Source organism: Cavia porcellus, unplaced genomic scaffold (genome assembly GCF_034190915.1).
Source record: "Cavia porcellus strain 051 isolate PalLab524CR breed Dunkin Hartley unplaced genomic scaffold, mCavPor4.1 scaffold_25, whole genome shotgun sequence".
In the NCBI taxonomy this organism is placed as follows: Eukaryota; Metazoa; Chordata; class Mammalia; order Rodentia; family Caviidae; genus Cavia; species Cavia porcellus.
The window spans coordinates 19,690,954-19,970,385 of record NW_026947508.1 but is presented as its reverse complement, the minus strand read 5'-3'; the positions used below and the strand labels follow the sequence as shown (position 1 = coordinate 19,970,385).

The following is a 279,432-nucleotide window of genomic DNA, read 5'->3' as shown; positions in this document are numbered from 1 at the left end:
TACATCCTCTTCTTCAGGCTTGATGGGAACAAGCTAACAGAAGCAAGTATCAAGAGACTCAAACTTCAGCTTTATCACTAACCAGCTGTAGAAACTCTGCAAGATACCCCTCTCCACTGGGAGCTCCAGTTCACTAATGTAACACCCTCCCCTCCACTGACAGCGTATAGGCTTGTGAGAACAAGCAGTAATGTAAACAGGGACATGCAATGTGAAACTGACCAGTCCTTTATCATCAGAGGACTTGAGTTGTTTAAGACCTTTAAAGAGTATTTTAAAAAACCCCTTCAGGCACCTCCATATATAACTGGCCGGCTAAGATTTAAACTGGTCATCTCTTAGGGTGGCTCCCTGCCCCCTATCCCTGCTCCTAAGACACATAGTTTGAATTCCTCCCTTATCAGATAGGTAATCAGTGTGCAGCCCCACAGCCAGCCTCTCTGGGCCTGCAACTGAAAGAAGCCTGAAATTCTTGTACCACCCCCACTCTATCCTCAACCACACACAAAGCAGGCCCTGGCCCCCTCCAGATCCCCTCCAAAAAGAAAAGGGTTGGGGGGGAGGGGCCTGCCTGAGCTCCCCCAATAGAGCCCAGCCCCAGGGAACAAAGAGTTGACACTGGTTAGTTCTGGTGGTCAGATTCCTGGAGTTCCAAGGCACAGATCCCCCTTGCATGGCTCACCCTCCCCCACGTTCAACAGGATCAGTTCCTTCCTTCCTCTGCAACTTGGGGTTATGGTCATGGAGGGAGAAATGGATACAGAAATGCTTCTCTTGGGCAGTCAGGCTTGCTGAGTTTGCCAAAGTCACCTTCAGCAGCCATCTCCCCTTCTCTGTGGCCTGCCCATCCTGCACCTCCTGGGGGTCCTGTACCTCCTGGGTGTAACTAAAGAGGTCCCCCTCCCCTAGAGTGACTTCCATCAAGTCCCACACACAAGAGTCTTATTCAGATAAATGGTTTTAAAGGGGTAGGAGAGAAGAGGCAGGAATTTCATTTTCCTTTCCTACTTGGTTCAAGTTAGGAAGGTGGGCAGCCTGCCTGCTTCCAGGAAAACAGCACTTAGGAAACAGTTGTAGTATTTCTTTTACTCGTGTTACTACATATTACTCTGCAATATGTAGGCCTTCTGTTGCTACCTGACTTCCTTCTCCCCATGACCCAAAGTCCCTTTTCCCCACATTTGCTTCTACCTAAATTTAGAGGGACTTAGGAAAAGTAAAGATTCTACATACACAGGGTCATCCTCAGTAACAATCAAGTCTCTTTCTACCCATTTTAGTCACACTGTTCCTTTCCATCTAAGTGGCAAAAGTCAGTATTTCGTAATACTTGATCTACCTCATGAGACCAAAACTAGAGTTTTTAGCTCTTAGGCAACACACAGAATATTTCAATTCCAAATTATCCAGTGCATGTCTCTGCCCAGATTCTAAATTCCTAGCAGCATACAAATATCTGCTGACTAAGTTCTTTACCACCTGCAATAACTTATTGGTGCTTACTATAGGCTAAGTGGTGTTCTACACATTCTGTATGGTGTAACTCACTTATTTTCCTATCAAATCTGGGGGGCGGGGTAGGTATTACTATGATTCTATGTTCAGCTTGTCAAGGAAGCACAGGCCATGCACCTTGACCAGCACTGGTGACAGGAGAAGTGTTGGGCTGATAGCAGTTGACCTGATTCAATTAGCACCTCACATCATGTAAGTCACATACAATTTAAAACTGTAGAAGTAAAAAGTACATGAAAGTTATTTTAACAACTCAACCGGGGCTGGGGATTTAGCTCAGCGGCATAAGCGCCTGCCTTGCAAGCAGGCAGTCGTGAGTTCGATCCCTGGTACCAATAAAAATGAAAAAGACAAAAAAAAAAAACAAAAAAAAAAAAAAAAAAAAACAACTCAACCCTGTGATGTCAGGGCCCTATCTGAACTTCATTCCTGGAGGTAGAGTTTTGTAGGGGCTAGAAAACCAGTTCATCTAGAAACAATTTACTTGATGGTGTGTGTGCCAAGAAAGCCAGCCTGGATCCGCTCTCAATAGCAGCGTTGGTGCCAACATGCAGTTCTCCAGCAGATGGTGCTGTGCATCTGCCTGAGTGCATGACAAACCAGAGGGAGCTAGACCAGGCAGGACTGAAGTTCTGAACTGTGAACACACTTAAGAGCCTTATCTCCACAGCTCCTTGGAAGGGTCATTTTGTCCTTTACCCTCGGGGGAGAGGGGGATAGGCTGTTCACTTCCTGCCCCTTGCATAAACACCTCCACACTAAAGGGGCTCAAGGTAGGAATGGAAAAATTCCTTGAGTTTTATGCCAGAAACCCAGTAAGTACTCTGCTCTCTAAACCCTTGGACTTTGGTTTTCTGTCTAAATCAAGTAACTCCAACCTGAGTGTGCTAAAAATTATGTACTACTTTGAATATCTCCTTCTCCCTCAACTCCATCGACCTCTCATACTGGGACTACTCAAAATTGTTTTTCATGCCTGCAGGAAGAAACTAAGTTATAGGCTTTATATATAAACTAAGTTATAGGCTTCAAAAATCATGGAATTCCAGTAGGGTGGGGCATTGACTGTTTAGAAATATTTGAATTGCCTTGATAAAACTCACATAATTTCTCATAGTACAGCCAGCAGTGTCACTAACCACATGGGGGAAGCTTCCTGAATTTGAAGCTTTGCTTAGGATGAAAACATAAACTTTGTTATCCTTTGAAAGAAAACTCCAGAAGATTCCATGGTGCCAGAATTTACAGACTCCTTTGCTAACTTTAATAGAAATCATGATTTACTTTTAGCGTGACTTTTCCTGTTACCATGGGAATGAAGGGTCAGGGCAGGGTATAGCTCCATGGTAGAATGCTTACTTAGTCTTGGGTTCCGCAGTGTCCCCCCTCCAAAAAAAAAAGAAAAAAAAATCCCTTTATTTTTTCATTTTATTTTATTTTATTTATTTATTTTTTGTCTTTTTCCTTTTTATCGGTACCGAGGATCTAACTCACAACTGCCTGCTTGCAAGGCAGGCGCTTATGCCACTGAGCTAAATCCCCAGCCCCTATTTTTTCATTTTAGCACAGGGGTACACTAGAAAATTAACAAAAGCTAAGTTCTCCTCTCCAAAGAGTTTACATATTGCTAGAAGAGTGTAAGACAAGCAGTAATTGGACATGAAGAGGATAATCAGAGATGCAGTGTTGTAAGCCAGGTTGGAAAGATCCTATATGTCATGCCCCCACTCCATTCGCAGCCCTAACCTAGGCCTCAGGTGGGTCCTCTTGCTGTCCCTGGCTCACCTCTTTCAGAAAAAAGCAGAGGCCACAGGGCTTCAGAGCAATTTCAGCTTCATTGTCTCAATACTGAAAACATTTTTCCTAACCCTAACTTGGTTCCTCAGGCAGCAAGGGCTTTTCTTTTTATTTTCAAGGCTTCTAAAAGAGCATTTTATAGCCAGAAAACAATTTAACTTATCTGGGTTCTGAGGAGCTATGATGGAAAAACTGAAAATTTTAACTTCTGAATTTCTACAAATCTTAGCAGTTTGGGTTTTGAACTACACTAAACAGAATGAAGCCAAAACTATTAAAACGACCACAGAGATTTCAGCATTCAAGGTGAAATTACAAAAACATAACAATTTTAATTCTTTCCAGTTCCAGCTTTTTCTGTGTGACAGTTTCTCTACGGGGATGATTCTGCCTCCCAGGGGACATTTGGCAATTATCTGGAGACATTTGGTTGTCAATTGAAGGACTGGCTTCTTCTATGGGGTAGAAGCCAGAAATGCTGCTGTACCTTCTGTAACCCCCAGAACAAGAAATTAACCTGCTCAGAATATGTCAGTAGTGCCAAGGTGTAGATACCTGATTTAGGGGCTGGCAATGTCATTACTGTTAATTTTAAATTTCCCCTAACTCTAGAGCCAGAGATTTGTACATCTAAAGACCTATCACTGAATAAAAGGAGTGTTATAGAAATCATTTTGCTTTATGGGCATTTTCTTTGGGGTGGGGTGTGCTTTTTCTCACACTATCTACTCTTGGGAGGAATGTAATCAGATTGGAAAACAGCACTGGGAACCTTATAAGCTCAACTTCAGAAAAGAAAAGCAGATATTTTACAGTTGTGTTTTCCTTCATCTTTGCTTGGAAAGGGGCTCCCTCATGTTCTCTCCTTGGAAAATGTTCTATTAGAATAGTTACCCTTCTTACTTACCACCCCATTCCCCACCTCTAGGGTAACCACCAGTGGTGACTAAAGAATGAGACATTTTGTTCAAGATTTCTTACCACCTCTACTTCAGGAACACTTTTCTTGCCCAGTAAACAATTCTTAGGTATTATCCTGCACTTACAAAATTCCTCTTCCATTAGATTTCCAGAGAGATTTTAAATCACTAATCTAACTTGCTATTAAGGTAGGGTATGATCCAACCCCAGCTCCAGCCCCATAGTACCATACAGATCAATTATGGTCCTCCAGTCAGAGCTGGAAAGTAAGGATTAAGAAGGCAAGTTCTTGATTCTGTATTGCAGGTGAGCTCCTTCCTGATAAATTACTCAGTTGTGGGTCTCTGGAAATCCCAAAACCAGCTAGCCCAGAATGTCTCCAGTTGGTCTATCCTAAAAGTCTCTGGCCTCCTGCATGCCATCCGGTAGCTTTCCAGTTGCTCTGAAACCTAAGAATAAATTGGCTAAGGCAAGGATCACTTGCTAAAAAAATCTTCCTTGGGATTTATCTCCAAGGAAGCCCAGAAGATCAGGAGACACATTTCCCTCAGCCCTTTCTATTTAGCTAGCTTTGGAGGGGAGGCAAATGTGGAATCTGACTTTTATTCCAGCTTTCCAAAATTGGGGTAGCTGTCCGGTTGTCTCCAGACCAGGAAAGATTTTAATCTCTTTGTGATCAGATAAATGGGAGAGTGAGGGAGACTTGCCACCCTGCTGAGGGCAGCCATTCAAAGCTGGTTCCTGTAATAAAGTGATTTAATAGATCTAAAGAGGCCAATTCCCTTCTTTCTCCCACAATTACTTCCTGTGGGTTATCATTCACATATGTAAATGAGACAGGGAGGAGGGGGCAAAACCAAAAGCCTTAAACTAGCTGGGGTGGGGAGCAACATGAGGACTGCATGAGGGTAGTTAATCAACGCCCTTCTGGCAGATGTTCTAGCACCTCAGTGACTCTATGGCAGTAACAGTGCGGCCAGGTCCCTACCTCCCCGCCATCCTCTATCACCTTAGTTTCTCCTCCTGAATCCCCTCCCTGAGAGTTGTGCTCGGACTTCCTTGCGGCCTCCAACCAGTCGACCCAGAATCTCCCTTCCCCACCCCTCCCCCTCCAGAATGCCATCCCTCAGGCTCCAACCCTTAATCCCCACATCCTCCCTTCCCCTCCCCCATGGCTCCTAAAGCCAACCTCCCAGAAGTAACCCCTCCCTGCCCGGCCAGGGTGTCAACCTACAGAGCCCAGGATTACAGATTTCTTCTTTCCAGGTCCAGCCCCAAACCACCAAAAGTAGAAGGGACACACAGGGCAACTTCCTTTATGTGATAGGTGGTTATTCAGGGCCACTGAGGATGGCTTTGGGAAGGAGAAGCCTGGGAGGAGAAAGCTCCTAAGTCTCTGGTTCCTTGGTAGAGACTAGGAATGTTAGGACAGCAATCAATGGCTGTCTGGGGCCATAAATGCCAAGCTGAGAATAGGTCCAGAGACCAGCTGCCCTCCACCCCCTGCCCTTGGACACTGAATTTCACCCCCTATTGTGCTGCCCTGCTGTAACTGAGAACTTGGGGTTGCACTGACCCAACATCCTTAGCCTGGCCCAGGAATGTTGAGGCCACTTCAAAGGTTTTCCTTCCTGGCCGCAGTTGGACAGCAAAGGCCCCAGTCCTGAACTGTAAGCAATGCTCTGGTGAAGCTTTCAAAACACCACTAGATCTTTAGGGGATCTGCCAAACAAACTCAGCCCCCACACACTGAGTTTTGAGTGACCACCTGGTGAGATCTACATTAAACTAGGAACGTGGCTGACTCCTCGGTTTGATGTCCTTGGCTCCGGTAGCCACTTCCCTGCTTACACTCCAGCCCACTTTAGTTCATTCAGACGTCTAAAGGAGCTGGGCACTCTGCGTCTTGCTCAGGCCCGGCATGTGCTTCCCTGGCCGGCCTGCTCGCCCTCCCCCCACCCGCAAGCACAATACAACCTTAGTTTCTGCCACACGGGGTCACCTCCCTGCCCCCTGCCCTCTTCCCAGGGGAAAGAGGTAATAGACACGTGGTAAGCCGGAGGGGTTCCCGGAAGGGGGAGGGGGTGCTGATAATCAGTGCTGCCTCCCTCTAGTCCCGTAGTAAACAGGGGCTCACAACTAGGGTGCCTCTGCAAAAATGGGGACGCCCTGATCACCAATCCAACAGCCGAACCCGTCCATCCACCTATGCATATGTGCTCCTAGTACCTCTCTCCGCCAACTAAGTTACCAGAATCAGTCTCACCTGGTGCACAAAGACGTCCACCGGGGGGTCGAGCGCGACCCCGGCGCGGGCGGTCATGGACAGGAAGCCGAACCCCATGCGCACGTTGAACCACTTACAGATGCCGGCACCGTGCAGCAGCTGCGGCTCATCCGCCGCCCGAGCTGCATCCGCCGGCGCCTCCTCGGGCGCCTTCTCCGCCGCCTTGGCGCAGCCACCTGGAGATTGAGAGGGCCTGGCGCTCAGATGGGGGGCCACGGACTAGGAGGGCCCCCTCAGCGACTGGCCCGGGAGACCCGTGTGTCCTGCCCATGGATGCACACCCAGGAGGGGGCAGCAACCCAGCAGCTGGCGAGAAGAGACCTGTCCCGGCCGCCTCCCGCGCGCGCTCCCCAAGCTTACATCGAGGCCAGTGGTGCCCCGAAAGTTTTGCTCCTCTTCCCACAACACGTTGCTGGGGGACAGACGGCCGGACAGGCCCCTCCTCTTCTCTCCCTCCGCCCCCGAAGGCTCGCAGCGCACGCCACTGGGACACCTGGGTTCGGTGGTCCAGACATAACCCCAGTAAGAAGGCCGCACCGACTTGGGGTCCTGCGAGCAGCCCGGGGGACACTTCCCTACCGCCCTTCTATGTGGTTCCTGGGCGCCCTGCACTTTAAGGTGCCCCTGCTGAATCCCTTGCTCGAACCTGTAAACTGTTGGTTGGACACCGAGCCCATGGTTGTCGGCTGAGCCCGTGGCCCCGGACCCTGGTCGGGCGGCTGCTGGCCCCAGTGAAGTCCGGAGGCAAAGGGGTGGTTCGGAGAAGAGGCTGCTACATCTTCCTCCGCACAATAGCGGTGGGAGGGCCTACGGCTTTTCAAAGGCTCCCAAATTCTAAAAGACAATGACCCAACCCCCCGCGGGCAGCCCCCTCCCCTCCCCTCCCTCTCCTTTCCCCTCCCTCTCCCTCCCGCTCAGGCCCTCCCCCACCGCTCTGGTCTCTGACACCTCTGGGGTGTCCCTTCTCAGGACCTTGAGGTTTGACACCCCCTCCACATACACACATCTGGAGATGGGAGTTGCCTGCCCTAGAAGTCTTGGGTACCCCAGAATTTGGGATCATCTACTTTAAGGACCCAGTAGGGATCCCCAAAGCTGATACAGGTGGGGAACATGGGGGGGGGGTAGTTTTAAAACCACGTGACTGCACACACACACACACATACACACACACACACACACACACACACACACACACACACAACCCCCACCCCCCGTGCAGATAATTATACATTCCAGAGAGTTGGGGGAGGGAGGTGTGAGCATGGTGGCGCTGGCCAATCAGAGACACAAACCACCTGTCAAGGGAGAAATGGATGAGCCCTCCCCCTCCCCCAGCCCTTCAGCGCCCCTCCCCCTCCCCCTCAGGCCTCTGATCTGACCCGGCTGCTTGGCGCTGACCCGCTCTCACCTCCTACCCTTGTGTGCTTAGATAGACCTGGAGTTCTGGACACCAGGAAGCCGGGGATGGGGGGAGCTAGAGGCTAGAGACCCGGCCAGGCTGATCTGTCCTGACCAAGGCACTGCCTCTGAAGTCTGTCTGCCTCTGATTACAACTGAAGTCGCTGACTCCCAGAGTTTCTGAGTTTTTCTGGGTCTCCCCCATCAGAATGGAGAAAATGCTCCTACTTATCTGTATAAAGCGCGCTTACTTCTTTCTAAATGTGTGTCTAAAGTTGAGGCCAGGTAGAGCCGCCTGGAGGGCAGGAGAAACCCAAATACGCTGCAAGTGTGTCCCCTCTTGCCAGCTGCCCTCTTATCCTGCCCCTACCCCTACTTTGTCCCATCCAGTGCAGGAAGACCCGGTAGTTGGTGGGTGAAGACACTTCCTCCTGGACTCCCAACACTTGATTCCCAGACCCTCCTTGTCTCAGAGTCACCCTCCTAAAGAGCTGTACCCTCCACATAGAGGGGCTGGAGGAGGAACTGGACTAGGGGTCTCCTTATTTGAAGAGGTAGCCTCCTTTCCAGGAGATAATGAGGGTGGGGTGGGGGTGGCTACTGCCCTGGTCAGAGATGGACAATGGCCCGGGGCTCAGTGCATGGCCCTAGCCCTGCCCCTTCACTTCCGGTGCTCAGTTCAAACTGGACAATGCCAGCTCCGGCCAATTCCCCTCCCCCACTGCTACAACCCATTTAAAGGGACAGAGCCTGCTTTCGGGGCATTCGTTTGCTCTGAATTCAACCTTCGCCATAGTGTGCAGGACGCTTCGTGGTTCTTACACTGCAGACGTGTGTGTTTGTATGCACGCGTGGGCATGTGTGTACTAGGGAAAGAGGGAAAAAGAATGAGTGGAGGTAGGAAAAGGAAAGATGGAGAAGAAAGTCAGAGACTGTGGAGAGATTATTTCCCTCTTATGGAGTGTTGGTTCATGAGACTAAAACTTGAGAGTTTGCAAGGAGATAGAACCTTAAAGAATAAAAAGGACAACAGTGGCCCTATGCTACTCAGTCTAAAAAATACATATTAACAAATACCATTAGCAGTGCCCCACAGGCAACTGAGGACTACAATTTAGACCTTTTAAGAGTTTTCCGAGTACATCATCCACTTATTTCATCTGTTAGTATCTCCCTTAGAACATATTTGTCTCCTATGTCTGTGTCCCAGAGATTGGGGGGCAGGTGACTGAGGAGGTGAGGGCTTTGGCTTCTCTTGGTTTGTGATCCAGAGCGGCTAGCGTCCTGAGGTAAGCGTGACGGTGTTCGCTGTCCAGGGTGCTGAGAGCGCCTATTGCGCTATCCATGGTGCTGAAAGAAGCCATACTGTCTTAGCTCATAAATCCCAGCTTTGAAGATTTCTTCTTGTATTCCCACTCCAAGTCGTTCCCAGAAAACTTGATTCTCTTCAACCTCTCCAGTAGGACTGACACATTTGAGACAAATAAAGATACGTTCATGAAAACTGAAGAGATTTTTGAAGTCCTGCAAGGTCTTCAGTGTAGGTTTTATTGGTCTTGTTCTGTACTGTTTTGATCAGTTCTATTATACCTGATGATATAGACAACTCAATTTAAAAATAGCAAGAGGCACAACCACTTTTGATCACCTGGTATTCTATTTTTGCATCACGTGCTATGCCCACCCTTCTGTTCTGACTCTGTTTTGCTTAGTCACATTTGGTTTTATTCTCTTCAAAAAAAGTAGTAAGAACCGTGGGAGTAATAAAACCCAAAAAGTCTAATTGTTATTGTAAAAAGGAGAGGAAAGGAAGATGGACTAAGGGATATAACTGCAGGTACGTTCGAGTGTGTAGGATGGAAAACCATATTACTGAGCTTTTGTTGGATCATTGAACAGAACTGTCTCCAATTTCACTGTATGAATGTCCACTTTATATGCTTTAATTTTGTAATTTGGACAACTGTTCCTGGGAAGATAATATGTAACCTATTAACTGGTGATTTTCTGTTTTTTTCGTATTTTTACCGGTCCAGGGATCGAACTCATGACCACACACTTGCAAGGCAGGCGCTTATGCTGCTGAGCTAAATCCCCAGCCCCCTAACTGGTGATTTTTTACTGTATATTTTTTCTTGAAATACTGTATTATTTATACCCCTTTACTACTTTGGTTTTTTATGTCCTTTCTTTTTTTTCTCTTTAAATAAAAAAAAAATTGAAGAGAGGTCATGTTTCCGTAGGAGTAGGCCAAATAACTCACGTTCCCTTGACAGAAATGTGTAGAATTAGTCATAAGGGAGGAGAAACAGGAGACAGTATTTTTGAGCCAAAAGAAGACCAGAGCGTGGTGGCTAATGCCTGTAATGCCAGTACTCAGGAGGCTGAGACAGGGAGATTACTGGGAGTTCAAGGCCAGCTTGCATTACATAGTAAGACCCTGTCTCAAACAAACAAAAAACCACACACACACACAAAAGACCAGACTGGAAGAGAAATCAATATCTCTACTAATAATCTTCACATTGTTTTGTTATTATTCTGGCATGTGCACAGCTGTTAATCTCAGCACTTGAGAAACTGCTGTAAGAGGATCACCATCAGTTCAAGGACAATTTGGGCTACATAGTGAGTTCATGGCCAGCCTAAACTGCATAGTGAAACCCTGTCTCAAAAAAAAGAGTTTTATTATCATTTGTTATAGGGGGCTGGAGGTTTAGCTCAGCAGCGTAAGCGCCTGCCTTGCAAGCAGGCAGTCATGAGTTCGATCCCCGGTACCGATAAAAAAAAAAAAGACAAAAAAAAAAAAATCATTTGCTATAGGAGCACTGGTGTTGGAGTCAGATCCCTTAAACTCTATGTGCCTCAATTTCCTCTGCTGCACAGAGGCAGTAATGAGAATACTTGGGCTTTCATACATACTGTGAGAATGAAACTAGATCATATAGGGAAATCTTTCAAAAGAGTACCTAAAGGGCTGGGAGTTTAGCTCAGCAGTATAAGTGCCTGCTGGCCTTGAATTTACAATGATCCTCCTGCCTCAGTCTCCTGAGTGCAGGGATTACAGCCATGTGCCATGATACCCAGTGAAAGCAGCTCTTGGTGTTCTGTTTTATTTTGTTTTGTTCTGTTTTGTTTTGAAAGGGAGCTCTTAGAACAAAGATGTCTGATATAAATACAAACATCATCTCCTGCTTAAGGTACTTTCCTAAGTTTCTTTTGTGTAGGTTCATATCTTCCTAGAAGTAAAAGAAGAAGTCTTAGTAATAATAACAATTCATTTAACACTTAGCATATCTATTGAGCATTTCTTCTGTGGCAGCCATTAAGGTATTGGCACTCCATCAACTCCATCAATGAGCAAACAAAAATCCCTGTTTTGGGGGAATTCATATTCTGATAGATAATAACAATAATCAGGACACCTGTAGTTTCAGTACTTGGAAGGTTGAGATAGGACGATTGCTCTGAGTTCAAAGCCAGCCTGGTCTACAGAGTGTGACTGTCTCAAAAAAACCCAAAATGATGTTAATGATGAAGATGATGATGATAACAGTTCTTTTATCAATAATAATGGCATTTATCTCATCCAAGCCTGCCAATAACCCTGTAAAACATGTATTAAACTCCCATTTTATAGAAGAGGAGATTGAAATTGTCTTTCTTCTTTGGTACCAGGAATCCAACTCACAACCTCATACTTGACAGGCAGGCCCTGTGCCACTGAGCTACATCCCCAGCCTATGAAATTTAATCACTACTGCTTACCTGCTACTGTTGCTTCTCCAGTTTGAATCCATATATCTCTGACTCATATTATTTCCACAGTTCCAGTGTGTTATCACCCTGACTGGTGCTAATTTTTTTTTACTTTTTTTTTTTTTTTTTTTTGTCTTTTTCATTTTTATTGGTACCGGGGATCGAACTCATGACCACCTGCTTGCAAGGCAGGAACTTATGCTGCTGAGCTAAATCCCCAGCCCCGACTGGTGCTAATTTTACAGAGAAAAAGGACATGTACAACAAAAATAGCGTACAGGGAGACTATATATCCAATATAATTAAATTTAGGGCCCAAGTTGTGTTTGTCCTTTGTGGGCCATGGCTGTAGCCTGTCGTTCCCACTGATTGCCCTTCCTGTATCTCCTTAGTTTTCTAAAGAGACAGAGCAGAGACAAAGCAGGCCCTCTTCTGGGCAGTCATCCACCCAGTTCCCATTTCAGAAGTATTTTGAGAACTCTGTGGTACAGATCAAGGTGGTGTTCTGAATGTAAAACCCTGGGCATCTGCTAACATGAATGATGGTGTACAGTTAAGAAAACTATCCCCACAACATGTCCCTCAGATCACCAGTTCCATGGGATATTATTCCCCTTACCATTTCAAAAATGTTTACAGTGAAATCATTTGCAAAAATGATTTTTTACCTATGTTTCCTTTGCAGTGTGGCAATATATCTGGGATTCATCAGGAAGAGAATACAGTGTGTACAGTGTTTCTGTTCATCCACTCCTCACATAAGAAATATCACTCCTAAATAAGAAATTGAGTATCTGCTATGTGTCAGGTGTCAGCATTTGAAGCACTGGGATAGCAAGTGAGCAAAACAGTTAAATTGGCCATGGTGTGGCACAAAATCCCACCACTACAAGAGGCAGAGGCAGGAGAATTGAAAGTTTGAACCCAAAAAAGAAAAAAAAGAAAAAAAAAAAAAAAAAGAAAGTTTGAACCCTGCCTCAAGAAACCAAAAATTGTAAGAGGGCCAGGACATAGATCAGCACAAAGACCTACAGTTCAATCCCCAGTTAAAAAACAAATGATAACACAAACACTAAAATTCCTGGCCTTGTAGAGTTTACATTTGGGAGGAGACAGACAATAAACACACAATTACATAAAATGTTTAGCATATGAACTTCCCGTCTGTTAACTTGCTTTGGTATCTCAAGACAAATAATCCAGTTTTACCCTTTAAAAATAAAGTGAAGGCTGGCATGGTGGCCCATGCCTATAATCCCAGCACTCAGGAAACTGAGGCAGGAGGATCACCACAAGTTCAAGGCCAGCCTGGATCACAAAGCAAAAACCTGTCTCCAAACAAAAAGTGAAATGGGGCTTGGTGACACAGTCCTGTAATCCCAGCACCCTGGAAGGCTTGAAGCAGGAAAAGTATAAGTTCAAGCGCCATGTGAGCAACTTAGCTAGTGTCTCCAAATAAACATAAAAGTAAATAAAAGTAAATGGGAAATCTACCTCACTGTGATGGCTCTGGGTTCAATCACCAGTAACAGAAAAATAGAAACAAAGATAAAATGAGAGAGTTGGATTATTGGTTAGAAAATGCTTCTTACAATTCTGAAATTCTGAAATGATACGGAGAAAGAGTCGCAAAGAGAGGACGAGGGGACTCCATCCCTAGTTACAGTGAGGGGCGATCCGTTTTTACCTCGTGCTGTCATCCTTGTCCCACTGCAGGGACCCGGGCTTCCTATGTCAAGCAAGACTGTGCACCTCTCACCTCTGGGCCTGTTGAATTGGCAGGAGGGTGAGCTAAGGCAGGGTCCTTCTTTCATTGGCTCCCCATGCCAGCCCTGCTCCACAGAGCAAGACGCCAGGCACTTGCTTTCACCAATAATGGCTTCATTAGATTGAAAGGAGACGAGAGTGACCTCAATGAAATAGACTTCCTGACCCCAGCTGACCTCTGACCCTCACCCTGACAGCCTCTAAATCTTTTCCTTCTGACACATCCCCCACAAGGTATAGGCAGGAAGAGAAACTGATGAGTGCATGATAGCCCACCGTCCAGTGACTATAACTCTCCTGGTGTCTTCTTGCAGTGGAAGTCATGACACCCAACTCTAATTTCCTCATGGCTGCTAATAGTTTTGGTGATCCTTACCATGACTCAAGCCTGGACCATGGATGGTAACCCATCCACCTGTCACTCATCTGGTGTCTGTTTGTAACCAGTGGTAGTCATGTGTCGTGGAGGCAAAGTCAGGAGTGTCCAACCAAATGTTTTCATTTCTCAGACATTACTTTAGTCTAGATTTCAACCCCCTCTTCACTGATTCTGCAGGTATTATTTATTCCATGCTGATCCTATATCTTGTATACACTAAGTGCTCTCTGTGTGCCATCTCTTCCAGCCTTCAGCCATGCTAGAATAATTCCCATTTCACTGGACAGAATGTCAAGACCTTTTGGAGTTAAGCAACTGGCCTCAATTCATAGATTGCAAAGGATGGATCTCACGTTTAGCTCATTCCAATATTCTTCTTCACTTTTAAAAAATTAGTTAACGTAATTAATGCATAGGGTTAAAAAATCAATTAGTATTGGAAGAATTATAATGAAAGTCAGCAGGCCCTGATCACCCCACCCCCTCTGCTCCCCGGAGCCAGCCTTTCTCTGAGCTGTTTATCATGGCAGGAATTTCCATATCTCCAAATAATATGCATGCATGTCTGTTTTTTCATTTATCAATTTTACATATTGACTATTGACTTTCTATTATTTCTCTTATTTATTCTTTTACCTCCCTCCCAAGTACAGTTAAATCAGATTTTCAACTGAACTGATAACCAATGTTTCCTTTGTCATCATTATAGAAATGTTCACTGTGCTCTCAAGTAGTGGCCTAGGATAAAATTTATCTTCCTATGCTGCTTTTTATTTTTCCAGGTTTCCTAACCACCTTTTTCTCTTTCCCACACTATTGTCACTTAAGTATCTTTAGTTTCTTATTGTTTTTTGTTTATTTGTTTGGTTGGAGAGAGGGTCCTATCTTAGGTTCCTAAGTGCTAGAATTACAGATGTGTGCCAGCATGTCAGGCTTTCAATTTTCTTCTCTTCTTCCTCCTCTTCTTCTTCTTCTCCTCCTCCTCCTCCTTCTTTTTTGTACTGGCAATGAAACTCATGACCTTGCACTTGCCAGGCAGACGCTGTACCACTGTTCCTGGCCCTTGCTTGTTTTCAAAATTTCCATAGTGTTATCTTTCTACTGAGCTCTCATTTTTCATGGAGCCTCTTTCCCGAGGTCTTCAACCCTGGTTGCTTTGCAGTGTGACCTTTCTTTGTAGCTTTATTTTGGAGCTTCCACTCATTATTTTTCTGGCTGGGAATCAGCATTTACTGGATCTCATGTTAACCTCTTTCTTGATTCACAGTTAGAGAGCTCAAGAAAGCATGAATGGCAGTGAAGCTTTTTAAACCTTGTAAGTCAGAGGAAACAAGATGCACCCTTCCTATGAACCAGTGGTTAACTGTGGGCTGGGAGGAGAAACAGGAAACACTCTTCCCATGAGCCAGCCAGGATTCAGGCTGGGAAACAAGAAGAGATGAGTGCTCCCACCCTAAGCAACAGGCTGATTCAGAGGAACACAGACTCAGTTGATATCAATTGAGGTACAAAAACAGTTTAATGCTTAAACTGTTTTATTGAATTTGCAGGCTTAAAGCCAGTAGTCTGAACATCTATATAGAGGATAACAATATGTAATATAGCATCAATGGGGGATTTTCTTCTGTCGTAGTTTTTTTTTTTTTTTTTTTTTTTTGGTGTTTTTCCTTTTTATCAGTACCAGGGATCAAACTCACGACTACCTACTTGCAAGGCAGGCGCTTATGCCACTGAGCTAAATCCCCAGCCCCTCCCTGTCCTGTTTTTTAAATCCAATGTTGTTTTCACTGCTTTGTTTTGCTCCATTTTATTGTTTTGTTTTATTCAATGTTTTGTTTTGGGGGCTGGGGATTTAGCTCACAACAGTAAGCATCTACCTGACAAGCGTGAAGACATGAATTTCATCCCTGGTACAAAAAAAAAAAAAAAGGTTTTAATTGGTTTCATTTTGTTCTGTTTTATTTGATTATGTCGGTGGTATAGGCAGCAATTTTGAAGATAATGAGATGCATTATGGTAGCAATGGTGGATTTCCTATTATTTCCTATTAGAACTTCTTTTGAAGTTCTGTATCACTTTCACTGTTTTGATTGGTTTTATTGTTTTATTTTGTTTGGTTTTATTCTCTTTAAAATAACAAAAATCAAAATTGAAAAAAAGCCTTATAGGTCTGAGCTTATTACTTAACTCTTACTTTTCAATGGTTTCAATGATTTCAATGGTTTTGATGCTCTTTACTATTCTGTTCTTCCAGCCTAGCAAAATGAAGAAAAATACTTCCTCTGAAGACACTGAGGTGAGTGATGTCTTTTCTAGATTCCAAGGTTATAAGCCAAAATTTATCCATGGAATAAAAATGATGTCCCAACACTCTCTAAAGGTGCTTCATAGACCAAGCATTGCACTGTGCCTGACATAAATGATCTCACTTAATCTTCACAACAAATTTAGAGATAGACATGGCTATTTTTCCTGTTTGACAGACGTAAGTGAAGCACAGAAGGCTTAAGTGGGTTGGTTACACAAAAGGTTGTAGGCAGATGCAGACAGTCAGGCAGGTTTCAGAACCTGGTAGGTGACTCTGGAATCAGTATTTGAAATCAACACTCCACTTCTGCTGTTAGAAGGGGCTGAGGTGTTAGGGGTTCAGACCTTGTCTTCCTTTCTAACCCATTTTGTAAATGTGGAAATAAGATTTAACATCCAAGAACAAGAAATTTAAGAGTCTGCTCGCTCTTTCTTTCTTTTCTTTCTTCTTTCCTTCCTTCCTTTCTTTTTCCTTTTTTTTTTTTTTTTTTTTTTTTTTGTGGTTACCAGGAATCGAAATCAGAACCTCATGCTTGCCAAGCGGGTGCTGCACCACTGCGCTATAGCCCTGGCTTTTTTTTGGCCTGGGCAAAGTGGCTTTATTAGAGAAAGCCAGGGTTACATAGGATTTAAGAACTGGCATTGGGGCTCCTTGCCAAAGGTAGGCACCACACTGACGAAGCACCAGTTGTACTACATCTGAGGCTTGTCCCAGCTCCTCTTTTTCTTCTCCTGTTTGGCCACCTGGGGAGTCTAGCCTCTCATTTTTCCAACCCGAGCAAGGGAATCATGGACTTTTTACCTCCAAGGATATGACCAGCTACTTTCAGAGTGCTGAGGGTTCCACCCCACACTGGCCCAGGGTGGCCTCGTCCTCCAGCAGCTTGCCTGCCAGGAGCACGACTTGATCTTCTGTTGTGATGCTCTCCAGGGAGGGCACATGAGCCTTGATCGGGGAGAGCATCTCTTGGCCACTCATTTTGAGTGTGTGTAAGTCCTGGGCGTGGACGCAGACAAAGAGCTGATGATGATGGAATAGCTGACAGGCGTTACCACCACGAAGATGGAGTCTGGAAAGCGTTGGTTTTTTTTCTTGATAAAGGGTCTCACTTTGTAGTGCAGGGTGGTCTCAAACTCATTATGTAGCCCAGGTTGGCTTTGAATTTACACCATTCCTCCTGCTTTAGCTTCCAGAGTACTGGGATTACAGGTGTGTGCCACCATGCCTGGTTTATTTATTTATTTATCCCTGCTGAGGATTGAACCCAGGGATTTATTTGTGCTAAACAAGTGCTCTGTGTCTGAGCTGCTTCCCTACCATATCAGTATATTCCTTTTAATCAGGGAATGGGGATTCACATTTCTCCCCTCTCTGTTTAGAAGGGAGGAAACTACTGGAGAAGACAGATCTATAATGAGACAACTGTATCACCTTCCGGGACCTCCAGGTGATAAGGGAATATGTAATGTATCTTGAGAACACTGGAAACTCGCACAAATTGTACATCATAAGAAGTTTCACAAGGCTGGGCATAGTGGTACACACCTGTAATTCCAGCACTCGGGAGGTTGAGGCAGGAGGATTGTCATGACTTAAGAGATCAGCCTGGGCTATAAAGTGAGCTCAAGGTCAGCCTGAACTACAGAGTGAAACCCTGTCTCAAAAAGATAGAAAGAAAGAAAGAAAGAAAGAAAGAAAGAAAGAAAGAAAGAAAGAAAGAAAGAAAGAAAAAGAAAGAATGAAAGAAAAGAAAGAAAGAATGAAAGAAGAAGAAGAAGAACAACAACAACTACAACAAGAAGAGGAGAAGGAGGAGGAGGAGGAAGCAGCTGCTTCATGGAGGAGGTGGTATCGGGTCAGACCTTGCACAGGACTTTTTTCTCTAATACTGGGATTGGACTCAGGGCGTCTGCTATTGAGACAGGTTCTCATTAAGTCACTGACTATCCCAGGCTGGGTTTAAATTTGGCATCCTCCTGCCTTTGTCTCCTAGAGTGGGATTATAGGGATGTGTCACTCCAGTCGGCTTAACCCTGATGTAGGATTTTGAAGGCTACAGAGAATATGGATACTTATTTATTTAGTCTTTTTTTTTTTTTTTTTTTTGTCTTTTTCGTTTTTATCGGTACCAGGGATTGAACTCACGACTGCCTGCTTGTATTTAGTCTTTTTTTTGAGACAAACTTTTGCTATGTAGTTCAGGCTGGCCTTGAACTCACTTTGTAGCTAGGCTGGACTCAAACTCAGCAATCCTCCTGCTTCAGCCTTCAGAGTGCTAGAATTATACGCATGGGCCACTAAGACTGGCAGACTCTTTCTAGTGGACAAATCCATCCCTCTTCCACAAAGACTCTGGGGTGATGTTCTTTGTTCAAACCCCAGTTCCACATGTCTCCAGTTGTGTGACCTCAAACCACATGCCTCAATTTTAGTTAAGTCCCACTGTTCCTTTGGCAGATCGCCCAGAGCCAAGCAGACCACGCTCCACCCTTAGTGATCTTCAGCCTCTGTCATCCATGCACTGCTTTATGGATGCTGTTCTAGCCAGTCTTTTCCCATTAGTGAGCTCATGAGAGCCTGGAGAACAGGGTGCTAGAAAAGGAGAGGGGCAAGGTCAGCACATGCTTTGCAGGTGAGGCAGGTCTGCGTCCCAAATACCAGCCTTACTTCCAATGATCTCCCCTCAGTTCCATCACAAATAATGTTCCCTGGCGGCCTCCAATGTTTGACGCTCTCTTTCTTCTTGGCCATTTCCTGTGATTATTGCCTGAAATACCGTTTCCTCTACTTTCAGCTTGTTGAGTGGGATTCATTCCTCAGGCTTGAACATCGATTTCACTCCATCTATGCCGGGGTAACTTTGTTCCCTGCTTCCTCTATCCAGCACCCTTTTCTGGTGTTCTTCTAGTGCCCTGAACTTCCATAGCAGACCACTTCTCCGACTCTATTATATTTGCTTGTTTGCTTTGCTATCCGACTGGCTACTACGATGTTAATTGCCATAAGTCGGGGTCACGCCTGTCTTCACTGTGCGTCCAGCACAAAGCTTGGTATAGCAACAATTACTTATTTAATGTTTGTTGAGTGAATAAATTCATGAACTCATGACTTGCTTAAAGTTCCACAGTGAATAATGATCAAAATTAGAATCTAGGTTTTATTTCCAATTCAATATATTTTTTTGCTTTTTGAGACAGACTTTTTTTTTTTTTTTTTTTGTACCAGCAATCAAACTCTGGACCTTGTGATTGCCAGGCAGGTGCTTATGCCAGTGAACTGTATCACCAGCCACCAATTCAAGAATCTTTTTCTCTGCTTCAAGTAACAAAACCTATGATGCCTTGTATTTTAATCGACAGTGACATAACACTTTACAAAATAACTATTTGCAGAAATTCCTATCAAGTAAAGCTAAGCTAAGAAACATACTTGATTTTTACATTTGTGCATTTAAATTGGAGTTTACTTTCTAATTTTTTTGTTTCATAATGTTAAAAAAACTTCCCCATCATGAAAGATATTAGAACTTGACCCCTACTTTAATATAATTTAACCTACTGCTGTTTGGTGTCTAATACCAACACCCTAAATTTCTTTCTTTCTTTTTTTTTTTTGTCTTTTTCCTTTTTATCAGTACCGGGGATCGAACTCACAACTGCCTGCTTGTAAGGCAGGCGTTTATGCCGCTGAGCTAAATTCCCAGCCCCAACACCCCAAATTTCTACATTCCTTTATTTTAAAGAGAATAAAACCGAACAAAACAAAACAGAGTAAATCCAGTCAAAACAAAGCAGTGAAAATGATACAGAACTTCAAAGTAGGATAATAGGAAATAAAAAATGGGTACTATCATATACCTTGTTATCTCCCCAATAGTTGTCCAATCCATCAGACATACTAAAATCAAATAAAACAAAATAAAATAAAATGATCAATGGGGCTGGAGATTTAGTTCAGTGGCATAAGCGCCTGCTTTCAAGCAGCCAGTCGTAAGTTCAATCCCCGGTACCGATAAAAAGGAAAAAGACAAAATAAAATAAAATAAAAAATAAAACTGATCAAAACAGAACATTGAATAAAACAATAAATTGGAACAAAACAGTGAGAACATATTGGACTTCAAAAATAACACAGAATTGGGGCTGGGGACTTAGCTCAGTGGTCTAAGAGCCTGACTGGCAAGTGCAAGGTTGTGAGTTCAATCCCCGGGACCAAAAAAAAAAAAAAAAAAAAAAAAAGAAGGAATTCCTCCATATTTGCTACATTGCATGTTGTTATCCTCCCAATAGATGCTCAGACTACAGGCCTTAAGCCTGCAAAGTTAATCAAACAATACAAGCATTTAGTTGTTTTTGTATCTCAGTTGCTATCAACTGTCCTCTAAACCCAGGTACCAGTCAGCTCACAAGAAGGGTGAACTCCAAATTTCTTTTTTCTTCTTTTTTTTTTTCGAACTCATGACCGCCTGCTTGCAAGGCAGGCGCTTATGCCTTTGAGCTAAATCCCCAGCCCCCTCTTCTTCTTTTTTATTTTTATTTATTTATTTTTTGTCTTTTTCGTTTTTATCGGTACCAGGGATCAAACTCACAACTGTCTGCTTGCAAGGCAGGTGCTTATGCCGCTGAGCTAAATCCCCAGCCCCTTCTTCTTCTTTTTTATACCAGGGATCAAACACAACCTCGAACTTGCCAGGAGTGTGCTTATGCCACTGAGCTGAATCCCCGGCTCCAAATTTCTAAATTCTTCAGGTTTTCTTTTCTTTTCTTTTTTGTCTTCAGGTTTTCTTAACTTAAAAATCTGTGCTATAAAGTGAAAAATCTAGTAATGTAGTGAGGGAACAAAAGACTCCAACGAACAAATGAAACTCTAATTCTGTATCTGCAAAATTAAGTTGATGAAAGTATAAAAACAATTATCAAAGTGTATTTGGAGAGTTAATTAAGTTAACCAGGCTTACTCTATTCCTTGTCAGAAGTACCTGAAAACATGTGACAAGAAGCAGAAAGAAACACTGTAGGAATTTTTTATCTTCTCTCAAAGCTATCTAATTCCTACCCACAATCCTTGTCCCTGATTAATGCCTTAGAATCTTAGATCAGTTATCTTCAAGGGACCGTAGAGTTCGTCTGACTCAATTCCTTCATTTTGTCTTTATTTATTGGTTGATTTTTAAAAATTTTTATCTTTCTTTTTGTTTTTATCGGTACTGGGGATCAAACTGACAACTGCCTGCTTGCAAGGCAGGTGCTTATGCCGCTGAGCTAAATCCCCAGCCCCTAAATTTTTATCTTTCAAGATTAGGTTTCACTAATTTGCCCAAGCTATCCCACTTCAGCCTCCCAAGTAGTCTGGACTCAGATACAATCCTTTCATTACATAGACAAGAAAACTAAGATTCATAGAGGCTAGGTACTTTGCCCAAGACCGAGCAACAAATTGCCCCATCCTTCCTGATGTATTTTTCCCCCACTGGGTTCTCCATTGAATTCATGGACTCCTAGAGCTTTGTCAAAGGAATCGGTGAGTAGGGGCTGGGGATTTAGCTCAGTGGCATAAGCGCCTGCCTTGCAAGCAGGCAGTCGTGAGTTCGATCCAATAAAAAGGAAATAGACAAAAAAAAAAAAGGAATGGGTGAGTGATAGTAAATAATTCCACAAAGTCCCTGCTACCCAAAAGTCCAAACATCTGAACATCTATTCTGAGACCTCTCTCAAGGGTAGAATGGATGGGGAAGCTAAGGACACATGAAAAACCATGCTGCAGCACGTCTCACTGCTGGGGGTCTCTTGAGGCTCCCCACAATTACATATCCCTGGAGCTGACCTTTAGGGGCAGAGATCAATAACCTGGACTTTGGTTTTAGCCCCCCTGGTGCAAACCCCCTCCCTGCCCAATGGCCACAGGCTTCTCAGAACAGCTAGGGGACTCAGGGTCATTAAGTAACTGTCACTCTCCCCCAGCTCCACTTGGGGCAAGGCTAGGGGAGGGGCCAAGGGTGGGAACCATCTGGAGAGACACAGGTGTGGTCTGCTCTGCAGGAGGACTGACCTCTATCTCTCTTTGACCCCTGCTCACTTCTCCTTTTTATTCAAGCAAAGGGTCTTTCTGCTGTCCTCTCTACCCACTCCTGTGCCCTCAGCACTGAGTCCCAATCCCCTTAACCTGTGTTCCTCACCATCCCCACATTACTCTTAACCCAACCTCTTTTTTTAAAAATGTTTTTCTCGGGGCTGGGGATTTAGCTCAGCGGCATAAGCACCTGCCTTACAAGCAGGCGGTTGTGAGTTTGATCCCTGGTACCGATTAAAAACAGAATAAATGTTTTTCTGTCTTTCACGAACCCCTCCACTCCCATTGTGCCCACTCTGTATACACTAGGAGTATTTTATACCTTTTCAGTCGAGACATATGTTGGGAATTCTTCATTCACCTTTCTCCAAAGACCCCATTCCAGGAGGTTTCTCACTGAGTTCCCCCAAAACAAATCCACAGTTCCTGTTCTGCTGTGCCCTGCAGGACCCTGCTTCAGGAACTCACTCACCTGCACCCCAATCCACCCTGACCAGGCCAACTTCCTGTACTCCTGAGCCACCACGCCTTCCCCACAGCCACCCCTGTGCCCTGGCCAATGGCTTCTAACTGGTTGCCTGGACACAAAGGTAAAGAGTATCAGTGAAGGAATCTGGACTTATTCTTATTCAGGTTGAAGTCCAGCAGGGAGGGCTATTAACTGTGAGGAGGACCAGACAGTGGTCCCAGGTGGTCTGCGATGTAGGGGAGGATGGATGGAAGAAGGTGACCCGACCTCTGGGGATGAGGACTGATGTTCTGAAGGTTGGGAAGAGCTGGTAAAGGAAGACGACATAATCAGGAGTTTAGGCAGAGATAGGAGTCATCCCAAGCATAGAAAATTTACCACCCATTCTTCTTTCCAGCTTGGAGAGGATACCCTGGGCCCCGGCATGGGGGCGCTCTTTCTCCACATGACACTTCCCTCATGCACCATAACAAAGTTCCTTTGTTCATTCATTCATTTGAAAATATTATTTGAGTGCCACTGTGTGCCTGGCACCGTGCACCCAATACTATGCCACAGACTGGAAAAATACAGGCAAGAAAAAGACACACAAAGTGCTTGATCTCCTGGCGCTCGCAGGGTAGGATTACAGTGGATGAGTAATTATAGTGATTTAATTTTTTTGTGATCTAATTTAAAGGAACGTAGATCCCGATAAAACCTTTAAAGTGAGACTTAACAGATGCATAACTCCTGATTAGGGGAAAACGTGGCAAAGCAGCAAAGATGTGGGGAGGAGGTGCATTTCAGGCAGAGGGAACAATTTGCAAAGACCCTGAGGCAGGAAAGATCTGGGCCCCTTTAGAGGGAGGGAAAGAAGGCTGGTAAGGCTGGATTCAGCTTTGGTCAGAGGGTTAACCCTTTCTATTGCAGAACATTTGCAGGCTTGTGCACACACACACACTCGCACATACACATGGCTGGGGCTCACAACTTTCCTCAGCTCAATTTCTCAGCTCAATACTCTTGGCTTTTTTTTTTTTTTTTTTTTTTTTACTTAGAGAAAGGGTGAAAGGAGAGAGAGAGAGAGAGAGAGAGAGGTCCTGCAGATCTCTGCAGATCTCTGTTTAAGCAACCAAGCTCAAACTTGTCTTACAGATTGCAGTGAGTGGGTCAGAGGTAGACTTAGTCTAGGCTTCAGGTCTTCTCCCTGGGAGGAGTAGTGTAACATGCACAGTGAGACGTGTTAACCACAGCTGGAAATCTGAAATGATACCAGGCAATGAATACAAGTATGGGTCACAGTACTTGTGGTATTTTCAATATTTATTTATGTTTCAACTTTAATGTTTATAATTTTATCAGACGTTTTCTCCTTCTAAATAAACATTCACTAGGGGTACATATTTTATACTTATAATCTTGTGTTGTTCCTAAATTTAGAGAGCCCCCCAAAATTGTAACAACTCCAGGGCAAATAAGACCTAGATCTGCCAGAGTGGGACTCCAGAGCCCTGTCTATCTGTGCCACACCTTACCTGGCTCGTGACCCCCTCTTCTCCCTCTGATCAATTTGGCCTATCCTTGTGGTCCAGATCCAGGGTGTAGATGGCCCATGGGTGCTCCACCCCATGAGTGCTGGGAATGCTGTGGTCATGGAGAGGCCCTTTGGTTTTCACAGAGAACCATGTTGAGGGGTACAGAGAATTAGAGTTGCCTCTTCCTACCCTGTGGGCCCCCAGAATAGAAATCACCTCAAAGAATCTAAATTTTTTTTATTTTAATTTTATTTGTGTTTTTTTTTTTTTTTTTTTTTTTTTTGGTCTTTTTGAGACACGGTCTCACTATGCTGTTCTGGCTGGACTTTAGTTCACTTTGTAGCCCAGGTTGGTCTTGAACTTGCAACGCTCTTCCTGCCTCAGCCTCCTGAGTGCTGGGATTACAAGTGAGGGCCACCATGCCCAGCTCCAAATGCTTCTTTTAGAAAAACATTTTGTCATGCTAGCCAAGTGCTCTACCATTCAGCTAGAACCCCAACCGAGGACCCAAGTTCTTAGGTAAAATGAGAATCTTTTCTTTTCTTTCTCCACCCCACCCCCAGTACTATGGATTGAACCCAAGATCTTTACACAAAGTTTCGTCCACAGTCCTTTAAAAAAATTTTTTTTTAAAAAAAATTTGAAATAGGGTGTTACTAAATCACTACATTGCCAAAACTGGGCTCAAATTTGTAATCCTCTTGCCTCAGCCTGCCAGAGTGCTGGGATTATAGGTGTTAGGAGTCAGAGGCATCTCTGTGAGCTCATCTCCTGGTAGGAGTGGAGACCAGTCTGGGTCCGCAGGACCTGCTCTACTAGAAGTGCTCAGGTGGTTGGCTGGGAGGGTGCAGGGGAGGATACGTGGAGTGAAGCCACTTGTTAGGATAGGTGGTACCGAGAGAGGGCGCCATCTTCTTTGGGCACTGGGTAATACAGAGTCCTCCCACCCACATGGAAGGGCCTCGGATCTGACACTTAGAAACTTGGATTCAATTCCTCCTTCACTGCTAACTGAACAGCCTGAGCAAATATCTGCAGTTGCCTAAAAAATCTTGCCCCCACAATTGCAAAATCAAGGTAAGACTGGGCTGAGGACATAGCCTGGCACATGTGAAGTCCTGAATTAGGAGAAAAACAAAAAGATAAGACCTTTTCTTTCCACTTCTACAAGAAGAGCCAGTGAGATAACGGATAGTGACATTAAAAAAAAAAAAAAAACTTTTTATTTTGTGTTCGTGTGTGGTGCTGAGGATTGAACCCAGGGTTGTGTACATGGTAGGCAAGTGCTGTACCACTAAGTTAAACCCCTAGCTCCAAATGTTTAATTCTGAAATAATTTCAGATTTATAAAAACAGTTGCAAGAATAGTAAAAGAATTCCTATACACTCTTCTCTCACATTCCCTAAATATTAAAAATTTACTTCATTTGATTACTGTCTTTCTGAGGAAATATACATATTTATATTCCATAAAGTTGCAGACATGATGATGCCTCTCCATCCCTAAATATTTCAGAATGTATTTCCTAAGGAAAAAAAAAGCCATCCAGGTACAGTGGCACACACCTGTCATGCTAACTACTCAGGAGGTCGAGGCAGGGAGAGCACAAGTGACTCTGTGAGACCTTGTTTTAAATTTTAAAAGGAGGCTGGAGTGGGGAATATAGCTCAGTGGTGGTGCTTGCTTAGCATGAATCCCTGGACCCAGGTCCCAGTGCCACCTGGGACATTCAAAACAAAAACAAGGACATTCTTAGCTGGGTGTGGTAAGAACATCTGGTTCTTACCAGATGGTATTTATTGATCTGGTATTTATTGATTGTTGGTACTTATTGATATTAAAGAAAATCTGGTATGTATTGATTTTTATAGGGTCTTGCTCTGTAATTCAGGCTGGCCTTAAACTCACTGTGTAGCCCAGGTTGGCCTCAAACTCCCAGGGATCCTCTTGCCTCGGCCTCCCAAGTGCTAGGCTTACAGGTGTGCACCACAACTGTTGGTTCTGTAGTGCCTCTGGTCCCAGCTATGGGCAGGGGATGCAGAGAGAGAGGCAGTGCAGGAGGATCACTTGAGGCCAGCGGAAGGCCAGCGTGGGCAACAAAGTGAGGCCTCATGTCAAAACACAAACAAATCCTAAAAACCAAAGTCATTCTTAACAGTCCGAATGTCAAAATCAGGATGATATAATCTACAGGCCTTCCTCAATTTTTTGGTTGTCCTTCCAAAGGTCTAATAATATCTTTTGTTGTTCAGAATCAATCTAGGATCACTCATTGCATTAAAACGTCACATTTTTATCTCCTTAATCTGGACAGTTCCTTGGTTTTTGTCTTCTATAACCTTGGTGTTTTAAAAAATGATAGGCCACTTGTTTTGCAGAAGTCCTTCCAATTTGGATTTGTCTGAGGCTTCGTCCTAATTAGATTCAAATTAGGCATTTTTGGCAGGAATGGCACAGAATGATGCATCTCTCTTAGTACAACACATCAGGAAGCCATGATGTCAGTTTACCCCATTAGAGGTGATGTTGAACTTGAATCACCTGGGTTGAGGTGGTGTCTGTCAGTTTTTTCTACTGTAAAATTACTATCACTCACTTTTTTTTTAATACCAAGAATCAAACTCATGACCTTGTGCTTGCTGGGCAGGTGCTGTGCAGCTGTGCTATATACCTGGCCTCTCTCCTTTTTTTGAGACAGGGTCTCACTATGTAGTCCAGGCTGGCCTTGAACTGCGGTGTAGTCCAAGCTGGCCTAGAACTCGTGGCAATCCTCTTGCTTCAGGACTCAGCTATCAGGAAAGTCCAGGTCAGATGAAGAGGCAACAGAGATCTGTGTTTGGGGAATACGATCCCCTGACCTTCTCAACACTAGCACTACTGCTCCCCAGACTCCTCCCAAACCTGGGCTTCTCCCCAGTCTGTGCAGGTGGCTTTACCACCTTAGAAGTCTCTGGGGTTTTGAGAGCCATCACTGATGTCTCCACAGAGGGCATTTTGCAAGGTGACACCTCCCCACTTTTCCTCTAGAAGCCCCTGCTTGGTAGCACCTGCAGCTGCTATGACAGCGAATTTGAGGGAAACCACAAGACCAGAAGCTGAGCCAGTGTGCTGAGGTGGAGGCAGGTGGAGGGGACGGGGAATAAGGTCCCCGCTTGAGAAGTCCAGGTGAACACACAGAGGGGTACAGGTCTAGCAGGCTTTGAGGATCCCAAAGCAGCTGTCACCACAGAATCCTCTGCCTGTGGTCACTCTCTAAGGGGACACTGAGTGGCAGGTTTCTCTGTCCCTTGTACCTCCTGATGTATTCTGGTAATACATTCACACTTTATAAAAAAGCTATCTCTAGGCAAATGAGTTCAAGAAACTCTTGCTGAATTTATCTCAAAACTTCACACCTTTTCATCTGATACCACTCAGGGTTAAGAGTTGTAGGCTGGGTGCAAAGCAAAATCTGATATTGCTGTAGTCCGTAGGGAACAGTCTTCCAGAACCTACAGCAGCCCGCTCTTTAAAAAGGGATACATCTTCACTTTTTTAGAACACTTTTTTGGACTTCTTTGCTGAACTAAAAGTGAACAAATCTATAGGTGATAATATGTTTGGATGCTCTGAATTTTTAAACACCTGGTATTTATTGATTTTTACAGGGTCTTGCTCTGTAATTCAGGCTGGCCTTAAATTCACTGTGTAGCCCAGGTTGGCCTCAAACTCCCAGGGATCCTCTTGCCTCGGCCTCCCAAGTGCTAGGATTACAGGTGTGCACAATTGTTGGTTCTGGATTTTTGTTAAAAGACAAAACTGTGGAATTTACTTCGTAGAGTACTAATGACAGTACATATACATATAAATGCAATTGTATATTATATAAAATTACATATGTAAATATAATATATACATGTATCTTATAAAATTATATATATTTTATAAAATTATATATATTTTATAAATTATATATATATATATATATATATATATATATATATATATAATATAAATCAGGGTGTTGAACTCCCAAAACCTTCAGTGCACATTGTCTTTTATTTGATTTTATTTTTTTGGTACCAGGGATTAAACTCACAACCTTATACCTGACAGGCAGGCGCTTGCTGCTGAGCTAAATCCTGGCCCAAGTCCACGCTGTCTTCGAATAGAGGCTTCTAAATAACCGACATGCAACCCTCCATATCAGGAACACAGAACTAAGCACAGGTAGAGCACTAAGATCTGATCTATGTTCAGATTTCACCAACCGTCCCAGGGCCCTAGAGTTTTGATCCAGGAGAGAACATATTCAAGAAAAATCAAAAGACATTCACTTGAAGCAGTGGCTCCGATTCTTCTGCCCACGTTCACAAGTGTTTTCATGAGTTACTCAAGGATGTGACTCTGGAGTTAGGCTGTTGCGTGATTCGGGCTGATCTGCCAACTTTATTTCCTTTTCTGTGAAACAGAAATGATACCTTCTCTAGGAGGCTGAAATAATAAAGTCATGTCATAATTTCCTTCTTCTATTTACCTATTTGTGGTGCTGGGGATCAAACCCCCGTGTGCTAGGCAGGCTGTCTATCACTGAGCTATTCCCATTTTACAAGATGGGTAAGACAAGGCCTCGTAGGGGCACAGGAAACCATGAGTCCCCTGGTAAGAGGGCTTTTCCTAACTGCGTCCTTGCTCTACGGTCCCTTGACACTCTCTGTGTCTTCCTGATCACTGTCCCTTAGTGGGGTATTTTTTTACCCAGGTTATGGCCGAAAGAGGTGTGGTGTCTGGTGAGCTTCAGATCCCACAGGCTTGCTTGGGTCCTGGAGGGCATGTAAGTGAGGGCACAGCAGCTGTGGGGAGCATGGATGGGCCACTGTGGCGAGCAAGAGCCCTACGCCAGGGCTGGTCAGAGCCAAAGGAGCTACTTTCACAAGGGCCTCACACTTCGGCACCTCTCGCCCTCTGCTGACGAACTGGAGCACAGTCTTCCCATCACTAGGACAACCTGGCTTTGGTGGGGTAGGCAGGTTTTGCTGGCCTAGTGTGTTGAGAGCCCCAGGATACTTGGCTTTTCAAGGAGGCAATTGGTAGCATCCCTCAGGTGACACATTTGGAAACCACAGGGCCACCCTAGAACCTCCAAGAAGTAGTTCTCTTAACAGCTCCCATTCATCCAGCCCTTGTTCTACACAGCGTGTTACAGCCTCTGGAACAGCCCTGAGAAGTCTGCTGTTATCATCCCTACTTGGCAGATACAGAGGCTAACGCCAAAACTTGTTCCACAGCTTGCTCATGCTGCAAGCTAGTGGGCCAGAGACAGCATCTAACCCCAATCTGGCTGCCTTTGAGACCTTCAACTATTAACAAAAATCCTTGACTGCTAGAAATAACTGAGATAGGTTTTAAGGCAGGCTTCATGTGGTTTATGTTCTTTCTTTTTTTTTTTTTTTCAGACAACTTTTGCTATGCACTTCAGGGTGGTCTTGAATTCACCTTTTTTTTTTTTTTTTTTTTTTTTTGTCTTTTTTTGATTTTTATTGGTACCGGGGATCGAACTCACGACCGCCTGCTTGCAAGGCAGGTGCTTATGCCACTGAGCTAAATCCCCAGCCCCCTCTTGAATTCACTTTGTAACCCAGGATGGCCTCAAACTCATAGGGATCCTCCTGCCTCAGCCTCCCAAGTGCTGAGATTGCAGGTTGTACACCACCGTATGCCATTTCCATTAACCTGCCCTGTTTATCCCTGGGCTCAGTGAGCCTGCAGCCCGTGCTTGGGTTTCCTTTTGTATTCAGTGCATGCTAGACATCTGCCAAGCCTGGACAGAGCCATGGCAAGAGGACAAGCTCCCTGTCACTACGTTGGCCTTCCTGCACCCAAGACCCTTGACTCGACTGCCAGGATGAAGCTGTGTAGCCTTGGCAGTGCTCCTGGGGTCCTCCCAGCCCCTACCATGAACGGAGGATCTCAGCACCACCCCTGTAACCTCTGACCTTTCAAGCTTGACAGGTTTGGTTTAAGATTCAGTTCATGACATTCTGCTGGCCTTTCCAGGTAACAGATTTCCTATCCTTCTCCATGAACTTTCTATCCTAAAATTTGTCTGTAATCTGAGAAGTCCCAAGCATTAGTGACCACTGCTATGATTTACCCAAAGCTTCTGCTGGCCACTTTGGGGGCCCTACTCCCTGCTGAGGATCCCCACAGCTTTTGAGAGCTGCAAAAAAGTAATCACTTTGCTCCAGCTGGAAGCACTGCTCACAGCACACACGCTGTGCCGGGTGATTTGGTGCTACCGGAGGTGTGGATTTTGGTTCACTAGTACAGGCTTACAGTACATGTTGGGGTAGATACACGTACTTTAATAAAATAAATTTGTGTTTAATGTAGTTACATTTTTTTCATATCTTAATTCTTTTCATTTTCTTTCTCTTTCCCATTCTGTCTCTAGATCCCCTCTACCCTGTGATTTTTTTATTTTTTATTTTTTTTGTCTTTTTCCTTTTTATCGGTACCGGGGGTCGAACTCACGACTGCCTGCTTTACAAGGCAGGCACTTATGCTGCTGAGCTAAATCCCCAGCCCCGATTTTTTTGCTTTTTAAAAATCGGTACCAGGGATTGAATTCACCACCGTGCACTTACAAGGCAGGCACTTGTGCCGCTGAGCTAAATCCCCAGCCCCTGGTTTTTTTTTTAAGCTCGTGTTTATGACACATAATGATTACCACTGTGATGGGTACACGTGCATGACACATTTTAAAACTTTTACCTCTCCTTCACCAGTCTCTTGGGCCCCTTCCCATTTGTTGACTTTTTTTTTTTTTTTTTTTTTGTCTTTTTCCTTTTTATCGGTACCGGGATTCGAACTCACGACTGCCTGCTTGCAAGGCAGGCACCGCTGAGCTAAATCCCTAGCCCCCTGTTTGTTGACTCTTGCTTAGGTAATTAGAGTTCTATTCAGAAAGTTTATGACTACACCTATGACTTTATCTAGTTTGTCTTCCAGCAGAATGATTTTGTTTATATATTGATATCTGTGATTCTTTTTTTTTTTTTTTTTTTGTCTTTTTCATTTTTATCAGTACCAGGGATCGAACTCACGACTGCCTGCTTGCAAGGCAGGCGCTTATGCCGCTGAGCTAAATCCCCAGCCCCTGCGATTCATTTTGAGTTGTTTAGTGAGAGATATTGGTCTGGATTCAATTTTCTGCATGTAGATAGCTAGTGAGGTTGTCTTTCCTTGATGTGTTTTTTTGGCCTTTTTGTCAGCGATCAGGTGGCTTTGTACTCCCACCATTTGGGAGGCTGATGCAGGAGGATCACTGCAAATTCGAGGCCAGCGAGAGCTACAAAGTGAGTTCAAGGCCAGCCTAAACTGCATAATGAGACTTTGTCTCAAAAACAAAACCAAACAAAACATCAGGTGGTTGAATATGTTTGAAATTGTTTCTGCATCTTCTAGTTTGTGCTGCTGAGCCACATATCTGGTCTTATGCAAGTACCATGCTGTTTTTATCACCATAACTCCACAATATAATTTGGTATCGTGATGCTTCCTGCTTTGCTCTTGTTGCTTGGAATTCCTTTTGTTATTGTGGATCTCATTTGATTCCATATGAATTTTATAATTGTATTCTCTAGTTCTGTGAGAAATATATTTTGATGGGATTGCATTAAATCTATATATCTGTCTTTTTATTTTTTAAATTTGATTATTTTTCTGCCAGGAATTGAACTCAGGACCTTGCACTTGCCAGGCAGTGCCCATTCATTTATTTTTATTTTGATACAGGGTCTCACTAAGTCATGAAGTTGCCCAGCCAGGGCTTGAATTTTCAGTCCTTTTGCTTAGCCCCTCAGAGTGCTGCTGTCACAGAGTTGAACCTTTGCAGCCATCTGAAGACCAGTTTCTAACATTGGATTATATTTACTTGAGTGTTCTTGGACTCTGTGTGATCTAACAGCCATCCTCTGATAAGGATGCATGAAAGGAAGGAAGGAGAGGCCAGGGGTTTAGCTGAGGAGCACAAATACCTACCTGGCAAGCACAAGGTCATGAGTTCGATACCCTATTAAAAAAAAAAAAAACCACAAGGAAGGAAGGATGGGAGAGAGGAAAGGAGAAGGAAGGACAACAAGAAAGAAAGAAAGAAAGAAAGAAAGAAAGGAAGAAAGAAAGAAAAGACTCACCTGTGCTGTTTTGCTTACTGCCTGTGTGTCTTCAGACAGGTTAATTCTCATCTTTGGAGCTCAGTTCTTCATCTGTAGAATGGAACCCCATCCGCCCCACTGGGCTGTGGTGAGAGATACATGAGGGAAAGGAGGTCTAGCACTTAACTTTCTAAGACAAAGCTATCAAAATAGAAAAGTTCCAACTATTACTAATTTTTTTTAATGCCTTGTCCCAGAGTCCTGGATCTCACAGCCTCAGGAGAAAGATTCAGGAGCCCCCCTGCTGGGGGGGGCACTAAGCTCCGCTGAACACCCCAATTTGCACTGCATGGTTCCAGGCAGCAGATTGCCTTCTAGTCCTGCAGCAGGGAGCGAGCCCCAGCTGAGCCACAGCCCAGGGAGGCCTGAGCTGTCCTAACAAGGCCACCAGGGTGCCAGGAGACCACAGGCACTTCACCTCCCCTTCTAAGGATGAGTTTCCTCACTGATGAGCAGCGACAGTTGTGTCTGCCTCACTGGGCTCTTGTGAGATTAAAAGGCCACAGGGGCATGAAGACCTTTGCCAAGGGTCAGGCCCTATTAGGGTTTATTGCTCTCAAAAGAAAAGCAAGGGATGTTGTACCCCAGAGGAGCCAAGCTTTCCCCTAGCTAAAAGCCTTTGACTTGAACACTTTTCTTTGCCTGCCCATTCTATTCATTCATTTGATGGTCATTCACTGAGCACCTACTATGTGCCAGGTAGTCTGAGATGCTGGGATAGAGCGGAGAAGAAAATCTCATGGAACTTCTTTACAAACGGAGGCAAAGATACATGTCACATGTCGGAAGCCAGACCCACCACCCCCTCCTCCAGCAAGCCTTCCCTGTTAGTCACTCCTCCTCTGGCCCCCAAGGCCAGTGGTCACACTGCCGTGTCATACCTGGCTTTGATAGCTTCATCGAGGAGCCTGTCTCCCTCTCCTCTATACCCTTGGCACCCAACACAGGGCCTGAGGCTGAGAGGCGAGACACATCTGTCTAACACACAGTGAGAGGAATGGATGAGAGGAATGATGTAGGCCAGGAGCTCTCCAGTCGTTTCTTCCCTCCTTGAATGCATTTTGTCAGGCAGCACGGTGTATGTGACTGTGGGGGTGGGGGTGGGGGTGGGAGGGTAACAGTAAGGTCCTGATGCATCCTGTAAGCTGAAAAGGCACACTGGAGGACAGGAGGTAGGAGTGACCATCTCTCGAAAGGTAATAGAAATCCTTTACGTTACCTCTCTTTACCCTCCAGCGAAGTGGGTGCAGTAACTGTGGGTACAGGTGAGGAGAGAGGCTCATAGGAGCTCAGTCACGTTCCCAAGGTCACACAGGCAGATGGTGGCTGATGGAGGGTAGAGGTCACGACCAGGCCTCACCTCTTCCTTCTGCAATCATGACACACAACACTTGTCCACCCGGAGGGCTTGGGGCCCTAAGGTGGGAGAGGTTGCTAAATTGGGATCTTGGAAGCTTCTAGAGTGAGAAAGTTGCCTAAGGATCCTTAAAGGCAGGAGTTACTGGTGAGAGGGTAGCAAGGGGCCTCTCTGAGTATGTGAAAACCCTGGGATCTTGGGGAGGGGTCCTTGAAGGGCTCTGAAGCCGAACGGTGGTCAGGAGAGGGTGGGTTATTACTGCCTGCCCAGGTTCCCTGTGGCAACAGCTGCTCCTCCTGGCAAGCTCTGCCCCCAGCTCCCTGGTCGCCCCGTTTCCAAGTACACCACTTGTTTCTGATTAACATGGGGTGCATGGAGAGATGTTTCTCTCCTGACTCCTGGGGTTGGCAGAGCTTCACCCCCTCCCGAGGTCCTGCTTCAACAAACCCACTTTGTGGTATTCAAATCACCCGTCCTCCTACTGTCCCTGCCTACTGAATCCTCCAGCGTCTCCAAACTTTGACCTTAGAGCCCTCTGCTGACGCCACTGCAGAAGTGGCTCAGACCCAGAGTCTTGCACCTCTTGGCTTCCACCTCCCAAATCTTATGGAGTGCTTCTAGATCAGCGAAACCTCGGCCACATCCAGAGCGCAGCTGCAAGGAAGGGTGAGAAGCGTAGTTTTCTACCTTCTATCCCTGAGTACAGGACGGCACGCTAGGAAGGGATGCTGAGTGCCGGCCACTGTTTCCAACACCCTTCGGGCCACCACAGACCTCTGCTGTCCTACCCATCACCCTGCCCAGGGGCTGCTCCTGCTCAGGGCCCACGGACTGAAGGCTTCCTTTGAGGCCTCCTTCCCTGGAGCTCCTATGCCAGCAGGAGGTATTTATGGGAAACCCATGAAGCCAATTCCCTGTCAGAAGAACAGGAATAGCCTTCTCACAGGTTTATTAAGATAATACATATGCTATATGATTCACCTCTTTAAAGTACACAAATCAATATTTCTAGTAAAGTCATCGTGTTGCACAACCATCGCCAGAGCCTAGAACAGAACATCGTCCTGCTAAAGGCACGTACTCCCCGCCCCCAGCTTCCTATAACCACTGCTCCTGCTTCTATGACTGGCCTGTTCTGGACAGTTTATATACATCAAATCCTGCACTTCTGTATGTTGTCATTTATGTCTGGCTCCTTGCACTTAGCGAAGCATTTTCAGTGGTCATTTATGTTGTAGGGTGGATCAGTGCTTATTTCTGGTGAATAGATTCCCTTTGTTTATTCACCCATCAATTGATACATGTTTGTTTCTGCTTTTTTTAGCTACTCTAAATAATGTTGTTGTGAATATTCATATATAAGCTTTTGTATGAACATAACTTTTTTTTTTTTCTTTTTTATCAGTACCGGGGATCGAACTCATGACTGCCTGCTTGCAAGGCAGGTGCTTATGCCACTGAGCTAAATTCCCAGCCCCTGAACATAACATTTTCTTTGCCCTGGGTATGCTTAGAGATTTGACTTTTTCTTTTTAAGACAAGGTTTCACTATGCAATTCATGCTGGCCTTGAATGTATAGCTATCCTCCTGCCTCAGCCTCCCACGAGCTAGGATTATAGGTGTGTGCCACCACCGCCTGGCTGACCTTGGTGTGTTCAACTTTTTGAAGAATTACCAGACTATTTCTGGTCTATTTCAGACATGACTGATGCACCATTTTCCATTCCCATCAGCAGTGTACAAGGGTTCTAATTTCTCCACATTTTCACCAACAAGTTTTGTGTGTCTGTTCCTGTGTTTAATTATAGTCCCTCTAGTGGGTGTGAAGTGGTGTCTCACTGTGGTTTGCATTTCCCTCATGAATGATGTTGAAGATCTTTTATTTTTCCCCTCTCCTGTGGTGCTAGGGCTGAACCCAGGACCCTGCTTATGTTAGGCAAGTGCTTTACTAGTGAGCAGCAGAGCAGCCCAGCCTCGAACATTTTTATGTGCTTATTGGCTACTTGTATATCTTCTTTGGAGAAATATCTGCTTAGATTCTTTGCCTTATTTTTAAATTGGATTTTCTTTTATTATTGAATTGCAAGCATGTTTATATTCTGTGTACATGTTTCTTATCAGACACATGATTTGAATTTTTTCACTTATTCTTTTTCTAAACATTCTTTTTTTTTTTTTTTTCTTTTTGAGACAGGGTCTCTCTATGTAGTTCAGCTGGACTTGAGCTCATTTTGTAGACCAGGCTGATCTTGAACTTGCAACAATCCTCCTGCCTCAGCCTCCCGAGTGTCTCATTCATTCTAGAGGTCGTTTTTTTACTTTTTAAAATTAGTTAATTATTATTTCTTATTTATGGTGCTGAGGACAAAACCCAGGGCCTTGTACAGTCTAAGCAAGCACTCTGCTGAGGAGCTACATCCTCAGCCCTCACTTCCGGTTCATAAAAAATACTTTGAGGTGAAATAGTCTAAAATTAACTATTTAAAGTGAAAATGCATTTAATACATTCACAATTTTGTAAAACCATGATTTCTCCATCTAGTTCTAAAACATTTCCATTGCTTGTATCCAAGAAGTTTCTCTTTAACCCTCCCCGTCTTCCCTTCACAGCCCCAGAAATGTCTGCAAAATCTACTGTCTGCATAGATTTAGCAATCCCGAACCTTTTAAATAAGAAGAATCATGCCACAAGTGCTTTTTCCCCTCAGTTCCAGGGATTGAATCTATGGCCTTTGAGCTACCTCCCCAGCTCTTCTTTTCAAATTTTTAACTTCAAAACCAGGTCTTGGTAAGTCACTAAGTTGCCCAGACTGGGCTTGAACTTGGATCTGCCTGCCTCAGTCTTCCAGAATGCTAGAATTATATACAGATGTACATCACTATGCCTGACCAGTGTGTGACCTTTTATGTCCAGTTTCTTTCACTCAATATAATGCTTTGGAGGTTCATCCACGTTGCAGCATGTGTCAGTACATTTATGAATGAATATTATCCCATTATACATATATGCTACAGTTTATCCACCCATTAGGGACATATGGGCTGTGTTTATCTTTGGTCACTGTGAATAATGCTGCTGTGAATGTGTATATGCATGTATGAGTCTGAGTGCCCACTTCCAGTTAGCCACAGTCTACACCACAAATGGAATATGATAACTCTTTAACCATTTTTTTTTTTTTTTTTTTTTTTTTTTGGTACCAGGGATCGAACTCATGACATCACGCTTGCCAGGCAGGCACTTACACCGCTAAGTTAAATCCCCAGCCCACCTTTAAGTTTCTGAGTAACCACCAAACCACTTTACCTCTGTGTCTTAACCACTGTGTATTCCCCATCAACAATTTCTCTACCCTCTTGCCCAAATTTGCTATTCTCCTACTTTTAATTTACATTTGTTTCTTTCTATGATGGAATTCTTTGAAGCACAAGCTTTTAAAAATTTAGTTGAAATCAAAGGTACCTATTTTATCTTTCGTTGCTTATACTTCTGATGTCACAGTTAACAATGCTTTGACTAACCCAATGTCACAAAGACTTGCTTCTATGTTTTCTGCTAAAAGTTTTATCGTTTTTAGCTCTTAAATTGAGATATTTTTTTCCATCACTGGAGATTGAACCCTGGGCCTTTGCACTGAGCTGTGTATTTTGAGGCAGGGTCTCACTAAGTTGCCCGGGGTGAGCTGAAACTTGTAATCTTCCTGCTTCAACTTTCCAAAGTGCTGGGAATATAGTTATACACCACCATGCCCAGCTTTTAGGTCTGTTTTTGAGATAGATCTCTATATGATAAGAGAATCGAGTACAATTTAAAAATTTTTTGTTTTTTTTGAAACGGGGTCCCTCTATGTAGTTCAAACAGGCCTTGAATTCATTAGGTAGTTCAGGTGGGCCTTAAACTCAAAGCAATCTTTTGGCTTCAAGTCTCCTGAGTGCTGGGATTATAGGTGTACTCTACTATGTCTGGTTTTAAATTTTTTATTTTTTAGAATTTTGAGACAGTTGAGCCTGGGAAGGGGGCACATACACACCTATGACTCCAGCATTTGAGAAGCTACGGCAGGAAGATTGTTATGAGTTTGAGACCAGCCTGGGCTCTGAAGTGAGCTCAAGGCCAGGCTTAGTGAGACCCTGTCTCAAAAAGACAAAAAAAATAAATAAATAAAAGTAGATAAATAAATAAAATATGGAGATAGTGTCTTGCCAAATTGTTGGGATAGGATCAATTTGGAATTCTTCTGCCTCAGCCACCCAGAGTACCGAGTACAGAGATTACAGGCATGTGGTAGGTACCATGCTGGGCTAGGATGTCATATGTATAAGATCATGCTCTCTGTATGTAGAAATAGTTCCCGACTACTTTTTTTTTTTTTTTTTGAAACAAGGTCTTGCCATGCAGTTCATGGTGCCTTGAGTTCATTATGTAGCCCAGGCTGGCCTCAAACTCATGACAATCCTCCTACCTCAGCCTCCCAAGTGCTAGGATTGCAGGCGTGTGTTAAATTCATTTTTGTTGTTATTGAGCAAAATTTTATTGCTGAGACTGACTATATGCCAAGTTCAACAGCCAGGGAGAAATCCTCTTGTTATTCTCCAAGACTCGGGACACCATTTGTAAATACTGTGTTTTCCTGAGACCTCTCACCTGTCTTAGAGCAAAGAAAAATGGTTTGCAGCTGGGAATGGTGGCGCATGCCTTTTAGCCCACTCTGGAGGCTGAGGCAGGAGGGTTGTCATGAAGTCAAAGGCTAGTTTGAATGGCATAGGGAGATCTTGTCTTGAAAAACATGGTTAACTTATTCTGAAATCATTCCCAGCCTCCAAATATGCTGGATCTTTAAAGCAAGTAGGGTGTCGGGGACAGTGCCTAATGGCAGTGTCCAGTCATATAAGGGAACAAGCTGCTCCTTTGTAAGGAAAAAAGTTATCAGGACAACCTGTATCCATCCTGGGTAGTAACTGAATTCCTTAGGACCAATTATGAAATGCTGGAGCACTGTTCCACGAGCTAGCTCACTCCTTGTGCAAAAGGATGGATCTTGTTTCATAAATTCATTGTTTCTTTCTTTGATATTTTGCAGACTAACTTCAAACTCAAGATCCTCCTGCCTCAGCCTCCCAGGCAGAACTCTGACAACACTAGCTCTTAAATTGCTGGGCAGTGACTGTTCTTTAAGGCTGGCCTGTGCTCTCTGGTTTGCCTGGGTCTTGCCTCTCCTGCCCCCCTGTTGTACCCTCGACACCAATGCTAAAAATCAGGTAGTATTTGTATCACACTTATTCCTGGGTCCCTTTACGTTTAACTGCCTGACCACTGTAAACAGAGTTAAGGTTACCTGGTTTCCCCTGACTAAATCTTTGTTTCCTCAGCTGTGAAACAGGAAATTAATAATCTTTACCTTGGTAATTTTTTTTTTTTTTGTCTTTTTCATTTTTATCGGTACTGGGGATCGAACTCATGACCGCATGCTTGCAAGGCAGGTGCTTATGCCGCTGAGCTAAATCCCCAGCCCTTAATCTTTACCTTGGAAGATTTTTTTTTTTTTTTTTTTTTGGTCTTTTGGAGACAGAGTCTCACTATGCAGTTCAGGCTGGCCTTGAGCTCACTTTGTAGCCCAGGCTGATCTCAAACTCACAACGATCCTCCTGCCTCAGCCTCCCGAGTGCTGGGATTACAGGTGTGAGCCACGATGCCCGGCTCTTTACCTTGGAAGGTTTTGAGGAAGATTATGGATATGACTGTAGAGAGGTCTGGGATATAGGCAGCACTGAAGAATTTACCACTTGCTCTTTTTTTTTTTTGTCTTTTTCGTTTTTTTTTTTATCGGTACCAGGGATTGAACTCACGACTGCCTGCTTGCAAGGCAGGCGCTTATGCTGCTGAGCTAAATCCCCAGCCCCTACCACTTGCTTTTTCCTGGTGCAGAATATTCCGGTACACAACCTGTAGTGTTCCCCCAACAGTAGGCATGCAGCTGGTCTTCCAGTCCCTGCCAGTCAGGAGAAAACATCTGTGCACATGGCGGGCAGTGTGGCCTAGTTGATGCATTGGCTTATCCTGGCATCTTCTTGTTAGTAGGTAGGATGACCTGAGATGTCACTTGAAAGACATATCTGGAATTTTGCCCATAAAAGTACTGAAGGGTCATGGTGGGTGCAGGGCAGGATGCAAGAGGCCTCGGGCCATTCTGCAGAGATGAGAGCTGACTGCCCTATGCCCTACAGCTTTATCTCAAAATCTCTTCTCCCCCTTCTTTTCAGCCCTGGGGTGTGAAGCCAGAGCCCACTGAAAGCATCTGGCAGACTGACAGCTGGGCTGCTGGGGCAGATAAGCAACAGGGTGTCAGGCAGTGGGAGGGAGGTGTCAACCACAGAGGAGCTGAGCAGAGAGCACGCCCCACCCTGAGCCTGGGGAGCACATCCCACCCAAAGGCTTCCCTGTGAGCAAAGCCTCCTGACCTGGAGCCCTTGCTGGCTGTCCTTTCCCAAGTATCCAGCGATAGGGATCCCAGATCTCTGTGCTGAGCCGGTCAAGCATGGAGCTGGCCGGCCTCAAGGCTCTAGGTGGCCGTGGTTATGGGTTGAAGTCTCTGAGGTTTTTGCAGAGAGACAGCAGGGCTTTGGCTGTGGTTCTACTGCCTCTTACAGCAGAAACCAACCCTACCCAGGGCTTGAGTTTGCCCCCCCAAAAAGCCCAGCAGTTATGCGCCTGATGTCTGTACCACTCTCCGCTTCAGCAACATCCAAGAAGCCTCCTGACTGCTGGACTATGAACTGCAAAGGCTGGCTCACATTCCTGCTTGCTGGTTCATGTTCCAGAAACTACTCCAATGCCTGACAACACAGCTGTCAATCAATAAGCGCTTCTCTGACTGTTGGTTTTCTTATCTATAAAATAGGAAAGAGGTCATCCATCCTGTAGGGTCACTGTGCAAGGAAGCAGAGCTTGTCAAAGTGCTTTGCCTGGCTGAGCAGTGTCATTGATGGCACACACCTCTGATCCCAGGACTTGGGGGGCTGAGGGAGGAGATCATGCCAAGGCCAGCCTGGGGTACATAGTGAGACTTTTCTCAACCTCCCCCTGCAATAAAAAAAATGTGGTTTGCCTGATTGCTGGCACGCAGAGAGGGCACTAATACTGCAAGCTGTTATTCTGACATTGTGAAGACTGGGATGGGGCCCAAGACTGCTTTGCTTGAGGACAGTGGTCCCCAAGCAGGGATTAATGGGAGAATCCAGGACTTTCTGATCGAACTACATCCCTAGCCCATCATTATCATCATCATCATTTTGAGACAGAATTTTACTAAATTGCTAAGTTGCTCAGGCTGGACTCAAACTCGTGATTGTCCTGCCTCAGCCTGCCAGAGTGCTGCCCAAATTCTGATCTTCCCAAGTGAGCCAGGGATATCTATCACTATTTTAACACTTTTAGGAGGCTTTTTTTTTTTTTTTTTTTTTTTTTTTGGAGACAGGGTCTGTCTATGCAGTTCAGGCTGGCCTTGAGCTTACTTTGTAGCCCAGGCTGGTCTCGAACTCGCAATGATCCTCCTGCCTCAGCCTCCCGAGTGCTGGAATTACAGGCGTGAGCCACCACACCAGGTTTAGGAAGCTTTTTATAAGAAAAAACTCTACCACACCTAGCTACATGAATTATTTTGAGGAGCCCTAGAAAGTACTCTACAGAGTAGATTTTGACAGATGAGGAAAAGGTTAAATGACTTACTATAAATTCACTCAGATGAGATTAAATCCAGCAAAGCTAATTTTTTTTTTGGCAGTACTGAAGATTGAACCCAGGAATACTTTACCACTGAGCTACCCTCTAGCCCTTTTAATTTTACGACAAGTTCTCACAAATTGCCTAGGCTTTGGACCTTGAATTTGAGATCCTCCCACTTCAGTTTCCCAAGTAGTTGGGATTATAGGCATAATGTTAAAAAAATTTGGGGGACAAAATCTTGCTATGTAGTTTAGGTTAGCCTTGAACTCATAGCAGTTAGATTACAGGCATGTGCTAGCATGCCCAGGAATGTTTTTGTTTTGTTTTGTGACAGGGTCTTACTTTGTAGTGTAAGCTGGCCTTGAACTCACTGAAATGTAGACTGACCTCAAAGTCATGAAGATCTTCCTCCTTCAATCTCCCAAATGCTGAGATTATAGGAGCGTGCCATCACAGCTGGCCCTAATGTTAATATTCTTTTTTTTTTTTTTTTTTAATCAGTACTGGGGATTGAACTCACGACCGCCTGCTTGCAAGGCAGGTACTTATGCCACTGAGCTAAATCCCCAGCCCCTAAGTTAATATTCTTAAATATTCTGCAGGGATTTAAATATTCTGGACTTTGTAGGGAGGTCATTTCCAGGCTTTTATGAAAAAGGAAAAACTAAAATCTTTCTCTGTGTCCACCAATAAGGGAATTCCACATAATACACATATATCCCCATAAGGAAACACGATATATTCAGGAAAAAGCAGGAGGCAGATTGTATGTACCTACCATGACGTGATGGTCACAGTGCATCATTGCTTGATTGGAAAAGTGACAGAATAATACATAGTGTACAACCCCATGTTTACACTTAAAAATAAAACTTAAAAAAATCCATTTACCTGTTAGTTGATCATAGAAAAACTATGCAGAAGGGTAAACCCTGAATAGTCCCCAGTGACCACTCCAAGAGGTGGAGGAGGGGAGCGTCAATTTCTTGCTTTCAGATTTTGTGCTGTTTGAAAACTTTACCACCAGCCAGTATCATTTTCTAATTCACAGAAGACAGGAGGAAGGAAGTGGGCAGAAGTACCAGGTGCCTGAAGGACAGACGCCTCCAGCCTTGGCCCCTGCTCCAGAGGTGCCTGCTCTTGAGAATCCTCCCCGATGTCTCCCGTTTGTCCCACAAGCAACTCGACTCAGCCTTTCTGGGCCACTCTAGTCTCTGAGGATGTTCCGGGCCTGGTTATCTTCTAGACTAAGGCAATCGCTCAGGCTCCCTGATTAGAAGGCCATGAGTCCTATGCCTGTGCTTCCTCTTGGGGAGAATGGATAGGGGACATTACAGACCTGTGGCATCATCATCATAGTTAGTTAGGCCTGTGACATCACAGGGCATGGAAGCCAGCAGAACAGGATCTAGGAGATGGGAACAGGAAAGCTGGCTACGGAGAGGCTGTCTGGAGTGAGACCCTGAGGACTGTCAGCCCACCACCTAGGGCATTTCCTTGCTAAGCAGGGACTTTCAAGATTAGGGATCTCGAAGTCCTTAAAACCATTTCTCTTTTTGTTTTCTTTGCAAACATTATACTAACTCTTCCAAGAGTGAGGGACAGTGATCCCAGGAAAGGGTGGCATTGGCAGACGGAAACCAAAGGTGTGTGGATCCCCTTGGTGGTGTGGGTACCAGTGACCTTCACTCCTCCTGCGGTCCCCAGCAAGGTCTGCTGGGAGTCCGGGAGGGTTCTACCTCGAGGAGTGGAGTTGTGGTGAACCCAGACTGCAAGGGGGTCCTGCGAAGAGCTCTTCCATGAATCAGAAGGATATGAGGGGGCTCTTGGGGTGAGGGCTGGGGAAGGCCAAGGGGTTGTCTGGGAAGTGGTAATGTCGCATCAGAAGAGAGGGTGTGAGAAGCAGACATGAGGGCGTGGATGTGGTGACAAAGGGAGCTGCCATTGCCAAGAGGTGGTGGCACTGAAGACCTCTGGGCTACTTGCTGTGTGGCTCTGGGCGAGTTGCTAACTGTCTCAGCACTCCTGTTGATCATGGAAATAATAAAACCAACTACCCGGGCTTATCATGAAGATTAAGTGAGGTAAAGCCTATACAGTCCCTAGCACAGTTCCAGACACAAAGTAAGAAAAAGTAAAGGCAACTACACTGATCCTGGTCTATTCTAGCCCGAGCCCTGGGGCTTTACCATTTATCCTGGGCACATATAAGATGAGGTTCTTGGTCGTAAGTTGTAGACTATGGATGCCACTTCAAGAGAATTTAGGAGACAAGGAATTTGAGAAGACACTAGGGAAACACAGAGGCCTGGGGAGGTTGCAGAACCAGGCTGGGAGAACAGGCTGGATCAGGGGAGGCCAGGAGCATCAAGGACCACAGCTGAAATCCTGCCCCGGACCAGCCCAGCAGGGAGTCAGCAGCCTCCTCTAAGCCCCGTCTTCCCTCCTCTGCCTGGCAGCCCCTGTGTACCTCCCTGATCACAGAGTGGAGGCTCCCACTACCTGCTCTCGGGGCCAGTGTCTTCGGGTACACAGTACAGGTGCAGCACATGAGCGGCCTGCTCAGCTCCCGTGCTGGGCGAGGGAGGTTAGCATTAACCATCCGGCCATTCTGACTTTTTAGTAGAAGGTGCCTTCTGCTTCCCTTAGTACAGGCTGGGGTCCATGTCCAGATGCTGGGCATCCAAAACAGCTGGTGAATGTTTCCATGGGAAACTTCTTTGGACCGGGGATCGAACTCATGTCCTCACACTTGCCAGGCAAGTGCTTATGCCGCTGAGCTAAACCCCCAGTCTACATGGGAAACAAAAACGAGCAGATAGTGGTCCCTGTCCTTGAAATACTCCAAGACACATAGGGACGAGTTCACAGCAAATGATCATGAGAGCAAGGGACAGAAGCCATGGTGAGGGTGAGTGCCAGCCCCAGGCTGAGCTGGTGGAAAAACACTGTCACATGTCCTTCAGCCACAGTGAGATGTTCCTGTGTGTTCCTTGATGGCACAGACTGACTGGGACTGAGTTACTTTGGGTCAGGCTTGGACCCACTGAGCGAGGACCGTGTCTTCCCGGGCCAGACCCAAAAACTCGAGGACTCGGGTGAGGCCACAGGGCCAGTGGACCTTCTTAGTGGCTCAAATCCTCTGCTTCCTTCCTGCTTCATACCCATTTTGCTGTGTCCTTGCACCATCTCTTGCCCTCTTGGGGCTTCAGCTCTCTTTCTAGATCTGAGAATGGAATTTCTGAGCATCAGAGATCTGAGATGGGACGTGGAGGAAGGAGGTGGGTTAGCTGCATCCTGGGCCCCTGCTCCGTGAGCTCAGCTTCCTGCTCTGTTCTCCATCTCACCCTCTCCTGCTGCACTGCCTGCTCCTGTCCCTCCCCACAACCATCTCTGCCTCTTCTGGCACCATCTCTGCCTGCTCCTGCTCCTGAGCGTCACCATCACTGGCTTCCCTGACATCATCACTGCCTGTTGCTCTCAGCTTGGCCCTCAACCCCAGAATTCCAGCTTCAGCCTTTGAAACCTACTGTGTCCCTCTCCAGCTCAGCCATCTGGGTTCTCTGAGCACAGAGATAGGTAACACCCTACCACCTTGCAGCATGTGCACACACACACACACACACACACACACACACACACACACACATGCACGCACACACAGGCACACACACATGCACGCACACACAGGCACACACACATGCACGCACACACAGGCACGCATGCATGCACAAGGGTGCCACAGCTCAGTTCACTGCAGTGTAACTCCAGCAAGTCATCCTGTAGAGTAGCCACTGGGAGGTAAGAGATGGGTGGTGGGGTTCCCCTTGTCAGGTCTCACCCGGCCCCCAGGTCTGCCTGGCTGCCCTCCTCTTCCTATTTGAAGCAACTTCAAACACAGCACCTTCCTGTCATCTCTCACACCCACTGAGGCCTCAGTCACAGGCAGCTGCTGTCGTCCTGCTTGCTCGCTCCTTCCTCAGCCAAGAGGACCGCCACAGAGCCAGGTGCTGAGATACCGGGTCACCTTTGGGCTCACAGTACGTGAGAGCTGAGGCAGGCTTGGGGAGGAATCAGCGAAGAGGGGAAGGAAGTGGGGGTTCAGAGGGCAGAGTCACTGGAGTCAGGGTTTTGGGATGGGTGTGTGTGGGGTGAAGGATGGGGAGGGCGGTTGTGAGGTAGGCTTGTCGGGCATTTGTTGAGCTAAGATGGCCCCTGGACTGTGTGGCTTCACATGAAAGATGGCAAAGAAGCCAGGTGCTGACTGAGCAGACAGCTGAGAGCATTCAGGGGATCTGTCCCAGGACCAAGGGATCCTGGGAACTCTCAGCTCACTCGGGCTACCTCTCTGGCCAGGAAGCAGTGCCCGGGGAATTCTGGGTGACAGGACACGGAGGCCGCCTTGGTGGCCTGGTATAGCTGTCTGGGTGAGCTTGGATGGTGTAGAGTCACGGGTTGGTGGAGACATGGATCCCTCTCCACAGGGAAAGGGTGGCTTCTCAATTCTCTGTGGTCCTGAAGAAGCTGGCTTGTTCCCTGGGAACCTGCAAGCTTGCCTGCCCCGAGCTCAGTGCTCAGGGCTGGGGGAGGAAGGAGGTGGACAGGCGGGCAGCAGCGCCCGTGGGTGACACCTCAGTGGGTGTGAGAGATGGCAGGAGAGCCCTTCCTCTCTCCTCTCAGGCCTCCTCTGCTCCTCATCTCTCCTTGATCAACTGTCATCAAATCCCTTTTTTATGCCTACTAGAACAACACTGACTTCTAAATGTCAGAACCACAGGAGACCTTACTGGTTTAAATCCGTTTTGCAGATAGGGAATCTGAGGCGTGGAGGGAAATTTTGTGAGAGAGCCCTTTCTAGAAGCCAGGCTTACACCTGGAGAACCTTCACAACTCCCCTTGACACCCATTGTCCCAGCAGGTAGCAGGAGCACAAAGAGAAAATCAGCTGCAAAACTGGGCTGTTGTTACAAGACCAAGGCACTGGGAGACTCAGGGGGCTCCCTGACCCCCAGCCTGGACTTCCAGCTCTGCCAAGGCAAGCAGGTAGGATGCGGTCCTACACTCACCTTCACCGTAGGAGGAGAGTTTAGGAGGGAGTTGGGAATGTCTGAATGGGCTAGATGGGCACCTCGCTGGTGTCCTAAGTACCCCCTGCCCCGGGTACATCATGGAGGTAAGTCCTTGAGATGCCAGAGACCCTGACCCCCATGCTTCAGGGGCCCAGACACTCTGTGCAGAAGGCTTGGCTGGATGGCCATGGCCCTTGGGCTTCAGTACAAGGGGGCACAGGCCCATTTTGGGGTGTTTACGTCTTGGAGGAAGATTTGCCCCAAAATCATCCTGGTTCCATTCAAAACAACACAGTGGATGGTCTGAGCTACTACAGGGACCACAATGGTCAGGGATTGGGCTGGGTTGGGGCAGGGAGGGAGAAGAGGACAGGTCCTAGGGGGAGGGGAAGGCAGCCCATAGTGTGTGAGAAAGTCCTTGGGAAAGAGTCCCTTGGATGAGAGAAGAAATATTTGAGTGACGGACATGGGGGGAGAGGACTTACTGTATCATAGATTTTCCTGTCTGGAAACGAAACTAGGCGTGGGACAAGCCAAGAGGCCCAGGCGTCCAGGCGCCGACCCCTAAGCCCCTTGCCCTCTGCTCTCTAGGTCTCCTCAGCCTACAGGTCACTTTCTGACACAATGGATGCTCATGGCTCACCCTGCACCAGCTGGCCATGTCCCTTGACACAGGCACCAGCCAGGCCCTCCCTGCTGGCCTGCCCCCAGTGGCTGGACCTATTCTTGTATCCCCTGCATCCGCAAGCACAGCTGGCACCACTGAGCACAGCCCCACAAGGTCTCGGAGAAGACACCTCAACCCTAAGTAAGCCCAGGGCACAGGTGGAACCTGCAGCGTGGCACAGGACCGGGCCAGGCTGACATGATGGATTTCAGGATGGCGGGGAGGGGACTCTGGGCCACTGGGGAGGTCATTTTACCTCTGCATCTTGGCCTGAAGTTCTCCTAGGGGCTTTTTTTTTTGTCTTTTTCCTTTTTATCGGTACCAGGGATCGAACTCAAGACTGCCTGCTTGTAAGGCAGGTGCTTATGCCGCTGAGCTAAATCCCCAGCCCCTTCTTTTTCTTTTTTCTTTTCTTTTCTTTTTTTTTTTTGTCTCTCCTAGGGGATTTTTCAAGATGGGGACAGCTGAGCCAGTGGAGGTGGGCAGAGGCTCTCTTCTGCTTAGGAGTAGGAGCAGGTGTAGCTGAGGTCACACGATGGTGGCGGCAGTACTTTGCCTAGAACATTTGGGGTGCAAGTCAGGGAGCAGGCCTGGCCTAGAGTTCTGGTTCTGTCCCTTCTAGTTTTAGGACTTTGGACACATCCCTGGACACATCCACAAAGTCATTATACCCACATTCTAGTTTTGTTGAATCCTATTATTTTCATATGTGACCAAGTCCTCTTGGAGAGGTAAGGACTACTGGGTCGTGTCCTGCATTTCTGGGCTGCTGGCTCCGAAAAGAGCGAAAGTGTCAGCCCACTGAGTAAATGCAGCTCCAACCAGATAATTTATTTTTTTCCCCCCTTATTGCTGGGGAGTGAGCCCAAGGCCTGCACATGCTGAGGGCTTAACCACTGAGCTACACCTCCAGCCCTAGGGCTTTACTTTTTACCAGTGGCCTGAATCCTACTTTGCTCATGTGATATCTCACTTTCTCCTTACTGTCTAAATATTTCCAACCCTCAAACTCAATCCAGTGCCCTCTTTTCCCCTCCTCTTCTCTCTTCTTCCCTTTTCTCAACTTCTATTGGGTACTTTCAGTGTGGCTGGTAGAACACAGAAAGTGGATTTTTAATTAAACTTTTTGTTGTTTGTTTGTTTGAGTTAGGGTTTTAAACTCGTGATGATGATCCTCTTGCCTCAGTTTCCTGAGTGTCGGGATTACAGGCATGCACCACAATGTACAGTTCCACTGGTTCCCCCCACCCCATTCCGAGGATAGACTCATGACCACCTGCTTGCAAGGCAGGTGCTTATGCCGCTGAGCTAAATCCCGAGCCCCACCACCATGTACAGTTTAAACTTGGTCTTAATGTAAATTTAGTCACATATATACAGCAGCTGCCTCTTTGGACGCACAAGACACAGTATCACCTTATGCAATCTCATCTGAGCCTAAGGCACTCAAATTTATTTATTTATTTAGTTAGTTAGTTAATTAGTTAGTTTGAGACCGAGTTTTGCCAGTCAAACTGGCCTTGAACTTTCAGTGATCCTCCTGCCTCAGCCTCCCATGTGCTGAGATTACAGGTGTGCGCCACCATACCTGGCCAGCACCCAAATTTATGACTCCAGTTCACATCTGTCCTTTGAACTCCCAATTAATAAATCCTCCTGCCCACTTGACTTCTCTACCACGATGTCTGATAGGTTTTTTTTTTTTTTTGTCTTTTTCCTTTTTATTGGTACCGGGGATCGAACTCGTGACTGCCTGCTTGCAAGGCAGGCGCTTATGCCGCTGAGCTAAATCCATGCCCCTGATAGGCTTTTTGAACTGTTTTCTCTCCCTGAAACTGCTGAGCACTACAGAAAGACTAGCAGTTTTTACTGGCAAGTAAATAGCAGCAGGGAGAAGGAAGGGCAGCAGACAGACACCTCGTCCGAGTCACCCTAGTCTGCAGACTGCAGCTCTTTCCCAGCCAGGCTGGACAAGTGGGATGGGGGACAGACCTTTACCCCTGGCAGTGGAGACCCGATCATAATCCTTTTTCTGCTTAGAGCTCCAGGCCCCAGGGCTGCATGGCAGCTCCACTGATGAGGAAAAGCTCACAGCCAAGTACCCACTGAACAGGGACAAGATGGAAAGGCAGCCTGAAACAGCTGGCCACGGGGCACACTGCCTAGCCCTGCCTCCTCAGAACAGCTCCAATGCAACCACCGCACAGCTGAACACAGAGAGCCCTAGCCCTTCGGCATCCTGCCCCTGCCCTCCTTCCACCCCCATCTCCAAGGAGCTCCCGTTCCACTTCCTCCCCCTTTACCCCAGGTACCCTCTTCTCCTGCCTCCGCCTTGCCTGCTCACGTACGGAGCCCTGCCTTCTGTCCAATGTTCCCACCTCCTCCTACTGCCCCCAAACACCGCCTACCCCACCATGGCTGCACCCCGTTTGCTGACCATGGCCAATGACCCTGAGCACCAAGGCACTCCAGGGGAGACCCTGCTTCCCAACCCTGGGGCCTTCCGAGCCTCTGGCCCCACCCTTCCCTCCCAGACCCAAGATCCAGGCCCTGGAGCTGTCCCAACCCCCTCCCCAGGAACAGTGGGGGCCGGCATGCCAGCTCCAGCGAAGCGGGCCTCCGCGGGCTCCCGAGTGGGCACCGCAGCGCTCCCTTACCCACTGAAGAAAGAAAACGGCAAAATCCTGTACCAGTGCAACGTGTGCAGCAAGAGCTTTGGGCAGCTCTCCAACCTCAAGGTATCTGCCTCCGGGCTCCGCCCACTCCCCAGGCTTTCAGTGACTCCCTTCGCTGCCGGCGGCGGCTTCCAGGAGCAAGATCTGAGAGCTGGAGAGCATTCCTGGGTGTCCTCTAGCACTGAGTGACCTTGGACAGTTCATCTGAGTGGAGATGCACAGTAAGAGGGCACCACCAAAGTCCTCTCCGCTCTAGAAGACTGCCTATGAGCACAACTCATTTAAGTTAAAAATGGGGAAACTGAGGCCCCTCGTGGGGAGGGTTTTCCTAGGGTACTGGGAAATGGTGAGCTAAGCTTTGATTTTAATCTCTCGACATCTAATGCAAAGCTGTTTGCCAGACAACCACAGCTCTCTCCCAGTTAAGTTTCTTTATTTTGTTTGAAGCTCAAATGGTGGGATGAGTAGATTTCAGTGGCTCTAGACCACAGACCAGATGCAAACCTTTTTCAAGTGGAATCCCACAAATTTGCCCCGGCGTTGTTGGCGTCATCACCTGCATTTATCCAGCAGGGGGCGCGCGTGGGCGACTCTCTCGTTACCAAAAAACGCAACGCTGTGAGCAAATTGGCACCCATCCGTTCAGAAAAAAGTTAATGGCTATTGGGGCAGAGGGGTACTGGTTTCTCAAGGGCAGGAGTTCCTAAACTTTAATGAGCTTCAAACAACCTGGGCAGATAATAAGCCCAAGGATTTCCAGGCCCTGGCCCCAAAGATTTTGCCTCAGCAGGTCTAGGGTGAGGGCTGAGAATCTTCATTTCTAAGGAGCTCCCAAGGTGATGCTGCTGGTGTATGGATCATACTTTGAATTGCAGAGCAGGGCAAGAGGAAGAGTGCAAGTATCCCAGAGGTGATAGAAAGGTCTGGAAGGGATGATCAAGAGGTCTGGATGCCAACGAGGGGTGCTGCATGGAGCCAGGCAGAGATTTGGAGAGGATCCCTGGCCCTGCTGTGGCTCAGGGCAGTTGGCAGCATTTCTCCCACACCTGGCCCAGGTCCACCTGCGCGTGCACAGTGGGGAGCGACCGTTCCAGTGTGCCTTGTGCCACAAGAGCTTCACCCAGTTCGCCCACCTGCAGAAGCACCATCTGGTGCACACAGGGGAGAGGCCCCACAAGTGCCAGGTGAGACCTTCCTTCTCTCCTGCGGCCTGAGGAGGAGCTGTATACCCCCAGGGAGGGACAGCACCTAAGCACCCATGCCCCAGACCTCTGAGTGAGTGGAGACGGGAAAGGCAGGACAAGGTAGAACTAGGAATGGGAAGGACAGGGTAGAGCTAGGAATGAGAGTCGGAGGAAGGTGAAAATGAGACCCCCTTTTGTGCTGGGAGGAGTGATATTGGCAGAGGAGCAAAAGCAATGCAACTGAGGTCCTAGATGATGCATAGCCATCACTTAGCTCCCAGGGTGGTGGGACAAGTTAATGCCATAGAATCTACAAAGTATCCAAGCAGGAAAATCATTAGATCCATGTGAGTCCCTCCTTCCAGCCTCACCTATCCCTTGAGAGGCCAGAGGGCAGAGGTGAAAGCAGTGTAGTGGTTCAGAGTGAAGGCTACAGTCAGACTGCCTGTGTTCAAATCCTAGCTATGCTCCAACTTGCCATGTGGTCTCTGGTTAGTGGCTGCTTCTGAGCAGAGGCTTGGAGGGCCTCCTAGGGAGCCCAGGAGACAAATTCCTGGCATGTTCAGCTCCCACTAAGTGATTATTACATCCACTAATGCTGCAGCCTCACATATGTGTTCGATGTGATTATCTCATTAAGTCTACCTCAATATATGAGGTTTGGAATTAACAGTCACATACTACTGATAAGAAAAGAGGAAGGCTCAGAGATAGCTCATTTATACAACATCACACTGGAAGTCAAAGGCTTGGGTTGGCCTAACTTTCATGCAACAGATACTGTGGGTTCCAGGGAGGGAATCATCAGGAAAAGCTTCCTAGCTTGCACTGAAAGGGACCTGGCTAAGGGGATGCTTCCAAAATGGGGAGGAAGGAAAGAGACTCCAAGCCAGCCTGAAGGACATAGCTGACATCAGTGCCCATTCTTGTCAGATGTGCCACAAGTGCTTCAGCAGTTCTAGCAATCTCAGGAGCCACCTGCGCCTGCACTCTGCGGTCCAGCCCTTCCACTGCAGTGTCTGCTCAAGCCGCTTCACCCAGCATGTCCATCAGAAGCTGCACCAGCTTCATGCTTCACAGCCCTACAGCATGACTCACCTGGCCTCTCTCACCTGCCTTGCGCAGTGGCACCAGTGAGCACTGGATCTTGTTGGGGAGCCCTCGGAGGAGCAGTTGGGTTGGGTTGTGGACAGCATCCAGGTGTCCTTGGTATCCCAGGGAAAGCAAGGGCAGCCAGCGTGAACCAGGTCTGCTCCGGGGTGGGGGCAAGGGCAGAGCAATTAAAGGATTTTTCAAAATGATGAGCTGAGGCTTCCTGCACTTCCACAGTGAGGGTGTCACTCTGTACTTGCCAGACCTCACACTTTACCTGACAGCAGCTCAGAGGACGCAGCCAGAGAGGGCCTGTGCATGGGCTGAGTGCCTGTAGCTATCTATTAAGGATGGGTTTAGGTTCTACTCCCCGTGACCAGTCTGAAACCAAACCCTCTGTTTCAGTTCACCAGTGGACAGTGCCGCCCTTCAGGGTGGCAGGTCCTGCCAGGTGCAGGCCATGCTGCCCAGCACGGTACATTGCCCTCTTTTCTGATCAGCTTCCCCAAACCTATTCAGATGTCCCCCTGCTTTCTTTGATCTCACCGTCCCTACTCAGCCACCTGCAGTGTACCCTCAGCTGGTCCATCCTGCCACAGTGGGGTGTGGTGTGCTCCTGAAGGCTCCAAGAAGCGGGACATACGTCACTGCCCACTCATAACCCGTAGGCACGATGCTTCTGTATGCTAGGACTAGTCACAGAAGGCAAGGCTTAACAGGCTGCTGAGTTCAGGGACGAATAGTTAGGGGTATGTGCAGGGAAGAACTGGCCAAGAGGGCCGGGACTGGGACTTTCCTGAGACTTATCTCCTTACAGTTCCAGGAGATCCCCTTAAAAGTTCAAGATCTCCCCCACACACATACACACACTCGTGTGCCAGGCAACTGGAAGGAGGCCGAAGTTCCAGCCGCAATAAACAATAAACGAGGGCTATTACTGAAGACTCATTTTCAGACAGTATGGGGTTCTCCCATCGACTTCCGGCAGGGGGCACCGGTCACCGCCGCATGGGTTGGGTGCTGCCGCTCCTCCGCGGTGCGGAGCGAGATTCCGCGCTCCGGATCCTGGTGGCTCCAGCACACAAGGGGAATCCTCGCAGGGAGACCAGCACGACGGGGCAACGGCAGGGAGGACTTCGCTTCCACTGTCAACGGAGGTCCCAAGCCTACATTATCACCCGGGTGCCCGGAGGAGCCCACCCTTGGGCTAGGCCCCGCCCAGCAGACAAGACCACGCCCCCGAGCCACGCCCCTCTCGGGAAGCCCGCGTCTCGGCCGCGCCTCCCGGGCTCTTGCTCCCCGGTCCGCTCTCCCGAGCCCCACCTCCCGCAATTCTAGCAGTTTAGGTGTAGCACCACATCTGCCCCTGTCGCCTCCAGGGGCCTGAAGAAGCAGCGCGGACGGACCAGAGCAGGGGCCGCGTTGGGGATGGGGCTTGGGCGGAATGTCCGGGGACTGCAGTGCCCCGAGTGCACCCCAGCTCAGGGCATTGGCAGCATCTGGTCAGGTCCCGACCTCCACTCTTGCAGGCGGGGCCGCTGTTTGCTCAGAGTGGGCGGGTGGGGCGGACCGGAGGAGGCGTTCCTCGCGGATGCAGCGGATCCGGGAGGCCCAGCGGTCAGGTGTCCAGACTGCCCAAGCCTGGGGCCTTGGCCTTGCCATGACCGAGCGGCGTGGGGGACTTGGGGCCCGCCTGGCCCGCCTGCTGGCTGGACTAGGGGCCCGGAGGGAGCGCAGGGGGAAGGCGACCTCAGAGGAGGCCAAACCCCGGGATAGGTGAGGGGAGATGCAGAAAGGTCGGGGGAGAGGGCTGGCCTAGAGGTATCTGTCTGTCTGTCTGTGTATCCGTCTGTCCGTGTCCCAAGTGTATTAGTGTGTTCTGAGTGCTCAAGTCAGCATGCATGAATATCTTAGAGCATAAAAATGTATGTGTCCAGTGTTCCACGATTTTGGATCTGTGATTGTGGACTGTCCCTGCGATTGTGGACTGTCAAACAACTTTGACAATTTCATGATTTCTTTCCTAGAGACAGTTTAAAAGCAAACATGGCAGTTCCTGCTGCCGCTGTGGACTTTGATTTCCACAGCACAGGTCAGTGTCGCCTCTGGTCTTTATGTCCTGTTCTGAGAAGTCTTAACAGATTCGTAGTGGCCTTGTACAAGAGCATTGTGTTTGTCCTCATCTGGAGACAGCTCTAGATTGTAACAGCAATAAACCTATATTAGCCACTTGCTTCTGTGGTTTGGTCAGATTAGCTCTTGTGATCTTTTTTTTTTCATTGGTCCAGGAATCGAACTCACAACTAACTGCCTGCTTGCAAGGCAGGTGCTTATGCCGCTAAGCTAAATCCCCAGCCCCTAGCTCTTGTGATCTTCATGGCAGCACTATGAGATATTGCTTGTCATTCACATCCAGAAATAGAGGCTCAGAGAGGTGAAGTCACCTGCTGCAGTCACAGAGCAGGGAAGTGTTGGAGCTGAGATACACTCATAAGCAGTCTTGACTCCAGAGCTCACATCTCATGGAGGAACTCTGTTGCCTTGGAGACTTGCCAGACTGCAAGCTAGCTCCTAAGCCTGGTGCCACTGGCCTGGTGACCTTGAACAAGTTGCTTCACCTCCCTGGGCATTCCTGGTAGCTGATATCCCTCTAAACGGGAATGAAAATCCAAGCGGGCCCAACAGGTCACAGGCCCTCTGTCGGCACAGTGTGGCTGTGTTGTCGACCAGCGGGTGTTTGTGTGTATGCAGTTACTGGGCAATTTGTTCTGATCTTATCAGGCAGCTGTCTTCAGCCTCCCTAGGAGGGGTGAGGTGAGGTGGAGACAGCTGAAGGGAGGGGCTTGTGCCTCTCTCTGGCCCTGCAGAGGGGAAGGTCTAGTCTGAAAGTTGACTGGGGTGCCCACGTGCCCCCTCCAGGAAGACACGCCCTCTCCCTTTTCCTTCTTTGGCGGAAACCAGCCCCATAGGCCTGGGCGGACCTTCCCCTCCCTGCCCCCACTTGCAGAGCAGGCAGGCTGGGGGTGCAGGTGAGTCAGGACTGAGGGAGGTGGGGAGGGACTGTGAACCTGATGTGATGACACAAGCTGTGTTTGCTGGTGGACTCAGATCCTCTCAGCCACAGAAAAGGGATCCTCACCTGAGGCACAGGCCTCTAATCCCCACTGATTACCCGGGGTGGGCGCTGGGACAGAGGGGACAAGGCTGTCCCTCATCTTGCTCCCCTTAATGCTGTAACGGTCAACTGACTTTGATTGGGACAGTCCTTGTGGCCTGCCTCCAAAGCTTACTAGCTGTGTGACACCAAGCAAGTCACTTTGGTCCTCAGCTTCTTTATCTGAAAAATGAGGGCATTGATACCCACCTGCAAGGGTGACCATGGAGGCACAAAACCTAGTGCCCAGCTAGACGCTCAGGATGGCCTCAGGAAATTTGGACCTTTGGAGCCACCAAAGCACTGTCTTCTCTCTGATGTGGACCTAATTCAGGCCCCTCCATAGATTTTTTTTTTTTTTTTGGTACCAGGGATTGAACTCATGACCTGTTTGCCAAGCAGGCACTTACATTGCTGCTGAGTTAAACCCCCGGCCCTTTGTTTTTGTTTTTTGAGACAGGGTCTCATTATATAGCCCAGGCTGGCCTCGAACTCATGCTTTTCCTGCCTCAGCTTCTGGAAACCCTGGGGTTGCTAGTCTGTGCCACCATGCCTGGACTGGCCCCCTTTTTGATCCTAGCTCATCCCTGTCCCTTTCTTTGCCTGGTGGGGGGCAGTCAGCAAGGGGAGGAAGCAGAAGAGTTTGCCACATAGGCAGTCCCCAACGGTTTAAGGGGTCTCTAGCTGCTGGGCTGTGGGCCCTGAGAGAAGATTCAGGAAAGGGGTACTGGGCCCAGTCTGGGGTGACAGTGCGAGGATAGGAAGAGACTACTCCATTCTCTTCCTCTATGCTTTCTTCTCAGGCCCTGGGGTGGCCAGAGCTGCCCTGACCTGGCCCAGGGTCAGGGCAGCACCAGCGATGTCAGACTCAAGGTAGGAGAAAACCTGAAGGAGAAGGAAAAAGGGGGGCAGAAACTCGGGCGGGGGCTGGACAGGCTCTAAGAACCCTGACTTACAAGTCATGCAACTGGAATTCTAATCCTTCCTCTGTTGCTGATTCAGTGTGACCCTGAGAAAAATTTTGCCCCACTTCTGAACCTCAGTGTACTCATCTGAAAAATGGGTACAATAATGCCTTTTAGAGGGCTGTGGAGAGAATCCAGCATGGGACCTGAATGCTCAGGAAATGTGTGTCCTAATGCTGGGATCCTTAGGCATAGAGGGGAAAGGCCTGTTCCCAGGACCCCCTTCCACCCACCACCTTGACTTTCTGCCCATGTTTGGCTCCTTTTCCTCACTTCCTGCCAGGGACTCCCAGAAATGACACTGAGCCTGTGACTTCTGCAGTCAGGACCTGAGCCATGAATTGGACAATGATGGATATTCTCCCCTGGGAGGAGCAGAGGGCAGCCTTCTCTGGAGGAGGCTGAAGCAGCCATATGGCTCTCTTTGGTCCCAAATATCATGAGTAATGAGCGGAGTTTAATTGAGTACTCATTATGCACAGGTGCTGTGTGTGGATTATCTTACGCGATCTGCACAGCACTCCAGGGAGCCAGGTGTTGTTCTTATCACATCCATTCTACACACAGGGAAACTGAGATGCAGGTGGCATTGCAGCCAAGTAGCAGCACTGGGATTCAGGTCCAGGTCCCCGCCATTCAGGTGCCCACAGTAATCATACTGTTTTGTCTCCTGAAGTATCCAACTCCTAGGAAATGAAATGTTGTGTGTATTTCATGAGTAAATGAAAGCCCTGGAGATCAAAGGCCTCTGTTAGGTGGGGTTTTGACCCCATGTTTGCCAAAGACACAGGCTCACCTGGTAGTTTCAGGGGGGTGGTCAGTGTTCATGTGGATCTGGGATGCTGAGGCCTCTCCCCTCATTCCCATAGCCCAGCTGAACCCCAGGGAATTGAGCAGATAGACATCAGCTGTTCACTCTTTCCTGCTTCCTGCATGTCCCCTTCACCTCTGTGACTAGGCACGGCTTCCCAGGTGTGCTGTGAGAATTTTAGGCTGGCAGAGTACAAGGGAGGTGTGGCTGCAGGCCCTCAGGTGGCCTGCAGCAGGCAGAGGCCGTGGGCACTTGAGGCAGGCATGCCCACGCAGCCCTTAATCCCGAGGGCAGTTGGTGCCAAAGAGCCAGAGGCCTGTAGACGCCTGGGAAAGCAGCAGTAGGCCTACGAGGAAGCCGAGGTCACAGCCTCGGAAGGCACAGCCAGGTCCTAGAGTTGCATCATTGGGGTGTCTGAGGGTTGGGAGCTCACTGCCCTGCGGTGGGACCCTAGTCATGGCACTGTCCTTCTGGACCTCACTTTCCTCGTGTGTGGAATAGGAGGGCATGAGCTTAACCTTTCCATGGTCTTGCTGTTTTGCTCAGCTCTGGTGCCCTGACAGCATCTGCTAGTGCAGCTCATCTGGGTGTCAGACCCTGCTTGGCTTCCCTTGTGCCAAAGAGGGCGGGAAGGGATGTCCAGGGAACATGCAGGACACGAGAGATGCCTTCACGTTTCTGTCCCTGTCACTGTGTCTCCCTGCCTCTGGTTTTTCCCAGGTCCAAGCCCAGAGCCATTCAGAATGGGACCTCCGGGTCAGGAGCCAAGGTGGCATCTGGTCTGGGAAGCCACAGCAGCTCTCAGGGAGACCTGCCCAGCCTCTGGGGCGCCTGCAGAGGCCAGCAGTGGGCAGTGCTTCAGACCTGGCCAACTATGCATCCGTAGCACCCAAGGACCTGGCCCCAGCTGAGACCTCTGCAGAACGTGATGATGCCCACCCGGGGCCTACTCCTCAACATATGGAACAGGGAACCCCAGGCCGCCTCTGCCAGCAACCCCCACATGTAGCCCCAGACGTCACTCAGAGGCTGGAGCCGCCCAGCAATCTGGAAAACACAGTCCTGCCGCCCCACCCAGCATGCCTCCCAGAGGTGGAGGGGGCAAAGGGCGAGCGGGACATCTCAGGGCCTGTCCAGTCAGAGTCATTCCCCCTACATTCACGTCCCTCGGCCAGGAGGACCCGCTACCACATCACTGTCATCCTACAGGGGTGTGGGCAGACACCTGGGGAGGAGGGTGAGGAACCGGCCCAACCAGCTCCCCACCCCTGCGGCCCTGAGGAATCCAGGGGCTGGCAGGAGCCTCCCCTGGGACTCCGCCCCGTCACGGGGTGCCTGACTGACCTGCCCCAGGAGCCCCAGCTGAGAGCCCTGCCGCTGCATCAGGGGAGCACAGCCCAGTGGCAGGCTGGCCGGAAGCCTGGATCCCCACACGGGCGGTGAGTAGAGGTTGGCTCCTGTGGGGTCTGATGGCGGGAAGGGACCCTGGCTTGGCTGGCTGATCCCTCTTGGGTCTCTCTGCCTTGTCTCTGGGCTTCTCAGACTGCAGGCTCATTCATTTGGCAGCTGATCCCGCCTGAGCTGACTCTGCCACCCTTCCCCCTTCCTCTCTGCCTTTCCTGCCTCCCTCTCTCCCTTCCAGGAGGTACCCTGGGACCCACTGCTGTTCTCTGCCCCTGCCCATTTGAGGAGGTAGATCTTGTCATGGAAAAGATGGGCAGCTTGAAGGGTCACTTTTTTCTCAGCTATACCCACCACTCCTCAGTTCTGTTCATGTGGCCACAGACCAGCCTGGGAACAGGCCTGGAGCCAAGGTGCTGGCTGTCTTGAAGCAAATTGCTTAGCCTCTCTGGGCCTTGTGTTATTGAGTGGATTTGGTAGTCAGGTTACAGGAACATCCTTTGAACTCCAAAAAGCTGGGCTGCCAAAATAGCAGGGATGCTTATTAATTACACCTCAGTGGCAGCGATAATTACCCCACCTGGGTTTGTGCTGGCCGCCACAGGAATAGGCGCCAAGACTCTGGAGCCCCGGTTTTTATTTGGCTCTCCTGCCTGGTGAGCTCCATGGTGGGGATGTGGATCCCTCGAAACTCGGGGAGGAGGGCTGAACATGGCACCTCCCTAAGGACCATGTGACGAGGTCCTAAAAATGAATATGGTGGCTGACATTTATGGTTTGTTTCCTAGCATTAATTTTATTTAATCTGCACACAGTCCCATGAAATAGGAACTAAGTCCACCACTTAATTACAATAGGAAGCTAAGGTTCAGCAAGGCTAAGCCACTCACCCAAAGCCAACTGGACGGTGAAGGGAATCCGAATTCGATTCTATGTTTCTACAACTCCAGCACCTGTGCTCTGCCCATTTTCCCATCCAGCCTCCAAAAGAACCCTCTCAGGCCCCGTGTGAAAGCAGAGGTGCCTGTGGTAGCTGTGGGATCCATGGTTCCCTGGGACCCTGGGAATTGGGCAGCAGAGGCTGAGGCAGAGCTGTCCAGGGGTCGGGGCAGAAGTCAGCGGTCTGGGTCTCTGCTGAGGACCAGGAAGACGTGGGGCCCAGTCTGGCCAGGAGAGCTGTCCAGTGCCCCATCTGGGGCAGGAAAGGAGTTTGGGGCGAGCCTTAGAGAGTGGGAAAGGGAAGAGTGGTGGCCTGCGCTGGACTCCACCTGATACTCCCTGGCTGTTTTGGATTCGGATGGGTAATAACAGACTGTGGTGGGACCCCTTAAGAGATGGGGAAAGGCGACTTGCAAGGACATCATGTTTCTCTGTCCGCTTTTCGGAGGAAAGTTCTCTAGGCCAGAATTTGCAAATATGAAAAGGAAGTGGGATCCAGCTGGAGCTGCAAGGGGAAACACATAAGATGGGTGTGCACACAGAAGTGTGTGTCTGTGTTCACGTGCAAGTGTGTTTCAAGGGAGGAGAGTTTATGGCTGTGAGTTAACTGTAGACTGGGAATGTGTGCACATGTGTGTGCCACTGCGTCTGTGTGTGTGACTGTGTGACTTAGTATGTTGTCTCTTTGAGTGTCTCTGTGTGGACATGTGTGTCAGGTAAGTGTCTGTCTGTATTTCTGTGCTGTGTGTGACTTCTGTGCTTGTGTATGCCTGTGTTTGCCAGCATGTAGGCCCGTGGACTGGTTTAGCCTAGTTTGGGGGTGACTCACGCATAAGCGAGGAGATCCAGGACTTGTTGGGTTAGACAAGGGTTTCCCACACTCCCCTTTCCCCCTTCACACCCACCAGCCTTGTTTGGAGGCTACTGGTCAGCCTGCCGACAGATCCATGCCTGGTCTGGGACCTTGGAGAAGAGAGTGCCTTGGAAATGGGCACATCTGCTTGCCCAGCAGGGGCAGCTGGTTAGTGGGGTGTGCCTCCTGAACAAGGACAAAGCGGGGAGCACTAGGCGGGCAGATTCCAGCAGTTTGAAGAACCTTCTAGTAGGCATGACTGTCCAGGGATGGGGCAGATGAATTGTCAAGTGGTGATCTCCCTGTCCCTTGAAGTATGTGAGAAGCCAGTGACCACATGTTTGTGGAATGAGTGGCTGGCAGGGGTGTTGTCCAGGGGCTGGGTTGTGCTGAGAGGGTTGGGCTGAGAAAGGTGTGGAGATCTGATTGCCAGGAGTTCACAGGAAGTACCCGAGAGGATCATCAATAGCTTCCTTTCAGGTTGCTGTCCTGTGAGTCTGTGGAGCCTTTCAAACATCTGATGCTTAAAAACAAAACCAAAAACAAAATCGTGGTTCTTCGCCTCCTGGATTTTTAGGGTACCACTTTTATGAGAAACCAGAGCCTAGCACATGGCCTGCCATGCTTAGCAATGAATGAATGAATAGACGGGCGAGAGGCCGGGCTTTGCCCCTTACAGTCAGCACCATCAGACAAAGTCTGGTGAGTAGCAGGGAGTTGTTCTAACTCAAAAGTGGACAGGGGACCCAGTGAGGAGGACAGCGGCTTTAGAGGATGTTGGTGAGTGTCAAAGGCACGTGGGAGGAGTGCCAGGCAGAGGGGACAAAGTGTGCTGAGAAGGAAGGTCATCCCTAATGAGGACAGGAGGGGCTGGCTGTCGGGTGTGTCCTGTTCTCAGGAAGCCCTGGCCTGGGGGAAGGATTGGGATCACCTGTTTCCCCGTCTCTCCTACCAGAGGCTGTCCAGGGTCCCTCCGTCTCTATCCCAGACTCCATCAGAAACCCCATGTGGTCCAGGAGTCCAGTCAGGCTTCCCTGGGCCTCAGCCCCTTTCATCTGTGCTCCTCATAAAACCTGAGTCATTGTTGGGGCATCAGAGCAGGGTCAAAGTTCTGGGTTCCACCAGCTTCTCAGGAGGGACAGGGTGGAGATAGGGGAAGGGAGTTGGGGCAGTGGGTCCATTTCTGGCCCGGGATGGAGCCTCAGAGGGAACCACAGACCTAGGGTAGGGTAGGCCAAGAGTAGGGATAAACAGGCGTCGACCTCAGGGGTCTGGGGATCTGAGAATAGGATTGTCACCGTCTGGGCAGCCTGGGAGTCAGGTAGTGTGGGTAGATGGCCCCTCTAGGACTGAGATTGCCCCCCAACACTCAAACAAGACACTCAGTTTCCCCGGGGGAGTTAGGGAGTTTGCTAGAAGGTTATACACTTGGGGTTGAGGTTAAAACCTTGACTCCCTTCTGTGTGACCCTGGGCAGTTCCTTAACTAAAAAAATCTGCACAGAATGGGAGTGTTTAATTATAATTAGTAACAATTTACTAAGGTCACAGGCTCCAAATTCTTCTGACTTTTTAATAGCACAGTATTGTTACTGTTCCTATTAAGACCAGGAAATTGACCAGTTCCTGGGAAAGCAGAGGTCCTTTTAGGCAGGGTTGTAAGTTTCCCCTCATTTAGTAAAGTAGGTTGTAAATTACCAGGGAACTCAAGGGAGGATCAGAAAAAAAGAAGACCCAGGCCCCAGCCCTCAAGGAGTAAGGGGAAAATGTGGAATCAGATGTGACTTCAAACCCGAGCTTGGCAACTTGGTGGGTACATCATCCTAGGTACCTCAGCCACTCCTCTGATCCTCTGTGTCTTCTACGTCATGGGTAAAATGAAGATTTCAGAGAGAATGGAGGAAAGCTCCAAGCGCTGTGTCCTTAGGGCAGTGGTGGCAAACCTGTGGCTTGTGTGCCTCCGCAGATGGTCTGTATCATTGAAAGCTCTGTAAGTTTTGCCATCACGGCCTTAGGGGCTCTACTGAGACCCACAGATGTACCCAGATGTGCCCCTGTGCTCTGGACATTGTCTCCAATGCTTTTGGTAGTAATACCTGCTAATAGTTGGTCACAAACCTCCAAGATGGCAGTGTGACATTTATGAGCCAGCATTTTAGTTTATAAAGCAGGGTTTCATTCTTTCTCTCCTACTGCATCCTGCCTGGCAAGATGCTGTGAGTCTTAGGACTCCTGTTGTGTGGTTGGGGACCCTGAGGTCTGAAAGAGAGATGTGGCCCTCCAAGGTAGTGGCGATAGTGGGCAAGGGTCCGTGGGAGCCCAGCTAGGCCTGAGTCCCAAGCCTCATTTTCCTGAACTTCTCTTTTAAGGTACCTCCCGGGAATGGGTGAGAACGGTGTTTGTGTAGTTTCCACCCTTCTGGTTTTCTGATTTTTAGCTCTGGAGGACTGGACCCAGGGCTGCTTGGGCAGAGGCCTAGGCCATCCATGTGCCGGCACATTAGACTCATCTTCCTTTCTGCTCTCTCCTTTCTTCCTCTTTCCCGGCTTAGGCCTCAGCTTTTGAGGGACCTAGACAGAGGGAATCCCTTGAAAGTGGGGAGATGAATAAGAAGTGAATCCCATCAGAACTGGGAGTATCACACCCATATAAACAGGGAAACAGACCGAAAGGTCACGTGACCGCCTGAGGGTGCTCAGCATGAGTGTGGCAGGGTAGTTATTCTGCACTTCAGGGACCCAGCCATCCTTGCCACCCTCTGACGCTCTTCTCTCTTCTTCCTGGGACTGTCTGCAGGGCACTGGACTGCAGTGTGACGGAAACACCTCTGGACAGGTTGCCAGGGCCCAATATGGAGGAGGCAGCTGGGCCTCCGGCCCGGGCTGAGGCCCGAGTGGTAAGTGCCACACTGACGTGGCGACAGCGGCCGCCAGCCCAGGAAGAAATTAGACACCATTTTCACAAGGTGTCCCTGGTGTCAGGGGCCCGAGAGGAGATGTTTGGGTACACCTATGCTCAAGAGGAAGTCAATGGCTTTGCTACTCGGGAAGAAGAGACTGTGAATCACCAGGGCCTTCGGGATGAAGCTGGCTCTGCAAACTTCCAGAGCCATGGGCCCATCTTTTCCAAGAAGTACATGCCTCCCCCAAAGGAGAAAAAGCTGGTGGGCAGGCCAAAGTGGACTTCGGACCAGACTGACAGCATCCCCCAGGCTCCTAGGACTGAGCCACCAGGCTTGGGAGCCGCAGCCAGGACTGAGCTGTTGGTGCCTCTACCTGGGCCCCGGGACCCAAGCCCCCACCCAGGCGGGAATCACACTGGTGGGAGCACCTGGAACCGAGAGGAATGTCGAGTGACACGCACTGTGCGCACAACCACAGTAGTCGGGGGCCATGTGGACCACCGGATGAGCAGCTCAGTGACTGTGGGACCGATGCTGTCCAGTGAGACCTTGCCAAGGGGCCGCCACGTGGTCCGCTCGGTCCGGGCAGCAGTGGTGAACCCTCAAGCTGAGGACTCACCCAGCCGCAGCAAGGCCCGGGAGCTGCTGGGTAGCCTGGTGGCTGCTGAGTCCAGCTCTCCTGCCAGCCGCCTCCCCAGGCCCACAAATGTTGTGCCAAGGAGCCCGGGGCTGGGTGGCACAGAGGGGACTGTCTTGGAGCAGCTGCCTGAGACTGGGACAGCCCAGCCAAAGGTCCCTGCGGGCAGCCCAGTGGGTCCTCATCCACCCCAGAACCACGAAGTCCCTACCACCTGCCCAGACCAAGACCAAGGCAGAGCCTTGGACATCAAGGCTTGTGAGCCCCTAAGGGTGCAGGGAGCCTCCAGCCCTACTCCGTTGCCTCCTCAGACTTCTCGGGGCCAAACACCAGTGCCCTCTTCTCCCAGACTCCAGACCCGTGCTTCCTCCCCGGGCTTGGCCCAACGCTCAGAGCAGCCCGTGCTTGCCTCTCAGCCCAGGGCCGAGCCCAGTCCCCAGCCCAGGCCCCATGGCCTGCCCTCTGTAGAGGGGGAAAGACTTGCAGATCCCCCTGCTGCGCCCACCCCACCTGTAGAGAGGACTGAGGCTGCTACAGTCCCTGGACAGCCTCTCATTCCACCTTCTATTACGAAGAAGCCTGTCCCCAGCCCAGGAGGTCTTTCCGCTGCCTCCTCACGAAGGAGTAAATTTGTTCAGGACTCTGAGAATGTGCCTCTGTCCTCCCTTACTCAGAAAGAGGTTCTTCACGTCCCTGGTGCACCCAGTGCCTCATCCCCTAAGCCAACCAAGGTTACCCAGGGCCCAGAAGGAGATCCTAGCACCCAAAAGGAGGTTGCTAAAAGCATCCCCACCCCCTCTCTTCCCAAGGAAGAGACTGTTCAAGGCCCAGCTGCTCCTGTTCCCCTACTCCTCAAAGAGGAGGAGGCCAGCCCCGGGGCCAGAGGGAGCCCTGTGTCATCTTCTACTCAGAAAGAGGATATCCAGAGCCCTGCTGTTTCTTTCACCCCATCCTCGGTGGGCAAGGAGACCCCCAGTCCAGGAGGCACCCCTGTTTCAGTGCCAGTGGAAACAGAGGCCAGCACGGAGTCCCAACTTGTCCCTGACTCTGTTGAGGACAAGTCACTTCCAGAGTCATCAAACGAGGAGGATGAGATGGCCCTGGCTGCTGACCTGGAGATTTTCCTGGATACACTTCGGAGCATGGAGCCCCCTGAGATCCTCCGCACTCACCGGCTGCCCCGAGCCCCACGCTCCTCCTACTTGGCCATGTACGCCACGCTGCCTGCCATTGATGAAGACCATCCTGGGCCATGGATGCTGGGGCCCAGTCCCCAGGTGGTGCCTACCTTGGAGGAGGAGAAAGAGAAGGTAGATGAGAAGGAGGAAGAGGAACTAGAGAACCCTTATCTGAGTGATGATGAGAAGCTTCAGCGCAGGCAGGAGAAAGCTGGACCCAGTCCTTCCTGGGGTTCCCGTCCTGCCAGACCCACCCAGGACTCCTGCTCACCTCTGGAGATGATGAAGAAACATGTAGCGGATGCCAAGAGTTCTCACCCAGAACTTGGGCTGGAACTGCAGACTGGCACCCGGCCCACTTCCCGGCTCGGCAGCAGTATTCTTTTTAGCAATCTGGTTCCTGCCACCAAAGAGGCCCCCAGCCTGGAGCCACTGGGTGCAAAACTATCTGTTCTGCCACCCCATCCGGCACCGGGGCTCAGGAAAGTGCCTGGACAGTTGCCCCTACTCTGCAGCGGAAGGCCACCACCAGAGAAGCTGACATGTGCCCAGCCCCTGGAGGGGTGGGTGAGTGAGGCCTCGGGTGGGCAGCGGAGGCACCTGGCCTCCTCTGGGTCCAGGTTTGGGTGTTGTGAGGAGAATGGTACTGGGAGTCAAGAGTCCCTGGAGAGGGCTGGGGATTTAGCTCAGCGGCATAAGCGCCTGCCTTGCAAGCAGGCAGTCGTGAGTTTGATCCCGGGTACCGATAGAAAAAGACAAAAAAAAAAACAAAAAACAAAAAAGAGTCCCTGGAGGCAGGAAGGAGGGCTGCATCTGAGGTCTTGTTCAGTTAACCTGTGCAAGCCACATCTCTCTGGGCCTCAGTTTCCCTGTTCATATAACAGGAAGTTTGTACCGTGGATTTTTAAAATCCACGGATTTTTATTTTATATTTTTATTTTGTTCTGTGGATTTTGAAGGGCTTGGGGGCTCCCACATCCTGGAAGCTGGGGAAGGGGAGTGAAACCCAGGGGTGGAAACAAGTGTGGCATCCTCTGAGGACCAACTCCTTGCGGGTGGAGACCAGTAAGAGAGGACATGGAACCTGTAGAATGTTAGGTTGCGGGGAGCAGTAGGTAGATGACCCTGTAAGACTTCTCACTACTTCCTGTGTTCCAGAGCCCATCCTTGAAGAAACAGGGCAAGCTCAATACCAGGCCTGGGAAGGTAGGCGTGTGGGGCAAAGGGCCAGGGGTGGCAGGAGGTGGGGCCTGGGGATACAACCTGAGGGCGTGTGCTGTGCCTTCTCAGGTGATCTTCTTCTCAGAGCCCGGCTGCCAGGGCAGCAGCAGAGAGGTCTATGAAGATATTGCTGATGCCTCGGGCTGGGACCTTGTCGCCTCCATAAGGGTGGTGCGAGGATGGTAAGTGGGCGTGGCTGTGACCCTAAGGGTGCAAAGGGCCTCCCAGCCTAGCGGAAACACCATCGGCTACTCAAAGACTGGGTACACCCTCTTTCCTAACTGTGACCTGGGGGTCTCTGTGCCCACAGCTGGGTGCTATACGAACAGCCGCAGTTCCAGGGCCAAAAGTTGGTTCTGCCTGAAGGAGACGTGGAACTCAGAGGCCTGCGGCCAGCCTGGAGCACTCACGGCATTGGCTCCCTCCGGCGGGTTGTCCGGGTGAGCAGGCTGGGTGGAGCCTAGAGTGGGAATCCTTCCAGAGAGAATATGGGGTAGGAGCAGGAGGGACTTTACTGTGGGCCAGCTATAGGTTCCTGACCTTGGAAGAACCGGGGAAGGAAGAGACCCTGAGGAGTGTTCCGTCTGGGGCCAAAACCCAGCTCAATAAAGCAGCCTAGGGATGTCTGAGCTGGAGATGAGGCAAAAACCCAGCTCAATAAAGCAGCCTAGGGATGTCTGAGCTGGAGATGAGGCAAGGTCTGAGTGATAGAAATGGGCCAGGTTTGCCCAGCACCCAGTGCAAGGAGCCAGCAAGAAGCACAGTCTTCACTTGTTCACAGATGCTTGCCAATTACTGAGTGCCGCTCCCTGGGCCAGGCGTAGGGGGTGAGGGTGGGCGAACTCTTTGCCCCGCCTACCCTGTCAGATAAGCTGGGAGGGCTGGTTCAAAGAAGGAAGACCCTGTCACCAGAGTGGGGATTATGAACACCCTTCTGGATTTCAGGAAAAAAGACAGGGAGACCAGATAGGGTTGGAAATCCTACAGAGTCCCCTGAGGCTTTTAGGGGGAGGAAGAAAGAGTAGCAAAGTCAACATTGCAATTTCATAAATGTAAAGCAAAAAACAACCCTGTTTTCAGAGCACAATTAGCAAACTTGATAAAAATAACCTTGATCCCCAGAGAGACCTAGCAGAAAGAACAATGAGTCTAAACAGGGCCTAGTTTGGGTGTTTGTTTTTGTTTTTAATGAAGGAGCTAAGTAACTAGGTCTAGAGTTGTTGCAATATTGCTGGTGTAGCTGACACAGTGTCCCAGGAGGAGGATAGAGCAGTTTTCAAAGCCAGGGCAGTTGTGGATAATTTATTGTGAGAAACTCACAATAAATTCACCTTCATGTGGGAGTAATGAGGTACAAGAGAAAAGCAAGGCTTTGAAGTTAAGACATCCTAGGATGGAATCCAACACTGAGTGGGCACCTACTGTGTGCTGGGTGCGTGGGTGGTACCAGGTTGCAACACTGAACATAAACTATGTGGGTCTGTTCTTGGTTCTGCTGCTTAGAAGCACCTTGACCTGGAGCAGTTTGCTTAACTTCGATGAGCCTCTCTTTCCACAACTCTATTTTTGTTTTTAATCGGTACCGGGGATTGAATTCACGATTGCTTATGTGTAAGGCAGGCGCGTATGCCGCTGAGCTAAATCCCCAGCCCACTTCTCACAACTCTGAAGGGACAAATAACACCACTGCAGCCATGACCTTAGTGTAGTGCTCCACTCAGTTGATGCTTCTTAGGCACTTGATGAATGAATGAATGAATGAATGAATGAATGAAAGAAAATGGTCCCCAGGATAAAGAAACACTCAGAAAGCTGAGAGTGCTGTCTACCATGCGATTCAGACACCAGTCGAAGCCAGGCTGGAGGCATGCAGGCTGCAGGTGTAGTTAGTTGGGTGGTGCAGCATATACTTAGCATACCTGAGGTCCTGACCATCCCTAGTACGAAAATACAACAACAACAACAACAACAAAACAGTTTGGATGGAGACTGGAAAAATACCTAAAGCTGGACCTGAGGAAGTGGGTTACAGGCTTGTTCATCCTTCTGGCAGACAGGAAGTCAGGCTGCCCATAAGGGAAGGGTGTTATGCTTTGCAGCTTCTCCTGGGATCTTTGGTTTCAGGTCCCAAAGGTGGATGAAAGCTTTGGTCTCAGGCTTGGTTAGCTGATTTTTGCAGGAACATCCCAGTTTCCCCCTCTCCTGTTTTTGAGGAGACAGCCAGAAAGGTTTTCAGGCCATTTGGAGCTCTGGCTGCACAGATTTGGAAAAGCAAGAAAGTAGTCTCCAAAGAGTGTCACTTTACATCTTCTTGTCCCCGCTTCTCCTTTTTCAGGACTACTGCACCCCAGAGATCATCCTGTTCTCTGAGGAGGGCCTCAAGGGTGAGCAAGTGAAGCTAACTGAGGCCTTGAAGGATCCTGAGGGCCTGGAGAGGCCCCTGCAAGTGGCCTCTGCCACTGTCTCTGCAGGACTGTGAGTTTGGGCTTTTCTGGAATCTCCTCATATAACATTCACTACTATGCTGGGGGCTGGGGACACAGGTGACAGGACACAGTTTCTCTTAGAAGTGCTCAGTCTACTGGTGGGAACAGGCAAGTAACAGTAGCAGTCCAGAGTTGGGGGATAGGGAAGCACAGGGTTTCAGGAACACAGAAAAGCACCAAACTGGCTGAGCGAGGGGTAAGGGAATAGTCCAGCCCTCCTGGAGGAGTAGCCATCTCAGCGGGGATGAGTAGTCTAAGAACCTAATCTCCAGGAGGGCTTGACTATGTATGCTTGGTCAGTCCCAGATTGATGCTGGAAACGGCTAGTTCGGAGTCCATGCCCCTAAATATCTGTTATTGAATGAATGGGGGAAGCAGTGTACCTGGAACAGGTGCGTGCTAACAGAGCTAAGCTTCTAAAGTTCAGCCTGGCGGCTGGGAGTATCCCTTGGGATCTGGGGTACGATAGCCTTTCTACCTTCCCCAGGTGGATGCTGTACCCCAAACCATTCTTTGAAGACACCCCCTATATCCTGGAACCTGGAGAGTACCCTACTTTGGAGGCCTGGGGTACATCAAACCCCACCGTGGGCTCCCTGAAGCCCATGACATTGGTAAGGAGTAGGCACACCCACAAGCTGCTCCGTCTCTTGTCCCAAATAGTATGGTCCTGCATCTGTGTGCAAGACAGAGGAACTAAAGTGTGGAACCCGAGCTCCTGGTGAACAACTCTTGGGAGGTCCTACTGGGAACTGGAGGAGAGTGAGGATTCTTCCAGGGGTTGGGGAGAAGAAGGACATGGTCTGACATTTTTAGGGGGTCTCAGGATCAAGAAAATCCTAGGTCCTCAGTCCCATCTGTCTTCCCCACTTTGGGGCTGATGTCTCAGCAGAGTCTCCTTTGCAGGGCTGTCCAAGTGTGGAGAAGCCAGCGGAGCCCAAGGTAAGGAGCTGGACTTCGGGCTCAAAGAGGGGCATTGTTTGCGGGTGGTTGTCATGGGCTGGACTGGAAGACAGGAGAGGAAGGCTGGGAATCGAAGGACTCACTGGGAACTGGCCTTTGACGTGTAAGGACAGGGCAGAGGTCAGAGTAGAAACGGGATGCAGCTCTGTGAGGCTGGTACTGGGCAGACCCCTTCTTGGATGGCTAGGTTTGTCTGAGTCCAATGATACCCCATCAGTCTGACACCCTGTTTCTCCCTAGGCAGTGGTGTATGAGGCTCCAGATTTTCAGGGCAAGAGCTGGGAAGTGAGCAGAGATATCTACAACCTTCAGCAGCCAGAGGACAGCCAGAGCCCCGACCTGGCCTCTGTGGGGTCCTTGCGGGTTCTTGGGGGCTGGTGAGCATTTAGGTTGATTTCTTCTACCTTATCACCCCTACGACCGTTGCTGTGGGGATGGGATGTGACTGATGTTGTCTGGGTGGAGTAGCTGTGCAGGGCCTTCCTATAAGTGAGTCTGTCCATTCTCCCCTGCCACCAGCTGGGTGGGCTATGAGAAGGCGGGCTTCCGCGGCCACCAGTACCTGCTGGAGGAAGGCGAGTATGCTGACTGGTCGCACTGGGGAGGCTATGATGAATTGCTGACCTCCCTGCGGATCATCCGGACGGTAAGCAAGGGCAGCTGCCTCTGGTCACAGCTGACTGTCCCAGTATAATCTGAGGGAGGAACCTGAACCCCACTCCCAGTTCTCCAAGTGTCCGATGAGGGCCATACTGAGGACTTCACCCCTAATTCCTCCAGTGGGCTGTGTCCTTGGGGTCTGGGGCACTCCCTGGTGTTTTGTGATGGGCTGGCCAGACCTGTTGATCCCTGGGGTCCAGGACTTCGGGGACCCGGCTGTGGTGCTATTTGAGGCCATGGACTTCCAAGGGCACGGCGTGGAGGTGAGCACTGCACTGCCGGATGTGGAGCTAATGCAACATGGACCGCACACACAGGCCATCCACGTGCTCAGCGGCGTGTAAGTGATCCTGCCTCACGGGGCTGAGAGCGGTTGCGGTTGCGGTTGCGGTTGCGGGAGGGGTGCAGTTCAGCGCCTTGACCCGCGCCTCGCCCTTCTGCAGGTGGGTGGCCTACGAGCAGGTGGGCTTCTCTGGCGAGCAGTACGTGCTAGAGAAGGGTGTGTACCGAAATTGCGATGACTGGGGCGCGGGCAACAGCGCCCTCGCCTCGCTGCAGCCGGTACTGCAGGTGTGTGCGGGCGGCGGACGGGGCCGGGGAGGGGCGGGGCACCGGGGAGGGGCGGGGCACCGGGGGAGGGGCGGGGCACCGGGGAGAGGCGGGGTCAGTGTCAGGGAAAGAAGCCCGGCAAGTTCCACTAGGTTGGTGCCAATGAAACCTAGCGGAATAAATAGGGGCCAGGGGTTGACAGCCTCCTTGAATCTCAAAACTGGTCCCGTCCTTTAGGTCGGGGAGCACGATCTGCACTTCGTCTCAAAGGTAAGGAGGCGGACTCGGAAGCGATTTCCTTCAGTGGAAGCTCTCATCCCTTTCGCCAGCCCCTTCGGGCCGATCCTGCGCCCTCCTGCACTCTCATCTCCCTCTGCCTTCAGATTCAGCTTTTCTCCGGCCCCGACTTCCTGGGCGAACACCTCTGCTTCGAGGATGACCAAGCCTGTCTGCCCCCCTCCTTCCAGCCGCAGTCCTGCCGGGTTCTCGGAGGCAGGTGAGGAGGGCGGAGCGCTGAGGGGCGGGGCCGAAGGGCGCCTTCTTTCAAGTGATTTAAATTTGGGGGCTGGACTTGAATTTACAGTTTTCTTTCCTTAGCCTCCTGACTGGGTGGCGTTATAGGCATGTAGCATTATAAGCCTAGCATCTTTTAACCTTTCATGTTTTTATTCTTTTGCTTTTTTTTTTTTTTTTTTTTTTTTGGTGGCTTCCAGGAGTCCAGCTCAGGACCTTGTGCTTGCAGGGCAGGCACTGTGCCGCTAAGCTATATCACTAAGCTATAACCCTGGCTCACTGTTTCTTTTTTTGTTGGTTTGTTTGGGGTTTTTTTTGAGTCCTGGGGCTTGAACCCAGAGACAATGCTCCACATTTTAATTTTTTTTTTTAAACAGAGCTTCACTTAGTTGTGAGGCAGGAGTCCAACTCTTACATCAGCTTCCCAAGAATTGGCATTCCTCTAGTCCTACACCACTGTGTCTACCTGTCTGTATTTTTACATTTCTTGCCCAAACATGGAATCAACCATTTCTTGAAGAACCGTAGTTTTTTAGAGTAGAAAATGGTATTTAGAGACCAGTATCTGCATTCTAGGTGTTTCACAATCATAATAGCAAATATTACTAATAGTAAAAACCACTGAAAGCTATTTGAGATTTCTTTGTGGTTCCTTTTGTCCCCAGAACATTATGTGTTGTATGATATGTATGTATTCAAAACACTATACTTTCAGGACATTTGAAATAAACCTTATTTTGTGCCATTATGTCACCAGTAGGTTCCTAAAAATTAATTTTAATTTTTAGGAATATTTTCCATTTTTATTTAGCCACAGTACCTCCCCACACACAAATGCTGGGGATAGAACCCAGGGCCTCCCACTTGCTAGACAAGTACTCTTCCACTGAGCTACACCTCCAGTGTGTAATCTTTTTAAGGCTGCCCAGGCTTGAACTGGTGATCCTCCCACATTGGCCTCGTGAGTGAGGGGATTCTAGGCATGTGCCATTGTACCAGGAACATGGTTTTCAAAAATGTCTCAAAATTTGCATGGCTCCTGTTTTAGCGCAGACTGCTCTACTGAAATACTATAGACCATGTGGCTTAGACAACAGGAATTTATTTTCTTAGTTATAACAGAAAGTGCCAGACCGAGGTGCTGGCTACTTCATTTGTCTAGTGAGAACTTTTACTGGCTTGCAAAAGGCTACCTCCCCATCGCATCCTCATATAGTGGAGAGACACTTTTTCTGTCTTTACTTGGAGGGACACTTTTTCTGTCATAGAGTCCCAGTCTAGTGACCTCATGGAAACCAGATTACCTCCAGCAGCCTTGCCTTCTCAACACCATTACTTTGAGGGTTGAGGTTTCAATGTGTGATGGGGGTGTGGCGTAAATATTCAGTCTCTAATAATTCCAAAGCCACAAATTCCATTTCTCCCTGCAGCCTTCTCCTTCCTCTCTGAATGGGGAAGCATTTTTCCCCCTGCGTTTGTCTTACTCTTTGTTTCTTTTTGAAGATGTAAGCAAATATGCATACATATAACTAGTGAAACCAAATACATTGTGTAAAACTTCCCTATTGTACAAAAGCGAGCGTTTTATAATCTGGTACATATACTAAACAATATCAAATTGTAGAGTTAATTCAGCCAGTCTCTTACTGATGCACATCTGGGCCAATTCTACTCTTTGCTGTTGCAAACAGTGCTGTAATGCATGACCTAGTGCTTAGATTCCAAGTTTTTGTTTTTGGTTTTTTTTTTTTTTTTTTTTTTTTTTGGTCTTTTTTTCCTTTTTATCGGTACCGGGGATTGAACACACGACTGCCTGCTTGCAAGGCAGGCGCTTATGCTGCTGAGCTAAAATCCCCAGCCCCCAGATTCCAAGTTTTTGAAGGGTATCCTTGTGACAGATTCCTAGATGGGAGATTGCTGAGTACTTGTCCATGGAATGTTGTTTCAAATTGCTAAATCCCCTCCAGAGCAGCAGTAGGGTTTCCGTCGGTCCTGTCTTAAGTCTGACCTCAATCCCTGCTGCTGCAGTGCCTTTTCATTTTTGACCTTCCCTGGATTGGGGCGGGACATGGGGTGGAGTGGACAGCAACCCCACATCCACTCTTGGATCACAGGGTGATCTGGCTGATCTGGGATTGGGTAGGCTGAGATGACCCACTCTCCCTTCCCCAGCTGGATCCTGTTTGATGGGAAGAACTTCGAGGGGGACCAGCACATCCTCTCTGAGGGCGAGTTCCCTACCCTCATGGCCATGGGCTGCCTGGCCTCCACGGTCCTGGGCTCCCTCCGGAAAGTGCCCCTGGTGAGTGTCCCTGTTCAGTTCTGGGCCACCCCAAAGGCAGCAGGAGAGTCTTGTGGAAGATCCTGGGCTGAGCCTCATCTTGCTGTTTTGTAGGCTGGGTCAAAGAGTTTTTCAGAGCTGCCCCTCAAACCTGGGGCTTTCCAGCTAGCTCAGCTTACTATATATTTAGCAAGCATCTGTTGAGATAGGTGTTGGGGACACCGGAAAAACAGACACAGCTCTGCCTTCAAAGACCCCATGGTCACAGTCTCCTAACAGTTCCCAAGGAGAGAGGTATGTCCAGATGTGGACGTTGGTCAGAGATGAGGGGGACTGATGCTCTGGGGGGGGGGGGGAAGATGGCAGTATGGCCTGAGTGGTGTTCCTTGCATACATAGAAGGGTGTTTAACCAGGAAGGTGGCTCTGTGGAGGACAGATGGGATGAGGATAGCAGGGGATGGCTGCTTCAGGGACCAGAGGACTGGGGAATCCTGGACCAGGAAAGAGACAGGCACAAGTGATGTGGGCCCTCTTAAGCCATTCGCACCTGGGGTGGGGGGTGCTGGCTCCTGTATGGGCTGCCAGTCAGAACAACTGACACTTGCTGAGTACACCCTGCATGAGCTTCCATCTTAACCAAGGCCTCTAATGCTCACCACAGCCATTATTAGACCCATTTTCCAGATGTGGAAACTGAGGTACAGAGCTACCCAGCCACATGTTTCAGGATGCACAGTTAAGAATAGGCAGCCTGACTTGCTGAGCTCTGAAGACCTATGGCCTAGGGTCTGAAGCCCAGTTTTAGGGCCTCGAGCAAGCAATTTCACCTTCTCTAACTTCAGTTTCCTTTCTGCCAGACGGGGATCTTAGTAGGATGTACCTATATAGAATTGTTGAGTTATATTATTGAGATAAGATAAAGTATTCAGCATAGTACCTAGCATGCAGTGAACCCCATAAATGAGCACAGATATTATTACCAGTACTATGATTATTACGGTTGTTGGAAAGATGCGAAGGAGAGGTTAGAGAACGAGCCCCTGGGTGTGGCCGGACCCTTGCTCCTACAGGTGCCTTTTGTGCTGGGCACAGCAGCACAGGTGTATATAATGTTGGCACTCACGAGACTGAGGCAGAAGGATCACTGAGTTCGAGGCCAGCCTGGACTACATAGCAAGGTCTAGTCTCAAAAAAAGAAAAAAAAGCCGTTTCCCAGCTGGTGGTGTTGCAGTCAGTGAGCTAGCGCAGGAGCGTCAAGGGCTTGCAGAACAGATCGGGGAGTCCTGCAGTCGTGGCCTTACCCCTTTTCTCTGGTCGCAGCACTTTTCAGAACCTGCCATTTTCTTGTACGGACTGGAGTGCTTCGAAGGGAAGGAGATCGAGCTCAGCGGGGAGGTTCGGAGCCTGCAAGCCCAGGGCTTCAACAACCACGTACTGTCCGTGCGGATCAAGGGGGGCGTGTGAGTGTTGGTGGGGGAGGCCTGGGTGGGTGTGGGGACTGCTAGGGTGAGTGGGCATCCCATGGGGTCTCCTCCCCTCTCCGTTCCTGTCCCCCACCCACAGACCAGGAAGGAGGGAGAAAAGTAGACTGAGAGCCATCACTGGCTCCCAGGGACTGGACCGCAGCACCTGTGGGCCCCTCAGGACCCTCCCTTGCCCTACGAACCTCAAAACTACTTCTTAGCCTCCTTCTCCTTGCTTGAGACCCTGACTTTAGGCAGAAGGGCCCCAACATGAGAAAAGAGAAGGGAAGATCATTCTGATGTCATTCTTCCATCTGTCTGTCTGTCTGTCTGCCTGTGTTCTTCCTTGTGTCTGTGGCACATGCTGGCCCCAGCTGGGTGCTGTGTGAGCACAGTGACTTCCGAGGCCACCAGTGGCTGGTGAGCAGCTGCGAGATCACCAACTGGCTGACCTACAGCGGCACCCAGAGGGTGGGCTCCCTCTACCCCATCAAGCAGGTGGGTAGCAGGTCGGGTGGGTCCCTGGATGGGTCTGTCCAGTGCGTGCCTGTCTGTGTGTTTCCCAAGCTTGGCATGTGTACAGACGGGCACATTTTGGCTCCATCATCATTCTTGCACAGTTAAATCTAGTTAATAGCTTTTCCTGTGTCAATTCACTTTTTTTGTTTCCTAAGTTTCTTTTCTTTTTTGGTGGTACGGAGGATTGAACACAGGGCCTTCACACTCACACTGAGCTTCATCTCCAGCCTGTGTTTTGTTTCGTCCAGGCTGTGTTTGAGCTTGAAGTTCTCCTGCCTCAGCACCCAGGATATGTATCGCAGTGTGGCATCAGGTCCAATTTAACACACTTTTTTTTTTAAACTTTATCTTTGTTCTTTTAAAGTTTTTTTAAACTTTATCTTTGTAATAGCCATGGGGCTGGGGATTTAGCTCAGTGGCATAAGTGCCTGCCTTGCAAGTGTGCGGTCCTGAGTTTGATCCCTGGTACCAATAAAAGTGAAAAAGACAAAAAAAAAAAAAAAAAAAAAGAGGGGCTGAGGATTTAGCTCAGCGGCATAAGCACCTGCCTTGCAAGCAGGCAGTTGTGAGTTCAATCCCCGGTACCAATAAAAAGGAAAAAGACAAAAAAAAAAAAAAAAAAAAAAAAAAAAAGAGAGAGAGAGAGAGAGAGAAAAGGAATAATAGCCTAAAATCATGAATTTGATGTGTATGTGTGATTTTTTTAATAGGTACAATAAATACATTACCACCAAAGTTTCAAAAATAGAGGACTAGGGATGTAGCTCAGTGGTAGAGCACTTGCCTAGCACATGCATGGGTTCAATCCCCAGTACCCCAAAAGTGTCCGTATAAGTTTTCAAAAATAAGTTTTCCACACAGGTCTCAAAATCGTCTCACGAACCACTGCCCTCGTTTTGAGAAACACGGTCTCTGCTCACGAATGTCCATGCGTGTGTTGCCTGCTTGTCTATGTGTGGGTCTCATTTCTGCACACATGCATTTCTGTGGTGGCACTGTGTGTGTGCATGTGTGTTTGTGTACAATCCACGTGCGCTAGTGTCTGTCTGAGGGTCTTTCTACGCCTGTAGCATAGTTTTGTCCGTTGTCTGTGTACCCTAGAAGTGACCTCTATGTATGTGTATGCACGTGTGCATGCATCGGCTTTGTGACTGCTCGTACCCATGTCTGTGATGCTGCCGAGTGTGTCCTTGTGCAAGGGTGTTGGTGTAGTCCCTGTATTCACAGCTTCTTAGGATATTATTGCTGGAAGAAGTCCTGGAGATTATCTCCACCCCTCACATTTTACAGATGGGGAAATAAAGGCCCAGAGAAGTGGACAAGGATTTGCTCTGCAATCTTGGGCAAGTACTGGACCTCCGTGGACCTCCATTTCCTCATCTTAAAATGGAGATAGTGTGGGTTTATTTGAGGACTGAGATCTATGTCTGTAGAACCCTTAGAATGGCACATGAGAAGGAAACACTTAACAGAGGTTAGCTGTGATTATTACTATCATGGTCATCACTGTCACCATCACCTAAGACCTCCTGCTGATTTGTGGCAGAGTCGGTCTAATATCTGACCGACTCCAGGGTCCACCCCATTGTGTCTGTCTTCAGCATGCATGTGTGAATGCGTTTCTCCCTATCCGCCTGTGTTTGCACGTTTCCATTCCTGCACGCCTCTCTTCTTGTATCGTCCTTGATTATCTGGCTCACAGTATGCTGGGCAGACCTGAGATCAGTTAGGATGGGGGGAGTCTGCATCTTCTGTGAATTCTGGGGCACTTTTGGAGCCGTGGTTGTACTTGTCATTGTATCCTGTTGCATACTTCCCTGGTACCTCCATGGGCACAGAGCAGTGGGAACGCATGTGTGCATGTGTGTGTATAGAGGAATAAGGGGTGCTTTAGAAGCGGAGTTGAGGAAGGTTTGAGGCTTGGGAGCCTGATCCTGGAGGATCCAGAGGTGAGAGGGCAGGACGTCCTTGCCTGGGGACCCCTGACTCAGCTTCTCCCCATCACCAGCGCCAAGCTTATTTCTGCCTCTGGAATGCGGCCCTGGGAGGATTCCTGGCAGTACCAGACCATGTGGAGGACATGAAGGCGGGCCGTGTGGTGGTCTCCAGGCCCCAAGCTGGGGGCAGCTACATCTGGTACTATGAGGATGGGCTGCTAAAGAACCAGGTAAGCGGCTCCTGGGCCCCAGACCTTCCAGGCCCACCTTGCGAAGTCCCAGCCAGCCCGGGTCGGGAACCCAGAGGGCCTTGGGGAGTAGAGAAGGCAGGTGTGGACTCCGGGGCAAGTCTCTTCCTGTAACCTCAGTATGCAAAACTGGTATTGATTCAGATGCTTCTGAGAGCCCCCTAGTTCTGATATTCTGGGACAGAACTTGAATCTGTTAATAATGAGACTCCACAATCTCCTGAAAACCTAAATGATTCCTGCCTACCAGGGAAGAGACAGACAGAAGTAATTTAAACGAGCAAAATGTCTAATTATCTTGGATGCTAAAAGTGCAATAAAAGAAAGATAAACCAAGAAAGGAGGATAGGGAGTTTGGGGAGCCCTGCCCGAGAAGGTGATGTTTGAGGAGGCAGTGCAGATGTCTCGAGGAAAAGCATCCCAGGCAGAGGGAAGAGCAAGTGCAGAGACCTTGAGGTATGAACGAGCCTGACATTTTCTGCACCTGCCAAGGGCCCCTGAGTGGCTGGAGAGGAATGAGGGAAGGAAGCAAGTAGCAAGAGATGACTGAGAAGGTTAGGGGGTGCAGGGCCATTGGGAGTCTTGTCCTTCACTTGGCATGGGCGGGGCTGGCTGAGTGCCAGGCACTGTATTAAGCCCTCGCCGCAGAGTCTTCTGTAATCTTCAGACAGTGCTGTGGGCCAGATCTGTCGTGCTCTCTCTTTCACAGGTGGAGAAATTCGAGCACAGAGAGGTTAAATCATTCACTGACAGTCACACAGCCAGTAAATGTGTGGAGGTTTTTCTGAGGCTCTGAGAATCCATCATGGGAGACTTCCTGAAAGAGCTAATATTTTCCAGCCCTTTTATGGTTTCTCACGTTAAAATTTTTTAAAAATGGTATTCAGAGATTCCTAGTCCCAAGGAAACTTGAATTCAGGAGAATTAAGAGACTTGCCTAGGATCACAGCCCATAAGAGCCAGAGTGTCCAGGGTATGTTGAGTCTGACAGTGTCCCTCTGGGCAGAGCAGTGCTAATGACCTCTGGGCCGTAGGTGGCTCCCACCATGAGCCTGCAGGTGATTGGACCTCCCAGCCCAGGCTCCAAGGTGGTGCTCTGGGCCGAGAGCCGCCTGCCACGCCAGACATGGAGCATCGATGAACTGGGCCACATCTGCAGCCAGATGTTTCAAGGCCAGATCCTGGATGTTAAGGGTAATATGGCTTCTGTGCATGGGAGAGGGCGCCTGTGGGGACTGAGGGCACTGTTGTCCCCAGCTCTCTTTAACCACATCTCAACACCCTATCTCTTCCTAGGTGGCCGAGGCTATGACCGGGACCACGTGGTGCTATGGGAGCTGGCTGAAGACAGGGCATCTCAGATCTGGACCATCCATGTGCTTTAAACCTCCCTCCTCCCCCCAGCCCTGGGGGCTCTTGCTGGGATGCAATGTTTTTTATAGATTTTTTTGTTGTGACATAAGCTATTTTCTAATGTGCTTCCGAGTATCTTCATCTCTGTGCACCTTGATATTTGGGGTTTAGGGGGAGGATTGTCTACTGGCCTATTATCCATACACTCAGGCTGGCTTCTCTGTTTATTTGGGGCTTGGATGTATGGTCCCCCTCGGCCACCAGAGGGAGCCTGACAACCGGACTAACTGGCATGAGTCACCCACGGGCTGTGGGGACACAGACAAATACCAAAGCTCGTGGTCCCCACCCTTAGGGAGCACATAGTTCAGTGGAAGACTCTTACAATTAGGGTGAAACTGCCAGTGTCGGGAAGAACATAGTGGAAGGATGGTCAGAGCAGGACCCTGCTGCCTGGGACCTTCTGCTGACACAGGATGGGAAAGAGTGAACCAGGTTATCGATAGCACAGGAAAAGTGTCCCGTGGAGCCAGACAAGTGTGGCGATGAACCCTGGCCTTGTGCATGCCTGTAATCCCATTTCTCAGGGAGGCAGGAGGATTGCTGAGAATTCAAGGCCAGTCTTGGCTATTTAGCGAGATCCTGTCTCAGAAAATCAGACCAACAGTGGTGACAGCTTCGCCTGTGGGTTGCATGGTGGGCTAGGCAGGAGAGATGAGGGAGGGCTACAACCTGAAGACACCTTGTCCGCAAGCCTCTCTACTACTCCCAATGTTGGTCTCAAAGCCTGAAGATTTGACTTCAACCCAAGAAACCAGGTGCTATTGTTACCTCAGCTCTTACACTGATGTCCTCTGCAAAACACAGAGATAAGAGGACTGTTTGGGGCCCCCTTCCATCTCTGCAGCTCTGCGCACCAGCACCCTCAAACCCAGGAGGACCAGGCATGTTTGAAGCAGCTATTGCCTTCTGCTTTCCCTGCCTGTGGCTGAGTGGGGGCGGGTAGACAGTTGCCTCCTTAACCTTGGTCAGTTGCAATTTCTTGGACAGAATTGTCCCTAATCTGTCATTTTGGAACAGAGGCACTTTCTGGGCCTGGGGTTGTCCAAGGCCTGGGAAGATCGTAGCCTCTGGGATCATCACCTGTCCCCACTTAGGGACAGGTAAAGCAGTGTGACGAAAGGGGATGCTGAGGGTGGCAGTTTCTGGGTCTTGTCCTTTGAAGGTGGTTCTAAGAGGACCCTTTACAATGGACTTCAGGGTCGGGAAGCGGGGGGAGCACCCTGGGGCTACCTTCTCAGCCGATGGGAACATAGGGAGCTTCTTGGCTCCTGGGTGGTGATGTCCAGTGACCACACATGGGCCCCAGCAAAACACAAAGATAGGTTTATTGACCCCCAGCTGGGTGGCACCTGCCCTTCCACCTTAGCACCTCCCCACTTTGGCCATCACCCACGTAGCACTGCCTATGTTTCTACCACCTGGGATCCCTGGCTTCAACCTCACCCAAGGGTGGGGGGAAGGCTCCTCTGATTAGTGATGGCGGCAGCTGTTTTGGTGGGTGTAGAGCTAGAGGGGACACTGTTACCTTAGCTGAGATAGAGGTAGATAAGAGTATTGATCAAGAAGAAGAGGAAATTGCCACCACCCACGTGGCTGAGAGGTGGGGCCCCGCTCTTTTTGAGTTTGTTAGCTTTGGTAGTTGTGTTCACTGGGGCCTTTGTGCTCGTTCTGGCATTTGCCTCTGTGGCCAGTCTGCTCACTGTGGTCTTTGTGGTAATGGAATTGAGGCTCGGGTTTGTGATCATGGGTTTCACTGTGGTGGTCATGGCCGTCGTGACCATATTTGGGGTGCTCAAGTTTCCCAAGACTCCAGTCTGTATCTGCAAGAGAAGTAGGGGATGCTCAGGGGGCTTTTGAATCTCATGCATATTCCTCCCTCAACTGCAGCCTCCATAAAGCTGCCATCTATCCTGTCTGAATGTTTGACTGCTTCCTGCCTTGACACAGGCAGGGACAGATGTAATCCTTTCCTCTCCTGTATACCTCACCGTGGAAACTCACCTGTCCCAGTCCTCCAGCAAAGACAGGAGCTCCAGCCCTGGCTTTATGCAGGGGGTTAGCCTCCTTGAGCCTCAGTTTCCTGCTTTCTGAATGGGGAAGAGGCTATTACAGTGCTGAAGGTCATGTGAGATAGGACGGAGGAGAACACCCTTGGCAAAATGTCAGTGGGTGGATGGGGTAGGGAATGGCCAGATGGTGATCAGCCTGTCCTTGATGCTTGAGTAAGCTGTTCCTGATAAGAACTTCATGGCTCCTGTCTCCAAGCCCCTCGAGGCATGTGGGGTGCCACCAAAATGCCTCCTGGAGTGGCAGTTGACTTTGAGTGAGAGTCTCCTTTTTGTTCCAGTACCCCTGAGTTTCTCTCCTGTGCAAGTTGGAGCCGGGGTCTCCTAGCACCTCTAGAAGCAGAGCATGTGCTGGTTGGAGCTTTCCTCAGTCCAGCCCAACAGGACCATTTCCGCAGGTTCACTGTGGGTTGATGCCAGCCACATACGCTCTCCTGTCCTCCTTAGTTCCCTAGTATTACAAGCCCTTGGGTGCAGTACCCTCAGCGCATAGTGCCCACAGGTGTTTCAGTGTGTCTGGCACTCTGAGACAGGAGCATAGGCTTTCGGCTGACAGTAGCCAGAGGGGCGGGAAGCCCTGGCAAGTAAGACCCCACGTCCCATGTCCTGTTGGAGCCTGTCTACCTCTGCCCCATGAAAAAGGCTGGGTGTCCAGAGCCTGCTTTCCCTCTGTCCCTTGCCAAGCTGGCCAGGGGAGTCCTGATGGTTGTGCCAGGGGCTCTGAGGAGTTGCTCTTACCTGAAGCATCACCAGGAGGCTGATGGTGAGGAGGAGGAAGAGGAAGCCGTTCATCCTGGAAGATCTTGCTAGGCTCTGTTGGTGGCAGCTTTGGGAGATGGGCTCAGGGCTGTGTGGGGCTCTCACCACTCAGCTGCTTTTGAACTGGAGGAAGGGGAGGCGGGGCTGGCAGAGGGAAGAAGGCAGACCTATGGGGCAGGGAGCTGCTTGCTTTCTACAGATCTGGGGGTGGCTGAAACAAGCCTCAGGCTTTCAGGGTCCACAGATAATGAGTTCTGGGCAGAGTCAGTCAGATCCCAGGGGGTGATGGCATGCAAATGAAGTGGGCAGCTACCGGGCAGTAGGTAGGGCCTGGGCTTGGAGCTTAACCCATCACTGGCTTTCTGGAGGAATCCCAGTAGCTCTCATGAGGGTCTTTAGCTGCACTATCAAGGCTGCCTTGAGGCCCTGAATCGCTCCAGATTCGTCCCTTTCATGGTCATTTCGACTGTGGGGAGAAGCCAGAAGTCACACAGTGCCAGGCTTAGGGAATGAGGTGGGTGAGGACACACCGTAATGGTTTTATGTCCCTGTCCTTCCATCGGATGGCACTTGGCAGCAGTTCATCATAGTTTTGATCACACCTAGCAAAGACACAAAGGAGGACTTCAGAACAGCTTCAGAAAGTGGTGAGAACAAGGAGAGAAGTGTGCTCTAAGTGAGGGAGGGATTTGGAGCGGGATCAATGGCAGTGTGTGTTTTGGTCATAAAATATTTAACTTACAGTTCACTGTATATTTTTATAACACTGCATACTGTTTTGCTTTATTCCCAGTGAACTGATAGTAGGTGTTTAATGACTTGTCTAAGGTCATAATGTGGAGCCCGTCCCATTGGAATTTGAGTGCAGCTCTGTCTGAAGCTGCAGGCACTCATGTAACGTCTGCGGCTGCCTCAGACTCCCCAATTGAGTCTTGACTCCCCGTTCTCCCTCACCCCAAGGACCCTCCAGCTCCTGCCCGGGCATTCTCCCTGGCTTACTCTGGTGGTTTGTTTACATGCCAGGAGCTAAGGGGACTCGCCTGCCCTTCTTTGTGTCAGTCCTGTGTCACAACTCTGCGGAAAACCTGAGTTGAGACCTCCAGCTCTGGGCTGAGCAAAAAGAAGTGACTCAAGATTGGGAGAGGCCCCCCTCAAGTTCTCCCTGCCTCTGTTTTACCTGGGAGTGGGGAGGGGATCCCCAGACTGACTGAGAGCCAGGGAGGCGACAGCAACAGGATGGAAGGACACTGGGCCAGGGAACAAGTAGCCCACATAGAAGCCCAAGATTGCTTTGCTGAAAACTGATCCTGTCATGCTGGGCAGTCTGCTCCCTGCTTGCAAAGCAGCAGCAAAGTGAGCTGAAGCCGAGGATCAGCCATGAGGTGCACAGTTCCTCCAGGCTCTGTGTACACAATGTAGGTACAGATTTAAATACTTATTTTTTATTCTTTTTTTTTTTTTTGCTTCTTCAAGACAAGTGTTCACTATGCAGTTCGGGCTGGACTTGGGCTCACTTTATAGACCAGCTGGTCTAGGGGCTGGGGATTTAGCTCAGCAGCATAAGCACCTGCCTTGCAAGCAAGTGGTCGTGAGTTCGATCCCTGGTACTGATAAAAAAGGAAAAAGACAAAAAAAAAAAAAAAAAAAAAAGAGAGAGAGAGAGAGAGAGCCTCAGTATGTAGCCTGGGCAGCCTTAAACTTACTTATTTATTTATTTAGGCCTTAAATTTGCAGTGATCCTCCTGCTTCAGCCTCTCAAGTGCTTACACTATAGGAATGCCACACCTTACACAGGCTACCCAGGCACTTTACACAGTGTATTTCCTCCCTGCAAGAAAAGCTCTTCCTTAGTTTTGGTTCCTGGTAAGATTTTTTTTAATAATGAGAATTGAACCCATGGCTTCTGAAATGAGCTGCATCTCTATTCCCTTTTTCAATTTTATTTTGAGTCAGTTTCACTATATTGGCTAGGCTGGGCTCTAACTTGTGGCCTTCCTGCTTCAACTTCCCAAGTAGCTGGGATTTGAGCCTGCAGTACCACACCCAGCATGGAAAACTCTTCTTTATTCTTCAAAATAGCTCAAATCTGGATATGGGGGTGCATGTCTATAATCCCAGCACTCTGGGAGGCTGAGACAGGAGGATGGTAAGTCCAAAGCCCAACATAGGCAACTTAGCAACCGAGTGAGACTATCTCATAGTTTAAAAAAGGAATGGGTATGTATCTCAGTGCCCTACATTCAGTCCCTATTACTACAAAAGAATTAAAAGTTATTCTGAAGCTCCTTTCCTAGGGAAGTTTTTTATTTTTCTTAGGAAACTGCTCAAAAGATGGAGAGCTGTTCCTCTGGGTTCCAAGGGCTCCTTGTGTTGATCATTGCTCTAAAAATCATTTCTGCTCGGCTGGAGATTTAGCTCAGCGGCATAAGCGCCTGCCTTGCAAGCAGGCAGTCATGAGTTCGATCCCTGGTACCGATAAAAAAGGAAAAAGACAAAAAAAAAAAAAAATTGAAGATGTTTCAAGAAAAACCAAAACCAAAACCCATGAGAAGCAACAGTGTATTAGATTTCCATTCCTGAGATAAAATACCTGACACCTACAACTTAAGGAAGAGAGGTTTATTTGGTTTACAGTTTTAGAGGGGTCAGCCTGTGGTCAGCTGGCTTCCAGACAGAAACAACATGGTGGAAGGAAGGGTGTGATGGAGGAAAGCAGCTCAGAGCAAAGGGAAGACCCACAGGGCAAGAAAGGGACCAGGGGCAGATGTAGTCCCTAAGGTCATGCCCCATGACCACCTAGACACACCCAGAAGTGGCTTCACTAATGAGGCATCCATCAGCCAATCAAGCTGCTGCAGCTGCTGCAGTGGTAGATGCCTATAGTCCCAGCACTCTGAGAGGCTGAGGTAGGAGGACTGAAATTTGGCAAGACATTCTTTTTTTTTTTGTCTTTTTCTTTTTTATAGGTACCGGGGATTGAACTCACAACTGCCTGCTTGCAAGGCAGGCGCTTATGCCGCTGAGCTACATCCCCAGCCCAACAAGACATTCTTAAAGGGCTGGGGATGTAGCTCAGTGCAGAGGCCCCGGGTTCAATCACCTATGAGAGAGAGATAGACAGACAGACAGACAAAGACTGAGACCGAGACCGAGACCGAGACCGAGACCGAGACCGAGACAGAGACAGAGACAGAGACAGAGACAGAGACAGAGACAGAGACAGAGACAGAGACAGTATGAAACCAGATAGTGGAATTATCAATGAAACTTCCAAATAACTATGCTAAATATGTTCAAAGACATATAAAATAAGATAGAACTGGATATTGTAAAGAACCACCAAATGTAAATTCCGGAACTGAGAAATAAAGTAGAAATGAAGAACTTTGTAGATACATTTAACCTCAGATCAGGAAAATTGTTGAAGTGAAAGACAGACCATAAGAAAATACTTTTATAGCATAATACATCTATGAAGTGCCTGCTTTGAGCCTGGTCCAGGTTTTGAGTTAGGCTCTGGGGATACAGTAGGGAACAAAAGCTGTAGCCTCTGAGCTTGTGGAGGAAGCAGAGAACAGAAGGGTGGCCGCAGGTTGCAGTAAAGGCTGATGTGGTGGAGGGGCAGTGTGACAGAGAAATGGAGGGAGGACATATAGCCTGGGTAAGTGGTCAGCATGGGCCAGGAGGAGGAAGCGGTGATGCTGAGACAGTGCAGAAAGAGGAGCCTAGCAAACAAAGCACCTCAGACTGCTACCAAGTTCCAGTGTCACAGTGTTCTCTGAGGACTGTGCCCAGGGCCTAGTCCTAGTCACACAGAGGACAGGCAGGAAGGGTTTCCCTTTGCCAAGGAATGGAACACAATAGGAGTGGAGAGGAGAGTATTAGTGTGGCACTTTTGACACTGTCATCTGCCCTGAGTTTTTCATCCTCACAGAGGGAGGGCTTGATCTAATAGCATTGTAGAGCACTTGAGCTAAGTATTTATTTTTCCAGTGCAGGGTTTGAACTCAGGGGTTCTTGTACTCCAGGCAAGTGCTCTACCCTGAGCTACACTCCCAGTCCCTTTTACTTTATTGTGACTCACTGTCATGCTAAATTGCCCAGGCTGGCCTTGAACTTGTGACCTACTCTGCCTCAGGCTCCTTCAAAGGATGAGATTACAGATAAGCACCACTTTGCCCGTTCACTCATCCGTTCTTTTGTTCTTTCTCTCATTAATTTATTGACCCCTAGGGGCTGGGGATTTAGCTCAGCGGCATAAGTACCTGCCTTGCAAGCAGGCGGTCGTGAGTTCGATCCCCGATACCGGACTGAGTGGGGATCCCGTCCTTTGTGGAGCTGGTCTCCAGGAGAGTTTACCTTCCCCTGCAGCTAAGCAAGAAATCCACCCTGGCAGCAGGAGAGGCCAGTGAGGCGTGCAGGGAGCTGAGGACCCAGAGCTGGTTCCATGAAGGGGATGTTCGAGCTGTTCTAGAAGGATCAAGAGGGATTTTTCTCAAGTGGAAAAGGCCAGGGAGGATGTTCCTCTTGGAAGGAGAAACCTACACTCCGGAAACAGCCCGCTGATTTTTGGAACATGAAGAGTGTGAGGCAGGATTCCCAGTATGAGGCCTCCAGGCATCATGCTGAGCTGGGGATGGCAAGGACACTCCTAAAGGGTTGGCAGTGTGGGGTGCAGAAATGGGGAAGGTAGGAGAAATAGTTATGTTTTTATTCCCAGGGAATCCTTGCTGTCCTTTATTATTTGTCTTTCTATCCTAAGCTGCTGAGACTCAGTAATTTCTTTCTTTCTCTCTCTCTCTCTTTCTTTCTTTCTTTCTTTCTTTCTTTCTTTCTTTCTTTCTTTGTCTCCCTATGTAGTGCAGGCTGGCCCTAAACTCCCTTACATATCCCAGGCTGACCTTGAACTTGTGACGATCCTCCTGCCTCAGCTTCCCAAGTGCAATTACAAGTGGTTGCCAATCACTCCTGTCGATCTCCTTGACCCAGAGAGATCACAATTGATTAGGATCTCTCAGGAAATGACCTATATGCAGAATTGTTCACTGTGGGAATAGAAACTTTCAGAACCATCTAACCCCAGTGTCAGAAACGGCCCCCTCTCCCCAGCCAGGATCTTTCCACTACTATCGGACAGAGGAAAGGATAAACAACAGCTAGCTGAGCCCCAGCCCCGGGGAGCTCGGAGGTGGACAGCTTAGCTCTCACGGCCCTCCTCACACTCAAGCCTTAGATGAACATGAAGACCTTGGAAAGCTTTGCAGGCCTCCAAGGTGAAAGATAGAGAAATACATACAGGTTGGAAAAATAACTACTAGGTGAGCTCAGGCTCTTGCTTTCCTATTTTTGAAAAAACAATAATGTGAAAATATTATAGGAAACTTAAGTTATGCAATAATCTTATGGGGTATGTTCTATTTGTATCTGTGCTTTATAGAAATAGAAACTGAGGTTAGCTGGGCATTGGCAGCACACAGCTGTAATGCCAGCACTGGGGAGGCTGAGGCAGGAGGGTCACCACAAGTTCAAGGCCAGCCTGTGCTATATAGTGAACTCAAGGGCAGCCTGCACTATGTGGCAAGGCTTTGTCTCACAAAACCGAAAGAAAGAAAGAAAGAAAGAAACTCAAGTTAGGGAAGTAAAGTCATTGAGTAGCAACAGCCAGCTAGCAAGAGACAGGCCCCAGCAGACCTCATGGAGTTATTAAATCATGCTGGTCCTCCATACAATACATCCTCAATAAATGAAGGCTATTATTTTCCAAGCTTTTCTAGTGAGGATGTATGCTCTTATTGTCTGTGCGGCACTGGGTGTTGAACCTAGGGCCTCTGCACTGAGCTACGTTCCCAGCCCTTTTATTATTTTTTATTTTGAGACAGACTGGGTCTCACTAGGTTGCCTACGCTGGTTCCACCACACCTGGTAGAGAATGCAGATTTTTATCATAAGGTTCTGCCTTCCCCCAGTGAATATTACTTTTTAAAAACTCAAGCTGGCCTGCTAGGTTGGCGGGCTTGGTTTCTCTTCCAGAAACTACTTGTAGATGGCCGCTGAGTGTCTTTCTGCACACAAGGGAGGCAGACACAAATCCTGATGCCGGCAAATGCTTCTCATGTTTCCAATCTTCCTGAGGCTCCAGCCTCCCGCGCTCTCCCTGACCATGGCTCCCCTACAGCTTCCAAAAGCACGCCAGCATGACCTCTAACTTCTTCATCCTGGTATTTCAAAGGCCTCAGAAAACTGGGCATGGCGGCATGCCTGTAATCCCAGCCACTCAGGAGGCTGAGGCAGGAGGAGGACCCTGCTTCATAAAAACTAAAAAAGACCAACGATACAGCTCAGTGCTAGAGTGCCTTCCTACATGCAGCAGGATGTGGGTTTGATCCTCAGTACCACCAAAAAAGAAAAACAATCTTCTCTCAATCCGGAGAGAACTGCAAGGTAGAATCAAAAGAGGACTGAGCAAAAGTATTTATTGTAGAGCAAAAGTAGAACGCAGAATTTATTGTAAAGTGAAGGCAAAAAAACTCTTAAGCAAATGAAAAGGGTCCCTAGAGACTCTTGCCTAGGGGTTTTTATACCCAAAATGGATTTGTAATCAGGAAAGTGTGATGTAGAAGGGGGCCTACAGCAGCTAGGGTATGTAGCAGGCATAATCGTGCATTAATTACATAATTGCTATTAATTGTAACTTTAAAAAAAAAAACAGCTCATCTGGGGCTGGAGATTTAGCTCAGCGGCATAAGCGCCTGCCTTGCAAGCAGGCAGTCGTGAGTTCGATCCCTGGTACCGATAAAAAGGAAAAAGACAAAAGCAACAACAACAACAAAAAAACAGCTCATCTAATGAGACGTTTGTTCACTGAGCCTCCAAGTGACCTGGCCTTGCTCCTGCAGGTGTCCTTCACCAAATCCTTCTGACTTCCTCTCTGGCTCGGCCTCTGCCTGATGCCCTGGCTGTCTGTCCCATCCTGGACCTCCCTTTGCCAGAATGTTTTCCACGTGCCCCTCCCCTTGTGGGCCAGTGTCACTCTAGGAAATCTCATCTCCCACAGGGCCTTGTCCTTAACAATTACTCCTGGGAGCCTCTTGTTAGGTTAGGAAAATGACACCCAAACCTCAGAAAATGGCAGCTGAGCCCAACTTGCCAGCACCGAGGGCTGGTGGTTCCTGTTCTTCAAGTCTCTTATCTCTCTGCTTCCAAACCAGCTAGAGACAGAGAGAGAGAGACAGAGAGAGAGAGAGAGAGAGAGAGAGAGAGAGACAGACAGACAGACAGAGAGAGACAGAGAGAGAGACAGACAGACAGACACAGAGACAGAGAGAGAGAGACAGAGACAGAGAGAGACAGAGACATAGAGAGACAGAGAGACAGAGACACAGAGACAGAGAGCGAGCTTCCGGGGAACATCTATGCAGAGTTCTCCCATCTCTGCTCACATTTTTCAAACCCCTCCTTTGGCAGTGGGCCTGGATCATGCTTATCTTTGACTTCTGTGGTAACACGAAGAAGGACTTTTCTAGAAAGACCATGGATTCTAGAGGAAGATGGTTCTGTATCTGAATCTACTTTTATTGCTTCCATAGTATAACCTTGAGCAGGTCACTGCATTTCTCTGATCCCCCATTTTCTCAGTGCAAACCTCCTGAGGTTGGCCTGTGGCAGGCGGAAGGGGTGCAGTGAGCGGAGGGCTGTAGCTCAGTGGTGTGGCACCCACCAACCTGAGGTCCTGGGTTTGATCTCCAGTACAACTCTCCCAAAATGAAAACAGAAGTGGAAAATAATCTACTAAAGAGTGGTCTGAGGCCTTTGGGGGGAATTTGGTGATTGAACCTTGGCAAAAAGAAGTGGGTGCCTGAGGTTAAAACTCAGACCATCGGGGCTGGGGATTTAGCTCAGCGGCATTAGCGCCTGCCTTGCAAGCAGGCAGTCGTGAGTTCAATCCCTGGTACCGATAAAAAGGAAAAAGACCAAAAAAAAAAAAAAAAAAAAAAAAACCAAAAAAACCTCAGACCATCACAACTGGACATCTTGAGATGATGATTAATAGGAGAAACAAATTTTCTTAGGAGGAAACTTTTGAAAATGTACTCCATGTACAGGTGTTTTGAGTGGTATTTTGCATTGTTTCACTGATTCCTCAGTGTTCCTGTGGAGTATTATCCCCATTTTACAGATTGGAAAACTAAGGGGTGTGTTGGAGGACATCTAAATTGATGCTCTTAACTACCTGCATTTTTAAAAACTGCCTCTTGTTGCTCTGAGATTAGTGTAGCCCAGCATCTTAATTTTACAGATGAGGCTCAGGGTAGGGAAATTAAATATGAAGAAGTATAGGGGGATACCTTATCCAGTTCTTCCTTAAAGAAACTAGAATTTGATCTTCCTTAAGGTTGTTATCTAGTCAGGGAATTAGCAGGAAGTCAGGTGTGGTGACACACACCTGTAATCTCAGCACTCTGGAAAGCTAAAGTAGGAGAATCTCAAATTCAGGCTCAGCCCAGGCAATTCAGCAATCTAGCAAGACCCTGCCTAAAAATTTAAAAAATTTTAAAAGGCAGTGGGGCTGGCTGTTGTGGTGCACACCTGTAATCCTAACACTAGGAAGGCTGAGGCCTTGTATTTGAGGCCAGGCTGGAATATACACCAAGACTCTGTCTCAAAAATAAATAAATAGATAGATAGATAGATAGATAGATAGATAGATAGAGTGGGGCATGGTGATGCATGTCTGTAATCCTAGCATTCACTTGGGAGGCTGAGGCAGGAGGATTGCTACGAGTTCGAGGCCAGCCTGCGCTACAGAGTTCAAGGCTGTCCTAAACCGCATGGTGAAACCCTGTCTTAAAAGACAAAAATAGATAGAATAAAAAGGCTGAGAATGTATGAAGGCTTTATTAAATTCTATCTCCAGTATGAAAAAAAAAGCAGCAGAGAAATTCAGAAACATTTATCAAGTATTTGCATCACTTCCATTAATCACAAAACTACCCCCAAGAAGTAGTTTCCTCCGATATCAATTTAGCACAACAGTGGCAATGTCGGGGTCATGTATGCACGTGCAAGTGCTTCCAGCAAAAGGAAAAAGACAAAAAAAAAAAAAATTTCACCAATTTAATCCCAATCCCGGGGGTTCCCTGGAGCTTCTGGGCAGTGGAGTGAGGAAGATTTAGCACAACTCAGACCTGAAGTCAGCTCAGAGCAGTGGATTCTGGGATTTGCAGGATCCCAAAATAAATCTGGAAACAGCCGTGCCGGTACCCGCCTCCGCTGCCTGTTGGTTGCTCGGTTCATCAAATTAGCCAATGAGAAGGGCACAGGCCCTGGTCGCCAGGGAAACCGCGTGACAACAAGATGGCGGTGCCGGGACGGCTCGCTGTCCCTGTGCGGTGAGTCCTCGGCCTAAGGCCTTTCAGCTTTCAAGGTTCCCCTCAGGGGAGCCCTCGCCCCAGGGGTCCCCAGGGTCCCAAGGGCTTGCGACTTCCCGAGCTGGCTGTGCCAGTGGCGATCTGCGTCCCGGGAGCTTGTTCGGACCCCGCTCACCATGACTACGTACTGAAGCGCAGGCGGCGACGCGGCTCCCAGGGCGTGGTCAGGTTGTCATAGTGGATGCTAGCTCGTCCAGCGGGAATTAGGAAGACAAGGGGAACAGTCTGCAGTTCTGTTGGCGATAGGGCCTGCGGTTAGGAATAGGCCTACCAGCCAGGCGTGATGGCGCATGCCTATAATCCCAGCACTTGGGAGGTTGAGGCAGGAGGGTCGTTGCGAGTTCGAGACCAGCTTAGGTTACAAAGTGAGCTCAAGGCCAGCCTGAACTGCACAGCGAGACCCTGTCCCAAAAAGATAGGGGGGGGGGGAAAGGAATAGGCCGAGGAATTATGTCGAAGGATGTCAGTCAACCGTACATGGTTCTGTTTGATCCCAAAGAGTACATGCATAGGGTCTTAAGAGCCCCCGGGAGATAGCCACACCTTTAGGAGCTTTGGAATTGAGGGCAAGACAACTACCTTGCCCTGGAAACCCCCTCTTATGAAGAAAGTATACTAAAGCGTCCTCAGAACCAGGCTGAGGAAGGAGGAGAGAATCAATCCTGGCCTTCCCTGGCTGCGGAGACAGTCTTTGTCCTTAGGGGACTCCGAGAATCCAGATCCCTGTCGAATTGGCCGAGAATGAGACTAGAAGCAGAGCAGTTAGTGACGGGCTACTGTGACAGCCTCACAGAAAGTTCAGGGAGCATTGCATGGGGGGGGGGAGGGCAGCGGTGAGCACTGGACGGAGACGTCGCAGAATTTTGCCTCCAGGGTTTGATAACCGATGGAATTAAGAGGGAAGGGGAACAACTTTTTGTGGCTGGATAATGGGGTCCCATGAGGAAGGGCGAAAATGGAGGAGCTGATTTTGTGGGAAGATGTCGGGTTTAGTTTGGGAGGCAGTCTTAATTTTTTTCCTTTATGATAACTTTATTGGTGCATGATTCACCTGTACTTTAGCACTTGAAAGGGTAAACTTCAATCATTTTTAATAAATAGCCCATGTAAATAAGCAAATCTGTACAAACTAGATTAATGACTGCTTTGGACTAGGGGAGGGAATAGGGTGGGAACCAAAGGTAAATAGGGTGTGGGCTTCTGGTAAAAGATACTGGTCTTTTAGGCCGATGAAAGTGCCCTAAAATTGTGGTGATGGTTTGCACTACTCTGAATATATTAAAAACTGAACTGTGCTTTTAAAAGGGTGAAATCTATTAATAAAATAATAAAGCTATTTCTAAAAATATTACATATGATACGGCTCCATTTATATAATGTTCCTAAAGTGAGAAAATTATAGAGATGGAAAAAACGCGTAGTTATTGCCGGGGCTCAGGGTTGGGGAGGAAGGAGGATGGGGGTGGCCATAAAGATGAAGCAGGAGGAGGAGGAGCTGTGCAGGAGCAGAAGCCGTCTGCATCTTGATTGCCATGGTGGTTAATCCGCATGTACCCATGTGAACAGATGGCGTAGGCCCTCACACACAGACGGCACAACATGGTCACCTGCCTCATCTTCATACTGCGCTGCAGTTAGATCAAATGTAATTGAGGGAAATTAGGTGAAGGATACACAGGACATCTCTACAGTTTCCTTAAGTTCTTGTCTGTAATAACTTTAAAATAAAAAAGCTAGATTGTGACTAAAAAGCAAAATGAAAGGAAAGAGAAAAAAGTTAGTCTGGCCAAAAGAAGGGTGCGAGTAGGATCGGGGGTCCATTCTGAGAGATTTCCAGGCAAGTGGAGCTTCAAGTGGGTTTGAGGCGCTGCCAGCCACTCACTGGCTCAGGTACAGGTGGGGGGTGAGGAGGGGGATGAGACGAGACACAGATTGGGACCAGATCACCCGTATGAAGGACTTCGTAATTTTTTGCGTGGTGGGGGGTACTGTACAAAACCTGATGTGTGAGTTTTGTGTTTTGAGTTCTCTGGCAGCAGGTAGAGATGGATAAGGGAACCATAACAGGCCATGCTCGGCCACTTAAATCATCAAGGTGTCCAGACCACACAGGGCAGGACAAAGAGAGGGGCGGGGTGGCAGATTGAATTGGGGGTGGTGAGGACACTGGGCTGGCCCTTGGGGGAGAGCTCCTCCTGAGGAGCAGGCAAGGCCTGACTCTCACACCCAGACAGGAAGCCTGGCAGCTGTTCTTGCTAGGCAGCCTCAGGGTTAGTGTGGAGGCCAGTGCCACTCTTTCCAAAGTGGAACTTTCTGGGTTTACCCTAAAACTACATTGTTCAGACTCTTCCTGATGAAAGACTTTTCTGGGGCTTTAGGGTTTCTAAGTATAACATTTAACACACATTGAATAGAATAGTGGCCTTTAGTTGTGTCCCAAATGTGCATTCCTCTCTCCAGAAAGAAGAGGGGAGGGAGGGAAACCAGCGTGTATGAGCGCCTGGTTCTGTGTGCCAGTAACATGACCCACACAGCCACAGTATTGTTTGTAAGTGCTTGCTTTGAGCATGGCACTGGGCTCTGCTTGCTGTTTCCTCCAAATTCCTCAACACTGGCTAGATCGTTACCATCTTAGCTCAGAGGAACTGAGGCGCCAGGTGCACTATGGGTGGCAAAACCTGTGCAGAACCCCGGGCTTATGATTGCCACATCATGTAGACTGTGTATTCCTTAGTGCGTGTCTGGGGGCTGCCACCTCTTACTGGGCAATGTTGGGGGAGGCACCTGGGTAGAGGGGTACTGGGCTTTATGTCAACCAGCATGATGGAGGGACGAAAGCCCAGGCCTCCTTGGGTAGCATTGCATTTAGGCTCTAGGTTTGAAGAAGCCCCAGGCCTCTGATCCAGCTCTGTACTTTGCCCCCCTTGCGTAGCCTTTATCAGGCGACTGCAGGGTTCTGCGGTCAGAGTACCCAGAGGAGTAGGTACATGTTGCAACCTCTTCCAGGCACTGGAGGAGTAAAGGGTGCTGCTCCCTGGGAAATGCTTTCTCTTAGGAAAAGGACACAAATAGGAGAACCTTCAGGCCACCCCCTGGACCTGAATCCTCAAGTCCCCTCTGTCCCCAGGGTTGACTTCCCTCTTTCCTCTCAGGGTGTTCCTGATAGGTAGCATCTAGACTAGAACTATGAGCTCACCTCTGGCCTCCCTTAGCAAGACCCGGAAAGTGCCCCTGCAGTCGGAGCCTGTGAACCCTGGGTAAGGAGCTGACCTCATGGGGTCCTTGTCACCCTGCCTGTCTCCTCTGTGACCCCTCTTCCTGTTGGTGTTATTGGGGAATACAAAAAAGAGTCACATAACTTCTCCAATCTCTGTCTGTCTCTGTCTCTGTCTGTCTGCCTCCCCCTAGACCCCTGCCCCAGTACTAGAGATTGAACCCAGGGCCTTCACAGTGAGCTACATTTTCAGTGCCCCCCACTTTATATTTTGAGACAGTATTGCATTAAGTTACATAGGATCTCATGTAGTTTCTCAGTGGCCACTTGCCTCAGCCTCTCTCCGTGCTGGGATCCCAGGCAGGCACCACTTATAAAGGGGCCAGCACCAACCCTTTTTGAATTTTTTAAAAATAATTTATGTATGACTGTTTTGAGACAGAGTCTCACTATGTATTTTGGGCTGGTCTTGAACTTGCAACAATCCTCCTGCCTTAGCCTCCTGAGTGCTGGAATACAGGCCTGTGCCACCACATCTGTTCCTTTCACTATATCCCTTCCTCTGGGAAACGCCCCTTTGTGCTGACCATAAACTGTTTTGCACCTTTCTGGAAGATTCAGGCCCTGGAGGGGTGGCTCGGTGTCTGTCACTGTCCACTCTTCTGCAAACACCAGTGACCTGATGACCCTGGGCCAGGCTGCATGAGGAACTGTCGGTAAAGGGACTCATTTATATCTGTTTCACACTTTCATCTTCAGAAAGATGCCTTGTTTCCTTCTTGATCTTCTAAATACTGCTTGGAGCCATTCAAGGTTAAGGCTGTCCAGAGAGGTTAAGCAACAGGTCAGGTGTCCCACAGCCACTTTTGAGCAGAGCGAGCACCCCAGTGTGGGCTTTGCTACCCTGGTCTGTCCCACATTGTGCAGCATTCTCTCCACTGGGAGGAGCTGGCATTGGGAAGCAGGTGGCTTGGCTCATGTGGCTGGGGCTGGGCTTGGGGCTGGATGTCCTCGGGAAGCAGAGCCCCTGCCTGCATCTCTGGCTGTGGCTGGAGCCCGGGGCTGGTGGCATTAAGGGGGTCTTAACCCGTGTTTCTTCCTTCTCCTTTCTGCCTGGCTTCCCAGGAGGCGAGGGATAAGAATCTACGGAGACGGTACGTGCAGTTTGGCCTCATGTCCTCCCTGCCTCCTGCCTGCCCGGACCTCCTCACAGCTGGGCAGATGGAAAGGAGACCCGGGGAAGGCCCCTTTGGCAAAAACTGCTTACCAGCTGCCACACGCTGTGCAGCTGCCAGTCCCTCTCCGTGCGGCCTGGGTTTCCCTCACACTTGATCCCTTTGACCCACTCCCATGGCCCCCCAGGTCCCTGTGCCCACAATACTTCCCTGGCCCCTGTAGGCTCAGCATTTGGATCCCAGCCCCACTTTCGCCCCACCGTGGAGCTGCTCAGGTCCCCTGGAGAGGGGCTGGGAGAACTCGTAAGAGGCCCATTGTGGTTGGACTCTTTCTCCTCCTGCCTCTGGGGTTTTGTGTCTTCATAGTTGTGGGGCACAGTGTACAGCTGCTTCACCCTGGCTGGGGCCCAGCTCCTGAGCTCCCTTCAGGCCTTGGTCCCAGAGCAGTGACCTGGGCATCCCTGTCTGCAGAAGATGAGGTGGACATGAATGATGGACCTGACTCTGAAGAAACGATCTCTGTCCCTTCCCACTATGGCAGCATAGCTGCCCCTGAGAGGAGCCAAGGTGAGAGCAGAGGCCTAGAGGGGACTGGGTCTTGGCTATAGGAGGGGCCCAGACAAGTGAGAGTCCCTGGAAGCCACAGCTCCTCCGCTCACCTGCTGGGTCTGATGCAGCTGCTCCCACTCCTGGTCGACCATGGCCATCTACCTGTAGCCTCCAGCCTGTCCTGGACCTGGTTTGGCCATGCCCCTGCCCACCTTCCTCCAGCCAAGCTAGACTGTAGTGGAGGCTCTAGAGACCCCATCAAGTGTGATGTCTGGAATTACAGATCAGAGAGGGAACAGGACCTAGGGAGGACTAGCCCCTGGCTGCCTGCTTCTTGTGTTTCTAGGGTCCAGATGGGCCTAGGGTCCCCTAGGTGGCCCATTACGCCTGGCCCACAGCATCTGCAAATGGAATGACCAGGCTGCTTCCCAGAGGAGGGAGGAGGGAACAGGTCTCATGAAATGGGACCCTGAGTGGGGTGAGGTGGCCTGTGTGTGGAGCAACGGGTGGGACCAGAGTCTGAGCTGGGAGGTGGGGAGCTGGGGATAAGATCAGAACTTTCCAGCAGCTGTGCTATCTCCAGCAAGCACTTGACCTCTAGGTGAAGTGGGAGTGGGAGCCCCCAGGCCACAGTGTTGGCTGGGACTCGATGATTGCACTTGACAGAGCCCGGAGTCAGTACTGGCCACACAGGCTGCTCAGAGGGGTGGCCTCGTATTAGGAAGTCAACAGAAGGAAAGAACTTGGAGATGCTTGATCAAATCCCCAACCTGTGCAGAGGAGACAGGACAAGCCTATCCCAAATCACACAGCCACTTAACCCACAAAGCCAGGATCTCCTGCACCCAGCAGAGATCATTTAAACAGTAACCACAGCAACCAGCTCCTCCTCTTAAAGATGCTGTGTGTCCTCTGCTTTTCCTGTCACTCTTTACCCCATTCCTGACCAGAGACTGTCCCCACCAAGGCCTAAAAAAGGACCTAGCTGTCCTGTTTCACTTTTCTGCTGAGCAGCTTCCGACCCGTCCCATTCCCTCCTGGGAGTGCCCTGACCCTGGCTGCCCTGTTGCCTGCCACTGCCAGGGTCTTCCCTCCTGGCTCTCTCTGCCAGCACCTCCTTTTCCCTGCAGCTTTTCAGTGTGGATGTTCCTGCTTGGACTCCTGTCTCTCTCCACTCTGCCCCAGTGACCGCATGCACGTTCTGTGTGCTCACAGCTCCCGGGAGAGTGCTTGTCTCTCAAGAAGCTTTTGACTACACGTCAAAGAGGGCCCTCACTTAGCCAGCATGAGCAGCAGGGAGATTTGTTATCCTGTGTGCTGAGAAGCCCTGGGGAGGCAGCTCCAGGGCTGGGAACTCAGTGACTGAGAGGTATCTCCCAGAGTTCAGGTTTCTCTGTCTGCCCCTGAACCACCTCTCATCCTGCAGTCGCATGACAGTGGTTGCAGTGCCAGCCTCTAGGACAAGGACAGTGACAAGAATGGCTGTTTAAAAATAGAAAAAAAGAATGGCTGTTTATTTCTTCTTCTATTTTTTTTATTTCCATCTTTGTTTTGAGACAGGATCTCACTAGATAGTCCAGACTGTCCTTGAACTCACTAAGGAGTCGGTATTGTCCTCGAACTGGCTAATCTACTGCCTCAGCTTCCTGATCACAGGCATGCTCCGCCATGCCCAGCTCTCCTAAACGTTTTATTTTGAATTTTTTTCAGTATACACTGAAATAATAGCACAGTGAATATTCCTGCATCTCCCACTTCTGTACCAACTGACGGTGTGTTACCACGCTTGCTTCTCTCTATCTACACCTGTGGATGAATGTGAATGTGTTTTGGTGAACAATTTAGGAGTAATTTGCAGAGGTCATGACGTTTCATTTCTACTTTGATTTGTTTTCTAAGAATTAGGAAATATGATGCATGCTGGTCATCCTGGCACTTGGGAGGCAGGAGGATCGTTGCAAGTCTGAGACCAGCCAAGGGTACAAAGTGAGCTCAAAGCCAGTCTGAACTGCACAGTGAGATCCTGTCTCAAAAAAAGCCAAAAAAAAAAAAAAAAAAAAAAAAGAATAGGGAAAATCACAATGTTGCTATCACCCTTACGAGCATGAATAATTCATATAACTCTAACCTTTATCTCTTCCACATTTAAATCTCCCTTGAGTTTCAAAATCTCTCTTAGAACACATTTCCTTCCCCATTTAGCACCTGAAAGTCATGCACCCCACTGTACCTCTTTAGCACAGTCTCCCTGTCTTGTAAAACAGTGACTCCCAGCATGCATCTTGCAGGAGGCCCCCCACTGGGGCGTTGCCTGTTGGTTTTCCCATGGTGCTGTGTGCCTGCTCCCTTTTCCACTGCACTGCCTGCAAACTGGAGAGTAGATCTGGAGGCTTGATTAGATTGGATTTAAGATAATCTTTCTAACAAGACTTCAAAGTGATACAGCCCACGGATTGTACCGTTCACTCAGACACTTAAGGCACTTAATGGACTCAGGTTCACCAAAATGGCTCATTTACCTCATGGGCACATTGCATGGATTACATAAGCTGATCTATATAGATTCAAGTAGTCCGTGTCTTGTGAGTTAACTGCTGTTAGTACGTTCATTTCTGTTTTTGGGACCCTTTCCCTCTCCCTGGGGCACCTCACCCCAGCTTTACTCCAGACCTGGGCTCCAGAGGCTGTCTGCTCTGCAGGCCCTGGCTTCCCAGAGTCGGAGCTGATGACCTCCATGACAAGGAAGATGCAGGAGCTGGAGCAGCAGGTGCAGGCCCAGACTGACGAGATACTGTCCAAGGTAGGACCCCAGGTGGGAGGGCCCGGGGGGTGAGTGCTGGACCTGGCAGGGTAGGTTCCAGGGCCATCTCATCTACCTAGCTGCCTAGTGTGGTGGCTTGGGGTGGCCCAGGATTGACCTGGATCCCTCTGACTTCAGCAGAAAGGCTGGAGTCTTTGGTGCAGCTGACTAGGGTCTAGCAGGTCTGGAGCCAGGCGGAGCAGCAGGCTGCTGAGCTGAGCTGCTCCATAGCCAGTGGGTCTCCTGCATGGCTGCACCTTCCCCTGCCTCAATGGGACTGCAAGAGGCATCTCAGGCTCAGGAGCAGTGGCAGGCCAAAGATGGTGGTGGCAGGGCTCTGAGCTGCCTAGTTGCCTCACATAGGCAAAAATTCTGGATCCTGTCATTGGAAGGCCAAAGGGACACACCAGACCTTGAGTTTACCCTGTGTCTCATTGCTGCAGGACCAGAAGATCCTGGCCCTGGAAGAGTTGGTAAAGACCCTCCAGCAGCACCAGGGTAAGAGACCTGGGGCTCAGCACCTCCCTTGAGCCTGTGGCTTTTGATAGTTAGGACAGTGACCCTGGGCACTGGAACTCAAGAGCATCAAGAGATCTGGACAGCTTGGCCTGCGGAGAAGCAGTGACAGCTCTGGGACAGTGCTGCAGCCACCCAGTGCCCCCCTATATACGACAGTCCCTTGCTACAGGGCACCTCATCCAAAGCTCCAAGGGGAAGAGTGGCCCCTCAGGAGTCGGTGCGCTGCCCAGGATGAGAGATGAGGGAGCAGAACAGCAGTTCTTGGGGATCCTTTGGGGCAGAGTACCTGGCAGGCTCTGGTTTGGGGCAGCTGAGGCACCCCCTCTTCCCCTGAAGGTGAAGTGACCATGCAGCGGCAGGAGGAGCTGGAGACCTTGTGCACACAGCTGCAGCGGCAAGTCGGGGAGATGGAGGTGAGCAGAGCTTGGTGGTGGTGACCCACTTGCACTCACTATGGAGCCCTGGCTGACCTCAAACTTGTGGCAGTTCTCCTGTCTCAGCCTCTCATGGTGGGCCTACAGGCATGCACCATCCAATCCAGCTTCCTCTTTCATCTCGACCCATGCTCCCTGTGAACACCAGTGCCTGTCCTCTATCTTTTTTTTAACATATAGAATTCTCTCCCAGGATCCTGGGCCGTGCTGTTGTTCCCTCTACCTGAAGTGTTTTTCCCACATTTCCCTGGCAAGTTTTCACTCATCCTCAGTCATTTTCTCAGGGACCCTTCTGGCCTCTGACTAGGGCAGGTTTCCTGTTTTCTGCTTTCTTTTTTTGTACTAGTGATAGAACCCAGAGCCTTTGTACTGAATGCATTTCCAGCTCCTTTTTTCTTTAACTTATTCATAGATTGCTTTTTTTGGACAGGCTATGTAGTTTAGGCTGACTTTGAACTCACTATGTAGCCCAGGATGGCCACGAATTTGTAGCCATCTTCCTGCCTCAGCCTCCCAAGTGCTGGAATTACAGATATGTGCCACCATTCCCCATTAGGCCGTTTTCTCAGTGCCTCATCTCTCTTCCTGCTGGGTTGTGAATTCTACTAGGGAGAGACCACTCAGGCCCAGTCCTGGGTCATCTCCTGCCTCTGAATGTGACCTATTACTTACCCTCCAGTGACTCGGTCATCTCGGGTGCTTTCCTATTCCCATTGCATACCTAGTCAAACATCAGGGCTGGATACAAGGAAGGGCACAGCTTCCTCAGCAGCCCACCCCTCCACTATCCCTGTCTCGAGTCCTCCAGCAGCCTTTCCCTCTGCAGAGTGGGGTTCTAAGGCTTTGGCCTCACTGTGTGGCCCAGGCTGGCCTCATCTTCCGGCCCCGTTCACGGTGACCCTGTTTGTACTTGGCTAGAGCCAGGGTAACACAGCTGCTCCTGAGATGCCAGCTGGGAGTGCAGGGCCCATGGGGCCTCGCTGAGCAGCTGCACTGGGCAAAGTGCTGCGCCTCAGAGCCCCAGAGGCACCACTGGCTCACACATGTCTCCTGCTCACCGTTCTTGCTTCGGTAATTTCACAGGCTCCAAGTACCTACCGTGTGTCTGGCATGCTGTCAGGCACTAGGTACAAAGAGTCGTGGTCCCCACTCTGTAGCAAGAGGGAGACAGAACCAGGTATCCAGAGAGGACACAAATGTGGGACACAAGTGTGTCAAAGTGTAGGGAGTAATGAAATTGGTGACATCATAGAGACAAGTTGGGGGATGGGCCACTGTGAAGGGGGCCTCAGGTGTGAGACCTGGTGCATAAGGAGAGGATGGGGGAGAGGATCCAAGACATGAGAGGCCCCTCCTCCAGCCAGGTACAGGTGGCCACGAGCAGGGCAGCGAGGGAAGCGTGAGAGACAGGCAGAAGCAGCCCAGGATTCTGCTGGGACGGAAGGGGAAGTGGCTGGGAGGCTTCCATAGAGGAGACCAGGATGGAAGGGCTCCATGCTGTGTGGGGTGGTGGGAGGCAGGGGCCAGTGGCCCTGTGTCCAGGAGAGCGGTGGCACAGCAGCTTGGGCAAGGGAGCTGGAATGACAGGGACAGTTTGAGCCACTTTGGAGGTGGCACCTGTGGGCCTTGCAGCTTGTCACAGTTCTACAGGAGAGAGCAGACTGGGTCATGGATGATGCCGAGGTGGAGGAGGTACAGCTTCTAGGACAGAGGAACCAAGAGGGAAGAAGGTCTGGGAGACGCACACAGGGAGCCAGGACGGTGGGTGTTTGCAGGGTTAGGGTTAGGGTTAGGTTAGAGGTGGGATCTGCACTGAAGGTGGATTTAAGTTCTCTGTTTATATTTGGAAGTGATCAAGAACCATAGAGTAGAGTAGAGATGGGGACCCTCCTGGGCCAATGCGGTAGAAATGGGGAACCAAGCCGAGTATAGTGACACATCTTGTGATCTCAGCTATTTGGGAGGCTGAAGCAGGGGGATCCCATGTTCAAGGCAAGCCTGTGTAAATTTCGGAGATCCTGTCTCAAAATAAAAGCCAAAGGGCTGGGAATATAACTCAGTGGGAGGCTCTGGATCCATGCCTCAGCACCACCAGAAAAGACAGAGAGAAACAGCAAAGGAAATAGTGGAGGGGCAGCCCATGGGTAGGAGGAGGCCCAGCTGGTGTTGAAAGAGATGAAGGCAGAAGTGCGTCCCCTCGATTTGGCAGCAAGCAGTTGTTGCTGGCTGCACCATGTGCAGGTCGGTGAGCTGTGGAGGAAAGAAGGGGCCCTAAGGAAGCCGCAGCAGGGGTGGAGACAGTTTGGAAGTTTTTCTTCTGCAGAGGGGAGGTAAGGCCTAGAGAAGCTGGCCTGGGGGGTGGGGACCAGGGTGTCCCTGTCACCTTATGTCAGACCAACAGACATAATGAGTTCCCCGGGTGCCAAGCCCTGTGCCAAGGCCTCCCCACAAGCTAATGGGGCAGGTGCTGTCACTTCCACATTGAAGAGGAGCCCGAGGCTGCAAGAGGTACAAGGCTTTGAAGGTCACAGCTGGGAAGTGGCCAGGGCCCCCCACCCCATCCCTTCGCTGATTCTGGGCTGAAGACCGACCGAGCCTGGGATTTGAGCTGATGCTGCTTTTTCCCTGGGAAGGGGCTGAGCTGACAGAGCCCTGGGCTCTTGTTTCTCCCCAGCGGTTCCTCAGTGACTATGGCCTGCAGTGGGTGGGCGAGCCCATGGACCAGGAGAACTCGGAGGACAGGACAGGCCCAGAGGATCATGAGAAGGACTGGATGATGGCCAAGAAGTTCTGGAAGCCAGGTAGAATAGCAGGAGCACCTGAGCCTTCCAGGGGCTCTCCAGTGGGGTCCTGTTGGCCAGCCTTCTATGGAGACCTTTCATTTATGCCTGGCCTCAAAGCAGGCGGGGCCCCTGTGGGAACCCACACTTGCTCCTGACCCAGGAATGGGAAAAGGGAGGCCTCTAATACTGCCCATCCTACCTGTCACCCGTCGTCCCCTCCATTTTGCCTCCATCTCTGCTTGCCTGTCAAAAATTCCAGAGAGCCAGGGATGCCAGACGTAGTAAGATGCATTATCTCGGGCTCCATAGTTTACAAAATGTCACCCCTCTAAAAGTATTGCTTAGGGCAGTCTTCCAGCCAGGTGTGATGGTCCAAGCCAATAATCCAAGCCTTCTGGGGTGTGAATCAGGAAGAGCCTGACCTTGTTTCAAAATAAAACAAGGTCAAAATAAAAAATAAAAAGGTTTGGGAAAGTAGCTTAGTGTGAAGACTCTGCCAGTGCCACAAAAATAAATAGGTGCAGGAATGTTGCTCAGTCATAGGATGCTTGCCTTTGTACTAGGGAGGGAGAGGAGAGGAGAGAAGAGACAGAATCAGGCAGCAGATGAGGTGATGTTGGTGAGGGGTGGATTGGTGAACAGGGGCAGAGAGCAGAGCTTGAGAAGGTGGTGGTCATGCCTTGGTGATGGTGCGCACAGACTGACAGGAGGACTTGGCCAGGCCAGCAAGTATGGCTGTGGGAAGATGGCTCCTCTGTGTGGGACACAGCAAGCTGGGGAGCCGTGTGCCCCAAGAGGTGCTGAGGGCAGAGTTCACCAGGGACCTGGGACCCATGGTTGAGAAGTGACCCCCTAACGGGTGCTGTGAGAATGTCCTGGGTCTAGGACCATGTGCTCCCCCATCTTGCTGGAGAGTCTCCTTCTTCCTGGCCACTGGGGACGTCCAGGCTGGAGGGTGTGTGTGTGGTGCAGACCAGATGGTTGCTTTCTGGTTCTGCCTTGCTGAGCTACTCATCTTCCCCCAAAAAAGAGCACCTTCCAACTTGCTTTTCTTGGTTGTCAGTACTCTAAGCAAGGCTGGTTCCAAAGCCAAGCTTTCAGTCTAAAAAATTCTGTGGAAACTAATTCAGGTCCATCATGGAGCTTCCTGGCTACAGGGACTTCTGCTTCCTTACTTTTTGTTTTGAGACTGAGTCTGACTATGTAAGCTAGCCTCAAACTTGAGGCAGTCTTCCTGCCTCAGCCTCCTGAGAGCTGGGATTGTGGGTGTATGCTACAATGCCTGACTTGCTTTTCAACATAAGAGGGGCTTTGATTTAGCTAGATGAAGATGTGTTTTCCCCCAAGGGCCCTTTGTCCCCAACCCTGACTTTTGCTGGCCTGAGGCTCTGTCTTGGTTCCCTGGTTCCTTTCTGTTAGATAACTCTCCCCAGGCACTCTGGGACAGTGGCCGATGAATGAGCATCATGATTGTAGGAGGAGGTGATTAGAATGTTCTAGAGTTGGGGGTTCTTGCTCCAGGAAGGAAAGTCAGTGGCACTTAGGAAAGGGCCCAACAGAGAGGTAATCTGGTCCCTCACATCCTCTAGGATGCTGAGCATCATACAGGGTGCTGTGCTAGGTGCTTCAGGGTATGTGGAGGCACAAAAGGGACAGTTCTGCTCTGGTCAGGAATTGGTGCTAGAGCTCCCAGCATTCCTGAGAAAGCCACGCCTCTGTCCTTCCTGTGCTCGCATCCTTCTGACTCCAAGGGCTGCTGAGCACATGGAATGAGAGAGCTCCTGCCCGTGGGGTGCTTCTCATGGCATTTGTGATAATGACCCTGATGACTAGCCCAGGTTACTTAATTCTTCGTATGCCCCAGCGCACTTGGCACAGGGCTTTCTTGGCATGGAAGCCAATGTCTACATGCCTGCGTGTAGACACGTCCAGTATCCCCAGGCCTGGATCATCAGGGCACAGTGTAGACCGCACACAGAATGAGGTGGGAATATGGGTAGCACTGACCTCAATGCCCCAGCCCAGGCAAGCTGCAGGTGGGATCCTGCAGGCCTGAGGTCAAACCCCTCTTGGCACAAGCTGGTTGTGTGCTCTGGCAACAACCAGACTCTCGGAGCCTCTGCTCTGTGTTGGCTCCTGAGGAGCTTCGGGAAGAGTCCCCAGAACAGTGGGTGTGGCTTGCAGACACGTGGTGATAGCAGTCCATTTCCTGTTGTAAGAGTCTTTGCATGGTGGTGGGGCTGGGGAAGCAGAGTACCTGAGAGAGGCAGGGGCACCTGGCGCTATGACAGCAGGGGTCCTCCCAGAAAACCTGCAGAGCCACCACCCACCCGACAGTGGCAGGGTCTAGGATTGTTCTGGACTTCACAGTACATGGTGACCCTTACACCACATGCCACTGTCAACTGTCTGTCATCCTGTATCCTTCACTGGGTATGAGCTTCAGGAGAGCAGGCGTTTGGGCACGAGTGCTGCCATGATGTGCGGGCCCAGCTGACTATGTGTGTTCCAGATATGGGCGCATGAACTGATGGAGGGACAGAGGGACCTGAGCACCCACCTGGCCGGCCTGTGTTGAAGGAGTGGCCAGAACAGTTGAAAGGCAGCAAAACAAGCATAGAGTAACAACAGCCTGCCACAGGGCAAAGGCATGGGCTCAGGGGCCCCAGGAATCCAGCCCTGCGGGAAAGAGGCAAGGCAAAGCTCCTCTGAGGAGGTGAGGGTGGGTGAGCTGACCTGAGCCAGTGATAAGAGGAGTCGGTGACACCAACAGCTACCATCTGCCAGGCACTTCCTCCCAGCCTTCCAGCAGCCCTGTGAATCAAGGACAGCTATTGCCCATGTTTTACAGAAGAGGATGTTGAGGCTCAGCGGGGCCTGCCTGCCCAGGGTCACAGAGCTGAGGGCAGCAGCCCTGGACAGTGTGGTTCCAGGGCTGGAGGAAGCATGCTGAGGGTGGCTGGCTGGAAGGCCTCCGTAGGCCTATGACAGTGATGGGCTCTCAAAGTTAGGGAAGGCCTGGGAAGTGATCTCCTGGCTGTAACCTACTCTAGCAAGAGACCCTGCTGAGCATTGTCCTAAGAGCTAGCACTGAGCAGCAGCCTTCAAGGTCACTGAGAGCAGAGGCTGAGTCACCATGCAAGCTGCATGACCCAAAGCATGTGTGTCAAGGCACCACGCTCCTATCTGTGAAAGGAAACGATAACGCCCACCTCAGGAGAGCTAGCACAGGCAGCTCTGGGCAGATGTGGCAGGACAGGGCCCCGGCTGCCCATATCAGAGAGGAAATACTGCCACACCACAGGCCTGCCACTGCTAGGGCAGAGCAAGGGCTGGCGCTCTGGTCTCTTCCTGTGTGTGTCCCACTCACCTCTCTCCTGGCATGGGCTGGGCCTCCGCTGCACACCCCAGGTACTGGGGCCCACTGGCCTCATGACTGCGTGTGACTCTTCTCCTCTTTCCTAGGAAGGGCTCTCCCACTGACTACACCCCCAGCCTCCAGGGTCCCTTTGGACACTCTCCCCAGGGCTTCTGCCTGACCCCTTCCCTGGAACTCCTACCCCAGGAGGGTGCTTGGAGCAATGGCAGAAGCACTGTGTTAGGAGTCAGTGTGTCTCAATGCTACTCCTGACTCTGCTCTGTTGACTGGACCAAGCCCTTGACCTTTCTAGGCCTCACTTCCCTGGCTGGAGGAAGAGTAGTGGCCTTACAGGAAATGGCATTTAAAAAAAAGTTTTATTAATTTGTTCCTCACCCTTTCCTTCTCCCTTTTCTTTTTCTTTCTTTTATGGTACTGGGGATTGGGCCCAGGGCATTCCCACTGAAGTATGCCTCTAGTTAATTTGCTAATTGCCTAGGTTGGGTTGGCACTTGCAATGTTCCTGCCTCAGCTTCTCTGAATACTGGATTATAGGTGCGGGCCACCATGCCCAACTTTATGCTAATTTATGTGTTTAGTGTTTATGTATGTATTTGAGAAGGATCTTACTGTGTAGTTCAACCTGGCATTGAGTTCACTATGTAGGCTGGCCTTGATCATAGTGACCCCCCTGCCTTCTGAGTGCTGAGATTACAGGCATGTGCCACCATACCTGGCTAGTTTATTCCTAAAGTAGTTAATTGTTAAAGGAAAATAATGTTTTAATATCATTTGGAACCATACCAAGGATGACCAGCACATTCTGTCCTAGAATCACAGGGACTCTGGGGGACCCCAGGAGAAAGGGGGCAGGTATAGCCTCTGCAACAGTAGCAGATGATGGGAGGGGGAATGTCTGGCCCAGATGCCATTTTGTATCTGCAAAGCTGACAGGAAATACAACCATCTGCATTTGTACTCCTTGGCACAGCCGCCACAGCACTGTGAGGAAAGAAGTTGGGTCTCCAGAGCCCTGAACCGTATCCTGCTACAACCGGGCTGTCCTGGTCATAGATAACTTCCAAGAAGGCCCACAGAGTCATCTGTGCAGGGAGGGGCACACCCCAAAGACTGACGAGCAGGTCCTGGCCTGTCCCCAGCCAGCATCTCTCTCGCCTAGCACTCCTGCTGCTCTAGCATCTGTTCGGACAGTCCCTACCATCCTGTCCACACATCCTGAAGTGTATACATGCTTGTATGGGTAACACCATTTCTAGGAGGCTGAAGCTTTGCAGATGTGCAAGGGGATCTGTTGCACAGAAATACTTGCAGAGCCTATGGCCTGCCTCATATCTGTCCTGTCCAGCAGCTGCCCCAGCGTCCCCCTAAACAGCCATTTGCCTTTATCTTTGACCTCCTCCTCTTGATGGTATATGAGTGGGAAAAACAGACTCCATCTTAAATCCTGAGTTATCCTTTGACCTGCCCAATGGGCTGGGGCAAGTCATTTTTCATCTTTTCCCCTGCTTTCTCATTCGTAAAATGGAGATAAGTAGCCCCTGCCTCATAGCCTCAGGGGTGCATAGGGACCATTTGTACTAGGCAGAGCTGGTGGCAATCTAATGAGGACAGAGTGCTTCTGAGTTGGCCTTACATAGTCATCTTCCTGGAGCCTTCCAGCCCCTTGGGGGGCAGACACAATTGTCATTTCATTCTAGAAGAGAATGTTCTTTTCTCTAGAAATCTAGAAATGATTTGCCTAAAGTCATGTGAGTGGAAGTGGAGGAACTGGGACTTGAACCTGAAAGCCTTCATCCAGATGTGGGAACTCTGTCCTTTGATTTTCAGAGTTCAGCTCCTGACACACATTAGGAATCAGACCTTGCTTCTGCCACTTATTGCTGTGCATTGCTGAGCAAGTTGTTTACTCCTGCTAAACCTGTTTCCTTATCTGGAAAATAGAGGTTATAATCCTTCTAGTGTAGGGTTATTAGGAGGGTTGGGTGGGTACTAAATCTCTGGCACAAAGAAAGTAATCAGTGAAAGACAGCTGTTACTATCTAGTGTTAGTTATCCTTCCTTTTCCTCAGGTGGCCACTTAAGGACATAGGCCAGTGTCCAGCCTAGGAGGAGGCCACTAAAGCTGTTAGGATACATGGCAGCCATGAAGCTCATGGCTGTCTATCATCTTTGCCAGGGGATTCATTGGTGCCTCCTGAGGTGGACTTTGACAGGCTGCTGGCCAGCCTGAAAGATCTCAGCGAGCTGGTGGTAGAGGGTGACACACAGGTGATTCCAGTTCCTGGTGGGGCACGACTCCATGCCCTTGAGCCCATCCCGCTGAAGCTCTACCAGAATGGCATCGTGATGTTCAATGGGCCCTTCCGGCCTTTTCACCACCCTGCCACACAGGTAGGAGTGGGGGTGAAGCTCCGGGGCCCCTTCTACCTATCATTAATCAGAGATGGTGGAGCCAGCTCATGCCAGGCCCAGCCTGGCTTCCACAGGTCCCTCGGTCCCCACTCAAATCCCAAGGCTCTGAGTATTTCCAGAGTGTGAGGCCCTAGGCTGGGGCACTGTCCAGATCCAGCTGGCACTGCCCTTCTTCCTACTGCAGCGCTGCCTTCGGGACATACTAGATGGCTTCTTCCCTTCAGAGCTCCAGCAACTCTACCCCAATGGAGTTCCCTTTAAGGTGATAGGCTGCTCCTCAACCTGACCCTTTGCTGTGTGGGGTTCTGGACAGAATGGGGATAGCTTCCTTGGGCACAGACATTTGGAAGGGAACCACAGCCTGAACCAGGGGACCCCAGGGAGATGAAGTCCAGGAGGAAAGTGAGCCTGAAGAGGACTGCGGAGTGAGCTGCCCCAGCCAGTGTTGTGAGATTCCCCAGGCTGAGCAGTAGGCAGCGCCCTCTGCTGACATGCTGAAGGCGCAGCCTTGGCCTCAAGCCCTCTGCTTTTTTGCTACTCCCAGCGTTAGGGCGCCTTGACAGACCTTGCACAGACCCTGGCTTCCCCTAGAGGGTCCTGAAGCCACTTGGTTGGGGTGGCAGTGCTGTGAACCACAAATAATGAACAGAGGGGCAAGTGCTGGACCTTGACACCATGAGAGAAGCCAGTCGGTGGCCAGTGGTGTGAGAATACGGTGTTGCCATGGGCTCCATGAGGCAGCAGACTGCAAAGACTTGTGAGGGAGTGTACACTACAGTCACAACAGCAAGATGGGGCCTCGGAGCTGTGCCTTGATGACACGAGTGAGGTGATGTGTGCAGTGACACTGCTCTGGTAGGGGCCTCTGAGGACAGAGCACTGGGGCTTCAGCTGGCATGGGTGCTCAAAGCATGAACTGTGAGTTTCCTGCTCCCTCCCAGAGCCTCAGTTTCCTTACTTGTAAAATGGGGATCAGGCTTGTTCTTGGAGCCCCTGGGCTAGCAGGATGGGGGTAGGGCCACAGCTGAAAACCAGGGGGCTTGTCGCTGTCATCCTTCCTGCTAGGTAAGCGACCTCCGTGACCAGGTCTACCCAGAGCATGGGCTGGGCCCATTCCCAGGCGAAGGCTGTGTGGTGGGCGGGCAAAGGATGCTCCAGGCCCCAGATAGGTTGGAGGTGCCCCCAGGTAAGCTGGGCCCCAAGGCTGGGCTGGGTGGCCAGGAGGCTGTGTAGAACAAGCCTGAGGTGGTGCCCTCCACCATCGCTCAGTCCCTGCCTGGGCTAAGGTTCCCAAATGCCCTTCCTGCAGGGATGACTGCTGAGAAACTTCTGAACAGGCTCCCTAAATTTGTGATCCGACAAGGCGAGGTGATTGACATCCGGGGCTCCATCAGGGACACCTTGAAGGTGAGGCCAGACCTAGTTCTCCAGTCTTCTCGGGAGTGCTTTACCACTGACCCTGGCTCAAGGTGGCAGAACAGTGTCTTGTGTAGAGGCTTAGCTTCGTGGGCTGGAGTGAGGGCCAATGGAGAATTGGGAAACTAGAGAGCTGGAAAGGGTGCTGCAGTGGGGCCAGAGTACCTGGCTTGGGTGTCAGTGGGGATAAAATCAGAGTTGGCCCAGGCGCAGGCCATGTCCTCACAGAGCAGTCCTGCATGCCCTGCAGGCCCTCACAGAACTCATCTTTTCCTCACTGCCCATCCTGCTGATCTTCCCAGGCCACCACCCGAGAAAGGTGCCAAACCTCTGCTTCTCAGGATTCCCCTGCCACCTCCAACTCCATGTTGTTAAGTCCTGCCTGTCCTGGATACTGCCAGAATTCCCAAGCCCATCTCTTCTCTCATTCCTACCACCTAATCTAGGCTCCAGGGTCTCCCAGGCAACCTCTCTGTGCCAGCCTCCCACCCCCACTGCTGCCCCTGCAGCCATCCTCCCACGGCAGCCTTTCCTGTCTATTCTTGGATAAAACCAATTTCCTTATCCTGGCTTTCAAGGCCTATCCTGCATCTATCAGCTCAAGCATGAGCCAAGGATTGGGGGATGACTCAGGTGGGTTCCAGGGCTCTGTGCATGCTCCATGGATGCCTTCCAGAACTACTGCCCATTGCCTGTTCCGATCCAGGAGATCATAGTGGAGACACCTGCTTTGGCTGCCGAGCGACAGAGGTAAGGGCAGGCAGAGAGGTGGGGGCGGTGGGAGCTGGCCACTGGGACACTGAAGGCCTCTAGGCCTGCAGGAGCCAGGAATCACCCAACACAGCGGCACCCCCACTCTGCATGCTGCGTGTCAAGTCTGAGAATGGGGAGCAGGCTTTCCTATTGATGATGCGGCCTGAGGACACTATTGGTGCCGTGCGTGCCCTGCTAGCACAGGCCAGGTGGGAACAGGGCACGGCTGGGGGCTGCGGGGAGGCTCTGACGCTGTGGCCCAGCCTGATCCATTCCGCTGGGCCTTCAGGGCCATGGATGCTGCCACCTTTGAGATCTTCAGCACATTCCCACCCAGAGTCTACCAGGATGATGCACTCACACTGCAAGCCACAGGCCTGGTGCCCAGTGCAACACTGCTATTGCGGGCACGCAGGGCCCAGCTGCCCAACCCTGGCTTTATTCCCATCGTGGGTTCTGACCCCACCCTTGAATAAAGTGCTGCCCCTGACACAATCAGCTCTACCAGGCTCTCTGGGAAAGGCAGTTTCCAGGGGAAGGGGCAGCCCAGCTGGGCCAGGGAAGGGCAGTGCTGACCCTCTCCTCAATTAACTTGAGCCCCAGGTGGTTGGCTCCCGCTGGGTCTTTGTCCTGAAGGTTCCTCTTTCTCCCAGGAAGGGCTAAGTGGTGTCTGTGAAGGGAGAAATTTTGAGAAGGGAGTGGCCAGGCCTGCTGGTTTGGCATCTTCAGCCTCACTGTGTAAGTGTGCACTGCTGCACACAGACCCACATGCTTGTGGGGATACTTAGTCCTTGGCACCACACAGAGCCACTGCCACTCCACACACCCATGGCCTCAAACCTACAGAGCTGCAGTTGTGCACCACACCCACAATGTACCCACACTTAGTATTCTGTTCTAACACAGGCAGGCAGCCACTCAGCACATGCATGTGAACTGGAGGTGTCCCACCCACTATCTCTAGAAACTGCTGGTCCCATACACGCATGTACACCAGACATATATCCAGAGACACCCACAGACACACACACACACACACACACACACACACACACACACACACACGCGTGACAGCCACATAAGCACATTTGGCACAATCACAACTACCAGCTTTGCCTAGGACTGGGGCCCAGGATGCCCAGGCCACAACCAGACAGACAGTGCCAATGGAATGGGCATTTAATTGTTCTAGGGTGTTCCCAGGAAGGGGACTTCGGGGCCTTTGGCAGAGCTCTGGCTAATGGAACTAAAAGAACTGCCCACCAGCCAGTGCTAGAGAAGAGTGGCAGCCGCAAGGCTTGACTGAGGACAGCCAGCCCGTGGGCTGTTACTTTAAGACAATTTCTGAGACAGTAGATAAGGAATGTTGCCTTTGAATGGAGGAAAAGGAGCTAGCAAGGGGGAGGAGAAGAGGTATAGATAGGTTGGGCAAGGGACTCCAAGGTAAGAAAGTTAGGAATGAAGGGAGTTGGTCATGAGGTCCTTCGAGACTGGGTGAGACCTGTGGGGAGAACATGCTGCGTCCAGTGGGAAGTGGGGGCGAGCTTGATTCAGGCCAGTTTCAGGAATTCCTGCAGTGTGTTCTGTTCTACAGCCTCGACGAAGAGCTCATAGTCCTGGAGGAGAAGGACAGGTTGGTCAGCCGAGGGCCAAGTGCTTTAGTGTGACCCTTATTGGAGTCCACAAACAACACCCTCCAAATCCCAATCCCCAGGGCCATACCCCACAGTACTGGTCCCCATTGACAATCTGTGGTGGGGTAGCCTTGGGATTGCCTGCCAAGGTTCGCATCTCATCCAGCAGAGCGTTGTCCAGAGAGATGTCCACTAGCTTGTACTGGATGCGCTTCCCATCCAGGATGCGGGTCACCTCACTCTGCTGGGACTTGATCTGGGGGGCATAGGGTGGGTAGGGTGAGTGAGTAGGGTGGAATGAGAGGGTGGGTAGGACTCTGAGCAGATGTGACCAGGTGCTTTTGTCCCCATGTCTCTTGCCCACTCCAGGGAAAAGTTGCAGTCACTAGTAGTTGGGCGAGTCAGGGTCCAGGCAGCACAGAATGAAGGACTACCACCAGGGGGTTGGGGGGGGAATCAGAAATCAGGAGAGTCATAAAGTTCAGGACAGGGAAAGCAGGAGTTCAGCGGGGTAGAACAGAGCAGACCTGGTTGGTGGCCACACGGTGGGGGTGAGGCTCGTAGGGCTAAGGACGGGCTAAAGAGTGCCAGAGAATGGGTGTCCTGGGGGTGGGGGATGGGCATGGATATTCATGCTGGGACTGCTGAGGACCCAGGATATGTGGCGGCGAGGGGCCCAGGATAGGGTTGCGGCCGCGAGCCGGGGGAGACCCCCAGCACCTCTAGGCTCCCCACCCTGCTCCGCCCCCGTGGTGGGGGCGGCTCCCGGGAGCACCGGGAAACGGCTGCGCGCTCCTCAGAGACAGGGGCGTACTTACTTCTCGGGAGCCGGTGACCGACGTGCTGTAGACCCGCAGGCCGCTCATGCTGCAGGCAGACAAACGTTTGGACAGGCGGAGGGGCGGTAGTAGCGGCAGCTGCACTGCCGAGAGACGAGGCCGCCGTGCTCGGGAGCGGTTTCCTTCCTGCTCCGCCCGCGAGTCACTGTTCTCCGGGCCAATGGGTGACGCGGGCGGGTAGGGCGGGGCATGCGCGACACCGCCCGGCCCCTGGATGGAGATGCCCTCCCTTCCCCCAGGGTTGGCCTGGCGCTGGCCAGGCATTGTGAGGACCCCAGTCCTCTGCAGCTGTACTGTCGACCCTGTCAGCCCTTCCCAGACCTGAGGCGCACCGGGTGAAGCTGGGGAGGGACCAGATGGCACGAAAGGCCCGGGAGGCGGTGGCAAAGGCTTAACAAATGCCTCCCCAGTTCACCCAGGTTCTAGTACACAGGACCAGTGCCAAGGTCTGTCTCCATCATAGTATAGCGCACCCTGGGACTTTATAAGATTTGTGTAGTTTCCAAACCTAAAGTTCTGGATAGGAGATAAACCAGCACAGGGCTGCCTCTGCCAGATTGTTCCTACAGCTTCTCAATCCAGACAGGTTTAGACAGGAATAGTGGCCTGAAGCAGGGGCCACACCCTCCAGGAACTAAGACATAGATGCTCATAGTTTTGGGAAAAGTGGGGACAAAGGTTAAAGCCTGGATTCTCAGGCCATGGTTCAGGTTGGCCCCCAACCCGACACTACCCCATGGGTGTTATCTTCACAATAACCTGGGGAGTTCAGAGGCAGCAGACACTTGCAGCAACCAGCCCCAATTGGGAGACTTGACTTTGTTTGTGGTTGGATGAAAAGCCCCTGAGGGTTCAGTAAGTGATAGCCCCTAAAGACAACCCTAGCTCTGAGGCTAGCAGTACCTGTTTTGCTGAGATACCACTTCCTCATAAAACCCCACTGACTTCCTCAGAGAACCCTGCCGACAAAACTATTCCGTGTCAGCTTACTCTATGACTAAGGAGAGCTCTGCCAAACAGAAAATAGTGTGGGTAGAGATCTTATTTGTCTCCAAAAATGACAGAGAAGCAGAAGTGGTAAAGATACGGACACAGAACCAGACCTTGCTGCAACCTGGGGAACTGAGATAAAACAGCCAGCCTTTGGCTTCAAAAAACCAAAGTGAGGGGCAAGGTCAGGGGATGTCAAGGGGGAGTCATAGAAGGCTATGGAAAACAAGTATCTGTTAAATATTTTATTCTGTAATCAAAATAGGCAATACAAACCAGTTGACATAACAAATATTCATATAAATAACTGCTTATAAACTTTACAAGGAAAAATACCCCTGAGCATGGTGGCTGGGCTCCCAACACAGGGTGGAGACCAACCAGGCAGCTCTGCTTTAAGAGGCAGGAGCCCAGAGGCTGAAGGGGTGGCCAGCCAGGCGGGGCCGCTCTGAATGGAAGGGATAAGTCACTCCACAAATAAAACACAAACTTGTAAAAACACTTAAGAAGGAGGCTCATTCAGGCCCCAGAGTGAGGTCCGGGATGCTGCCAACAGCCCAAAGTCTTGTGGCTGTCTTTAGGCTCCGGAAATGCTTTGCTCCTCAGAATCCAAACATGGCCCCTGCTTGGCCTGGCTCCAGATTTCGAGGTCTGGGGCTGGCCCAACAGTCTGATGCTAACAACTGGGAGATGCTTCCTAAACCCAGAGGCAAGAAAACCCAGAAAGCAGAGGGTCCAAAGACACCAGAACAAACAAAAAAACTTCAGGAAACACTGAAAGCTGTATCTTAAAGTTGACCCACACTGGGTACTGTCCTGGAGACCAGAAGAGAAAAGGGAGAGAACTTCCCCAAACGTAACAAGCACAAGAGGGCCTAGTATAGGTCCTGGGGGGAAGGGAAAGCAGTAACTTGTTAGTTAACTTGGTGGCCTGGGGGAAAATTCTACCCAACCCCTGAACCACAGTGAAGAATTTACACTCAAAGCCCAAGAAAGGAGTACCTGGAAGCCTGAGAACAAAGGAAGATGCTATACAAACCACATGGCCAGGACTCCAGGGACACAGGGCAGTTGAAGAGTGGATCTCCAATAGATAAAAAAAAGCATGGCAGACAGATTAAAGACCTGTAACTATAATCTCTAAGCACCCACTGCTAGTGGTTGCTTTGCTAATGAACAGGTCACCCTGAGGCTTCTGTGAGAACTACAGCCCTGAGGAAGAAGTTATGGGACTGGGTTGAGAAAATCCCAAAAGCCAATCCAGTTTCAGAAAGAGTGGCACATGAAGCCTGAGAATTCTCTAATGGTCATCGCTACTTATCTTTGGCCTTTCTAGGCCTCTCTAATGAGTTCTAGGATCAGCAGAACCAAAAAATGGAGTAGGAATGAATATGGATCCATCTTGGATGACAGAGAAAGGAGGTAAGCAGATTGCAGTGTCAGTATAGAGCTAGGAACATAAAGACCTATCTGTTGAACCTGAAAAAGTAACTCACCTCAAAAGGTAAATTAGGTTAAGAGGACAAACATAACATAACCAAGAAAGCCAAAGCTAGTCTAAGGCAGGGGCAGGTACACTCCTTCCTTCAACAGTCCATGGCCCCCAGAGGCAAGGTGTTCCCTCTCTACCTCTCAGACTCCTCTCTAGGAAATAGCAGCGGGCAGGAGGTAAGACTGTCAGGGTTGGAACCTGCTGGCCAGGCTCGTAGCAGCTCAGGTTCTCCTAAGGAAATACAGCCTGTCCACCCCCAGCACTCCTCACTGTGTTGCACAGTTTTCTCCCATGTCCTGGGCATATCTGTCTGACATGGTGGTCCGTAAGTCCTCAATGTCCCGACGTAGTTGTTGAACCTCTTCTAGTTTTCTCTTGATCACTTCTGGCTTCTGCAAATCTGACTGAGTCTCTCCTGGGTGCTGTATGGCTGAAAAGGAGAGCATTTCCATTGTCAGTTATCTGGTACACATTTTTCTTGAATGTGTGGTGCTGGGGATCCAACCTAGGGATTCAACTGAGCCATGCAAGGTCAATTGTTCTACTGCTGAGCTACATCCCCTGCCCCAAGGCCATGCTGTTTTTTAAAAAACACCAGGAAAGGCCTTGTAACTTGCTACTGAAGACCCACTTTTTGTTTGTTCTTCATGCAAACACCCTGTAAGGATGCCTGTTTGCAAAACACTTACTGAAGGCCTACTCCATCAAATATATATTCCCAGAGGGCAGTGACTAGTTCTGTATACCTAGTTTACCCAATTTACCAGTAGAAAAGTTAGATGCCTCAAGAATAAAAGCCCCTCTCTCAAGGATCCCAGATCGGCTGGAGAACTTACAGTGAATGCCCAAGAGCAGAGACAGATTGGGGTCGTGGCCCTGGGCTCTCTGGGTCACAATACTGCAGACATCCTGCAAATCTTGAAGGCAACTGGCCAACTCTTGGTGCAGCTCAAATGCTAGCTGGGCTGCATCTGAAGATGGGGACCTTTGTTGGGCCAGGCGCAAGTGTTCCTGCAGTGTCAGATTCTTCTCAATCAGGTCCTGGTTTTGCACTGAGAGCTGAGCAGACAGAGGGATAAGCGTATTAACTCAGCAGTAGGGAGAAGAATCTATACACATGTGTGCTTCACAGTGGCAGCACTGGGGGAGTTGCAGGTATGTGTGTGGAAAGGAGGTATGAATCATAGGCAATGCCCTCCCTTCCCCACCTCTACCAACAGGAGTAGTATTCTGGCCTCCCCACCAATACTAGGCCTAGTTCCTACTGAGAATAGGATAGGACTAAAGGGATCCAGCAGTGAAGAGGAAGCTACTGCTCAGCAGGCTCTGAGTCATCAGCCTCCAGGTTTCTTCCAGGAACCAGAGATGCCCCCACCCACAGGAACTCTATCTGAAGCCAGTCCCTCAGCCAACTCTGTTAGCCAGGCTATTAGAGATGGCCTAATGTGAACAGTGAAATCTGAGGAGACACTGGTTTCAATCTCTCCCTGCCACCTTGACCAAAGTGGCCACTAGCCAGCCTGATCATAGGCTGTCAAGAATAATAAAGGGGGTAAGAAATGAAGCTAGAGAAGGTGGAGACATGGAAGATACAAGGCTAAAACATGTCCTGCTTTACTATCTAAATGGAGTTAAGCTTTACTACAAAGACCTGCCATGTCTTTAATTTTTTGTGTGTGTCTTTGTATGTCTGTGTCACTTTCCCTGACAACTTAATTAACTCTTCTTTCCTCTATTTTGTTTTTGTTTTATTCTGTATACAGTACTGGGGATTGAAACCCATGAATACTGAGTGCTCACCTGACCAAATCCAAGGTCTCAGTCCACCTAAGACCAGAACAGGTCCAAACTTGTGATCCTCTTGCCTTAGCATTGTCTGAGGATCTAGATCACAGGCATGTACTGCCACTATACTGGGCTTCTATTCTGTTTTATACACTCTGTTCTTTCTCCAGTCTAGCACTTCACCCATAGTGGGCCATGTGACAATTTTAGCTCTGGGAAACTTTCCTAGGCACTTGGTCAGTGAACCCAGTGGTTCCCTGCTGACAGTTGTATGTTGCCTGAAGATAAACATATTAAGTCTTCTTGAACCCTTCCACCCTTCTGCCCAAACCCCACAAGGCTGTGGCTACAAGACAAAAGGAAAAGAATAACTTCCTACATCTAGAAAGTACTTCTCTATAATTATGGCCATTCTAAGGGATATGGCCTGCAGCATAAAGCATGGCATCATGTTATCCTCCTCTCCCCACAATGGGGTTCTTGTGGGGAAGGGAGGGTACACAAAAGTCAGTTTTGTGGATACTGTACCAAGAGGCCTGGCCAATGCTGCTTACCTCCTTCACAGCTGTACGCAGCTGCTGCAGAGCTGACTCCCTCCGCTGGGCCTCTTCTTTCAGGGCCTGATTTGTTCCTTCTTCTTGAACAATTTCCTGCTCTAGGCTCTGAATTCCATAGCAAGGTGTTGTGGAGAACGCATCAAGAGTGGTTAAGTCTGATTAAGGCTGAATCACTTTGGGCCTGGACTATATAGTATATACTGAAACCCCACCCAACCCACATATTGCTTAAATTATTTTAGAGCAGTGATGGTGAACCTATGGCACATGTGTCACATCCAGCTGTTTATTATCATGAAAAGCTCTAAAAGATTTGCCATAATCGTTTATATGACCTCGCATTGAAACTTTTTTTTTAGGCAAGGTTTCACTATGTAATGCAAACTGGCCTTGAATTCATGGTGATCCTCTTGCCTCAGCATCCGGAGTGCTGAGATTACAGGTGTGCACAACCACACTCAGCTCCTCATTTAAACACTTAAACAGCCTCTAACCACATACCAAACTGAGATCAACTTCTTAGCAGGCACTTGGAGTCATTTAACTGCTGTTTATGTTCCTATCACTGTCTCTTTTCACCTTCCACACAGCTTCCACTCCAGTCACACCGAATGATTGGTCTTTATCCTGAAAGACTCCAGCTTCAAAGTCTTTCCTTACTCCTCTTTCCCTTTGTTCAGACTGCTCTTCTGCTCTGCCTGTCACTCTAGGAAGCCTGAAGGCCTACCTGAACCTTCTTCAATTTGCAAATCAGATCCAGTTAATCCTAACCCCAAGTTTCACTCATACTTCTAACCTCAACTCATGACTATATCTGCTTAATATTATGTGGGCTGTATTCAGACTTTTCATTTCCATCTGAACACAACTTTGTTGAAAGTGGAGAATGTGCCATTCAGTTGAGTTCAACATTTGTTCAGTACTTCTTATGATAGGTACTGTAGATACTGGAAAGAACACTGAATAGTGCCTGCCGATTAGGAGCTACAGGCCAGTGCTGTGTATGAAATGTTTTGGAAAATGGAAAAGAGTGTGTGTGTGGGGGGGGCAAAACCACAAGCAGAGAAAGAGAGAGAGAGAGAGAGAGAGAGAGAGAGAGAGAGAGAGAGAGTATGTGTGTGTGTGTGTGTGTGTGTGTGTGTGTGTCTGTGTGGTGGTCAAAGTCACATTGAGGGATATACTTAAAAGCTTTTTATCTTATTACCTCTTTCTTCATTCTAACACCTTTCCCAATTGTAAAACTAATTTGAATAAATAACATATATTTTAGTTCCCCATTTTATATTAATAAAAAATGTAACTATCAAGGAAACCTCATGACCATGAAACACTCAAGGTGACCAGGATTAATCTACTTTATTCTCAGAAATTCATCTGTGCAAGAGGTGCAGTTTAAATTTGCAGACCCAAGGTGACGGTGCCTCTGCAAGACATGGTAGTGGAGGGGAGCAGATGTGAGGGACTGCACTGGCTCACAATGAGTGCAGAGGACTTAGTCCTCCCATGGGAGAGAGCAATTAGCTGAAAGTCATCTTGGAGATGGACTGGTTGAGCTCAGAATCCAGAACTGCAGCAGGCTCCATCTAGCAGCTCCTAGCTCGACTCAGACCCATGGGAACTGTTGGACAGTGGGGAGCCCAAGTCTGGTCTTAGGGCAGGCCTGCTGAGATTATCCATTACCCCACCAAAAAGCTACTGATAGCTGGCTGGGAGAGATCTGCATGAATTGGGACTCTGTCTCCACACGTTGTCTACTAGTGAAACAAGAGAGAACCCTAGAAGTGGACTTTTTCTTCCCTTTTTTTTTTCTCTTTCTCCTTCATTGTTTGATCTTGTTTTTATATGTGTGTGAATCTGGTTCCTAGCCTCTTTGTGGTTGTGGTTTTGTTCTTTCTTTTCTCTTCCATCTCTCTTTTCCTTCAGTCTTCTGTACCAGTCTCCCAAAGTTGGCATGATCCCCCTTTGTCTTCCAACCTTATTTCTAATCTCTTCCTCTTCTACTTTTCTATTTTCTCCTTAATCCATTTTAAATTTTAACCCCTGAGGGCAAAACTGACATGTATACTGCATATAACTTTCTGGTTTGCTTTAGATTTTGTTATATAACCACAAATCTACTTCATACAGTTAAAAGTAGCACATTAAGGGTTAGCTCAGTTTGTCATTCTCTTGGATGTGTCTGATGCTATTGATTGAAACAACTGTTCTAAACAGCTGTTCATCCTGGTTTTCCAGGAGATTGACCAGGGGTCACAGCAAATACTGTGGCACAGTCTAAAGAACCAGGGGCTGGGCCAAACAAGTAACAACTTCTCATCTCCAACAAACTTTAGAGATAAGATCTTCCAACATATTTAAATCCAAGATGATACCTCAGAGAAGCAGTTATCACCTAGAGATCCTAGGTGCTAGTGATAAAGCAATCTACCATAGGCAATTTACAAGCATTACCACAGGAATTAAACTAAGAAAAAAAAAAATGAAAAGACACTTAAACAAAACAAAATGTAACCCCAGACATCAAGTTCACCAAAGGCAAATCCACTGGTCAATGAGGTGAGGTGGGACATTGTGAAAGGCGCCCACCTGGCCTTTCTGAAGTAACAACAAATCAATTGAATGAGACTCTGAAAAAAATGAGATCAGAAATAATCTCTCAGATAAAGACCTCGCTTAGTGATGCTAGGACAGATACAGACCAAAAAAAAAGACAAGCTTAAGAAAATTATAGAAGCTCAGCATATGAAAGAAATGGAATCCATAAAATAGATTCAAGCAGATATCCAGGATAGTTAAAAATTCCATTGAAAGTATTTGAAGCAGATTAGGAAAATGTGAGGACAGTATCTCAGAAATTGAAGACAAGTTTGCAGTTAGCAATCAGGAAAAGGAAGATTTCTCAAAAATAGCAAAGGATCGTAAGAAATCAATCCAGCAGCTGCTAGATGAGACAAAAGAAAAATAACTTAAGATTAACTGGAATCAATGAAAAAAAGCAGGCAATACCTGCTTAAATTAAAAACATGTTCACAGACATCGTGGCAGAAAACTATTCTGGTAGAGAAAAAGAATTTGACATATAGGTAAGTGAGGCATATGGAACTCCAATTAGCCATGATAAAACTCTATAGCCAGGCATATTATACTCAAGATTCCAGAAATATGAAATATTCCACCTTCTCCTTTAGAAACAACTTTCAATTTAGACTGATGTACCCTGCAAAACTCTTTTAAAACTTATGGAGCAATAAGATACTTCCATGACACAAAACATCTGCCCACAAAACTAGTACTCCAAAATGTTCTGTAGAAAGCGATAATAAGGACTACAGCTCCATGAGCCCAAACAGAAGAAATCCACTAGGGCTAGGGGTTTAGCATAATTTCAATAGATGCAAAAAGTCCAGCATTCAATCATGATAAAAACCCTACAGAAAATTGGAACAGATGGTCTTTAGCTCAATCTGGTAAAAGGCATCTATGAAAAACCAACAGCCAACATCGTATTAAATGGGCAAAAAATGAAAACTATCTAAAATCAGGAACAAGACAAAGATGTCCACTGTCTCCACTCATTCAATACAGTCCTGGAAACTTTAGCTGGAGCAGTAAGACAAGAGAAAGAAATAAAAGGAATAAAGATAGGAAAGGAAGAAGTTAAACTATTGTTTTTTGCAGATGACATTATACTCTACACAGAAGACCCCAAAAACTTCAATAAAAAAACTGGTAGATTTAGTAAGCAAATTCAGTAAGGTAGCTAGATACAAAGTCAGCACTCAAAACTCAATAGGCTTCCTGTTGCATGAATAACAAACTCACTGAGAAAGCAATCAGGGAAACAAATACCTTTCACAACAGCATTCAAAAAACAAGAACTATTCAGGAATCAGTCTAACAAAGGGTGTAAAAAACCTCTACATTTAAAACTACAATACTCTGAAATATGAGACTGAAGAGGATATTAGAAAATGGAGAGATATCCCATGCTCTTGGGTAGGAAGAACTAATATAGTGAAAATGGTCACACTTCCAAAACTGTTATACAGATTCAATGCAATCCCAATCAAAATTCCAATAGCATCTCACAGAATTAGAGAAAACAATCCTTAAATTCATCTGGAACTAGAAGAGACCTAGAATAGCAAAGGCAATCCTGGGCACCAAAGGCAAGGCAGGAGGCATCAAGATCCTGAACTTGAAAATATACTATTAAAGCTACTGTAACAAAAACAGCATGATACTCGCAAAAAAAAAAATAGACCCGAAGCCACCTATCTTTGACACATTCACTTGAAGAAAGATAGTCTCTTCAATAAATGGTGCTGGAAAGACTGGCTTTCACATGCCAAAGATTAAAGTTGGACCTATATCTTTCACCATGCACTAAATTCAGAATGGATCAAAGATCTAAATATTAAAACAGAAAAATTACACCTACTGGAAGATAGAGTAGGTAAAACTCCTGAAGGCACTGGTGTAGGCAAAGACTTTACGAACAAAATCCCGATTGCACAGGAATGGTTACCAAGAATCAACACCTGGAATTTCATCTTATTGAAAAGCTTTTGCACAACAAGAGAAATCACCAACAGAGTAAAAAGACAACCCACAATGTGGGAGAAAATGTTCAACAGCTGTTCCTCAGACAAAGATTACATTAAGAACATACAAAGAACTCAAAAAAAGTCCTCCCAGATTTAAAAACCCGATCCAAAAATGGGCATCCAAATATTCATCACACTTCTCAGATGAAGAAATACAAACAAATAAATATATGAAAAAATGCTCAACATCACTGGTCATTCAAGAGATGCAAATTAAAACAATACTGAGATTCCACTTCACCCCAGAAAGAATGGCTAAGCTGGAGGGGCTGTGAGATAAATGAATCTTTCTCCACTGTTGGTGGGAATGTGGACTGGTGCAATCAATCTGGAAATCAGTGTGAAGATTCCTCAAAAAACTAGGATTGGACATTCCATTTGACCCATTTATACTACCTGGGTATCTTCCCAAAAGAATTAAAAATATCATACCACAGTGACATTTTTAAACCTATGTTCATATTCATAGTAGCACAATTTGTAATAGCTACATCTTGGAAACAACCTAAATGCCCACTGACTGGGAATGGATACAAAAGATGTGGTACTTTTATTCAGTGGAGTACTACTCAGCTATAAAGGACAAATGAGACTTTTACAGGTAAATGGATGCAACTTGAATCCATTTTCCTAAGTGAAACAAATCAGAATGCATGTGTGAACATCGTATAGTTTCACTAGTATGAGAAGCTGAAACAGTACATGTACGTGTGTGTATATATAAAAATATAGTTAAGACAGTAATACGACTGATTTCTGAGTTCACTGAAGAAGTTTGTAGTGTTTGGACAACTGAATGCAGAAGTCTTGTGTTCTGGGTGACCGATTTGGGGATGGCAATGTGTAATATACATATCATTGTTGTTCCCTGACTATTGCGTCTTGAAATTTTATTTTTTTTTCCTCTTTAAAATAAAATGGATTTGGAAAAAAACTCTACTAAAGACCTGGCATTTAAAATTTTTATTTATCTATTTACTTACCTACCCATCCACCCACCTATTTATTTTTGCAGTACTGGATATCAAACTCAGGATTTTCACACTGAGCTACATCCCCAGTCCTTTAAAATTTTTTTTTTAAATTTTAAGACAGGGTCTCAAATTGCGCAGGCTGGTTCAAACATGCCACTTCCTGCCTCAGGCTCCCAGAATGTTGGGATTACAGGTATGTACAGGCACACTCAACTTTTATTTGAGACTGTCTCATTATGTAATTGAGGATTACCTGGGATTCACTATGTAGTTCAGGCTAGTCTTGAACTAGAAATACTCCTCCCTCATTCTCCCCCAAAACCTGACATTTAAACTAATATATGATATGCTACCAGGCTTGACTTCATCCTCACAGGACCTGGAAGAGGTAAACTAAAGAAACAGTCTAACCCATACAATGGCCAAAAGCAGGACTACAGCTGGCAGCTGTTCCTCACAGTAAGTGCATTTCATATAGTTTAAAGACTAAAGAGAACTTGAATAAACCTGCTTCACTCAGAATTTCTTAAAGAACCCATCCCCACTCTGGCCCAAAATAGAAATCAGGTGCTATCTTTGGTTCTTCCCTATTCAATACCTACATCACAGCAGTCACCGATTCCTCCTAAAAGTCACTTCAATCTGTCTTTTTATCTCTCCTTCCTGCTATACATCATCTCACTCTGAATTCTGCAAGATTTCTGGTGGTGCCTCTCTCCAGGATACCAACCTGCCATACTCAAGCCTAAGCTGCAAACCAGACAATATGATGCCCTGACTAAATGCTCTAAAAGAATTCCATCATCTACCTGAAGATTAAACACCAACACGGTTGGACAAATGGCCCTCTTTTATAGGCCAGACCTTTCAGCTCTCCACTTACTGCCTTAAAAATAGTCATGCACTGCAAAATGCTGTTTTGATCCATCAACTGCATATATAACAGTGGCCCCATAAGATACTGTCTAGAGATGCAGCTGTTTCAGTTTATGAAAGTACATTCTATGTTTGCACATTGATGGAATCACCTAAAACAATTTTTCTCAAAAAGAAAAAAGGTATCCTGGTTATTAAGTGGTAGATTACTTCCATAATATCAACCTCTTTTTAAGTCCACATTCAAACCACACTGTTTAAAAAAAAAAAAATCCCACACTGTTTCACACCTCCATGTTCTTCCTATTGGAATTCCAATGCCAACCTTCCCATTCTTTGCCTAACTACTTACCCCTTTAAGGTTCAGGCTCACCAGAAACCTTTCCTTGCCCTCCTTTCCCACCACTGATTCTTCTGTGCTCACTCCCAGGGTGATGTGAATACTTCTTTTACAGAACCATGGTAAAGTTTCTCTCATATCTGTCCTACCTATAAGACTACAGGCTCTAAAGCACTGACCAGATTTCATTCTTCTTGTATTCCTAATGCCAAGCAAATTGTATATCAGAGAACAGAATGAAATATTAGGTGAATTCTGGAGTTTCCATCATTACGTCCTACCCACCAAAGTCCAGTGACTCATGGCTCACCTGTACTTGTAAGCTCAACTGATCCATCTTTTGCTGTTGCTTCTCCACAATCTGAAAGGCAAAATTATCAAGGCAGACTCCATATGCAAGGCTAATGTTGAGGTCAGAGAACAAGGGACTACACCAATGTCTGTGATTTAGGCCTCAGTACCTCTAGCTACAGCCCATTACTTGTGAGAACAGGGTAAAGACTTTAGTATTACTTATAGAAATCTTACTCAGACTGATCTTGACTATCCAGGTTCACACTGCTATGACTTCTGTGCTTCAATCACACATATGGAGTCATGACCACTACTGGAGGTAAAGGAACTCTCACCCTAAAAACTGCAAGTCAGTGGAATTAACTGTATACATGGCCAGTATATACTGTGATTCTTGGCAAAGGAGATAGCTAGGAATTCAGTTAAATAAAGCCTGCCCTATGCAGGGCTGTGATGGTTATTAGTGAGAACTATGATCCAAGGAGAGATCCTCAAAAGCCCCAGGTTCCTTAGGTGTTCTCTGAACCACTTTTGGGTGTTTTTTGCTGATCTGCACAGTCTCATAAGCAGGCTATAGACTGCCTCTTTTCTGATAACTGAGAAACCAGGCCACTTCACTGACTAGAACTCTGCCTAACACAAGTATAGACTTGAGCCACAACTGAGTGTACCAGGCTTTGGTGCACCATTTTAGGTTATCTACTCTGGATACTGACAGGTATGTTCTCCTATATTCTTGTTTTGCTTTGTTTTTTTAGTGGTAGTGTTACTTTCTGTAATACTTATTGACTTATGAAGGAGTTCTAGGCTAGAATTGTTTGTAAATTGGATTCATTCATAAACTGAAGAAGTGAGTCTTATGCAGAATACCTGGAAAAGTTTACAACTTTCACATTTATAAAGTAGGGAATTACTATACTGGGAACTGAACTCTGGGCCACTGCACTGAGCTACATCTCAAGCATTTTTAATTTTTCAGTTTGAGACAGGGTCCCACTAAATCACTAAGTTGCCCAGGCCAGGCTTGAAATTACAACCTGTCTAAGCCTCTGAGAATTGCAAGGATGTGCCAACAAGACTAGTTTCTCCCAGACTTTGGTCTACAGTATTTCTATGAGTACAGTTTTCCTATAATAGGCTGAATGTCTAAAATGCACAATTAATAGGCAGGGACAACTTCTCAGAAAAAGAGAAAACCTACTGGTATTCGATCCTAGGTAGCCTAAGGCCAGGAATTTGTTTCTTTTTTTTTTCCAGTACTGGGTATCAAACTTATGACCTCACACTTACCAGACAGGTGCTTGTATCATTGAGCCAAATCCCCGGCCTCAGTCTCCCAAAATACTGGGATTAATGATGTGGGTCACCAATACCCATATCCGGCTCTACAATCCTCTCTTTTCTCCCAGCCTAAACTTTATTATGATAGTCTAGACACTCATATTTACCTTTCGGAGAGAGTCACATTCCTTCTGCAGGGACACTATTTCCACTTTGGGATCTTCTCCATCAGCTCCTTCCACAGACTGCTTATCTTGCAAGCTGAAAGACATGGCCTCTTCAAGGACTCTGGAGTCAAAAAATAATGTGGCTTTGACTTCTGGTTCTGCTGTTGACATCTGCAATAAGACACTTGGGCCCTTCTAGGTTGTAGCTGAGGATGATGTCTTAAGTCTGTTGTACTGCAGTGTGAGCTGTAAGAAACTACTCTGCATATTGGTTGTCTGCCCTGTAAGAATCTACCAATGTGCCATCAATTCTCTACTTGTCAAGCCGAGCATGGTGGTGCAGGCCTGTAAACCCAGCACTCGGAAAACTGAGGCAGGAGGATCACTGAGATCAACCTGGGCTACAAAGTGAGCTCAAGGCCAGCCTGAACTGCACAGCAAGACACTGTCTCAAAAAGAAAAAAAAAAAAAAAAAAAAAAAAAAAAATAATTCACTGTATATATTTAGACCACAGAAGTCATACATGTACACAATAGAAATTAGGGGATTTAGTTCAGCGGCATAAGTACCTGCCTTGCAAGCAGGCAGTCATGAGTTCGATCCCCGGTACCAATAAAAAAAAGAAAGAAAGAAAGAAAGAAAGAAATTAGGGAAAATACAAAGAACTTTTTTTTCATATATATATATATATAGATATAGATATAGATATCTATATCTATATATATATCTATATCTATCTATCTATCACACTAAGGTATAGCCAACTTTGTCCCCTAACTCTGCTTTTGGCTCCAACCAACAACCTCCTCTAGTGGGTCCCTCAAAATCACTTCCAGCATAGCTCATCTGCTGATATAAACAGGGTCAGTATGGTTAATATGGGATGAGAAATCCAATCCACCCATTAGGAACTGGATTTAGTCCAAGAGGCTATTGAAATACAGTCATCATTTTCAGAAATTGCTATTAATATAAAGGAGGTCCCAAGACACTCTGTGAGCACATTATGGCATGTTGTTTTGTTCTCAGAAATTGTCCTGCAACTGAAAGCAATTCTAGGACTGAGAAGAAACAGATGATCCTGGTAGCCTGTAGCATAAAAGGTTCAAAAGGTGGATAACCCCAGACCTCAGTACCAGGATTCATTTTTCAAAATATATACTCTTGGTTCCTAGTTATTTATAAAGCATTTTCATTCATGTTATATACACATATTTTTTTCAAGGATTCTTATATACCAGGCACTGAGATAGATCCTCCCCAAAAGACAGTGAGAAGCACTATACACATATTCTATCCCATCCCACACAATCCCGGCCCACCATTAGCTTTTTTATCATTCACAATCCAAAGAAAATGAAATCTTATAGGTAAGTAAGTGGTAGTAACGAGGACCAGAACTGAGCTCTCCCCTCCTTTCCTCAATCCCACAGGGGCATTTACTTATGTTTAGTGGATGAGAATTCTGCTTCTCTCTGCCTCAGGCTTTCCAGCTGAATCTCCTTCTCTCTGCAGGTTGCCTGGGTCTCCTCCAGCAAACTTTCCAACTCAGTCACTCTCTCTTGCAACTCTGCAGTCTTCAACTCAGAATCCTTAAGCTAAGAAACAGGATCCCATGCTTAGATTAATAAGCCACAGAAGATTCTGAATGGATACCTCAAAACATTTTGTCGGGGCTGGGGATTTAGCTCAGCGGCATAAGCGCCTGCCTTGCAAGCAGGCAGTCCGTGAGTTTGATCCCTGGTACCAATAAAAAGGAAAAAGACAAAAAAAACCCCCACATTTTTAGTCCAGTTTTACAGATATGAACCTAGATATAATTGCTTTAGAATTTTCCTTTGAGGAAGTAGCCTTTCAGGTAGTAACAGCAAATCATGGGAAAGTCCTCCTGCTTGGTTCCTCAGCTTTGCCTAGGTATGGATCAGACATTGCTATTACCTGCTGGCTTTGCTTCTGATGATCTTCTAGTGTAGGTAAGTCAGCCAAGTAACGCTCCAAGGTTTCAATACGCTGCTGTTTCTCACGGTTCTGGTCAGATTCCTTCTGACATTTTTTTTTCAAATTATTGATATGTTTATCACGACCTTTGACCTAGGGAAAGAAATGTTGAGTCTGTCTCGATTCACTCCTTTAGGACCCTGATCATCAACTTTTTTCAAAGTGACCAGTGTCTCTGTCTTTGGAGGTGTACATGTTGTTCTACAGCAATGAAGGCAAGAAGTTCCAACAAATTCTTCCATTTGGGATTGAGGCATAAACTGCAGAGTTAACACAACTGAATTTTCCTGTCAAGGGCAAGGACGAAACACCCTGGAAGCAGTTTTTAAAAACCGGTAATACTTCTGTTTCAAAAGAAAGAATTTGTTTTGTAGGTTCCTGGAGGTGATCTCTGAACCCTTGGAATTTTTTGAATAGAACAATGTCTTTGTTATGTGTAGAGGATTAGAGCCTATCCCTGAATGAATTTATTCTGAAGGAGCACTCAAGAATGGGGTTGTTCATCAGCAAGATGAACCCACTTTTGAGGAGGAAAAGCTAGTTAGGCTTAAACAATGAAATTCCAATAAAAACTCTAGACACTTGAGCTTGGTGGGCTTCCTGCAGGGTAGACATGTGACCTATGCTGGAAGATTCCACATATTCTGATTCCCCACAGAGATGGAGCTGCTTTTAAAGAGCCTCCTAGACCTCAGGCTACATCTCTCTTCATCTGGCCACTCCTGAACTGTATGCCTTTATAGTAAGACTGTAAACAACAGTCTGGGTGGCTGAGTGGGAGGATTACTTAAGTGGAGGGATTTGATTTCAGCCTGGGGAAAAGTCTTAGACTGCAATTCAAAAACTACAGATAGCCAAACTATAATCATAAGTATCTTTTCTATACTTCTGAAAATTGGTCTGGAAAATTACTGAAAGGCTCACAAAATCTCTGGATTTTTAAGTTGGTCAGTACAAGTGTTGTGTGGACCTCAGAACTCATAGTTGTTGCCTGAAGTAAATGCATCTTGTTGGGCACGATGTCCTTAAGCTTGTGTGGAGTCTCGCATTCTGCCTCGGAACTAAATTTCTTTTTTTTGGTCTTTTTTCTTTTTATCGGTACCAGGGATCGAACTCACGACTGCCTGCTTGCAAGGCAGGTGCTTATGCCGCTGAGCTAAATCTCCAGCCCCGGGAACTAAATTTCAAAAGCACACACAACTTCCCTGTACAGGAAAGTTCGGTTTTGTTAACTCTGCATGTTCCAGTAAGAAAGACACTCTTCCTTAAAAAAACACACATAACATAAATCTGAGTAAACATGTGAAAGGGCTAAGAGATTATAAACTCTGACAGGAAAGCCTAGATTCATTTTCCTATATCATATTCATAAAGCATAATATGATTCTTAGCAAAGAGCAGTCTTTTTTCTCAAGCTCAGCCTGGGCAACTTAGCAAGACAAAAAATAAAATGGGCTAGAAATATAGTTCAGTGCAAAGACACTGGGTTTAACTCCCACACAAGCACACACACACAAGCACACACACATAAACGTGTATCTGCATATGAGGAACTGAAGAGAGATTTCTTTGGTTATGAAAAGGAAAGTTTTTGACTCATGAAAAAGAAAGCTGGAGGTGCAAAACAACAGAAAAAGTGAGGCTGATAACTGATATCAAAAAAGAGCACAGGCTTACTTCCACCCAAAGATATGTTGTAAGAATGATCTCTGAAATTCAACTCAAAAAACTACCCCAGGTCTAATCTGCAAACTTCAAGCTTTAAATCTGTGATTTTAACATTTCAATATGCATCAGAATCACTGGGAAGCCTACTGAAAAATCATTTTTGATTTTAAAAAAAGCAAAATTGACCACAGATGTTTATCTTTTTTTTCTTCCAAAACGTATCTATCAAAAGATAGGGAGAAGAAAAAATACTAATTTTTTTTCTAGTCAGCATGTAGCCTAGGCTAACCTTGAACTCATGACACTCCTCTTGCCTCAACCTCCTGAGGGCTAGGATTATAGGCATGTGCCACTGCACCTGGCTTAAAATACTAGTCTTTACTAATCTTAAAAAAGACAGGTCTCACTATGTAGTTCAAGCCAGCCTTGAACTCACTATGTAGCCTAAGCTAACCTCAAATTTGTGACCCTTATGCCTCAGCCTCCTGAGTGCTGGAAACACAGGCATGTGTCATCATGCCTGGGTTTTCAATATGTTTTCAAAAGATGAAAAATTAGGATTCCTCTGAACTTGCATCAGGAGTTTTCATTAAGAGAAATTTATTTTCATTGTTTTCTTAATTCAGCCTCCTGATTGCAGCTGGAATTACAGACATGTGCCACTGCATCTGGCCTAAATGATACTTCACCTCACCCCATCATTCTGGATACCTGAAGACTGAACCCAGGGCTTTTAGAATAAGCTACATTATTAGGCCTTTTTGTTTTGTTTGAGACCGGTCTTGCTATGATACTAAGTTGCCCAAACTGAGGTCAAACTTGCAATCATCCTATGTCAGCCTCCTCAGAAGCTGTAATTATGGGCATATGGCACCACAACTAACCCAAGTAATTCTTAAAAGTCTGAAAAGTCAGGTTGTGTGGCACATATATGTAGCCTCAGTTAATCCAGAGGTGAGGCAAGAGGATTGCTTAGGTCCAGGAGTTTTGAGACCAGCCTGGGAAACACAGCAAGTCTATGTCTTTACAAAAAAAAAAAAAAAAAAGTTGAGAAACACTATTCTGGTTGATTTTGAATGTTCCAGACCTAAACACTCCCAAACTTTCTTCTAAGAATGTGGGCTTTAGAGGAAAGTCCATGGAGATTCTAACATTGGGAGAAAAAAATTCCCAAAGTAGCACGTCTACTTTTTTAGATAGGATGAGATGAAAGTAGACCAAATGGAATAAATTTACCACAGGTATTCAAATGTCTTGCAACAATGCCACCTGGTATGACTACACAGGCTGGTTTTCCACCAAAGACATTTGGAACAGCACCTTACAACCTGGGACAAGTTTTCCCTGACTAGGGTATTTCTGTGAAGATGAGGCAGAAAAGAAGTGTTCTAAGAAGGGTACATAGGTCCTGCGTGAAGCCAAAGAAGGGTCTCTCCTAACTGGCTTCTCCTGGTTCCAAGAATGGGGCACATACAGCTTAGGCTGTTGGCAGAGAGGGTTGACTGCCAACACCCTTGTGGATTAGAGAGCCATCAACTCTTCTGCTCACCCTTTCTTCCTGTTTCTTCCCCTCCTCTGAATGCTTATGTAGTGTCACTTTGAGAGATTCTCTGATGAGCTGGACTTCAACTTCTGAAGCAGAAAGTTTCTTTTCAAGCTCGATCTTTTCTTTGCTCAAGGCATCTGTCTTCTGTGCAAACTGTGCACGTAAGAAAGTGTTCTCTCGCTGCAATTCCTGCCAGACAGATACTTCATACGTTAACTGTTCCCTACCCTTACAACTCTATATACTGTACTTTACTTATTCCCAACACACTTCATGGTCAAGTATCACCTTTCTCCAAGCAGTGCTTCCCAAAATGTGGTACAAGGATAAATAGTATCATCACCTGATGGTAGAATTTGTTTAGAAATACAAATTTTAGAGCCTTACTTATAGGCCCACTGAATCAGAAACTCTGGGGATGGATCACTATAACCTGTGTTGTAGTACACTCTCAAGTGATTCTGATACATACTGCTGTTTGAGAACCACTGCTTTAAAGCAGTATCTAAGGATTTGTTATATAATGGAAGGAATGCAGGACAAGACATCCTAGGACTTGGGCTTGAGGCCTGGCTTCCTCCACTCATTCATTGTATGATCTTAGGCAAGTACTTTCTCCTTCCTGGAGTTTAGTCATCACTAAATTAGAGGGCTAAACCAGATTTCTGCTAAAGAGCCCTCTCCATTCTAACATCCTGATTCTTTAAGATGGGACTGTCTTAATAGGCCTACTATGTGGCAAAGCCAGTACTAGGGCCTAATACTCATCAGTCAAAAACCCAAATTGTGAAAGCATGGTCAGTAAGCAGGCTTCACTGGGTGTGGCAGTGCATGCCCATAATCCCAGTACTCAGGAGGCTAAGGCAAGACTGCACTGAGTTCAAGGCCAGCCCAGCCTACACAGTGAGTTCAATGTCAGCTTAGACTATACAGTGAGACCCTGTCTCCAAAAAACCACACATAAAAAAAGAGCAAGGGGCTGGGGATTTAGCTCAGCGGCATAAGTGCCTGCCTTGCAAGTGCGCAGTTGCGAGTTCAATCCCTGGTAGTGATTAAAAAACAAACAAATAAACAAAAAAAACCACCAAAAAACCCCAAACCCATATATTTTAAAAAAAAAAAAAAACAAGCAGTCACCAGACATGGTGGCACGTGCCTATAATCTCACCACTTGGGAGGCTGAGATGGGAGAATCACTGCAAGCTGGAGACCAGCCTGGGTTACAAAGTGAGTTCAAGGCCGCTTGAACTGAACCGCATATGGAAATTTCGTATCAAAAAAAAAAAAAGCAGGCTTCTTTTCTTTTTTTGTGTGTCTTTTTTCCTTTTTATTGGTACCAGGGATCGAACTCAGGACTGCCTGCTTGTAAGGCAGGCGCTTATGCCGCTGAGCTAAATCCCCAGCCCCAAGCAGGCTTCTTTTCAACAACTCAAATCCCATATACACTGACCTCTGTAAGAGTATGGTTTTCTTCAGTTGTTCCTTGCATGGAAGAATAAAAATAATAATCATTGTAAATTTCCTTTGCACTTGTCTCTCCCCATTTGGACCAGGGCTCATAGATTAAGACGTCTCACAATACACCCAGTGCCAGAAAGGTACCATCTACTTCATTCTGCTCTCCTTTCCAAGTATGTCCTGACACCAAGACATCCAGAACTTTACCTGACTCAAGCCTTTTCTATCCTCACAAGGGCACAACAAAAGGTGCTTTTTATTAGGGTTACTCTATGATCTCTTTTGTATCTCTTGGGTAACTAATGGTGTCAAGCTCAGGAAAAACACTGAGTTGTGACAAGCAAAATGCCATCCTGGATGCCAATCTTACCTGCAGTCTCAGCAAGCAGACATCCCCAAAGGGGGCAGGGTGACCCAAAAGAGCACTGTGGACTTGCAGCTCACTTTCTCGTACTTTCTGTTCTAGTTGAGAAATGTGTTTCCTCTGCCTGCAAAAGCCAATAGAAACATCTCTGGGTCCTAATACTAAGCTCCTTATAATGCAAGCCCTACTTTTCTTAGACAGAGGAGTAATAATCCCTACAATTTATATAAGCAAAAACTTTGACTCTGGATATTAACTCTGCTTTTGAAAGAAAACAAATGAAAAGTATGACTAGCCACATTTGGTGGCATACGCCCATAATCTCAGCACTTCAAGAAGCTGAAGCAGAATTGTTAAGTTTAAGTCTTAGAAAGGCAACTTAGTGAGACCTTGTCTCAAAATTAAATACATACATATATACCTACATATATGAATAAGGCTGAGATGTAGCTCAGTGACAGAACAGTCCCCCAGTATACCCACCAACAGACAGACAGACAGACACACACACACACACACACACACACACACACACACACGAAAGATGACTGAAGGAAAATGAAAAAAGATCAATGGCATCCCCTAAAGCCCCTACAGTGGTATAGGACTTGTATTTCACACATAAAACAAGATATTTATCAATCTTCAATCTACCTCTATTATAAAGCAAGATGTGAGCCGGGGATTTTTTGGGTTTTTTTTTTTTTTGGTACCAGGGATTGAACCCACGACCACATACTTGCAAGGCAGGCGCTTATGCCGCTGAGCTAAATCCCCAGCCCCAAGCCGGGGATTTAACTCAGTGGCATAAAGCACTTGCCTGGCAAGCGCACGGTCATGAGTTCGATCCCTAGTACCAAAAAAAAGAAAAAGAGATATGGGCCCATACACAAGGAAGTGTACTACCCTTGGGAGGATCTCATTAGGTGTCCTCAAAGGGACATGGAGGAAGAAAGCCTGGACTTGCAGTATCCCTTGCCACCTTACTTGTCAATGAGAAGTTCCTTTTCCTTCAAAAGGTGTTCATTACTGTTGAAGATGCTGACCCACTGTGCTGGTTCTATGGTGGGCAATAAAGGAGGAAGAGCAGCAGGATGATGGCAGGTGGCTCCATTCTGAAGCTGGAAACAAAAAGGACAGAGGGGCTTGATCTTGACTCTAAGCACCTAAAAACATCTGGGTGGTACCTAGTTAGCTCTGGAATCAAGGCCCAGTTTGGCTCAGCCTGTTAAGGACAATGTTTATGAAATAATTTTAGTCCTGATGCATGACTGGAAAGAACCTGCCAGAGAGGTTTCTGCCAACTAAACACCCTCTGTTTGGACACAGTCTAGTTTCTAAGGTCAGTTATCTTTTATTATCTGGCAGTAGAGGCAAACTAGGAGCTAAAATGTCCTCACCAACCAGGAAAGGTACGTATGTTCTGCTTTCTTCCCACTCTTTAGCTGTACAAGGATACAAAAAGAAATACAAAAGTGGCATAGTGAAAAGAACACAGGTTCAAAGATGATTTTAAAACTTTAGCTCTGTTACTTATCAGCTTTGTAAGATTATTCAACGGACTTGGTAAGTTGTTATATTTACCTCATCAGGGAGCCATAAGAACTCAACAAAATTCTCTATAGTGGGGGCAGGAGATTTAGCTCAGCGGCATAAGTGCCTGTCTTGCAAGCAGGCAGTCGTGAGTTCGATCCCTGGTACCGATAAAAGGAAAAAGACCCCCCCAAAAAAAGCACCTAGTGTAGTGACTGGTATATATATAATCATATCTTGGTGATTGCTCTAAAACTTGTTGAATTTGGTACTTGGTACCTTCTGACATGAAAATTTTGTCTTGGTCTTGTCATCTGGTACTTGAAATGCAAGCTGGAACTGGTGTTGATTGCCTCATGACTTGCTACCTTTTCCAGCCAAAACAATTTGGTACTTGTTTTTGTACCAGCCTCCAGGAACCTTCACAAGCCGGTTGATGATGAGTACCAAGGTACCTGTTTGGGTTTTCCCTTACAATCTTGTACTTTAATGAGTGTTTATCTGGTGTTTGATTAGACCACTGACATGTTCAATAGCACAGAGCTCACAAACTTTCATTTTGTATCTACAAGTATCTTCCTTATTTCTTAACAACTGTTCTCTGTGAGTTAAAATTTATAGGGCAGAGCTAGGAATGGCGGTGCAAAACTGTAATTCCAGTGCTCAGGAGGCTGAGGCAGGAGGATCACCATGAGTTCAAGGCCAGACGAGGTTACACGTCAGTTCAAAGCCAGCCTGAACTACACAGTGAGTTCAAAACACACACATAAACACAAATGTACACAGTAAACTGGGTGTGTTGGTATACACCTATAATCCCAGTGCTTTGGCAGGCTAAAGCAGAAGGACTGCAAATTTAAGCTCGCTGGGCAATTTAGTGAGACTCTGCCTCAAAATGAAAAATAAAACAACAAAAACTCATAGGATAAATGTTATACAGCTTAAGAATCACATACAACCTACATACAACCAAGAAAAGAAGGGTTTCTACCTGCATTTGCTCCATCTGTAAACGAATTAATTCCAGCTGCTGTCGACAAGTACTGAGTTCACAAGACTGTTCTCGAGGATGCCAAGGGTCAGGACTTGGTTGCCACACTTGAGAAGATAGAGGCTTGGAGAGTCCAGGAGCAGGCTGGAATCCCAAAGGGAGCATTCCACTGCTGTTAGAGTGTGGTCCATTCCTCTCAAATACTGCCCCACTGCCTGGTGCCTTCTTAGCCTCAGGTAATACTTTATACACTTCCTTGTTTGGATCAGTTCTTGGGTTGTGGAAGTGCACTCGGTAGTGGGGATCTGAATAAAGTGTATCAATCATGGTGGACTGATTGAGAGTAGGTTCCATGCTAGGAACATCAAACTTCCTCATCTCCTCCTCTCTTTCATGGCCCACTGCTGGAAACCAGTGAGACTGCTCGATTCCATTTTCCCCTGTAGCACCACAAAGATACATGAGATCTCTAGACAGGCCTGGAGAACGTTTCACTGCACCAAAGTCTCCATTTCTTGTCATCCCCACACTTTCAGCCAATCCTGACAAAGGAAGTTTTGAAGAAGATGATCCAGCAGATGTAGAATTTGGCTTGGCAGGAGAGGTCCCCAAAGTAGAAGGCATCACATGGGCTGTTGGAATGGTTATGTGGCTTTTAATAGGTTGAAAAGAAGGGCTGCCACTTGAGCTGCAAAAATCTGTGGAGAGAACAGTCTTCTGTAAGTCAAAACTGAAGCAGCAAATTTTCTTGAGTTTTGCTGTTAAGCCAGATATTCTCTGCCTGTCTTTGGGCTGGGCAGAGTGGGCAGAGAGGACTGCAAGTATGAGGCATAAAGACACAGCAACCTAACCAATACATGTGTGTTCCAGGATTTCAAATACAATACACAAGGTAAATCAACAAAAGGTAATAACAACTTTAGTTTATTATTATTTTTTTTTAATCTTTTTGAGACAGGGTCTACAACAGCAGCTCAGGCTGGCCTTGAGCTCACTTTGTAGCCAAGGCTGGTCTTGAACTTGCAATGATCCTCCTGCCTCAGCCTTCTGAGTGCTGGGATTTCAGGTGTGTGAAACCACACCCTGCTAACAGCTTCACTTTTAACTTATACTCTTTTGTACTTGATTTAAAAATCAAGCAATCAACAATTAAAACTGGAAAGTGAACTTAAAAAAAGAATAACCACTTACTTTAAGGAAAATGGATTAGGTCCTGCTCTTCTGAAAGCTGGAAAATTCTACGAACTGTAAAATCTAAAAATATTCTTTCCAAGGGGGTACAAGAATCATCTGTAGCCTCCAAAACTTCCCCAGTGAAAGTGAGTAGTGAATCTGGACTATCCAAAGAATAAGGTGAACCAGACAGTCCTGCTCTGTATGCAAACAGGGAGCGCAGCATCTGAGTCAGGATTCTGTTCTCTCTCACACACCCCAGACCTGAATGCCTGGATATGAAAGTTATTCTTAGTAACTCTCAGGTTTCACCCTAGCACAGTGAGCACTCTCAAGTCAGTACACACTGAAATCCTCTATTTTACAATTTGTCTTTCACTTTCCCCTTGTTTTTCATTTTTCCTTCAGACTACATTTGTCTTTCCTATGGCTTCTTTCTAGTCTTGGGAGACAACTCTAATCAGCCTGGCTGCTAAAGTTTCACATTTCTACCTATTTCCAGCTTTCAAGTATACTTTGAGAAGAATTACAAGGTTATAAAATGAATGTGCTAGGACAGTGAGTTGCAGATAAGATGGGACTATAAGGTCACATATCTACTATTACTTTCAACAGGCAGAAAACTGAATAAGGAATCTGGCATGGTGGTACGTGCCTGCAAACTCAAACTTGGGAGACTGAAGCAGGAGGACTCCCACAAGTCCTCCTATGTAGTGGGACTACATAGTGAATTCAAAGCCACCTAGAACTATACAGTGAGACCTTGTCTCAAAAACAAAACAACACAACATACAATCTCTGTGTTATAATCTGTGTAACAATGTAAATTACATACAGTCAGTCAATTTACTGGAGGGAAAATCCAGACCAATGTTTGATTTCTAAAAATACCTGTCAAAATGAAAAGGTCCCATTATTGTACATATAAGAGAAAAGTCTTAAGTCAAAAATAAATACAGCTGGGCATGCTGGCACACACCAGTAATCTCAGCACTTAACAGAGTGAGGCAGAAATATTACTGTGAGTTCAAGGCTAGTCTGGACTACATGATGAGACCCTGCCTCAAAAAATAAAAAATAAAAATAGAAAAAATTTTTAAAAAGAGAGAAAATAGCAACATTCTTTTTTTGTCTTTTTCCTTTTTATTGGTACCGGGGATTGAACTCACAACTGCCTGCTTGCAAGGCAGGCACTTATGCTGCTGAGCTAAATCCCTAGCCCATAGCAACACTCTTGATTGCAAAACTGATGGAAGGAATATTACAGCCTGGGCTAGGGGTGTAGCTCTGGGGTAAAGCACCTGCCTCTACAGTAGAGGAAAAACAAAACCTTCCAGTCAGGAGATCAGAATATAATAAACAGCTGAGGGACCTTAGGCAAACTGTTTAACCCTAAGAGAACTGTTATTCACTAGCAACAAGGAGTTAAGATTGATTTTTAAAATCCTGTCTACTTCAAAATCTATAATTTACTGAGCACAGTTCACATATACATTCAGTTATCAAACTATTAAAATTAGTGACAGGTATCTAGGAGTTACTATTAGATACAGGATTTTCTGTTATCTCCTTTCCCTTTTCATTCCTTTTTTATTTTTTCCAAACATTTCTATTCTCTTTTATTTTGTTTCATTTTTCTGTTTTTTGAGACAGGGTCTCAATATATAGTTCAGGCTGACCTTGACCTCAAACTTGTGGTGATCCTCCTGCCTTAGCCACTCCAATGCTGGGATTATAAATTTGAACCACCATATCCAACTACTCTTTTTTTCCTTTTGCAATGCTAGAGATCAAACATATGCTAGGCAAGCATTCTCCTACTGAGCTATACCCCCAGCCACATTCTTTTAAGTAACTTTGAGATGTAATTCATATATCAGAAACTCACCCACTTAAAGTATACAATTCAATGATTTTTAGCATATGTATAGAGCTGTGTAATTATCACTGTTTAGTTTTTTTTAATTTTCATCATTGTAAAATGAAACCTGTTGCTTTTTAGCAGTAGCACTCCACTTCCCGTAACTTTTCCTAGGCCATTCACCTATTTTTGTACATTTCATCTAAATGATCATGCAATAGGTGGCCTTCTTTCTGGCTTTTTAAAAGAATTAGCATAATGTTAAGGTCGTCAAACTGGCATCATCTGAGTACTTAATTTGTTTCTATTACCAAATAATCTATTGTACTATAGGGATATATTACTCATCAGTTCATCAGTTGTGAATATGCAGGTTGTTGCTACTTTTTGACTGTTATTAGTAAGCTGTGAGTATCTGAGTATATATTCTTGTGTGAATTTATGTCTTCATTTCTCTGGGGTATATATCTAAGAGTATAATTATTGGTTCATTAAATCATCATGTTTAAAATTTTGAGGGGCTACCAAACTACCAAAACAACCCTATTATTTCATGTTTCCACCAGCAATATATAAAGGTTCCAATTTCTCTATATTCTCACCAACATTTGTTATCATCTTTTTGATCAGTCATCCTAGTAAGCTAAAAGTAGATATATTTATTTATTTAAAAACTTTTTTGGTACATGTTTGCAGTATATAATGATCACATTCATTATGAAGAGTTAGTACATAGACATTAACACATCATAATCATTTTATGTCCCCTTCTCCCCAGATATGTATTTAGATGACATGGTTAAGTGTCAAAATGACTAGATTTGTGGTTGTAATCAACTCATTCAGTCACTTTGAAATTCAGCTTTTTCATCTATAAAATGGAAAAAATAAAATAGTTCATAGTTTTTTTGGGGAGAGGGAGGCAGAGTTTCACTATGCAATTCAGACTAGCCTTGAATCCACTTTGTAGCCTCAAACTTGCAGCAATCCTTCTGCCTCAGCCTCTCAAGTGCTAGGATATAGAGGTGTTTTTTTTGGATACCGGGGATGGAACTCACGACTGCACACTTGCAAGGCAGGCGCTTATGCCATTGAGCTAAATCCCCAGCCCTAGGATATAGAGTTCTCAAGAGTATTAATGAACAAATGCAGAAAAATTTAGGATAGTACCTATCACAAAGTATGTAACAGTGGTTAATTTTTATCATTAGATCTTCTGCCCTCTAGGAGCTCATCATCTAAATAGAAAACAAAATGCCCTTGTAAACTACTATCTGGCAGTTTGTACTTAATTTAAGTAAAGAAATATAGCCAAGCATGGTGACATACGTGTGTCACCCTAGCATTCTGGGAGGCTCAGGCAGGGCACATTATAGCCCAGCCTGAGCAATTTAGAGACTTAGTGAGACCCTGTCTTAAATTTTAAAATTTTTTTCAAAGGGCTAGGGATACAGCTCCATAGGAAGGCCTTGGGTTTATTCCCAAGTAACAATAGGGGACAAAAAAGTACAGAGATAATAATATATAAGAATGCAAAAAGGGGGGACGGGGATTTAGCTCAGTGGCATAAGCACCTGCCCAGCAAGCGTGAGGTTGTGAGTTCAATCCCTGGTACCAAAAAAAAAAAAAAAGAGAAAGAAAGAAAGAAAGGAAGAATGCAAAAAGGAAGATCAGCTAGCCATTGGCACATTCCTGTAATCCCTGCACTCCAGGAGGCTGAAACAGACTATAAATTCATGCCCAGCCTAGAATATCTAGCAACTTAGTGAGACCCTATCTCAAAGTAAAAACTAAAAAGAGCTGGGAATGTACCTCAGTGCAAAAGCCCCAAGTTCAAATCCCAGTACTGCTTAAAAAAAAAAATTACTTCATGTGCTAGGAATGTAGCTCAGGGATACAGTGCTTGCCACCATGCCTGAGGTCCTGGGTTTGACAATACAAAGAGAACCATAGACCAGATGGGAGAGGAATAGGTTAAGAAGATTCAAGTAGCCAGGCATAGTAGTGCATGCCTGTAGTCAGATACAAAGATTACTGAAGTTCAAGGCTAGCCCAGACTACCTAGTGCATTCAAGGCCAGCCTGAACTGCACAGTAGGATCCTGTGTTAAAAATCAATCTTACTGGGGCTGGGGATTTAGCTCAGCAGCATAGGCACCTGTCTTGCAAGTGTGTGGTCGTGAGTTCGATCCCTGGTACCAATAAAAAAGAAAAAAGACACACACACACAAAAAAAAACACCAAAAAAACCCAACCAATCTTACCTTCTGCAATGTCTGAGCATGATGTACCAATGGCTGTGTCCCCACTGTCAGCTACACTTGAACAGCGGCTAAAGCGGCTCCGAAAGGCCTCTGAGAGAACTGGAGTTTGCCATTCAGTCCCCAGGGAGCTTCCTTTTTGAATCACATTGGAACCTGAAACAAGAGGCATTTTCCACCTTTTGTATGGAACTAGGTGAGATCATTTTTTAAAAAATCAGTTAAACCTATAGAAAACAGCATCCTATCCTTTTTTCTTAGCTATGCCTATTGCAGTTCCTCTGACGTGGCTGATTTTAAGTAAAGATAGCATAAGATGTGAGAATAATCAAAGACAGAAATAATACCTACCAAGAATCCAGAAGTACTGGGACAACAAATACTCCTATTTAATAGCAGCTAATTTATTGAAACCTAGAACATTTTTAGAAACATCATCTCACCTACCTAATACTTACTGCTAAGTATTTTCCTTAGTTACAGAGAAAAAGAGTTGACACTTGAACCCAGGTCTTTCTGATTCCAATTTTCCCATTCTTTCCTTTGCAGGGTCTTTTCCACCCCCTTTCTTTGTTTGAGACAGAGTCTTCCTAAGTAGTTTAGGCTTGCCTTTAACTCACAGTGATCCTTCTGCCTTAGCATTCTGAATGCTGAGATTACAGGTGAGTACCACCACAACTGGCTTTATACTACAGTTCTAAGAGACATTTGCTAAAATAAAAATTTTGGGGGTTGGGATGCAGTTTAGTGGTAGAGTCTTGCCTAATGTGTGAGGCCCTGGGCTGGATCCTCACCACCATACATACACCAAAAAGTTTTGATGCATTTAGTATAGAGGCTTGTGCTTATTTCAAATTTAAGTTTGACAACTGATTTCTTTGATTAATTAAATCCATCTTTTTAGAGACAAGCTCTTACATTGCCCAGGCTAGCCTAGAACTTCTGGGCTCAAATAATCCTGCTGCCTTAGCCTCCTGAACAGCTAGGATTATAGGTATACACCAGCAATATATTCAGTTTCTACTGAAATTATTTTGTGTTATATTACATATCCTTATCAGGCTAGGGATATAGCTCAGTCATTATTTACTTGTCTAGCATGCTCAAGGCCCTGGAACCAAAAGACAAAAGCAGCAGCCTTATCAAATATTAAAAATTTTTCTTTTGTGGCAAAGTCTTTTTTTCTTTTCTTCTTTTTCTGCATCAGCTATTGAACCCAGGCCCTTGCACATGCTTGGCAAATGCTCTACCAGTGAATTACAGTCTCAGCCCTTTTTATTTTTGAGACAGGTGTCACTAATCTGCCCAGGTTGGCCTTGAACTTGTGATTCTATTGCCTCTGTCACCTGAGTAGTCGCAACTGCGAATACTGTTTCCTACTATCTGGCACAAAGACCATTATTAATCTGGAAAAGATACTACTGAAAAGAGACAAAGTCATCAGAAAACTATGTAGCTCTGTTAAAAATTGCTATATTCCAAAAAACTTTTATTGCTGGGCATGCTGGCACATGCCTATAATCCCAGATTTTGGATGGTTGAGGTAAGAGGAGTGCTGTGAGTTTGAGGCTGGCCTGGGCTACATACTGAGCTCAAGGCAGGCTGAACTATATAGCAAGACTGTCTCAAAACAACAACAGGCGGGGCTGGGGATTTAACTCAGCGGCATAAGAGCCTGCCTTGCAAGCCTGTGGTCCTGAGTTCGATCCCTGGAAAACAGGCTCGCTCTCTCTCTCCCTTCTCCTCTTTCTCTCCCCTTCCCTTCCTGTCCTTCCCTCTTTCCCCTTCTCTCCCTCTCCCCATCTCATTGATTTTGAAAAAAAAAAAAAAAAAAAAAAGATTCAAAATAATAATAACTTAAAAAACTAAACAAACAAAAATTCCTCATTGAAAGCTGGGCATAATGGTGCACCTCTGTAATCCTAGCACGTGGGAAGCTGAGACAAGATCATTGTGAATTTGAGGCCAGCCTGAGTTATACAGTGAGTTCAAGGTCAGCTTGCAATATTTAAGAGACATTCTGGCTCAAAACAAATCAATTAACCCACCAAAAACCAAAAAAGCCTTCCTATTACATACATAATTGTCATAAGAAACTACAATCTAGCCTTAAGACGATGCATGCCATATAGCGAACAGTCAATAAGTACTTAACCGAATGAATCTTTGTGCATGTGTATGGACTAGGGAGTGAACCTAGGATCTTCAACTAAACTACATACCCAGCCCTTTTTTGATACAGGGTCTTCAATTAGTCAGTATGTTGCCCAGGTTGGGCTCAAACTTATGATCCTCCTGCCTTAACCTCCCAGAGTGCTAGGACTACAGGTGTATACTACCATTTCAAGGTGCTGTATAAATCTTGAATTGATTCAACACTTAAAACAATGCCTGCTATATGAAAAGCAGCAAGCCTAAAAAATTATTACAAATACATACTACCTGTCAACCATGAATAAGGTACTATAGGATTTTAAAGTTCAAGAAAACTATACTTGATTGGGGCTGGGGATTTAGCTCAGCGGCATAAGTGCCTGCCTTGCAAGCGCAGTCATGAGTTTGATCCCTGGTACCGATAAAAAAAAAAAAAAAAAAAAAAACTATACTTGATTGAATAAAATTTGTCCTTTTCTTAGCTTAGCACAGTGGCACAGGCCTACAATCTTAGCACTTTGGAAGGTTGAGGCAAAACGGTGTCTCAAAATAAAAAACAGGCCAGGGTATAACTCAGTGCAAAAGTTTTGGGTTAGATCCCAATAATGCAAAGAAAATAAATATACTAATTTTTTAAAAATTGTAAATGAACATAAAAATGGTGTCCTTTTTTCTTTTTTTGGTACCTGCGATTGAACTCATGATCTTGTGCTCATTACACAGGTGCTTATATCACTGAGTTAAATTCCTAGCCCTAAATGTCCTTTCCTCAATACCTCAAAACTTTAAGATTATTTTTAAAATGCTACTTATTTGAATTCTATCTCATCTACTGAATGTCTATAAGTAAATGTATATTTCCTTAATATATTTAGTGTTTCTACTGAGCTCTCACAATTTTTAAAAATTTTTTATTAGTACATGTTTGCACTATGTAATATAGTCACCATATGAAGTTGGCACATGTTTACAACACATCTTAATTCTTTTTATTTTCCCTTCTCTCCATTTCTTGTTCCCCTTCCTCAAAATCTTCTTAATATATTATAGAGATAAATTTCTGAGTCTTCTGTACCAGCACAAGAGACTGCTTGCATCTAAGAATTCCGATCTTTGTGGGCTAGCAGATGACTGAACAACTCAGAGGATTACAAAGACAACACAGAACATAATAGTTTGTGCTGTTTTTCTAATTTCAAATGGAACTATGTTCCAAAGTTTTTCTGTTCTAATTCTTTATGTGTCCTCCCCTCCCAACAGTCACATGGTCTTGCTGGAAGCTATGCAGGACCAGAGATAAATAATTGTTCCCTCAGAGAGATCCATTTTTATATTCAGTATAGCCTCATGGTTTTTGTACTGAATGCTTATATACTCAGTGTCTTAAGGAACATGAAATATAAGAAAAGTCAGAAATTAATCCAGACAACTTTGACTACTCACCTGGTGAATTAATGTGAGATGTCCTCTCATTTGAGTATTTCTCCTGCATGGCCATGTAAAATTAAGGAATAACTGTAAAATTAAAGAATAATCCATTAAATGTCTCTAGTATCTTAATTTCCTGTAACTCAAGTTTCCATTCAGCTGAAATTGTCAAACTCATTCTGAGGCTGTATGAATTAACAAACGCAGTTCTTCACATTACAGTATACTCATTCTCACAACATGCTTCTGACACCAGATTGGGAGCCCAAGGTGTTTCTCTTACACATCACATAAGTAGTTCTGCAGGGGACACCAGCCAAGTATCTTCTAACTCAATTATGACATTATCTATCTGGTGACAGAATCAGATTCCACAGACTAGGGCTTCAATCCCACAAGACTATCTCACTTCAAGTACCAACTGTGACCTACCTCCCAGATGTTTTACCTGTACTTCAGACCAACTAGCTATAAATCAGAGTCCCTTGCCAGGCATAAGTGGCATATCCTTGTAATCCAGCATTTTGGGAAACTGAGGCAGCAGAACAACAAATTTCAGCCAGTGTGGGCAATTTAATGAGATCCTATCTCAAGGCAGTGGCACTTCAGGATGTAGCTTACTGTGAAAGCCTTAGGTTTAATCTCCCATACTGTAAAAACCAAGAACTTCCCATGACCCCTTAGCTCCTCTTAAGATGCTGGAGTAGCTAGCATTTGCTAGAGCAGCTCACAGAACTCTGACACACTTTAAAGGTACCGGTTTATTGTAAAGGATATTACAAAGGATACAGATAAAGTGTATAGGACATGGTTTACTGCTTCCATGCTGTCTTGGCTATGCCCTCCTCTAAGACCCTCCCTACTTTTAGCTTTCCAGAAGTGCTCACAATCTTGTCCTTTTGGGTTTTTATGGGGACTTCTGACAGACTAACTAAATTTTATTACACAGGCAACTATGATTAAATCACTGTTCAACTTAACCTTTGGCCACTACCCTCCCCAAAAGTTGGGGCTGCAAGCCTCAACCCTCAAATTTTGTCTTGTTCTTTCTAATGACCAGCCCCCATCCTGAAGCTATACAGGAGTAGCCAATGGTCAACTTATTAGCATACAAGGATTTTATGGCTACGCCAGAAAACATGATGAAGAAGAAATACCTATTTACAGTATCACAACCATATACCGTATTCAAGTATTCATACTTTTACTCATCACAGGATTTAAAAAAGCAAACACACATCCAGGCAGCTGGCATATATCTGTAATTCTAGCCTCTGGAAGGTTGAGACAGAAGGATTACTGGAAGTTCAAGGTCACCCTGAACTACATGGCAAGACTATATGTCTCAAAAAACCAGAGAGAGGCCAAATGTGTGGTGCATGCCTGTAATCTCAGCACTCAGGAGGCTGAAACAGGAGGATCACAGTGAGTTCAAGGCCTGTCTGGGCTACAAAGTAAGTTCAAGGCCACCCTGAACTGCATAGTGAAACTCTATCTCAAAACAAAAACCCCAAACAAACTAACAAAACCAGACACAGACAGACAGACAGATGAACAGACGGAAGTAGAAGGACAGGGAGAAAGGAAGACAAATAGTGAGAAAAGTAGGATACTGAGAGCTGGCTGTTTTCCTATTCTTTCTAAAGCAAGCAGAGAAAATGCAGAACCAAATGGATTCCCAATATGGATCCAAGAACCCATACAACTGTTATATTACAAAATAATAACTACCTTTTTTTTTTTTTTGGTACCTATGTATTGAACTCACGACTTTGGGCTTGCCAGGGAAGCACTGTGCCACTGAGCTATATTCCTGGCCCAAAATAGTATTACTTTTAAAAATTAAACTTTGCCATGGAACTTCTTAGCCATGAGATATCTGATGGGAGGGGTGTGATACAGAAAGAACTAAAGAAACAAACCACCAGTGAAACATAACCACAATTATGATTAAGATAAAGCAAACCATAGGTTCCACTAGTAATGAAAGCCGCATGTTACACAGAAATCTTGGTCATAAATACAACTTCAATACTTAGCTGGAAACACATGGTTTTCTTCCCATTTCCCTTTCTCTTAAAACATTTATGTTTAAACGTATCAGAATGGCATAACTGATAACTCACTGGAGACTAATTACTATATGTGTAAATAAAAGCTTTAGTTATTACTAGTAATGACAAACAGTATCTTCCCAAGTGGCACAGTATCTATACAGTAAAGTTCAGACCACTGACTCAGATCTGACTTGATTTAAAGCCTGAAAAAATAAGCCCGAGCGCACTAAACTTCCAGTTAGCCATTTATTAGCTGTGTAATCTTGGGTAAATTTCTTAATATATCTGTGCCTTGGTTTCTTCATATGAAAATGATGGGTGGCTGAGATCACAGGATTATAGGTTGTGCACCATACCAGGTTAAAAGGTATGAGTTTAAACTATGAATTAATAAGCACTTCAAAAGAATTTGGGACAATTCACAAAATGATTTTTAGAGAGGAAATTCAACTTTGCAAAAATTTTTTACAAGGTCAAATAGTACTAATTCTTTAATGTACTTTACTGACCTCTACAGTTTTATCTTGGTAACAACAACCCCAATGGTCACTAATTCACCACATCCATAACAGATATGCTACCATCCTCCAAAATGTCACTTCTTTACATACACACAAGGTGAAACAAACTTTGTTCAGTAATAAAATCTTCAACGTATAGCTATTATCATTTATAGCTAGACAATTTATAGCTAAATTAATCATAACACAGGATGATTACCTACCTAAAAGTGACCCCTTTCCTATCAAAATCCTTTCCTTGCTAGGCTTGATGGAGTAAGTCTCAAATCCCAGCCACTTGGGAAGCTGAGACAGGAAGATCTCCAGTTTGAAGCCAGTTTAGGCAACTTAGTGAGACTGTGTCTTAAAAACAAGAGGGATGGGGAGGATTTGGGGCCAGGTAGGGTGGTGCCTACCTGTAATCCCAGCACTCTGGGAAGGTGAAGCAGATTTTAAATCCAATCCAGAATTTAGCAAGATTCTGTCTCGGTAGCTGGGGCTGTAGCTCAGTGTGCAGGTCCTGGGCTCAATCTCCAGTACCACAAAACAACAAAACTAACAACTGGGAAGTTGAGGCAGGAGGATCACAAGTTCAAATCCATCCCAGGCAACTTAAAAAAAACATGGAGAGATTGTCTCAAAGACAAAAAAAAAAAAAAAATAAAAAAATAAAATGAGCTGAGGATGCTGGAAAGGTCCTCCATTTAATCCACAGTACCAAAAAACAAAACAATTTCTTTACCTCTTTTTTAAAAGGTTAACATAATAGTAGACCCGACAAATTCACTTTTCCAAATTCAGATGAGTTGTGAATAAGGTGACAAGAGAACTCTCAGTTATGACTCAGTAACTCTATTCTTACGTACACTGTGATCCATCTGTACCTATAAAGGACTGGTTTTAGGAACTTACAAAAATCCACAGATGCTCAAGTACATTACATAGAATGGCATAATAATTGCATAAAATACCTAAGCTGCTTTAAATTACCTTTACAGGATAGGTACTGTATTACAGGCATGTAGTCCCAACTACTTGGGAGACCAAGGCAGGAGCCTAGGCAATACAGTGAAAGACCCACTCTCATCTCAAACAATATCATCATCATATCTAGATTACTTAAGTAGCTAATATAACATGAATGCTATGTAAATACTGCTTTATTGTACTATTTAGGAAATGAAGTCTGTACTGTACATGTTCAATACATATGCAGTTCCCTCTCCCAGTATATTTTCAATTCAGTTGGTTGAATCTATGCATGCAGAACTCACGGATACAGATTTAAAGGCCTCTGTATTAATAAAAAATAAGAAAACACAAAAAATGTAAATAAATGTGAATAGTGGTATTTATTTTATTTTTTTGTAGGTACTAGGATTCAAACTCAGGACCTCATGCTTGCCAGGCAGGTGCTACACCACTGAGCTATATCCCTGGCCCAGCAGCATTTACAACAGACAAAAAGTATAAGCTGGCTATGATGGCTGCACAGGACTGCAATCTCAACCCTGTGGGAGACTGAGGCAGAAGGACCTAAGTTCAATTCCAGTTTGGGCAATTTGGCGAAATCGTGACTTTAAAAAGTTTTTAAAAGGGCTGGGAAGATGTTTGCAATGGCACATGCCTACAGGGGATCAGGAGGCTGAAGCAGGAAGATCACTGTAAGTTTGAGGCCAGCCTGGAACACACAGTGAGTTCAAGGCCAGTCTGGAATACATAGTAAGATCTCATTTCAAAAATGAAAAAAAAAAAAAAAAAAAAAAAAAGGATGAGGCCTGGGAGTATAGTTCAGTGCAAAGGTCCTGGGTCAATTCTCAGTACAAAAAAAAAGTATATCAACTGAACAAAGGATAAATAAAATATAGTATATTGTAGAGGACCACCTTGGACAACTCTCCTTGAATATAGAATAATTACCTCCACTTTGGCTAAACCTGCACCTATCTCCATGTATTGATACGTACAGAGCTGGGTACTTCCTCTTCTTGTCAGCTGGCTCTAAGCAATGTCAGTAGGGCTAGCTGAAGTATTGATGAATAACCTTTGAAGCTAAACACAGTCACTATTTCTCTGCCTCAGTGTCTCCCTAAATGGCAAGCGGGATGCAGAGCTAATGCTCAGGGCAGTGAGACTGGGTTCGAGCCTCAAGACAAGAGGCTATATAATGACTTCCCAGAGCACAAAAGTTTGCACATCAGAACTGAGGCACTGCCACCTAAACATTAAATGATACCTCAATTGTGTTATGTAGATCGGTCTTTCTGCCTATCACTTTCTGACCTCCTAGCTAGCCCAGCTCACAGTACTCACATATATCCCACCATTCTCCCAGTCACTCATTTCCCTAGCTATTCCCTTCTTCACAAATTAATAAAATCCAGGTCAGGGCCTGAGTCAAAGTCTTTGTTTTGATAAACCTTCATATGGGCCAGGCTCAGGACCCCTTGACCCCCATAATTATAAATGTCTCAGTGTCTTTATTCTCGCCATGGATTACACTAGAAGGGATAGATTGGAATTAACTCACTATAATTCCAATAATATTTTCAAGAGATTACAAATATAAACTTATTGTACCACAACAAGAATGGCAAAAGGGACTTCTACAGTCTTATACACACATAATAGACTATTATTTGGCAATAAAAAGGAGTAAAGTCAGTACACGCTACAACATGAGTGAACATTAAAAACAATCTAAATGAAAGAAGTTGAACATTGATAGGAAATGTCTAGAAAAGCCAAATCTATAGACACAGCAGGTTACTGATCATCAAGAAATGAGACGAAGGGGTGAAGGGTATAGAGAGTGGCTATTTATGGATATGCAGTTTCTTCTCAGGGTGGTCAAAATATTTTGGGATTAGATGGTGGTAACAGCTGAACAACTTTGGGAACATACTAAAAACTACTGAATTATATATACATATAAGATGAATTTTATGGCATACGAATTATATCTCAGTTATTTAAAAAAGTTCTCCCCAAACAATATAGACTAAGTCATTCTTTTTTGTCTTTTTCCTTTTTATCGTTACCAGGGATCAAACTCACGACTGCCTGCTTACAAGGCAGGTGCTTATGCCGCTGAGCTAAATCCCCAGCCCCGACTAAGTCATTCTTAACTTTTCCCTACTAAGCTCAGAATTAAATGACCAGCTAGCGGAGATCTTTAGGACCAACTAAAGGACATACAGATATACTAGGATAAAGCTGAGAGAAGTGGGTGTACAAGGAGCAATATAAACAACCAATTATAAAGTTTAAAAGGTAGAAATGAATGAAAGCAGACAAGGAAAAAATACCCTCATCATGTTTGGTTTCTATATTCAATGCCCTTTACACTACCAAAATAGCTATTTATTCAAAAAACTTAACATGTATTTTAACACTGACCTATCCAGCACAATGCTTCACACTTTATAAGTATTGTAGGTCTTGTTTAATACAACAAACTATGAAGCAGTTACTATATATATATATATATATATATATGGTTGTTGTTGTTTTAGTTTTTTTTGGGGGGGGACAGGGTCTCATTACATAGTTCAGGCTAGCCTTGGACACAGTATGTAATCCAAGCTAGCTTTGGGTTACAGCAATCTTTCTGCAACCCTTTGGGACCTTCTGCATCAGTCTCCCCATTGCTAGGATTACAGGTGTGCAACACCACACTTAACAAAGCAGTTACAATGATTATTCTAATTTTACAGATAGAAAATAAAGGTTTAGGCTGGTGAAGTTCATAAAACTAGGAAGAGGCTTCAAAGCCAGAACTGTGATCTAATGCTTTAAGAGTTTAGTTAGCATTCTTTCTGTGTACGACAACACACAAAAAGAGAAATGAAGGAAGTTACTAAGGCACCACAAGTCAAGAGTTTCTGACTCAAAACACCCAGAGCTGCAAACCTTGAAGTTTGAAGCAGTGACAATTGTATACTTCTCGTTTCCCCCTTGCTCATTACTCAGGGTTCTGTGTACTAAATTGCTAATCAACAACTGGATTTTGCCTATTAAATAGTATTTCTCCTCTTGAAGAATTACAATCTTAGGATGGAATGTCACATATAACAGCTGTTTAGAGAAACACATCAAGACAGGAACGGTTTTCAAAGGATATACAAGCAGCTGACAGATACTTAAGAGAATCTCACACCAAGATGGGCGTGGTGGTGCACACCCAGCACTGAGGGAAGTAACTGGAAGAACTGCCAAATTCAAGCTCATCCTTGGCTCTTAAAAAACCCCAATCTCAAAGCAAAAAATAAAGTGCTGCGGGTGTAGCTCCCAGTTGCTCATTAAACAGATCTAGTGTAAAAGAAGATAACCCTTGCCAAGAAGTAGTCTTTACAAAGAACAAGTCTGTGATCTTTCCGCTTTAGCCTCCTTAGTGCTTGGGTTACAGGTGTGTACCATCACACCCTACTCAAGGTCAAGGTATAGTCATCCTAATCATCCTTAACATTGTATTCAATTCATCAATCAAATTTTACTGAGTACCTACTGTTTGCCTGGCCATTTGTGCCACAAGCTGAAAATGTACTGTTGTAAAAGAAAGACACGGTTCTGTTCCTCCTGGTTTACTGAGGTGAAGCACAAAAAACGTTGCGTTTGACAAATACACCTGAACACACTAAACTACCAGTTCACCCCAAGCACAAGCTCCTTTTTGCTATAGCAACACTTCTTAAGTTCGACACTACTGACATCGAGCCTCTGCTAATTCCTTGAGGAGAGAAGGAAGCTGTTCTGCACATTGCCTGATGCTTAGCAGCATCTTGGCTTCTTCATACTAGGTATTAGCAGCTATAACTCTTGACTTGTGATAATTAAAGATGTCTCCAAACCGAGCATGGTGGCTCACGCCTGTAATCCCAGCACTCGGGAGGCTGAAGTGGGAGGATTGTTCAGAGTTCGAGACCAGCCTGGGCTACAAAGTGAGCTCAAGGCCAGCCTGAACTGTATAGGGAGACCCCGTCTCAAAAAACAAACAAAAAAAAGATGTCTGCAAACACTGTCCGATATCCCAACAAGTGAAATTCCTCTGGCTCAGAAGCAGCGATGTAGTACTTCTAGTACTGCCTGTGACCCAGTCTTTTGTTGTTTACTTTGTGGTACTGAGGATTCAATCCAGGGAGCACTGAGCGACATCTCCAGCCCTTTTAATTTTGAGGTTGGGTCTCAAGTTGTCCAGGCTGGCCTCGTACCTGTCATCCTACTAGCTCAGACTGCCGAGTAGATAGGATTACAAGAGTGGGCTGCTGATCCCCCAAACAATCTCCTCTAGGCATCCTTCCAATCTCAGTTAATACTCCACGTGCCCAGGGGACGGTTCCCAGGTCACCCTGGCACAAGTCTAGAAATTTCCCAAGCAGTGCCTGTTCCCTCCTCCCCCACTCTTTTATTCCCCCGGAGAACAGCTCCCCTCCCCCGCACTGGGGATCGAACCCAGGTCCTCATACGCACTAGGCAGGCAAACCGCCATCCTTAGCCCCTCAGCTCAGAGCCTTAGTTTGCGTTCTTCGTAAAATCTCTCCACCCTACACTTACTGAACGCGAACTAAGTCATATTTGCTTCACATCTAGTCTCCCACGGGACTGTGTGCTCCCTGAGGGCAAGGAAGGCGCTAACACAAATGCTGTGGAGGGAATGACAGAAACAAAACAAGACAACCAGGGAGGGCAAGCGACCGGGCCACTAGGAATCAGGGGAGGGTAGTATTTCAGAAGGCTGAGGCAGAGAAACCCGACGGGGGTGCGGTGGGGGAGCCCGAGTTAGTCAGTCACCCTGCGCATGCGCGCTCCGCTGTCCCGAGTCCCCCAGAGAGGCCGGGTAGCTTCGCCAGAGCTACGCGAGGAGGAGCACAGTGTGCTACTCCGACTCGAGTCCCAAGAAGAACTTACGCGGGCCTGTGAGCTGGCGGCGAAAGCCCTCACTCAGAGATACTGCCTGCGGCCACCACGTCTGCCTCAGGCGGCGGTTGCGTCCCTCAGCTTTAACGGCCGTTACACACGCGCAAGGCCGCACACCCAAGAGCGCGCGCCCTCCAGCCCCGCCTCTTTCTGCCTACCCCTGACCAATCAGGAGTCAAGCCGCGTGAGTCTCCCGCCCTTTTCTGCCCACCTCTGACAAATCGAGAGTGCAGCCGTGCCGGTGTCCCGCCCCTGCACGCTCTACTCGGCGCGGGCCAGCCCAGTCGCTCTGCGCATGACCCCGCGGCCCCAGAACCTTCTGCTCAGGGCTGCGCGGTGCTACCTGGCGTATGAGGCGGCGGGGGGTCGTGCGCGCGGAAGGGTTGGCTGTGCCTAGGCAGGTTGCGAAACTGGCGGCGAGGGCACGTGGGAATCTCACCCTCCTCCTTTCCCACTGCTACCTGTCTGCCGTCCTCCAGCAGCGAGGACTCCTTGTGACCAGGGTTTAGGGTGGCGCTTGTGTCTCTGGCTAGTAAGGGTTAGAGCTTAGTCTGTGGTTGGGATATCAGCTTAGATGAATAATAAACTTGGGTGTGACAAGATAGGTGAATTTAGGGGACAGTCGCTGAAATTAGGACCTGTTGTCTGGCGTGGTGGTGAATTCCGGGAGACTGAGGCAAAAGGATCTGTGAGTTCAAAGCCAGCCTGAACTAGGTAGCAAGACCCTGTCTCAAAAAGAAAAAAAGAAATTATGACCTGTTAATATCAGTGATGTTTGAAGGATTCCACTAGCCACTTTCAGACCTTCATAAATTCTTCTGAGTCTTCCATCCTGACCCCACCATCACCATTGAAATGACAGAAAGTCGAGTGTGTCCGCACTTGATGGTTTTCATTTCTTTTGTGAGGAGTTAGGGAACAGACACATGTGGAAGACTTTAGAAAAATGGGGAAAATTTGAAGAAATGCAGAGATGTGAAGAGGAAAGAGTTGAGATTTAAATTTACAAATGGCTGCCAAGAGTTGTGGTGCACTCCTGTAATCTTCATTAATGGGTAGGCTGAGGCAAGAGGCTCTCAAATTCTTCATAGCCACTCTGAATAACTTAATGAGATCTTGCCAGAGAGAGAGAGAAAGAGAAAAAGAAAAAGTAAAAGTTTGGGGATGCAATTCAGTAGTAAATCACTCTCCTCCAGGCCTTGAGTTAAATCCCCAGTACAATAAAAGTACCAAGAGCTGGGGAATTAGGTCAGCAGCATAAGTGCCTGCCTGGCAAGTGTGAGGTCGTGAGTTTGATCCCAGGTACCAAAAAAGAAAAAAAATTTCCAAAAAAGTACCATTTGTACAGTTTTCTTCAATGGTTATCTATAGCATAAGCACTACAACAAATTTTCAAATATGAATAAGTCCTTATTTATATTATAGTAGACTTTGGCTCTAATTTCACAATCAATTTTTAGGTATTCTTAAATCTTCAGTTATTTTTAGCAGACTTGCTGCATATTTAATAAAATATATCAGTAAAAGTATGCCACCTGACATGACTGAAAGAAAAGGGACTGGATTTGGCCAGATATGTTTGTCCCAATTAAAGTGAAAATTGGTTATGATTAGATCTACCGCTTTCATGTGCAAAATGTTTCCTGGTAGATTATTGTGTAAGCATTTGTTGTTACACAACACCACGTCTTCTTGAACATGGTCAACTAAGTCTAAATTCAGTAGCTTCCTAGTGTGCTTAATAGTTTGTTTTGTTTTGTTTTGAGGCAGGATTCCAATATGTAGTCGGCTGGCCTTGAACTCACTAAGTTCAAACAGGCTGGTCTCAAACTCTCACTGATTCTCCTGTCTCAATCTACTGAGTGCTGGGATTACAAGCATGCACTACCACACCTGGCTCAATTTTGTTTTATTCTAATTTCTTTTTTAGATATGTGAGCATAATATAATCAAAATTTTGCCCTTCAAGATGTCTTTTAAATTTGAAAATAAAGGCAAGAAGTCTTTCACTAGAAGGACTTTTTTTTTTCTTTTCCCTAAAATGGTGTAAGATACCTGGCACTCACAATTTAAAGGAGGAAAGGTTTAATTTGGTTCCTGGTTTTAGAAAATTCAGTTCAGACCCAGCTAGCTCAAAGGCAATAACAGCACAGTGGAAAACTGTGGCAAAAGAGAGCTGTCCTATGTCAGCCAGAAAACAGAAAAGTGGAGCTGGGAACAAGAGTAACAGCCTACCAGGTCAGGCCCCCAGTGGTCAGCCCTCTCCTACTAGGAAGTACAAGATCTTTTTTTTTTTTTTTTTTTTTTTGTCTTTTTCATTTTTATCCGTACCAGGGATCGAACTCATGACTGCCTGCTTGCAAGGCAGGTGCTTATGCGGCTGAGCTAAATCCCCAGCCCCTGAAAGTACAAGATCTTTAAGGAACATTTTAGTTGTAAAGGACAGCATTAAGCCAATAAATAATAAAGTGTTAAGACTGTTAAATCTGGGGACTGGTGGAATAGCTCAAAGATAAAGTAATTCCTTAACCTGTTTCAAAATCTCAGGTTCAATTATGAGCCCTAAAAAAATATGTTAAAAAAATTTTTTTTAATCGGTACCGGGGATCAAACTCATGACCACCTGCTTGCAAGGCAGGTACTTATGCCGCTGAACTAAATCCCCAGCCCTCAACTTTTTTTTTTTTTGAGGCAATCTCACTTTGTAGTTCAGTTTGGTCTGGAACTCATGGCAATCCTGCCTCAACTTCCTAAATGCTAGGATTACAGGTGTGTACCACCATGCCTGGTTAATTTAACTTGCTTCTGCCAACATTTTCCCTCTGGAAAAATTATATTAACATAATCATCTATACCAATAAAAATAGTATTTCAAAAATAAAACAGTCAGGCATGGTGGTACACCCTTGTAATCTCAGCACTCAGGAGGCTGAAGCAGGAAGATTGTTGCAAGTTTGAGACTAACCTGGGCTACAAAGTGAGCTCAAGGTCAGCCTGAACTGCATAGTAAGACCCTGTCTCAAAAAGGCAATAAATAGGGGCTGGGAATTTAGCTCAGCGGCATAAGCGCCTGCCTTGCAAGCAGGCAGTCGTGAGTTCGATCCCTGGTATCGATAAAAAAACGAAAAAGACAAAAAAAAAAAAAAGGGCAATAAATAAATAAATCAGACAAAGAAAGATAAGGGCCTTTCTGTGCTTTGGCGGGTGGTACTTCATGAGTAGGTCTTAAAGCCTGTACTGCTTCCTGGTCCACACTAACCTGCACTCAGCTGTCTTCTCTGTGAGGTCAAAACTGGGGGCTTGTGTACTGCTGTCTCCCTATGGCCTGAAATAGGAACAGTTATGTGACAGATTCTGTTTTTGAATGAATTCATGATAGTAGCACAACACTGCTGTCTATATCCATCCTCTACTATGAAAGGGGAATTAATGAGATGAAAAATAATGAAGGGGTCAGAGGAGAAACTGTAGGTAATACAATAGGAATACATTTAACCCTCATTCTTGAATTACATAGTTCCTGCCCGTTTCACAGAAGACAAGGAACTTAGGGCCAGCTGGCCGTGGTCCCAGAACTTCCTCTGGAATGAGACAGAATTCCCATGTTGAAGCAGAGATCACCTGGTCAAAAAACAGTTCCATTTTAAGAATGAGGAAACTGTAGACCCATAAAGAACTAAATGACTTCTCACCCGCCTCTACCTCCAGTCTTTTAGCCCCACTGACCTGGAGCACTGCTTTTATGGTCAGCTTGTACAGTAAGGAAAACACAATTGGCCATACCTGCCCTACCTGTCCCTATCACATGGAGCAACCTAATCTCCCCACGCCCTGATGAAGAACTCCTTAGATGGAGACAGGGCAGGGTGAGCAAGGACAACCCAGTGTGCTCAGCAGGTGTATTCCTTACAAGGCAGTTTCTGGCTCCACACTAGCCTGGTCTCTTAACTTCTGGTCACTACAAGAGGATGAGAGGACAAGAGGATGGATTCCTTGCCTCTCTTCCTCCTTTCTACCCTTGCTTCAGGCAAGTGAAGTAGAAACCAAGCATTAATGTTGAGATTTTTATCTCAGCATCCGCCCTGTCCTCATCAGCAGCAAGATAAGCGTTTGGGCTCCTGCAGGGAACAAGGATTATAAAATAGGATCTTGAAAGCCTGAAAACTTTTGGGGCTTCCATACATAACTTTAAATGCTTTTGCCTTTACTCTAAATCATTTTTGGATGGTGTTAGATTCTGACAGGTACTGCTGAAGAAGGTCAGACTTGGTGAGGCCGACTTCCCTCAAGTCACATAGAGTTGAGAAGAAATGGAATCCAAGAGCAGCACCTGCTGAGACCCAGTGAGACCCAGCAAGCCCCTAGACCTTGATGCAACCATCAGAGACTCCTTTGTACCAGCCTGCTGCACTCCAGCTGCTGGAGACTTTGAACTCTGCCACCACAAAGTAACAAAGATTGAACTTGAGGTGTCATCCTCACAGGCTGAGGCCAGGCCTCCCATGATTTCATCAGGATTGAGCATAGATTGGTACTTTTTGGAAGCTAGGATTCTGAGGGTGGGATGATGTGTCCCCAAAGAATAGATTTACTAAAATGCTCTTTCCCAGGAGGGTTAGGGCATTGGAGGACTGTTATAGAATAGAAAGAAATGTTCCAGTCTAGCAAAACTGACCCAGGAAAAGGCTGGTGAGAGAGACAGCCTGGGAGAAGAGTGATCTGGTGTCACATTGCGCAGACAGAGAGGAAAACCTGGCTCAGACTTGAAGTTTGGAGAGAGAACAGGATGCAGAGAGTGAAGGGGACCCTCTAGGGCAAGGCGAGAGCCAGGGCCAATGTAGGCCCAGGGAGGAGACTCAGATTGGAGAAGTGTGAAGGCACGAAGGTAGGAGGGGAGTTGGTGAAGGGCCAAAGACTGGGGGAGTGGGAAGCTCCAGAAGATAAATCAGGGAGGACCCACAAATGATGGGTGCAGTTACACCTGCCAGCTGCCATATTGCCCGGGCCTCCACTGCTAAGATTAGCCAAGCTGGGATTTTGCTGGAGAGCCCTAGGTACACCTCTCCCACCACCACTGAGTGAAGTCACCAGTCTACATGGCCTGGACCTTCAAACTCTTTCCTACCAGCCCAAACCCTGCCACGCCACAGAAGGATAGAGAATCCTGACCACCACATTCTCTGCCCTGCCTTGTTCCCCAGTTGGAGTTGGGCTCCTCAGCTCTCCTCCTTGCCCTGTTTGGGACACCGGCTCACTGGCAGAGTACATTCTTAGCAGGCTTGAAACCTTGGGTTTATTTCAAGAAGTGTGGATGGGGTGCGGGGTGGGGATTAGGTTGAATTCAGTGGGCATGTTTCAGGACCTGAACTCGAGCATAAGCAGTCCTTAGTGAAGCTCTTTGAGCCTTGCAGTTCTCTCATCCGTAAAATGGGGAATATGACATTAAATGTGGTTATTGTTGTTATTTTTTGAGACAGGGTCTTGCTATGTAGTTCAGGCTGGCATTGAACTCACTGTGTAGTCCAGGCTGACCTCAGAGTCATAGCATTTCTTGTGCTTCAGAGGCCTCTCAATTGGTGTGCGCCACCACGCCTGACCCAACTGGTTGTTTTAAAGAAGAAATGTTGCAACGATTCATTGTGCACTGTAAGAACTTGGCTTAAAAAAATTTTTTTTGTATTAGTACACATTTGCCAAACATAATGATTATGTTCATACTGGGGAGTTGGCACATGTATACACATTTTAATGCTTTTTATTTCCTTTTCCCCTCCCTCTTTCCTCTTCCCTCCATCTTTTGGTCCCCTTCCTACTTGTAAATGATCTATCTGTGTTTCCTATTATCTATCTTTTATTTTGTCCTTTAATTTATTTCTCATATATACAAATATGTGATATTTAAGCTTGTATGTCTGATTTATTTCACTTAACATTATGGTTTAAATATGCATCCATTTTCCTACAAATGACTTAAATTTGTCCTTCTTTATAGCAGAGCAAGTAGTACACTATTGTATATAAAAATCACATTTTCTTTATCTGTGCATTTAGACTATTTCCAAGAGTCACCTGTCAGGAGTTGTGCTGCTATGAGTGTGGTAGCTTTAACTCTTTCAGAAACGTACCTGGAAGGGGAATAGTTTGGTGAGAAATTTCTAGCTTTAGTTTTTTGAGAATTTTCCATACCGATTTCCACTGTGATTGTACTAGTTTACATTCCCACAAAGAATGTAGAAGGGTTCCTTTTTCCTCAAAGTCTTGCCAGCATTTATTATTATTTGGTTTTTGTGATGGCCATTCTTTTTAGGGTTAAATGAAATCTCTGATTTTTTAAAAATCAGCTTTTTTTTTAACCAGCTTAATTTTTTTTTTTTTTTTGTCTTTTTGAGACAGGGTCTCACTATGCAGTTCAGGCTGGCTTTGAGCTCACTTTGTAGCCCAGGCTGGTCTCGATCTCGCAACGATCCTCCTGCCTCAGCCTCCTGAGTGCTGGGATTACAGGCATGACCCACTACACCTGGCTCAATATTGTTTAAATTTGGATTTCTCTATTGGTCAGAAATATTGAACATTTTTCAATGTATGTATTGGCTGTTTGTATTTCTTGTTCTGACAAGTGTCTGTTTATTTCAGTTTCTCATTTTTTGATTGAGTCTTTTATTTTGGAATCTCTAATTTTATTGAGTTCTTTATATATTCTAGATATTACTTCTTCATCTGAGGAGTAGCAGGCAAACACTTTTTCCCATTCTGTAAGGAATGTCTTTTCTCTCTGTTGGTTGCTTTCTTTGTGTGCAGAAGCTTTTTAATTTGATATGATCTTGTTTGCTGAACTGTTATTTCTTTTTTTTTGTCTATTGTTTCTTGTGCAATTGAGGTTCTGTTCAGAAAGCCCATGCCCATATGTATGTCTTGAATACTTTTGCCTATTTTATCTTGTCAGATGATTTATTTTAATATTTAGATCTTGGACCTTTTTTTTTTTTTTTTTTTTTTTTGAGACAAAGTTTCTCTATACAGTTCAGGCTTGCCTTGAACTCACTATGTAGCCCAGGCTGACCTAAGACTTATAGGATCCTTCTGCCACAGCCTCCTGAGTGCTGAGATTACAGTCATGCACCATCATTTATACTTTACTCTAGTATATGGTGAGAGATATGAGTCTAAATTCAGTCTTTTGCATGTGTGTATCCTGTTTTCTCAACAGACTTGTTTTTTGAGACAGAGTCTTGCTGTGTAGTCAGGCTGACCTCAAACTCATGGAAATCCTTTTGTCTCAGCCTCCCAAGTGCTATAATTACAGATGTGCACCACCATGCCTGGCAGAGTTATTAATATTAATTAAATATGACATAGAAATCCAGAGACTAGGTTTTTCCCAGATGTTGAGTGTAAGAGCTCATCCTCTGTGTCCCCAACACTAGCAAGGTCTGCCATTTTTCAGTTGTGTGAACTGAGCCTTAGGTTTCCCATGTATAACTGAGAATGAAGACATAACTATGCCATAAGAGTGTGTTGTAAGGTTTGAATGGGTTATATATGTACAGTGGTTTAAACTGCCTGGCAAGGGGCAAATACCATGTCAGTATTAGCTATTAAATGTGATGCCTGTCCATAACACTCTGAAATCTTAGTGTTATGTTCTCATCTTGTCATGGGAAGTCCTCAATAATTAATTGAGGATGACTGGGGATATAGATCATTGGCACAACACCTGCCTGGCAAGTGCAAGGTCCTGAGTCTAATTGCCGGTACCAAAAGAAAAAATTAATTGAGGAAAGAAAAATGTTTGGCTGTGTGATCTTGAACAGGTTTTAGTCTCCCTGAGCCTTTATTTACTCATCTGCAAGGTGGGAATAATAAGACATGAGAAGCATCTGACTCTCCTTCTCCTGTTTGGCCAGAAATGGGTGGTTTGGCTAAAGACTGTCATGTTCCTCTTCCTCTTCATGTCCCTTCATTCTCCCTTACTCCTCTCTCACAATGGACTGGACAACTTGCTCCAGTGTCCTCCTTTGTTACTTAGCCACTGTCCTCCAGGGTCCCCACAGGGGTGTGGCTGGGCTCTAAGCAAGGATTTTCTTTGAAGAAGTGAGGAGGGAAACCAGCCTGCCATAGCTAAAATCAAGGGCAGAAGGAGCCAAGCCTATTTTTAACACCCCATCTCCCAAACACCAATAAGCTGTGATGAGCACAACTAGCCTTCCCAAAGACTTCCTGGTTTCAGACTTGCCATTTTTCCCAGAGAGGGGATACTGTCAATCACATGGCTCAGCTGCCCATTCTTTGACTGAATCACAGTGTTGACAGCTATGGCTATACTGGACCCCTGCATTCATTTGAACCAATCATTGGCCTGCATTTAGACCAATCAGCAGACCTATGTTTGAACCAATCACAGGTTTACACGTAAAGCCTTCACAGGCCTGAAGGTGGTATATAAGCAACACTCCTCTTAGTCTTCTCAGGGTAGTCTAAAAGGGCTTCCTCCTAGGTACTGATACCCCTGTGCTGTTGCACAGGACCTGTTAAAATAAAGACACCCTCTGATGGTTCTATAGAACTGCTTGGGATTTATTTCTTGGGTAGTGTGGGCTTGGAAAGTCTTATACATCTACTCCTGGGTAGGGTGAACACAACAGTTATTTAAGAGCAATAAGCACTAGGGGCTGTTAGCTCTGAAGAGCTCCAAAGACCAGTGGCTGGCAGAGCCTCCCAACACCTGTTGAATTCACCTGACTCGAAGAGACCGGCCTCTGGTTATGTTGGGTAACATCATGTAGCATTATTTGGCATCCTCAGGGCACTAACTGAGCTATACTTTATCTATTTATGATTTCTATCAAAATTGAGCAAAAGAACCCTCAATTGATTGGCCACAATAATACATTCATTCAACAAACTTTCACTTGGCATTTATTTTCTCTCTGAGATACAGAGAAAAATGATAGGATGTATGCTCATGGGTACAAAAACACCCAGCTTGAGCGCTGGTCTGGCACTAGCAGATTACTGGCGTCTGACACACTTACCTCTCATTCACAGAATGGTGTGTGGTCTTGATAGATGTTGGTACTGCAAAGAACTCAAGGGCCACCCAAATGAAAAGGTTGAGGTCACTGCTTGTAGCCCTGAAGATCACAGAGTGGTGTGCTGTGGGGGGTTATTCTGTTCTTGAGTGGAATCGAGAGCTATGAATGTGTTAAAATGCTCATCATGTAATGGTGTCCCCAGTCCTTACAGTGGAACTTCAGAGGAGTTGCTTGCTTACTTGCCCCACATCCAAAGCTATTGCGTACTGGTAGCCTGGAGAATAAGGGGAGGGGAGCGCCACCTAAAAATGAAGTGCCACCTCATAGATCCTGGTCCCTAGACCAGGATCCTTGAAGCCTTCATACCCTACAAAATATGCATAAGCAACCTATAATAAATTGCTATGTGGAAACATCTTTCTTCTCCCTCTAAAGCTTTGAGTTGCCATCTAAGAGGTGCCTGTCTATGCCTGATGAATGGACACAACAGCCAGTGTCTTCAGAGTGTTGACTCTTCTGCCTGGATTAAAGGTAGATATGAAAGCTCAGAAGCCTCCCAGGGCCCAGCCAAACAAGTGGCCTCCAGGAGAGCGCTCAGGGGAGAGTCCAGTTGGTAGGGAAGAAACTGGCTGATGTTCACCACCAGTGGGTATACACAGCTGATGCAGAGATTTGGAGTCAGTATTATTAGAGCCAGAAAGGACCTGCACAAGCTGCAGCTCCAGAACACAGGCCTGGCTATCACTGGTCTAAAAAAACAGGGAGCTGGATGTGGCGGCACTTGCCTCTAATCCCAGCATTTGGGAGGATGAGGCAAGAGGATTGCTGAGAGTTTAGGCCAGCCTGGGCTACATAATGAGTTCAAAGCCAGCCTAAACTACCTAGTAAGACCTTGCCTAAAAAAAAAAAAAAGAAAAAGAAAAAGAAAAAGAAAAGAAAAGGCAACTATTACCCTTTAATAGTCTCCATCCTCATTGGTGTGGAGAGAGGCGAAAGCTGGAAATTAATCATGAGTACAGGGGTGAGGCAAGGCCATCTGAAAAGAAAGAACCCCCTAGGTGGGGGCCAGGTAAACAAGCTGCTATAGTCCAAGGTTGCTATGCAAAGGGGTTTCATGTAACATCAACCTGCAAAATGTATAAATAAATGCACTGCTGCATTGGTTAAGCAGTTCCTTTCTTCTCATCCAGAGAGAGGGCTCCACCAGACTTCAGCTTGCTGTGTATTGTCTCTTATCTTTATTTCTCTATCCTCTCACCCTCCTTCCCCTTGGGAACTTTGAGAGCTACACAGGATGTGGCACACTGGCAAGTGATTATTTAAATAAATATAATAACTAAAGTTCACTGACCTTGTTATAAAGCAGTTTATTAAAAAGAACACTAAAAGAGGGTTCTAGAGACATAGCTGTGGATTTTGCAACTGTATTTTATACTTAAGCAAGAGACCCCATGAACTCCTGGGTGGCAGAACCAGAAGTATCAGCAGATGACTAGGAGGAATAAAGACACCTCTTTTGCAGTGCTAAGGACTGAATCCAGGGCTTTGCACATGCTATGCATGCACTCTACTGAGTTACATCCTCAACTTTTTGTTATTTTGAGACAGAGTATTACCACATTGCCCAGGCTGATGTACAACTTGCCATCCTCTTGCTTCAGCCCCAGTAGCTATAGTTACAGCCAACTACCATCATCCCTGGCATTGCTGTCATCTCTTTAGAGCAAAAATGTTTTCAGCTGAACCCAGAAAAGCTCACAGTTTCCTTGAAGGGGTATGAAAGGCCTTATTTGTTGGGAAAAAGAGGCCCAGCACAGTACTCCTGGAACAACAGGGATTCAGACCCATAAGCTTCTCTTGTTTGTACCTCTCTCTCCCCCAGAGACTCAGCAGTCCTGTTCAGGGAAGGGGAATGGCTAGGGTGGGAAGAGACATTTCCAATATGGAAAGAATGAATGCCGTGATATCGGCCACATCTGGCGCCAACTGCTGGATGACGCTGTCGATCCCGGCCAGGCCCTCTACTCCCATGCACACGTCCACCAGCCCTGTGGCAGAGCCTCTTGGGGTGGCCCTTGATCTTCACTCAGTCTCCTCCCTCCCCACAGCTCCCCCAACAAACTGCCCAGTGATACAGAGCTGAGTCCCAGCTGGTAACAACTTTCCTTCTCATTCCTATAGGCCAGACAGGTCCCCTTCTTTTCTCCAGACCTCCCAGCCAGCTCACCTGAGAGTGTAGGTGACAGAGAAGATATTGACTTCCTTAATGAAGAACTGCAAGCGTGATGATAGCGAAGCTGAGAATGTCCCATTTGTCCTGGGAAGGAGTTGGATCGATCCTAGGGTAGTCAGGCCCAGCCCACTGGGACCTTCTTGAGTTTGCCCTCCCACAGCACAAAAATAGGGGGTCAATGTCCTGCTTAGAGCAGGGCCAGTCAGCCATCATCCACTGTGATCACACCCTGTCATGTCTCAACAGCCAACTTCAGTCTCAGAGACTCACAGCAAAGATCTTCCCTCATGTATATACAGTCAGCCCCCTTTGGCAAGTGAACTGCAGAAACTGGCTTGTAGGTGTGTGGAACACACACACCTGTGACTCAGGAAGCTGAAGCAGGAGGATTACTGCAAGTTCAAGGCCAACCTGGGCTATGTAGTGAGTTCAAGGCCAGCCTGAACTACATGGCAAGACCCTGTCTAAAAAAAAAAAAAAAAAAAAAAGAAAAAAGAAAAAGAAAGAAGAAAGGGAGATTGTCAGGATATAGTAAGTGACAAAAACAAAGTGCAGAACAGTGTTTAAAGTATATTACTCTCAGGAAAGGGAGGACTAAAAATATCTATTTGCTTATGTCTATAAAAATAACTACCAGGAGGATAAACAAGTTACTATAAATATAAGATCACCTAGGGAAGTCAGGGTGGGGGAAGGGGACGAGTAAATTAGAATGAAAGAAAGAATTCTATGTTAACCTTTCAATTAGTTTTTGAGAAATATGAATCTGTATTAAATATTCAAAAAGAAAAATGTAAACCGGGCATGGTGGCTCAGGTCTGTGATCCCAGCACTCGAGAGGCTGAAGCAGGAGGATCCTTGAGAGTTCGAGACCAGTCTGGGCTACAAAGTGAGCTCAAGACCAGCCTGAACTGCATAGCAAGACCCTATTTCAAAAAGACAAAAAAATGTATCTTTTTTCTGAGACAAGGTCTCACTCTGTGGTTCAATTTGGCCTTGAACTCACTAAGTAACCCAGGCTGGCCTCAAACTCATGGTGACTCTCCTGCCTCAGCCTCCTGAGTGCTGGGATTACAGGTTTGTGCCACCTCATCCATGAACACTGTATTTTAATGGAAAAATGTTCTTAAATTTTGGAGGCAGCTCAGTAAACACAAGTCATCCTAGTCTCTTATACTCAGCCTGTGCCCATGTATACATAAAGGGGCATGAGTTTGCCTGTCTATAGATCCATCCCTGTTATTCATTCAGTATTAAGCACCTAGTGGATGCTATGACCTGAACCATTTCCTGAGGAGACAAGGTATCTGCGCTGCTGTGCTCCACAGACTATGCTGAAGGGATTGGAGAGAGGCTATATTTTAACTCAATATCTAGGTACACAGTATCATGGAGCAACACCTTGCCTGGCCTGGGAGAGATGAGAAGAGACCCCAGCAAGAAGACATTCAGTCTGTAAGTTGGAGTAACGTAAAGTAAGAGTGCGTTATGAAATATGAAAATTGTAGGAAATTCAAAGTCCAGTGCTCATGCAGAAAGTTTGACTGGAATAGAGCCAGGCCTATTACAGTGGGCCTGTAATCCCGGCTACTCTGGAGACTAAGGTAGGAGGATCACTTAGGCCCTGTGTTCTGGCCTACAGGAATGGCCTGGGCAACAGTGAAATCTCATCTTAAAAATGTCCCCACCCTCCTCTGGAAAAAGTCGCATGGGAACATAGGCACGTCCAGTCTTGTATGTGCTGTGTGGCTGCTTTTGGGCTGCCTGCAGAGGTGAGTAGTTGCATAAGACTTGAAGCTTAAAACATTTATTATCCAAGGCCCTCATGTGTGGAAAAAGTTGGCTGAAGAACCCTATAAATGTCATTTCTCAAACACAGGTATCAAGCTTAGCCTGACTGCAGATCTTGGGGGGGCTAGAACAGGAATTGGAATTAGAATCCAAGGAGCACACACTTCTGGGACAAGTTCTGTTCTGCCACATCACAGACATAATCAATCTCTGTCTCTGTCTCTGTCTCTCTGTCTCTCTCACTACACAACACACACACACACACACACACACACACACACACACACACACACACACAGAGTTTGCAGGTAGGGGACTGTATGGAGTAAGTCCCCCAGGGAAGAATAGGGGCGAATGCAGGGAGGTCCCAGAATCTTACCTTCCAGAAAATCCAGAAGCCACTGCAGCAGTTGAGAGAAACCTCACCAATAAAGATCTCACCTATGGTAGAGAACAGCTCGGTGTTTCCACATGGGAGACAGAGGAGACCCGAGGTACAGAGATGTCAGTAAGCAGAACCCGGTGAGGCCAGGGAGATGAGGTGTTCGCAGGAAAGGAGAGGCCTGTGTCCCTGCTACTTTTTGTCCTTAGCACTCTAATACTTCCTTTAGGGCACACCTTGGGTGCACATGTCACACCATGCATTGTTTCTTTTTTTTGGTACTGGGGATCAAACTCACCACCCCGCGCTTGCCAAGGCAGGTGCTTATGCCACTAAGCTAAACCCCCGGCATGCGTTGTTTCTTGTGACTCTCAACACTGATGCAAAGCAAGTCCCATTGGTATCTGCTGGATGGAGAATAGAGACGGGCCTGTGTGCACAGCTGGTTGCTAAGGAATGTTGTCTACCACAGACCTTTGCTCCTAATTTATTTATTTATTTTTGGCACTGGGGATTGAACTCATGATCTCTCACTTGCAAGGTGGGTGCTTATGCTACTGATCTAAATCCCTGGGCCTGTTCCTAATTTCTAAGGTAGGAGTATTTGGGGAAACAAGGTGGGGCAAGAGGTTGAATAGGGTTAGGGTTAGGTTCAGGAAGAAAAGGCCTGATCTATGCAGCTGGAGGACACTAAGCCCCAGGGCCTTGTTGCAACCATTTCTGCTTGTTGCAACCATTGCTGCTTTTCCGTGGCCCCATCCACTTCTGTCACTTAAATTCCTGGTGTCTTTTCCTTTGTGGGTCCAGGCCGGGTACCCTGTGTGGATGACTACGGTCTGTGCAAAACCCAATTTACTTCGGCTCAACTTCAATCCTACTCTTTCAGCTTCTTTATAGCTGTGACCCAGCTAACAACTTGTATCCTCATTCCATTTGAGTATCACCAAAGTCACTCGGTCACTCCCCCCCCTTTTTTTTTTGTGCTGGGGATTGAACTCATGACCTAGAGTTTCCAACCAGGCACTTAGGCCTCTGAGGTAAACCCCTGGCCCATACTCCCTTTCTTTACTCCAACTCCGGCCAACAGACTGAGCCTCTTGAGGCTTACTGCCATATGTGGGGGGCCTTCTGCTTCTTCTACTCAGCTGGGGGATAAGATTTATGGCCTTTCTTCCTCTTCCAAATTCCCAAAGCACTGTCAGGGACCATGGCTGTTGGCTTAGAGGACAAGCTACCCACTGGGCCTTGTGGCAACTTAAGTTCCGACATACAACACCAGCCCCAGGCCAGATGAAGTGATACATTCCTTAAATCCCAGCACTCAAAAGGTGAGGCAAGAGTATCTCCATGAGTTTGAAGCCAACCTGGGCTCTGTAGTGGGTTAAGGTCAGCCTGAACTGCATAGCAAGACTGTGTCTCAACAAAACAACAACGACAACAAATAGCAGCCCCTATGCTATTGCCAAAGCCAGAAAGTTAACTCCTGCTATCCCTTTGTTTACATGCATGAGGTGATGTGTAGGCACAAGCAGCACAGAGTGAGCTCTCCTGTGACGGATCAGGAAGGTTACTGGTTCAACTCCCAGAGAGCCTCCAAACACATCTGCCCTTTTCTTACCCACTGCCATGGTCCTGGTCCCAACATCTTTCACCTGCACCTCTTTTACCTGTAATAGGGTCCCTCCCAGCCCTTCTTTCCCTAGTCCTTGCCTCTTCCCTTCAATGGTTCACATTGCAGATTTTCTAAAACACTTGTCTGGTCATCCCTCCACACTCACTTCATTTTTGAGACAGGGTCTCACTTTGTAGTCCAGGCTCGCCTCTAATTCATGATTGTCCTGCCTCAGTCTTCTGAATGCTGGATTATAGAATAAGCCATCACATCTTGTTGCCTCATTCTATACTCTTACTGTGTCACCTTCCCCAGGAAACCTTCCTTGACCTCCCAGATGAGATTTATTTGTTGTGATTGAACTCCCTTGTATCTTGACACTCAGGTCTTTTTTTTTTTTTTCTGGTGGTGGTGGTATTGAGGATTGAATCCAGGGTTATGGCACTGAACAACATCTTTGGCCCTTTAATTTCTTTTAGACAGGGTCTTGCTAAATCACCACATAGTCTGGGCACAAACTTGTAATCTTCCTGCCTCAGCTTCTTAGAGTGTGCCACAAAACCCAGCTATACTCAGGTAATTTTTTTTCCAGAGTTTTGCTATGGAGTTTAGGCTGGCCTTGAACTTGCAGCAGTCCTCCTACCTTGGCTCCTGAGTGCAGAGATTACAGGCATGTGCTACCATGCCTGGTCTACTCAGGCATTTATAATGGTGTATTTTTCTGTCTGAAATAGTAACAGGATTTATTGTGCTTTTACCTGGAAATTTGGCACTAAGCAGAGTCAGCACCTGGCCCAGAGTGAGTCTCCCTTAGGGACTATTAAGATTGATCCACTCTTTATAAGCTACCCATTGTCTGCCTCTGCTCACACCATTCTGCCTATCTATAGCACACCCTTCAAAAGTGGGCTCCATTGTTCTTCCACCACGAAGTCTTCCTTAGCCTTCTGATTCTTGGAAATTCATAACGGAAAGATACTTGGAGAGCATCCAGCTTAGCATAGAGACAGACAAGGAACCTGTGGCATGGGAGAAAATTGTCTTGTCCTAGTTCTCCTTTAGAGCCAGGAGAGGCAGAGGTCAGGCCGGTATCCCATGTGGTTAAGAGAGCAATGGTGATGGCGCTGGTCACCAGCAGCCAGGCAGCATCAACTGGAAGACTGGATGCTGCAGCAGCTCCTTGATGCACATGTGAATGATGAACTCATGTGCCCTGAGCATCCTGGGAGAGGGTGGAGACTTTCTTCAGGCAGGTGTCACCATGAATGACCTCTGCCTGGGCATTTACTCTCAGTGGGGAGCTGGGGGAGATCCTGGAATGTGGGCATCAACGTAGTGTCATGGCTGGCTCCACATCCCTCCTGTCCTTACCTTTGCGCTTATGATGTTCTGGTGGCTGGTGAGCATTTGCTCCTTTGGCCACTGAAGGGCGGCTATGTGTTCCTCCGCAGGAGAGAGGAGCCAGCACTCAGTGTGGCTGCTGCCTCTGGCCACCCCAGACAGCCACCTCAGTGGGGGAGACAGGCAGGGGCCACCTACCAGGATGTGTCTGTCCTTTGCTGCTACCAGGTTATTGCTGCTTTCTCCTTTCCCTTCGCTCAAAGCAAATTTGCTCAGGGCAGTTTTGGCCCCACAGAGGTAGTTGTGACCTCCAGCCTTCCTCATTCTATCAAGGCTAGCCAGCCAGAGGAAAGCCTTCCCACTGCCCCCTCTGTCACCTGCAGAGCGAGCCAGGGACACCTGCCAGCAAGGGGCTGCCAGGCCAGCCAAGTAGGGCTCAGAGCCAGAGGTTGATAGAGTAGGCCAGGTGTCCTGTGTGGCGCGGATGGAGTCAGGGGATGTGGTCCTACTCTGGGTATAGAAGCTGGAGGTAAGGCTGAGCTGAGGAGAGATACTCTGAGAGCACCTTTCTTCCCCATGGGAGCTCCCACTTGCATCCTCCCATCTTTCATCTACCTGTTCTCCCACATATCTCGGGGCTGCACCCCGTGTCCTTGTTTCTTCATCTGCCAAATCAAAGTTTCTCACTTGTTCTTGCTGGTGATAGGTCAGGGGAGCACCTCTGGCCTCCCAGGGCTGGGAGAGGTGGATGTGACTTAGGAGCCTTCCTTAGCTGTGGACCAAGCCCTTTACCGTGGCAGGAAGGAGCTTCAGGTGCTGCCATGGGTGTGCAGAGGGTTTGTCACCCACATTGGGGCTGCGAGCATTCACCCCAGCCCTACAGCCATTCCTTCCAGTCCTCTCTGGGACACAAGGTCCTGGTTCTAAAGTAGAGGCACACAAGATTCACTTCAGAGAAATCACTTTATTCACTGGAAAAGTGTATCTCATGTAAAATAAACACCTGCCCAGAACCAATTTGAGGAGATGAGCAGTGCTGAGAGATGGTAGAGGTCAGGTTGTGTCCCTCAGATTTGAGGACAGAGGCTTCTCAGGAAGGAGGGTGGCAGAAGCTCACTTTACCCCGCTGCAGGGGAGACAGGAGCAGAAATGGCATTGGCACTATTTCCAGCCCTGAACAGAACCTAGGGACAGGCTGCCCTAGGTAGGTGTATCAGAGGCTGGGGATGAGGTGGCCCTTGGGGTCAGGGGTTAGGAGCTAGGGTACTGGCCAGGGTCAGAAGTCAGGAGGCTGGAAGTTGTTCTCTGGGGTCAAGGGGCAAAGATGGGAGGGCTCCTCAGGGTCAGAGGGCAGGGGCTGGGGGGACTGTTCTCTGGAGCCAGAGGTCAGGGCTTGGGAGCTGTCGTCAGCATGTGCCGCTCTGCACACCCCCAGGCACTCTTCGTACAGCTCCTGGTTCTGCTCTTTCCACCTACGAAACTTCTCTGCTGTCAGTTCAGGGTCATCCAGCACTTCGTCCAGGGCCTGCAACTCCTGCATCTTTGCCTGCAAGGGGCACAGGAGGTAAGAAGCTATGATCACCCAAGGAGGGGGCACAGCCCCAGCGCTGAGCTAATTCCAGAGTCCTGGGGCTAGAACCCAACACCTGGCCAGCCTGGCACAAAGAGAACCTAGCTGCGCACTGAGCCCAGACTGGAGCCTGGAATCCACAGCTGAGCCTGTGATCTGGAACTCAGGGCAGAGCCTAGAGCCAGTAACTACAGCCTAGAGCCAGTCCCTCACCACACCCGGTCGTCCCTCACCACCCAGCTGACCTTGAGCGTACTCTGTAATGCCCGCACACGGTGCACTCGCTCATTGAGGTGGGGATCTTGATTGCGCCGCATGAAAGAGCTCCGCCACTGTTCCTGGGTCAGGGGCTGTGGCCGGCCCAGGAGGGACACACCACCCTGCCTCAGCCCCTGAACCATTCCTTCCAGTGCTCCCTCACTGCTGTCTGTGGGGACAGGGAGCAGGATGAGGCTGTGCCCATCACAGCCCCCAGTCCGGTGCCCCCTCTCAGCTCAAGTGCAGCACCTGCTAGGGTAGCCAAGGAGGTCCTTGGGCTGCGCTGCGTTGGGGAGGCTGCAGGCGATGTGTCTCCATGAGGTGAACTCCAAGTCTGCGCTGGGCTGGGCTGAGAGTGGGGAGAAGGAGAGGAGGGCACCAATCTGAACCCCTTGTCCATCTACTCACCCCCACCCTCCTATCGCAGAGCGGTCCCCTACTCACTGAGGCTGAGCGGGACCCAGTTTCCTCATCGTGGTCTTCTGCTTCGGTTTCACTGTAGCAGTCTGGGGTGCAGAAGAGCAGTTGGGGCTCTAATGAGAGCAGAGGCTCTGAGACCCAATCTCCTCTTCCCACTCCTGTGAGAAACCTACCTTCCTCTTGAGCTGAGGGAGTCCGGCCTGGAGACTGGTACTTAGAAATGCAGGTGATGAGGTGGCGTACCCACCTGTGAAGGCATGGACAGGGGCTCATACATGGTAGGCAAACACTCTGACATTATGCTGTATCCCCAGTCCTTTTCATCTTTTGACACAGAGACTCTCTAAATTGCCCAGGCTGGGACTTAAATTTGAGATCCTCCTGCCTCAGCCTCCTCAGTAGCTAGGATTATAGGGATGTACCACCATGCTCAGCTGAACTTCTTTTTCATCAGAGGCCTAGAATTTGATCCTAGCCCCCCACCCCTCAGAGGCTGGGAACTTTGTGGGAGTAAGGTAGGAGTGGTACTTACATGCTCAGATCAGAGAGGGTATCAGCCGCAAAGACAAAGGGTTTGTACACATCATGCGTGAGCTGGAACACACTGCCAAGGAGCAGAAGGGAATCACTCAGTCTCTTCCAAGCTGTGCCCATTCAGAGCCCAGAGCCCTGGCTGGACCAGGAATCCTGCTGCCTGCCACACACCCACCCCAGCCACCACTCTTTTTTGCCCCACTCCCCATCCCATCATACCCCAGGACTTAACTATTTTTTCTTCTGATCATGTGCACTTTCCAGACTATAGTTGGAGATATTGATGAGCCCCTGGGCCTTTTCATCCTGGGGGAGGGTGGAAAATCATAGCTTAGAGGCTGGGTACTCCCAGGACCTTGTCAGCTCCTTAGTTAACTCTCTGGGTCTCAAGGGAAGTAGAAAGGAAAAGGGGCTTGGAGGATTGTAACTTTCTGTTTCTGAGGCTTTATGACAGGAGGCACCTCTGAGCCAGGAAAGGGAAACAAAGACATCCCGAGAAGCAGCCCATGGCTGGGGATGCCTGCCCAGCATGTACTAGGCCCTGGGTTCAATACCTAGCAAAGGAAGGAAGAGTGGAAAGAAGGAGAGGTAGGGGGAAGAAGGAAAGGCCAAGGGAGAGAGGGAGGGCTAGCCAAGAAGGCCAAGAAAGGGAACCTGCTTATGTATTTGTTCCTTTTTCTTTGTTTCATACCAGGGAGCGAACTCATAACCTCACGCTTGCAAGCCAGGCACTTCTGCTAAGCTTAACCCCCGGCCCCTGCATTTGTTCCTTTGTAGAGACCCATGAAGCTGTTCAGGCCAATGAGGTAATACCATCTAGGTATTGCTTTCTCAGAGAAGCTCCTAGACCCCCATATCTGGACGGGACTCCTCTACTGGGCTCACACACATTTCTTAAGCTTTTCCTTTCCCTTAACATGTGTCCTCCACATTGTCCTTGAGAATGTATTCATCCCTCTCCCCTGCCAGCCTCTAAGCTCTGGAGGGACACAAACTGTCCAAATATTTCCTGTGTCCTCAGGGTCCAGTTCAGGGCTGGGTTTATGTTGAATGAAAAAATGATCAATTGACTCATTACCAGGGTGGACAGAATATCAGAAGGAGGACAGATGAATAGAATAAAGGTGGCTTTTTCTATATTTTCTGTGATACCTTCTCCAAACTTCTTTTTTCAGGGGTACTAGGAACTCAAACCTTATATATACGTAACACACACTGTATTGCTGAACTCTGACTTCAGCCCCTCCAAATTTGTTTGTTTTGTTTTGACATTGTCCAGAGTGTCACTTGCGATCCTCCTGCCTAAGCCTCTTCAGTATTGGAATTGCAGCCATGCACCATTATGCCCAACTCGCCCCAAACATCTTTTACACACATAGGAACACATCCTCATGAACAGATGAGAACACTGAGGCCTTGGAAGGTCTGGGGCCCACCACTGGGAGTAGAAGGTGGAGAAGAGACAAGAATCAAATCTCTGAAGCAAATCACTTGCTACCTATGTGAGTGTGTGTGGGGGGTCTCACCTGGGGCTGGCGGTACCAGTATAGCATGTGTCCCTTGAGCACGAACCAGCAGCGGCGCCAGCGTGGACCCATGAAGCCTCCGGGTGTCTTTCGCAGCAGGAGCCAGCCATCACAGTCTGGCCGGCCCAGCTCACGGCACGACACCCGCCGGCGGCTCAGCTTTGTGGCCACGCCTGCAGGAGCACAGAGCAGCTGGGGTAGTGAAAAACGGCAAAGCAGACCTGCTCCCCAGACCTCCTAAGCATCACTAGAGATGTCTGAAGCCACATTCTGGGCTCAGAATGTCACCCATGTCATCTCTGAGGTAGGGAGAACTGTTTCAGACATGAGTCAAATGAACATCAGGGGACCAGGTGTTTGGTCAAAATCACAGAGCTGATAAAAGGCCCTGGTTATACCCCCCACCCCCCCACTGTTAAATTTGACTGGCTTAAAAAAAAAAAAAAAAAAGGCCCTGGTTGGCACCATGATCTGCCTGACCCACATCAGCGGCATCTTCCCAACACAAAGATTTCTGAGAAGTTGTCAAATAAGGGGATCTCCACCTGCTCAGGGCACTCATACCTTTGGATTTCTTCCGACCAACAGGTGGGTGCTGAAAGGAACAGGCAGGGGTTAGAGAAGGTTTAGATCCAGAGCTCACGCTGCTCCTTGCTGATCCCCTGAGCTTACCTCGTCAAGGCGTCCTGGCGACCCGGGAGTCTCCGCTATTCCTGTTGGGAATGTGGCTGGAGATGCAGAGGTGATGGGCAGGGGCTCAGGGTCAAAGGAGGTAGAGTCTGTCAAGAGCAGTGAGGGGAAGGTCTATGAAGCCTATCCCAGGCCTGGGAATCAGAGCCAGCTGCTCAGGTGCCTTGCTGGGGAGAATCTGCTCTCTGCTGGGGCTTTGACACTACCTGTCCAAGCAGGGCTGGGAGCAGAATATGGGTCTGAAGTTGGATCAAAGGCAAAGACTTCTTCAGATGGGACCCTGTGAAAAGCCCACAGAGATGAGATGAGCTCATGGTCCCCTCCACTAAGGAACCCCCAAAATAGAGTGTGTTACCTGGGAGGCAGGGGGGTAACAGCAAGTGACTGGTTTCTCAGGTGAGGGGAATCCAGGGGCGTCTGGGAAAGCATTAGAATCAAGACTATGGAGCTGACCAGCGGAGTCTGAAAGCAGGTAGGGGTGGGATGGGGGCTGGTTACCTGTGGGGGGGTCTCTGGCACTGGGATCTTCTTCAGCACTAAGCTGACCCCAGCAGGCTTCCGCAGCAGCTCCTTTACCACGTTTTCATGGGGCCAGCCCACCTGGGGGACAAGGGCAGGGGATGGGGCAGAAACACCGGGCTGGCATCAAGCTGGCCAGGAGGCTTTGAAGCAACCCAGCAACACTTGCCCTTGCACTTGGAACTCTCCCGGAGCATTGTCCTGTTGCTTTACCTACACTGCCTCCAGGGAGCCTCCATAAGCCCCTTTGTCTCGGCTCTGCCGAGGAAGCTGAGCAGGCCTTGCGATGTGTAGCCGGCAAGGGTATGAAACTCTCACCTGGAGATCAGTTCTGAACATCCTGGCAGGCAGTGTCCACAATCCTACTTTTGCTTAAGGGGCAGCACCCTGGGCTGCTCTCTCCACCCACAAGCCCAGGGCTCCACTCAGGTCTCACTCACCACCACCTGCTCATTGATCTGGACAACCTCATCTCCAGGTAGGATGTGCAGCTGGGAGTTGGTAGGTACCTGGTATGGAGGGAAGAGGAGACTCAGAAAGTGGGCTCTAAGGGTGTGTGGCTGAGGAGGGTGTGGGCTCTCACCTGGGAGCCCACGCAGGACACAAAGTGCAGGCAGTTGCTGGTGGTTTGGATTTGCAGGCCCTGCAGAAGCAGAAGTAGAGATTGCAGTCACTGAAGGATTTGGGGCAGCAGGGCAACTGGGCCCCAAGACTACAGTGGGTAGAAACAGGGGTGGGGATAGAGCTGGCCCCAGGTTGGCACTGCCCCAACTTGCTGCATGACTTTGGGTTTGCCACACCTGTCTGGGCCTCTGCTTCCTTCTCTGAAAAGGCCAGAGGGAAGCCAGGATCACTGATTTCTAAGATACCAGGTTCACAGACTTTCCTGAATGGAGAAGGACAGGGCAGGATGGGGCAAGGCTTGGGGCTCTGGATTCCCTAGCTCGTCAAGATTAAAGCAATAAAGTTCATATTTTTCCTCTTCCTCCTAACCTGACCTTGAGACCCTGCTAGGCCTATGTCACAAGGTTGGAATGTGCAACCTGAGACCATACTGGCATAGCCCCTCAGGACCAGGGAAAGTGCTACAGGTAGGTTCTCTGGGTTTCTTGTTTTTTGTAACTGGGAGTTGAAGCTAGAACTTTGTGCATGATGGGCAGACAGTTTACCACTGAGCTATGCCCCCAGTTATTTTAAAAGTTTTCTGTTTGCTTTGCTTTTACAATGTAGTCCGTAGCAACAGACCATGTAGGGCCTTGAACTCACTATGTCTCCTTGGCTGGCCTCGAACTTGGGATCCTCCTGCCTCGGCTGCCCAAGTGCTAGGATTATGAACTACTACTACTACTTCCGGCAAAATGTGACATGAGTCCTTAAGTTTTCAAATTTTTTGAGCTGTCTCACTACATTGCCCAGGTTGGCTTTGAATTTGTGCTCCTCTTGCCTCAGCCTCCTGAGAAACTAGGATTATAGGTATGCACTACCATAGCCAGCTGGACCTCCTTCTTAACACCTATGCACAATAGGCTTCCAGCTAGCAGTAAAGGATGTTGGAGACCCTAGACCAGTGATGGCAAACGTTTTAGTGACTGAGTGCCCAAACTGCAACCCAAACCCACTGATTTACTGCAACATTCCAATACTGAAATTAAACCTGAACACTGAGGTTTTAGTTTAGAAAAAACAACTGTTATCCAATGCTCAACTGGCAGGGCAAACTGGCTCGTGTGCTGACAGAAAGGGCTCTGTATCTTTGCGGCAGCATGCATGCCGTTGGTTTGCCACCACTGCCCTAGACCATATTCCAGGGCCCAGACAAGGCTGCCAAGGGGTCAGAAGGGAGGTGCAGATCAGGGCTCACCGAAGGATCGTCCAGCTGCACCTGCTCTAGCACAGCCCTCTGTTCCAGCAGCTCCTCTGGGGTGCAGCTCAGGATGTTGTGACAGATTCCAGACACGTGGCTGCACTGGGGGAGGGGCAGGCTGTATGGCTAAGCCTGATTCCACTCCCACCTTTCCCCCACCCCACTCTCCCTCTGCCCCCACTCACGATCCTCAGGACTTTGCTCTCCTTCTCAGCCTTTGGACAGTCCTGGAAGTAGAGTGAAAAGCAGGAGTCTCTCCTAAGTAAGGGTGGAGAGGCCTGCCTTTTCCTAAGAGCTTGTGAAGGATCCCCTCTTTCCCTTCGAGCTTCACTAAGGGGCATCAGAGCTTCAACCTTAAGTTCTCATTCCCCCAACACCAGGCCCCTAGTCACCACACATGCGTGCCCTCCCCCTTCACCCCCTTCCAAGCTGGCAAATTTCCTGAGCTCCTCTGCCAGGGAGGCAAACCCTGCGGCCCCCTCGCCCCATACCAGCAGCAGGGCCTCTGCTCCTCCTGCGCTCACTCCCTTGCCCCGGTCCTCGCACCTGACCCTGCCCTGATTCACAGGTTATAAAAAGCTCCTGCCTGGTTTGGCCTCCTAGGCATGGGCCGAGCCTGGCCCTCATCCTCCTACCTCTTGCAAAGCCTGGCTCAGCTCCCCACACAATGCCCCGATCTCCTGGCAGGCTGAGAAGTCGTTTAACTGGGAGAAGAGGAACCTGGCAGGGGAAGCATGGCACAGTGGTTCAGGGACTGCAGTGTAGCACTCTGAGCCCAATTCTGACCTGAGATATGGGGACAAGGTTTGCCATGATGGGTTTTCCTTTGGAGCAAAGGAGATCACAACACATCTAAGAGTTTGGCACGGGACTTGGTTTTTCATGATCCTGCTATATGTAGGCCCTGGTTTAGGCAATGGGAGACAGATGTTGAACAGCAATCATATCAATAATTTAATTTCACCTGTCATGAGTGTTGTGACATGTAGAGCTCTGACAATGGATAACAGGGGAGGATTCCCTGAGGAGATGATATTTAAAGTGGGACCTACAGGACAAGTGGCAGGGAAGGTCTTTAATAGCTATCAACAAGACTGTTGTGATTACAAACCCAAGACAGATGGGGACCCAGGTGGCCCTGTAGACAGAATGATTCTTTCACCTGCTCTGCCAAATCTCAGCAAGAGCCAAGCATTGTTTTCCTCCCAGGCCCTGGAGGAGGCCAAGAGGATAAGGGTCCACTCACTAGTCACCCCAACCCAGGTACCTGTTGAGCCAGAAGAGGAGAGCACGGGCCTCACGCACCAGCTTCACAGCCGCACTGAGGACTTCGGCAGGGGTCTCAGCAGAACCCTCCAGGCGTGCTTGGAATAAGCTCTGGAAGGTCTGGGTCCTCTCCAACAGGGCCTCTGCCAGGCTCTGCAGGTTCTCTGTTTGTAGCCCAGTGCTCTGTGGCAGAATGGGACAGGTCAACTCTCTGGCAGCAGCCAGCCTCCTTGGGGGACACTCACCCAGGTTGATGGATGCTGCCGCCAATGTGGCCAGTGCTCACTCACCAGGGCCCGGAGCTGTTCCACCCCATCCAGAATGAGCTCCTGGTGGCCTACAGGCCACACTGTCAGAGCCTCCAGGCCTCGGGGGCACAGCTGGAGCAAGTACTTGCCAGGCAGCTCCCAGTCCTCAAAGGGATAGTCCTGCAGGGAATCGTCCAGGCCTGGAGGGACCGCAGGGGTCAGTGTGAATGCGTGTGCGGGTGTCATGGCTTTTCAAGCCACATCTTTATTCTAGCAGAGCCCTTTTCCCTTCCTCTGTGGGTTGAAGACCACACAGAGTAGTGGCTCTTGGTCCTCGGAGCAGCAGTGACAGCGACCTCACTGGGAAAGTTGTTAGAAGGGCAGAATTTCCAGCCTTTGCCCCACAACTGCTGAAGCAGATGCTATTCAGGGGTGGGGCCTGGCAGTTTGTGTTTTAACAATCCTGCAGGTGACTCTGATGTTCCCTTAAATCTGGGAACTAGGGAAATAGAGGTAACTGCAGGGCTTTTGGAGTCAGGCAGACCTGAGAGCTAGTACTAGAGCAAGTCACGTAATTGCTCTGTGCCTCAGTTTCTTTACCCGTATGAGAACAATAAAAGAATTACATGTTCTATGTTTGGGCGTATGGTAGGCAGGTAATAAGTAAAAGCCACTGTATTGTTACTGTGAACTGTACCATGACCTACACGGCTCTGCATGATTGGACCCCCACCCCACCCCCAGGGCCTTTCTGGTGTCCCAGAACAGCCCCTCCAGCTCCACACTCCAGAGCCAGAGCACCAACCCCTTTCGGCCCTGGAACACTTTTGCCTCAGGTTCCCTGCAATTCTGTTCCTTCTGTCTGGACTGATAGTCTAGCTCCTTCACTCCTTGGGTTGAATTGGGGACCCCTTGCTGATGTTCCCACTGTCCCCTGAGCCTCCACGCACTCTGGCACTTGACCAGTCTCTCCTGCTTTATCCCAGTCCCTTAAAAGATCAGGTCTTAAATAACCATTTGTCTCTAGCCTTCAGCCTGTGCCAGGCACAAGGCAGACTTCCAAATATAAGAAAAATAATCTACTGAGTGCTTACTTGTGCTGGGTCAAGTTTTTTGTTTTTGTTTTTCTCCTTGCAATACTGGGGATTGAACCCAAAGGACTTCAAATGGGGTACATCCTCTGGCCTTTTCATTTTTATTTATTTATTTACATTTATTTTGAGATAGGGTCTCATCAAGGTGCTAAACTGCCTAGGCTGCACTCAAACTTTTGTCTCCTGCCTCAGCCTTTTAGACTGCCGAGATTACAGGTGTGTGGTACCATGCATGGCAGATTTTAAGGGTTTTTCACATATTGACACGTGATCTTTGCTGTATTTCTGGTACATGATGACTACTCTCACCACCATTAAACTAATGGGAAAACCGACTGGAATGGAGAGGTGGTAGCTTATGAGCTCTTAGAAAGAATTCTTCCCATTCCAAAGCAGGCTTTGTTGCTGGGGAGTGTGTGTGTGTGTGTGTGTGTGTGTGTGTGTGATCAACTGCTCCCTCATTCCCTGGGGTACTAAGAGCACAGGATTGGGAATTCCTAACTGTGTTGTTCCCTGGCTCTTGGCTCTTGAGGAGCTTCCTTCCTAAGTTCAGTATGTGGCTGCATGTTTCCCAGTGGACCCCAACACATCCGAGCCACAGAAACTGAGGCCTGTGGTCACAAAGTTAGTGTCTGCAGTTTATGTCTCCTGGCTGTTTCGGCTCTCTGGCCCTAGGAACGCCTCTCCCTGGGGCTGTGTCACCCCCTTCAGTCTGGCTGAGGCTTCTGCTTCTCTCACAGGCAGCTCAGAATGGGAAAAGGTGAAAACGACACCAGAGCTGGCCCTGTTCCAAGCCCGAGCAAATCAGTTTCAGGCTCTGTGTAGTTTCAGTTCTGAAAAGAGGCTTAACAGGCGCTGGGTCCTGGGGCACCGGCAAGATGAAGGAGATAAAGGAGGTGTGGGAGGGAAAGCACTGCCTTCCGTTTTCACTGACTGGCTCATCTTCAGCACCCTGTGGCCTCTTAGGATGTGGGGTGATGGGGGACCCCAGGGCCTCCCTCCTGGGTCACTGGGCTGTCTGGGTGTCACGGTACCTATCTGCCCAGTACAGTATCTGGTACATGGCAGACGCCCTGTAAATATTTGGTGACTAACAGACTCCTCAGACTCTTTTGTTTTCCTCTCCCGAGCTTCTGCCGCGGGACACCACACAGGCTCCCTTCATGTCACCTCTGCCCTACCCCACGTACCTCTCAGCCAGGCTGCCACCTTCCCTGGGGTCCAGGTCTCTACAGGGTCCATGACGAGCTCCGAGCTCCGTCTCCAGCGTCCAGCCGACGCAGGAATTTCCGCTCCCAGAGCCCGGGTCCGGGGCGGGGCAGGGCCGGGGCGTGGCCGCCACATACCTGGGCCTGGTAGTCGCCCAGGTGAGGCACTGCCACAGCCATTGGCCCACCACCTGCCCACCCTCTGCCCCGCCCTCAGACCTCTTAATAAGACTTTGGCAGCTGGGCACCCAGCCAGACAGGCAGCGCCATGGAGTGTGACTCTGACGATCTCAGAGGTGGCCTGAGATTCCGCCCCAAACTGGCCTCATAGCCCAGAGGGGCTCCTGACACTGGGGCTCCCCCAAAAGGGACCACAAGGTAAGTGGTAAGCACAGCGGCAAAGCACAGGCCAAGCGGGGGCTAAGGGTCAGGCCCATGATAGCTCTTGTTGGCAGTGCAACCCGGGTCGGACCCCAGCCTCTGTGCCTCTGCCCCAAGTCTGTAAAAGACATAAAGACCCTACTTTTGAGGGCATTTGCAGAGTATGTGAGTGAATGGCTCTAAAACCTTTACAACTGGGAGCTTTAGCCCTTTTATTTCACACTTCGGTAGCCTGTTGAGGATTATGGACCCTTTTCCAGAGTAACACTAATTTTTAAAATTTATGTATTTTTTGAGATGAGATTTTTGCTACATTGCCTTGGCTTGTCTCAGATTCCCTAGCTCAAGTGATCCTTCCATGTCAGCCTCCCAGGTAGGTGGGACTACAAGTACAACACCGCCCTACTAGAATAACACTTTCTTCTACCACCACCACCTCCCCCTTCTCCTCCTCCTCCTCTTCTTTTTGAGACAGGGTCTCATGTGCAGTTCAGGCTGGCCTTGAGCTCATTTTGTAGCTCAGGCTGGTCTTGAACTCACAATGATCCTCCTGCCTCAGCCTCCCAAGTGCTGGGATTACAGGCTAGAACACTTTTTAAAAGGGGCATCATGGTGGGTAAAAGATGCCCTGACCACACTTTTCTAATGAAAATATGTACTTTAGCATAAAGATAGCCTAGTAACTGCACTGGGAGAATACAGGCTGCCATCTTTGGGTTCAACTACTTGTTTGATGAAGGGCAAGGTGTACGCACATGCATCGAAGTGTGACTGGGTTTTACCCATGTTACATTTTTGTGTATTTATTATTATTGTGTGTGTGTGTGTGTGTGGTGCCGGAGACCAAACCCAGGGTCTTGTGCATGTAAGGAAAAGCTCTACCACTGAGCCACATCTCCAGCCCTATAATTTGTCTTATTGTTTTCTTTTGATTTTTTCATGTAGGATTAGCCTGTTCAGCTCAACATCACATGAAAATCCACTACGACAACTTTGAGAGGAGGTTGAAACTTATCAGGTGACTTAGCTACCAATGTGGACTTGGATCATGTAAGTCAAAGAAGTTAACAAGATAGGACAGACAGAGAAGTAGAGAATGAAGACCTTGATTTGGATGAAGAGAAAAACAGTAATGTAAATAAATTTTTTTTTTTTTGGTACTAGGGATCGAACTCATGACTTTGTACTTACCAAGCAAGTGCTTGAACCACTGAGCTAAATCCCCAGCCCTATATTTAAGTAGTCAAAATGCTACAAAATAGTCATGTATACCTGAACAATCCAACATTAGGACTAGGTTGGAAAATTTTATTAGGTTCTTGCCAGGAATGCCAACACTGCAATTCAATGCTGGAAACTGCCTGTAACAGATGATATGCTCCAAGATGTTTTGAAATACACTAATAATAAAATAGAAGTAAAACATTTTATAAGCATCAATAGTAATACTCAAAAATATATCATGGTACCTCATTATCTGAAGCCTTCATCAGCAGGACTTTATTATTCTAATTGTCAGAATCTAGAGGATTTATGGAGAAGTGATAGATGTGGTGTTGAGATTTTTAGAACAATACTGACATACAATAGATTTAGTTTCTTTCAAAACTGTCACTTTTTTTTAAAAATTGGTACCGGGAATCAAACTCCCGACTGCCTGCTTGCAAGGCAGGTTCTTATGCCGCTGAGCTAAATCCCTAACCCCATAACTGTCATGTTTCAATGACAAAAAGACCCACCAAGAAAGGAAAAGCAGTGATCTGGCTGCTAATTTTTCTGAAAATAGCAGATCACTTTTTGAAAGCTTGTTTTGAACTGTCAAGCAATTTATACAATGTCCAAATATATGACAACTGATGAACAACTTGCATCATTTCGTGGTTGTTGAAAGTTTCAGCAATATATGCCAAATAAACCTTCTAAATATAGTCTAAAAATATATGCCCTGGTAGATTCAAAGACATTTTAACTTTAATTTAGAAATTTATCCTAGAACTCCAATACCAGGTGTTTATTTGTGCAGTAATAAACCATATGGAGTTGTAAACAGACTCTTCCATCTATTCAAAAAGTAACCCAGTGTCACATTGGACAACTGGCTCACTAGTTACTCATTGATGTTACATGGGCTAAAAAAAAACACCAGTTGACCAGACAGGAACTATTCACAAGAATAAAATGGCGATTCCTTTAAAAATGCTGCAAGTTCAGAGAAATATATAGTACAATGTTTGGATTTCAGAAAGATACAACATATATAGCAAAGAAAAAGTAGTATCGATACAGTTAATATTATACCATAATGATAAGATTGTTGTTTTTTTAAGACAGGCTCTTGCTATGCTCGCTATACAGTTCACACCAGCCTTGAATTCACTTTGTAGCTGTGCTGGATTGACAACTGGTGGTCAACTTGTAATACCCAGTTGAACTCAATCAACATGGTGCTGGGTGTGGAAGGCCCAGTTGAGCAGGATACTGCCATGGGATCCAGACCCTCAGTTGGATTCTAAGGGTCCAACAGCATGAAAGAGAACTAGAGGGAAAGATGGTGTGCTGTTGATTCTCCTGGAAAAGCATGTCGTACTGGTTTCCTGATGTGAACTTGGCTGTTACCGGAGGAGCTCAGGGACTCAAAGGGGAGGAGGGCTGTGGTTCACTTGAGGGGAGCTCTGGTCCTTACTTTGAGCATTGCTTCCTGGCTCCACAAGGGAAGATGGTGTGCTGTTGGTTTTCCTGGAGAAGCTTGTAACATGGGCTTTCTTGATAAGAACTCAGCTGTTAACAGAGGAACTTGGGACCTAGCTGTTGCTAAGAATGGCTGTGGTTCTTTTGGGGGAAGCTCTAGTCCTTACCTCGAAGCTAACTTCCTTCCCTCAGCCTGCTGGCAGATTCTTCATCCCATTGGCATGACTTTCTAGCTTCCACCACAGACCTTTGGGCCTACCCAGTGCAGAGCCTTGATGCAGACTTGCATGGGATACTGTCATGGGCTCTAGGCCTCCTAACTCATGGAGGACACTGTTATGGGCAGTAGATTTCCAGTTAGACTCATGCAGTATACTGCCATGGGATCCAGACCCTCAGTTGGATTCTATGGGTCCCTAGTGTGTGGACAGATTTCCTGCACTCCTTTTTATTTGTCTCTCTGGATGACAGTTATAAAATAACCTTATAAATTATGTGTCTCTGTTATATCTTTTCCCTTGAAAACCCTGACTACAACAGTAGCCTAGGCTGGCTTTGACTCGAAGTGGCCCTCCTGCTTCATACTGATAAGATTGATTGTGAAGCCAGGCATGGTGGTGTATTCCTGTAATCCCAGCACTTGGAAGACTGAACCAGGAGGATCCTGTAAATTCAGTGTCAGCCTATGCTACATAGTGAGTTCAAGGCCAGCCTGGACTATATAGCAAGACGCTGTCTTCAAACAATCAAGATTGATAGTGAATCCACAACACAAATGAAGTCACAACAAAATGAAAACCAGAGTAATGTTGATCTGTTATGGAGCATCTATGATGTCACTTGAAACACAAAGCACTATCCATTGTTGATTTACTTGATCCTAAATCTGTCAAGCATAATTAGTTTCATAGTTTGCAAAGAAAATAACAAGCACAAAATATCACAGAGAAATCTTCTTGGAGAATTGGGACTGGAATTGATCAATTCCAGAGGAATGATGGTATGTATCTGCCCAAAACACTCACAAGGAATTCTGGAGCAGACCAGCGCATAGACAGGTGAAATCTCACAAGAACCACCTAAGAAAATAGGAAGACCATCAAGATGTCAAGTATGACCTACCAAACAAGACGGGAAAACAATACACCGGTGGTGTCAGTGCGAGACTTGTGTATGGAATATACTGCATCATGTGTGAAGACTGCTTAAGGTGTTACATTAGAAGCAAAGATTATTTCTGTGGTAGTTTTGTTTGCATTTCATTGTACTTCATAGAGGAATTTATTTCTGCTGTTGTAAATTTTACTTATTTTGAGACAAGATCTCACTGTGTAGTTTAGGCTGGCCTTAAGTTCACTATGTAACCCAGGCTGGCCTCAAACTCAGTGATCCTCCTGCGTTGCTTCCCAAGTGCTGGGATTATAGCCATGCGCTATCTCATATTTAGATCTTGTAAGCAAGTAAACAGTTGAAAATTTTGAAAGTGTTGTTTCTAAACACTCATTATGTATTAAAACTTTAATATTTTATTGATATTTTATCAAAGTACATATTATGTAATAAAATTCATAAAATTAAAAATTCATCAGTAGGGCTGCGGATTTAGCTCAGCAGCATAAGTGCCTGCCTTGCAACAGGCGGTACCAGTTCGATCCCTGATACCGATAAAAATGAAAAAGACCAAAAAAAAAAAAAATTCATCAGTAGAAACAATAAAAAATAAACTGGGCATTATATACCTCACATAATGTGCCTTTCAAAAATTTACAATGAAGGCTGAGGCAGGAGATCACCTAAACTAGTATCTCAAAAAAAGTCAACCTGCACTAGTGCCTCAAAAAAGACAAAAAAAGAAAGCCTAAAACAGAACACTTAGGATTACAAAAACAATTATTAACAAAAATTTAGGGCCAGGGATACAACTCAGTGGCACAGCGCCTGCCTGGCAAGTGTGAGGTCCTGAGTTCAATTTATAGTACAAAAAAAAAAAAAAAACAAACAAACATAACCCAAACATATAAAAGCTGGATGTGGTGGTGGCCCATACCTGTAATCTCAACACTTAGGAGGCGGAGGTAGGAGGATTGCAAATTCAAACCCAATCTGGGCAATTTAGTGACTTAGTAAGACCCTATCTCAAAATGACAAAAAATATCTGGGGATTTTGCTCCAGGATGAAGGCTCCTGGCTCAATCCCTAGGACCAGGAAAAAAAGAAAAAGAAAAGAAAAAAATTTTTGAGACTATCTTAGATTACATAGCAAAACCCTGAGTCAAAAAACCAGACCATGCTGGGCGTGGTGGTGCACGCCTCTAATCCCGGCACTCAGGAGCTTAAGTAGGAGGAGGACTGAGTGGAGCCCAGCCTGGGCTGCACAGTGAGCTCAAGGCCAGCCTGGACTGCAGAGAGATGTCTCAAAAAACCAAAACCAAAACCCACACAAACCAGAACAAACAAAGACATATAGAACACAAACTTGTGGGCCCAGGAATTTAGCTCAGCGGCATAAGCATTTACCTGACATGCATAAGACAAAACAAACAAAACAAAAAACACAAACTTGTGCTTTAGTGAAAGGTTTAATGCTAACCGACCCATTTTAGTGACATCAGCGCACTGCTGCTGAGCTTGAGTATACTAAGCTTCCAGGGAAGTCTCTGACTCATAGTTTTTCCCATATTGATCTGCAAACAGCTAGAGAAAGGGAAGCCTAGATCACTTGAGAACAAGCAGAACCATTATCTGGTCACTGAGCCTATAGGCACAGAGATACTGAGTCACAAGAGGTTCTGAAATGCAGCAGCATCTGGGTTGGTTCAGTGGTGGCTTCACAGCTGCCATGATTTTGAATGTTACGAACATAAACATTTCAGTACTTGCAATAATTACATTCAGTATGAAAATATCTATAATTGCTGTATATGTGTAATACTGGGACTTGAACTCTTGGGGATACCAAGCTACAAGTTATATCCCCAGCCTCACTGTTTTTTTTTTTTGGGTCTTTTTCATTTGTATCGGTACCAGGGATCGAACTCACGACAGCCTGCTTGCAAAGGCAGGCGCTTATGCTGCTGAGCTAAATCCCCAGCCCCCTCACTGTTTTTTTTTAAACAGGATCTTGAACTTGCAATCCTCCTGGTTCAGCCACCATAGCCGGGATTGCAGCCATGTGCCATCATGCCTGGCACTATCTGTGATTTCTATTGGCAACAAAGCCAAAGACAATGCTACTTTAACCAATACAGAAGGAAATGGTAGGTTTTATTTTTTTTAATTTTTTTAATTTTTTTGTACCCCAGATTGAACTCTCGACCTTGTGCTTGCCGGGCAGGCTCTTAAGCCACTGAAGTAAATCCCTGCGCCTCAGTGGTAGATTTTTGTTAGGGGTTACTGAAAAGATTTCTCCCATCTAAGTTTACTTATCCCCTGAATTTTGAACCCCAGATTAAGAGCCTTCATCTTAGAAAAATGTCTGGAATACATGAAGTATTCATCATTGTCATCATCATCACAGGCCAGTGGACTCCCAGATCTTTGGAATCAGATGAAACTAAGTTTCACACCCAATTGCAATGTGACCAAACCAACTTCCCTATCTCTCTCAGAACCCAGTTTTTCCTCTCAAAAAGGGTGACACCTAAACCACAGAGCTTCAGGACTTCTAAGTACTTTGAATCTATGATGTGGAGCTATTAGACCTGAGTTATTCCTTTAATTTTGGAGGGAGAGACTTGAGAGGCCTTCCCAGAAGCTGCCCCTCTGTGATACCTACTTCGGAATCTCTTCCAGTGTCTCAATACCGAACCTTTAAAGCCACTCACTATCTTACCTGTAACTGAGAGATTCACAGTCTCAACTTAATGGCCCCACAAATAGCTCACACATTGTATATGTGTTCACATTCACTGTCATCATTTAATAATTTCATATACAAATTTTGATCTCCAAGTCTGAGAGTGGTGGCACATATTTCTAATCCCAACATGTGGAAGGCTAAGGCAAAAGGATTGCAAGTTCAAGACTTCATGAGTTTAAGGTCAACTTGGGCTACATAGTGAGTTCAAGTCTGAAGTATACAAGAGCCTGTATTGAAAAAAAGAAAAAAAGAGAAAGGGAGAAATAAATCTCATTTCTGGAACTTTGGTCAGCTCTGATGACCCACCTCGCCCTCATGCTTGGCATCAAACAGCAAGCTGCTTCCTTCATATGAAATGGTAGATAGACTTCAAATCTCCAAGTCTCCTCACTTCTCTGGCTTTGTCTTTATACCCTGTACTGTCATCCTGCAACAATCCCTGCTGTGTTCTCCTATAACATTTTTGCATCTTCCTATAATAGCCTTCCTGGGACATTCTGAGGAAGCCATGTAAACTCTAATAGAGCCTTTTTACAATAGGGTTGTGGACACAGGTCTGTCTCCACCATCCTGATTTCATCAAATGCTTATCCTGAGCTGGCGCACGTGCAGACACGAAAACCCAAACTACCTGGCTCTAACAACTCCCCACCACCTACTCTCCTAGGACTGGCAGCCTAGCAACTCAACAGTGCCTTTACTCTGTGCCTCAGATCCTGAAAGGGCTAGGCAGTTAAAGGCAAAAAGGTTTTATGAACATAGAAGTTCTATGTATTTGCTGTAAAAATTTCAAAGCCCCCCCCCCAAAAAAAAGATGTAGCTAGAAACTGTGTGCGGATGATTTAGCTCAGTGGCACAAGCACCTATTTGGCACGTGTAAGGTAGTAAGTTCAATCCCCAGTATAAAAAAAAAAAAAAAAAAAAAAATAGATGTAGCTAAAAGTTTTGAAGGCCACAACAGGTTATTAAATGAAGAGATGTGCCATGTTCTTGGCTTCCCAGTGGGGGCCACTGCTAAGTTTTCTGTGTATTCTTCCATTTTCTATAAATGCAGTTATTTTGAATACTATTCTGGAAATTGCACCTTTTATTCACCTTATGATAGCCCCAAATTAAAGAATTCATGAAACATATTTAGAATAATGATCAGCACAGTTGACTATTTTAAAACATAAGCATTCTTAGTCAGTACAGATAAGATAATCTTTTTTTTTTCTGGTCTTTTTTTTTTGAGACAGGGTCTCACTATGCAGTTCAGGCTGGCCTTGAGCTCACTCTGTAGCCCAGGCTGGTCTCGAACTTGCAATGATCCTCCTGCCTCAGCCTCCAGAATGTTGCGATTACAGGCGTGAGCCACCACGCCCGGCTGATAAGATACCCTTTTATTATTGTCCCCAAACTGACAGTAGGAAAGCCCTTGCCTATCTGTAGGAAAGAGATGAAATATATACTCCCTCAAAGAAGAAGTGACTGATATGGATAATGTGGTACACGCCTGTAATCCCAGCACTCAGAAGGCTGAGGCAGGAGGATCACGAGTTCAAGGCCAGACTGGGATACATAGTGGGTTCATGGCCAGTCTGAAGTGCATATTGCATGCTATTGTCTCAAAAAACAAAAGAAAAAAGTAAAAATGCCTGACCTTATAAAAACCAAGTGGAAAAAGTACATTGCTGTTGAGAGGGAGGCTAGTGAAATACACTGTCCCTCCTTTGCTGAATGCAATTGGTGACATCTAATCATCTGAGCTAGGGATAGAGCATGGACCAGGGTGGAAGGAGGTGTGCCCAATACCTGGTCCACACTGGGGACTCCTGAGGGCTGCCAGCCAAGGCCTCTCCTACCTACCAGGCCTAGTTTCCCTGGTGTGGGGGAGGTGCTGCTCAGGCCTGATGCTGATCTCTCCTGACAGATGCTCCTAAGGCTGGCAGGACAGCATGCAGCGGGGGGTGGGGCTACTAGATTTAAAAAGATTCAGCTGCCCTGCCCCTTGCCAGACCTGAGCAGACCTGCATGGGTGAGCATCCTCTGGAGCCGGGGACCCATTTCTTGTGGAGTGTGTACCCTCCACTTCTTGGTACCATGAATACCACTGTTCTTCATGTCTGCTCTTATGCCACAGGTCACCTGGCAGACCAGCACCCCCAACCATGCAATTTAGACGCCTGACCCCTAGCTACTTCCGGGTACTACAGGTAAGTACTCCCAACTGGTATGGCTTCTAGAATCGCTGATCTCTTCTCCCCCTATTATTGCTGGACTGACACCCCTAACAGCCAGGTTGTCACGTTCACTGCTGCCTGACTAGCCAAGGCCCAGATGGGCAGTGAAGCGAGAGGGATCGGGGTGGAATCTCCCTGGGGCAGCAAAGGCGTCCCTATCTCCTGTACCCAGCTATACCTTCTCAGTTCCTGCCTGCCTAGAAGTCTCAACTAGCCCCTTAGATGTGTCCTCGGTGTACCCCTACTAGATGCAGGTGGCTGGAAAGCTGAAGGCAGAACCCCGTAGCCCGCTGGCTGGGGTTGTGGCTACACTGCTAGCTGTGCTCGGACTGGGCGGCTCTTGTTATGCTGTGTGGAAAATGGTGGAGCAGCAGCCACCATCACAGGTCCCATGATGAAGCAGACCGCCTCTCCTCTGAACTCTTGAGGTAGGTGATTCAGGGGCGGGTATTGCAACCTCAAAAATCCACTTTTTTCCTAGAGATCAGTCCATGCCCTCATTAGAAACTGGGCAGAATAAATGCAATCATAGGCCTGGTAGGCAGGAGAGGCCTACCAGGCTGGCAGCCCTCAGGAGTCCCCAGCATGCACCAGGTATTGGGCAGACCTCTTTCCACCCTGGTCCATGTTCTTTCCCTAGCTCAGATTAGATGCCACCAATTAGATGCAATCCCCACTTCACACTGCACCTGGGCTCCAGCTCAGTTGCTAAGACCCAGGAAAGAAGGCCAGAATGTAGGCTCCAAAAGTGAGTCAAGTATGAAGTAGACAGACATGCTAGTTCCTGTACACAGAAAGTAGCAGAGAAACCCCCACGGCAAGATTTTGTAGTTGAGATTTGAAAGTTAAACTCAGAGGTAAGCCCTCTTTTCTAGTTCCTTTATTGGGGGGAAGCCAGCCAGAAGAGGCTATCTACTCACAAAACCCAGAGCCCCAAATGGTTTGCTTCCCTCACTTCCAACCTAGTCCTGGCACCACTGTCCATGGGCAGCTCCTCTGCCTTGCATACTCAGGCCATGTCAGGTAGACGTGTCCATCTCAGGAACCTCAGTGGACACTTCCGTAGGCACTGCCAGCCGCTGGGGAGGCACATATGAGCCCATACCGGCTGCCCTCTCCGCCTCTTCCTGACTGTAGGGTTCGATGGTTAGCTGCTTCAGCCTGGGAGAAAAAGAGTTGCAGCTGACCGAATACAAGCCCTGATTGCCTAGCACCCTTTCATCAATCCTCTCCTTACTCCATACCTCTTCTTGTGGTCTTTGGATCGGAAATGGGTCTTCAGATTGGCGGAATCGATGAAGTACCTCCTGCAGAGATGAGGGTGTGGAAGAGAAAATAAGTGATGTCTCTCAGGTATGCCTATCTCGCTAAGCCTAGCTTGTTCTCTGGGCCCCCTGCCTGAAGGGACTGGAAGCAGGCTGACTCACAGGTCCCAAGAGTGCAGACCCTCCTCCGCTCGGGGCTGGGCTCAGCCAGGACTCACGCGCAGGCCAGACAGCGATGCAGACCACCCCCCGGCAAGTCAGGGTCGGGCTCGGCGTTGGGGTCAGGCTTGGGCCGTGTGGGACCCTGTGGCCGTAGCTCCCGGTGAATCTCATCCAGGTCCGGCCGCCGCCGCTTGGCCTTCATCTGGCGGGCTAAGGAGTGCGCTCGGTGCGCACCTGTACAGCGGGAGCGACCCATGGCCAGTGACAGCAAGGCCAAGGGGCCGAGAGCTGCGAGGGACCACACGTGCCTGACACTTCCGGAACGCTCGATGACGTCATGAGCCGCCCGGGGGCGGAGCAGGATCGACCCGACCGCCTCTGATGACGTCACTCTCAAGGCCCGCTACTTGAGCGCCCCCAGGCGGCAATGGACGTTATTGACGGGACTCCTGGCGCAGCTAAAAGAAACTTGTTCACACCTGGGGAGAAGCCTTAGTTTTCAGCTTCGGGACAGGGTGTATGTAGCATGTGCTTGGAAGGCTTGGGGCTTGTCCTGCACCTCTGTCCATTTCCAGGTGGACCTGAAATTCCTTCCTACTTTCCATACCTTAAGACTCCGTAATGGGTGTGAGATGCTGTAGCCACCTCTCGAAAGGCATAGATAATATCTGTGATTTAAATAAATTAATAAATGTTTAGGGTAAGTTTGGGGGTCCTCGCCCTAAAGATACCTCCAACCCTTGACAAATCCTTTACTATTTCTCATGGTTCCATTATTCATTCCCTTGCGTCTCTTTTCTCCATCTGCACCCTCCCCCCCAATCCAGGGGGAGGGAGTTTCCTGCCCAGAGGTCCCAGCATTCTGGAGCCCTGTCAGGTAAGAGGGAGGGTTCAGCTTGTTTGGTAAGAAGTTGTGCCCTAAAACCGGACATGGTGGTGGACACCTGTAATCCCAGTGCTCAGGAGGTTGAGGCAGGAGAATCACAGATAATTTGAGGCCTGCCTGGGCTACATAGTGAGTTCAAGGGCAGCCTGAACTTCATGGTGAGACCCTCTCAAAAGAAACAAACAGCCACAACAAAACAGAGGTACCCTAGAAGCAAAGCCTTATTTTTGCTTTCTGAAAGGAGCCCAGAAGACACCCAGAGGAGAGAACATGAGCATGGCCTCCTACAGGAGGACTGGCAACAAGGGCAGACATACAGCCGCGGTGTTGTATGGTGAATGCAGAGAGGGCCTGGGGCTTCCCAGGCTGGCCAGAGCCAGTTCCACTGGGCTGGGCCAAAGAGCTCAGCAATAATTCAGAGGCTCCAGTTCTTTGGAACTTGTTGCCAGGGAACAGGGAGACCGGCACATGCATCCCCAGGGAGAGGACTAAGTATCTAGGGCAGACAAAGCAGTGAAATGTAAAACCAGGATGCCGACTAGGGACCTAGGGAATTTCCCACTCTGGTTTGAGGAGCCTGAGAGGGGACATATGGTGGGGCCCTGCCCAGAGCATGATTGGAGTAACTATAGTCACAGACCTTGCCAGGGTAGGTCCTACCCTAAGGATTTGGTGAATGCAAGATTTCTCTGGAACCATTTGAAGACCTGACAAACTCACATATTCCTAGGCCCAGGGAGGTAACCTTTCCAGAGAGATGTCTTCATTATCCTTGGCCAATGTAGGTCAAGACAAGGGATGCCTCCCCCCACCCCTCAGACTCCTTTGGATCAGGTTCACCTGCTGGGCACTGTGCTAGCTCGGGAAGTTGGTGCATCTTTAATGAAGTCACTCAATACCTGGGACAAGCTTTTGGCTCTACCAAGTTCCTGAAGCCAGACCTACTGATACCCACCAAGCCACCAACTTTCTTGCCTGGGTCCCGGGACTCTTTATCCTTCAACTATGAACCAGGCCTTCTGGAAAACCTACAAGTCCAAAGTGCTACAGACCCTGAGTGGGGAATCTGAGGAGGACCTGGCAGACGAGGTGGGTACCCTTCTATGCCTGAAAATGGGGCGTGGGCAGAGGGGGAGCAGCAATGAGAGGTACAGAGGGGCTACAGACAGGTTCTGAGAGAAGAGGAGGCACATTGGTGCAGAAGTCCTGCACCCTCGAGGATAGCAAACAGCAGGATATGGTATCTCAGAGCCATGATGCTTGAAAAAACTGAAGAGGAAGAGAAGAGTGACCACCAAGAGGTCCCAAGAGAAGCAACCACTGTCTCTGTGGGTCTCAAGGGCTGCCATATGGAACAGATTCTTCTAGGACCAATAGGCAGTAGCCTCATGGGGTACTCTTAGCTGGACCCAACTTTCTAATGGTAGCCTTGAGCCAAATGGGCTTGTCTTACAAGATAGTAATTTGTTTTTTGTCTTTTTGAGACAGGGTCTTTCTATGCATTTAAGGCTGGTGTTGAGCTCACTGTGTAGCCCAGGCTGGTTTTGAACTTGCAAGGATCCTTCTACCTCAGCCTTGGGAGTGCTGGGATTACAGGCGTGCGCCACCACACCCAGCTGCCTTGACAAATAGTGAGCTCCCTGTTTCTGGAGTTAGAGAACGAGCACCTGGTACACTGAGGACCACGTTAGCAGCCTCATGTGAAGCTATATTTAAACCATGCTTTACTCTGATTTGTAAACAGTTAAACAAACAAGAGACCTGGAATATAGCTCAGCGGCACAGCATCTGTCCAGCAAGTGCAAGGTCATGAGTTCAATTCCCGGTTCTAAACAACAACAGGAGTGGTGGCATGTACCTGTGGTCCCAGCTGCTTGGGAGACTGAGGCAGGAAGGTTGCTTGAGCCCAAAATTTCTTTCTCTTTTTTAAAAATTTTTCTCCCCAAAATAAAACTAATCTGGACAACATAGTGAGACCCAATCCAAAAAAGAAATCAGGGCTGGGGGTATAGCTCAGTGGCAGAGCACCTGCCTGGCAAGTACAACAAGGTCATGAGTTTGATTCCTGGTGCAAGAAAAAAAAACAAAACCAAAAAGGCTCTGAAACTAAGAACTCTCTTAGGTCTAGAGGCTGTGATAAACAGAAGTGATGCAATTAGATGTGGCAGGGGCAAGAGCTAGTGCTTTGCAGGTCTAAACAGGTTGGTGTCCAAAGCTGGGCAGAAGTATCGTGAGGTTGGCATCTGGGTAGAATCTTCAGAGAAGGTAGATGTGCAGGTGTGAGCGGAGTCTAGGTATTTTCAGGTGTTCGAATTTGGGGCAGGAATCTGCCTGCATCTCTGGGCTGGCATTTGTAGGTGTCACATGTATGGTATGTGCATTTGGGTGTCTGTAAATGGGTGGAGAGGTTTTGTGTGCTATGGATGAGCCTCTGTGCAGCTACGTGCAGTTGTGTAAAGTGTAAGCACGTAAGTGTGAATGTATAATTGCACGCGTGTCCCTGTAAAGGGGCTCACTGCACATCTGTGCTCAGGTGAAGAGCTGTGGCCATGTGAAGGGATGCTCTTCTACAAATGTGTGTCTACACCACTGGGCAGCCCTGTCCATGTTTTGGACATGTCAGCAGGAAGGCAGCTTTGTGTGCTCTAGGGACCTGCAGGGATTTTGCCCTATAGCTATGTCTGTGTATGTGAGTGGTGGCTTTGTGCAGAGGCACATCTGTGTGACCCCCATGTGCCCTGTGGAAGTGTGAGAAGTCCAGGTGTGTGCTTACTTTACGGGTTGTGGGGTGCCTGGTCTGTATCTGCTTAGCAGTGAGGAGTGAGGTCTCACTTCTCTGGAGCTTCTCTCATGGTGGTGGTGCTCTTGTGTCCCAGAGGGAGAACCCAGCATTAGTGGCATCTGAGACAGCAGAACCCACTGAAGATGCCTTCAATGCCATGTCACAGCTGGCCCGCCGGGTGAGTTCCTTTCCCTTTTCCCATCCCAAGCCAGGGAAAACCAGCAGAAGCTGGTGGGGAGCCCAGACAGACTGTGCTGGGGGTCTTCCTTGACACCCAGCCCATCCCTCCCAGGTTCAAGGGGTCGGGGTGAAAGGCTGGCTGACCATGTCATCTCTGTTTAACAAAGAAGATGAGGACAAACTGCTGCCAAAGGAGCCCTGTGCTGACCAGTATGTGTGTGTGCTTAGGGGGTGGTTTTGGGTGGCACCTGGGGTTCCTCTTTTCCCCCTCTTTGGTCAGTTCTTTCAGGTCCTTGGTCTGTCTTTCTAACCACAGAGGATCAGAGGATACTGCCCATTCATTTCTCTCAGCAGGGCAGAGCCACGTTGGTATCTGGGAGATTAAATTAGATCTGCCAAGGAACTTACCAGCTGTTGGGATTTAGGTGCTGGAAGGTGTTTATGGCTGTCTTCCCATAAGGGCCATTTTCCCAGAATCCAGACACAGAGGAGGGCCTTCAAGTGTTTGCAGATTCCTGGGCCCTCCTTCAAAGATTGGAATTCACTAGGTGTAGACAGAAGCTGGGGGTCCCAGGAAACCCCGAGGCACAGGGTTTGGTGTGTTTTATTTAATTTTTATTTATTTACTTGTTTATTTATGTATTTCTTTATTGGGGGGGGCAGCGTCTCGCTACATAGTCCAGGCTGGCCTAGAACTCCTCGTGATCCTTAGCGGTCTTTAATGTTGAGAGCTGAGGGTGGGACTCAGAGCCTCAGTTTACCCCCTGGTTCCACCTCTCTTACACACTGCATCTCTACCCTTTCCTCCAGCCTGGTCATTTCTTTGTGCTCAGGGTCCCCCATCCCCACATATCCCTCTCTCCTGCCCCCCGCATTTTCTTCCCACCCCCACATTCCTCACCTTCTCCCTCCTAGGTCCCAAGACGTCTCAGAGACCTGAGGCTCCAGCTTCAAACCTCCTACCCCTCCATGACTGCCCTTCCTTCCCATCTCCCGCCTACCACGCCCACCACCCCAAGTTTACCTTCCTCCAGCTTCTCATCTAGGCTTTTCTCTTTCTTTAGAGTCGCCCCATCGTTTTTCCTCTCATGTCCTTGGTCCTTACTTCCCTCTATCCAGGGGCTGGATCCCTCCCCACCCTGTCTCTTTTCCTTCCAGTAGGATCTAAAGGAACCCACCCCACCCGGTGCCGGGCTCCCACTCATCCAGCCCCAAACCCTCTCAGGGCGCCTTCCCAGACTTGGGGCCTCCGGCTGCCCTCCCGCTGGTCTCGCCCCTTCAGCCTCGGGATCCCCTCTCAAACCTCCTAGCTTCTCTCCCCGGGGATCCCGGTCCCTCATCCCCAGGCCAGTCTCCTGTTTGACCCCGCCCCACCTCTGCCCTCTTTCCCACAGCTCTAAACCCTCCCTTTGCCTCCAGGCCTGACCTCGCCCTGACCCTCCCAGCACCACTGCTGGTCCCTTGTCCCCGCCTCCTGATGTCCTTTGTCCCTTTCCCGGACTGTCCTGCCAGGCTTCTTACCCCGCCCCTCTCCCGCAGCCCGCTGGCGGCACCGCCCCCCTCGCAGGCGGCGGCGGAGGCGGAACCGCGTGGCCCGGGATTCTGGGACGCGTTCGCCAGCAGATGGCAGCAGCAGCAAGCAGCGGCGGCGTCCATGCTGCGCGGCGCCGAGCCCAGCAGGGACCCGGACCCCGAACCCGGGGACGAGGCCGCCCAGGAGGCCGTCGAGCACCCCGGGCCGAGGGAAGCGGACCCCGCGGCCGGCTTCAAGTGGGGCTTCCTCACCCACAAACTGGCCGAGATGAGAGTGAAGGCCGCGCCCCCCAAGGGCGACTAGTGGGCAGGCCAAACTGGAACTCGCCCTTCCCCACCCTGTTAAAAAGTACCCTTGGCCCAAGACCTCATGTGTCAGCGTGGTTTCATTCTGACAGTGGCAAAAACAGCGTTGGGGTAGGCGGCCCCAGCGCAATCTGTCTGGAGAGGTCCTTCTTTATTTCCCTACGAAGCTGCAGGTGGGCAATGCCCAGCGACAGCCGAGGTATCAGGATGGAGGCTGTTTAGCGTTAAGGCACAACTTCCTAGAAAGCAGAGGGTACCCAGAGGACAGGCTTTAGCGTCCTGTCCAGCTTTGTTTAGTTGAACAAACGTTACAGGCGGGCCTTTTGCCTGCGTAGTCCTTGCGTTATGGACAGATCACAGCCAAAACAGAACACAGCGTTAGCAGGTGCTACAGAATGTGACACATTCGACATGAAAATAGGGGTGCTAATGGTAAGTCAGAAGGTGAGATTGCTTGAGAATTCGGAAAAGCTTCCTAAAGAATAATATGTTAGGGGCTGGGGATTTAGCTCGGCGGCATAAGCGCCTGCTTTGCAAGCAGGCAGTCGTGAGTTCGATCCCTGGTATCGATAAAAATGAAAAAGACAAAAAAAGAATAATATGTCATCCTAGAAGGGAGAGTGGGAATCTGGGCGGAAAGAGGAGAGATGCGGATTTGTGAAGAAAACAGGCGACTTTATGTGTCCTCGAAGGAAAAGGAAGAGAGTTGCAAGATGGGAGGTTTCCAGCTGGAAAAAGCCTGTACCTTTCTTTTAGTGACCTTAATTTGCGATCCTCCACGTTTCAATCCTTCATACCTACTGACCACAAGGGAGCAGCAAAGCTCCGGAATAGGAGCCATGTAGCGGCCGGCGGACCCCGGATTTGTCGGAGCAGACCCTTCCCTAGGTATCTCCAAATGTACTATTCTCAGTTTTCAGGTCCAGTTTGGGTCGACGTGATGGTCAGTGACAGAAAAGATCACAGTAGTGTTAGTACTAAATTCGTAGTAGTCAAAGCAGCCATTCTTTATTGAGCACTTTGTATATTCCAGGCACACTGCCACGTGCATTACAATAATTTCAAGACATTTTACTTATCTACTACCCTGTCCCCTCTTTAACAGCCGAGGGCTGCAGCTTTGGTTCAGAGAGGCTGTGTAGTTGCCCAGGGTTTCAGCCTGAGACCCACTCTCCAAACCCACACCCTTCACCACCCCCTTCCTCAACACCTGCCCCCAAATCCAAACTCAAGACCCATTTAAATACCGTTTTAGCTTTATTCAGTAGGTTTGCACAGCTCTCTCTTTTTTAATCAGCGTTCCCCAGACCCGGTCTCCTCCGCAGGGGTCTCGAGGCCGCTCCGTCCCTCTCCACCGCCCGCGCTGGGAGGGACTTCGGGCTCATTGTGTCCTACCTCTCCTCCCGAGGTTCGGAGAGGGCAACGGAGACCCCGAGGAAGGGCTTGCCCAGCTCGCCGTGCGCGTGGTCCAGCCCCGCGTGCCGAGCGATCCCGGAGCCGCCTCCCGAGCGGCGGCGGTCACACCTCGGACTCGCGCGGCGGGCCGCGGGCGCGCTGGCAGCCGTACAGCCACTGGATGACGCGCGCGTTGCGCTCCACCACCGACACCGGGGGCCGCTCATCCCGGGCAGAGCCAGCCGCCTCCGAGCCGCCGCCCGCGCCGGCCGCACAGTCCGGGCTGCCCGCGCCCCCCTCGCTGGATGTCCAGTCGCTGGTGTCCCCGGAGCCAGGTGGCGGCGACGTTCCGGCCTTGGGGCTGGCGTCGGCGCCCCAGCTCTGCGGAGAGAAGCGCTCGGCGCCCAGCACCTCCACCAGCGCGCGCTCCAGGCCGCAGTAGTTGAAGAAGCGCTCCTTCTCCGACAGAGGCAGCGAACACGTGGGGCACAGCGGCCGTTTTCCCGCAGTCTCCGCGACATCTTGGGGCGCCGCCCAAGCCCCGGGAGCTGCCGGTAGCTCGGTTGGGCCAGGGCTGCTCGGGGCGTTGTCCCGGGAGGCGCCCAGAAAGAGGCGGCGCACCAGCCCCTGGCCCTTGGCGTTCTCTTTGTTCACCGAAGCCTTGCAGTCCCGCTTCTGGCGGTAGAAGATGAGGGAGTCTGGCCTTGGTTGTCGCCTGCCGCTGCCCCGGCGGGCGGGTCCGGGTGTCCTGGGCGATGTAGGGGAACCCAGCTCATTGCACACGTGCGGGGTGAGTGGCCCCAGAGTCCCCCGCAGAGCGGGTTCCTGGCGCCGCACTATCACCTGGTGCGTCTTGACGTACTTGGCTTTGTCGGCCTCCAGCCTCTCCACTGCGCTGGGGGTCCGTCCCCTGGATGGGGTGGAGGGCGAGGCCAGGAGCATTTTAGCAGAGCTGGGCAGGACAGTGCCCCATAAACCGCTGGAGGCGCACTTAGGGAGTAGCCCAGAGCAATTGGCTGAGATTCCCTGAGACCTGCAAAGAGAGGGGAATGGTTGGGAGATATCCCTGCCCCTCTCAGGCATTCCTAGGTATAGAATCAGCTAAACACCCAGCCCCCACCCATGTCAGCCAGGTCCATGTCCAAGGAGGACAGGTTCAGGCCATGCCTTCCCCTACCCTTGAGAGACAGTGAGGGAAGACTCTGGCTCCTAAGAAACATAGCCCTTTGTGGGTCCCCCCACCGTGTGTCCCACAGGGCCGTGCAAGGAGGTGTTCACAGGCAGGACACTTGGAAAAGGAAGTGGGGCTGGTCACAGCCCAATTCCCAAAAGTAGCCTTAACCGGAAAAAATACCTCTTCCCAATCCTGCAGCTTTAAACCCAAGACTGTGAGTCCAGCCACAGGCTGGCCCCACAGGCCCACCCTTCCTGCCCCAAGTGCGAGGTCAGGGCTATAACCATAGGGTAGGAGCCTCCAGTAATTGTAGCTAACTGTCCCGCCCAGGTCTAGCAGGGCCATCCAGGAAGGAGCAGGAGGTGGTCCCTAGGTCACGACTGCCTGTTACTGTCAGCTCCTCTGTACCAAAGCCAAGGGGATTCCAGAAAGCCATGCTGTAAACATCACCTTATCCAGTTTCTGCATTTTTGTGTCATAGACCAGAAACTGGCCTAAAGAACAGGGGGCTTGCTTCTGAGAATTAGGGATCTGGACTGGAACCCAAGTCTTTTGCTGATGGTCCAGAACCAACTCAGAATGGATCCCTTGCTCAGCTATGAGGACTTCCCTCTGGTATTTTGCTTCTGTTCCTGCTACTGTAAAACCAAGTGATTACCGTTTGAGAGAGCCTCACGGTTGTTTCTCTGTAACTCGAATGCCCAGAAATCTGCCCTCAGGCTCCCTGCTGTGTTCTCATCCTGAGACCTCTGACCCTTCTCTCTCTCTCTTCCACCTCCCTGGTGCTGGGGAAAGGGGCAAGGAGGGGTTGTAAATCAAAAGCTGACAGTTTCCTTGGTAGTTAAAAGAATGGGCCACCCACAAGGCTCAGCACATCCCATCCCACCCCATCCTTGTCCCCCTACTCACCCCATCCCCCAGCAGCTAAGAAGGTCACATTAGTGCTAGGGACTCAGGGAAACTTAGATCTGGAGGCAACAAAGAAATAGACCAGCCAGAGATGCAAGGGGAACGTGTTAGGTGTGCCCCCCTCCAAGGTCTGGGGGCAGACACCCTGCCCACCCCCAGGCCTAACCTGTTCAAATTTTCTCAACCCCCCAGCACCCCTGCTCATCTAATTCACAGTGAGTCTGCTCAGAAGCAGTTGGTGACCGGAGCCCAGACAGCAAGGACTGCCTGGTAGTGTCCCTCTTGTCTTCTCCCAGGGGCTGTACAGACAGTGGGTCAGATTCCAAGGTCCCAGGAGGGAACACTGTCTGACTTCATAGGTCTTCTGTCCCCTCCTCTTCTCCCTGTCCCTAAGTAGGGAGGCTATAAAAAGTCCCTAAATACAAGGACCAAAATAATCTGCTGTCTCCTGCCTCTGGGCAGGCTTTAATGCTAGACCACAGACAGGCCTACCCTGGAAGCCTGATGGCAGTCCTTGTCCCCTTGGTCCCTTTGCCTGTCCTCTTACAGTCCCAGTCCAACTCTGCCAAGGCTTGGACTCTGGGCCTGGGCTGGCTTCTAGGTCAGTGGCTTGGGACTAGCAGGCCCCTGCACGCTCCCCCCCCCCCCCCAGCACTGGGCTCAGGATACACTCACCTCTGGGTGAGGAGGCTAAGTTGCAGGGGTCCCTGGGCAGGTCCAGACTGAAGGCAGGAGGGACAGCAGGGACCAGAAGTAACTTTGGTGGCAGCCAAACCTCACTCATTCTCCACAGGAAAAGCTGAGCCTCCACCCCCACCTCCCCAGATTAACCCTTCCTGACCCAGAGCCTGGCTTCAGTTAACTCCTTGATCGCAGCGCAGCTCAGTGAAAGGACTTGGAACTAGGTCTATCTTTATATTACTGGTGCTCAAACAGGCCCCTCCAGGTTAAATGGTTTGCCCTGGAGGTGCCTTAAATTTGGGAGCAGAGCTAGGGCTCCAAGCAAGGTCTCTGGGTCTTCAGGCTCCCTCCAGAGGCCTGGGGCAGGAAGGCTGACTGGGAGGCTCTGCTGAGCCGTGGCAGATAGGGGACAGTGGGCTGGAAGACAGAGCAGGGTTCTAGCCCACTTGCTTTTTTCCGTCTGTGGCAGGTCTAGGCCAAGTCTACTCTCCCTAGGGGCGAGTCCAAGCATCTGCAGCCCAAGGCTGGGGCACTAGTACTACAGATCCGAAGGTGAGCTTGGCCTAGCAAAACTGAGTCCTTTGCAGGTGCCCCTGCATATTGTTCCCTGATGGCAAGAGGGACCAGCAGGCCAGAAGGACAATGATGAGCGAGGTTTCTGGGCCCAAACCTCTATCTTTTGGCCACCTTCCTCCTCTTACCCCACAGGGGGACTCCTAGAGCTGAGACAGTCTCTTCTGGGAGGATTTTTTTGTTGTTGTTATTTGAGGCAGGGTCTCAGTATGAAGTTCAGGCTGGCCTTGACTCGAAATGCCTTCCTGCCTCAACCTCCCGAGTGCTGGGATTATAGGTATGCACCACCACACCCGGTCTAGGAGGATGTTCATCTCAAAGAGAAGATTTACCCCACAAGAGAGCCCCCCCTCCCAACTCCCTCTAGCTAAATGGCTCCACACACCTGGGATTTAAAACCAGGGCTCCTCCCAAGGGTCCTGGCCCCTTCTAACTGGTCGCCTAGCTCAAGTCCTCTCCCCACCTCTAGCACTTTTTAATGTTAGCACAGCATGTTCACTCCTGTGCTCTCAGATTTCCCTGGGCCCCCTGTGTGGACTCTAGACCTGGGCGCAGCGGGAGACCAGCTCCACTTAACTGTTAAGGAAATGAACAGAAAAGGCGACAATCCAGAGCCCATTTCCAAGTCTACTCTTTCCTCTGAACCCTCTGCCTGTCAGCAAGGTAATGAGTATGACAACCCAAAGGCCATCTGCTAAGAGATTGTTACTGTATCTAGTTAAAGGGAGAGTTTTTGTTTGTCTGGTTTTTTGAGACAAAGTCTCATTATATAGTTCAGGCTGGCTTTGAACTCACCATGTAGCCCAGACTGGTTTTAAAATGGCAATCAATGGTCCTCCTGCCTCAGCCTCCTGAGTGCTGATTATAGGCATGTGCCACCATGCTCGCCTGTTTTTTTTTTTCTATCTTGTCTTTGTCTATGATAGTTCTATATTGTATTGTTCTAGCACTTTACCAAAGGTTTTCAGGTACATTTTCAAAATTAATCCTGAGGACAGTCTTTGAGGAAGAGTTTTATTATTTTTCCCATTTGCAGCTGAAGAGACTGAGGCTCAGAATTATCAAAGCACACACCATGAGGAATAATAACTAACCTTTACTGAGGGTCTAATATATCCCAGGGGCTGTTCCAAGGGCTCTGCACAATGACCAGCATATTTAATCCTCAGAATGACCCAGTGAAATGGTTCTTTCAGTCTCCTAATTTCACAAGCATGGGTGGGGTTACCGGCCAGTAGCTCTGAAGTCTGGGCATGAAGGGGTTAAGCTGGGAGAGGCTGGCTGGCCCAGCTGGGATGCTGTCAATGGCAGGAAACCTGGCCTGCCGGGGGAGGATGGGGCTGTGGTGTCTGACTGAGGCAACCCCCATCCCCTTTGGTCTGAAAGGATCATCCAGACTGGGTGGAAGGAGGGGAGCTTCACAGCTCATTCTGGGATCAAGGACATGTTAGACCTCAAAAAGAGGGGATTCCAGAGGGCAACACAGGTGCTGTCTGAGGGGTGACTCACCCTCAACCTGTCAGAAGTGATCCTGGCTTCCTCCACAATGCTTGCTGCCCACTCTGGGAGCCCAGTGAGTCCAGTCAGCATGGCCAGTCAGCATGGGTCTCCTTGGGGGAAGGAAGCCTTGCACCAAGCAGTCCTGCCCGAGGGTGACATACCTGTTGCAGGACATAATGGGCAGAGTTCAGGAAACAGACACAGATGCTAGACCACACATGCAGAGCCGGGCCTAGGGAGTGGTGAACAGGAGTGGCTTTCTGGGTGAGGGGCACTGAATGAGTTGGGGGAGGCAGAGGAGGTGCCTGCTGAGGGGGTGAGGTGGGCTGCCTGCCTGGCCTGCCTCATCTCTCAGCGGTGCTTGCCAGGAACCGGACTGTGGCTTCTGGTCATGGGCCCTAGGGAGATCCTTAAAGTGGCTCCTTCCTGCCCTACCTTGGGGAGCCAGGAGGCCAAGTCTGCGGGCTGTTTCCTTCCTATTTCCAACCTCATTCCCGTCACCTCTCTCAGGAATGGGCCTGAGTCAGAACTGGCTCCTTTCAAGAGAAAGTGATGGCAGGATGGAGTGTGGGGAACAGTGAGCCCTGTGGGGAGGCTCTTCAGGTCTGGCTAAGACCCCACATCCACACAGTCACAGGGGAGACCTGTGTCCCCTACCCCACACCACAGCCATCCACACCTCAGTCCTGCCTTTGATTTTAACTGTGGCCTCCTCCTGTGAGAAGCGCACCTCTCTGCCTGTCCTTCCACCTCATGGGAGTGAGGAGACCTCCCTCATGGGCTGTAAGAGGACGCCAAGACACAGGGCCTGAGAAAGCACCTGCACCTCAGGGTGCTCTGGAGATGCTGGCTTTGCCTGACTCTTCAGCTTTCTCCTTGAACCGACACCTTCTGGACACTTCTGGGATAAATGGGTTTTCCAGTCGCCAGCTGCTGGCGATAAATCATTTGGAACACCTGCGCTGTGCCAGGGGCCACAGATGGGTCAGAGGTGGCTTGGGCTCAGGAGCTCAGCCTGGGGATGTGGAGGGGATGCGTGAAGGGTGGATTAGAGCAGAGAGGACTGTGGCAGAAAGATGAACAAAGCAGATGACTCGGGGAGGATGGGGGTGTGTGATTTGTTCTGCTGGGGTGGGAAGCTTCAAAGGACAAGGAACCTCAGCAGGGCCTGGAGGGGATTTGGGATCCGCTGGGGAAAGGGAGCCCTGGGCTAAGAGGACAGCAGGGGTCAGGGTCTCAAGGAGGGCAAGAGACCGGGGATGGGCGGAGTTGCCCAGGATGGGATTGATTGGTAGGGCTCAGCAGTAAGAGGGGCTGCAGAGAGGGGAGGGCTCTGAGAGAGGGGCGCTGGCTGGACTGGCCTCGGGGAGCCCCGCAGACATCAGAGCTGCAGCTCCCTCTAATTCAGGCTCTTTCCGTTTTGGGAAAGAATCGCCACAACAACAGCCTGGCTCCAGCGCCTGTCCCCGCCCTCCAGGGCTATGGTTCTGGGTACAGCCAGGCGCCAGTGCTGCAGTCTGGGGCTCACTGGGCGGGGAGAGCAGCCAGGCAGGAGACACTGTGAAACCTTTTTTTTTTTTTTTAAGCACCTTCATGTTGCTAGTGAATAAACAAATAAGATTTCTGCTTTCAGAGTTTATTGACACTGGGTGTGATAATTCTCCCACTTTTTAAAAATTTGGAGACTGGATCACACACTACCTTACTCAGTTTGGCCTTGAATTTATTACTGCCTGCCTCAGCTTCACTGAGTACTGGGAGTACAGGTATGTGCCACCATGCCCCCCTGCCCATTCCCTTGTGCTCTCTTCCTTTTTCTCTTTCCAGACCAGGGAATGAACCCAGGACTTCACACTGACCTACAACCTCTCTCCACCCCTCTTTTTTGAAACAAGATTTCACCATGTAATTCAGGCTGGCCTTGAACTCACTATGTAGCCTAGGAAGTCCTAAAATTCTTTGTAATCCTCCTGCCTCAGCCTTCTGAGTGCTGGGATTACAAGTGTGTGCCACCCTGTGTGACCCTATACCTTTTAAAATTTATTTTAAACTGGACATGGTTGTCCTTATTTGTAATTCCTGCACTCAGGAGGCTGAGGCAGGAGGATTACAATGAATTGGAGGCCAGCCTGGGTTAACAGTTCAAGGCCAGTCCGAACTACATAGCAAGACCTTCCATCAAGAAACAAAACAAAATTGCTATGGTTTGTGTCTGAATGTTCCCACCCCAAAGCCTCATGCAGTTATGGGAGCATAATCTAGAATCTAGAATCTAGGTCCAATGCTGGAATTATGGGGATGAGTGCTATACCCAGCCGCCCTAGGGACAGAAGAGTCTTGTCTTCATGCTCCTCCCACTTTGCTCTTGTAGTTTTTGGTGTCTTCTGCCATGAACTGTTGCCCTCTGCCATGCCACTGTGCCTTGGACTTCTCAGATTATGGGCTAAAATCTCCACAAACTGAGAACTAAATAAATCTTTTGCTCCTTAATTTTGTCTCAGCAAGGGAGAAAGCAACCAACACAAGAACAAAAAACATAAAGGTAAAACATACAGCCTGTTATTGCAGAGTGCTCCTCAAATGACTGGGAGTGCAGCTCAGTGGTAGAGGGTTTGCTTAGACATGCAAGGCTCTGGGTTCCATCCCCGGTACTGAAAAACAATCCTCAGCCAGCCTACTGCAAATACCATGCTCCACACTGGAACAGGAAGTGATGCAAGGAAACGAACACCTTGGTACTGCAGGAAACAACACTTCCTTCTGTGTGAGAGAGGATTCAACCAGCTATTCAGTGTGTCTGTTCTCTTACCTTGGTGTCTTCACCACCCAGATCTCCTTGCCCTCCAAACAGCGCCTATCTCTTGCATCAGGGACGCACCCTGTGAGCTCCTGTGGCCTTGAGAACAGCTGTTTCTGTGCAGAAGTGTTTCTTTCCCCGGGACTGAAGAGTGACAGATATGAGAGCAGACCTGTAAGGCGACAGTTTACACTATGGAGTGCTGAGCATTGGTCCCAAGTGACAGATGTACATGGTTTAGTTTTTGTTGTTGTTGTGTGGGAGATTAAACCCAGGACCTCTAGTAAAGTAAGGTGCTACTGCTGAGCCTCACCCTCAGTCTGGGAATCCTTAACAAATCCTTAACAAATTTTGGATACTTTTGATAACTGAAGTAGGGGCTGCTTTAGGCAGTTCTAAGGCAGCTACTGAGCTGCGGTCAGGAAGGTTGTTTGTAGTCAGGGGTTGTGCAGAGAACAATTAGAATCAGGACATGGAGTTTATAATATTGTTTTATGATGGTCACCCAGAGTTAACACAAGAAACTGCAGGAAATCTACCCACAACACCAAAGACACAGAATATTTAGTCAAGGACCTAAGTCCCACAGCAATGTCCCACATGAGTCCAGATGAAAACCCAGAGCTCATGACAATGCCTCCCAGGAGTCCAACTGGAGGTCTAGAGCCACAAGAAGGACTCACCAATCTGTTTTATGGATCTGTGCCAGGAAGGCCTAATGGTCAGTGGTGGAAGCCAGAAAGTCCATGCCAGTGGGGTGAAGGAGCTGTGCTGGTGGGATGAGGGTTCTATGCTGGAGCCGAGAAATCACACTCACAACAAAGACCTGGGATGTCCTGAAAGGCACCACAGTCATCCTTAGTGACACGGAAGCCCCAAGCTCCTCTGACGATAAGCACAATTGAGTACATGCCAGGAAGCCAGCATGACGAGTTCATCCTGGAGACCAAGCAGCACACGTCTTCCCCTCCAGAGCCAGGAAGCAATGCTTGATGTGAGGACCAGAGCTTCTCCAGGAGAACCAGCGGCTCAAACAGCCACACATAGGAGAACCCACAGTGCCTCAACCCAATAGCTTCTCCTTCTCCACATCTCTATTTATGCTGGCATCTTTCCTCAGGTAGAACGTCTACGCTCAGTGCCCTGCTGGTGTAATCCAGCTGACATTGTTGACCACCAGTTCTTAATCCATAACAAATGTGTTTTATCACACTGAACATCCTTAGTCATAGGAATCGATCCTTTTATATCTGAGGAGGGCAACTTCCAGAGGTGGAGGTTGAGAGCTGGGCAGATATAGCAAAAGGGGGGCATTATAACCACCATTCTTAGTAAGTACAGCAGATAACTATAGGGCTGGGTGTGTAACTCAGTGTTAAAGCATGTGCTTTGCATAAGGCCCTGGGCTCAATCCCCAGCACCAATACATGAATAACTAAGAAGATCACTGGATTTTACTTTTTACTTTCTCCACTGTCACCTTCAGCTTCCCTGATCTTCCTAGTGCCATGGACAGGTGTGGCTTTTGGTGTCCAGCAATTGCTCCTTTTTCTCCTAGTACTTATGCTCTGATCTTGGCTCTCTCTCTCTTCCACTCAGACTGCTTGCAGAGTTGGGTAACCTGACTCAGGCTGGGGCACGTGACCAAAGTGAATGTCAGAACCTTAGCACATTTCTCCAGCTCCTCTTTGTTGCAGTGTTTTGGGCTCAACTTTAGCCAATGAGACTTTGACTAGGAGTGCTGAGACCAAGGTTGTCTGTCCTATGGTGTGCAAGTACCTGAAAATATAGCCCTGAAGGCACAGACAGCCCAGGATAGAGGCCCTCAGAGGAAACAGCACTGCATGTTTGGAGAGAGTAAAAAGCAATTTTGCCCAGGGGGGTGGCACATGCAAGTAATCTCAGCACTTGGGAGACTGAGGCAGGAGGATTGCCCTGAGTTTAAGGCTAGCCTGGGCTATACAGTGAGTTCAAGGCTGGCCATCCTGAACTACATGGTGAGATCTTAACTCGAAAGACTAAAAACTTGGGCTGGGAATTTAGCTCAGTGGTGTAACCACCTGCCTGGCAGGGATAGAGTCATGGGTTCAATCCCCATACAGAAAAGAAAAAAAAAAAAAAGGACTAAAATCTAAAAAAAAGAAAAGAAAAGCAATCTTGATGATTTCAGCCTCTGCACAAGGGTCAGGTCTGAACCAAATCTATGTATACTCTTTATGGTTGGATAAACCAACATTATTTCCCTCTTTATCTCCCTCCTTCCCATCCCATCCTATTCCCTCCCTCTTCCTTTCGTTCCTCTTTCAAGGTGCTGAGGATCAAACCCAGGGCCCTGTACCTGCTAGGTGTGTGGTCACTTACCTATCTCCAGGCTTATTACAAAGCTGGACTGGAAGAGCAGATCTACCTAAAGGGTCAGGAGACCAAGCTCTGTTCTTGATTTTGCCACCACTTTCTTTTTTGAGTTTGGGTTTCTAGTCTGACAGCAGGAAAGGGGATTAGACCAGTGATTCCTAAATGCTATTCTTCGGGTGGGTTTCAGTTGACTACATAGGATTTACCTGGGAACGGTTAAGAGACGGGTGCTAGGCTCCCCACCTCATAGAATCCGAGTTAGTAGTTCTGGGGAGGAGTCAGGGAGGAATGGGATGACACTGGGTCAAGCTGGAGTCATTGGTGTGATCACCCGTATCAGATATTCTAGACGTAACGTACCACGTCCTGCAGTTGAGTGTAACTGAGTTTATTTGTTTGGTTGACCGAACCTAGTATTCCACATGACCTATATCAGTGAAACTGAGAAATCAGCATTTCTCTGGCTAAACTGCTTAGGCCGAAAAAGATGGAAATGGAAATGTTGAGATTTATCACATCAAATTGCTTTCACTCACTAATCCCAGAAAGTGGGAGATACGCTTGTCACCCAGATATTGCAAAAACATTTGTGAGAGCAGCACCAGGTTCTTTATACATTTTATGGTGAATGTCCTTTATAGCTTGGATATATTAGAGAAGGTTACCACTGAAGTGGGTCCCCTGATTTCTTGAGGACTGAGGGATTCCCCCAAGGGCAGAGGCCAAGGACAGATCTGAACTACCAAAGGCCACAGGGACCTACCCTTAACATGGATCAGGAGGAATTGTTAAGCAGAAGTGCAAGGATCTTTGATCTTTGATCCCTGGGAATGAAATAGACAGGCAGCTTATTAAACACTGTTGAGCTGTACAACACAAAAAACCCTCATGTCTAATGGTCAGAAGCCTAAGTTGATCATTATCATAATGGAATGTCTTAGTCCTGCAGCTGGTTTCCAGATTCCAGGATCAGAAACCTGAATCCTTGATGAATAGGAGGCCAGGTCCCCTAAGGAAGGAGCCTGCAGCATTTCCACCAGCACATTCTGTGATCTGTCTCAAAAGAAGATGAAAGGGAACAACCAAACCTTCTAGGAATTACTAGACATTGGCTTTGAATTAATGCTGATATTTTAGAACCCAAGAGACACATGTTCAGAACTAAGCACCTGGGGCTGGGGGTTTAGCTCTGTGGCATAAGCGCCTGCCATGCAAGCAGGCAGTCATGAGTTTGGTCCCCTGTACTGATAAAAAAAAAAAAAAAAAAAAAGACAGACACACACACAAAAAACCAAAACAAACAGAACTAAGCACCTAGCAGGGTGTGGTGGTGCATGGATGTCACCCCAGTTACTTGAGTGGCTGAGGCAGAAGGATTGATTGAGGCCAGGAGTTAGAGCCAGTCGGGGCAACACAGAAGATCTTGTCTCAAAGAAACAAAAACAAAAGCAAACAGACAACGAAACTCCTAATCTATCCCCCCCCAACCATTCTATTCTATTACTTCCTCATCTCAATTGTTCTCCGCAATTCAGTATCCTTTTTGCTGAGGGTCAACTTTGGGGTACCCTGAAGCTCCTCTGTCTCTCATGTCCCTCATAACCTGTGAGCAACATCCACTGGCTCTATCTTCAGAAGATACTCAAGTCTACATCACTTCCTGTGCCACTCAAACCATACTGGGCCAAGCCACTATCATCTCTAACCTGAGTTACTATGATAGTCTAGCTCTTTTCTTTTCTTTTTTCTTTCTTTCTTTTTTTTTTTTTTTTTTTTGGTACTGGGGATCGAACTCATGACCTCTCGCCTGCCAGACAGGAGCTTATGCCACTGAGATAAACCCCCAGCTTTTTTCTTTGGTTTCTTTTTTTTTTTTTTTTTTTGGTCTTTTTCGGTTTTTATCGGTACTAGGGATCGAACTCACGACCACCTGCTTGCAAGGCAGGAGCTTATGCCGCTGAGCTAAATCCCCAGCCCCTTTTCTTTGGTTTTTTAAGGCAGGATCTCTACATGGTTCAGGCCAACCTTGAACACTCAGTGGTCATCACCTTAAACTCCTGAATGCTGGAATTACAGGCAGGTGCCACCATGCTTTCCCCTACCTGCTTCTCCTCCTCCTCCTTCTCTTTTTTTCCTTCTTCTCCTTTTTCCCGTCCTCTGTCTCTTCCTTGTTTTTGGGACTAGGGACTGATTTCAGGGCATTACCCAACCTAGGCAAAATTTTTACCATAGAGTCATATCTCTGGTCTTTTTCCAAATTTTAGACAGGGTCTTGCTGAATTACTCAGGCTGGCCATGAACTTTTGATTCTCCTACCTGAGCCTCACAAATAGTGGGGTTACAGGTATGTATCACTACTCCTAAATATTCCTTCTTCTAAATTTAGCCTCCTAGAGTATGCTCTCAACACAACAACCACAAAAATCCTTTAAAAAATATAAATTAAGATCCAGGCATGCTGGTGCACGCCTGTAATCCCAGCATTTGGGAGGCTGAGGCAGGAGGGTTGCATTGAGCTGGCATAAGCTAGTTCAGGACCAGCCTGGACTATATAGTGAGACCCAAAAAAATAAAAAACAAAACAAAACAACAACAACAAAATGACTCTGGGAGCACAAGAACCAAAGCGTAAGAGCAAGAGTAGTGGGGCTGGGGATTTAGCTCAGCGGCATAAGCACCTGCCTTGCAAGCAGGCAGTCGTGAGTTCGGTCCCCGGTACCGATAAAAACGAAAAAGACAAAAAAAAAAAAAAAAAAAAAAAAGAGCAAGAGTAGTGACCCCACTTACCTTTACTAGCGGATCCAGTCGGAGCAAACTGAGACTCTTTGGTGCTGAGGGTCCTGGTCCTTGCCCCTCAGAGGTCTCACACTTACCAAAAAAGAGCTGCACTTACTCATAATCCATGTCTACCTCCTGATTTCCGTAAGCCCCTTATCTAGTGTCAAGCATCCGAAGAGGGGTCTTAAAAAGAAGAGGGGCTGGGGATGTTTGATTCCCAGTATACACACACACACACACACACACACACACACACACACACACACACACAGAAGAGCAGTCTTGGCATTCCTATCCTAACAGGGACCTTTGGTTCTGATTATAAATAGGGCAAGGGGATAGGATTGTAGTGATGGTAGAGCAAGCACTTACCTACCATGTATGAGGCCCTGAGTTCAAGCCCTAGTATTGATCTTTAAATTTTTTTTTTTTTTTTTGTCTTTTTCTTTTGGTACCGGAGATTGAACTCATGACTGCCTGTTTACAAGGCAGGCGCTTATGCCACTGAGCTAAATCCCCAGCCCCTGATCTTTAAATTTTTTTAAAGAGGAAAAAAAAATAAAACCAAAATTTCAAAAATAATTAGAGGGTAATGGTCTTTTAATTTTTTGTGGCTTTTTTTGGTATCGGGGATCGAATTCATGACTTTGCACTTGCCAGGCAGGTGCTTATGCTGCTGAGCTAAATCCCCAGTGGTCTTTTAATTTTTTTTTTTTCTTTTTCTTTTTTATCGGTACCGGGGATTGAACTCATGACTGCCTGCTTGCAAGGCAGGTGCTTATGCCGCTGAGCTAAATCCCCAGCCCCGGTCTTTTAAATTTTTTCTTTGTTTTATTTTTTGAGACAGAGTCTCACCCTGTTGTCCAGGTTGTCCTTGAACTTGCTATGTAGTCCAGGCTGGCTTTAAACTCACGGTGATCCTCTTTTCTCAGCCTCCCGAGGGCTGGGATTACAGGCGTGCACCACCATATCTGGTCTATCTCTAATTTTGGAGAAAAAAAAAAAAAAAAAAGAGAGCAGATAAGGCTGCTGTTGTCCAGTGGGGGCAAGGAGGGATATGTGTGGATGCCAGCCCGTTTACCTGGGCGTGTCTTGGTATCCCTGTCCTCATTTGTAGCTGTAATGGACAGGTGCTGTGACCCTGGCTTGAGAATGGCATGGAGACAAGGGCCATGTGGACTGTGACAATGAGGGTCCGTAGAAGTGGTGGCAGAGGTCAGGGCAGGCTCAAGTGAGGGGAGGAGGAGGGAGATGAACCTCCACTGCAGCCCTGAGGCTGACCACAGTGTGGAGGCAGCTGTCTGGCCCGCTCACATTCTTCGTCTCTTCTCTCCGAAAGAGCCCAGGGGCACCTGAAAGAGCTGCTCCTTGAATCCTCGTGTAGTTTGGAGTAGACACCAACTTTCAGGGAAGAACTTGCTGTGCATAGGTAGCCAGTGCCATTAAGCAGACAACCTACAGCGTCTCCGCCTTCATGTCCACCTTAGCTGACCCAGGGCAGCCCAAACCTGGTGATCGGAGGAGAGGTGGGTGTGAAGGTGAGTCCCTTCTGGCTTGATGTCTGACTCAGATGATAATAGTTTCTTCAGGGCTTCAAGTCAGGTCGAAGGAGCAGGGTTTTTCCCAGGCCATCGTGGAGTTTGACATCTGTCTCTGAGTCTGTTTTCAGAGAACTTAGCCTCTGACGCCAACATGGTATTCCCTCCTAGACACATCTAATCCTCCGAGGATGCCAGACTCCAGGAGATTACAAGGCCATGGTTAGGGAGCTCTGGGGAAAACACATCTCCTTCTACTGCACTTGAAATTTAGCTGCCCTCCTCACATCCTCCTTTCAACATTCATTCTACAAACAAGGAAGCTCCCACCACGTTCCAGAGCCTTGAACATTTTCCAGTTGCTTTGGGAAAGAGCCATGGATAAATCATTGTGCCATAAATGAGCTAGACATTGAGTTTTCCCCCCACTGCACTTCTGAGATTTACGGTGGAAAGTGGCCACCTTTGCCATCCCAATGGTCTGAAAGAGAACTGGCCCTTAAGGAATGGGCACCCCTTTCCATGTCATCCGCCCATAGCAATTTGACGTATGGTAAACAGCTCTCCCTTGAATACCCCCTAACAAGAAAGACACAGCCCACAATGGTAACTTGTTTCCAAAGTTATCTGACTGGCAGGATCTCCAGGAAAAAAGTGCACAGAGTTAGAGAGATGTACACACTCACTAGGGAGAGACTTAACCCCCAGGACGCCCAGAAAGGACATAGCTGTCCGGCGCATCCACCAGAGGGAAGGCAGCACCTAGCAAGAAGCCCTCCATTCCTCTTCTGTTTCTCTTTCCTATACCCCCTTAGCCCAAGGGCCACACCACACTGCTTGCCCTCGAGGTCCCTTGCCTCCTGCTCCACCTGGCAACTGCTTGGACGGTTCTGCAGCTTGGCAGTTGGTACTTTATAATGCCAATTAACCAGTAAGAAGAGTCATTCCTGAATTTTTATTGTTCGTTGTAGTTTATGAATTATCTTCATCGACATTATTCAAATTCGGTTTGCAATACAACCTGGAAAAAATCATTTGGATTGATGGCCATTTTTCAGAAGTAATTCAGTAACTCAACTCAGGCCAAAGCTACATAGTAAGGCACCGCTGCCGCCACCATCACCGGCATTTATGAAGTACTTGTAGGTGCCAAGGGTGATGCTAAGGGCTAACTCACTTATTTTATTTTATTGTTTTGTCTTTTTAAGACAGGGTTCATTATGCAGTTCCAACTGCCTCGAACTCACAGTGATCTTCCTGCTTCAGTCTCTCAATTGCTGGAATTAAGGCACGGGCCACCATGCCTGGCTAAGGGTTAATTTATTTAATTCTATAGTGAAGTAGGATTTAAAACAGTGAAGTACTGTATTGACACAGGGCAGACAAACAGGTGACTAGAACATGATAAGATTTTATTGGTTGGTTGGTTCCAATTGCCCATGACCTTACTGAATTTTCGTTTATTTGTTCTATCAGTTAGTAAGGGAGATGTGGTAAAATATCTCACCGAGGGAGATTTATCAATTTCTCTCAGTAGCACTGGAAAGCGATATTACTAGATGTATATGAATTTTGAAATGTTAACTCTTGGGGGCTGGGGATTTAACTCAGCGGCATAAGTGCCTGCTTTGCAAGTGTGTGGTTGTGAGTTTGATCCCCGTACCTATAAAAAAGGAAAAGACAAAAAAAAAAAAAAAAAAAAAAAGAAATGTTAACTCTTTTAACCCAAAGAGGAGCTCAACAACAAAGTTAAAAAGAATTTAAAATAAAAAACTTTACATAAAAAACTTTATACATTTTCATTTCTTGCATCAGGAGGATCTCTTGGGTATCTAATTGACCATATTGTTTGGGAAATACTTTATTATTTATTGTCTTTTTGAGACAGGGTCTCACTATGCAGTTCAGGCTGGCCTTGAGCTCACTTTGTAATCCAGGCCGGTCTCAACTCACAGTGATCCTCCTGCCTCAGCCTCTAGAGTGCTGGGATCACAGGAGTGCACCACCATGCCTGGCTCTGGAAAAAATTTTAAAATGGATTTTGTTACCATAGGTTGCATTTATTTGTTTTATGACATTTATAATTTTTAAAGCACTTTAATGTTATAAATTTTAGATAGATAGTATGACTAGGTTATATTATGATTTATAGTGATAGTGCATCATCACTCCTGTATAAGTATAAAGTTATTTTACAACTAACCCAGAGGGTAGATATTATCTCTGCATTATAGATAGAAAGATATAGGCTCTGAGCTTTAAGAGTATAGCTACAGCTGGGTGTGGTGGTGTACATCTGTAATCCCAGCACTCAGGAGGCTGAGGCAGGAGGATTGCTGAGAGCTCAAGGCCAGCCGGGGCTACAGAGTGAGACTCCCATCTCAAAACAACAACAGATCCTATAATATAAGGTCAAGACTGCCGGGGTTCCGATCCTGGCTCTCTAACTTGGACCTGGGTGGGTTTTCTTACTTCTCTGTTGCTTTTCCAGTACAAGGGGCTACAGTACATTGTTGGGAGGCTGTGGACGTCAACACATGTGAAGTACAGCAGCGACAAGCACAGGGGAGTCGCTTGCCGTGTTTTTACTGTTACGTTTCTGTCCTATGGTGTGTCATGGTTTCCCAGATTGCATCCATAAAGCAGAAGATTCTTGTAAATAAAAGTTTTAAGACCTATCCAGCAAAGTACCTGGTACACAGTAGGACTAGTTTTCTCGAAAAACAGTTTTCCTTTTGTCATTTCAAGAAGAAAATAGTATTGGGGACCCACCCAGGGCTTCTCAAGTGTCAAAAGCAATGAAATTGTTTAGTGCTGAGACAGAGGCTTGTTTTACTCTATCCACCTCAGCAAAGGTGGTGTCTCCTGGAACTGGAGGAAATAGACGGTTGATTTGAGGAGGACTCAGATCAAGCAGTGACCCATGACAGCAAGACGCCTGATGAGATGGAATGTTTTGCAGGTCACAAAGAGGCCGCCCCACAAGTGGGAAACACTGTAGACCTGGTCGGTATCTCTGTGGACAGACTGCAGAGTGGTGGTCTTTCTTCTAGTCTTACAGATGACCTTGGGGAAGAATGAGATCCTCCTAAGATATGACAGAAGCTCTCCCTAAACTTGCCTGTTTGAGGAGGATGTTTCTTACCTATGTATCTCAGAGCAAACTTATAACATGGTAGCCTTGCCAGGCGTCTCAGCACTCGGGAGGCTGAGGCAGGAGGATCGCTGTGAGTTTGACACCAGCCTAGGCTACAAAGTGAGCTCAAGGCCAGCGTGAACTGCACAGCGAGACCTTGTCTGGAAAAGACAAAAGAAAACAAAAAACATGGTAGCCTTCCTGCTCTCCCCCTCCTTTCCTTCCTCGCTTTCTTCCTTTGTTTGCAGTACTGGGGATTGAAGTCAGGACTTTCCTTGCTGAGCTACACCCTCCCCCACTTTTAGTATTTATTTATGTACTTTAAAATAGAAAAATTTATTAGGAGAAATAGCTCCTGAGAAAGAGGAGGAGACCCAAAAGTGGGTTGCCTCTTTTATTTTTGAGACAGGATCTTGCTAAATTGCCAAGCTTCCCAGGTTGGTCTCGAACTTGCAGTCCTCCTGTCTTAGCCTCCCAGAGTGCTAGAATTATAGGCATGGGTCACCACATGTGACTTTTCTAATTGTGACTTGGGCATGTTATTTTCACAATTGAGGGCATGGGCTGTGAGTCAATTAGTCATTTTCCAAGAATGGGTCGAATCACTGAACTTCAAGATGAACAGTTCTTAGAAGTTATTGCTACTTCCTGGTAAGAGCAAGGTCGTGAGTTTGATCCCTGATATCAAAAAAAAAAAAAAAAAAAGAAAGAAAGAAATTATACTTACTTAGTGGTGACAATGACTAATTATTATGAAGATCTTTTGAACTCTTTTGTCCCATGTCCTTAAAGGGAATCCTGAGGTTAGGAAGTTTCTCCTCTAAGAACTGAGCCTAGGTGGAAAAATCAGCCTAGATAAACACTTCATTTAGCTCCAAAGAATGGGTTCCTATCCATAGCTCTCTGTGGCCACAGGCATGACACGCCTTTGGGAAGAACAAGAAGAGCCAAGTGTCTGCCCCCATCCTCAGATGTGAGATGATTACTGCTGAGCAGTGAAGAGCCCTCCAGGTCTCTCAGCTTCAGAAAATCATCCCACTTACCTGGAAAAGGCAGGCCCAGGTCAGGACCCAGGAGGAGGATGGTGGGTCTGGGAACCAGCTGCAGAAGGCCCAGTACTGGGGCAGCCAGAATAGCTGTGTTCTGTGTAGATCTAGATGAGAGCTGTCACTTCCCAGGAGTTGGCAGATCCACCAGGATGCCGCGGGCCAAATTGTGACTAAGCCTCCTCCCCACTCACCCCCTGCACCAGTTCCTGTGCAGTGTTCCCCGTGCTGCTCCAGTGCTGATTCTTAGGCATTTGGATTCCTTTACAAATCTGCTAACAGTTATAGGCCCTTAACTTTGGTTGCAGTTTTAGTGGGCCTGCTGACAGTCCTGAAGTTGCTGGAGTCCCTTCTTAGATGCCAGTTTGAGGAGTCTTGCCCCAGAACCAAATACCACAGATTTGCCTTTTTTTTTTTTTTTTGCTATTTCCTGGAAACTCAGGGAGGCTCTACCTGGATGGGGAAAGTGATGAATGGTGAAGATGTTGCACCTGGAAGAAGGGAAGTGAATTCCAAACATGACATCCTTTGACCTTCTCTACCTGTCCCACAAGCTAACGTTATTTCACTGTTTTCACATTTGAATCACTAATATTGTGTTTTAAAAAAATCAACACAAGGGCTCCACCTACTGAAATTCTCATATAATTAATGTGAAGTAGTTGAGTGGTGGCGAACACCTGTAATCCCTGCTTTGGGAGACGGGGGCAGGAGAATCACTACAGTTTGAGGCCAGCCTGGGCTACATAGTGAGTTCAAGGCCACCTTGAACTGCACAGTGAGACCTTGTTTCAAAAAAAATTAATGGTTATCAGCTTTTTAAAACAATATAAATAAAGTACACATAAAAAGTATAGTGCAAGTGTCATGCCTGCTGCAGGGGAATCATTTTTCACCCTGATGGGAACATTCACCAACACAGATGAAAACTGAGTTGCAGGATGGAGAGAGCTGGAGACCATATGACATCTTTTGAGTACCTGAATCCCATCATGCCTTAAACTAGTAAAACCATGGATATTTCCTGTACATAGATCTACAGCTGCTTTTTTATCCCCCATCTTATTGAGAATTTGATTTTGATTTTTGTCACCTGTAGCTGTGCCTTAACTAATCAATGTCCCAAATTATATATTAAAAAACAATAAAAACAATGCAGAACGTCAAAGCAAGATGATAGGAAATTAACAATGGTTATTATATTGTTATCTTCAAAAAGTTGCTCAGATTATCAGATTTGGGCATGCAAAACTGATCAAACCAAGCAATCAGCCTGCCTCCCTGTTAAGCAATAGTGAGCTTACTGGTACATGGGCTTAGAGTCAAACATCCCACCTCCCCACCCACCCCCTTTTAGCAAATGGGAACCAGAGATCTGAGCATCTCTTGGAGGTTGACCATATGCAATATAGCAAATAAGGGGGATTTCCTTCTACCATCTTTTTTTTTTTTTTTTTGTCTTTTTCCTTTTTATCGGTACCAGGGATCGAACTCACGACTGCCTGCTTGCAAGGCAGGCGCTTATGCCACTGAGCTAAATCCCCAGCCCCTCTACCATCTTTTTGAAGGCAAATATTTTTACTACTGTTTTGCTTTATTCTGATTAATGGTACTGCTCTATTCAATATTCTGTTTTGATAAGTTCTATAATGTTCTGTACTTCATTTTATTTTGCTATACGTGATTGAAAGAACAACTATTGTGATGATAATGAGATATACTGTGATATCTATTGCTGTTATCCTGGTAACCTGTTGTGAAATTCTGTACCAATTTCGCTACACTGTCTCAATTGGCTTTGTTCTGTCTTGCTTAGTTGTATTTTACTACCTTCAAAATAATTTTTTAAAAAACCATGAGAAAAAACAAACAACAACAACAACAACAAAAAAACAATAAAAGCACTAACTGGTCCTTTCAATGAACTAATAGAATTAGTAGTACCATTATCTTAGCTATCATGTATATGCATACCTTTTTCCCTTCCTTCTTTTCTCCTTTTCCCTATTCCTACTGCTCTTTCCTTTTGAGCAGTTTCTTTCCCTTTCACAGTATCTATTACACCTATTGGATCTTATTTACTGTTTCAGTTTCTTACACCAGGGAGACAATACCATGTTTATATATGTAAGCCTGATTTATTTCATTGTGAATATGGTCTCTAGTTGCAGCCATTTACCTATAAAAATGTCGAGTTGATCTTTCTTTGTAGATGAGTAATACTCCATTGTATAAAAATACATTGTTTTAATACATTCCTCGTTTGATGGGTATTTGAGTTGTTTTCAAGATTTAGCTATTGCAAATTGTGCTGCTATAGACACGGGTGCATGTGTATTGCTGTGATATGATGTTTTCAATTCTTCTGGGAAGATACCCAGTTTTTAAATTTAAAAAGTTAAATAAGTATAATTGATATAAATAAAATACACATATATAAAGCGTATAATTTGGTGAATTTTGATATGTAAGAAATAACATATTTACTCACCTCCAAAATGTTCCTCATCCTCTTTTGAAATCTATCCTACACCACTCCATGCCCAGACAACCACTGCTCTGCTTTCTGTCACTTTAGAGCTAGGTTTCTACATGAATATAACCATACAGTACATACTCTTTATGGGAGGAAGGCCTATCTCATTTTATAATATCACTCAGCATTCACCCACATATACATTTATTGATGGTTTGTTCCTTTTTATTGCTGACTAGTTGCAGGAGGGTTTAAGTAAGTGGCACAATCTGAAGACAGCCTTTCCTGTCTTCAGATATGGTCACAAGCACAGGCATCCCTAGGGTCACCCTCTCTTAGGCATCCATATGACGGCCCTCAGGTTCCATCAGGTATCTGATTCACTGAACTCAAGAAAGTGCTATATGTACTTATAACTACAGTTGCATTGTAGCAATTTATAATAAATTAGAACCAAAGGAAGAGACACATTGGGCATAGTCTTGGAGGATTCTAAATGTAAACTCCTGGGCCAGGGATATAGCTCAGTGGCACAGCACCTGCTGGGCAATCACAAAGTTATGAGTTCAGCTGGGGGTTTAGCTCAGCAGTGTAAAAAATGCCTGTCTGTCACGCACGAGGTCGTGAGTTCAATCTCCAGTACAATAAATAAATAAGTAAATAAAAACAAAGTTATAAGTTCAATTCCCAGGACCAAAAAAAAAAAAAAAAAAAAGCTCCTGTTGCCTCAGTTACCCTCCTGACATTAAAGTGTGATGGTACTCAGAGTACTGCCAACCATGGCAGCTCACCTAAACCCTTGGTGTCAAGTTTTACCTGGGGCAATCACATATATGTTTGACACTAAGTTTCCAGTTCATATCCATATGGCACATTCAAAGCCTCTATCATAAATCACATTGTAAAACTGGGAGTGGTGGTACAGGCCCGTAATTCTAGCATTCTAGGAGGCCGAGGCCAAAGGACTTTGAGTTCCAACCCAGCCTGAGTAATTTAAGGATTTAGGGAGATCTATTTCAAAATTTAGAAAAAAATGTAATGGAGACATAGTTCTGCAAAAATTAATCAATCAACTAATCACCTGTTGCTGCTTGCCCTCTTTTTTTTCTGAGACGGAGTTTTGCTTTGTAATGCAGGCTGACCTTGAATTCTCAGCAATCTTCTGCTTCAGCCTCTCAAGTGCATGCACCACCACTTGGCTTTTTTGTTTTGTTTTGTTTTTTGACCCAGCTATGTAGCCAAGACTGGCCTTGAACTCACAGCAATCCTCCTGCCTCAGCCTTCTAAATGCTGAGATGACAGGTGTGTGCCACCATGCCCAGTTCTGACATCTTTTTATAAGTGAGTCTCCTGTGCATGAACATGAATTAGTTCTCCATTTATCTTCTTCTGTGATTTTTTCAGCAGAAGTTTACAGTTTTTTCCATATATGACTTACGTGTTTTTTGGTTTGTATTTTAAGACAGTGTCTCCCTATGTAGTTCAAACTGGCCTTGAACTTGTAGCTATCCTTTTACCTCAGCCTCCCAAGCACTGGGATTACTTGTGTACTACCACACCTGGCTGTATGTATTTTGTTAGGTTTATACTTTTTTTGTTGTTAGGTTTATACTTAAGTTTTTTTTTTTTTTAGTTGTTTGTGTAAATTGCTTTTTTTTTTTTTCTTTTTTTGGTCTTTTTGAGATGTCTCGCTATATATATAGTTCAACTGGCCTTTAACTCACTTTGTAGCCCAGGGTGGTCTTAAACTCGAAAGGACCCTCCTGCCTCAGCCTACTGAGTGCTGGGATTACAGGCATGTGCCACCATGCCCAACTATTGTAATGGTTTTTAAATTCTAGTTTTACTTGCCTATTGTTGTTAAGTAGGAAACTGATAGACTTTTGCACATCACTTCATCTGCAAACATAGTTTTATTTCTTCCTTACCAGTGTGCATACCTTTTCTTGTGTGATGTTTGGTTAGGACTTCTAGTTAAAAAGCAGTGGAGGTGCCATCCTAGCCTTGTTCCTGATCTCAGTGGGAAACCATCAGATGGTTTGCTACCTTTTAGCTTGATGTAGTCTACACATTTTTAGATTTTTTTTTTTTTTTTTTTTTTTTTTTGTGGAAGAAGAGATTAAACTCTGGACTTTGCCCATGCTAGGCAAATGCTGTACCACAGACCTACTTCCTCAAGCCTTTCTTAAAAATTTTTTTTTTTTAAATTTGAGACAGTCTTTTTTTTTTTCGTTTTTGACACAAGGTCTCGCTAAGCAGTTAGCCTGACTTGAACTCACTTGGTAGCCAAGGTTGGTCTCAAATGTACCAGAATCCTGCCTTAGCCTCCCAAGTGTTGGAATTACAAGTAGGTGCCACTATACACCCCTCAACCCCCCGCACCCCTTTTTGAGATAAGATTTCCTTATGTGTTTTTTTTTTTTTTTTTTTTTTTTTGTCTTTTTCGTTTTTTACTGGTACCAGGGATTGAACTCATGACTGCCTGCTTGCAAGGCAGGTGCTTATGCCGCTGAGCTAAATCCCCAGCCCCTCTTATGTGGTTTTTAAGCTGGTCTTAAAGTCACTATGTAGCTCAGGCTGGCTTCAAACTCATGATGATACTGCTGCTTTTGCCTCCCAAGGGATAGGATTACAGGCATGTACTAACATAGCAGCCTTGTTTCTCACTTGTTGTCATTGATGTTCTATCCTACGAGTTCTATCTGGTTCGGCCTCCCTGAGCTCTGTCTTTTCAACATCTGGAAATGGCTGGACTCTGTTTGGTATTCCTCCTCTGCACAGCCTGAAGATTCCCTCCAGCGAGCCCCCAGGGGCCTCTCACTTCACTTGATTCCCTTCCTCAGGAGATTACTCTTTTGTGCTGTCATCTGTCTAGTCTCTAGCATTTTAGTTGTTCAAGACAGGAAAAGAAATTGAGACCCTATAACTCCATAATGTCCAGAAATAGACATCATCTTTTTTTAAAAAACCTTTCCCAATCAAGATGAGATGCACCGCCACCTACATCTATTTATCAGAGTTCAGTCATCATTGCCGTGTTCTCACCTCTGCCGCAGAGCTGTGCTTCTACTGTCACCTCTCAAAGCACGACATCCCTGCCGTTTAGGAGAAACAACACATCATTCTACTATTTGGTACTTGGTAGGACTCTTCAGATTTCCAGGCTTGGGCGTCTATGTCGGAGAGACAGCATAACACATCTGAATTACTATCCACCATGAGATCAGCAAATAAAAGAAAGAAAACAGGGCTAAGAAGATTTTTATTTGAGAACTGTATTTGTAGAGGCCTGTGAGGCAAGGAGACAGGAGGACACTGTAGTAATGACATATAAAATTGTTTTCTAGTAGTGGCAAAATGTAAGCTAAATTAAACAAAACACAAATAAATCCGCTACCTACCAGCAGAGCAGATGGGCAGTACAGGCAGCTGAGTCATTTCCTGTCCAATCTCCTCATGGAGAGCAGTGACATTAGTTGACTATGACACGCTGCATTCCTCCATGGAACAGCTCCTTGCCGAACATCTTCACAATGCTCTGAACCATGGCTCAGCTGTTTAAACATGGGAGAAACAAAGCATCTGAGAAGTTAGTGAACTATAAAGGCACATAGCTAGTAGAAAGGTAAAATGGCTGATTCTTTCCTTCCTTCCTCCTTCCCTTCCTTCTTTTGTGGTACTGTTGACTGAATCCAGGACATTTACAGTAAGCTTCACCCTTAACGGTTTTCAAATTTTGAAGCAGGGTATTGCTAAATCACTAGTTGCTCAGATTGGGCTTGATTCTGTGATCCTCTTGCCTCATCCTCCCTGGTGCTGGAATAAAAAGTGTGGGCCATTATGCCCACTGATTGCAAAGTGTGTGCTCTTTCTCTCTGCTTCTGACAAGGCCTATCACCAAGGTAGTCTTTGGCCTTGATGTACTTTTTTTTTTTCAGTGCTGGGATGGAACCCAGGGCTGTGTGCATCCTAGGCAGTGTTCTACCACTGAGCTATGGCCCTAGCCGCCTATTTATTCATTTGTTTGTTTGAGACATGTAGTTCAGACTGGTCTTGAACTCAGTATGTACCTAGACTGGGCTTGAACTTACGGTGATCCTCCTGCCTCAGCCCCCCAAGTGCTAGGATTACAAGCATGTACCACCCTGCCTGGCTCATATTTAATTTTTTAAGTAAAATTTTTATTGCAGTATATAACTCCCAGAGAAAAGTATAAACATTTAATGTATCTGACTGGGGATGTAGCTCAGTGGTACAGCATTTGCCTAGAGTACACAAGACTATTCCCCGTGCATGTGTACACTCTTGTGCGTGCACACATGGACAGACAGTGCAGCTTGATAAATTTGCATAAAGCAACATATCTTTTACCAATACTAAATCAAAAACCAAAACAACATAGATTCTTTAGAATCTCCTTACATGTGGCCTCTTTGACAGGAGTTCTAGCACAGAGGTGCTAGGAGAGCCTAAAGTTCAGGCTCCTTTATCTTTGGGGTCTATGTGGGCTTCTGAGATCCATAAAATCCCTGAAATGATAAATACTTTCCGAGAGGAGGAAGTGCCTTCCTCAGGTTCCCCCAAAAAGGAAGACTCAAAGCTACAACTGAGGACTGGATCATTTGAAATCCATTCGTTCACGATATAGTCAAAACCAGAATATAGCAACTGTCACCATTTGACAATTGAATGCACCAGGTTCTATGCTACGTACTTCCTTGTACTTGCTCTGATCTTTCCAAAAACTCTAAACTGTAAACACCATCTCTTCTTTTTTGTAGATATGGGAACTGTGGCTCAGAGTGAAGTGACTTACCTGCTGATACGTGTTACTTATATATTTGGAAGAGCTACTATTTGTATCAGATCTTCTACAAAGCCTGTGCGTTTGCAGCTAGCCCGCGATGTCTGCTATAACATCAAGTTGCTCAACTTTTGCTCCAAACAAGTAAAGTTTGAAATATCAGACTGAAGAGGAAGTGAAAGTGAAATCCAAAGGCCAGACTTTTTTTTTTAATTTTTAAAACAATTCCCTTCTAACCAATGAAAACTCACTGTAAAGGTGAAAGTGCTACTTTTAAAAGATACACTATCGTCTAGAGGTGTGGCCTTGCAGGTTTTCTCAAGAGTTACTATCTAACCACAAACTGTCTGTCATTACGCTGCATTTCAGAGGATGTCTCTGATTGGCTGACCGAGAGCAACATTTGAATTTAAAGATGAAACTAAAACAACCAAGTGTTACTTCATTGAGAAAGATAAAGCTTTTCGTCAGAGAAAACTCCAACTGGAGTCAAAAGATTAGGCACTAAAACCCTGTCCTAGCAAAACCATTATCCTTACCTCAGCAACTGGTGTTATTACTATTTATTTATGAAGAAATTAGCCCCTATTTTAAGTAAAAGATACAATATGAAAAGACATAACACTGTAACTACAAATATTTGGTTTAAAAGATTTAATCTCTAAGTAGAAAGTAAACTTTGCCTAGTGACAAAAGCTATACCAGGAGCAGGTGATAGTGAGAGGAGAGGCCACAAATGCTGGTGTCTACTTTCCTAATCATTGGACCATGTACAAACAAGGATTCCTGTCTCCTCTACAGTACTTTTTCCTGCTATTCTATGGGATCATTGAGTGGACTGTACCCTCAGGCATGCATTAATAAAATCTATAAAGGAAAACAGTGGGCCACACAGATGACTTCATTCTAGAAAAGAAACCATGGCCTCACACATCAATTGAAATATTGCATTCTGTTAGAATATTTAATATACCTCATTGAGTCTAGAATGCATACTCAGCTAAATGTAGGAGAAAAGAAAAATAATTTAACTCAAGCAATATGTTTTTCTTATATAGAAACAAATGAAGCAAGACAGAGAATTAAAATTTTATAGAACGTGAAATGCTGCAACTCAATCATATTTCCCTTATCAATGGATTCTATTCATAGTATCACTTAATTGATAAGTCTGAAAAATACATTATTTCAAGTTTCATACCCTCTATTTTATGTTCATGAAATAAAGCACTACAGTACCACTCAAAGCAGGAATGTAAAATTTTCAGGATTTTTTGTTGAAACTCACTTTATTAAAAAAAAAAAAAAAAGAAACTGTCATGAACAATAAATTACAATCATTTCCCCCTTTATAAATTCTTCATAAAATATATTTGACAATTTAAAAAGAAAATTTCAAAAGTTGCTTTCATTTCTGAAGTGCTGATGACTTATTTTTTTGACCATTTTGTCATGCTGGTGAATTATTTTGTAGCTGCTACAATAGTTTGATAACATTTTACAATTAAAAACAACAACAAAGAAAAAAAAAACCACACTAGCAGAAAGAACTATTCTGTGTGCTATTTATCTGTCACTTAACATTTACTTCATCATAATGACAAAGTATCCCTTAGCACCACAAATCTACAGGAACCCCATCTTTCTAAGTGACAACTAGTGCAAAATAACATTCTAGGAATTAACTGTACAAACCCTATATTTTAACTGGACTCCGCTGCCTATAAGCTTATTTGAATATTTGGTCTTTTTCAATTAAGACAAATTCCATGAAACACTATATAAACCATAGCAAGAGACTATGAGAAATAGTTGCTTATTGAGTACCTATTATGGGCAAGGCACTGTGCATGAATTCTTGATTTCATTTTTTTCCCTAGCAAATATCTGGGAATTTCCAAGTATCACCAATCTTTTACTTTTTATTCTTGGCTGGGAAAGACTTGTGTCTAAATGCCATTTTTAAATTAACATTTTTATCAATTACTTTCTAGTGCTGAGCACACAGTAGGTACTTAATATTAATACCTCTGACTGAAAGAACAAAGGAAGACAAGAATTTATTATCATTTTGGCTACTTTAGAATACAAGGACTTGAGAAAATTCCAGAAGAAACTTTCTGATCACCTCATACCATTATCCTCAATGAAAGCAAAAAAAATTCTATTTTGTAAGTAAAATTTTTCAAAATAAACATCAGGGCTGGAGAAGTAACTCAGTGATAAAGCGCCTGTGTAGTATGTAAGAAATCCTGGGTTCAATTCCAAGCACCACAAAAAACAAAATAAATTATAATCATTAACTCTTGTAAATGAGGCAGGACCAAAATCCACGTACTTAGGAAACTGTGGCTCCAAGTACACAGATATATAAAGAGCAAAGGAAATGCAAGATATTACCCACCTATCTGCTGAAGTGCCGCATTATTCACAAAAGATCGTAACGTGCTTTTTCTTACTCTCAGCAACTCAATCCCCTTGGACAGATCTGTTAAACTAATTGGATGAATCAGAGTGTCATTACCATGAAGTTTCAGTGTATGGTCACTTCTACTTTCCAATCCAAAAGTAGAAGCTTGAAATTTAATATTTAATAGTTTGAAAATCATGTTCGATGTATATGACTTTTTAAGGTTTTATTTCAATAAAATCTTCAGTCCAAATTTTAAACTTCCAGATTAAGTAACACATTGTCTAGAAACTTAACGTACTCCAAAACTGTTTTTTACCTTCGATTATTCACTGAACACGTTTTGTTATTTTAATTAATTAATTGAGACAAGGTCTCACTTTGTAGTTCAGGCTTGTACTAAACTGTATGTAATCCAGGTTGGCTTTGAACTCCAAGCAATCCTCCTGCCTTAGCCTCCCAAGTGCTGGGATCATAGGCATGCACTGCCACGCCCAGACTCTGAACACATTTTATTGTTTTTTGTTTTTTCTTGGTACTGGGAATTGAACTCAGGATCTTGCACTTGCCAGGCAAGTGCCGTGCCGCTGAGTTATACTCCCAGCCCATCTGAATACATTTTAAATCGGGAATAAATGACAGTAATATTCTAAAAGTTGTAGAAGTAAAAAAAAAAAAAAAAAACTCAAGGAGATTATGCAAATTATCAATAATTTCAATATTCTAGTACTATTTTGATTTTTTGGACTCTAGTGCTTTAGAAAGATTCTACTGCTTTAGAAAGATTAACATAGATACAATGTAAAGTCTATTTAACCCCAAAGGCTAATAGAGTCTTGGGAAAGCATTCTTTCTTTAAATTTTAACTATCTGCATTTACAGAAAAACAGGAAACAACCATACAGTTAAAACTGAACTAACTTCAAGAGAAACGATAGCTTCTTGTTTTCTTATATAGTTCATATTAAATGATTGTATAAAATCAGTAACTTTTCTATTGGAAAAGTAGCTGACTCCACAGTATTTTATCCACTTGCCAAACTGTGTATGTATCATCTTCCACTTAGAAAAAAGGTGTTAAGAGTTAAGACAACTATTATTACTACCATTACTATCTCAAAGGGATAGAGGAAAACAGCATCAGTGCCAAAATGAAAGGAACTCCAGTGATTCAACAAGAGATAATACCAGGGCAGGAAACATGGATGCAGAATTCATTTGGTTTCTTCAACTTTATGCTGAGACTTAGATAAAGTCTTAAAAAATTAATATATCAAGTATTATAGTTCATTCATAGCAAAATTTTCACAAACAGAAGAATCTCATGTTCAGATTTATATCAGATTAACAATGCTCAAGTACAGACATATCAGCTGGGTGTGGTGGCACATGCCTATAACCCCAGAACTCAGGAGGCTGAGGCAGGACTGCTCTGAGTTTGAGACCAGCTGGGACTACCCAATGAGACCGTCTCAAAAAACTAAAAAGGAATAGACATATCCCAATACAGTGGTTTAATTAATTAAACAAATACTCAGTTACCTAAGGTATGTCTGAATTATCAGTGTCCTTGCCAACTCACTACTATGATTGCATAATTAATTCAATTCTAACAGCTATAGGGCACTGAAGAATTCAAACATACTTCAGCAGCTTTGGATTACCTAATTCAGTTATGTTTACTCATAATTTTAGTCCTCCAAAATGATGGCTTCGAAAAACAAAAACAAAAAGCAGTACTAGTACAAAAAAAAAAAAAAAAAATACCCAAAGCTTACATTTCATTACAGGGAAGAAGATGAGGGGAGGTTTATTTATTTTTCATCACTGATTTCATCAGCAAATCTCAAAAACTCAAACCTGAAACAAATAATTTAAACAGAAGTGGCATTTTCTTCATCTGGAATACAAAATGCACACATTCACATACTTACATATACATAAATATATACATATATGTTTCCTTTACAAAGCTTTAAAGGTTGCATTACCAGCACGCAAACCTCTTCTTCCATGGAAATGCCTAATACTGACAAGGAATGTCTAAAATACTTGAGACATTTTCAGAAAACTGGACTCTTTTTTCTTGGCTCTTTTCCTGCCAAACTTCTACCAATGGTCATTAAAAAAAATTTTTACACCTACATTGGTAATACACATTCAAAACATACTAATAAAATGGCCAGCTTAAATTCAGAAAAATAAAGAAACAGCCCACAATAAAATCTAAACCCTTAGAACATGGAGTTAGCTTTTTGTATTCTTTTTCAGCCACATAATGTTGCATCACTGTTAAATGAGAAGCAGCATGTCATCCACGATATTTGCAAATAATATGTCACGTTTCCCAGCTGCTATCTTTAAATGCGATTTGTACTAATCTGAGTTCTAATTCAAAAGCATCTGGGCGATCCTGAGGGTTTGCAGCCAGCATTTCCTTAATCAGTTGTTTCATTCGCCCATTCATAGACTTTTTTTTCACAGGAATGAGAAGTTCCATTTTGGGATTTTCCAGAAGCGCCTCTCCAACAGGCACAATCTCAGTTCCTTGCTTTACATAACTCCCCAAGAGTTCCTTCTTTGTCTCTGTGTCTATGAATGTGATCCTTTCCAGCATGGCCCAGATGATGATCCCCAGTGCAAAGATGTCTGCTTTTGCTGTGTAGTGTCCTTCCCACACTTCAGGAGCCATGTAGAAATCAGTTCCACAGGCAGTGGAAAGGAAACACTTATTTACACTCACAGGTTCTTCTGGGTTTTGCCCAGAGGCTGAACAAACTTTACTTAGACCAAAATCAGCCACTTTCAATGTGGGTTCCAAGTCACTTGTATCCAACCTACTTTGAGAAATCAGGATGTTATCAGGTTTTAGATCTCGGTGGATGATCTGGTTTTTATGCAAAAAAGCTAGGGCACTGCTCAGCTGAAGCATGAAGCTGGTGTTAGTTTTACGATTGGGTTTTCTGGACAGCAGATATTCATTCATATCTCCTCCATCACAAAAATCCATCACAAACCACAAATAATAGGCGCTTTGGGGATCAAAGGCAATCTCTCCTTTTAGTGAAGTCTCTACAAGCTATAAAGAAAAAAAGAAACACTATAATCATCTACATAGGTTATACAATTCAGTTATAGAAAAATACCTGACTCAAAAATTAAGTCAGTCTTCAGTTTTGTTGTAGAAATGCTGGGGATAGAACCCAGGTCCTGCACGTGCTAGTCAAGTAGTCTACCACTAAGCTGTACCCCTAGCCCTAGATCGCTAATTTTAGGTGGAAACTCCATGACTATTTTATTTTCTCTGGACTTTGGTATGTGCACTTTAAACTTTAGTACCTCAAACTGGCATTTTTTTTCCTAATGAATATATATATTCAATCTCCCAGCTAAAAGAGGTAAAACTTTGAAAATAGATTTTAAAAAATGTCTAGCCAACTGTGATGGCACATGCCTATAATCCCAACACTCAGAAGGCTAAGGCAAGACGATCACTATGATGGTTCAAGGCTGGTCTGGGTTGCATAGTGAGTTCAAGGGCAGCCTGAACTGTAGTGAGACCTTGTCTCAAAAAAACCAAACCAAACCAAAACAAGAACAAAAAACTCCAAAACTCTTTAAGCAATACAGAGGCTCAATAAATATTTAAATGTTTTTTAAAAGGCAAGACAGTAAATATTTTAGTCTTGACAAGCCACATAAGGTTTCCATTTTCATTCTTTCCTTTTTATTTAAAAGAACAAAAAACACACCTTTCCAGGCATGACGGTACAAGCTTATCATCCCAGCACTTGGGGAACCTGAGGCAAAAGGGCTAACACAGGCTTGAGGGCTATATAATTGAGTTCAGGGCTAGCAAGACCCTATCTTAAAGACAAAAGTAAAAAACTAATTCTAGTGTCCAGACCATATGAAAATAGCCATGGGCCTCTAGCTTAGAGCTACAGAAATACAATGTCCAATTTCCTTATTTTTGGTATATAAGGAACACTACCATGCACATTAGCTATGTACAGTCCAAGCTTTTTAACAAGGGCTATGGGGACCTTGTGTGCTAACTCCAGCTGAGCCCTCTAGCCTCATCTAAAACAGCTCTCTGTACATTGCTGTTTTAGTGTTCTTTCAATTCTTTTTTTTTTTTTTTCTTTTCCGTTTTTATCGGTACCAGGGATCGAACTCGCGACTGCCTGCTTGCAAGGCAGGCGCTTATGCCGCTGAGCTAAATCCCCAGCCCCTGTTCTTTCAATTATTAAAATGCCCTGTTTTTTTGTCTTTTTCCTTTTTATCAGTACCGGGGATCGAACTCACAACTGCCTGCTCGTAAGGCAGGCGCTTATGCCATTGAGCTAAATCCCCAGCTCCTGCTTTAAGATCTTTCTATATACATTTCTTTCTGCATATCACTTACTTAGCCAATGCTGCTGAGTCTAGAAGTTTTAAACAGCTCAATTCCTGAACCCTAGGATTATGTCAGGTTCCCTATCATATGCATCTGTACCACCCTGTAATTCTCACCCATGACACTTGTCCCAAGTACATAGATTGGAAACTAAGTTCCAATATGAGATTATACCTTCTGTTAATTATTTGTTTGACACTGTTTCCTAAGTGAGGTTTTTAGTTATCAGGAGTGGATTTAATGATTGCTGCTGAGAATAAAGAAAAACATATCTGGAAAAAAGAGAAAATTACAAATTTTATAAAAAGAATAGAGAACACCATGCATAGGGACTCTGGTCACACTATCTTTACCACATGTAAATATTGGCTGTCTTTATCAAATAAGAAGAGTTTATAGAAGGCAGTTACTAAATGTGTTTGGGAAATGTCCGATCAACTGAATTCACAGAAAGACTATTCTAATACAGTTACTTATTACTGAGTATATCCTATATGTCAAGTATTATTTCTGCCTCACCTCTAATATTCAAAATTTCCATGGAAAGTAGAAATCATTACCCATAATTTAGCTATAAAGAAACAGATCCTCAGGAAAGCTGGATTATTAATTCAAGATTTTCTAAAAGCGAACAGTGCCTGAAGTCTAATACAGATCTATTGGACTTTACAAGATGAAAAGGTTTACAAAACAAAAAGACAATTTAGAATAAAACAAAACAAAACACTGAATCAGAATGCTGGGCATGGTGGTGAATGCCTGCAACCCCAGTGCTCTGGAGGCTATGGCAGGAGAATCATCAGTCTGAAGCCAGTCTGGGCTATAAAGAGGTATCTTGCTTTAAAATGAAAATAAAACAAAACCAATCAATCAATCAATCAATCAAGTCTGATAGTACTTTACATTTTAGAACCTTGAAAAACCAGGCATATTGGCAAACACTTATAAATGCCAGCACTCTGGGAGGCCAAGGCAGGAAGATCTCAAATTCAAGCCCCACCTGGGCTGAGCTGGAACTTTGTTATCTTCCTATGTCAGCCTATGGAGTAGCTGTTAGTTCTACTTTTAAGAGACAGTATGGAACCAGATGCAGTACAAATGCCTATAGTCCTAGCACTTGGGAGGCTAAAGTAGGAGGGTCACAAGTTTAAGTCCTGCCTGAGCAACTAAGCATGGCCCTATTTTTCAAGATAAAAAATAAAAATAAAAAAGCCCACCAGGAATTGGCTGAGCATGAACACCTTGGGTTCAGTCCTCAGTACCACACATATTTTCACACAAATAAGACTTGAAGTGTGGTGGCACATGACTATAACCCCAGAAACTAGAGGCTAAAGCAGCCAGGGGAATTTAGGAAGATGCCCCAAAATAGAAAGGGCTGGTAATGTAGCTTAGTGTTCCCTGGTACCACACACACACACACACACACACACACACACACACGCACGCACACACACAAAATAAGAGAGAACTTCGGTGCATGTGGTGCTAAACTGCAAAGCAAATTCTCTCATTGTACAATGTCAAATACAAGTTTCTAATTACACAGATCAATTTATTTTTGTTATTCCTAGTTTAAAAGTGTTTACTTATAGTTTTTTTTTGAACCAGAGATTGAACTGATGACGTAGTGCTTGCCAGGCAGACGCTTATGCCACTGAGCTCAGTCCCTGGTTTATTTATAGTTTTTTGAGATAGAGTCTTACTATGTAGTTCAGGCTGGCCTTGAACTAGTGGTGACTCTCCTGCCTCTGCCTTTTCAGTCCTGGGTTTATAAACTAAAAATGCAAACCTTTGAGCTTTCAATGGTAACCATTGAAACCATGCACCATGTGTGCCATAGGTTCATCACTGTTTTTTAGTGTCTTTTAAATGTTTTTTAGTGTCTTTTTAGTGTCTTTACCCTCAAAGTCTGAGGGTAAATTCTGTATTTTGATACATTCCAGGTGGCTGTATGTGGTGGCACACACCTGCAATTCCAGCACTTAGAGGCCCAGGCAGTATTGCCTCAAGTTGAAGGTCAATTTGGGCCACATAGTGAGGTCAAGGAGAGCCTGAACTACATAGGGAGACCCTGTCTCAAAAACAAAAATCCACTCAACGAAAGGTGTTTCCTTTTCCTTTTCCCAGAATAACTGGTCTTAAATTCTGCTCTGAAGGGGCTGGGGATTTAGCTCAGCGGCATAAGCGCCTGCCTTGCAAGCAGGCAGTCGTGAGTGAGTTCAATCCCTGGTACTGATAACGAAAAAGACAAAAAAAATATCTGTTCTGGCTTTTCACTAGCAGTCTTAAGTATCTTTTCTATAGTATGAAGAGTGGTAGAAATTTTCTTTTTTTTGTGGTAGGGATTTTGATTTAAGGCAGAAGCCAACCCTAAAAAAAAATATTTTCAAACCAGGTGGTGGCACACACCTGTAATTCCATCATGTGTGAGGCTGAGGCAGGAGAATCACCATAATTTCAAGGTCATTTTGAACTACATAGCAAGATCCTGTCTCAAAAGCAAACAACCCAACTTTCCCAGTCTTACAAGAGTAATTCGGAAAGGACCATAACCTTTAGCTATTAATTGGTTTTAGGTTCAGCTCCCAATCTGCCACTTGCTAGATAGGTGACTTTATATAAATTCATTAGTCTAAGTTTCAGTTTCTTTATTTATAATTGAGAGAATAATAAGACTTTCCTCTTAGGATTGTTTTGAGCAAATGCCTCTAAAGCACTCAGCACAGAGCATGGAATTAAGTAGGGAACCAAACATTAGCTATTGGCACTGTGAACATTCAGGTGTGAAACATGCTTTGTAAAATTTAGCTGAAATTAGCCAGGCGTGGTGGCTCACGTCTGTAATCCCAGCACTTGGGAGGCTGAGGTGGGAGGATCGTTGCGAGTTCGAGACCAGCCTGGGCTACAAAGTGAGCTCAAGGCCAGCCTGAACTACATAGCGAGACCCTGTCTCAAAAAAAAAAGACAAAAAAGAAAAGAAAAAGAAAATTAACTGAAATTGAATGGGTAAGAAACCATATAACCCTGTAAAACAGCAAAGGCTTATGCTTAAACCAGTATTTTGTAAAAAAGGGTCCAATTATATATGCGTGCCAATATTGGTTGTGGTTTTTCTTTTAACTTCAGTTCCAAAAATACTGATTTCAAAGAAATAAATTTCTTCGACTCTAGTTTCAAGCACATTAGCTCCTCTCTTACCCTATTCCCATGCAGACTGACAAGTATCATGGAGTAACAGGTGGCTTATGATATTTTTAGGTATGTACATCACAAGTTTAAATAAAAGCTTGTTTTAAAGCAAACATCTATGCTATACTTGGCAGACCTATCTACACTTAACTACAAAATACCTGCATTTAAAGGAAGTTCATCTGACTCTTTGATTTCTTTCTTGCAAACCACTGTCATGCCCAAGTCATTTCTACTGTATTTCATATCCAACGACACATACCTGTAAGTAAAGGGAAGAATTAGAGCCATGGGACATCTTTTGCACCATCCCATCTTTTTGTAGGATGCACTCCTCCAAGTGAATCACATTTGGATGTTGGCTCTTGATACTGCTTAGTGCCCAGAACTCACGAAGGGCTAGTTCAACATTTTCAGGTGCGTGGCATCGAATTTTCTTCACTGCAACCCGTGCAGAAGTCTTTCTGATGACGGCTTCATACACAACACCATAACTACCTCGGCCTACCTCCCGTATTAGATCGTACTTTGGCTGGCTACTCACCATCTTCAAGGTCGAGGTTTCTACAAAAATCAACAAAGTGCTCTTGAAATTAGGTATACCTACTAGCTTGCATTTCTCTTTATGTATAATTTAGTTACCATCTCTCTCATTCTTGCAATGCTTGAAGGATATTTGATGTATCTTGGTCAAATCTAATTCTTATAACAGAGGTAACAGGTAGTATTCATGCATCAGGACTATTTCAAGCACTTTATAATATTCATTTAATTCTCACAATAATCTTATGAGGTAGATATTATTATAGTCATTTTAGAGATGAGAAAATTAAAGTACAGAGAGATTAAGTAAAATACCTAAGTCAAAAAGCTAGTAACTGGGGCCAAGGATATAACTCAGTGGAACAGTGCCCAACTGGCAAGTGCAAGGTCATATCTCCATTCCCAGCACCAAAAAAGAAACAGAAAACAAACAAAAAAAGCTAGTAACTGGTGAACCTGTGATTTGAAATCAAGCCATGTGGCTCAGGCAACTAAAATTTCAGCCACTAAACTATACTGCTTTCTCATAAGAACTGCCTGAAAATGTCACTGTTACAATTAAGTCCCTGGACTTTTCTTATCTCTCAAGAGTTCTCGCTCTCTCTCTCTCAATTTCCCTACTTTTCTTTGTAAGGACTGAACTCACGACCTCGTATTTGCCAGACAGGCTCTTGTGCCACTGAGCTATACCCTCAGTCCTATCTATGCTTAAAAATAAATAAATAAATCCCAGGGCCAGGGATATAGCTCAGTGGCATAGTACCTGCCTGGCAAGTGCCAGGTCCTACGTTTGATTCCTGTTACAAACTAAGCAAAAAAAACCCCCCCAAATTCAACATTTTTATTTATTGATCATGAATAAACAAGCAAGAAAACAACCAGCTTCTCTTTAAGCTTGACACACAAAGTTATAAAAACAGTAAAAAGAAAAACCCTCACTGAAATACAAACACTTGGTCTATACTTAAAGACTGAAAGTGAACCATATCACTTATAAAACTCAAAATATTTAGTTATTTTTATTACTTAAAAGTATTGTCTATGGGCTGGGGATATAGCTCAGTGGCATAAGTGCCTGCCCCGCAAGTGCAAGGTCCTGAGTTCCATTCTTGGTACGAAAAAAAAAGTCTAAGCCAGCCATGCTAGTGCATGCCTGTAACACCAACACTCGAGAGGCTGAGGCAGGAGAACTACCATGAGTTCCAGGCCAGCTTGAACTACACAGGGAGACCCTGTCTCAAAAAAAAAAAAAAAAAAAAAAAAAGGAAATAATCAAACCACATATGTTCATATTTTGTTATTTTCTTATTGCAAAATAGGTGAAAATAAAGATTCTGAAACATAACTTTTTAAAAAAGTAATCTTTTTAGAATATAACTCCTGTACCTTTTTGTTAACAATAGCTACTTAGTTCTAGGTCATTTTTGCCAGGAAAAACTATCCTACACATCAAGAGGCATTCTCTGACAAAGTTATTCGGAATTCAACTTGCTACATCTAAGGCAAAAGCAAAGGTCTTACACGGAAATACTCATGTGTTGAATGGATAAAGTCTACAGAGTGTGCTTCTCTACTGTCCAAATTCTCATTTGTAGATTGTCGCCATAGGGAAGAAAAATAACTTGGGGTTGTAGACATTTATATTATGGAACTGGGGAGATGAAATGCGAGTGGCGCTGGATCCCGAGAAACTAGGCAACGCTAACTTTCAGGGACAGATTTAATAAACAAAACGACTGCTTCTGAGATTGCTTTAAGTCTTACTTCCTCTAATTGGTCATCTACCTTTCAAATTCTTACAGTATTTCCTAGAGTCTGATTTCCTGTGGCGGAAGCACGGGCGGGCGCGCTCTCCCGCCCTAGGTGGGCTGCCTGGTACGACGCATTTCCAAGTGGCTCCCCGCCCTGAAGCAGCCCCATCTCCTCCACGGCCGGGTATAATCTCTATCCAAGCAGAGTGCACCTTCCAGAATAAAGCAGAACGAAGGCGGCTTTGAAATCCCTGGGATTCTGGATCAAAAGACACCACGATGAGCCACCTTGTGCGAACCTAAGTGACAACCACGCGTTTCCCGGGGACCTCCATCCTGCCGCGCTCATCGGCGCAGGGCGCGGGCCGGCCGGGCCACACACCTGCGGGTGCCGGGCCAGGGCCAGTTTGGGTCGGTGGTGCTGCCGGGCGCTGGGCTCAGGCCGCGCTCGCTGCCCGGCCGGGGGGCAGAGGAAACGCGCGGGAATCCTGCCGCGGCTTTCATCCCAGGAGCCAGGCCCGCAGCGGTTCAACTCGCGACTGCAGGCGGAGGGCCAGGGACCGGGGAGTGGCCCGGCGAGAGCCAAGGCCGCAGCGGGGGCCGGTGGCCTGAGGAGCGCAGGGCCTTCCCGGGGACGGCTCTGCAGACAGGTCCGTGACAGGCCCGCTGGGGAGGGAGATACATGCAGGGCCGTCGGCTCTGCGGCAGGGCCTCGGCGCCACGCCGAGGGGCCGCATTTACCTCAGGGTAGCCGCCGCCGCTTCTCCCTCTCACGGGCTCTGCAGGCCGCCATTATCGTGCAACTCGCGCCTCTGCCGCTGCGGCCTCCAGTCAGAGGCCGGCGCGCGCCCCCGTGGAGCGCGCGGACACACCCCCTCACGCCGGCGGCCCGCCCCCCTCTGGCTTTCCGTAGCGTCGCGCCGCCGTGCGTCGCCTCCTGCACGCACCGGGCGTCCACCTCGTAGCTCTATTTTCCCTAGCGATGCGGATCCTGGAGCGGTTGGAGGTGTGTGCGCTCCGGAGCGCACCACTGGTGCGGCTCCCTGCAGGGGTGGTCAGCCAGGAACTGGGACGCCATTCCACTCCTGGGTTCGGCCGTCCTGCAGCCTCAGTGGGCACACATGACTCTGGGGAGCGTCTAGGGCGGCCTCCTGTCGCCCCCTTCCGACCTACTGAGACGGGGGCTGGCGTGCCGGGGTGGGATGTTTGGGGCATTTTCGTCTGTGCGGGTTTGGAGTGACTGCAGGACGCGGATCTCTGGCGGGCCAGCGGGCAGGTGCGGCCCGAGCTGGAAGGTTTGACGTGGGCCCCCTAGGAGGGAGGCTGCACTTTTTGTCCAAATCATTGAGCCTTGCTTGCAGGAGGCGCGGTTGCCGAGGTGGCTGTGGCGCGGGGCCGGGTGCGAAGATGCCGACCCCTGCCCCTCCAGCATGGTGGTATGTCCCTTAAAGAAGCCGGCGCCGCTTTGTTCCCCGGCCTTGGCCACGGGTGTTGGGGGCGCTGTGCTCTGCCCAAGAGGGAGGGCGCGGCGGCGTCCGCAACTAGCTTCGACGCCCGGAAGGAGGGCCAGGATCCGGCCCGTGAGGCGCGCGGGAAGGAACCGCTGTCCGAGCTCGGCGGGGCCGGGATCGATAGCTAGGACTGCGGTTTTGGGCACCTCAGCCTCTGGAGTCCTTTGGCTGCCCCAGGGCTGGCCATCCTGTCCTCGCCAGCTGTCTGCCCCAAGGCCAACTCCAGGCTGATGCCACTCAAACTAGAACCAGTCCGCCATTTAGTTAGTTACACAGATGTGTAAGCATCCGCCAGAAACGTCCATTCCTTCCCAGATTTTGCAGCACTCTCGTTTGGTAGTAAGGTGGGCCTTCCTGCTCCTGGTGCTAAAGCTTGATAAGTAAAGAAACCCCAGCGCTGCCAGGATCAACCATTTTATTTTTTGCCTTCCATTTATGGATCTTCTTCCGAGTCTGGGACTGGCTTAGGTTTTTACGTAAATGAGCTCACTTAATCTTAACCAAATCCTACAACAGGGAGGTCTTACTATTAATCCTACTTTTCCAAAGGAGGGAGCCAATCTATCTCTGCTCCAGTTGACCAGATAGTGTGCACTGTAAATACTTTTTCCTCTAAGATAACAGCTCTCCAAACTTCCTGCAGTCTGTTGAGTTTTGTTTTTTTGTCCTGAGTGTCATCTATATACCTGTCTTCACCTGATTTTTGCAAACACTACTGTCAGTCAAGATATGTTTCCTGTCCTGGCAAGGAGAAGAAAAATATAAAAGGCTCTGTGTAGACAGCTAATCACCAGTATGGCTTACTGAGAAGAGTCAAGTGAGGGAGATCTCTGGCCTTTTCATCTTTCTAAATATCCTAGGAGCCCTTCCTTTCGAGCTGGTTGCAGAACTGAGGTTTGAAATCGACACCCCAAGAGAGTCTGAAGTGGATTTAAGTCCTTTAGGCCTGAAATTAAATAACTTGAGATGTTCACTTTAGGAAAAAGATAACAAAATGGCCATATCACGTTGCTGGGGTCATTGGAAAGGCTCCCTGCAAGTAAGGACTCTAAGCTTCATTAGTTTTAGGGTAAATCTGTACCTTGCTATTTAGGTCCTGTCATTTTATGTTTGTTGTTTACCTTCTGCTAGAGTTTGGAGATAAGAACTTTGTGATTCACCTCTGCAAACCCCCCCCCCCCGTATATCTCCCCTGAATTTAAAGACCCAAAAAATGGGCATCTAAAGTGAATAAACACTTCTCAGATGAAAAAGTAGAGGTGATAAATATATGAAAAAATGTTCATCACTGGTCATTCAAAAGATGCAAATTATAGATCTGTCCTTTCTTGGCAAAAAAAAAAAAAAAAAAAAAAAAGATGTAAATTAAAACTGCTGAGATTCCATTTCCAGAAAGAATTGGCTATTATCAAGAAATTAACCAGAAACAAGGGCTAGGGATTTGGTTCAGCAGCACAGTGCTTGCCTGGAAAGCGTGAGGTCCTGAGTTTGACTCCTGATACCAAGCCCCTTCCCCACAAAAAAAGTGTATTGAATGCTAGTGTGGCTGTGGGAGAAAAGGAACCCTTCTCTCCTGTGGGTGGGAGTGTAGCTGGTGCAACCACTGTGGAAATCAGTGTGGGGATTCTTTAACTCGGACTAGAGGTCCCATGAGATCCAGCTATTTCTCTTCCTTAGTATCTTCCCAAAAGAATTAAAAGGATACTACAGCAATGTACTTACAGCCATGTTTATACCACACAGTTTGTAATAACTGAATCTTGGAAAAAGCCCAAATGCTCATCAGTTGATGAATTATAAAAGATTAGTTTCCTACAATAAAGAACTACTGTACCATAAAGAAAGGTAAGCTGGAGATATTCCTAGCTAAATGGCTGCACCTTGAGACCATATATACCTGAGGTGGTATATATTGCTGGTAGGATAGGAAAATGATCTAACTTGTCAAGATACAGCCACATTATTTTTGTATTTACCCTTTGACTCAGTAGCCCTAGGTTAAGTCCTAGACTTCTGGGAATATATAAGCAAAAATACAGAAACACTGCACCATGTTCTTCATTATAGTGTTAATGAATGGCAAAATATTAGAAAAGATTAGAAACTGCCCTTATGTCTAGCAAATTGATCACATAACTTTTGGGGGAGTCCGTTTGAGGCAGTCTCATTATGCAGTTCAGGTTGACCTTGAGCTCACTTTGTAACCCAGGCTGGTTTCAAACTCACAATAATACTCCTGCTTCAGCCTCCTGAGTGCAGGGATTACAGGCAGGTGCCACCATACCCGAGAATGGATGTGCAGCCATAAAATGATATGGGGAAGGATTATCCTGGGATTCTGGGAGGCTTAGGGCAGTAGAATTGCCAGGTCAGATTCCACTTGGTCAATTTAGTGAGGCTCCATCTCAAAAGCTTGGCATGGTAATGACACCTCTAACCTACTCTCAGAAGGCTGAGGTAGGATTGCTGTGAGTTCGAGGCTGGAATGAGACTTCATCTTAAAAAGAACAAAAACAAGGAAACTCCCAAAAGGCTGGGGTGTATCTCAGTATGAAGACCCTGCGCTTAATCCTGAGTATGGAAAAATGAGATAGGGGAAGAGTTTATATAGGTACTAAGAAGCATTAATATGACAATTCACTTGGTCTCTCCATATACATATATATCACACACACACAAAAATGTATGCACAGTTCAACAGCTACACTAATAAATGTCTGGAAACTAATGGTCACCAATGTGAGCTCTTCTAATTATAAAGGCCAAAGGTAACTTGGCAACTTGTATTAATCTCATGGTGTCTCAATAAATTTAATACTAAAAGTAAATAAATTTGGTACTAAATTTATTTTTGAGACAGGATCTTCTGTTATGTAGTTCAGGCTGTCCTTGAACTCACTATAGAGTAGTTCAGGCTGGCCTTAAACTTGTGGCCACCCTTCTGCCTCAGTCTCCTAAGTGCTGGGATTACAGGTGTGTACCACCACACTCAGTACTAAAATATTTGTAAAAAATTTTCCTGATGCATACACTTTTTGGTGGCGAAATAGGCTGCATACTGGTATTTATAGTATGCTATCTTCTATGTGTGTAATGGAGAGCTATACCCATGCATTAATTACTTATATTTAAAAGATAAACAATGAAAGGACATATGCCAAACTTTAAAAATGTTTGCCTGTGTCTGAGGACAGCATACACTGGAAATGAGACTTCTGTGTAAGAACCTTATATAGTTGCTCTTTGAAAACTTGTAAACATTTTGCGTATTTGTAAAATACTTCTATTAAAAGAATATAAAAGTTGGGGTTGGGCATTTAGCTCAGCGGCATAAGCACCTGCCTTGCAAGCAGGCGGTCGCGAGTTCGATCCCTGGTACTGATAAAAAGTTAAAAAAAAAAATAAAAGTGAAATGGAAGCTAACAAACTGTGTCAGACTGATGGCATAAGCACACAGAAAATTAAGTAGCTTTAGAAAATGTTTTTGTCTTTTTGAACAGGGTTCGGATATGCAGTTTAGGCTGGTTGTAAACTCATTTTTAGCCCATGCTGGCCTTGAACTCTCACTGATCCCCCTGCCTCAGCCTCTTGAGTGCTGGGATTACAGACTTGCACCACCTCACCTAGCCTTTAGAAGTATTTTGACCACTTCTACAATGAGATATAATACAAGGACACCTAAAAGTACAGAGAAATACAGTTGTTGCAGGGCATGGTGGTGCATGCCTATAATCCCCGCACTTGGGAGATTGGGGCAGGAGGAGACCAGTCTGGGCTACCTAGTGAGTACGAAGCCAGCCTAGACTGCACAATGAGACCCTGCCTCAAAAACAAAAACCCCTCCATATAAAATTGTATATTGTCTTATTTTTAGGAGTAATATTGCTTTTTGAAACTATGATGTAAGATAAAGCAGATTAAACAATTATGTTATTGGCATTAGAAACATAAACTTCATTATACAGGGAAAACTTACAAGCATAAAAGAATAAACATCTGAATCAAATAATGGTATAAAGAATGGATTTTTCTCTTTTTGAAAAATTTTTTATTATCTTTTGAGACAAGGTTTCACTATGCAGTTCAGGCTGGCCTTAAACTCTATAGTCCACGTTGACCTCAAACTCTGAATAATCTTCCTGCCTCAGCCTCCAAAGTGCTGAGATTACAGGCATGTGCTACCATGGCACTTACTCTCTCTCTCTCTCTCTCTGGTTTTTCTCTTTTATTTTTATTTTTTTGGTACGGGGGATTGAACCCGTGACATTGTGCTTGCTAGGTAAGCACTTTGCCATTAAGCTAAATCCCCAGCTGGTTTTTCTCCTAAAAGGTATATTTTCTAGTTCTCTGCTGAAGGGGCCTAGAAATGATGACCTACTTAGTAGTAATGAGCAACCCTATGCACAGATTTGATTGTTACATAGCATTTTCAAGTTTAAAATTTTTTTTAAAAAAACCAAGGTTGATCTAATGGTTGATTCCAGACTGGAGCAGGAAAGATGAGCTCAGGTCATTTTGCACCTGGAAGCCAGGAAACTATCAGAGGCCAGTGGGGTCATGTAAAAATGACAAGGAACCAATCCAAAGGGGCCTCACTGGCCAGCGATGGAACAATTTGAGTATAAGAGAGAAATAATTGCTACTTAAGATTACAACACATAAAATTTGTAGAAATTCACTTAATTCATAGTTACACTTAAGGAAAAACCTCATTACCACTAGCATAAAGGAAATTAAACATTTTTCTGGTCTTTAGAATTTTCTATGGAAGAATTTCAGCTAATAAATGTAGAAGAAATAATAGGCTTACAAAAGCGCAGTTTTAGCCGGGCATGGTAGTGTTTGCTTATAATACCAGCACTCTAAAAGCTGAGGCAGGAAGATACCCAATAGTTCCAGGACAGCCTTGACTACATAGTGAGTTCAAGGCCAGCCCGAGTTGCATAGTAAGTCCCTGTCTCAAAAAGCCAAAACCAACCAACCAAACAAACAAAAAAACCCCAAAACAACAAAACTCCAACAGCACAGTTTTTCAAACCCCAGTGAACTGGGTGGCACATGCCTGTGATCCCATCACTCAAGAGGCTGAGGCAGGAGGATGGCTACAAGTTTAAAACCAACCTGGGCTATGCAAACAGTTCAATGCCAGACTGTACTATGTAGCAACACCCTATCTCAAAAACAAACTAACCAAAAAACTAACAAACACCAAAACCAACAACTGAAAAACAAGAGTGGAAACCTAACCAAACCAAGATCTAACTATGGGGGACAGGCAAAATCGCAATCATCCAAACTCAAAATGTAGCATAGCCTGCAGACAGATATCCTGGTTTCTTCAACACATTCACTGCACAGAAGTTGAAAAGAGAATCATAAAGCTCACGAGAAAAGAAATAAAGCTCATGAGACTTACCAAATGCAATACAGTCATTTGGAGACTGATTCATACGAGCCAGCAGTCAAAAAAACATCTTTGGCAAGGGAAATTCGAATATGAACAGGTCGGTCAGGTATTATTTTTTCTGTTTAGATGCAATCATGAGTGTGAAAGTAAAGGTTTTTTGGGCTGGGGGTTAAATCAGTGGCATAAGGGCCTACCTGGCAAGTTTTGAGTTTTGAGTTCAATCCCCAGTACCAAAAAAAAAAAAAAAAAAAAAAAAAAAAAAAAAGAAAGAAAGAAAGAAAGTAAAGTTTTTTGTTTTTTGTTTTTTGTTTTTTTAAGCTGAGGTAGCATGCCAACTTACTTTGAATGAAATGACGTTGGAGATATTTTAAAATACTCCAAAAACAGCACAACAAACAGGAAGATTGGCAAAGTGTTCATAGTTGTTGAAGCTTAGTGACAGGCACATGCTCCATTATGCCATTTTACTGTCTTGTATGTTTGAATTTTTTCAAAATAAATAGTCAGCTGGGCATAGTGGCACAGAACTGTAATCCTAGTATTCTGGGAGACTAAGGCAGGAGGATCTCAAATTCAAGCACAGCCTTGACAACTTAATGAGACCTTGTCTCCAAATAAACAAAAATCTGAGTGTGTAACTCAATGCAAAGGCCTTGGATTGAATCCTCAGCACAGGAGAGAGAAAGGTGAGAAATTATGGTAGAGAAAGAAATTATGGTATTAAGAAAGGAAAAAAAAAAAAAAAAGTACTTGGATGTAGCAATCCTGCCTCCCTGTGGCGAGTTCCATTAATGCAGCTTCTATCTAAAGTGGACTTGAATTCCCAGACCGAAATGCCAGACATGTCCAGGGTCAGACTCATTATCTTGTAAGAAAATTACACAGGGAATAATAGAACATCATTTTATAGTTAAAGAAATGGAGGCTCAGGTTCATAATAATTTACATGTGAAGCTAAGGCTCCTGGATTTAAACCCCATAATTTGTTGTATTTTTGGACCTTACTTTTCCTACTTGAATAAAGAGGTCATGTAGGGCAAATGGAGATGCTTGTAGTTAGTATAAAACCACAGGAAGCAGGTTATCAGGAAGCAAGTTCGTCTACAAACTGTAGGTGATAAGTATAACTAGGTGATACAAATTAGGAAACAGGTAGTATTTACATTACTTACTGTGCCAGGTATGGGCAAAGTGCTGTCTAGATATGATCTCAGTTCAGCTACAGTTACCCTGTGAGGCTTATCGATGCTTCCTTTTGGAACTGAGGAAACCCATAGTCTAGGAGTAAAGAGGATTTGTCCAAAGTCACATTGCTGCCAGGCGTGGTGGTGCACAGCTGTAATCCCAGCATTTGGGAGACAGAGGCAAGAAGATTTCCAGTTCAGGGCCAGCCTGAACTACATAGTGAGACTGCCTCAAAAACAAAACAAAACAAAACAAAAAAACAGCAAAACAAAAATTAAATAAAAAAAACAGTCACACTGCTAGGAAATGTCAAAACTGGGACTGAATTCCTGTCATGATGGAAGTTTAGGTTTGATTTTGCTTTCTCTACTGCGAGTTGGACAAAATTGAGTGGAAGTTGCAGTTCTTATATAATCACTATCCCCAAATCCATGCTAGGTAAGTGCTCTAGCAGGGAACTATACCCTGCTAGGACTTTTTGTCTTCCCCTTGTTTTGTGGTGCTGGAAATTGAACCCAGGGCCTTCACACTGAACTGCATCCCCAGTCCTTTCATGAGACAGGAGGACTTACTAAGTCACTAAGTCATCCAGGTAGGGCTTGCACTTGTGATCCTCCTTCCACAGTCTCCTAGAGTGCTGGAATTACTGGCAGGTGCCATCATACCTAGAACCCAGGCCTCTTTATTTTTAATTTAATTTAATTTTATATTTTTTGGTATCAGGGATTGAACTCATGACCTCGAGCTTGCCAGGCAAGTGCTTATACCGCTGAGCTAAATCCTCAGCCTTTATTTTGTTTTGAAGCAAGATGTCACTAAATTTCCGGGTTGGCCTTAAATTTGTAATCCTACTGCTTCAGCCTCCCAAGTATCTGGGATTACAGGCATGTATCACCATGCCTGGCTTATATGATATGTTTTTAAAGGCTTTAATTTTAGAGAATTTTAGGTTCATAGCTAAATGAAGTGGGCAAGCCGGGGCTATAGCTTAGCACCTGCCTAGAAAGCACAAGGTCCTGAGTTTGATTTCTGGTACAATAAAAAATTTTTTAAAAGAAATGAAAATTGAATGGGCATTTCAGGGGCCCCAAACACATCCAGTTCCTCTTCCTAGCAAATAGCTAACTGCTCTGTAGGAATCCTGGAGGCATTGCTGATGCTTTGTTAGGAGCTTAGTACCCCTGAGCCAGTCTCAAGGGGCTATAAAAATGCTGCAATGAGATTTTGAAGGATGACCCATCAGCCTTCCACTGAGTGCTTTTGTTTTTAAGATTGAGTCTTGGGCTGGGGATTTAACTCAGCAGCATAAGCGCCTACCTTGCAAGCAGGCAGTCGTGAGTTTGATCCCTGGTACCGATAAAAAGGAAAAAGACAAAAAAAAAAAAAAAAAAAAAAGACTGAGTCTCAATATGCAATTCAAACTGACAGTGAACTCACTATGTAGCTAAGGCTGGCTTCAAATTCGCAGGATTCTCTGGCCTCAGCCTTCCAAGTGCTGGGATTGCAGGCGTGTGCCACCACATCTAGCTTCTACAGAGTGCTTAGAGAACACCTCCTAGCTGCTACAGTAGAGAGAATACTCATCAGTGGCCCTTTTTCTCTCTTTTCTAAGTCAGACTCCAGTCCCAGCCTCATCTCTGCAGTATGAGACCCCTTTTGAGAGAGCACCAGCCCTAGCACTGACTTGCTGTGTGACCCTGAGCCAGCCTGCCTCCTGCTCTGGGCCCGTCTCCCCATCTGCCTAGTATTATTTCTGCTGCAGCTTCCTGACAAGTGATGAGAAGCCATGTGGCAGGTGTAATGTTAGCTTTGCGTGGGTCCTGGTTACCTCCTTGGAGACAGCTGGAGCAACTGGCATCTATAACCCATATGACGTCTCCTGCCCTCCTTGTCTCTGTCTGAAAACTGGTGACGAGGGGTTGAGGGCTTAGGGAAAGGTCCCAGGGACATCCCATCCCGAGGATTCACTCAGCTCCTATCAAGTCCTGAGGTACTTGGACTTCCTGTGGCCTGTCTGTTCTCTCTGGATTCTTCTGTTGCAAGGGTAGAAATTCAGCTCCAATGGATTTGAAAGAAGTAATTGATACACATGCCTGAGAAGAGTGGAGACGGGAGGGTTAGCTTCAGGAAGGATTTGATTCAGCATCTCATGTCACCAACGACTCTTTCCTCTGTTCTGCTTCTCAGGATGTTGAGCTCATCCTTTTTTAAAATTCTTTTTTACAGTACATGGTTGCAGCACATAACAATTACATTCATTCTGGGGAGTTGGTACAAGAACTCAATTTTCTTTCTTTTTTTTTTTAGACAGGCTGGCCTTGAACTCACAGCGATCTTCCTGTCTCAGCTTCCTGAGTGCTGAGATTACAGATGTGCACCACCATGCTTGGCACAATGCATCTCAATTCTTTTCCACCCCCTTCCCTTTTCTTCCTTCCCCCTTTGACCTCATCCTAAAACTGCATACTAGCTTTTCATTACTATAGTGAAATACCTGAAGGAGGCTACTTTATAAAGAAAAGACTTTTTTTTTTTTTGACATACAGCTTTGGAGGTAGAGTGTCAAGGCACAGGTTCTGGGGAGATCCCCTGAGCTGTCTCACTTCTTGGTGGGGTGCACATGTATCTCTGTATGTCTGGTCTCTATCTCTCTTCTGTTAAAGCCTTGGGCTTCAATTACGGGGAGGGGAGGGGACCACCCTGGGATTAGAGTTTATCTAATCTTAATCACTTTCCAAAGGCTCAATTTCTAAGCACCATAATCAGATTAACTTTTTCATCTCTTAATACTATTTAGGAGGAGGGATGAAGTTGGGGGTGAGGAGTACAAACTGAAAAACCATAGCAGCTGGCTTTCCTGTTGATCCTGGTGTTCCTAGGGATTCAGCCTTTCAAATTCACATTCAACAGGAGGAAGAAAAGCCAGGTGTGGTGGAGTATGCCCATAATCTCATACTCTTGAGCCTGAAGCAGGAGGATCACCATGAGTTTGTGGGGGTTTTTTTGTTGTTGTTATTGTTGTCATTCTTGGAGACACCTATGTAGTCCAGGCTGGACTTAAACTCACTATGTAGCCCAGGCTGACCTTGAACTTGCAGCCATCCTCCTGCCTCTGCCTCCCAAGTGGTGGAATTATAGGTGTGAGCCACCATGCCCCATAAATCACTGTGAGTTTGGTACCAGGGATTGAACTCATGACCTTGCGCTTGCCAGGCAGGCACTTGTGCCACTGAGCTAAAACCCTGACCTTCACTGTGAGTTCGAAGTCAGCCTAAATTACATAGTGAGGCCCTGTCTTGCCATTTCTCGTCCTCCAAAGAAAGCAGAGAAAAGGAAATCAGCTTCTGTCCCTTAAACAGCAGTCCTAGGATGAGCACTGTTGGAGCTGATTGGCTGGTGAGGGGGCAGCTGGTCCTTCTGTGACCCAGCTCTGCTCCCAGGGCCCTGGAACATGCGGCCTGCTGACGGGTTTAGCTCCAATAGTCAGGGCGGGGTGCTAACAAATGCCACTCTCTAGGCCCCTCCTAGGAGCCACTAGTGTCTGGCCCTTTCTGCATTAGATCCACAGTTATTTAATGAATATCTATTACATGCGATAAATGGAGCCTGATACTGATGCTGGGGAGAATGTGGTGATCGAGCAGATCCGTGGCCGCAGGGCCTCCTCCAGTAAGGCTGACAGACCCATTCATGGCCATAGTGCCAGAGGGAGGTTACGTGACGGGGACTTGGGGATTCGAGACGGGGAGGAGAGGGATAGAAATAAGGAGTCAATAAAGGTTTTATTGTTTATACATTTTATTTTTTGAGATGCGATATAAATTGTATATCAGATCAATCATTATTATGTAGGTCAAACATATACTAATAAAATGCCAAAATGTAAAATAAAATAAAAATGTTAAAGGCCTGTGATGTACCAGGTGCATGCCTGTGATCCCACCATTTGGGAGGTCGAGGCAGGAAGACTGCTGTGAGTTTGAGGTCAAGCTGAACTACACAGTGACATCCTGTCTCAAAAACCAAAAAATAGGGGCTGGGGATTTAGCTCAGCGGCATAAGCACCTGCCTTGCAAGCAGGCAGTCGTGAGTTCGATCCCTGGTACCGATAAAAAAGACAAAAAAAAAAAAAAAAAAAAAAACCAAAAAATAAAATAGGCATAGAGATCAGTGGCATAGCGCCTGCCTGGCAAGTGCAAGGTCCTGAGTTCGATTTCTGATACCCTCCCTGCCCCCCAAAAAGGGTTGGGGAGTGTAGCTCAGTGCAAGGTCCTAGTGTGTCAAAAAAATTTTCTTTCTTGCTATGCTGGGGATGGAACTCAGGTATGGTAGCCAAGCACTTTGCCAGCCTGTGATGTGAATACAGATAACTAAATTTACCAGCGTAGTCATTGTTAAGAGTGCATGTAATCATTCAAGAGTTTGGCGGCATTAAGTATGTTCTCTGCGTTTAGGCGAGATGTTATCAGGAGGAGCACAAACACACTTACATTCTCGTTGTGCCACTATCACCACCATCGGATCGTCTCATCATTTCAAAGCGAAACTTTGTGCCCATTAAACACTAACTGCACGGCCTCCCTCGCCCCTGACGCTGGGAACGCGCTCCTTCTGCTTTGCCAGCGAACCTGACCTTGCTAGCGAGCTCGCATGGTGCGTTTCCTTTTCAGACTGGATTTTTTCGCTTAGCACGACGTCTTCAAGGTGCATCCATGCTGCTGCGTGAGATCGGAATTTCCTTCCTTCTAAAGGCTGAATAATATCCCATCATATGGCACCTCCCACGGTTACCCATCCACCCATCTACCCACCCATCCATCCATCAGCTGTTGTGTGTCTATCGATCCCCTTCCAGACACTCTGCCTTCATCTGTTTGACCGGCTAGAAGCTCCCAAACCCCGTCCTTTTTGGGTTTTTACGAGGCTTCGTTCATTTAGACCTCACAATTCCTGCTTTTGGGGAACCCAGACTAAGACATCAGGAAACGTCCCAATGATGGTTTGGCTTCTGCTGCTCCGTCTAACACCACGCCAGTCTTCTGACACGAGCGTCCTTGTTTTCTGTGTGTCCTGAGGCTGACACCTGCTTGGGGATCTAATCAGACTCTGTCTTGTGGTCGCTGTTGATCCATTGATGAAAAGCGAGCCCATTCTTAGTCTGCTGCAAAGAGGCAGAGGCCTGATGCTGCGACTCGGTCCCGGGTTCCCTGCTAGGCTGACTTCACCACGAGAAGAGCCAGGAGGGGGTGGGGGGTGACTGAGTTGAGAGGGACCCTGGTTATGCAGCTTGCTCTGCCCACTGGTCTGGCACATCCAGTCACTGCTGATGCCAAATAACCTTTTTGGAAAGCAATCTGTCAGTGTTTCTCAGGACTTTTTTTTCAGATTGAATGCAGGACCTTTGCACTGAGCTGTTTACCCCATCCTTTTTTATTTATTTATTTTGAGACAGGGTTTTGCTACGTCATTGAATTGCTCAGGCTGGGCTCAAATTTGTGATCCTCCTGCCTCAGCCTCCCAGAGTGCTGGTATTATAGACTCAACTATGCAAGCATCATTTTACCAAACAGTCCCACTTCTGAGTGTTTAGTCTTTTTTGTTTGTTTGTTTTTTTCATTTTTATTGGTACCAGGGATCGAACTCATGACCGCCTGCTTGCAAGGAAGGTGCTTGTGCTGCTGAGCTAAATCCCCAGCCCCCTGAGTGTTTAGTCTTAATGAAATAAAACATGACATTCAGTGCAGTTTATTGATAATAATGAGAAATTAAAAGCAAAATATTTACCAACAATGCAGTCAGCTTTCCGTATCTGGCGGTTCCACATCGGTGGATTTGACCAACCACAGATGGAAGAAGTTCCAAAGAGAAAGACTTGAATTTGCTGCTCTCCCAGCACTGCTGAGCCTGAATGGAAGAGATGCTGTGGCTCCCACCGCTTCTCAGACCCTGGTCTCCAGCAGACTCGCTCCTGGAGCATGCATGCCTCACCTGGAGGACGTGTGTGTAGTTAGGCCTGCAATGGTGGCATCTCTGCTGCACAGGAAAAGACTTTTTTCTCGTCACTGTCTCCTAAACAATGTGTAGCATTTACAGTGTGGTAGGATTTTTTGTTTTTGCTTTCGTTTTTGTTTCTTAAGACAGACTCTCACTGCATAGTTCAGGCCAACCTTGAACCCTTGGTGATCCCTCTGTCTCAGTCTCCTGAGGGTTAGGGATACAGGTGTGTGTGTCACCACATTTGGCCTGTATTAAGTATTTAAAGTAATCTAGAGATGGTTTAAAGTGTACAAGGGGATGTATGTAGGTTACATGCAGCACTATGACATTTTGCATAAGGGACTTGGTAGATTTTTGTAACCTCAGGGGTTTTAGAACTAATCCCCCATGGATACTGAAGAATGATTGAATATCTAGAGGTTGAAATATTCTTTTTTTTCACCTTTTTTTTTTTTTTTTTTTGAGATAGGGTCTTACTTTGCAGTTTAGGCTGGCCTTGAACTCACTATGTAGCCCAGGCTGGCCTCAAACTCTCAGCAATCCTCCTGCCTCAGCCTCCTGAAGGCACCGTGATGTGGGGCAGGCTGAAGTACTCTTCAGCCATTAAAAATAAGCCATATATCCTGATGGACTGAATCCACAGACTTTTTCTTAAGCTATATCCCTAGCATCACCATCTACATATAACCCCCATTGTTTTGAGACATCTTGCTGAATTTCTAAATTACCCAGGTTGGGGTCAAACTTATCTTCCTGCCTCAATTTCCCAATGTGGGATTATAAGCAGGTAGCACTACCTCACCTGGCTTATTTATTTATTTAGGAGGGTCTTGCTAAGTAGGCCGGATCTCAGCTTCCTGAGTGCTGAGCTTACAGGTGTGTGCCGCCACAACCAGCAAAGGAGACCTTCTCAAAGGAGCAGATTGGCTTCTGTGTCCCCCTCTCCCAGTGTTGAAAACCTGTAACTTGTCCTAAAAGCACTGAGGTTAAAAAATAAGATAAGCTCATTCAGGTAAATTCAGGTAATGGGGATCAAAGGCCGGAAGGTTCCCGAAAGAAGGGATTTTTGAGGTGAGGAAACCTTTTAGAGTAATATACATGTTCTGTGCTTTGATCTTGGTGGCACTAACATGGGTGACCATGCACACAAAGCTTCACTGAGCTTCCCACGCCCTGTCTGTGTGCTCTCACCTGGCGAATTAGATGCCACTGTGAGGAGAGAAAGGCTTTGTCTGCTCTGCTGCTTGCTGTGCACTGAGTTTGGAACAGTGAAATCCTGTCTAACAGATAAATAAATAAGTTAATTTTTGATTATGGAGAGATGGAATGTTGTAGGTAAAGAGCCAATGTTATTTTCAGCTACTGTGAGTCCTTTGAAAGAAACAACCATTATCTTTTTTTTTGTCTTTTTCATTTTTATCGATAACAAGGATCGAACTCACGACTGCCTGCTTGCAAGGCAGGCGCTTATGCCGCTGAGCTAAATCCCCAGCCCCTAACCATTGTATTTTTAATCATTTTATTTGTCCTAATGTTCTTCTGACTACTAGTACTCAGGATGTTTTGTTTTTATGGTTTTTTTCAGGGTTAATCTTTCCTTTCTTTTTTTTTTTTTTTGCATTTTTAAATTTTATTGGTACATTATAGATATACATAATGATCACATTCATCATTAGTCCTTATTTAACTTACGTTTTCTCGCATTAGAGAAACAAATGGTATTTAAACATGTGTTTCTGATTTTCTTCACTTAAAAGTATGACCTCAGCTGGACGTGGTGGCTCACACCTGTAATCTCAACACTCTGGAGGCTGAGGCAGGAGGATCATTGTGAGTTCAAGACCAGCCTGGGCTACAAAGTGAACTGCATAGTGAGACTCTGTCCCAAAAAGACAAAAAAAAAGTATGACCTTAAGGTGACTCCATTGAGCTAGAAATGGCTCAAGCTTATCCTTCTTGGTGGCTGAGTAGTACTCCATTGTATTTTTAAAAACCCATATCTTCATTCATCAGGTGAGGGATATTTGGGCTTTTTCCAATATTTAGCTGTTATAAATTGTGCCTCTAAAATATGGGTGTACATATATTGCTGTGGCATGATGCTTTTAATGGCTGGGTCAAATGGAACCTCTAGTTTTAATGTTTTGAGGACTCTCCACACTGGTTTCCAGTGTTGCGCCAGTCTGCATCCTCACCAACAGAACTGTTCCTTTTAACCCACATCCCTGCCAACATTTGTTATTGGTTGATTTCTTGATATTAGCCATTCTTCCTGGAGTGAGATGGAAGCACTACTACTAAATTTATTCCTGGAAGCAAGTATCACCCTGATACCAAAACCAGAGAAAGATCTAACCAAAAAAGGGAGCTAAAGGTCTGGTTCCCTAATCAACACAGATGCAAAAATCTGTAACAAGATTCTGGCAAACAATGTAACAAATCGTCAAGATTATTCAACATGACCAAGTAGGATTCGTCACAGGGATGTAGGAATGGTTCAACACACACAAATAATAAACATAATACACTGTATCAACAAAGCCAAGGACCAAAGCCATATGATCATCTCAGTAAATACAGAAAAAGGGATTGACAGAGTGAACACTGATTCATGATAAAAACCCTTCCGGGCCAGAGAGGCCCTCACTGCAGTGTGCCTTTGCAAAGTCCTCACCTGGGCCCGCATACGGATGTGCAGGAGGATGGTAGGGGTCCACAGCCAGCTCCCCTGGCTGCACGTGGGACCCCCTTTCACCGCAGGCCGCACACATGTCATTTGGGGACTAGGAGGACTTTGAGTTCATCCGAGACCAGATGCCAAGAAGCTGGAGGATCAGAACGAGGCGATGGATGGAGAGTTGGAAGGACCCCTGATTCCAAACCCGAAGTACTCGGGACAGTGAAGACCTCAAGTCACTGGGAAGCCCAACAGGAGCGGATTCATCCAGAAACAGACAACCCCGAATGTAAGCCGGGTCCCACTCTTTGCCAGTATCATAACACCGGTGTTCTCGACGTTGACCTGCGGCTGGTAAAATCTGACAGCATCTTCAACAGCTTCCTTCTCACAAAGGATGAAGAGGTCACTGAAGAGGTCGACAGGAAAACCTGAGGAGTAAGGGAGGAGGTGGGGAAGCAATGGAGAGAGTTGTAGGAAGAAACGGAAAAGAGAAGACAAGAAGAAGAGGTGGAGAAGAAAAAAGCAAAGGAGCAAGAATGAGAAGATGGTATCTGGGGACGTCACCCAGAGGAAGAGGACAGGATGACGGGAGGTGGAGGAGGAGCGTTCTGGGTGAAGATGGAGCCCTGCGTGCTGAGCTTCCGGAAGGGTGAGCCGTACCTGGGGGGCGCACAGGAGTGGCTGGTGGGGTTACCTGGAGAGGTGGGCACACGGCTAGCAGAGTTTGGAGAGCAAGTTAACTTGATCTTTGGAAATAAAGTTGGATTTGTATTGCTACTCCGCTCTTTTGTGCTGTATAAGCTTAGAAAGTCGGGGGCTGGGGATTTAGCTCAGCGGCATAAATGCCTGCCTTGCAAGCAGGCAGTCATGAGTTCGATCCCTGGTACTGGTAAAAAGGAAAAAAACAAACAAACAAAAAAGTCTTAAAAAATCACATCCCATCTTGGGACTATTTCCTTATTAGTAAAAAGAGTGATAATTTCTATTTCCGGAGATTGCTGAAGGGAATAAATGTGGTAATAAAGTGTGTAAAGTGTCTAACACACTTAAAATCCACAACTTGTGTCATTATTATGGTGTTTATTAAATTAATTTCATTTGGTGAATAAGCTTCTTTATAAACTTGACCCTCACTTTCAAGTTATTCTACCACATTTGGGAATTTTATTGTGTTTCAATATCTGTGTCTCTTACTGAGCAGTGATTTTTCCGCTTACAAGTGTGTTGAATCTATCAGACTTTTTAATTTTAATTTCATTTAATTTTATTTTATTTTTGAGATAGAGTCTCACTGTGTAGCCCAGGATGGCCTTAAACTTGCAGTGACCCTTCTGCCTCAGTTTCCCGAGTGCTGGGATTACAAGTATGTGCTACTGTGCCCAGTTAGATTTCCTCTTTTTCATTTTTTATATTAAATAGTTTATAAAGTTAAAATTTACAGTAAGCTAAGGCTAGTTTATTATTTTCATTTTCATTCTTTTTTTTATTATATTGAATATCATTATCTTCAAAGTATTACTCAGAGTACAAGATATAAACCAAGAAGGTTCTTGCAGAAAAGAAATATAACAAAAGTCTTTGTCTTCCATGAACTAAGATAAACTATCAACATTTTTGTTTTTTGGTACCGGGGTCAAACTGAGGACCTTGCCCTTGCCAAGCAGGCACTTTGCTGCTGAGCTAATCCCTGGCTTTTATTACATACATTGAAACACTTTTAAAGCAATAGAATTTGTAGTTTGGGAAAGTATCTGAACTTCGCTGTGTTTCCTAGTTATCTCTCTTCTATTTTGATCTGTATTTGTGTTTCTCCTATAACCCAAGACATTTGAGCTTGTGTATGGGACTGATTTCACTTAACATGATGTCTTCTTATCCTAAGGAAAAGTACTTTGCAAAAGTCTTCTTGATTCTCTATTGTTCTGTGCCCAAATTTTCAAATAATTGCTACTTATTTGCAAAAAGAAAAATGAAAACAAAAAATAACTCCACAGAAATTTGGAATAGTATTTATCTCAATATGATAGAAGCCATTTATGGCAAACAACTAACATCATATTAGACAGAAAATGAAAGCTTTCGCTCTAAAATCAGGAACAAGGCAAGGATGTCCACTATTACCACTCTCATGCACTATAGCTATGGAACATTAACCAGAACAGTTGGACAAGAGAAAGGAATAGATGGAATACGGATAGAAAGGAAGTTAAATTATCATTATTTGCAGATAATACGATGCTGTGCATAGAAGACCCCAAAAACTCCACCAAAAGACTTGCAGATTTAATAACTAAATTCAGTAGCTTAGCTGTTTTTGTTTTTTTAAAAACAGGATTGTGCTATGGGCATGAACTCAACGTGGTCCTCCTGCCTCAGCCTGCTGAGTGCTGGAATTATGCGTGTGTACCCACATCTGGCTCAGAATGTGTTAAACTTAACTGGCCCTGTCTCCTCTCCCTACATCTAAAACAAGAATACAATAACATTAAGGTAAAAAAATGCAACAGCACCCGAATCCTACAGAAGAGATTTCCTGCCTGCCTGATGCTCCCCACCTATGTATTTTGTAAAAACAGTTATTTGTGATTTAAATTTGTTACTCTAAAGGCACACATAGCCTCTTCCAGTATGGAAAATGTTTTTTAAGGTAATTTGAATCCATGTCCTTGGGGTCAGGGGCACTCATATTTGGCTTAGAATGAACCATTTAGGGCCCGGGATGTAGCTCAGTGGTGTAAGCACTTGCCTGGCAAGCACCAGGTCATTTGTTCAGTCCCCAGTACCAAACAAATAAACAAAGTTTAATTATTTTTTTAGCATTCTTTTATGTTGATGCTCCTCAACTTAGAGATGGGGAAACTGAGGCCCGGAGAGGTTAAAGAATCTGCACCAGTCCACAGTACTAAGTCGCTGACCTGGAAAAGGTGGCCTGGCAGCAGTGAGGTGCTGGGGGCTGTGGGCTTAGCTATGTTGCACTGCCTCTGAAGGCCAGTGTGGAAAGCCTGGGGCCCTAATGACTGCCAGGCCAGTGCCTCCTAGGAGACTGGATCAGTGCAGCACCTCAAAGGAGGTGAGGGATGGACACTCAGACCTGGAAGGGAGAGGGGCACAGAGGTGTAAGGGCTCTGTCCCTGCTGCTTTGAGAAAAGCTGCTTTTCCTGGGCAGGGACTGATCCTGTCACCTGATCTCTCACTCCAGAAGCCCGGGCAGGGCCCCTCTCCCAGGCTGGCCCTGTCTCTACCCCCTGTGGCTGTCACAGGCCTGAGCCAACAGGCCACGTCCTGCTGTCCACCCCTGGGAAAAGTGGCTTCCAGGAATGCCCCCTCACTCCACCCCGCCTGTCTCTGCCCACTTGGTTCCTGGAAGTTGGGGAACCGGGCCATGGTGTGTACTGTGCAGTGCCTAAGCAGGACACCTTTCCTTGGCTTTCACGGCTCACAGGAGGGGAGAGGACTAGGGCTTGTTGCTGCTGGCAGATAGGAGTCACTCACTTGCTTGGCCGGGGCAAGCTGCTTGACCTCTGAGAAGGCTCAGTCTATCCAAATAAGAATTGGAGATGCTAACAATACCTGAAGGGGAGCTGTGGAGTTGGCCACAGCAGCATGAGGGATGCATTTGGTTTGCAGCCTGGAACCCTAAAGCACTCAAAACGGAGTAGCTATGGTGACTATCATCCTGCCACCTTCAATCTCTGTGGGGACAGAGGCCCTGCGTGATGGGCTGATGGTGCTCACATGTCTTGGCTGAGGATGAGGAGACACTCTTCTTATCAGCAAAGAATTTGGGTTTTGTTCTGAGCAGCCCCAACCAGTGCCAGCGTTCCAGAGACCTGCACTGGAGAGAGGAGGGTGGGCTGAGCAGGTGGCTGGGCAGGAGGAGGAGCTGCTGGCCTTCCTCTGGGAGGGGAGGTAGTAATCCTCGCTGGCCTAGCAGGGAGTGCTTGGTTCCTTCTTGCCACACACACTTCACCTGCAGTCCAGGGCTGGGAGGTGTGAAATTCCTGTATTGAGTCAGGCTGGGGCAGGCTCTTCTTCATTTCTGAAGAGCACAGCTCTGTACTTCCAGGGATCCATTGCCCAAGAGGGCAGGGCAGCCAGAACACCCAAATCCACACGTGGAATTATGGCCTGGCTGAGTTAGGAGGGGCTCAGAGAGCCCCAATCTGCCTTGATGGCTTCAAGCTCAGCTTATAGTCAGTCACCACCTGTACCTGCCGGCCTCAGTTTCTCTGAGAACAATGGCTATGAACACTCTCATGTAATATGAAGGGTTTCCTTGGCTATTGAAAGAGCAAATGAAGTCATGTATACAAAGCTCAGGAATTCGTGTGTAATCGGTGTCTGGTAAATATGGGTGCTTGTGGCCACCTCCTGTGCCCACACGAGTGGTGGCAGGACTCGACTCGAGGAGCAAAAACTCCCAGGAATCTCCCACCCCTCCACACAAGATGGTCAATACTAGACTGATGCTACTTCGGTTTGGAGGTGCTAGGGCTTGCACCCAGGGCTCGTGTACGGTAGGCAATCGCTCTACCGCTGACTTTCAGCCCAGCTCTTTTAAAAATTTTGAGACAAAGTGTTGCTAAATTGCCCAGGCCTCTCTCAAACTTTTGATCCTTCTGTCTCAGCCTCTTGAATAGCTGGGATTATAGGCATGTGCCTTTGCATCTAGCTGCTTGTTAATTTTTAAAAATTAATAACCTTTATTTATTCATTATTATTAATATTATTTTGGTACCAGGAATTGAATTCAGGACCTTGTGCTTGCCAGACAGGTGCTGTGCCACTGAGCTATAGCCCCATCCCTATTTATTCATTTTTAATAGTAAATAGCATTGATGACTACCACAAGGAGCACACCTTGTGTGCATTATCTCAAATTTACATAGTTTCCATGATATGTTATTATCATTCTATTTTACACTAAGAAACACAAGCCGTAGAAAAAAATAATTTGTCCAGCGTCTTCCAGCCATGAAGGCGTTTTGGGTTTCCGTGGTTGCATCACAAGCCATTGCTGTGCCATAAACTATTTTGCTCACAGATCTCCAGCTGGGCAGGGCTTCATGGGAACGGTTTGTCTCCAGCCCTCCTGGCAGCAGACGGCAGCGTGGTGACTGAGGTGTGAAGTCACCTCAGAACTCATTCCTTCCTGTGACCGGCAGGTGATATAGCTGCTGCCTGGAGCCAGCCAGAGTTACCAGCTGGAGCTTCTCCATGGGGCCACCAGGCGGGTTCTTAGGTGGTCTGCGTTTCTATCCGCACACCTCAGAGCCGTCTTTTGTTTGTTTATGTGTGTTTTACACACAGTGTTTTGTGTACAGCGTCCAGGTGTTTAGTTGTAACTGTTCCACGCCTCATGGTAGGGAACCCTCAGACTGTATCATGATCATCGTTCCTACAACCGGGAGTGAGCTTCTTTTTTAAAATTTCTTTTGAAGGGAATAAAACAAAACAGAACAAAACAAAATGGTGAAAACAATATTGGTTTTCAAAAACAAAACAGGCTGGGGATTTAGCTCAGTGACCCAAGTGCCTGCCTGGCAAGCACAAGGTTATGAGTTCAATGCTCAGTACCAAAAACAAACAAATAACCCAGAAGGAAATCCCCTATAGATGCTATATTGTATATTGTTATCCTCTAAATAGATGCTCAGACTACAGGCTTTAGGCCTGCAATCAAGCAGTTCAAACACTAAGTTGTGTTTTTACTTCACTTGCTATCATTGCAGCCTGTGTTCCTCGGAATCAGCCAGCTGCTTATAGGGAAGGGGCTCTTCCTGTCTCCCGGCCCATGTGCTGGCGGGTTCACAGGCGGGCACAGCTTCTTGGTTCTCCTCCTGGCCCACATGGCTCCAAAGTGAGCTTCTTATGGGAAGAGGTCAATTGTCTTTGAATTCCCTGTGCCTGAGACAGTTCTGGAGGCTGGGAAGTCCACGGGCAAGGTGCTGGCACCTGGTGAGGGTGCTGTGTCTTACCATGCTGAAGGCAAAAAGGGTAAGCCCATGTGTGTGTGTAGGGGGTACTGGAGATCGAATCCAGGGCCTCTGCACTAAGCTGTATTCTCAGCCCCTTATTTATTTATTTAATTTACCGAGGATTGAACTCACAACCATGCGCTTGCCAGGCAGGTGCTTATGCTGCTGAGCTAAATCCAGCCCCCTTTTTTATTTTGAGACAAGGTCTTGCTAAGTTACTAAATTTCCCAAGGCTGGGTTAACAGGTATGTGCCTTCATGCCTTGTTTGCCATAGCGTTTATTTAGTTATTCATTTTAAAATTTTATCGGTATATTTTAGATGTACATAATGATCACAGTCATCATAAGAAAATTTGTACCTGTACGTGATATGTCTTTTTTTTTTTTATTGGTACTGGGATCAAACTCATGACCGCCTGCTTGCAAGGCAGGTGCTTATGCCGCTGAGCTAAATCCCCAGCCCCTCATGATATATCTTGGTATTTCTTTTTTTCCTATTTCTCTCCCTTCCTTCAACCTCTCTTCCCTGCTTATTTACAAAAGCTTTGCTTCTGTTTTTTTCTTTATGTTCTTTTTTCTTGTCTCTTCTTTCCTTTCCCCACCTCCTTCTCTTGTTTTCCTCTTTTGAACATTTTCTTCCCATTTTCCAACATCTGTTATACATTTTGGTCCTCACTTACACTTTCAGTTTCTCATGCCAGAGAAATAATGCAGTATTTAAACATATGTGCCTGATTTATTTCACTTAACAGTATACTCTCAAGTTGAACCCATTTAGCTAGAAATGTCTCAAGTTTATCCTTCTTTAGGGCACAGTAGGACTCCATTGTATACAAAGCCACATTTTTTTCCAAATCCATTTCATTTCAAAGATAAAAAGAAAAAAGAAGAAGAAAGAAAAACTACAACAAAATTTCAAAACATGTCAATCAGGGGGTGACAATGGTATATACACTGCACATAAAAACATCTTTATCCATTCATCGGTTGATGGACATTTGGGCTGCAGCAGCAGTTTTTCAAAGAGCAGTTTTAGGTTCACGGCAATTCTTGCCTAAACACTTCAGTGCCTCCCTCCTTACTCACCTCCCCAGGGGGGGTTAAGGGTGAGTCTACACTGACACATCGTTATCATCCAAAGCCCATCTGTACATTAGCACTCTCTCTCGGTATATATTCGTTGGGTTTGCACAAATGTGTCCACCATGAGAGTGTCGTTCTCTATGTTCTGCCTAGTCTTCTTCCCTTCCTCTCCCTGGAAGCCTCCAATCTTTTTAAGGTCTCCATAGTTTTCCTTTCTGTAGAATAACATGCTATGTAGCCTTTTCAGATTGGCTTCTCTCACACTTTAATAATACATACTTTAAATTCTTCCATGTCTTTTTATGGTTGGCAGCTCATTTCTTTCTTTCTTTCTTTCTTTTTTTTTTTTTGTCTTTTTGAGACAGGGTCTCACTGTGCAGTTCAGGCTGGCCTTGAAGCCCAGGCTGGTCTTGAACTCGCAATGATCCTCCTGCCTCAGCCTCCCGAGTGCTGGGATTTCAGGCGTGAGCCACTATGCTCAGCAGCTCATTTCTTTTTAATGCTGAATAATAGTCCATTCCTCAGGTGTATCACAGTTTACTTATCTGTTTGACTGCTGAAGAATGTCTCAATTTTGGCGTTTAGGATTAAAGCTGCTAGAAACTTGCTTGTGCAGATCTTTGTATCTTTCCAAATGCTTATTTGCCACCTATGTATGTATCTTCTTTGATGAGATGTCCGTACAGATCTTTTGATCATGTTTTAATGGAATTCGTTGACTTCCAGGGAGATAGTGGAATCGTGAGCAGTAAAGAAAGAACCTCTGTGAGATTTGTGTCCAGATGGTGGGATATAACAATATAAGGAGGAAAAAGAGGGAAATGGGTTTCTGGAACACAGCAAAGATCCAAAGTGAGAATTAAAGCCCTTGGAGAGAGTGAAGAGAGAGACTTCAACAAAGAAGAAGGAGGTGGCAGGCAGTGCTTTCGCCCTGAGCCCAGACTCACTGTGTGGGAGAGGTGGCTCAAACCCCTTCCCCTACACACACACACACCATGCAAGTGACAGCTGGGGACCTCAGAGGCCTCCATGGAGAAATGCATGGTGGGACAGAGCAGTGGACACAGCAGACGCCCCCAGGGAGAGGGAGATGGACTGGTGGTCATCTTGGAGAGAGGCCACTGAGCTCAGGACTCAGAACAGTTTTGGGCCAGCTCTGTCTGGAGGCTCCCAGTGTCACGATGAGGCAGAACCGAGTTTAAGTCAGCAGGAGGCACGTGGAACGTTACAGGCCGAGCAAATTGGATTCCAGCCTCACAGCCAGAAACCAGGCTGAGCTTCAGTGGTACTGAACATGCAGGCTTGCTGGGATTATCCCCTGACCCACAGTAAAGCTACGACTCACTCGCTGGGTTTAATCAACTCAGATCTGGACTCTGTATGCCCGTTTTATCTACCAGTGACAAGTGACATAGAGACATGCCCTGAAGTAGACATTTTTTCTTATTTTCTTAGTTTTGCTTTTTCTTGTTTGCTTTTTTTATATGAATATGAACATGGTTTCTAGCTTCTTTGCTGTTGTTCTGTTCTGTTTTTATTTGCTTTCTTCCTTCCCTCTGTCCTCCTGTCTTCTTCACAGTTTCCCAAAGTTAGCATAATCTTTCTTTGTCCTCCAGCCGTGCTTTGAATCTCTTCCTTTTCTTCTATTTCTCTATTTTTCTCCCTATCCCTTTTAAAAAATTTTCCCTGACCGGGAGTTAGCTCAGTGGCATAAGCGCCTGCCTGGCAAGTGTGAGATCATGAGTTTAATCCCTGGTGCAAAAAAAAAATTCCCCTGAGGGTAAAATTGCCATGTTGAGCTGGGGATTTAGCTCAGCACCCAGCACAAGTGCCTGCCTGGTAAGCTTGAGGTTGTGAGATTGATCCCTAGTACCAAAAACAAAACAAAACAAACAAACAAAAAATTGCCGTATTGAGAGTTTACCTACTGTGTACAATTTTCTGGTTCATTTTACTTAGGGTTTTTTCTTTTTCTTTTCTTTTTTTTTTTGTATCTGGGATCAAACTCATGATTTCATACTTGCAAGGCAGGCACTTGTGCTACTGAGCTAAACCCCCAGCCACGGTTCATTTTAGAGTTTGATATATAGCCACAAGTCTAGTTCATATGGCTAAAGGTCGCAAATCAATAGTTACCACAGTTTTTTATTTTCTTTTTTGTTTGTTTGTTTTTTTGCTCTTTGAGACAAGATCTTGTTATGCAGTTCACGCTGGCCTTGAGCTCACTTTGTAGCCCAGGCTAGTCTCGAACTCACAAGGATCCTCTTGCCTCAGTATCCTGAGTGCTGGGATTACAGGTGTGAGTGTCACCCAGCTTATTCTGTTTCGTTTTATTTGATTTTTTTTTTCATACCAGGGATTGAACTCACAACCACGTGCTTGCAAGGCAGGTGCTTATGCCATTGAGCTAAATCCCCAGCCCTTGTTTTATCTGATTTTACTGTGTCTGAGGAGATGGACTATAACAAGCTCTATTATGGTAGCCACTGTTGAGACCTACTGTCCTGTTTTGAAGTTATGTACCACTTTCACTGCTTTGTTTTGATTGGCTTTATTCTGTTTTCTGTTATTGGGCTTTATTCTCCTTAAAATATACTTGGGTCTTTTATTGAATACCTATTTTGCAAATATTTCCACCTAGTTTGCTTGTCTTGTCATGATCCTGATTGATTTTTATTAATGGTTCAATGATTTTTGGACGGGGTTACTAGGGATCAAACTCGGGACCTTGCACTTGCCAGGCAGGTGCTTTGCTGGTTTTTTCTTCTTTCAATAAAAGAAGCATTCTCTTAAATGTCTGTGATGTGATAGCTGTCTGGACCTCACCAGGGCCCTTGTCTATGAGGGAGTATGGCTTTTGGCAGGTGAGGCTGGCAGTGTGGGATCCTCCGCGTGCCCAGAGAGGGCCAGGGCTTGCACACTGTGCTCACCTAAACCGTGTGTCCATCTCACGTGCAAAGCCTTCATGACAATCCGGAACTGTCTTCTTTGGTTTGTATGAGACTCCTGGAATAATATTGCATTGTTGTCATTGTTTTCCAATTAAAAAACAATACTGTAGCAATGTCAGGTATTTTTTTGGAAAGGACAGAATGAATACTCCTAATCACGCTACCTAAATAGACTGTTTTGCTTTTCTAGGAATTTCATCTGACAAATATTGGGCTCAGGCCTGCTCATGTATTTTATTTTATTTTTTGCTAAAATTCCCAGGTTGAACTCAAATTTGCAATCTTCCAGCCTCAACTTCCTGGAGTTTTAGGATTACAGGAATGCACCACCATGCCTGGTTTAGGCTTTAGCTGCTTTTTTTTTTTTTTGTCTTTTGAGACAGGGTCTCCCTATGCAATTCAGGCTGGTCTTGAGTTGACTTTCTAGCCTAGGCTGGTCTTGAACTTTCAATGATCTTCCTGCCTCAGCCTCCGAAGTGCTGAGATTACAGAGTGCCTAGCTCTCTGGCCTTGGCAATTGAGCCTTAAACTCAGGGCCTTTGTGGTGAGGTATATCCCGTCTTTAAAGTTTTTTTTTTTTTAATTTCAACTTAAATTCAATTTTTTTCAGTACTGGGGATTGAACCCAAAGCATTCACACAGAACTAAATCCCTAATCCTTATTTATTTATTTTTGAGACAGGGTCTTGTTAAATCTCTATGTTGCTCAGGCTGGGCTCAAGTTTGAGATCCTTCTGCCTCAGTCTACCAAAGGGTGGAATAATAGGCGTGTGTCACAATGCAAACTTTTTGGGTGAATTTTTTAAAATAACATTTATTGGGGCTGGAGATTTAGCTCAGCAGCATAAGTGCCTGCCTGACATCTCGAGGTCACAAGTTTGATCCCCGGCACCAATAAGTAAATAAATAAATACTATTTATTACATTCAAATTTATCCTCATTTATGTATTTATTTAGTCCTTTTGAGACGAGTTCTCCCTATGCAGTTCAGGCTGGCCTTGAAGTCATTTTGTAGCCCAGGCTGGCCTTGAACTCACAGCAATCCTCCTGTCTCAGCCTCCCAAGTGCTGAAATTACAGGTGTGTGCCACCATGCCCAGCTATCTTCACTTACTGTAAATCTAGCTTCTCCTACCAAAGTATAAGCTGCTTGCTTGTATTGTCAATCCCTGGAACAGATCCTGACGCATAGTAGGATTCAGTAGATAAGAATCTAACTGAGAATTCAGTGAACTGCACTTTACAAATTGGTCACTGACTGCTATTTTATCTTCTTAGCTGCTTTTGCAATAAACATAACGGAGAGCCCTGTGTGAAGGGGTTTTGGAGGAAGGTTTTAGCAAGGGACGTGGGCTCCTCTTCCACCTGTGTCACTTACTAACTTTGTGATGTTGCCCAGTGTATTTAACTTCTCTGAATTTCAATGTCCTTACTTGAAATGAGGTAATATTAGTACTTACCTATCAGGGTTACCATGAAGATTAAATAAAAAACAAAGCCTGTATGATGCTAAGCACTGTGACCCCAAAACACAGAAGAGACCATCTTGCCAGCCTTATCTCCTCTGCCCCAGGCTCTGGCTGCTCTTAGTATCTTCTAGATGCTGGTACACATAATTTTCAACATTGCTCTGCTGGTTACACAAACATGCTATTTTATGAAAAAATTCATCAAGCTGCACACTTGTATACTTTTTTGTCTGAGAGTTATAATAGATAAAAAGTTTGCAACAGCAGTTGCCTATGAGGTATGAGACTTTATAATGTCCATTCTACAGATGAGGCAACTGATGCTCAACGAAGTTATGTTCTTGGCTCAAGATTATATAGTAAATGGTGGGGTGGAGAGTCTGGGCCTGTGCTCTTCCCTCCCCCCCCCCCCCAGTTTTTTGAGACAGAGTCTCACTATGTAGTTCAGTTGGGCCTTGAACTCACGATGTAGCCCAGGTGGCCTCAAACTTGCAGCAATCCTCCTGCCTCAGCCTCCCAAGTACTGGGATTACAAGTGGGCACCACCATGGTCAGCAAGCCTGTGCTTTTAACCACAGCTTCTGCCTTGTGCACGGCCTGACCTGTTCCAGCACGCAGTAAACTGTGGGATTTATTTATTTATTTATTTATTTATTTATTTTACTGGTACCAGGGATTGAACTCATGACCACGTGCTTGCAAGGCAGGCGCTTATGCCACTGAGCTAAATCCCCAGCCCCAACTGTGGAATTTATTATTATCAATATTTAACATCTTTGCTGTTTTGAATTTTTCCACTTTAACTAATGCTTCAAAGTGTACCGTTAGATTTTAGGATTTTTTTTCTCTGCTCTTGAATTATTTCCTCTGGCTAGTATCCCAAGTATGGAGTTAACTGGGGGAGCTGGAGCCCAGAAGTTAGAGTGCTTTGCTCGGTGTCACATCTAAGTAGTGGTGCTCGGTGCAGGGCTGGGCCATATAAGTTGCATAGTTAGTTCACCTTGCAAGGGTCCTGGGTTCCCAGAGGAGGTCCAGCTGGAGCTTGCTCAGGGTCTAACGGCCAGAGGCCATTCCACATGACACACGTGGAGCGAGGGATGAGGTGGTGGAAAAACAATGAGAAACTGTTCCTTACATCTCAGTGGCGCTAAAGTTAGGGAAAAGAGGCTATCAGAAGACAGATGGAAGGGGATCCTTCACTCCACAAATATTTGCTAAGCTCCTGCTGCATGGCAGGTGCCGTTCTGGGAGTGGTTTCCCTGTCATCTTTGTACAGATATTTTCTTTGTATGGGGGGGGGGTGAAAGGGTGGGTAGGAGGTGACAGACAATTAACGAAGAGAAATTGAGTAAAACAATTACAGGTTGTGATAAATATTAGAAAAGAGCTAAGCAGGTGCTGAGTTGGCTTCATTGAAGTGGTGATCTCTCAACTGAGCAGAGGAAGATTGTTTTAGGAAGTATACATAGCACATGCAAAGGCCCAGGGGTGTGGGTAGGATGCTGGGCAGCAAGCATTCAAAGCAAAGCAGAAGAGAATTTTGAGGGGTTGTAAGTTCAGAAGTCCTTTCAACAGTCTTGAGCAAGGGGATCTTCCTTTCACCCCAGCCTGATGTTTCTTCGGAGTTCCCATAATTTTCCATGTGCCTGCTGGCCAAGCTCATAGAGCGGTCACCAGGAAGACATGTGCCTTTCCAAGCAGCCCTTCCTCCCATGCTCCTCTGGGTCTCTGTACTCAGTACTCATTGTTACCTAGCACCTTATTTCTTCGTTGGTCTCTTCTTGGTGACACTTCCCTGCCACCTTCTTGGACCAGGGGGCAGCCAGGGCCATGGAGCAACAGGCTCAGACCCAGGGTCCGATCCCAGCTCTGCCATTCAGTTACCAGCATGGGACCGGGCGAAATGCCCGGTCTGGAGGAGCTGTGCCTTGAGGGTGGCTGGAGTCAAAAGGGATATGACATCAGTGGCACAGCTGGCATGCGGTAGGCATTTGATAAATGACAGAACCTTGCCCTTTCCCTACCAGTAAGGGACTGTCTTCTTGTTTTCGTAGCTTGGCTCTTTATATATATGAAGCAAAGAGACGGGTAAAGTTTTAGGGGTCTGCTCCCAAAATAGCTCTCTGAAGGAATACAAATCCTCCAACTACCTCTGCTTTGAAGACTTTTATTTTATTTTATTTTTTGGTACCAGGGATCGAACTCATGAGCTCACAGTTGCCAAGGCCAGGTGTTTATGCCGCCAAGCTGAACCCCCGGCCCTGAAGACTTTTAAGAGGATAGCTGAATTTATAACATAATCTTGGTCATTAACTGAGAATTTACTGCCTTCTGGGCTCTGTCCTAAGCACTTCCTTTTTTTTTTTGTCTTTTGGAGACAGGGTCTCACTATGTAGTTCAGGCTGGCCTTGAGCTCACTTTGTTGCCCAGGCTGGTCTCAAATTCCCAACAATCCTCCTGCCTCAGCCTCTCCACTGCTGGGATTTACAGGCATGAGCCACCACGCCCGGCTGTGCTAAGCGCTGTCTGCTTTCATGTGTCCTCTCTGTCACAACCCTGTGGAGGAAGTTCCACTGTCATCCCCATTTTACAGTTTAGGGAACCAACGCCCAGAAAAGTGAATTGACTGGCTTCAGGGCACCCAGCTAGCTAAGGAATGAAACAGACAGGTTTCATTCTGGTACCCCAAACCTGTGTAGCCAATCACAGACTACGCCACCTCAAGCCCACCTGGCACAGGTCAGGAGAGAGGACCAGTTTCATTTCCACTACAACAGGAACTCCTGAGAGCTGTGTCAGCTTCAAAGAGTCCCATTTAGACAGGACACGGAGTCAGGCCCCAAATCTGCCCAGGCAGAGAAAGCGGGAGGTGTGAGACCTTGGGGTGGCCCAGACCCTCCCTGGAGCTGGAGGCTTCTCCAGGGCAACAAACAGGACCAGAAGCACCAGCGGTGCTTTCAATACAACACCGAGCCTGAGTCACGGAGTATTTATAGCCAGCCTGCTTTTCTCTCCTCCTGCGCTGCCAGAGCTTATTAAGTTCACTTGGGGCTTGGAGGGTGACAACCTGTTTATCATCCAAGGTGCCCAAGCAACTGTTGAGACATCCTCTGAGAGTGAGGTTTGGTAGCCGGCCCGTGTTCAGACCTGACCTGACCCCTGCCCCACCCGGCTGAGGCAACTGTCTCCATCCCCAGCTTGATTGTTGTAGCTCCCCCAACACGCCCCGCACCCTGCCTCCAGCTCAGGCTTTGTTAACATGAGACAGAATGCTGCTTTCTCCAGGAAGCCACCCTGGCTTAATTGGGGAAGGTTACAAAATTTCCTGGCCCCGCTGCTCCTAGAAAATGAAACTTCTCATCAGTTAGATAATTAAACCAATCTTAACGTTTCCAAGGGCCTGGCATGGTGGTGCACTCCTGTAATCCCAGCACTCAGGAGGCAGAGGCAGAAGCATCATTGTGAGTTCGAGACCAGCCTGGGCTACAAAGTGAGCTCAAGGCCAGCCTGAATTGTATAGCAAGACCCTGTCTCAAAAAGACAAACAAACAAATAAACACCCCCAAAACAGGGCCGGGTTCAAAAGCTGAGTCTTGGGTTTCAGAGTCCAAGCTGTAGGTGAGTTTGGGCAAGTTACTTCCCCTTGAGCCTCAGTTTCCTTACCTGTAAAATGGAGACATTGCTATCTACTCACCAGGGTGAGGACTGAACTAACCTGCACACAGGAAGGTCTCAGCCTCTGACTACTGTCTCTCACTCCTTTGACAATCAGTAACTTGTCAAGAATAACCTACCATGGCTGACTTGGGCTTCTGGGATTTGAACCTAGGAGCCAGGCTGTTTTCTGTCCTCCATCTTTGTGGCTCTTTGGTACCCAGGCTGAAGTCGCGAAGGACTCAGAACCCAGGGGCTGGGTAGGTAGCTGAGGAAGGAGGAGAAAAAGGAGCATGAGTTGGGGTGTTGGGGAGGGGGCAGCAGCGTGCAGAGGCAGGCAGCCTGACCTGGCTCTACCCAGGACCCATTCCAGCTGGCCTCCAGGCTGCTGGGAGCTGGAACCTGAGGTGTCAGTGCTGAATTCACAGAACGGCCCCTGGGGCCAGAGTTAGTGCCCGAGCTCTGACCTCAGCTGTGGTGAGGCTGCCCGTCCTGGGCTGCAGCTGCCTTTGTGACTCCTGCATCTTTGTGCCGAGTGTCCTGTTCTCAGCCATCCTCACTGCCCCCTCCCCAGGCAAGTGTGGGTGTCCTGTGGGCTCCGTGATGGCTCGGGGTCCCTGGCTTAGGGGTGTGCTCCTCCTGCTCTCTCCCACCGCTGGGACCATCAGGACTGGGCTAGTGGGCTGGGGCTTCTGTCCTCATCTCCCTGCAGGGCTTTTGCTCCTTTTGTCCAGGTCTTGACCGGGTTGGGTCATTCTAAGGGCCCAGCTCTTTTGACTACTCTGTTCCTGATGGCCCAGCCCCAGCCCTGCAGAAGTGAGGGCCCAGCCCTGCTCTGCAGAATTCTGGTTTCTCCTTGGGGTTCATTAAAAGCCTAGTGAAGCAGCTCGGACCCTTTGGGCCCAGATCCATTAAGAAAAGTGGCTTTTTAACAGTTTAAGAGATTTCTTTCCAGCCATTTTTTTATGCCTCTATAACATTTTTGGTTGACTTATCTATTTATATACCCACACACAATCATGTTTTTAATAGAGTAGAATCTCCTTCCATATAATTGATGTGTATCTTTCTGTTTGTGTCTAATGATATATACTAGCATCTTTTCTTTTTTCTTTCTTTCTTTTTTTTTTTTTGTCTTTTTCCTTTTTATCGGTACCAGGGATCGAACTCACGACTGCCTGCTTGCAAGGCAGGCACTTATGCCGCTGAGATAAACCCCCAGCCCCGCTAGCATCTTTTCTATTGGTAGGAAAAACACATTACTTTTTAAAACTGCAGGATGAATATATTTGTATATTTCTACATATATAGTTGTAATGTTTATTAGGGTCTGCTTTTGATTGTTTTGATAAACTTCTTTCTGGAGGGCAGTTTGAGAAAGAGTTTCATTATAGCTCAGGCTGCCCTCAAGTTTGCTACATAGCCAGATGTGGTGGCTCACACCTGTAATCCCAGCACTCAGGAGGCCAAGGCAGGAGGATCGTTGCAATTCTGAGACCAGCCTAGGCTACAAAGTCAGCTCAAGGCCAGCCCCAACTGCATAGAGAGACTTTGTCTCAAAAAGACAAAAAAAAAAAAAAAAAAAAAAAAAAAAATTGTTACATAGCAGAGGCTACAAATCTTCCTGCCTCAGCCTTCCAAATGTTGGGTTTATAGGCCTGTGCTGCATGCTAACCTTTTCTCAAGTATAATTCCTAACTGGATGGTTCAGGAGCTCTCCCAAGGTGAACGTGCCTGGGTAACCCACACCTAGTTCATGACATTAGCACATTGCCGGCTGTGACCGAGGGTAGCCTCTGTTCTGACTTCTAGCAGCTCGAATGAGTTTGCCTTTTTTTGAACATTACAGGAACAGGATTATACAAGATGTACTCTTTGGCTCAACATTCTGTTTGTGAGTTTCATCTACAGTGTCACATGCAGCAGTCTGTTTATTCTAATTCTGTATAATCTTCCACTGTGTGACCATTTATTTATATGTCCATTGATGAGAACTTAGGTTTATTTCCAGGTTTTACTATTACAAACAATACTGAAAAAAAAATCCTAGCACAGGGTCATGATACCAAAAAAAAAAAAAAAAAATTATTTATAGGGCTGGGGATTTAGCTCAGCGGCATAAGCACCTGCCTTGCAAGCACAGTCATGAGTTCGATCCCCGGTACACATAAAAAAAAAAATCCTTGTGAGTAAAGAAATCAGTATGCCTGCATATGTCTGCAATTAACCAGGCACGACAGCACACATCTGTAATTTCAGCACTGAAGAGGCTGAGGTAGGAGTGTTCTCGTGAGTTTGAGGCCAGCCTGAACTGCATAATGAGATTTGCCTAAAAAAATCAAATCAAATCAATCAATCAATAAATAAGACAATACAAATTTTGAAAAATCTATTATCATTCAATTCATCTATCCATTTCTTTCTGTCATCTTTCTAGCTTGATATGCTAGATTCTTCAAAGTATAATTACTAAGGGGCTGGGGATTTAGCTCAGTGGCATAAGCGCCTGCCTTGGAAGCAGGCAGTCATGAGTTCGATCCCCGGTACCGACAAAAAAAAGTATAATTACTGAGTCATGTATATGAATGTTTTACATTTTGACTTTATTACATTGTAAATCACGCCCCCCCCCCCAAGATCAAGAAGAGAGACGATGTCCATATCCCTACCCTTCCCCAAACTCGGAAATTTTTAATCTCTAATCTGTCAATCTAGTAGAAGAAAAACTGGGTTTTATTGTTTTTTTTATGTGATTATGGGGGGACTGACATTTATTCTTTTGTGAATTGCCTTTTTGTATCCTTTTCTTGTTCTTAAAATTTATTCAAGGCCATGGACTCTTGGCCTTTACACGTGTTCCTCATGTTTTTTCCCCAGCCAGTTACTTGTCTTTTAGCTTTGTTTATGGAGCAACTGCCGGTTTAAATATAGTCTGTTTTCCTCCTGCCCAGTGTTTATGATCCAGACACTCCCCCAGGGTGTGTGGGGCAAGCCCTAGGTTCAAGTCGGTGGGGCAGCAAGAGCAGCAAGTCCTGAACCCCAAGACTGTCTCTCCAGGTTACAAGCAAAGGGACACCAGGGTCAGCAGCAAGACCCTGGCCTGGATTCTGCCCGATGCTTCCTCCAGTCTTGTCATCAGCTCTTCCCAGTGCCATCTGAGAGTCCCTGCCAGGCCTGAGGCCAGGGCGGTGTCATGGGGAGAGAGAGAGGGAAAGATCAAGACCAAGCCCTGAGCCACCCAGATTTAATGCCTGCATCCGTCTGCTCAGCTGCCATCCCAAAATACCACAGATTGCGTGAATTCAACAACTGAAATTTATTTCTCCCAGTTCTGGAGGCTGGAAAGTTAAAACTGAAGGTGCCAGTGAGGGGTGCCCCCTTCTGAGGCCTTTTCTCTTGGCTTCAGGAGGCTGCCATCCGGCTATGTGCCGCTGCTTATGTGTGCATGGAGGGGGAGGGCAGGCTCTCCTGTGTTCTTTCTCATAAGGACGCTTCCCTTTGTACCAGGATTCTATTGTCACAATCTCACAAACCTTAATTACCTCTGGAAGGCCTCATCTCCATGTAGCATCACATTGGGAGTTAGATCTTTCATATAAGAATTTGGGAGGAACACAAAAATTCAGCCCCCCCCCCAAAAAAAAATTTAGCCCGTACTTATGTCCTGGATCATTCCCTAGAGGTGTAACTTGGATAAGTGACCTAATCTGTCAGTGATGGTTTCCTCATCTATAAAATGGGGATGATAATGATACAGGGCTCGTGAATTAATAAATTATTTAATATCATAAAATATTTTGGACAGACTGATCACTAGCCTCCATCATAATCCTTGCCTCTCGGTACTTATGGCCTTCCATAAACACATTGTATCGTGGTTGGTCTGGAGAGTAGAAAGGAGAATGCAGTTAAAATGACAGTGCATGACCTCTAAACTAGGTCATAGAAGACACTGCCATTCTTCCTGGCTCCTTTGGATCACTTGTGTGAGGAAAGCCAAGCACCATGTTATGGGGATGCTCACGTAGCCTTGTGGAGAGGTACAGGGCTGATCATATGCATGCGCCATCTTGGAAGTGGATTCTCCAGCTCCAGTCAAGCACCAGCCAACATCTTGACCATGACTTCCTTAGAGATCCTAAGCCAGATGCACACAGCTTAGCTGCTCTTGAGTTCCTGACCCACAGAAACTGCGTGAGATAATAAATGTTGGTTATTGTTGAAAATGTTAAGTTTTGGGATAGTCGGTTAAGCGGCAACAGATAACCCACAGATGGCGGGTGTACAGGTGTCATGGCAGGTCCCTGTCATCCCAGCTACTTGGATGGTTGAAGCAGGAGGGTCACTTGAGCCCAGGAGTTCAAAAACAGATTTGTCAGCATAGTGAGTATCTGTCAAAAACAAAACCAAACAGGCCATCCTCTGGCCAAGGACGCCTTCCTTCACCCCAACCGTCTACCTGCCCACTGGTGTCCCTGACAGTGGTCACAGCCCCCCAGCTGTGTGTGAATGCAACAGCCAGTGACTGAGTGAAAAACCAGGCCTCATGGGAAATACTGAGCAGAGGTTGGAGAACTGCTTCTCAAGAACTCAGGAACTCAGGCATCAGAAAAGGTGGCTCATAAATAATACCAAAAGAATATGGCTTCACAGATACCAGAATCTGATCAGATAAAACAGTTTGAGGAATCCTTGGGAACCTACAGTAAACATACAGAAACTTGCTTTCTGGACTGTGTTAAGGACTTCACAACAAGAGAAGTAAAACCTGAAGAGATCACCTGCTCAAAATATTGCTTACAGAAATACTTTAACATGATGCAAAGAATATCTATGAGATTTCAGGAATCCCATATTCAGCAGAACAAAGCCCTGGCAGCTAAAGTGAGACTTCTTGGCCAGCCGAGACAGAGGAGTCCCAGTGGATGACTCTGAGAGGAGGCCTCCATAGGTGTTGGGCTGGGAAAGAGGACCCATCTGTGGAATCCCTGGAAGCTGTGGGCACCATGTTAAGCATCTGTCATGACTATTCAGCAAATGGAAACCACTGGAAAACCAAAACTGCTGCTCACCAGGAATAATCAAAATAAAAGGTCTTATTGTTCAGTGAAAATAGTAAGATGCAACCTTTGTTGGGGCCTTGAGATTCAGCCACTTGGTCGCTTTATTAGAAAGACAAGCCACTGTTTCCTCACTTACGACTGTTAAATTTAAAGCAAAATATTCAACCATGTAAGAGCAGAAATTTGTTATTGAAAGTGAAATAAATGGAAAATATTACTGACTAGTTGTTTATAATATACAGAACTATGCATTTGGACTGGACTGTGGACATCTTGAAAAGTTTCTCAATCAAAACAAAACAAAACAGGGCTGGGGATTTAGCTCAGTGGTATAAGCAGCTGCCTGGCAATCACTAGGTCATGAGTTCGATCCCCAGAACCAAACAAAAACAAAACAAAACAAACTCACACAATGAAAGAAAAAACAAACAAACAAACAAAAAAACGAGAGATAGTTTACAGACCATGAACTTATCCACAGTTTCTGTCCAATCAGCAATAGCCAGTGTCATTTGTGACTGTACGAGGGTTTGCTGAAAGTCTGTCCTGTGCCGGACATGTGCCTGCATCCCGGCAAGTTGGCGTCCACCTCCGAGCTATCAGTTTTCAGCATGGGACAGAATGCAACAGTCACCCAGAGCCCTCAGCTCTCAGAGGTAGAGAGGCCAAGAGATCATGACCCTACCTGGCTCATTTCAAAGATCAGCGGAGGGACACACAGAGAGCTTAGGCAACTTTCCCAAGGTGACTGACGCACTGTTCCATGGAGGAACCTAAACTGACCTCGGAACGATTGGTCCCCTGGCAGCCTCCTGCTCTTTTGGGCAAGAGTTTATTGCATCTCACTGTTCAAAGCACTTACACTACTTTATGTTAGGCCACCAGTGCAGAGAGCCCTCCAGACCCTATGGGTCTCCTGAGGGCATTGCCTTTCCCTGAAGAACCCCCTCCCCAAAGTTCTGGTAGCCAACATGAGTGTTGTCTCTTTCTGGGGACACTGGGAGAGACCTTGGGGCCCTGGTCCGGGCTTGAGTGCTGAGGTCCAGAACACTGTGCTCCCTGTTGTGGCACATGGGCCAAGCCCAGTGGCCTCTGCTCTGGCACCCAGCACACCCCATACCCCAAGGACATGTCTCTGCTTCAGCCACTGAATCAAGTGACCACTGGTTTGATCCTGTGATTTAGGACGATTCTTTGATGAGGACATCAAAGCACATGGCAGAGATCTCAAAGCCAAAGAAAAACAGTCCCTGTAACCCCACCACCACCACCATGAGGGGGTGGCAGGGACAGAAGCTGGGGGGACCCAGAGCAGGGGCAGGGCCAACCCCAGCTCCCTGGGGAGGGAAGGGAGTGTGACAGACACCCAACAGGGAGACCTGCCCTGTGATGTACCAAGGAGGCATTTAAACAAGCCAGGAGCACAGAGCATGAAAAGGAAGCCAGGGCCGATTTCCTCCCCGGCACGGCCACCTGGGGCCCAAGAACCCAGGCGTGGGGATATGGAGGGGCTCTTGTGGATTATCGTCTGAAGACTCTAGGGTGGGTGTTGTCGGCAAGTCTCCAGCAGAGATGAAGATGGAGCCCAGATGTCCTGCCCCCTGAGCAAGACTCTCAGGTTTCTAAAAAGCCCCCTTTCTGGTATCAGTTGATTTAGGGGTTCAAGGACCATTTTTGTTTTCCCTCTACTAGCTGTGGGACACATGGCAACTCTACAAAGTTCTGTGCCTCAGTTTCTTCATCTCTAAAATGGGGGTAATAAAACAGGGCATGGTGGCACAGGCCTGTAATCCCAGCACTCAGGAGGCTGAGGCAGGAGGATCACAGCAAGTTTGAGGTCAGCCTGAGCTACAAAATGAGTTTAAGGATGGCCTGAACTACATAGTGAAAAGTTGTCTCAAAAAAAAAAATGGGGATAATAAGCATGACCTATATAGTTGAAAATTGCTTAAGAGTAGATTCGAAGCACTCTCACCACAGTAAAATGCGAGAGAATACACAGTTAAATAACTTGATATAGCCACCCCATTGTGTATTTATATCAAAACATCATGTTGTATGCCATGAATATACACAATTTTTACTTTTCAATTTAAAAATACTGTATTTTTAAGAACACGCCCACTGGGTGTGGTTGGTAGCACATACCTGTAACCCTCAGTACTCAGGAGGCTGAGGCAGGAGGATTGCCCTGAGTTTGAAGCCAGTCTGGACTACATAGTGAGACCCTGCCTCAGTGGGGAAAAAAAAAGAACATGCCCTTTGTGGTTGTTGTAAGGACTGAATGAAACAGGGCCACGAGACTGTTGATACTCAGCTACTATCAAAAATAGTGTTGTGTACTTGCCTCGCACATGTGAGGCCCCAGGTTGACTCCCCAGCACCACCATAAAAAGGAGAAAGTATTACAACTATTATGGCCTTCTGGTTTCCACTCCCTTGTCAAGCCCAGCTCACGCTCTTCTCCTTGTCAAGTCTCTGACCATCTGCGGCCCTCTGGGGTGCTCATCTCCCTGTAGTGACAGACTTCGGGGATAGTGCCTCACTCATGTGAGAGTTGTCCCTAGCTGAATGACTTCCTATGAGTTATTTCTCCTCCCTGAACTTCCCTTCCTGACGTATACTTTAATGTGTTTGAAATGTTCACTGATGAACAGTAAAAGGAAATAAAGGACGTGGCTGACAGAGAGGGAGCCAGCTGAATGTAATGGTCAAGAGTTCTGGGCCCAGACTTGCCAATGATAGATATTCCGTAGCTTTATAGTATATTCTCGTAACTGGTCATGAGAGTGGCTTATAACTTTCCAATTCTGATGCTGGCTGTGTCACTCACTGCTGGTGGACCTTGGCCAAGTGACTTAACTTCTCTGAGCCTCTGCCACTGGGCTACAAACAGGAGAAATCGTGATCCCTGCCTCCCGAAGTTTATTTGGACAACCGAATGACAGGAGAAGGGAAGGACTTAGCAAAATGCTCAGCACATAATAAGCACTCAATAAATGCTTCTGCGAAGGAGCAAAGGTTTGGGAATCAGACTACCTTGGACATGAATCCTGGCTTGGCACTGCCCTTTGTGGCTGTGTGACTTCAGCCAAGCCAATTAACTCTCTGAACTTCATTTCCTCCTGGGACAGAAATGAAGCTCGTAATACCTCCCCCACGGGGCTGTTGTGAGGATTAAATGACCAGACATGTTTTGATGCCCAGCAGAGCCCACGTGGGAATTTCCCTTCCTCCCCCTCGGTTCTCAGCAGCAGCACAAGCCCTGCCAACGCTGGGCTGGCGCCCGTCCCACTGTCCGTGTCCATTTGCACGACTTCTGCTTCGGCACCAGGGCTCCAAACCTCTCCCCCACCACCCCGCACCCTCCCCGCCACAGCCCCAGAGGTTCAGCCAATCTGCCTTGAGTTCCAAAGATGCAGCAAGCAGCTTTCTCTCTCTTCCTCCTCTTCTCCCGTCTCCCACCCCAGAAGCTGAACTCTCCCTCTTCCCAGGCCCACGGGGTTTGCTCCAACCTCACCTCAGTTCTCGTACCTTCTCTCCTGTGTTGTCGTCCCCATTTAGCCAAACAAGCTCATTGGAGTATATTAATTTTTCCCCAGTCTGACCTCGACTCAGCTGCTCCAATGAGTTGAACTCACTCATTCATCCATCCCCGTGAGAACCAGTTGAGCTGGGTGCGGTTCCACCTGCCTGTAATCCTAGTACTCTGGAAGGCTGAGGCAGAAAGTTACAAACTCCAGCTCTGCTTGGGCAATTTAGCAAGACCTTGTCTCAGAACAGAAAATAAGAAAGGCCGAGGATGCCCCTCAGTGCACAGGCCCTGCGTTCCATCCCCAGGACGGGGCAGGAACTGGGGGCGGGGGTATTTGTTGGATATCATGTGCTGGGCACTTGGGGTACAGAGATGAACAGAGACAGACTCTGCCCTCAAAGTTTTCAAAGTCTCAGGGAGACAGCTGGGCTCACAGACAATGGCAGCATGACAATGAGCTGCAGAGGCTGGCTGTGTGCAGTGCGGGAGGGGAGCCCCAAGGGGCTTTTGGCTCCATACTTGTCCCCACATGGGTGGTTGGTAGAGTGGGGAAGCCGGTGTTCCCTTTGGGGCGGGATGAGTTTAAGGTGCTAGTGGAGCTGCTCAGTAAGAGTTGTCACAAATATTCTCTTTAGACGAAAGAAAAGTCTGACCTAGAATTCGAGATTTGAAAATCACTGGCCTCCAGGAGCTGGAAGCATGAACATTTCTAGGGTGCTTTCCGCCACAAGCGATGAGCCATCACAGTTTCTGGCATTTGTTATTTTATATTGTGAGTCATCAAGATTTAGGCAGTTCTGGGGTTGGATAAATTGCAGCACAAGACAGTAGCAGTAAGCCAGGGGCTTTTTGTAGTTCACTTCTGCCCTCTTCAGAGTGATGACTTCTACCTCAGACTTGTCCCCTCATGGTTGCAAAGTGGCTGCCTGCCCTCTCACACTCCATTCCTTTTGCGTTTTAAATTTTATCATGGAAAAAATCCTTTACCTCTATCCAGCAGATTTGCCCTGGTCTCATTAGCCATAACTACATTGTTAGGCAAAAGGGTGTAAGATTCCCAGGGTGCCCTTAACCCCTTTGTTGTTTATCTCCCATTTGCCAAGGAGATGCCACTTTCCTTGGACACAACACTGTGGAGATTTGAACAAACCTGAGTCATGTAAGCTGGAAAAAGGTAGGACTTTTTCCCAGCCCTCTTCCTATTCCGCCCCTGGCTGGACTGATGATGTCAACGTGCCTCAAACATAATTCCCCAGGACCAGGAGGTTTTCTAGGGCCCTGAATCATTTATCTAGGTTCATGTTGCTTGCTGTGCGACCCCCAGAGGTTACTTCACCTCTCTGGGCCTGAGCTTTCACACCTGTGAAGTGAGGAAGCAGTGGTTCTTGCATCAGAAACTTGCTGAAATGATGAAATGACATAATGTATGCAAATTGCTTAGAGTAGTACCCGGCATATAGTAAGCACCCTGTAAAAACTAGCCATTAGTATTTTTGGTGGGGAGAGACCACTCTCTCCTCTGAATTCGCCTGTCCTTTGTTATTAAGGCCTCCTCTCTCTGTATCTGGTTCTTCCTCTGCCCCACTAGGCCTTCTTTCCTGAGGTTGGCCCCTCTGCCCTTGTGGTTTATTAGGTCTTGTTTCAGGGTTTGGCTTTCTCCTTTTTTTTAAGGCAAGATCTTGCTACAGAGTTCACTATGGCCTTAAACTCTGTGATTCTCCTGCCTCGGCCTCCTGAGTGCTGGGATTACAGGTGTGCACCATGGCTCTCAGTGTTTGCTCCTTTCTCAAGGCCCCACATACTCTTCCTGTGTGTTTCAGGGCCTCTTAGGCTCACCCGGGGGCCTGCCCTAGACTTCTGTCTACCTCTTCAGATCAGGTGTCCCCAGAGTCCCTGCCCTGGTGACTTAGGCTTACCAATGTGGAAAAT

At 46.6% G+C, this 279,432-nt stretch overlaps 14 protein-coding genes, 2 long non-coding RNA genes and 1 pseudogene across 43 annotated transcripts in view; 7 read left to right on the top strand and 10 right to left on the bottom strand.

The window, feature by feature from the left end:
* Positions 1 to 7,355, bottom strand: part of Lin28a (lin-28 homolog A) — a 14,754-nt gene extending 7,399 nt beyond the window's left edge. The window contains exons 1-2 of the mRNA XM_063235818.1: positions 7,167 to 7,355; positions 6,500 to 6,696 (exon numbers count right to left, since the gene is read on the bottom strand). Coding sequence (XP_063091888.1) covers positions 6,500 to 6,696; positions 7,167 to 7,197 — 228 coding nt within the window. The 5' untranslated portion in view covers positions 7,198 to 7,355. The remainder of the gene's footprint in view (positions 1 to 6,499; positions 6,697 to 7,166) is intronic.
* Positions 7,356 to 16,751: 9,396 nt separating this feature from the next.
* LOC106027950 (ubiquitin-like protein FUBI) lies at positions 16,752 to 23,098 on the bottom strand (annotated as a pseudogene).
* A 5,111-nt stretch (positions 23,099 to 28,209) lies between these two features.
* LOC111757196 (uncharacterized) lies at positions 28,210 to 50,281 on the bottom strand. Of its 2 annotated transcripts, none has more exons than XR_002791560.2 (4): positions 49,860 to 50,281; positions 33,605 to 33,754; positions 32,365 to 32,468; positions 28,210 to 28,630 (listed from the first exon to the last, which is right to left on the bottom strand). It is a non-coding gene; the product is annotated as an uncharacterized LOC111757196 (long non-coding RNA). The 2 variants fall into 2 exon arrangements; XR_010043030.1 differs by having other exon boundaries at positions 49,893 to 50,281.
* Positions 45,157 to 53,095, top strand: Znf683 (zinc finger protein 683). Of its 2 annotated transcripts, none has more exons than XM_023565685.2 (7): positions 45,157 to 45,473; positions 46,385 to 46,509; positions 47,127 to 47,343; positions 49,243 to 49,940; positions 50,933 to 51,061; positions 51,995 to 52,194; positions 52,559 to 53,095. In XM_023565685.2, exons 3-7 carry the CDS (start codon positions 47,160 to 47,162, stop codon positions 52,647 to 52,649), a joined length of 1,302 nt encoding a protein of 433 aa, XP_023421453.2. In that variant the 5' UTR covers positions 45,157 to 45,473; positions 46,385 to 46,509; positions 47,127 to 47,159; the 3' UTR covers positions 52,650 to 53,095. The 2 variants fall into 2 exon arrangements, with proteins under 2 accessions (XP_023421453.2, XP_063091886.1); XM_063235816.1 differs by having other exon boundaries at positions 45,159 to 45,473; positions 52,971 to 53,095.
* A 148-nt stretch (positions 53,096 to 53,243) lies between these two features.
* Crybg2 (crystallin beta-gamma domain containing 2) lies at positions 53,244 to 79,321 on the top strand. 3 transcript variants are annotated; one of them, XM_003471305.4, is made up of 22 exons: positions 53,714 to 53,929; positions 56,111 to 56,180; positions 57,804 to 58,522; positions 63,072 to 65,559; positions 66,151 to 66,198; positions 66,283 to 66,395; positions 66,524 to 66,653; positions 68,549 to 68,688; positions 69,187 to 69,313; positions 69,606 to 69,641; positions 69,903 to 70,039; positions 70,182 to 70,308; positions 70,523 to 70,662; positions 70,766 to 70,892; positions 71,109 to 71,141; positions 71,255 to 71,367; positions 73,557 to 73,686; positions 74,987 to 75,126; positions 75,504 to 75,627; positions 77,657 to 77,815; positions 78,868 to 79,027; positions 79,130 to 79,321. In XM_003471305.4, exons 1-22 carry the CDS (start codon positions 53,745 to 53,747, stop codon positions 79,216 to 79,218), a joined length of 5,535 nt encoding a protein of 1,844 aa, XP_003471353.3. In that variant the 5' UTR covers positions 53,714 to 53,744; the 3' UTR covers positions 79,219 to 79,321. The 3 variants fall into 3 exon arrangements, with proteins under 3 accessions (XP_063091884.1, XP_003471353.3, XP_063091885.1); XM_063235814.1 differs by lacking the exons at positions 78,868 to 79,027; positions 79,130 to 79,321 and adding an exon at positions 76,939 to 76,991 and having other exon boundaries at positions 53,244 to 53,929; positions 77,657 to 77,757; XM_063235815.1 differs by lacking the exon at positions 56,111 to 56,180 and having other exon boundaries at positions 53,815 to 53,929.
* Positions 79,322 to 80,554: 1,233 nt separating this feature from the next.
* Positions 80,555 to 82,288, bottom strand: LOC106027965 (CAMPATH-1 antigen-like). The gene is made up of 2 exons (XM_013153844.2): positions 82,054 to 82,288; positions 80,555 to 81,069 (listed from the first exon to the last, which is right to left on the bottom strand). The coding sequence occupies exons 1-2, from the start codon at positions 82,105 to 82,107 to the stop codon at positions 80,776 to 80,778; spliced, it is 348 nt and encodes a 115-aa protein (XP_013009298.1). The 5' UTR covers positions 82,108 to 82,288; the 3' UTR covers positions 80,555 to 80,775.
* A 9,062-nt stretch (positions 82,289 to 91,350) lies between these two features.
* Positions 91,351 to 123,784, top strand: Ubxn11 (UBX domain protein 11). 12 transcript variants are annotated; one of them, XR_010043029.1, is made up of 15 exons: positions 91,351 to 91,463; positions 94,655 to 94,759; positions 95,842 to 95,870; positions 96,258 to 96,458; positions 99,140 to 99,240; positions 99,684 to 99,738; positions 100,096 to 100,172; positions 102,868 to 102,994; positions 108,532 to 108,746; positions 108,952 to 109,029; positions 109,833 to 109,953; positions 110,077 to 110,174; positions 110,890 to 110,933; positions 110,997 to 111,145; positions 111,226 to 111,431. XR_010043029.1 is itself a non-coding variant. In XM_003471112.5 (15 exons), the coding sequence occupies exons 2-15, from the start codon at positions 94,689 to 94,691 to the stop codon at positions 111,410 to 111,412; spliced, it is 1,470 nt and encodes a 489-aa protein (XP_003471160.1). In that variant the 5' UTR covers positions 91,351 to 91,463; positions 94,655 to 94,688; the 3' UTR covers positions 111,413 to 111,431. The 12 variants fall into 12 exon arrangements, 10 of the variants coding, with proteins under 10 accessions (XP_003471160.1, XP_063091877.1, XP_063091876.1 ...); XR_010043028.1 differs by having other exon boundaries at positions 110,860 to 110,933; XM_003471112.5 differs by having other exon boundaries at positions 96,363 to 96,458; positions 110,860 to 110,933; positions 111,005 to 111,145.
* Sh3bgrl3 (SH3 domain binding glutamate rich protein like 3) lies at positions 112,098 to 113,573 on the bottom strand. Its single transcript, XM_003471306.5, has 3 exons — positions 113,389 to 113,573; positions 112,659 to 112,826; positions 112,098 to 112,552 (listed from the first exon to the last, which is right to left on the bottom strand). Exons 1-3 carry the CDS (start codon positions 113,434 to 113,436, stop codon positions 112,487 to 112,489), a joined length of 282 nt encoding a protein of 93 aa, XP_003471354.1. The 5' UTR covers positions 113,437 to 113,573; the 3' UTR covers positions 112,098 to 112,486.
* Cep85 (centrosomal protein 85) lies at positions 114,630 to 165,403 on the bottom strand. Of its 5 annotated transcripts, XM_063235801.1 has the most exons (15): positions 153,672 to 153,811; positions 148,181 to 148,375; positions 145,223 to 145,294; positions 141,629 to 141,781; positions 136,332 to 137,029; positions 134,795 to 134,928; positions 133,814 to 133,931; positions 131,989 to 132,174; positions 128,712 to 128,864; positions 128,217 to 128,371; positions 126,773 to 126,893; positions 125,341 to 125,391; positions 118,231 to 118,338; positions 116,728 to 116,950; positions 114,630 to 116,321 (listed from the first exon to the last, which is right to left on the bottom strand). In XM_063235801.1, the coding sequence occupies exons 3-15, from the start codon at positions 145,275 to 145,277 to the stop codon at positions 116,158 to 116,160; spliced, it is 2,319 nt and encodes a 772-aa protein (XP_063091871.1). In that variant the 5' UTR covers positions 145,278 to 145,294; positions 148,181 to 148,375; positions 153,672 to 153,811; the 3' UTR covers positions 114,630 to 116,157. The 5 variants fall into 5 exon arrangements, with proteins under 5 accessions (XP_063091871.1, XP_013009504.1, XP_013009503.1 ...); XM_013154050.3 differs by lacking the exons at positions 148,181 to 148,375; positions 153,672 to 153,811 and adding an exon at positions 164,940 to 165,403; XM_013154049.3 differs by lacking the exon at positions 148,181 to 148,375 and having other exon boundaries at positions 153,672 to 153,810.
* LOC106027990 (uncharacterized) lies at positions 135,121 to 145,322 on the top strand. Its single transcript, XR_001201573.3, has 3 exons — positions 135,121 to 135,219; positions 142,175 to 142,287; positions 144,830 to 145,322. It is a non-coding gene; the product is annotated as an uncharacterized LOC106027990 (long non-coding RNA).
* On the top strand, positions 153,726 to 192,600 carry Znf593os (ZNF593 opposite strand). Of its 2 annotated transcripts, XM_063235812.1 has the most exons (6): positions 153,726 to 153,864; positions 182,595 to 182,783; positions 190,319 to 190,391; positions 190,667 to 190,846; positions 191,556 to 191,771; positions 192,021 to 192,600. In XM_063235812.1, the coding sequence occupies exons 2-4, from the start codon at positions 182,746 to 182,748 to the stop codon at positions 190,811 to 190,813; spliced, it is 258 nt and encodes an 85-aa protein (XP_063091882.1). In that variant the 5' UTR covers positions 153,726 to 153,864; positions 182,595 to 182,745; the 3' UTR covers positions 190,814 to 190,846; positions 191,556 to 191,771; positions 192,021 to 192,600. The 2 variants fall into 2 exon arrangements, with proteins under 2 accessions (XP_063091882.1, XP_063091883.1); XM_063235813.1 differs by lacking the exons at positions 153,726 to 153,864; positions 182,595 to 182,783 and adding an exon at positions 190,173 to 190,213.
* On the bottom strand, positions 171,016 to 181,448 carry Cnksr1 (connector enhancer of kinase suppressor of Ras 1). 2 transcript variants are annotated; one of them, XM_003471113.5, is made up of 21 exons: positions 181,251 to 181,448; positions 179,009 to 179,166; positions 178,720 to 178,901; positions 178,088 to 178,172; positions 177,638 to 177,679; positions 177,450 to 177,554; positions 176,172 to 176,231; positions 176,029 to 176,097; positions 175,568 to 175,669; positions 175,425 to 175,486; positions 175,276 to 175,349; positions 175,052 to 175,158; positions 174,944 to 174,974; positions 174,380 to 174,552; positions 173,086 to 173,159; positions 172,852 to 172,923; positions 172,493 to 172,566; positions 172,344 to 172,405; positions 172,149 to 172,248; positions 171,887 to 172,068; positions 171,016 to 171,617 (listed from the first exon to the last, which is right to left on the bottom strand). In XM_003471113.5, exons 1-21 carry the CDS (start codon positions 181,402 to 181,404, stop codon positions 171,348 to 171,350), a joined length of 2,238 nt encoding a protein of 745 aa, XP_003471161.2. In that variant the 5' UTR covers positions 181,405 to 181,448; the 3' UTR covers positions 171,016 to 171,347. The 2 variants fall into 2 exon arrangements, with proteins under 2 accessions (XP_003471161.2, XP_063091872.1); XM_063235802.1 differs by having other exon boundaries at positions 171,383 to 171,617; positions 171,898 to 172,068.
* Znf593 (zinc finger protein 593) lies at positions 191,284 to 192,101 on the bottom strand. The gene is made up of 3 exons (XM_003471308.5): positions 191,902 to 192,101; positions 191,663 to 191,725; positions 191,284 to 191,579 (listed from the first exon to the last, which is right to left on the bottom strand). The coding sequence occupies exons 1-3, from the start codon at positions 192,099 to 192,101 to the stop codon at positions 191,438 to 191,440; spliced, it is 405 nt and encodes a 134-aa protein (XP_003471356.1). The 3' UTR covers positions 191,284 to 191,437.
* A 604-nt stretch (positions 192,601 to 193,204) lies between the features above and the next one.
* On the top strand, positions 193,205 to 197,886 carry CUNH1orf232 (chromosome unknown C1orf232 homolog). The gene is made up of 4 exons (XM_023565618.2): positions 193,205 to 193,820; positions 195,608 to 195,691; positions 195,806 to 195,903; positions 197,233 to 197,886. The coding sequence occupies exons 1-4, from the start codon at positions 193,737 to 193,739 to the stop codon at positions 197,528 to 197,530; spliced, it is 564 nt and encodes a 187-aa protein (XP_023421386.1). The 5' UTR covers positions 193,205 to 193,736; the 3' UTR covers positions 197,531 to 197,886.
* A 617-nt stretch (positions 197,887 to 198,503) lies between these two features.
* Fam110d (family with sequence similarity 110 member D) lies at positions 198,504 to 208,801 on the bottom strand. Of its 4 annotated transcripts, XM_013153768.2 has the most exons (4): positions 207,245 to 208,801; positions 206,574 to 206,733; positions 203,774 to 203,925; positions 198,504 to 199,960 (listed from the first exon to the last, which is right to left on the bottom strand). In XM_013153768.2, exon 4 carries the CDS (start codon positions 199,867 to 199,869, stop codon positions 199,051 to 199,053), a length of 819 nt encoding a protein of 272 aa, XP_013009222.1. In that variant the 5' UTR covers positions 199,870 to 199,960; positions 203,774 to 203,925; positions 206,574 to 206,733; positions 207,245 to 208,801; the 3' UTR covers positions 198,504 to 199,050. The 4 variants fall into 4 exon arrangements, with proteins under 4 accessions (XP_013009222.1, XP_003471357.1, XP_063091869.1 ...); XM_003471309.4 differs by lacking the exons at positions 203,774 to 203,925; positions 206,574 to 206,733; positions 207,245 to 208,801 and adding an exon at positions 201,686 to 201,859; XM_063235799.1 differs by lacking the exons at positions 203,774 to 203,925; positions 206,574 to 206,733; positions 207,245 to 208,801 and adding an exon at positions 200,760 to 200,956.
* Positions 208,802 to 214,623: 5,822 nt separating this feature from the next.
* Pdik1l (PDLIM1 interacting kinase 1 like) lies at positions 214,624 to 237,872 on the bottom strand. Of its 4 annotated transcripts, XR_010043027.1 has the most exons (7): positions 237,731 to 237,872; positions 234,958 to 235,259; positions 224,707 to 230,183; positions 223,292 to 223,444; positions 217,412 to 223,063; positions 217,096 to 217,201; positions 214,624 to 214,895 (listed from the first exon to the last, which is right to left on the bottom strand). XR_010043027.1 is itself a non-coding variant. In XM_023565689.2 (4 exons), the coding sequence occupies exons 3-4, from the start codon at positions 235,240 to 235,242 to the stop codon at positions 229,443 to 229,445; spliced, it is 1,026 nt and encodes a 341-aa protein (XP_023421457.1). In that variant the 5' UTR covers positions 235,243 to 235,259; positions 237,024 to 237,248; positions 237,731 to 237,857; the 3' UTR covers positions 225,965 to 229,442. The 4 variants fall into 4 exon arrangements, 3 of the variants coding, with proteins under 3 accessions (XP_023421457.1, XP_023421458.1, XP_005004335.1); XM_023565689.2 differs by lacking the exons at positions 214,624 to 214,895; positions 217,096 to 217,201; positions 217,412 to 223,063; positions 223,292 to 223,444 and adding an exon at positions 237,024 to 237,248 and having other exon boundaries at positions 225,965 to 230,183; positions 237,731 to 237,857; XM_023565690.2 differs by lacking the exons at positions 214,624 to 214,895; positions 217,096 to 217,201; positions 217,412 to 223,063; positions 223,292 to 223,444 and adding an exon at positions 237,039 to 237,248 and having other exon boundaries at positions 225,965 to 230,183; positions 237,731 to 237,840.
* Positions 237,873 to 238,908: 1,036 nt separating this feature from the next.
* LOC134472966 (mitochondrial import inner membrane translocase subunit Tim9-like) lies at positions 238,909 to 274,189 on the top strand. The gene has a single exon (XM_063235800.1). The coding sequence runs from the start codon at positions 273,547 to 273,549 to the stop codon at positions 273,832 to 273,834; it is 288 nt and encodes a 95-aa protein (XP_063091870.1). The 5' UTR covers positions 238,909 to 273,546; the 3' UTR covers positions 273,835 to 274,189.
* The last annotated feature ends 5,243 nt before the right edge of the window (positions 274,190 to 279,432 follow it).

Bases quoted from the DNA above. Each gene is read 5' to 3' on its own strand.
- Znf683 (XM_023565685.2), top strand. From the start codon at position 47,160: ATGGATGCTCATGGCTCACCCTGCACCAGCTGGCCATGTCCCTTGACA. The intron at 49,941-50,932 runs GTATCTGCCTCC...CACCTGGCCCAG, and splicing joins GGCAGCTCTCCAACCTCAAG to GTCCACCTGCGCGTGCACAG. The intron at 52,195-52,558 runs GTGAGCACTGGA...CCTCTGTTTCAG, and splicing joins TGCCTTGCGCAGTGGCACCA to TTCACCAGTGGACAGTGCCG.
- Crybg2 (XM_003471305.4), top strand. From the start codon at position 53,745: ATGCAGCGGATCCGGGAGGCCCAGCGGTCAGGTGTCCAGACTGCCCAA. The intron at 69,642-69,902 runs GTAAGGAGCTGG...GTTTCTCCCTAG, and splicing joins AGAAGCCAGCGGAGCCCAAG to GCAGTGGTGTATGAGGCTCC. The intron at 79,028-79,129 runs GTAATATGGCTT...ATCTCTTCCTAG, and splicing joins CCAGATCCTGGATGTTAAGG to GTGGCCGAGGCTATGACCGG.
- LOC106027965 (XM_013153844.2), bottom strand. From the start codon at position 82,107: ATGAACGGCTTCCTCTTCCTCCTCCTCACCATCAGCCTCCTGGTGATG. The intron at 81,070-82,053 runs GTAAGAGCAACT...CTTCTCTTGCAG, and splicing joins GCCTCCTGGTGATGCTTCAG to ATACAGACTGGAGTCTTGGG.
- Ubxn11 (XM_063235803.1), top strand. From the start codon at position 94,689: ATGAGCTCACCTCTGGCCTCCCTTAGCAAGACCCGGAAAGTGCCCCTG. The intron at 96,459-99,139 runs GTGAGAGCAGAG...TCTGCTCTGCAG, and splicing joins TGCCCCTGAGAGGAGCCAAG to GCCCTGGCTTCCCAGAGTCG. The intron at 110,175-110,859 runs GTGAGGCCAGAC...GATGCCTTCCAG, and splicing joins CCATCAGGGACACCTTGAAG to AACTACTGCCCATTGCCTGT.
- Sh3bgrl3 (XM_003471306.5), bottom strand. From the start codon at position 113,436: ATGAGCGGCCTGCGGGTCTACAGCACGTCGGTCACCGGCTCCCGAGAA. The intron at 112,827-113,388 runs GTAAGTACGCCC...TATGCCCCCCAG, and splicing joins CGGTCACCGGCTCCCGAGAA to ATCAAGTCCCAGCAGAGTGA. The intron at 112,553-112,658 runs GTATGGCCCTGG...CTTCTCCTCCAG, and splicing joins ATGGGGACCAGTACTGTGGG to GACTATGAGCTCTTCGTCGA.
- Cep85 (XM_013154050.3), bottom strand. From the start codon at position 145,277: ATGGCCATGCAGGAGAAATACTCAAATGAGAGGACATCTCACATTAAT. The intron at 137,030-141,628 runs GTAAGATTGGTT...TTCTCTCCACAG, and splicing joins ATGCTCAGACATTGCAGAAG to ATTTTTGCAGCTCAAGTGGC. The intron at 133,932-134,794 runs GTAAGGTGGCAA...TGGCTTTTGCAG, and splicing joins AAGGAACTTCTCATTGACAA to GCAGAGGAAACACATTTCTC.
- Cnksr1 (XM_003471113.5), bottom strand. From the start codon at position 181,404: ATGTGGCGGCCACGCCCCGGCCCTGCCCCGCCCCGGACCCGGGCTCTG. The intron at 174,553-174,943 runs GTATGAGTGCCC...GTGCTCCTGCAG, and splicing joins TGGTCGGAAGAAATCCAAAG to GCGTGGCCACAAAGCTGAGC. The intron at 173,160-174,379 runs GTGAGACCCCCC...ACCCTCCCCCAG, and splicing joins ACTGGTACCGCCAGCCCCAG to GATGAAAAGGCCCAGGGGCT.
- Znf593os (XM_063235812.1), top strand. From the start codon at position 182,746: ATGAAGACCTTGATTTGGATGAAGAGAAAAACAGTAAT. The intron at 182,784-190,318 runs GTAAATAAATTT...CTTATGCCACAG, and splicing joins ATGAAGAGAAAAACAGTAAT to GTCACCTGGCAGACCAGCAC. The intron at 190,392-190,666 runs GTAAGTACTCCC...TACCCCTACTAG, and splicing joins GCTACTTCCGGGTACTACAG to ATGCAGGTGGCTGGAAAGCT.
- Znf593 (XM_003471308.5), bottom strand. From the start codon at position 192,101: ATGGGTCGCTCCCGCTGTACAGGTGCGCACCGAGCGCACTCCTTAGCC. The intron at 191,726-191,901 runs GTGAGTCCTGGC...TCATCTCTGCAG, and splicing joins CATCGCTGTCTGGCCTGCGC to GAGGTACTTCATCGATTCCG. The intron at 191,580-191,662 runs GTATGGAGTAAG...TTTTTCTCCCAG, and splicing joins TCCAAAGACCACAAGAAGAG to GCTGAAGCAGCTAACCATCG.
- CUNH1orf232 (XM_023565618.2), top strand. From the start codon at position 193,737: ATGAACCAGGCCTTCTGGAAAACCTACAAGTCCAAAGTGCTACAGACC. The intron at 195,692-195,805 runs GTGAGTTCCTTT...CATCCCTCCCAG, and splicing joins TGTCACAGCTGGCCCGCCGG to GTTCAAGGGGTCGGGGTGAA. The intron at 195,904-197,232 runs GTATGTGTGTGT...CCTCTCCCGCAG, and splicing joins AAGGAGCCCTGTGCTGACCA to CCCGCTGGCGGCACCGCCCC.
- Fam110d (XM_013153768.2), bottom strand. From the start codon at position 199,869: ATGCTCCTGGCCTCGCCCTCCACCCCATCCAGGGGACGGACCCCCAGC.
- Pdik1l (XM_023565689.2), bottom strand. From the start codon at position 235,242: ATGGTGAGTAGCCAGCCAAAGTACGATCTAATACGGGAGGTAGGCCGA. The intron at 230,184-234,957 runs GTATGTGTCGTT...TTTTCTTTATAG, and splicing joins ATTCTTCCCTTTACTTACAG to CTTGTAGAGACTTCACTAAA.
- LOC134472966 (XM_063235800.1), top strand. From the start codon at position 273,547: ATGGCTTCACAGATACCAGAATCTGATCAGATAAAACAGTTTGAGGAA.